At 37.2% G+C, this 288,358-nt stretch overlaps 1 protein-coding gene and 1 pseudogene across 1 annotated transcript; one reads left to right on the forward strand and one right to left on the reverse strand.

Annotated features, from left to right (window-relative positions):
• The first annotated feature begins 53,074 nt into the window (after nucleotides 1-53,074).
• LOC140692167 (thrombospondin type-1 domain-containing protein 7B-like) lies at nucleotides 53,075-187,318 on the forward strand. The gene is given in 10 exon segments (XM_072956933.1): nucleotides 53,075-53,231; nucleotides 54,348-54,491; nucleotides 54,494-54,539; nucleotides 56,153-56,386; nucleotides 63,949-64,061; nucleotides 89,688-89,817; nucleotides 93,868-93,971; nucleotides 179,830-180,024; nucleotides 186,250-186,529; nucleotides 187,297-187,318. Coding segments are annotated over 10 exon segments (1,425 nt in total).
• LOC140692168 (apolipoprotein E-like) lies at nucleotides 95,855-97,144 on the reverse strand (annotated as a pseudogene).
• Nucleotides 187,319-288,358: the final 101,040 nt, after the last annotated feature.

The raw sequence follows: 288,358 nt of genomic DNA on the forward strand, positions 1-288,358 counted from the left end.
ATGCACAAAATTTTGCAATTGATGATTTAAGATTAATATAAAAAAAGAGAAACAAAATATGAGGTCAAGCTATGGCCAAAGGTGCTATTTTAAATACCAACATCTAAAATTTATTATGGAAATATCCTATCTTTTGTTTCTAAAGTTATTAAATGGAAATAATTCACCTTATCCCACAGGAAAACCACATAGCATTCAGATATGAATATAAAAATATATCTAAGTCCTTTTTAAGACTCAAATAAGCCGAATCATCTATAGAAGCAAGTACTGATATTATGAACTACTGCACTTCTTTCCATTAAGGCTTTTTAAAATTTGCTCATGACAGGTAGCTGAAGTATATTTTAAGTTAGTGTGTTATTTTTCTTTCTAATTTGTTGGTAGAGATTTCATATCCTTTCACTCATATCAATTTTAATTTAACATGCAAAAGCATTGCAGGGGAAAGAGCAAACTGCATAAATGATGGTCATTTATTGAGATGGCCAAACTGCCTTAGCCAAGCACTTCCCTTTAGCATCGTTTAATTTAGTATAGTTTAATTTTTTACTGAGAAACAAAGCTGACATTATGCTTGTGTTTCAGAATTTGCATTTATGCAAGTTAAGTAAAACAGCAATAATTCTATTTGTATTATATTATCACAACCTTTCAAAAGTGTATCTCAAAAAAGTAACTATTTTTATTATTAAGAGATATCTCAACAAGACGTCATAAAAAATGACATCTAGAACAGACTGTGAAATAAATATTTTAAGGAACAATTAGGCCCTTTGTCCCATTCAATTTCTTGCTGATTAATTTTAACTACCATTAATTGAATTTATCTTCAGCATGCTGAGTAAAAAATATCTTAAAATCAAATGTTTTGTATAGGAAATATTTTTTCTATTTCTCCCGTTACAATGGTGAAATAAAGAGACATTATATCCTTAGTTTTTGCTGGTGATTATCATAGTTACAGGAAAGTAGGTAAATGATAAAAATAAATAGTAGTAAATATTTGTTTAATCAGTCTATGTTTAAGTAAATTTTGTTGTCCAGATATAATAAAAAGTCAATAGTTTAAAGTCCTGTTTCTTCCTTCATTATTTATGTGCTCACAAAAAGTTTATTTAATATTCTTAAACCTTGATGTTTTCACCTTGGGAAAAAAAAGCTAAACTAAATTCTGGGGACAATAGAACCAGTGTTGGAGAATTAAGGAAAGAATTTATTTTAGGGCCTGACATGTAACAATTTGACTACAAATCTTTCCTTCCTTCCCTCCTTTTTCTCTTAGACTCCCTCTCATCTTCTTCTCTCCCTCTCTTCCCTACTTTCTTCTTATTCCTTCCTGATTTTAATAATCAGATTTACTAGCTAGCAGGACCATTTTACTACCTCTGTAGATCCAGTCATCCACAATTATAGCCATCTTATTCTACATTATATTAGTGTGAAAAGCACACATATAGATTACTTTTATCAAATATGTAAGTTATAGTTTTGATTTTAAGTTAATTAGCGATTTAATTCAGATTGTCCATCATTTCTTAGAAGTCACTGAGGATTCTTTCCAACACTTAAATGAGATATGTAACCAATGGAATTTTTTCAACAGAATAGTGAAATTGAATTTTAACAGTGACATGCAATAGTTTTGTGGATATTTATTGATAGAATTTTGTAAGATCTCTTCTGTAACGTATACAGTATTTACATTTTTTCCACCTGTCAAAGAACTCCAGGATTTGAAAAGAGAGGTTCTAATGGATCATGTGTTAAACAGCATTGGATGCTTGATCCTTATAAAAGCATGTTTAGTCATTGCTGTTTTTGGTAGTGGTTTTACCAAAAATTCTGACAAATTTAATTGTGATAGTTAACAAATAATTGATAGATTATGTGTTATCATATAACATAGAATGAATAATTGAATACAAAAAATTCAACATGACTTCTTCTACTCTATTGAAGTGTTCATATTGACAACTGCCATCTCCTTACACAATAGTTGCATTTAGTTAAATGTCTTGAAAAACATTATTTGGAAAACTCAAGGTCCTCGGTTGCCAGAACCTTTAATGTGCAATTCATTTTCACAATTTATGGTTCTAAGAGAGTTGCTCCAAGTCAAGGTGAGGGAATCTGTTAATCAAAATTGACAGAGAGGTACAGAGAGGATTGCTTCCAGGTAGTTTTCTTTTTTCAAAGACACACAGGCATTGTGTGAACAAGACACTTCTGTTGTTTTTGTTTTTGAGTTAAGATTTTATTGCTGAATTCTGATCAAAATAATTTATACATTTTAAACTTGCACTGATTGAAGGGAAAATCTGCACAAGATGGATTGGTTAGATTGAACTTTGTACTCTTTTTTGACAAGTCTGTGTCCCAGTAATTTTGCATATAGATCAAGAACAATATTTCAAGGCATTCTCACCAACAGCAAGCAGATCTCCGATTTAGACTGTCTTGTCTTGCTTTTAATTTGCATTTAGAGTGTACCTTATTCTAGTTGGGAAGTTGTAGTCTCACTTCTGTAAGTGGAATAGTGGAGCTGTTTTTATATCTGAACTTGTTATATGTTGGTATCATTGTGTCTATTGGGGACTGGGAAATAAATAAACTTAATAAATTGATTCAATTTTGAGTGTGTTTGAATTTAATAAAACCTAAATTTTACTGATTAATTCTCAACACTTTAATTACAGGTTAATTTCAGATCACTGAATTGTTTTACTTACATCAGGGCATCACGGATAGGCTAGAATGATATGTTGTAATATTTTGGATACAGTTATTTTGGTTTTCACACTAATTAAAAGTTTTACCTCCATCTCCACCAAGGACAAAGGGACAAGAATACAGTTGTTTAGAAAATGATACATTTGTAGACCATCTGATATTTCCATAGAACTGCATGAGCATTTGCTTATAAGAAGGAATTATGCTCTTTTTATTTATTTATTTATTTATTTATTTATTTAACATTTTTTATTGATTTATAATCATTTTACAATGTTGTGTCAAATTCCAGCGTTCAGCACAATTTTTCAGTCATTCTGCTCCTCTTTTTAGTGTGCAGATTAGAGACAAGTCAGGAGAGAAAATATTAATACAGACAATGAGAGGGCAAATGCAATATGATTTGTTAATTACTACAGGAATGTAAAATAAATGTGAAAATATACATCAGTGAAGGTTAACCTAAATCTTGAACTGTGAAACAAGATATAACCATGTAATTAAGCTGAAATATTTACAAATGTTCAAATGCTTTTAATTTTTTTAATCTCAAAACCTTTGTGCAGAATGTTCTTCCCTGTGTCCTATTAGCTTATTATTTATTTTGAAGATTTTTCAGAATTGCTCCATATTATCCTACTGTAACTCTCCTCTGAACTACCCCCAGAAGAATTAAATGTTTCTTCCATTGTACTCCGTTAGTAGCTAGTACATACCTTTATCATATAACTATTCAGATACTTGTTTATCTCTTCAGCTTGACCTTAATCCCCTAGAAATCAAAGCTTTGTTCTATTTTTTCTGTATCTCCATTTCCTAGTGCATGCTCCCATATTTTATTCCTCTACTCAAACCTTGCTATTGAATCTATGCTTGAAGTATCTTCTCTAGAAATTCTTTGGGGAACCTGTTTTTATGACTTATAATATCAGCCCAAGACATAGCTCATTATATCTCTAACTTCAATCTGTTCACCTCCTCTGAAGTTTGACCTACACTCAGCTTTCCACCTGCCATCTCTGCTTTAATGCCAGAAAAGGTGTCTCTAACACATTTTGCAAACTCATCTCATTCCTTCCATAAACTGTGTCCCCTGTTTTGCTGCTTAAGCTCAGATTTTAGGGGTCATCCTTGATACTTCTGTATTCCTTAGTACTCACATAAAAAAATATCACCATTCCTGATAATTATATTTCCAAAAAACACCTTCTTGATCTTCAGCATCATGGTCACCACCCAGCATCTTCTAATACCTTTCTCTCCATTTATTCAGTGAATTTCAGTTGCACTGGACTCTGGTGTACTGACAACTGTGACTTTTACCCATCTCAGTACTTAATGTGATGATATTCTATCAGAAAAACATGAATTTGAATTCTTGGGCATGGCTATTTCCTTCTCTTCACTCAGCTCTCAGGTTGATTTACTTCTTTTAAGGACAATGATGGGCTACATATTCTATACAAGAATCTGCTACCCAGATTGTTTTCCTACAGAGAATTTGTCTCTTTCTTAGTGCTTAAAATCTCATTATTTTGTATTCAGGTCTGCCTTTATTATATAATATTCATTTCCCCGTTCTAATTTAAAAAACACGAAGATAGTAATCATCTCACCATTATGTACCAAACATGTAGAACAAAGCCAAGCACATAAGAACACCATAAATATTTGTTAAAAAGATGAATGCATAGATTGAGAAAGAATCAAGAGAAATACCATAATCAGGATAGAGGATACAAGCTTCATGGAGGGAAGCATATTTTGTGTTAAAAATTATATCCTTTTGACTAAGGACATTCTGATGTGTTATATGTATTCAATATTTGTTGAATAAATGTAAGAATTTAGAAAGCAATGCTTAAAGCAGTTTTGAATGACAGCATCAATGTCAGGATATAGATTCCCAGAAAAATCAAATTAAATTCTTCCACATACATGAGACACTTCAGTTTTTACAAAATTTCTGCTAACTATATTCACTGCCTTATCAATCAGTGAATAAAAGGGGTAACAGCAGTTTTTTTTGGGTCACTGTATAAGATAATGTAATCAAGATAATGAAGAAGCAGAAATAACTTAAAATCAAGGAACGCAGTAATAAATGGACTAATTATCAAAATGACTTTCATGGAGAAGAAAAATAACAAAAAGCACTCATTTTAAATTTTGATCTGTAAGTAACAAAACCAAAAACAAGAATTTCAAGAAAAAAATTAAATATACATTTAATGGTATAAAACTTCTATAAAAATTGATTTTCTGTCACTTCATACAATAGTTATCCAACTGCAAAATTGCAATAACAGCTTTCACATTTATTTCTTCTTAAAGTCTATGCTTTAGGCTAATTTCTCCTATCCCATTTCTGTTTCTTTTCGCTCTTTCCATGAGACAATGGAAAAGATTATTAATAACTACAGCATTTGCCCAGTACACAATGGAGGAAAAAATGAACAGCATAAAGAGCTAAGAGTCATCTATAGTTTGAGTTTTAACTTTCAGATGATAAACAACCCTCAATCTATTTTAGATTCTATGTTAGAAAGAACGAGAGGAGTAAATATGATATAATTAAATGTCCATCCAAATAAGTTTCAGAAATACACATAAATAGATTTTTTAAAAAGTTAACATAAAAGCATAATTTAAATTACAACTTAAAAAAGGCTTAAATTTAATCCAATTAAGCTACACATATCTTAGTATAATGTTCAGTGCGAGGATCTTATTAAATGAGTGTTTTTTCTAAGTCTTCTCAAAAAGCAGGAACATTATATTGCTTTCCATATGCTTAATGATATTTGTTTTGTAGTGTACTCTGATAGACACTAAAAAAATTTCTTTTATGGACCCCCAAGATTCCTGACATCACAAGGAAATGATTCATTTACAACTTGGGTAACACACGAGTTTTTTTTTTCTTTTACATTTTTATTGATTCATAATCATTTTACAGTGTTGTGTCAAATTCCAGTGTTCAGCACAATTTTTCAGTCATTCATGGACATATACACACTCACTGTCACATTTTTTTCTCTGTGATTTATCATAACATTTTGTGTATATTTCCCTGTGATATACAGTGTAATCTTGTTTATCTGTTCTACAATTTTGAAATCCCTGTCTATCCCTTCCCACCCTCTACCCCGCCCCCCCGTAACCACAAGTCTGTATTCTCTGTCCATGAGTCTATTTCTGTCCTGTATTTATGCTTTGTTTTTGTTTGTTTGTTTGTTTTTGTTTTTTAGATTCCACATATGAGCGATCTCATATGGTATTATTCTTTCTCTTTCTGGCTTACTTCACTTAGAATGACATTCTCTAGGAGCATCCATGTTGCTGCAAATGGCATTATGTTGTCAGTCTTTATGGCTGAGTAGTATTCCATTGTATAAATATACCACATCTTCTTTATCCAGTCACCTGTTGATGGACATTTAGGTTGTTTCCATGTTTTGGCTATTTTAAATAGTGCTGCTATGAACATTGGGGTGCAGGTGTCATCCTGAAGTAGATTTCCTTCTGGGTACAAGCCCAGGAGTGGGATTCCTGGGTCATATGGTAAGTCTATTCCTTGTCTTTTGAGGAAACGCCACACTGTTTTCCATAGTGGCTGCACCAAACTGCATTCCCACCAGCAGTGTAGAAGGGTTCCACTTTCTCCACAGCCTCTCCAGCATTTGTCATTTTTGGATTTTTGAATGACGGCCATTCTGACTGGTGTGAGGTGATACTTCATTGTAGTTTTGATTTGCATTTCTCTGATAATTAGTGATATTGAACATTTTTTCATGTGTTTTTTGATCATTTGTATGTCTTCCTTGGAGAATTGCTTGTTTATGTCTTCTGCCCATTTTTGGATTGGGTTGTTTATTTTTTTCTTATTGAGTCGTATGAGCTGCTTATATATTTTGGAGATCAAGCCTTTGTCGGTTTCACTTGCAAAAATTTTCTCCCATTCCGTAGGTTTTCTTCTTGTTTTATTTCTGGTTTCCTTTGCTCTGCAGAAGCTTGTAAGTTTCATTAGGTCCCATTTGTTTATTCTTGCTTTTACTTCTTCTAGGAGAAAATTTTTGAAATGTATGTCAGATAATGTTTTGCCTATGTTTTCCTCTAGGAGGTTTATTGTATCTTGTCTTATGTTTAAGTCTATAATCCATTTTGAGTTGATTTTTGTATATGGTGTAAGGGTGTGTTCTAGCTTCATTGTTTTACATGCTGCTGTCCAGTTTTCCCAACACCATTTACTGAAGAGACTGTCTTTATTCCATTGTATATTCTTGCCTCCTTTGTCGAAGATGAGTTGACCAAAAGTTTGTGGGTTCATCTCTGGGCTCTCTATTCTATTCCATTGGTCTATATGTCTGTTTTGGTACCAATACTATGCTGTCTTGATGACTGTAGCTCTATAGTATTGTCTGAAGTCTGGGAGAGTTATTCCTCCAGCCTCTTTCTTCTCTTCAGTAATGCTTTAGCAATTCTAGGTCTTTGATGGTTCCATATAAATTTTATTATGATTTGTTCTAGTTCTGTGAAATATGTCCTGGGTAATTGGATAGGGATTGCATTAAATCTGTAGATTGCCTTGGGCAGTGTGACCATTTTAACAATATTGATTCTTCCATTCCAAGAGCATGGAATATCTTTCCATTTTTTAAAGTCTTCTTTAATTTCCTTCATCAATGGTTTATAGTTTTCTGTGTATAATTCATTCATCTCCTTGGTTAGATTTATTCCCAGATATTTTATTACTTTGGGTGCTATTTTAAAGGGGATTGTTTCTTTACTTTCTTTTTCTGTTGATTTATCATTAGTGTAAAGAAAGGCAACTGATTTTTGAACATTAATTTTGTAACCTGCTACCTTGCTGAATTCTTCGATGAGCTCTAGTAGCTTTTGTGTGGACCTTTTAGGGTTTTCTATATATAGTAACATGTCGTCAGCATATAATGACACTTTTACCTCTTCTTTTCCAATTTGGATCCCTTTTATTTCTTTCTCTTGCCTGATTGCTGTGGCTAGGACTTCCAGGACTATATTGAATAGGAGTGGTGATAGTGGGCATCCTTGTCTTGTCCCAGATTTTAGTGGGAAGCTTTTGAGTTTTTCACCATTGAGAACTATGCTGGCTATAGGTTTGTCATATATAGCTTTTATTATGTTGAGATATGTTCCCTGTATACCCACTTTGGCGAGAGTTTTTATCATAAATGGGTGTTGAATTTTATCAAATGCTTTTTCTGCATCGATTGAGAAGATCATGTGGTTTTTGTCCTTTCTCTTGTTGATGTGATGTATTACATTGATTGATTTGCGTATGTTGAACCAGCCTTGAGTCCCTGGGATGAACCCCACTTGGTCATGATGTATAATCTTTTTTATGTGTTGTTGGATTCTATTTGCTAAAATTTTGGTGAGGATTTTGGCGTCTATGTTCATCAGTGATATTGGCCTATAATTCTCTTTTTTTGGAGTGTCTTTGCCTGGTTTTGGTATCAGGGTGATGGTGGCTTCATAGAATGAGTTTGGGAGTATTCCCTCCTTTTCAATCGTCTGGAAGAGTTTGAAAAGGACTGGTATGATTTCTTCTTTGTATGTTTGGTAGAATTCCCCGGTGAAGCCGTCCGGTCCTGGACTTTTATTTGTAGGGAGGTTTTTAATTGCTATTTCTATTTCCTTTCTAGTGATCGGGTTGTTCAAGTGTTCAGTTTCTTCTTGATTCAGTTTTGGTGGACAGTATGTTTCCAGAAACTTGTCCATCTCCTCTAGGTTATCCAGTTTGGTTCCATATAGTTTTTCATAATATTCTCGTATGATATTCTGTATTTCTATTTTGTTTGTTGTAGTTTCTCCATTTTCCTTTCTTATTTTGCTAATTTGTGCTCTCTCTTTTTTCTTCTTTGTGAGTTTGGCCAGAGGTTTGTCGATTTTATTTACTTTTTCAAAAAACCAACTTTTGGTTTGGTTGATTTTTTTTATGGTCTTGTTAATCTCTATTGTATTTAATTCCTCTCTGATCTTTATTATTTCCTTCCTTCTGCTGCTTTTTGGGGCTTTTTGTTCTTCTTTTTCTAATTGTTTCAGGTGGTGGGTAAACTTGTTTATTTGAGATTGTTCTTCTTCTTTGAGAAAGGCCTGTATCGCTATAAACTTCCCTCTTAGCACTGCCTTTGCTGTGTCCCATAGGTTTTGAGTGGTTGTGCTTTCATTATCACTTGTCTCAAGGTATTTTTTAATTTCAGCTTTGATTTCCTCATTGATCCATTGTTTTTTCAATAACATTTTGTTTAATCTCCATGCTTTTCTTTTTTTCTCCTTTGTTTCTCTGTTGTTGATTTCCAGTTTCATGGCATTGTGGTCAGTAAAGATGCTTGAGATAATTTCTATCTTCTTAAATTTGTCGAGGTTTCTTTTGTGTCCAAGTACATGATCGATCCTGGAAAATGTTCCATGTGCACTTGAAAAGAATGTATATTCTACTTTTTGTGGGTGTAAAGCTCTGAAAATATCCACCAAATCTAGTTTTTCTATTGTAGTATTTAATTTCTCTCTTGCCTTGTTTATTTTCTGTCTGGAAGATCTGTCTAGTGATGTTAATGCAGTGTTAAAATCTCCAACTATGATTGTATTCCCATCAATATCGCCCTTTATCTCTGTTAGTAATTCTTGTATGTACTTAGGTGCTCCTATATTGGGTGCATATATATTAACGAGTGTAATATCTTCATCTTGTATCACTCCTTTAATCATTATAAAATGTCCTTCTTTATCTTTCTTTATGGCCTTTGTTTTAAAGTCTATTTTGTCTGAAATCAGTACTGCAACACCTGCTTTTTTGGCTTTTCCATTTGCATGGAATATCCTTTTCCATCCTTTCACTCTCAATCTATATGTGTCCTTCTCCCTAAAGTGGGTCTCTTGTATGCAGCATATTGAAGGTTCTTGCTTTATTATCCAGTCTGCCACCCTATGTCTTTTGACTGGAGCATTTAGTCCATTAACATTTACAGTAATTAATGATAGATGTGTGTTTATTGCCATTTTGAACTTATCTTTGCAGTTGAATTGGTATATCCTCTTTGTTCCTTTCTTCTTCCTTTTGTGGTTTGGTAATTTTCCTTTGTATTAAGAGAGAGAAAGATTTTATTTAATTTTTGTGACTCCCTTGTAAATTTTTGACTTGTGGTTACCCTTTTTTGTAAGTCTATTAACCTATACCCGTTTTTAATAAACTGATAATAACATGATCTCAAACCCATCCTACTGTTAAAAAAATTTAAAAAAGAAAGAAAAAAAATTCTATATTTCCCTGCCTCCCTCTCCCACTCTCAGTGATTTGTATGTCTTCTTTTATAATTTCGTGTTTTCTTTATTTGTAATTCATGAGTTATCACCTTTCCAGTTGTACGTTTCTCATTTCTGTAGCATCCTGCTGCTTTTCTATTTAGAATAGCCCTTTCAATATTTCTTTTAGCATGGGTTTAGTGTTGCTAAACTCCTGCAGCTTTTTTTGCCTGTGAAACTCTTTATTTCTCCTTCTATCCTAAAGGATAGCCTTGCTGGATAAAGTATCCTAGGCTGCATCTTTTTTTCATTCAGGGCTTTGAATATATCTTGCCACTCCCTTCTGGCCTGTAGTGTTTGTGTAGAGAAATCAGCTGAAAGCCTTATGGGGGTTCCCTTGTAGTTCACTCTTTGCTTTTCTCTTGCTGCCTTTAGAATCATTTCTTTATCCTTGACTCTGGCCATCTTTATTATGATATGTCTTGGTGTGGGTCTATTTGGGTTCTTCCTGTTTGGGACCCTCTGAGCTTCCTGTACTTGTATATCTGATTCCTTCTTTAAGTTTGGGAAGTTTTCAGTCATGATTTCTTCAAAAACCTTTTCAATTCCCTTTGATCCTTCTTCCCCTTCTGGGACCCCTATTATGCGAAGATTGGGATGCTTTATATTATCCCATAGGTCCCTTATGCTATTATCATTATTTTTTATTTGCTTATCTTGTAGTACTTCTTCTGAATGGGTGCTTTCTGTTGCCCTGTCTTCTAGATCACTAATTCGTTCCTCTGCATTAACTAGTTGGCATTGCACAGCTGTTAGATCATTCCTCATCTGTGTCAATGAGTTTTCCCATTTTGCTTGGCTCTTCTTTATAGCTTCAATTTCATTTTTGACATATTTTATTACTCTAAGCACTATCTCTTTTAATTCCTTCAGCAATTTGATCACTCCTTTTTTGAAATCTTGATCTAGTAGGCTATCGATGTCTACTTCATTGAGCTTTCTTTCAGGGGATTCCTCTTGTTCTTTTAATTGGGAAAGGTTTCTCTGCTTCTTCATCTTGCTCATACCTCTCTGGCACTGTGGTTTATGGAGTATCAGTTGTCTATTTTGGATCTTAAGGATTTTATCTATCTAATGCCTATTTAGGAATAGAACTTAGGAAAAAAAGAAAAAAGAAAAAAGAAAAAAAAGAGAAAAGAATGAGAGAAAGAAAGATTTTTAAAAGAAGGGAGAAAGAGGGTTTGAAAACAATGTATAATGAATAATAGAAGAGCGGGTTGAAGCAGAGTATTAATCGGGTGGAGAAGTCCTTTTAAAACCTTTAAAAAAAAAAAAGGGTGGGGAGATGAATATATGTGTTTGAAGCCTGTGTCTAATCAATAAGAGGACATCAAAACCCAAGAGAAATAGAAATGAATTAAGAAGTAAAAATTAAAAGAGTAATTGAAAATAGAACAGGTAAAAACAGATTAAAACAAAACAAAACAAAAACAAAAACAGAAAACAAAAAAACAAAACAAAACAAAACAAAAACCAAAAAAAAAAGGGGGGGGGTTGTCGGTGTTCTCCTGGAGTGTGTGTGCTTTTAATGTGATGTCCTTCTGTCTTCGTCCTGTTTTGGAAGCTCAGCTTGTTTTCAGAGGCCCTCCAGTGACGCCCTCTTGTGTGCTGCTCCCAGCACCTGTCGGCTAGCAGATCGCGCCTCCTCCTAACACGGGGTCAGATGCAGCTCTCCTCTGCTGCGGGAGGGCGGGTCACTGCCCCTCCGGATGCCGCAGTCAGATGTTGCAGACTGGCCAGGCAGGAGGGCGGGTCCACACGAGTTTTTTAAGCAGTGATTTGGGGCTATTGTTAATAACAAGGTACATGAAAGCTTCTTTATAAAACTAAAATTGTATAATAAGGGAGGGTTTATTATAGTAAATGGTAAATGTATTATGTAAATTGTTTCATGGAATCCCACACTGGGGACCTGGGCCTATTGTTTCCCTTTGAATAACAGATTCTTCCCTAAACCTTTTGAAATCTGTTCCCTGTAAATTTTAAAGAGGATAACATTATTTTGTTATAATAGAGTAGTGTAAATTTAAGCACAAACATTCTGTTTCAATTATAGAATTGTCATTTGGATTTAATTACACAATTTGAAAGACTGAGAGCAAAAACAACCTGCATGATCCTGATCTGGGAAGGAAGGCCTGGCTCCTCTAGACCAGGGTTTCTGGACTTTGGCATTATTGCCATTTTGGATGGGATTGTGCTTGTCTGTGTGTCTGTGGTGGTGGGGGAGTGAGGAGGGATGCTGACTTGTACATTTTATGACATTTAGCAGCATCTTATACGAGACCGCAATAACGTTGCACTCCTAGAATGACAATCAAAAATCTTTCCAGATCTTACCAAATGTCCCAGGGAAGAATAACTCCAGGTGAAGACCTACTGCTTAAAAAAAAAAAACAAAACTCTGAGCATCCCACCTAGCCACTTAAGGGCATAATCCTTCAGCCTCTCTTCCTTGGAAAACTGGTGGAATCAGTGCTGCAGCTGTCACACATTCCCTACGAAAATCACTGCCTTTGTCTGAAGTAGTAAAGCTGAGATACTGCACTCAAGAGCTCACTACCAAGCAGTGAGCAATCTCCTCTCTACAAACATCATGGACTCAAGTCAGGAGCCCTTTATCCTTTTCCCTCTTCCTCCGCCCTCTAAGGTAGATGGAGGTAATAACCAGATGTGTTCTATTCAATCTATGGTTTCTGCTAATAGCCACATTATAGAAATGAAGCTACTTTTGTTGGTTTAAAAACTAATCCCCATATACATAGAGTTCAAAGAGAGACTGAAGAAAGAGGCAAACCACTCCAGACTGGTATGTGGCAGGTTTAATAAGCATGGGAAGTTACATATGAGGTTTGTCTTGGGTGGCTATGGGACAATTAGACTTCTGAACCTGCCCACCAGAATCTTAAAAGTTTATTTGGAGGCCTTTACTGGATTCAGTCACATGTACTTTCCAGATGGTCTCCATCATACATTGCTTTCTCAAGGCTGTGTCCTTGAAAACAGCTCCAGCTGTGGGAGAGGTGGTCAGAAGGTACATGGCAAGGGCAGAGGAGAGGGTGAGGAGCCTCTGATTGGTGGGCCCAGCTCATGAGTCAGCTGACATCACATCCTCTCATTGATGACCTCCAATAGCTCTTTGTTTCTTTTTGAAGCTCAAAGATCAATCTTTACCTAAGCTTTTATTAAGGACCTGTATGTGTTGATAAGCCAGGCCTGTTGACATTTTATATCTATTTAAAAGGCCATGGTGATGTGTCCTTCCATGGATTGTGATCACATGTAACCATAGGTCCACAGTTTCTGCTCTGGAGAAAATAACAAATAGGAACAGTGCAGAATCCCACCTTTAGATGAGCAGCTACCTTCAGATGTGGCTAACAGAGAACAAGGTCAATAAGCAGACTAGTCCACTCTCATCCATCCTCTCTAAGAAAGAAGCAACCGCAGCTCAGGGTCTCTAGAATTTCTAGACAGGTGAAGAAAGCCACATTCTGGCAGAAGGCATGAATAGTGAACTTAATATCTAGATATCACGATATTTAATTTGTCAAGGAAAACTTATCGAAATAATTTTGTCCAATTCCTGTTGGTCAGTGTTGTGTCAGTTATTTTGTGTTGAATAAAAGAAACGCCAGGAAACTTAACAACTTAAAAAGATAACCACTACTTCTGTCAGGTTCTCTAGGTCAAAGCAAGTCATAGACAAGCCCAGATTCACAGAACTGAGATGCAGATTCCATCTCTTGAATAGGAGGTGCTGTAAAATATGTTAGTCATTTGTTTTGTAATTTTTCTTAGATGTTCTGAATTTCATTAGTTTTGCAGTTAAAACAATTATATTAGGTGTTTTTCAAAGAAAGAAAATATCCTTAATTTTGGCAGGAGCTATGAAATTTATAAAATGGATTTGCACAATGTTTATAAATGATTCTATTTGAAGAGCAGGCATAGACAATTGTATTTTATAAAGTACCAAGCCCAGGAAAAAGGTACTGCTTTTAGGGAAATTGACTGCAAGCCTTTTTTCTACTTATTTCTTTTCCTTCCTTTGTTCTTTCCAGTCAAATTCTTGATAGATGAATGTCTTCAGGTAGTAGAACAGATGTAGTATTTTTTTTAAAATAACATTGCATAAATATTTTACTATATCCTCTTACACAGTTTCCTGTAATATTAATCTATAGGTTTATTCACTTTTAGGGGAAATCATGATTCCATTAATGTGCCCAGGATCTTTTAAATAGTGTTTTTGGTTCTTATTCAGATAACAGATGCTCTGAGGCTATGTAAACTACATAACTTTCTCTCTGCCATGCCAACAATTATAAGCACTTTGCTTATGGCTTATTTCCATAGCTTTTAATACATAAAAATTCTAAATTATATCATTTTATATTTGGTGTCTGTGTATTTGCAAACATACTCTTCACATGGAGATTTTACATATAAGCTTAAAAATGACCAAAATATTCATATAAAATTATAGATTTAGGAGTCCTATAAAGTTTGCTATTCTATGATCATATATATATATTACATATCTTTCTCTTAAAAAGATAAGATATATATACAAATGTACTATAAGACTGTAGATCTAAGAATAAAGGCTTATGCCACAAAGAAATAAAGCACAGTTGGAAAAAGGACATGAAGAAGGGATATAAGAAAGATTGAAGCCATTAAGTAAGAAAGGACAGTAGAAAAGAGGATGAGGAGGAGAATGATATAGAGTAGTTTAAAAAATAACAAAAAAAAGTATATGTTTTCTTTCCTCTTTTTCATAATTTTATGTGCTTTTATTGTTTTCAGAGTAAGCCACACATTAAAGGAAACCCACATTCTATTGCTGAATACTCAAGCATGCTTTGAAAGTAGCCATGGTTTAAACTGTGTGGGACAGAAGAATAATTCGGTGGACTTGAGCTCAGGTCTAGTCCTACCCCGACATTTGCCATCTGAAATGAGCTGGGGAGGCCTCCCTGAAACTCATTTTCTTCAACAGGAAATTGAACATGATAATAGTTCCCTGTTAGTGTCAATGTAAATTTTGAATTTCTTTTTCTTAATGCAATCTTTTTTTGAGGTGAGTAGGGGCTCAGGTAATGTGGTCAGTTTTTTTTTGTTTGTTTGTTTAATGGAGGTCCGGGATTGAACATAGGACCTCGTGCATGCTAGGCATGCACTCTACCACTGAACTCTACCCTCCCCCTCAAATCTGAATTCTTGAAAAATTAAAATACAAACAGAACAGTTTAATAGTCCAATAAATGGTAGATATTTTACAAATATACACCAACATATTTTTGAGGAACCACTTTGTATTCTGTTTCTGGTATACAAGAAATTTTTATATTTGTAGTAAATAAAATATACGCAGATACTTGAGAAGTCAACCTCCCAACCTTTGCTCAAACTTTAAGCAAATATGTCTAGATTGTTTAAAACTTCAGGGATGTCAAAAAATTTCAGTTGCATCTTGCTGATATTTATGTTTTTTGACAAAATCAAGAGTTTAAAAAATGTTAGTGTAAAGTTGATTCACCAATACTTAAATACTTAAAAAGTGCTTTTTTCCTCTTGTTCATCTGGACTGGAACTCAAAGCTTTCACAATTCAGTTCTCACATTGATTCCTTTGGACACCTTTCTCTGATTTCTTTAAGTACCTGGTGTCCTATCTTTGTGTCTAGACAATTTTTTCATAAGACACAAGATGTTGGAGTAGTGTGTGTGTGAGTGTGTGTGTGTGTATGTATGTATGTGTGTGTAAAGTTTTTTAGAAATTATCTAATAGATAATATCACTGCCTTAGAGAAAATGCTCCACTGAAGATCAATTGCAATTAGAAGAATACCTAAGACTTTTTCATGGCCAAATTGAGCCCATATTATTCCTTCAATCCGCCCCATAAAAATTGTCATTGTTTTCTTCAATCCCACTAACATTTTCTCCTCTTTTTCTCTGTTTCTCTCTCTCTCTCCCTCTTCCTTCCTCCCTTTTCTTCTTCAATTCGTTGGAAACCTCAAGCCACTATCCTCTTTGGAAATTAAGTCTGACACTCTCTTCTCCCAATATCCTGTTGTGGCTGAGTGTCCATTTGTCACACCCCAGCTTGAACTGTAACTCCCTAAGAGAAGCCATTCAGAATGCTAGCTCTAAAGTAGCCATGAAAACTTCCTCACTCTATACCACTCCCCCTTATTTCTTCTTTACTTTTTTTATTTTTTGCATTCTGAAATTACTTTACTTATTTTCTTTCATTTAGAGTGTCTCTCTCCCAGTTACAATGTAACTTCTTGGAATGCAAAAATTCCACAGCTCTTTCGTATAGAGAAAATGTGTGATGAATACATAGTATATATATTTGAATGACTAACCTTTTGAATCAGTAGATGTATGAATATATTAATAAGGGCCAGAGAAGGGACAGGGAGACACACTCTGACTTACTCCATTCATAATTATTTCCTAAAGAATGGGTGAGTGATTTATCTCCTGGAACACATCTAAGTCAGCGTTACACTCCTATGTGTGTGTGGGAAGGAAGTTTATTATGACATCACTGAGTGGCTCGCTTGAATCTCCTTTTATCCTGAAAATGTTTAGATATATCTGCTGTGCTACACACAGAAAAAGTGATGGAGAAAACTGCCCACCACTTGGTTTATTCCCTTCCAAGTCCATTATAATTTTCAATTTAAATATGAGAGATAATCAATACACTGGGTGCATTCCAGGTGTTTTTAAGACAGTAAACTTAAATGTGATATGACCTGAGATTGAAAAAAGAAAACTGAGTGCAGAGGCATCAGTGAATTTCAGTGCCATCACTGAGCAGAAGTAGCAAGAAGGATTTTGAAAGCAGAGAATGCAGCTTGTTCCTAGAGGCATTCTAAGCTTTAGGCAGTTTCTGCTTTTTTTCTCTTCCAAAAATATTAAATGATCTTACCAATGTTATTCATCTTTCTTACAGTAATTATATTTTACATATTTACCATGGCTGATTCTACTAGAACCTGAGCTAACCTACCACAAGGAAATCATTCTGAATAGAGACACATAAAATTACCACAAGGTATGGGTTAAAGCAGTTTCTGAAAAAAGTATCTATTTTACTCAGGAAAGAACTTAAAGGGAAATTGGATTAATTCTTTTCAGGAAGCAGAAAATGTTTATTTAGTTATCTGCTTAGACATCAGGCATATAATGAAATTATAGATAGATATGCACATATATGTATATAAAGTCCTGCTCTTCTTTTCTTCAAAATTCCTAGACTTTCTATGAAGTCTTTTCTTTTAGCTTCATTACATTCACCCTTTTATTCATTTATCTATAAATAAAGTTGTATTATAAAATTATCAAATGCCAGGCACTAATCTATAGTAGTGAATTCACAGGTCCTTAGCCTCACAGAGTTTACACTGTATTGGAAATTATTAGCTGGCATTTAAGAGCACTCCTGATACTCCAGCATTCTTAATTCTTTGGTGGGCATTATGTTAATATCATTTCTCTTTCAAAGGACAAGGAGATGAAGTCTCATAGCATGCAAATCACTCCTTCAATATCATCAAGCTAGTAAGCATTAAATATGAGATTTAACCCCATCCAGATTGCCCATGCCCACGAGTCCAGCTGCCATGCAAACAGACTCACTTTTTTAACACATATTCTTCTAATACATATTATCTCTGCTACTCACATGTTTCCTTGCTTTTTTAAGTAAATTTAATATTTTAATGGTGAAAATAGAAATCAACACAGAAATTTGGAAAATGGAGAAAATATTCATATTGACACCATGTTATAACTATTATTCTCTAAATATTCTCATGTTTCAATCTGTTAACACTTGGAATCATAGTTCATGAGCAATTTCACCTCCTGTCTTTTCCGTTTTATTATAATGTTTCTATTATGTTACATGAAATTCACATACATTTTATTGTAATGTTTCCACAATGCTACACAGAGTTCATAATCATTATTTTTAGAGGTCACTTAAATGTCTATTGAGTTGATATAGCATAATATAATTAATACTTTCATTGGTAGATATTTTACTTCACTGCAGGGAAGAACTCCATGATTTTACCACATAAAAAAGGTCTTTAGAATTAAAATTCAAGTTAAATTGAACATGCACAGTTGTTTGAAATCTTTATGGTAGCTAGCCTTCCAGTTACTGGTATGTCTCCAAAAATGCACTTCAACAAATATTTCTTGTAGCCTAACATTCACCACTCCCTGTGATAGGTCTTAAGGATGTCTAATTGGTGGGAAAAAGTCTCTAAACTTAAGAAGCTTCTAAATCAGTCACAGGTGACAGAAATCCAAAACAGTATGAGCTAGAACATATAAAAATGCAGCAAGTCTAGTAATGTGGTGTTGATGAAAATGGATGTGATAGAAAGGATTTTGGAAAAGGTGATATTTACACAGAAATCTGAAAGGGCGGTAGAAATTAGTGGCTTAGTATGAGCCTGTTTATGCTGCTATAACAAGATACCACATATTGGGTGGCTTAAACAACAGGCACACTTACTTCCATACCATTCAGGAGGCTGGCAGTCTGATATCTAGTTGCCAACAGGTTGGTCTCTGGGAGACCTCTCTTTCTGCCTTGTAGATGATGATCTGCCCTCTGTGTCTTCATATGTCCCCTTTTTCATATGTACATGGAGAGAGACCAGGTATCTTTTCCTCTTTCGATAAAGACAGAAGTCCTGTGGGATTAGGGTCCTACTCTAATGACTTAATTTAACTAATTATCTCATAAATGTCCTATGTATGGCCACAATTACATTGGGGGTTAGGACAGCATATGACATTATATGAATTTTAGAAAGACACAATTCAGTCCACAACAGATAAGCAGAAGTGTGGAGATGAGAAGTGAGTTAAATCCTGAGGAAGGGAAGGGATAGATAGACAGATAGGTAGGTAAAGTTCATCAATAATACATTTAGAAAATTATTTTAAAAATTTATGATGGGGAGAGAAGAAACTAGTAAAATAACTGCATACTATCTTAGAGGAGATTAAATTTAAATTTCCAGCAAAATTAACAATCACAGTTTGAACAAGTCGCTTAAAACAAGACAGGAAATCAATTATTTAACAGCATTTTTAGTTTATAGATTTGCTTCTAGTTAGGGTCAATTATGAATAATTAACTTTCTTGATTACAAAATCATTCTGAATAATCTCCTCATATTTTTAAAGATAATATGAAAACTATAATCATATAATGTGAGAGAAGAGAATATATAGAGAGATGAAAGAAGGTTGTTAACAAGAAATATGTACCTCCAACAGAGGTCTCTAAAGAAACTAAACTAAACCTTTGTCAGGGCAGGAGACTGGAATAAGTTTATAGACTCAGATTCCTCTTTTGACCAATATTTGGACAAACTTGATCAGATTGATAAAGATGAAAACATGACATCTGCCTTAAACTTATTATCTAATAATGATGTACAAATGTTTACAAAGGCTGTCTGTATTTCAATATATGAAATCTCTTTCTGTATTATGGGAGTTAGAGTTCAAAAAATCTTCCATTGTGGACTCAAAATATATGTTAATATGACAGCTAAATTTTTTACATAATTTTAGAAAATGAAAGTGATTTATTAAATACAATTTTAAAAATTTGATTTATAAAAGAGCTGGAGGTGGCAACCCACAATAAATTAATCTATTGTGAATTATGAAAATATTAATCAGCTTGATGTAAACATCTGTGGTTCACAGAAATGGCCTGAAATTATTTATCAGTGTAATTTCTCCTTTCTGCCTCACCTGACTCCACTTAATGACTGGGACTCGCATATCTTTGTCATTAAATAGGGAATAGAATATGTGTCAAAACATACAGCCCAGGGTTTAAAAGTTAAATTGCATGAATACTTATGAATACACTGTCTAGTATACAAAAATTCTAAAATACCTGAATGATTGAGATTTAGCATTCAACTTGACAGAGTGAGAAAATGTTCATTTTAAATTTAAAACAAAATAACTACCATCTCATTTTTTTAACATTTTTTTATTGATTTATAATCATTTTAAAATGTTGTGTCAAATTCCAGTGTTCAGCAGAATTTTTCAGTCATTCATGGACATATACACACTCATTGTCACATTTTTTTGTCTGTGATTTATCATAACATTTTGTGTATATTTCCCTGTGCTATACAGTGTAATCTTGTTTATATATTCTACAATTTTGAAATCCCAGTCTATCCCTTCCCACCCTCTACCCCCACCCCCGGTAACCACAAGTCTGTGTTCTCTGTCCATGAATCTATTTCTGTCCTGTATTTATGCTTTGTTTTGCTTGTTTGTTTGTTTTTGTTTTTTAGATTCCACATATGAGCGATCTCATATGGTATTTTTCTTTCTCTTTCTGGCTTACTTCACTTAGAATGACATTCTACAGGAGCATCTGTGTTGCTGCAAATGGCATTATGTTGTCGGTTCTTATGGCTCAGTAGTAATTCATCGTATAAATATACCACATCTTCTTTATCCAGTCACCTGTTGATGGACATTTAGGCTGTTTCCATGTTTTGGCTATTGTAAATAGTGCTGCTATGAACATTGGGGTGCAGGTGTCATCCTGAAGTAGATTTCCTTCTGGATACAAGCCCAGGAGTGGGATTCCTGGGTCATATGGTAAGTTTATTTCTAGTCTTTTGAGGAATCTCCACACTGTTTTCCATAGTGGCTTCACCAAACTGCATTCCCACCAGCAGTGTAGGAGGGTCCCCCTCTCCACAGACTCCCCAGGATTCGTCATTCCTGGATCCTTGAATGACGGCCATTCTGACCGGTGTGAGATAACAAACACCCCACCGCAGCTCCGATCAGCAGCCCTCTGATAATTACTGATACTGAACATTCCTTCATGTGCCCCTTGATCATCTGTATGTCTTCCTTGGAGAACCGCTTGTCTAGGTCTTCTGCCCATCCTTGGATTGGGTTGCTTATTTTTTTCTTAGTGAGTCGTATGGGCTGCTTATATATTTTGGAGATCAAGCCTTCGTCGGTTTCACTTGCAAAAATTCTCTCCCACTCCGCAGGTTTTCTTCTTGTTTTCTTTCTGGTTTCCTTTGCTCTGCAGAAGCCTGTAAGTTTCATTAGGTCCCATTTGTTCATTCTTGCTCCCATTTCTTCTAGGAGAAAATTTTTGAAATGTATGTCAGATAATGTTTTGCCTATGTTTTCCTCCAGAAGGTCCATTGTAAACTGTCTTATGTTCAAGTCCTCAATCCATCCTGAGCTGATTTCTGTATATGGTGTAAGGGTGCGCTCCAGCCCCATTGCTCTACACGCTGCTGTCCAGTCCTCTCAACACCACTTGCTGAAGAGACTGTCTTCATTCCACTGTAAATTCTTGCCTCCTTTGTCGAAGGTGAGCCGACCAAAAGTTTGTGGGTTCATTTCTGGGCTCTCCACCCTGCTCCATTGGTCTATATGTCTGTTTTGGTACCAATACCATGCTGTCTTGATGACTGTGGCACTATAGTATTGTCTGAAGTCTGGGAGAGTTATTCCTCCAGCCTCTTTCTTTCTCTTCAGTAATGCTTTAGCAATTCTAGGTCTTTGATGGTTCCATATAAATTTTATTATGATTTGTTCTAGTTCTGTGAAATATGTCCTGGGTAATTGGATAGGGATTGCATTAAATCTGTAGATTGCCTTGGGCAGTGTGACCATTTTAACAATATTGATTCTTCCAATCCAAGAGCATGGAATATCTTTCCATTTTTTAAAGTCTTCTTTAATTTCCTTCATCAATGGTTTATAGTTTTCTGTGTATAATTCTTTCGCCTCCTTGGTTAGATTTATTCCCAGATATTTTATTACTTTGGGTGCTATTTTAAAGGGGATTGTTTCTTTATTTTCTTTTTCTGTTGATTTATCGTTAGTGTAAAGAAATGCAACTGATTTTTGAACATTAATTTTGTAACCTGCTACCTTGCTGAATTCTTCGATCAGCTCTAGTAGCTTTTGTGTGGACCCTTTAGGGTTTTCTACATATAGTAACATGTCGTCAGCATATAATGACACTTTTACCTCTTCTTTTCCAATTTGGATCCCTTTTATTTCTTTCTCTTGCCTGATTGCTGTGGCTAGGACTTCCAGGACTATGTTGAATAAGAGTGGTGATAGTGGGCATCCTTGTCTTGTCCCAGATTTTAGTGGGAAGCTTTTGAGTTTTTCACCATTGAGAACTATGCTGGCTATAGGTTTGTCATATATAGCTTTTATTATGTTGAGATATGTTCCCTGTATACCCACTTTGGCGAGAGTTTTTATCATAAATGGGTGTTGAATTTTATCAAATGCTTTTTCTGCATCGATTGAGATGATCATGTGGGTTTTGTCCTTTCTCCTGTTGATTTGACGTATTACATTGATTGATTTGCGTATGTTGAACCAGCCTTGAGTCCCTGGGATGAACCCCACTTGGTCATGATGTATAATCTTTTTTATGTGTTGTTGGATTCTATTTGCTAAAATTTTGGTGAGGATTTTGGCGTCTATGTTCATCAGTGATATTGGCCTATAATTCTCTTTATTGGTAGTGTCTTTGCCTGGTTTTGGTATCAGGGTGATGGTGGCTTCATAGAATGAGTTTGGGAGTATTCCCTCCTTTTCAATCGTCTGGAAGAGTTTGAGAAGGACTGGTATGAGTTCTTCTTTGTATGTTTGGTAGAATTCCCCGGTGAAGCCATCCGGTCCTGGACATTTATTTGTAGGGAGGTGTTTAATTGCTATTTCTATTTCCTTTCTAGTGATCGGATAGTTCAAGTGTTCAGTTTCTTCTTGACTCAGTTTTGGTGGACAGTATGTTTCCAGAAACTTGTCCATCTCCTCTAGGTTATCCAGTTTGGTTCCATATAGTTTTTCATAATATTCTTGTATGATATTCTGTATTTCTATTCTGTTTGTTGTAATTTCTCCATTTTTCTTTCTTATTTTGTTATTTGTGCTCTTTCTTTTTTCTTCTTTGTGAGTTTGGCCAGAGGTTTGTCGATTTTATTTACTTTAAAAAAAAAAGCAGTTTTTGGTTTGGTTGATTTTTTCTATGGTCTTGTTAATCTCTATTGTATTTAATTCCTCTCTGATCTTTATTATTTCCTTCCTTCTGCTGCTTTTTGGGGCTTTTTGTTCTTCTTTTTCTAATTGTTTCAGGTGGTGGGTAAACTTGTTTATTTGAGATTGTTCTTCTTCTTTGAGAAAGGCCTGTATCGCTATAAACTTCCCTCTTAGCACTGCCTTTGCTGTGTCCCATAGGTTTTGAGTGGTTGTGCTTTCATTATCACTTGTCTCAAGGTATTTTTTAATTTCAGCTTTGATTTCCTCATTGATCCATTGTTTTTTCAATAACATTTTGTTTAATCTCCATGCTTTTCTTTTTTTCTCCTTTGTTTCTCTGTTGTTGATTTCCAGTTTCATGGCATTGTGGTCAGTAAAGATGCTTGAGATAATTTCTATCTTCTTAAATTTGTCGAGGTTTCTTTTGTGTCCAAGTACATGATCGATCCTGGAAAATGTTCCATGTGCACTTGAAAAGAATGTATATTCTACTTTTTGTGGGTGTAAAGCTCTGAAAATATCCACCAAATCTAGTTTTTCTATTGTAGTATTTAATTTCTCTCTTGCCTTGTTTATTTTCTGTCTGGAAGATCTGTCTAGTGATGTTAATGCAGTGTTAAAATCTCCAACTATGATTGTATTCCCATCAATATCGCCCTTTATCTCTGTTAGTAATTCTTGTATGTACTTAGGTGCTCCTATATTGGGTGCATATATATTAACGAGTGTAATATCTTCATCTTGTATCACTCCTTTAATCATTATAAAATGTCCTTCTTTATCTTTCTTTATGGCCTTTGTTTTAAAGTCTATTTTGTCTGAAATCAGTACTGCAACACCTGCTTTTTTGGCTTTTCCATTTGCATGGAATATCCTTTTCCATCCTTTCACTCTCAATCTATATGTGTCCTTCTCCCTAAAGTGGGTCTCTTGTATGCAGCATATTGAAGGTTCTTGCTTTATTATCCAGTCTGCCACCCTATGTCTTTTGACTGGAGCATTTAGTCCATTAACATTTACAGTAATTAATGATAGATGTGTGTTTATTGCCATTTTGAACTTATCTTTGCAGTTGAATTGGTATATCCTCTTTGTTCCTTTCTTCTTCCTTTTGTGGTTTGGTAATTTTCCTTTGTATTAAGAGAGAGAAAGATTTTATTTAATTTTTGTGACTCCCTTGTAAATTTTTGACTTGTGGTTACCCTTTTTTGTAAGTCTATTAACCTATACCCGTTTTTAATAAACTGATAATAACATGATCTCAAACCCATCCTACTGTTAAAAAAATTTAAAAAAGAAAGAAAAAAAATTCTATATTTCCCTGCCTCCCTCTCCCACTCTCAGTGATTTGTATGTCTTCTTTTATAATTTCGTGTTTTCTTTATTTGTAATTCATGAGTTATCACCTTTCCAGTTGTACGTTTCTCATTTCTGTAGCATCCTGCTGCTTTTCTATTTAGAATAGCCCTTTCAATATTTCTTTTAGCATGGGTTTAGTGTTGCTAAACTCCTGCAGCTTTTTTTGCCTGTGAAACTCTTTATTTCTCCTTCTATCCTAAAGGATAGCCTTGCTGGATAAAGTATCCTAGGCTGCATCTTTTTTTCATTCAGGGCTTTGAATATATCTTGCCACTCCCTTCTGGCCTGTAGTGTTTGTGTAGAGAAATCAGCTGAAAGCCTTATGGGGGTTCCCTTGTAGTTCACTCTTTGCTTTTCTCTTGCTGCCTTTAGAATCATTTCTTTATCCTTGACTCTGGCCATCTTTATTATGATATGTCTTGGTGTGGGTCTATTTGGGTTCTTCCTGTTTGGGACCCTCTGAGCTTCCTGTACTTGTATATCTGATTCCTTCTTTAAGTTTGGGAAGTTTTCAGTCATGATTTCTTCAAAAACCTTTTCAATTCCCTTTGATCCTTCTTCCCCTTCTGGGACCCCTATTATGCGAAGATTGGGATGCTTTATATTATCCCATAGGTCCCTTATGCTATTATCATTATTTTTTATTTGCTTATCTTGTAGTACTTCTTCTGAATGGGTGCTTTCTGTTGCCCTGTCTTCTAGATCACTAATTCGTTCCTCTGCATTAACTAGTTGGCATTGCACAGCTGTTAGATCATTCCTCATCTGTGTCAATGAGTTTTCCCATTTTGCTTGGCTCTTCTTTATAGCTTCAATTTCATTTTTGACATATTTTATTACTCTAAGCACTATCTCTTTTAATTCCTTCAGCAATTTGATCACTCCTTTTTTGAAATCTTGATCTAGTAGGCTATCGATGTCTATTTCATGGAGCTTTCTTTCAGGGGATTCCTCTTGTTCTTTTAATTGGAAAAAGTTTCTCTGCTTCTTCATCTTGCTCATACCTCTCTGGCACTGTGGTTTATGGAGTATCAGTTGTCTATTTTGGATCTTAAGGATTTTATCTATCTAATGCCTATTTAGGAATAGAACTTAGGAAAAAAAAGAAAAAAGAAAAAAGAAAAAAGAGAAAAAAATAAGAGAGAGAGAGAAAGATTTTTAAAAGAAGGGAGAAAGAGGGTTTGAAAACAGTGTATAATGAATAATAGAGGAGCGGGTTGAAGCAGAGTATTAAAACCTTTAAAAAAAAAGGGGGGGTGGGGAGATGAATATATGTGTTTGAAGCCTGTGTCTAATCAATAAGAGGACATCAAAACCCAAGAGAAGTAGAAATGTATTAAGAAGTAAAAATTAAGAGAGTAATTCAAAATAAAACAGGTAAAAACAGATTTAAATAAAAACAAAAAATAAACAAAAAAACAAATAAAATTTAAAGAAAAGGGGGTTTTCAAAGTTCTCCTGGAGTGTGTGTGCTTTTAATGTGAAGTCCTTCTGTCTTCGTCCTGTTTTGGAAGCTCAGCTTGTTTTCATAGGCCCTCCATTGGCGCCCTCTTGTGTGCTGCTCCCAGCACCTGTCGGCTAGCAGATCGCGCCTCCTCCTAACACGGGGTCAGATGCAGCTCTCCTCTGCTGCGGGAGGGCGGGTCACTGCCCCTCCGGATGCCGCAGTCAGATGTTGCAGACTGGCCAGGTAGGAGGGCGGGTCGTGCCCCCTCCCAGCACCTCGGTCAGGGGCTGTGTTCCTGCCCGACGGGGGGACCCGCTCTCCGTCTGCCTGCGCCGCGGGTAGCTCCGCTGCTCTGTGCGGCTGTGTGTTCCGTCCTGGTTGGCACTCCGCCCTGGCCGGCGCTCCGTGGGTGGGCTCAGGGAAGACCGACTGGCAGCCTCATCCCTACTCGAGCCAAGACCCAGCTCCTTGTTTTTCTTTTTGAAGCAAGTTCTCTGAGGGACCAGGATGGAAGGATCCTATCTGCCCCTAGCTATAGGCCCGTCTCAGTCTGGCCCTTGAGGCTGCTGAGCCCTTCGGTGCGGATGCACGTTTCGCCCCTGCCCCCGCCTGGGTGCTCAGCGCTGGAGAATATGGCGGCTGTGCCTGGGCCCCACCTCTCTTCCCCTGAAAAGTTTCCGCGGATGTTCAGAGATGAGGGTATGCACCCTTCCCCCGAGCGCACATCAACCTTGCTGTTTTATGGAGGGCCCAGGTTGTTCTGCCCTGTACACCCACAACCATGGCGTCCAGCCCCTTGCTGTCCCCTGGAGCTGCCTCGGTGCAGCCACCCCCGTCATCCGCCCAGGTTGTGCAGCCTGGCCCTGCCTGCCGCTGCCGGCCCGTGTCTCAGGCTGGGTGTCGGGGGGACGCTCTGTGCCTGTTTAACTTTGTTCTGTCAGACATGGGCTGCTCTGTACAGATCCAAGCCTCAGAGGCTCCCCCTCCATCCCGCTGGCCTCTCAGGTGGAGAGGGGAGACCCAGCGAGTGAGCGCCAGTCCTCTGCCGCTCCCTCCCCATGGGACCTGTCCCGTGCTGCTTTGCCTTTTGTTCTTTCTTTTTTCCTTTTCTCCTACCAGATTTTTGGCGTCTTTATCTTTTGAAGAGGGCGATGTTCTGTCGGAGTTTCACAGGTGCTCTGGTTGGCTGAGTGGGTCTGTAGATGTGGGTCTAGTTGTATTTGTGGGAGAGGGTGACTTACGAGCGTACTTCTACTCCGCTATCTTGCCTCTTCTCAAAAGTTGAAGTTTTCAAAATAGTTGTTTCAGAAGATAGTACTTAGGCCTCTAGGTACATCAGACTTTGGGATATCAGATGGCTTTTGATCTCCTTATCTATCTTTTATTCATTTTGAAGGGTTGTGAAAACAATAATTCATTTGGGGAAGAAAAGAGAATTTATTCATATTATAGTTGTTTCTTTTGAGATTTGATCCTGTTGATTGTAGGAACATTAACTATTCTTTCTCAGCTATATTTTTTGGCTTTTTTTTTTTGGTCTGAAATTCAGCAGTTTGTGAAGGTGAACATTCATTAAGAACCTATTACGGCAAGATACTTCCCAGGCATTCAGTGTTTCAAAGGTAGCCAGTGACCTCAAATATCTTTCACATTAACTCAGGAGGTGAGAATGTACATAAACAGGAATAGATATTAGCCATGAGGAAGAGTATTTTATGGTCCAACTGTTTGATATTTTTGTTCATAAAATTTGACATTGAACAATGGGAAGTAGCCCATTTAAAACTATTAACTCATTTTGTTTGTCTGTGACCTCAACCTGACTCTATCCTACATTCACAACACACACACACACACACAAAGTAATGCCATAGTTGTGCTCTAAATGTCTCAAACTCAAGATTTTTGCAATATAGGCAGTATTTTAAATGAAAAATAATGTACAATGCTCAATCATTTAGGAAGCATATATAATCATTTAATTTTCATTTTAAACTATCTATTTTAATATTATAATCATGTGCCCTTATTTAGGTGAACTTTTAGTCTAGAATTTATAAATGATATTAGTAGAAAGACTTATATTTGAGTTACGGCTCCACCATGTGTTAGCTGACATGGGACAATACAATAAATCTTCTTGTACCTCAGATTACTTGCCAAAATAAGATCAGTATTAATATCTCTGCTAATACCTATGGTGAGGAATGTCTGACACACGATGTGGGAAATGACTTTATAAACAGTGAAGTCTCCATGAGTTTTTTTTGGGGGGTGTGGGGTTGCTGTTGTTTTTGTCATTGAAATTATGGTTGTTAATTCAAAGTGTCTTTTGTGGTATTTACATGATTTCCTGCCTATTTACCAGGTTAAAAAAAAGGAAATCAAGGATTGAAAATCAGCTTTAAGGCATCCAGATTGGAAAAAATGAAGTAAAATTGTCTGTCTTTGCAGATGACATGAGTTTATATGTAGAAAATCCTTAGGTTGCCACTTGGGGTGAGGGGACTGCTTATCAATAATACATAAAATCAGTAAAGTTTCAGGCTACAAAATCAATGTATAAAAATCAGTTCCATTTCTATACTCTACCGATGAACGATCTTAAAAATAAACAAAGAAAACAGTTTCATTACAATAGCATCTGAAACAAACAAAAAATACTCAAGAATAAATTTAACCATGGAGGAAAAATATCTGTACATTGAAACTATAAGATGTCAATGAAAGAAATGGGAAGATATCCTGTGTTCATGGATCAGAAAGAAGAGTTAATGTTATCAAAATGTCCATCTAAAGTCATCTATAGATTCAATGTAATCTCTATCAAAATTTCACTGGAGAAACAATCCTACAATTTGTATGGAACCAAACAAGACCGCAAATAGCCAAAGCAATCTTGAGAAAGAACAGTGATGAAGTCATACCTCCTGATTCTGGACTATATTACAAACTGTAGTAATCAGATCAGTATGATACTAGCATGAAAACAGACACGTAGAACAAGGAAAGACAGTTGAGAGCCCAGAAATAAACCCTTATGTGGTCATCTTGTATTTGACAAGAGACCCAGGAAGACTCAACGAGGAAAGGATAGTCTTCAATAAATGGTGTTGAGAAAACTGGATATTCACATGTGAAAGGATGAAATTGGATCCTTATCTTACACCACTCACAAAAAGTAACTCAAAGTAAGGTTAAGAACTTAAAATTAAGACCTGAAACTAAAAAACTGGAAGAGAACATGGGAAAAAGCTCTTTGACATGGGTCTTGGCAGTGATTTTTTTGGAAATCACACCAGAAGTAAAAGCAACAAAGGCAAAAATCAGCGAGTGAGGCTATATCAAACTAAAAGGTCTCTGCCCGGCAAAAGAAACAATCCACACAATGAAAAGGCAACATACGGAATGGAAAAAAATTGCAAATCATTTATCTGATAAGGGGTTAATATCCAAGATATATAAGAAACTCATACAACTCAATAACAAAAAGAAAAAGCCAAATAGCCCCCCTAAAAATGGACAGATAATTTAAATGGACATTTTCCCAAAGAAGACATATACATGGCCAGCAGATACATGAAAAGATGTTAAACTTCAGTAATTATCAGGGAGATGTAAATTAAAACCACAATGAGATATTGCCTTAGAATGGCTGTCACCCAAAAGACAAGAGGTAACAAGTATTGGTGAGGAGAAATTGGAACTTTGTGCACTGTTTTTGGGAATGTAAATTGGTACAGCCACTATCAAAAACAGTGTGACGGTTTCTCAAAAAATTAGAGGTGGAACTACCATATGATTCCTCTTCTGGGAATATATCCAAAAGAAATGAATTATTATCTCAGAGAGATACCTGCACCCCCATGTTCATTACAGCATTACTCACAATAATAGACATGGAAACAACCTGTCTATTGACAGAGACAGAAAATGTGGTATATACGTACAATGGAATATTATTTGAGCCATAAAAAGAAAATCCTGCCATTTGTGACAAGATTGATGGATTCTGAGGGTATTCTGCTAGAGGAAATAAGAGAATTTGTCTCTCAGATGGAGAACAACAAATACAATAGGATTTCACTTATATATGGATTCTAGAAATCAGACTCATAGTAAGTAACAGAGAATAGAATGGTGATTGACAGGCCTGGGGGTGGGGGAAATGATGAGATATTGCTCAAAGTCTGCAAAATTTAGTTACAAGATGAATAGGTTGTGGTGACATAATGTACAGCATGGTGACTACAGTTAACTGTACTGTATTGCATACTTGAAAAGTGCTAAGAATAGATCTTAAATGTTCTCACCATCACTAATATATGTGTATCAAATCGTCACATTTTACACTTTAAACTAACACAATGTTATATCTCAATTATACCTCAGTAAACCTGGGGGCAGAAATCAGCCTTTCTCGGTAGGCCAACATTCATTCATTCAGCACGTATTTATTGAATTCACATTCTGTGCTAGATTCAGTCTAAGGAGTGAGGATACCATGCTGAGAAAAATAGAAACAGATTCTGTCATCATGGAGATTAATAAAGGAAAGGGATATTCTGACATGAATGCAAACATAAAAGAATATAAAACCAAAACAGTATTTGTAGTGATGTTTTCTAATGTGTTCTTTAAAAGTCAACAATTTTTAAAATATTTGTTTTACTAAATATTTTTAAAAGCTGCGTTTTGTATAAAAAGGTGCCACTTTGGGTTTTACGGTCTAGATCCTGGTCAGTTTTTACCTTATGTTTGTTTTTGTCAGATACCATAGTTTTATCGATGTCTTTTCCTGGATTCATTTTGTCATGAGTAAACTTTTTGTTTTATTTTCAAAGACACATATCCTCTAGCATTTCAGAGACACAGAAATGGTACAGAATCAGGTATTCTTATTAGAATTGTGAAAACCCTAGACAAGGAAACTCTTTACCAAGAGTTGATGAGATTTGAGAATGCTTGAAAATTAGCCCATTTGATTTCTCAAGATTTCTGTCAAACCCAGGTAATTGAAAATGTGACCAAAAGAAATAGTATGTAGTGCAGTTTTAAGGGAAATTAAGACGTGGTCTGGGTTGAGACCATTGGCTTTGAAAGTGGACTACACTGAGAGCTGATATGCTAATAGCTAATGCTTTAAGGTAGGCCCCATCTCTAAGCTGGCATTTTCTTTACTATGAAAAGAATGTCATTTTTGTCCTGAGACTTTTAGCTCAGAAATTATGTAGCTCCAGGCAGTCTCTAGTCATTCATGGATATAAAGCATTTTTAAGATGAGTATTGAATATGTTTAATATGTAAAATGATGCAGTAAGCTTTGAGGACAGCTCCAGGGACAAAACTAAAATGTTATGAAGAAAAGACCTGAGAAAGAACAGCAAATTATATAAAATCCTGTCTAAGGACTCAAAATAAGAATTAGAATACTTTCCTTGATAGTTGATCCCTAAATAAAGGTTCCAGGACAGGAATGTAACTCAACTCAGGTCCAGATAATGGCATCTGCCTGAACAGAAATTGTCCTTAATTCTGTAAGCTAGTATCTCTATGCTTAAAAACAAGAGTTACAGGGAAAGCTCATCAGATATGTAGTATCTTTGAAAGCCTGCTTCTGAAGGAGACTCTGAGATATTTCTGAGTACACTGAGAAGTGTTGGCGTATCAGGGGCTGACAGATTCTCTCCTTGACCAGACTTTGGTCAGACTCCTCTGAACTCTCTGCTCAGCTGGGCCCCTCCTCAAGCTTTCATCTCTGTCCTGTGGCATCCAGCTTTAGCAGAGATTCTACTAAGTCAGTTTAGAGAGAAGCCCCACCCTTGATTTCTGATCACCCTTAGTATCTGACCAAATTCCTCACCCTTCATCATCACCCAGGGGCTACCTGATCATCCTGGCCCGCCTTCAGCAAGAATCCTCTTAGATCATTTTATCAAGAATTACACTACCCTCTTAGTAATTTTCCATCCACCAGCTCCCTACTCTGCTCCTTGGCTATAAATCCCCACTTTTCCTTATTTTAGAATTGAGTCCAGTTCTATACTGAAGTCTCTTTTTCCCAGTTGCAAGAGTCCTGAATAAGATACATATTTTTTTAACCATTTTGACTACCGTCCATCTCTGTTTTTTTCTTTGACACAGCACATAAATTCTGTCAAAATTTTCTGTGACTACTTTTACTATTTATATTCCAATGATTGACAGACAGACAGATGGATAGATATCAGTCAGTTATCAGATACATATCTGACACATCTTCAGTGTGTCTGCTGATGTATAGCACCAGCTCTCTCCTTCCACTTGAATTTTTACTAAATTAGCAGATAATTATATATAAAATTATAATATATAGTATATCATATAATATATGATATATATATAATTTATAATATATAATATCTTAGGTCTTAGTTAATATTATAAGTCTAACCTATATAATATAAAGGTTGTATATGATAAAATATCTTTAGATTTTAGCATTAAGTTTATATAAGGTTATATATCATATATAATGCACTTTGTATTATACTGTAATGCAGTTAATGGTATGATCTGGCATATATAATAGCAGATGATCACATATGATAGTATTGTATGGCAGTATACTAACAGATGATCTATTTAATATCTGTGTGATTATCTGTTATTGTATATGACAGATCATACTACTGTTATATAGAACATGTATCATTATCTACTGATACTAAAAAAATTCAAATGGAGAATCAGAGAGTTGCCCCCTTCATCCCCAGTATTCTCCTAGCTAGATTGGGTTGGGCTGAGAAGCCAATACTAAGAAAATCATTTTGGGATTTTTTAAACTTTAACCTTAATTTTTTTAAATTGAAGTACAGTCCATTACAATGTGTCAGTTTCTGGTGTACAGCACAATATTTCAGTTATGCATATACATACATATATTCATTTTCATATTCTTTATCATTAAAGGTTAGTATAAGATATTGAACATAGTCCCCAGTGCTATACAGGAGAATTTGGGTTTTTTAATCTATTTTTTTATATAGTGACTAACATTTTCAAATCTCAAACTCCCATATTTATCCCTTTCCACCCCCTTTCCCCTGGTAACCATAAGATTGTTTACTACGTCTGTGAGTTTGTTTCTGTTTTGTAGATGAGTTCATTAGTGTCTTCTTTTTTCCTTTTATTTAGATTCCACATATGAGTGATATCATGGTATTTTTCTTTCTCTTTCTGGCTTACTTCACTTAGAATGACATTCTTCAGGGACATCCATGTTGCTGCAAATGGTGTGATTTTATTAGTTTTTGATGGCTGAGTAGTATTCCATTGTGTAAATATACTAAAACTTCTTTATCCAGTCATTTGTCAGTGGATATTTGACTATTGTAAATAGTGTTGCTGTGAACATTGGGGTGCACAGATGTCCAATAGGCACATGAAAAAATGCTCAATGTCATTAATTATCAGAGAAATGCAAATCAAAACTACGAGGTGTCACCTCACACTAGTCAGGATGGCCATCATTAAAAAGTCCACAAACGATAAATGCTGGAGAGGGTGTGGAGAAAAGGGAACTCCCCTACACTGCTGGTGGGAATGTAGATGGTGCAGCCATTATGGAGAACAGTGTGGAGATTTCTCAAAAGACTAAAAATAGACTTACCATACAATCCAGCAGTCCCTCTCCAGGGCGTATATCTGGAGGAAGCTCTAATTCAAAAAGCTACATGCCCATTTTGGAATTTTGATCTTGATTCTGGAAACCTCAGCCAGGCTTCAGAACTGGAATTGTTCCCTTTCTCTTTTAAACCAAAGTGGACAGCAGCCACCAGGTGATGACAAAAGACAGGCAGGACTGGATCCACAGGAACACACAGGTGATGCCTCAGGCTCATTCCAGGTGTTCCCTTAACTTCATAATAACTCAATACTATGTTTTATGCAAGTAAAATTTTTAGGATCCACTTGTTGCATTAGGGTGGAGTTGTAATATACTGAAGCTGTGAATTCAAGTTCTGTTTATGTTTTAATGTCTATTAAATTAAATTTAATGGTGTTTAAAATTAAATAAGATTGCCTTTTTAACTTCTAAATGTGTACCCAAAAGTCTCATCTTCTTTTCCAGTAAAGCAGAAAAAATTTAAAACCGAGGTTAAACCAAAGTCCTGAGCCAGTTTTATTTGCTCACACATTTCACCAAAGTATAATGTCTTAAATAAACAAATGATGTACAAACATAGCTTTTTTTTTAAAAAAGATATTCTTGTTGTGTATAGTTCTTATGATTGGCATAAATGTAGGTGCATCTGATATACATGTAAGGAAACATGTTTATATTGTGTATTACATACACCCTTTAGCAAATGACATTAAGTCTTTTTTTTAATAGGATGCTTCCTAGATTATATGGAAAATCAAGTTAACATAATAGAGAAAGGAAAATACTGATTCTAATCTAACATTGAAAACTAAAAGAATTTTTAAACTGTTTCCTTTGTAGTAAAATTCAGAATCTGTTAATAATAACAACAATAGTATTAATAGTAATAATATTTATACTATTATGAGAATTCATATGTCAGTATGTTTCCAGTGGGAAGGAAAGAAACAAATAAAACCTGTGATTCTAGCTGATAACCTCATCCCATAGATTTTATGTATTAATGGCAGTATATGTGTTTTTCCCATAGAAGCTGGTTTCATTTTGGGGAAATAAGTACTTAACATTGTTACAGTGTTAATTTATGTACTTTTATCTGGATTTTCCTTCTGTTTACCATGGTTCTTAAGTTTAGCATCTAAGGTTGCTGACTTCAAGGACCAGGGAACAAATGGAAATGGACCTATTAAAATAAGAATATGAATTTTAATAAGAATCTCTAGCATGGTATTAATAAATATTCGAGTTTTAAAAGCCATGCCTTTGGTAGAAGATAAAGAGATATGTAAGCATTTTAAGAAAGACTATCCTCAGCTTCTTCTACAAGCACCGCAGATTTCAAGGAAGGTTATACAGATTCTGAAAATGAATAGTCAAAGTCCCCACAGAGAGAGGGATCATTTGGAACAAGGTGTTTGTTTTCTGTAATGTATGGAGGAGACTGCTGGCCGGGAGAAATGCCATATGCCTTCAGCAGAAGGAGTTATGTAGATTAGGAAATCAGAACAATACAGTAAGTTTTAAAACACTGACTTGATAAAGATATGACCCCCTAGAAGGGGTCTTTACTTTCTTACAAGATTTTGGTTTAGTTCTAAACCTTGTGAGAGGGTGAGAGACATACTTGTTTTGGAAGTTGTTGAGACAATGTTGAGACATTGGCCACATTTGTTGTCTTCTTTAATCTCCTGATCTTTGTGAATGAGTGCTTTGACTACTTTTAAACAAGTGGAAATGCTATTTCTGAGTTTTGTTTGAATATTTCTTCTCAAAGGTACTGAAAGTAATTTATCAGGATAAGTGTCTAAGAAATCATGCATTCCTTAACTAGGTTTTTAGATTAAACTGTGAGATAGGCCCAGAAGCACATAAAGATAATGAAATTCCATTTGCATTTTCAGTGGTTCAATATTTTATGAAATTAGCAAAGGTTTATTGTATTTTATGCATGGATATTCAATTGAATAAAAGGCATAATAAAAAAGAATTCAAAGGCAGAATTTTCATTGAGGGGGAAAATAAATTAGAAAAAGTAATGCAATCACGCTCATATATATTTTATGAATTTCATGCATTCTGTATTTGAAAGCTTGTCAAGATATGCTTGAGTATTAAAATATAGATTAACATTGGAAGTTTTACATTTTTCTCTATTTACATACTTATTCCTTTGCACACATACATATAATAACTTCTGCCAAAATCAGTTGTCAGGCTATTCTCTTCCATTATAATAAGCGAATAATAAGACAGCTGAAGATCTTTTTGGAGTTAGAGAAACAGTATTGCCTACTCTAACATTGGCACTTTTTGTATTTTGAGGTAAATTATCACACATACTTTTCTTCCATTTCCACACATCAGTTTGGAAGAGTGAGTCATTTTTTTTTTACAGACTTGAGATGTAGGTAAAGCAATTAATGAGGGAAACAGAACAGATTTCCCTTTCCATGTTGCTGAAGTTTCATTTGTATGAAATTAGAGGAACCTCTGTCACAGCTTGATGGTAAACAATGTATAATTACTTTTGAGTTGGGCACGAGTGCCCCATGGTACCCAGATGTCCAAAAATGAGTTTGGCATGCTTAGCAAAGATCTTGTAAGTCATCTCAGCTTTTGCTTGATGTATAAGACAGGTTGGTGGTTAAGCTTTCACAGTTTGTGAATTTCACAGGGAAAGAAAATGTGGTTTCCCGAGCTTTGGCTGATCTTTGCAAACTAGATTGGAAAGTCACATGAGGCTGGTTCTGTAAGCAGAGTAATGCATCAGATGCCCAGACTGCCAGTGGCAGTGTTTGTAGCTTAAGGGTGCTCAAATGGCATTGTCTAGGTTTCCTCCCCCAAATACCTCAGAGCAGGTTTGTTCCCGTATCTTCCGAGAGCTATGTATAATGGAAACTTGATTCTTTTTTGAATATTCTGCTATCCTCCCTCTTGGCACTTTCAGTCATTTCTGATTACCTAAATGAGAACCCCTGTTGCAGACTTTTCTTTTTGACACTTTTCTCTTGCCATTCAGTATTGTTTCTTAGGGTCGCTCCCTGCTGAAATATATGCTAATGGAATATTACCCCAAGCAAAATAAAAATCATGGATAGGCAAATCTGCTGCCAAAGCAACCAAACTGACAAATCAGATGGTGCCTTGCATATCTTTGCATAAATGCCTTTTGGTAGATCCATTATTTTCTACATTCTTCCTAACTCCTCTCCTATGCTAGAATAGTCTTTCACACATTCCCTTATATCTACAGTGAACTTATGCAAAATCTAAAGACATTAGGGGAGGTTGGTAGATATGCATCATCATTATTATCATCACCACCAACACATATGGAGCACTTCTTATGCACCTGTTACTTTAATTAATTCATTTAATTATCATGTAACTCCTGTGAAATAATGGTAGGAATTCTTATTCACGTATTTAGATAAGGGAGCCATTATGTAGAAAATTGAAATAACTTACAGAGTGACACACAACTATTCAGGACAAGTTAGAATTCATACCCAGGTCTGTCTGCCTCTAAATTAGTGTTTTAACTCATAGTAATAGGACCTCGATGAGATATATTTGTGTTGGAACATTCCTAAGCATTTAAAAATGTTCTCAATTTGTGCTACCCCTATGAATGCTAGAAATATCTCAGAGCCTAAAACATCTGTTCAGCTCACTTCTACTTTAGTTCAATTACCATTTGTTGAATATTTATCATGAATGAGGTACTATTCTAGGCACTGGGGATTCAAAAATACATTGTGTCTCTGGCAAGTAAGCAATATAATGGGTTAAAAACTTAAGATATTATACAATCTTAAATTTATTAAGTGGATGTTTCCTTCCATTTATTATGTCTCAGGAAAAAAAGTGCCTATTTACATTACAAATAACCTAATAAGTGCTATTTTAACCGCCTCAAAGGATTAGAAAATTATTCTTCTAACCAGTGGGGCCAGTTAGATTTACATAAATGATCTGAAATATTTAATGTTCTTTAATTGCTTCCAAAGAAACCGTGCCTTGTAGGCAATAAATCTCAACATAATTATTAATGATGTAATTAAGGATTTGACCTCTTAAGTAAAGCAGACATCCAATAAAATAATATTTATTTCATGAAATAAGAACGTGATTCTTTTGGGGCTCAGTGCAGAAGAAAAAGCAGTACATGAATTTCAAAGATTTCAAATGTCTGTATTCATCATTTATTACTCTGAGCATACAGCTTGAATCAAATGGCACAATTACCCTTATGGAATATTAAGGAGAATTTGGCAGTAGTATAAAGTGAGGTTTGGAGTTTTGAAACGTTTGCTTGAGTTTACTCCTTAGATTTTGAAATATTTCAGCATACATTTTATTTTGATATTTTAAACCTTACTTATAAATCAAGTTTATTGATTTTTTGGACTATTTGAGATTGGCTGGAAAAATAGTAGTGCCAATTGAATTATCATTATAATTATAGATCAGTTTTATGAAGACATACAAGTAGAGAGAGGGTTTATTCTTTTTTTTTACTTTTTTTATTGAGGTATAGTCTGTTTACAATGTGTCAGTTTCTGTCATACAGCACAATGCTTCAGTCATATATGAACATACATATATTTGTTTTCATATTCTTTTTCACTGTAAGTTACTACAAGATACTGAATATAGTTCCCTGTGCTATACAGTATGAACTTGTTTTTTATCTATTTTATATATATTAGTTAGTATCTGCAAATCTTGAACTCTCAATTTATCCCTTACCACCCTCTTCCCCCCCAGTAACCATAAATTTGTTTTCTATGTATGTGAGTCTGTCTCTGTTTTATAAATAAGTTCATTTGTCTTTTTTTCTTTAGATTCCATATATAAGTGATATAATATTGTATTTTTCTTTCTCTTTCTGGCTTGCTTCACTTAGAATGACAATCTCCAGGTCCATCCATGTTGCTGCAAATGGCATTGTTTTATCATTTTTTATGGCTGAGTAGTATTCCGTTGTATAAAAATTCCACAACTTCTTTTTCCATTCATCTGTTGATGGACATTTAGGTTGCTCCTATGTCTTAGCTATTGTAAATAATGTTGCTATGAACATTGGGGTGCATGTATCAAATGAGAAATGATGGAGAGGGTGTGGAGAAAAGGGAACCCTCCTACACTGTTGATGGGAATGTACTTTGGTACAGCCATTATGGAAAACAGTATGGAGATTCTTCAAAAGACTAAGAATAGACTTGCCATATGATCCAGCAGTCCCACTCCTGGACATATATCCAGAGATAAGGTTTATTCTACTTTAGAATTCCTTTAATTGCTAGAAGGCATCAACATCAGTCTTAAGACAATACTGGTGAGGTATAGAAGGTAAAAATTATTATAGTGGAAATCTATATATTCTTGGATCTCATATCATCTATGTAATTAATCTAAGTGAAAACATTTTTATTTAGTATACTTACAGGTGTCCACCTGACATCACTATGACTTTAATAAAACCTTCAGCATTTATTCTTTCACCATCCTGTTTTTCTAATTATCATCCACTTAATTTTTATTTGGAGATTCTATTTTTCTCATTTGCCTGGTTTGAGAAAAGACAGAACTAAGTTTTTAAATGCTGTTTGGACCTCATTTTCTGATAGATAATGAGACATATTCTGAGAATCAGTTTATATGCCCTCTGGTCTATGATACTGTGATCCTATGTCTGAACTGAGTTTATGAAAAGAATTGGGAAAGTAGTATACCGTCTTCATTTTAGAGTCTTAATTAGTTTGCAGCATTTCAATGAGAAAATGATAGAGTATAATTCTCCACTAGTTCAGCACTGCAAACCTTCAGCGTGGATTTGTGGCTTAGTGTTTTATTATAGTTCTTCAATCTGGTACAGAAGTAATCATTAGACCCCTGCCATGTTCTGTAAAATAGAATAGGAATACTTTAATAGCCAGGGGATGAAGCATAGGAAAAAGGCATCAATGGTGCTTTTAAAGGGGAATGGTTTGGCCTTCCTATGAGAATTACACAATCAGGGATATTTGACTGCTTTAAAAAAAAAAGTTCTGCTTTTGTAGAATTCTTCCTGAGTACAAAAATGCTTAGAAGATATTGGTGAACTCTACATGTTCTTCTAGGATCACAAATAGCACAGGGTTTGAAGGGAAAAACTGACAGTGTCATAGTTCCCACAGTAGCAGGCATGTGATTTAGACAGACAGCCTTCCCAGAGGCTTAAGCTTAAAAATTTGTTGGATTGAAAATTGTTTACTGTGGTCTGTAACTTTCAACACATTACTACCTAATAATATTAATTATTATGTGGCAGGCTCCCATCTTAGAGCTTTACGTATATCAACTGATTGTATTTTTTAAATAACCTAGGAGAATAGGAGTGCTATGAAGAAGGTACTGTTTTCAGAACAGTCCCCTAAGAAATATAAGTCCCTGTTGTACAGATGAGGACACTGAGGCACAGAACGGTCAAGTATTAGCAAACAAATGTCAGAGTAAGGATTTGAACCGGGGCCATCTGTCTCCGGAATCCATTATGCGATACTGTCTCTGAGTTACTGTTGAGGTCAGAAACCTGACCTGTTTCCCAGTTAGTGCCTGACATCTCTATGGTTTCATCACGGATGTCTGTCGGGGCATACTACACTGGGGCTGGGATGCATACTACAAAAGCATAAGCTACAGTTTCTACCTTACATCAATGTAACATCTTCCTCTTCTCATTTATTTCTTCAGCCAGAATTTGCTGAGACCTACTATGCACCAGGCATTGTGCTCAGTGTTTGATGCAATATTATAAAAGGCAAAATTCCATCTTTGGAGATTGTGCATCAAACTGCTTGGATACCTCATAAGTGTTGTTTTACCCAGAAGCTATTAATTACTGCATCACACATATTGTCGGTAGTTATAATGCTGAACTTTCAGCTGTTACATCAGTAAATATTTGCCGTGGAAAAACTATGCTTCCATATTTGAAACCTTGTATTAGTGTTAGAGAGTGGGACACGCTAGTTAAAGAGTTCACTCTATCCAAAATTATGAAATTTTAGGGCCTACTATGTAAGTTTCAACTCAGTTTTTGTCTGCAACAGACAATACATTTTCTATTCCTTCCTGAAAATTTGTATTTTTTCAAAGCAAACTGGATATGGCGTCAAAGCACAACCCATAAAGGAAAAGTTGACAGATTGGACTTAAATTAAAAGTTTAATTAAAAATGAAAAACTTTGCTTTGCAAAAAAATACTCTGAAGAAAATGCAAAAAACCACACAGACCATGAGCATGTATTTGTATATCACAAGTCTGACAAAGAACTTGTAACTAGAATATATGAAGAACTCTCAAAACTCAATACTATGAAAACAAACAACCTGTTTTAGCTCTGGCTACTGCAACAAAATAAGTAGACTGGGTGGCTTTTACAACAGACGTTTATTTCAAAATGTTTTTGAAGTGCAAAATCAAGGTGCCTATAGATTGTTGTCTGGTGAGGGACTGCTTCTTGGCTTGTAGACAGCTCCATTCTTGCTGCGTGTTTTTCTTCCTTTTCTTATAAGGACGCTAATCTGACAATGAGACCCCCACTCTTATGACCTTGTCTGAACCTAGTCACTTCCCAAAGGCCCCCTCTCCAAATACCACCACATAATGGGTTGAGGTTTCAGTATATGATTTTGGAGAGACACAAACATTCGATTCATAACACAGTCCAGTTTGAAAATTGAGTCAAAGATTTGCATAGACACTTTACCAACAGAGATGTAGAAATGACAAGTAAGAGCATGAAAAGAGGTTCAACATCATTAGTAATTTGGAAAGTGAAAATAAAAATTATGGAGTATTACCACTATTCACCGTAAGTATGATGAAAATTGGGGAGGAAGTTATAGCTCAGTGGTACAGCACGTGCTTAGCATGCATGAGGTCCTGGGTTCAATCTCCAGTACCTCTAAATAAATATAAATAAATAAATAGATAGATAGATAAATAGGTAAATACATACATACATACATACATACATACATACATACATACATACCGAATTACTGCTGGTAACAAGGCAGAACAACCAGAAAGCCCACACATCGTTGATGAAATGAAATATGGTGTGACCACTTTGGAAAACAGTTTGAAAGTGTCCTATAAAATCTACACTTACAGATGACTCAACAATCACCCTCCTAATTATTTACCCAAAGTAAATTAAAAGTTATATTTACACAAGAACCTGTGTATCAGCTTTATTCAGAATCACCAATACATGGAAACAACCCAGATGTTCTTCAGTAGGAGAATACACAAAATGTGTTCTATCCATGCAGTGGAGTAATACTCAACAACAACAAAAATGGAAGGAATTATTGACATATGCAGCAACACAGGCTGTGGAATTCCATTTTGGTGACACTCTAGGGGAGAAAAAGCAAAACTGTAGAGACAGAATGGATCAGGATTTTCTAGGGGTTAAGACTGAGGGGCTGGGGCAGGTAGGGGTTGAGTCCAAAGAGGACAGCACAGAGAAATATTTGTGGTGACAGAATTGTTCTGTCTCATGGTTTTGGTAGTGGATGCAGGCTCAATGCATTTGCCAAAACCCATGGAACTGTAGCGCCCGAAGAGTGCATTTTATTGTATGTAACTTAAAAATAAATTTAAATCAAGGGTGATGATAAATAACAAAAAAAAAGGAAATTGAGATTATTTTCCTACAAGAACTTTAATGTAGTTCACATTCCTTGACTAGGATTTTCCATCTCTAGAAATTTATTCTTAGGAAAGCAATCAACGATATGGTCAAGAGTGTTCTTTGCTGTATTACTCATCACAGGGAAATTGAAAACATTTTAATTGTGCAATTAAAGTGAGGTAGTTAAGTAAATTATATTTCCCATTTATAGGCATTAAAATTATGTTCCTGAAGGTTAATTATAGAGAGGAATGATTATTCTTTACTGATATATTATCATTTTACTCTGTTGATTTCCCCAGTTTAACTTAAAATACTGATTTTCAAATATTTGAAAACTTTTAGACAACTTGAAACTTGTACTTTCTAAAGGTATACCACATATTCAATCTGGTCCAAGTCCTCTTCCTATTAGCTCAATATATAGCTGGATAGGTAGACAGGTGAGAAGAGTAATATCTCTGCCTTTATAATCATTTCAATTCCTCTTATTTTTTGAGCAAAGGCAAAATTAGGATGGAGAATATAGTATCTTTGATTCAAATCATTTTTCTATTTGGAATGCCCTTTATACTTATTTCCACCAGTAATAAAAAGCTACATTATATATAAAGGTGCTTTGCAATTTCCAAAATATTATTTTACATTAGCCTCTTTGATCTCGAATCAGAACCGATAATGTAATTGGAGATGATAGTAGTGCCCCACCTCCTGCTTATACAAGGCATCGGAAGCCTAAAACAGCTTAATAATGTTCCAGGGTCACATTTTGGTAAGTATCAAAGGCAGAACTCAAATCCCAACTCCTCGTCAAATATTCTGTCTATTATAATGCACTGTTTATTTACTCAAAAGATTTTTTCCCTTTTGAGGAAGCATGTCTTGCATTACAAAGGACATTTATTTCATTATTGTCATTCCAGATTCACTTTTAAAAATTATACAGTTTCTCTGTTAAATTCTCATGAGAAACACGGTTTCCACACTAAGCAGATACCCTCAAATCGTGTTTTGAGCTATATCAGTGTGCTTTTTTCAGTGTTTGCTCTGTGCCTTCTTGGACAAGACCTTCTTACCACCTCCCCCACCTACCACCCCACCAAATTTCTGAGCAATCCACTGTGTACAAAAACATTAAGTTTATTATGCCTCAGATGCAAACAGACAGAACAAGTCAGTGCTCAAAAATGAAATCTTGAAGCTCATTTTCAGAAACAGTAACCCTGAAAAGCAGACTTTCATATGTAAGAGCCAGGCATATGGGAGGAAAGTGTTTTGTAAATCCCAGATAGCTCCCTCCAGATAGGAGAATGAGAGGCCAGATGACTCAGAATACAGTTTTAGCATAAGCCAGAATCCTGCATTGGCCAGTTTCCTGGATCAGAAAGGGGGGACCTAGGGAGAAGATTGAGAAGCGGCATGTGGACATGAGGATCCTTGGCCCCTCTCATTCTGCAGATGAAATATGGGACTGAAGAAATGAAACCTCTGGACATTTCAGATAGGTTAAAGGAAAAGCAAAGCAGAGTGGCCAGTATTTCATTCCTGGTTTGAGATTGTGGGACGAGATTATACACAGGGTTCCTTGCACCCCAACATAAAGAGATGGGGCTGAAATAGTGACACACGGGTGTGCTGTGTTTAGGCACAGAGTGGGTCTGAGCTAGCTGCCCAGCACCCTCCCAACCTGGTCTCCCCAGTTTATCTGTAACCTGGGGGTTTATCATGCTCCACTGTGGGACGTGGAGGTACTGACTGCCCCAGGAAACTGGAAGTAGCTTGGAGTCAGCTCTACGTGAGTATCAAGTACCTGAACTAGAAAATCAGAAGCTGTGACAGGAACCCTAGAAATTAGCAGTGGATGCAGGTGAATCATCAAAGACTAGATGATGATCCACAAAGACCAAGTTGATGGGAATAGCTCAGTAGGGAACCAGCAAATTTCAAAGGAGAGTGAGCAACAACATGGGTGTGTGTTACATTCAGCTGCCACCCAGAGAGAAAGGAAGAAGGAGAGAGGGAGAAATATAGAAAAACTGAGACCGAGTTACCTTTGAAAAGATTTAGTTGGATCATGAGGTGCTAAGTTACTTTAAATGGATATATTTCTGTCCCTTCCCCAACTCCCATCTGGCCCTGGCCACCAACCAGAAATTGGGGCTTGTGAGCAATTTGATATCATTTGCAGGAAAAAAACTAACTTTTTAAGGCCACATTTTGGTAGGTGTCAAAAAACAGAACTATACAAACAGTCTCTGTTTTTTCAAACCTAGGTCAAAATGAGTAATTTTTAAACCTTTTACACATTCATAAAATAGCAGTTACTTCCCTCTGGAATATGTGACTGAGGCCAAGGAAATGTGATGTTTCAACACTAAGACATTTTGTTAGATTTTATGTGCATGTGTTTTTAAGCAATTGTAATTTGCTCGTAAATCGTACACTGTTTCTGCCCTTTCGCATCTTCTCACACCTGAGTAACACACAGAATTCATGAGCTAAAGGTGTTGGGATGCTTTACACTTGACTGATTCTCCACAGATAAGGTTTTGTGTAGCCAAGCATATAAATTGTCCTGACAGTGAGTAGAAGGTATGCCTGTCGATAAAGGATTGTGTTTAAGAAATGGGCTGTTAGCACTAGGTTGCCCAGGTCCAAATTCAAGCTCTACCATTTTACCTGTGTTTGTCTTTGTATGGGTAATTTCACAAATCTAAGACTCAGTTTTCTCATATGCATAATGAGCATAATGGTAGATCTTACCTCATAGCACTGCCATGACATTTAAATGAGTTGGTATATGTAAGTCACTTAGAGTAACAAACATTGATTAATGTACATGTTTACTGTTATTGATGCTTTGAGGATTAAATGAGTTCATAAATACATATAAACTGTAACATTCTGCTGGATACATTCTCAGTGATCACAGTGTTAGCTGCTGCTGTTATATTCCGAGATGCTGAGGAGCTCATATACCTGCTCAGTCAGACCGGCTTCTGAACAAACAGCTCACCAGCCATCAGATGGTATTTCAGCTAACTTCTGGCCTTTGTGGACATGTTTACCTTGGAAATACTGATTCCCTATTTTAAGCTGTTGCTATTTTTTTAGATTTTATTTTATTGAGTTATAGTCAGTTTACAATGTTGTGTCAATTTCCAGCGTAGGGCACAATTTTTCAGTTACACATGAACATACGTATATTCATTGTCGCATTCTTTTCCACCATGAGTTACCACAAGATCTTGTATATATTTCCCTGTGCTATACAGTATAATCTTGTTTATCTATTCTATATATACCTGTCAGTATCTACAAATTTCAAAATCCCAGTCTGTCCCTTCCCATCTCCCTCCCTCCTGGCAACCACAAGTTTGTATTCTATGTCTATGAGTCTGTTTCAGTTTTGTACTAATGTTCATTTGTCTTTTTCTTTTTTTTTGATTTTTTAACATTTTTTATTGATTCATAATCATTTTACAGTGTTGTGTCAAATTCCAGTGTTCAGTACAATTTTTCAGTCATTCATGGACATATACACACTCATTGTCACATTTTTTTCTCTGTGATTTATCATAACATTTTGTGTATATTTCCCTGTGCTATACAGTGTAATCTTGTTTATCTATTCTACAATTTTGAAACCCCAGTCTATCCCTTCCCACCCTCTACCCCGCCCCCCACCCCGGTAACCACAAGTCTGTATTCTCTGTCCATGAGTCTATTTCTGTCCTGTATTTATGCTTTGTTTTTGTTTGTTTGTTTGTTTTTGTTTTTTAGATTCCACATATGAGCGATCTCATATGGTATTTTTTTTTCTCTTTCTGGCTTACTTCACTTAGAATGACATTCTCTGGGAGCATCCATGTTGCTGCAAATGGCATTATGTTGTCGGTTTTTATGGCTGAGTAGTATTCCATTGTATAAATATACCACATCTTCTTTATCCAGTCACCTGTTGATGGACATTTAGGTTGTTTCCATGTTTTGGCTATTGTAAATAGTGCTGCTATGAACATTGGGGTGCAGGTGTCGTCCTGAAGTAGATTTCCTTCTGGGTACAAGCCCAGGAGTGGGATTCCTGGGTCATATGGTAAGTCTATTCCTAGTCTTTTGAGGAATCGCCACACTGTTTTCCATAGTGGCTGCACCAAACTGCATTCCCACCAGCAGTGTAGGAGGGTTCCCCTTTCTCCACAGCCTCTCCAGCATTTGTCATTTTTGGATTTTTGAATGACAGCCATTCTGACTGGTGTGAGGTGATACCTCATTGTAGTTTTGATTTGCATTTCTCTGATAATTAGTGATATTGAACATTTTTTCATGTGTTTTTTGATCATTTGTATGTTTTCCTTGGAGAATTGCTTGTTTATGTCTTCTGCCCACTTTTGGATTGGGTTGTTTATTTTTTTCTTATTGAGTCGTATGAGCTGCTTATATATTTTGGAGATCAAGCCTTTGTCGGTTTCACTTGCAAAAATTTTCTCCCATTCCGTAGGTTTTCTTCTTGTTTTATTTCTGGTTTCCTTTGCTCTGCAGAAGCTTGTAAGTTTCATTAGGTCCCATTTGTTTATTCTTGCTTTTATTTCTTCTAGGAGAAAATTTTTGAAATGTATGTCAGATAATGTTTTGCCTATGTTTTCCTCTAGGAGGTTTATTGTATCTTGTCTTATGTTTAAGTCTTTAATCCATTTTGAGTTGATTTTTGTATATGGTGTAAGGGTGTGTTCTAGCCTCATTGTTTTACATGCTGCTGTCCAGTTTTCCCAACACCATTTGCTGAAGAGACTGTCTTTATTCCATTGTATATTCTTGCCTCCTTTGTCGAAGATGAGTTGACCAAAAGTTTGTGGATTCATCTCTGGTTTCTCTATTCTGTTCCATTGGTCTATATGTCAGTTTTGGTACTGATACCATGCTGTCTTGATGACTGTAGCTCTATAGTATTGTCTGAAGTCTGGGAGAGTTATTCCTCCAGCCTCTTTCTTTCTCTTCAGTAATGCTTTAGCAATTCTAGGTCTTTGATGGTTCCATATAAATTTTATTATGATTTGTTCTAGTTCTGTGAAATATGTCCTGGGTAATTGGATAGGGATTGCATTAAATCTGTAGATTGCCTTGGGCAGTGTGACCATTTTAACAACATTGATTCTTCCAATCCAAGAGCATCGAATATCTTTCCATTTTTTAAATGGTTTATAATTTTCTGTGTATAATTCTTTCATTTTCTTTTCTTTATTTTTTTTAATTTTAGATTCCACATATGAGCGAGCTCATATGGTATTTTTCTTTCTCTTGCTATTGCTATTTCTTATGTAAAGTATTTTCCTAATATTTGTTAGGAACATTTGTTTGTCATTTTCTTCATGCTTATTTTATTTAGTCTTTATTCTTACATTCTCTTCTTCTTGTATCAGCTGTTAGAGTTTTATTGTTTTTCTCTTTCTGAGCATCATTACATCATGACTGTATTTTGAGCTTGTATTTGTGTGATCATGCATTGTGTGTTTTTGCTGAATGTCCATACTTTCCTGTTCCTGTTTGGCCTTGTGTTCTATCTTGTCCTTCCAATGCTCCATTTGGAATCTTCTTCATCTGTTTAACTTTCATTTTTGAAAAGTATTGCCTTATTCAGTCTTGTCTTATGATGCAATTCCCAGATAATCAAGCTGCTCCCTCCCTTGTACTTACTTATTCCAATACTAAATTTACCGACTATCTGAGAATGAATTGTGTAGAATCCCTTCTTTATGGTTTGACATCAGCTAAAAGTAATGTAACAAGAAAGATGTAGGTAAGAGATGAACCAGTAGGCAATACAGTAAATGGATAAGAATATGGCTTGTAATGTCCAGCAGGTAGATTTTCCAGTTCCAGCTCAGACACTTAAAAGCCATTATGACTTTTGACCAAGTTTTTTTTCTTAATTAAAAAATACTTTTTTATATTTTACTTTTTTTAACACCTTTATTGTGGTATGATTCCTGTACAGTAAACTACACACTTTTCAGGTGTACAATTTGATGGATTTTAATAGGTGTATACACCAATGAAACCACTACCACTATCAAGATAGCTAACATCTCCTGCCAAGAGGTGCAAATTCAGGACCTCAGGTGTAACGATAGTGACTAACTAATGATGTCAATATGAATATTCAGTAAACCGTGTGGTTTGCGCAGAGTATAGCACACTCTGTGCTTTCCCAGATATCAGATGCTGATCTTAATTTTATTTTATTGCAGTTGTTGTTTTGGTTATTATGAATATGATGATACTTAACATCAAGTTTCTTTATCTGCCTTTCTGTATGTGCAAGCTAGATAGACAAATAAACTTCATATTGTAAACTTAGCCAGCAGAAGCATTAATTGCAATGCTGCCATGGCGTTGTGGCACACAGCTTCTATTTAGCCCTTACTTCTGTTTCATATTTTGTTGGTTTGAAATATAAACATTTCCTGAGCTGATTAGGGTCCCAGTCCAGAAGTGACCAGGGGCTACTTGCCTTTAAGGAGATAACAGATAAATTAAAAAAATGGAATTAAATGTATACAAATTCCAGTAAATTTGCTATGCACTGTCCACTGACATTTTACTCAGCTGTTGGCAAGAATTTAATCAAGGTTTATTGACATTGTTTTCTGAAATTTAAATAGGACATAAAATTTTATGACATGCATAGTATTTTCAATAACTGTTTCATTATTCTCCATAGATAGTGTGATAGAATACAAGAGGAAATCTCAATAAAGCACCAAAATTGTGTTATTTTGGGAAGAGTAAGGTAGTTTGAAGTTTGTGTAATGACTGAATGCTGGTCAACTTTTAAAATCAGACTGTGGATTCGTGGATATCTGAGTTTCTCTTTCTTTTCCTATTTTGTCTATATCTTTTCTCTTTTGGATAAATGGTGTAAAGTCAGAAAACTAAGAATGATAGTTGTTTGTTGTATTGTTATAAAAGATAGATGGTAGCTTATAATATTAAATTCTAGTTCTTTAGGATTATTAAAGAAAGAATGCCACAGGATATAGTATAAGTATGGTTTAAACATTAGTTTGATATGGAAAGCCCGAAGTCTGATGGCTACATTAGTGTTAAATTTACATGGTTGCTTAACCAATAGCCATAGAGATTCTGCCATGAATTATTTTTACTTTAAGTAGCCTATTCATTTGAACTAGAATAAAAACATTTTTGGGGAATTTCAAGTTGATTCAGATGTTCAAGAATCTTTCCCTCATCTAAGAACTGTTGTTTTTAGCCAGGAATGGGCAAATATGAGAGAAGTAGAGTGAACCATGGCCAAGACCTAGTCATCTGGCTGTCAATGCCAATGTCTACAGAATCACAAACAAAACTGAGTGATGAATATATGTCCAGAATTCTACTCCTAAGTATATAGTGAAAATAATTTAAAACAGCTACTCAAACAAATACATGTCTAAGCGTGTTCTTACAGCACTATTCACAATAGCCAAAAGGTGCTCCTCGCCTTGAATGGATAAACAAATCATGGAAATACATACAGTGGAATATTACCCCATCATAAGTGGAATGAAGTAGTGGTGCATGCTACAATATCAATCATCCTCCAGAGTATTATGCTAAGTGAAAAAAGCCAGATGCAAAAGATCACAACATATATGATTCCATTAATATAAAATATTCAGAACAGATGAATCTGTAGAGATAGAACATAAATTGGTGGTTGCCAGAGTCTGAGGGAGGAATTAATGGGGAGAAACTGTTCAATGGGTAATGGGTTTTTGTTTTGTTTTTTTTTTTAATGGAGGTACAGGGGATTGAACCCAGGACCTCTTGCTTGCTAGGCATGCACTCTACCACTAAGCTATTACCCTCCCAGGTGAAGAGTTTTTTTACTTTGGAGTAGTGAAAATGTTTTGAAGCAAGATAGAGTTGGTAGTTGCAAAAACATTGTGATTAACTAAGTGCCACTGAAGTGTTTACTCTAAAATGGTTCATTTTATGTAATGTGGATTTTGCCATTTAAAATTATTTAAAAAGTACCAGGTGACAAGGTTGGAGCAGCACCATATCCCATATTTTCAAAATCACAAATGGTTTAAATACATCTATTACATGAGGAGAGAAAGTGGCGTTTGTCATTATCCATCACTGGGAGCTTGGTGAGGACTGGAAGTAATTTTAGGGTCTTCTTGGAAGATGAATTCAATTTGCCTCTTATATATATTCAGTTTTATTATGACATTAGATTACGAGAGCTTGTGAAAATCACTTTTAATGACTTGATTCTGTGCCGTGTGCTGCTTTATTTTCCATGCTTGCCTGAGATTTTAGTTGGTCTCATCGATCCAGCCTCGAAAATGAAAACAGGAAAGTATAAATGATCCTGTTTTGAAACGTGTTCTCTCTGTGCAATGGGAAGATAATTATACCAATGTGGATGGGCAGATGAGGTTATTCAGTCTCAAGTGCTTTATTTTTGGCTCTTAAATCATTTAGAGTAGCCACATATAAATAAAATGGTCTGGATAATTATAAACAGTCTTAATATATTGTGTGAACCAATCTGTGCCACTGTTGGTAGTTGTTTGCACACATCTATGCTTGGTAAAGCAGGCTCTTTCCAAGATTGTGGCGTAAATATTTAGATTTTTTAGATAAAGAACTTCATTAGGTTTTGGTGGTGTACCTCTTTGCAAACATCATTTTTTAAGGTTGTGTCTCTATATGGAATCCTCTCTGTGTTGTTGGACAGCCTTTCTGCTGTGTATGTTGCATAAGTGATTTCACATCCTTAGAATATCTGTGAAGGGTTAATGTTATTATCTCATTATTGCAAATGAGATAACTGAGGTTCGAAGAAGTTAAGCGAAACCCGCAAGAGGATCAGTGGTGCTAGGATTCATCCTCACATACTTAGTCTACCTGTGGCTGGGATCCCATTGTACAACTTTTCTTTAGCAAAACGTCTTATGCACTAGCTCATGCATGAATTGCCGAGCTTGCTTGTTGACTGTTCACTTGGCTTCCCTGAAGAATATCTTATCTGTGTGCTCACACTTCTGAGTTAGCCTGTATAGACAAGCTGTCAGAATGTTGGTGGGAATATTGACATTTAACTGCATGGTGGAAATGGGTATATCAGTTTATAGGACAGCTTAAGTTTTAAAAAAAATCATCCCAGCACCCCAAGTGAATCTAAGGGTGCTGAATGATGGATGACTGGGGAGGATGCTAAATTTGGGTCATGGGAAACCTGAAAATTTGGGAATTTAAGGAAGGCAGAAATAGAACCAAATTCATGTGTCAGTCTAAGTTTTTCAAAATTTGATGTCAGATACCTCTTCCTATACAGGCTTTCTCTCTTCCTCCTGCAGCTTCAGGATTAACTGTCTTCCACATACCTTGTGTTTTCCTATCACTATACCTTTGTTAACATTTGGATTGCCTGGAGTGCCCTCCCTGGTTGCCACTGATTCTCAGCCTTGCTCCTTCTGCTTGTTGAAAGCCTTCTGCTCTTAGGCTAGTCCCTCAGAAAGCCTCCTCTTCCTTAAACCACCATAGCAGTCTCTGTTTAAAACATCAATTTGCAGCTTGAAATTTACTTTTGGACTAGGTGTTATTTTTATGTATTTATAGCTCATCTCTGTTATTAATCATGAGCTGGGAGATGAATAATAATATCTTCACTTGTATTTATTCCATTATATGCCTTGGACTTGGTATGTGCTCATGAAATAGTAGTTGATAATTTTATAACTCTTGAAGGCAGGGTTTTCTCAAAACATATCAATAAAATACCATTTCTGGGAGAGATGCTCTCATTAAAAGGTAGCCATTGGTCAAATAAGGTTAAAAACCACCACATACCATTTCTATCTCAGGAAGTTTACATAGTAGTTGGCATTTTCAACATCCACTGCTCTACAGTAGTGAGACTGATTTTACTATTTTAACCCGTACTTCTAAGCTCACCTTCTAATTTTTAAAATAAGAACTCTTCCAATATCTCCTATTCCTCAAAATGTTCTTAGCAAGAAACTGCTTCAAGGTCTTTTTGTATAAAAATTTTGCTCATAATAGTCACAAATGTGGAAACTGGAGTTTGATACAATCTAGTCTGTACATTTTGTTCGGCCTTTCCACATAGTACTTGGGAAGGCACCCCCCCTTAGTTGTATTGGTGTGTTTGTGTGTGTGTGTGTGTGTGTGTGTCTTTGCATGTCCTATACAATTTGGACTCAACCTGAAAATAGATTGAGATTGAAAAGAGAATGGTTGGAACTGGTCTTTCAGCTTGATTATCTGCTGGAATCTCTATTACTTCTCATAATATGCTTGAAAAGTTTTATTTGTACCTTAAGGGCAATGAGCCTGGCCTCATTTACAAATATGAATGCAGATGTTAGGAGGGGACTGTCTTCTCCCCCAGACTGTGTGGCTCACTGTTAGCTTGTTTTATTTACTTCCTCTGAAAAGAAATATCCATCCCTTGGAATTAGACCCAGTATTGTTAGTGGGGAAACTCAGTTTTGGAGTCAGAAAGTTTCAATTTAATTCCCAACTCAGGCCTGTGTGACCCTGAGCAGGTTTTCCTTCCAGAGCCACTGACTCATCATCTACGAAACAAGATGAGTCACTTCTGCCTCCAAGAGCATTTTACAAGGACAGTGCCTGGCCCAGGAGAGATGCTGCACAAGTATTGGTCCCTTTTTGCAGTTATTTTTTGTGTCAGGTTATGACAGGAGAGTTCCACAGGCATAAAGTCATACGGACAAAGCTGCCTCTCCCCGTTGTTGCCATTCCGCGTTTCACGGCATTTCTTCAAACCATGAATGGTGTCGCTCTCCTTCACGTCTTCTGTCTCTGTGTGGCAACTATAGGGGTGGGCAGGGGTTAGTAAGAGTTGAATTGTTATCTATAAGGGGAATATTTGAATTCTAAAAATAGTGAATAAATAACCTGAAAGAGAGTTTAAAAATTTTTTATTGTAATCATTTGAGATACGGGGAAAGCAACTTACAAATGATCAGTTTAGTCTTATCATCTGTTAATTGTAAAACTCCATCCCCCCATTTTTTATATATACATATAATATATATATAATATGTGCTATATATTATTATATATAATACATGTTTATTTATTTTTATATACATTATATATAAATATTTATATATATATAAATACTTTGGTTGGAATAATTCATCACATCATTCAAAGGGGAATAGTAAATGCATTAGGAGAAACTTCCAACTTTTGTATAAATCCATTATATAATTTTGTTTTATTTTTAATTTTTATTTTTTTGGGTGGTAATTAGGTTTGTTTGTTTGTTTATTGGGGGAGGTACTGGGGACTGAACCCAAGACCTTGTGCATGCTAAGCATGCACTCTACCACTTGAACTATACCCTCCCCCCATTATATAATTTTAGCCATGGGTTCATTTCCATGTGGTTTAGGATTATATATGACTATGCACAAACAGCATAAAAGGATCATCGTGGTGACAGTCTTGCTTAAGGTTACATATTTGGAGGTGAAATCACTCAATAGAAAATTAGATTGATAATTTTGGGGAGTGAGTAGAATAGATTGTTCAACATATACTGTGGTTTTCAGGCCAACTGACTACTCTGACTCCCATTTTGCAGAAAACCATGTACTTGTTACATGTGGTTGTCAATACGTGTCAGTCCTGTCTGTCTCCAGCCATCCATGGCTAAACTGTTCCTGGGAGAAGCCCACTTGTCCCTGTGAAGGATGACAAATGGCAGCTTTGCTGCTGTATCTACCTTTCTAAATGCCGAATTCTCTCCTGGCAGGTTTTCTTGACATAAATATTATGACTGGCTTAAAAAAATCATTTTTCTGTACTTTATTGGTTTAGACACCAGGTGACGTCTTGTGAGCTAAGCTGAAGTAACAGGCAGTGATGAACCTAAAAGTTCCTTGGACTGGCTTTGTTTTTATATTCATCAGCATCTGTCTTGATCTGGTTGATTGCAGGAGAGGTATCGGGGAGTCTCTGTCCAGCATCTCCTCCTCCTGAACAGATAGCTTGTGAAATTCCCTGCCGAATGGACTGTGTGGTGAGTGAGTGGACAGAGTGGTCATCCTGCTCCCAGTCTTGTTCAAATAAAAACTCAGATGGAAACAGACCAGGTCGAGGACTATACTGGCGTTGGCTGGAGAAGGTGAGTAATAGGAAAGGCTTCTGTTCCCTACATCCAAATGAACAGTTTGTTTTCCAGGTGTGCCTTTTCTCTTTGATCCTCTGCAGGTTCCCATATCGACATGAATTACTTAAGCCCATCCTATATACAGGCTGTGGCAATCAGACAGATGTTAGTTTTTGAAATACTTTTTGGGGAAAAAAATAAAGCTGGGTTGATATACCTCCCACTTCAGATAGCTCATGCAATTGGGAACCTAATTGGAATATGTCTGGTAAAATGAGTTCCAAATTAGGAGTTAAGAGACATGGCTTCTTGAACAAGAGCCACCACTGATATTGGTAGGCTACCTGATTTGTGTGCCCTCATCTCCTGTTCTGTCAGGCTAGCCTGTGGTGAGAGGGAGAAAGATGAAGGCTGTGGAAATGGCTCTGAAGAAGCTAAAATGGTACTATGAGAATGTAAATGGGTGACATCAGAGCAAATGAGAGGAGCTACTCTTCCTATCACTTACAGCGATGGTCTCAGTCTCCAGACACATGTGTCATTTCTTTCAGGTCCTCCCTCGGCTTTGTGTGCCTACAGCTCAGTTGGAACTGTACAGTAGTATGGCTACTGGCTTTGAGGAACTTTTTAAACAAGATTCTGTTCTGTGGTCCTAAGAAATGGGGCCAGGGTCAAGATGAAGGAAGATTTTCATATTCTTAAAGTGCATTTGCTTTCTCTTCTTGTCTGTTATACTTCTGGAGGGAGAAAAAGTCAATAGTATTTAATGGGGGAAAAGAAATAACAAGAATAACAAGACCAAGGTCATAGATCTTCTCCAGCATTTGGCCCACTGAATAAAACATTATAGAGTGGAGGAGGAGGGGGAAAAAAGTCAAGACTTTAGGTAAATACCAGTTTTTACATGGATATAAAAATGGGAAAGAAAAGATAGTCATGAAATTTGGTTGTCTGACTCACCCAGGATTGTAAGGGTGCACATCTGTCTGGTCTGCCTGGCAGTGGATAACACATTGCCTGGTATTATTTCTGAGTTTAAGGATGGGCTCTCTCCTGCCAAACTTTGAGATTTCTCAATTTCTCAAATAGCAGTAAAATGCACTGCTTGATGGAGGATAGAGGTCTTAAAGTGGTTCTCTGAGAGAAAATAATAGTCTCTTAGGAAAGAAAGAGCTTATGTAGGTAATGTGTGTGTATGTGTGTATTTGACCTGATACCACTTCAAGGTCATGGGTTACTATAGCTAACTGACTAATTTGTGTAGGCATAATAATATTAAGATAAAAGCAGATTTCTTTGGAGTTTATCTCAGAAATGCATGACTCAGAGGTGGAAAGTAGAATCAATTGATTTTTTACATCTAATTGACATGCACCATTATCTGTTCTTTGGGAGAGAAGGGTGCAATGTATTGTTCTCAGGTTGTTCCTCAGGATGAAAGAACCATGACCTTCAAGTTGGAAATGGAGTGACTTGGCTCAGGCCAATGAAAGGTTGTTTCACAAAGGCCCTCTTTCTAGACCATTTAAACAGTTAAAACAACAAAAAACAAGAACGACAGTAACAACAGCAGCCACATGGCGATAACACCAGTGCCCGCTGTGTATTCTGTTTGATTTTGGTGTTTGCAAGTGGAAAGCCATGCCCCCCTAGTCAGGCCCTCCACGAGTATCGTTCATGCAATGACCATTCTTGTCTGCAACTCTACTGGGAGACAGCTCCGTGGGGCCCCTGTTCTGAAGACACATTGGTAACTGCCCTTAATGCAACCATTGGCTGGAATGGAGAAGCGACATGTGGCATGGGCATTCAGACACGGAGGGTCTTCTGTGTCAAGAGTCATGTGGGACAGGTGATGACAAAAAGGTATTATTGATAATTTATTGAAAGTACATAGGATTATGGCATAGTTGAATATTTTCAGTCAGAAGCATTTTTCAAGCCCTGAATATGTCTCAATCTGTGCTGGAGTAAGAGATTTTTGTTTTGCTTTGTTTGACTCTTCAGGACTTAAAAAATATGCCTCAACCAGAGGTAGACAATTTACTAAGTTGTAATGTGTGCATTAATTAATGGATAACAGTAAATATAATGCCCACCCATATTGAATCATTTTGAGTAACCAGATTTTCTAGAGCTGATATCAGTATTTTTGACTCTTTTTCAGTCACATAAAGACAAGGTCCATGTGAAGGTAGGTTACACACACACTTTGAAAATACAGGGCTATGTTCACTCTTCTTTAGGTCCCGCTGCTCTTGTCTGCACTGAGTAAATCCACACGGTCATTTTAAATCAACTAATTCCTGCCCTTGAGTAGGCTTACAGTCTCATGCATGCCATACCCTGCACAGGGAGAGGTAAATTAAAAAAAAAGGAGGAGAATGTGGACATGTGGACTAGGATATAGACATCAGCAAGGATCAGGACAGTTGCAAGTGATGGAGGGAAAAAGAGCACTTGGCTGGAGGAGTTTCTTTAGACCAAATGGGGAGACATAAGTCTTCCTGCAGTCTATGCAGGAGGGCTCCTGGAAGAGAAAATGTAAGGGACCTGCCTCATGTACAGAGACTGGGTAACTGGCCTGCCATAGAGATTTCCAAGTGGCTACATGTGAATGAGTCCCCATCCAGTGATGGAAGACTCTACTCCAGCCGCAGGGGCAGTGTGGGTCCCCAGGCTGGGCTGGTGCAAACTTGGGTCTAGGGTCACAAACTAGGCAACTTTGAGCTCTTCCCAAGGCATTTCTAAGTTGGGAAAATGATACCCTCTCTTCTTTCTGATCTTGATGCTTTGAGAGTATGAGTGGAGAGTTGACATGACTGTGCTCTCGCCTGATGGAAAAAGCAGGAGGAGAGAGTAAAATTGATGCTCAGGAAGAAGCAGAAACTGAAGCAGAACAAATCCTGGCAGCATCCAGCCCTGGTCCCATCCCCACTGAGGGAGCTGCCTTTCCTGGCAACCTGGGCAACTACATTTGCTCTCATGCCTGCTTCCATCCAGTTTGTGTTGCTGTCATGGGCAACTCAGACACCTGATTAATCTCATCTTGGGGCACCATGATGACGGACTCTGGGCCTTAGCCACATTGCCATGGAAACCGCTTGGGTTGTGTATAAGGAAAGTCATAGAACCTGAGCTGCTGATGGCAGAAATAGGGCAGACTGGCCAGATACTGTGGTGTTAGAGCATCTGAGGAGCAGATGGCTGTGCAAATACAAGAGAAGATAACTAGGGCTGGAAGTGAAGCATAGTCAAGAAGACTGAATCTCCCCCCTCCCAAATGTGGCGTTCAGTAAGCTGGGGTTGGATGATCTTCACTGTTGCCACCACAGATTTTAGCACCGTGTCTGGCATGTGGTTAGTGTCCATAAACGTTTTTAGAATTTATGAATGAATCAGACCTATGTGTAGGAAAGTAACAGGGTTTGACATGGAACAGATATGAATTGTAGAAGATTAAAGAAGCTGATGTTTATCCTTTGCTTTAAGAAAAAATATAAAATATTTAAAAATATAAAAATGTGAAATAGAAAAAGATAAAATCTACCATGATAAATTTTGGCTAAGGGGACTGACACGAAGTGTGATGTGCAGATTGTATGTATGTCCTTCTGCTCTTATTAAGTCATAAATGTTATTTCTGCTTTAGCATCTAACTCTAAGTTGCTTGTGATACTTTTTGGAATGTCAGTTTACACCAGTGTGTGTTTCAGTTTACCTGGTGGTAACAAAACACCATGCGGATCAATCGAGTCAGTGAAAGTTTTAGCCAAACATGGACAATAACGTTTGCACATCATTTGGTTCAGGACATAATCAAATTCATGAGGTTATGGTAAAATTCTGAAAGGCTTATAAAGATACCAAGCAGACAAAAGAACTCTTTTTATCTTGAGATGGATTGCAGCCTTGATAGTGTTCATTTTTATCATGTAAATTTCCAACTGCTGAAAAAAAGATGCGTGACATATTAGCTTGAATATCCAAATAAAAATTAGTATAGCTTAGATATAGGAATGGATGCTACATGAAATGCAGTAAACTATTATTCTTTACAGTGATGAGAAAATTGAGCATACTTGAAGTATGAGCTCTCTTCCAGGTAATGTTTCACCTCTGAACCACAACAGGAAAAATCTACTTGATGTGAATGCAGTTTATTTTTTTGTCTTAGCAATGGAGCATTAGAATTGAGACCGACAGCTACCAAAGACATTATCATCACATTTCAAACACTATTTGGACATGAAAAGTTGGATTATATGTTCAAACAGACCCCTATTTCCTTGTCTGGCTTTCTGATTACTATAATGACAGTTTTTTATAAAGTCTCTAAGCCCATCAGCTTATTCAAAGGTTAACTTAATGATATTTTGTCAGAAGAAAAATCACAGGGCCAACAGTTTATAGTTTAAAGCACAATTCACAAATGCATATGCATTTGTTTGATAATTTACGTGAGACTAAAAATATCATCATGACAATGAATAACCTCCAGTTTTGCTTGATTTTCCAACACAAGAAAATTAATTGCACATATGTTTTCCCTAAAACACACACACACACACATACTTTTTTTTTTGCACTTTTAATGAGGCTGGAGACTTAACAACCTAGTTTTAGTTTTTACTGTATGTCTCCAAACAGTCCTGCTCAACAAGGGAAGCCTGCATTGACTTAAGAAAAGTTAATTAAAATTCTTGAGGTAATGAGATTAATTGAGCTAAGAAAATAATACCTAGTATCCAGTGGAGCACATAGTGAGATAGAAGATCAGCGGTAGAAAGTATCCTTTGCTCTGTCATTTCAGAAAAATACACTTTTGCTCTTTTTGATGTGAAAGCCATTGTAGTGGAAAAAAATCCCCTCCCTTTTGTGAAATCCTGGGGGTGGGGGTGATGGCAATAGAAAGGGAAGAGGAAAATATCCTCAAGAAAGAGTGGGCTTCAGGGTAGAGAGAAAGAAGCATGTCTCCATGGACTGGATGGGCTAACATCATGTGCTCTAGCCCTAAACCCACTGCACTGGGATGTACAGAATTCCTTGCAAGTTCTTGCTTCCCTAGGGTGGTGTTTTGGTTTCCACGTAATTGTATAGGTTGCCATTGTATGTGTAATAGAATTGATTTTATCAGAAAATGAGGACTAGGGGTGTGGGTATAGCTCAGTGACAGAGCACGTGCTTAGCACTTAGCATGCATGAGGTTCAGTCTCCAATACCTCCATTAAAAAAAAAAGAAAAGAAAATGAGGACTAGCTAAGACACAACTGACACAGAGTGAGAGCTTGTTGGGATATTTTGGGACGTTTGTTTGGTTTTGTTTCACTACTCAATTTTTTTTTCAGTTGCAATGTGCAAAAAAATAATAACTAAGATTAAAATCCCACAACTCAAAGCCTTCCAAAGGTCCTAAAAGGTACTTTCTGCCATTAACATGAAAACATGGGCCCTTTTGTGAGATCTAGTAATTGAGAGCTCCGTTTACACATTTCCTGTTGAAAAAGTTGGCAGGTTGAGATGGTACGGCAGTTCCTGGGTTGGAGGACTACTCAAGGGAAGGGGTTGGAGTGCTGAGTCTGCACCATGATTGTGGACACATAACTGGAAAATGGCAGATCTCTGTAGCTCAATTTGATGCATTTCAGCACAGTGATTATAAGGAACTGAAACCTATAGGACGCCAAGAGGCAATCATCATGGAATACTCCAGTGCAAGTCCAGGAAAGTGTATGTGTTGAAATGAAATGTACTCATCCTTTTATCAAAAGTACTTCCAATCAAGGATCAGAGTGTTACAGGAGAGTAGGAAGTATGAATTTTGGCAAAAGGCAAGGAGCCATGATGTGTTTATTAACTAAAAACTGACTCTGTGTGTTTCCCTGGTTTTTAAGGCTTCAGTTTTGTTTCAGAGATGGCTGGATAAATGTGCCTAATATTCCCAGGGATTTGCCTTGTGGCTCCAACAGCATAAGTACTATTCAGTCACTCACTTCCTGTTACTAAATATATGCAATGCATTAAGATCTTCTGGCATTTTTAAGTTATGATATAAAATGGAATCCTACCATCAAAATTAGTGTATGTACAAAGTATGCACATATATGCACACTTGTGCACACACATACCCAGAAAACCAGCAGCATGAAAGATGTCAAAAGCTATTTCTTATTCAGTGACAATAAACGATACAGAGAATAAACATTATAGTTTTTAGAAGTGGAGGATACATAAGCTGCTAATGGTCGAAGAGAATATTTTTGAAGACTAAGAGGAAATTTATGAAATTGGAAATGAGATGGTCCTTGAAGGGGTTAGACAGCATATAAATAGGAGGAAGAGGAAGTTGAACCTCTAAGGAAAACGTCTGCATTATTGGCTGAAAAAATGAACAGAAAGACAGTTTCACTGGCAAGAAAATACTTGGCTCCTCTCAGACCAGCAATCACATTTCAGGAAAGCCTTCTGTTCATGGCATCTAACCTGATAAAAGCAGTCTAACCTGAGTTTGACATATGCCTTTGAGGGGATTTTACCTTTCTCACTGGTGGACTTAGGGGAAGAACACAGAGAAAGAGGACCATGTTACGAAGTTGACCTTAGGCCTGTTGAGTGTTTGTGGTGTGTGATGCTAACAAAGTGTCAATAAACATAAGCAATATTGGTTTCCCAAAAAAGATGAACAGCTGCTCCTAACTGGAAGTGAACAAAGTGCCTGCAGATTTAGCCACTCTCTTCAGAGCACCTGAAGCCAAGCCAGCAGCACAGGCATTTCTGAGCTCTTTGTGGACATATGAGTTGGTCCTGGCTGGGTCTGTGCACCCCTAGCCCTGCCGCCCCACTGAGCACACCGGAAGTTGTCCTTCCATTTCCAGCCACATACCAGGAGAGATTGGAGAGCAGACAGAATAAAGAGCAGTTCAATTAAATTTTAGTAGACTTCAGGGTATGAGTAAAGGACTTGGGAGTGAGTTTAGTGTTTTTTGCTATCTCTGTCAAAGGATGACATAAGTCTACCATACCAGAATAGTTTGTATTATTTAAATACTATTTTCTCTAAAGACACTTTTTCATTCCATTGTTGCATTCATTGAATTCAACTACTTAATAGGTAGTTTTTATGTATATTATGGATGATTATTAATAAGACCACTAGCAATTTATTGAGCAGTTTTTTCTGTGCATATATACATTTCCACTTTAATTTATCAGTATTACAGTGTTATAAGCACCACAGTGGAAGTAAAACAATATAGAGGGACTGAGGATGGAAATCTACTACGTTTAGCATCCCACATCCCAAATACAACCACTTTAGTAGTTTCTATTAACTATTAATAGTTATTTCTTTTCTTCCCCTCTCTTCTCTCTCTCTCTGTTTTTGCTGGGTATGCCTTCATGTGGTTCACAAGTTATAACAAAATACAAAGGGACATCTAATATATGACAATGAATTTCCTTCTACCGCTTCTGCTCCCATCCCCCGCCTCCCCGCCTCCTGTCCTGCCATTGGCAGCCACTCTGCTAGTTTCTTGTCTGTCTCCACTGTGTCTTTATGTCAGTGCAGGCAAGCGCCAGGATATATCCTCATCCTCCCTCCCCTTTCCGATGTTTACCTCCTTACTCTAAATGGTGTAGTTTTCATGTATCATTCATATATCTCTTCACTGATCAATTTAAAATGTCCGTTTACACTCCTCTCCTGACTTGACTCCTCTTCCTTTGGTTGGTGCTCTGTTGGTTGGTTATGTTTGCATTTTTGATTAATTTACTTAGAACTTTCTCATTTCATTTATATGTATTGGCTCTCTGAGGACCTGCTTTGTTGGAGGAGGACATCCAAGCCTCCCTCCCCTGCCACCTCCCATCTTGCGCTCACTGTGTCTTCACCTTACGGTGACAAGAAAAATATTGTGTACATTCTGTTCACAGCCAAATTCGTGTCTTGTCTATGCATTGCTTCTAAAGTTTTAAAACTAAGAATAGGTTTTTATTTTTATAATTATGTACCTTGACAAGATTTGGCCTCAGTGAGAGTCTCCTTTTTTGTCAGGTGACCTGGCTTTCTCCCTCACCTCCCCCAGCCATTGTTACCTCTCCTCTTACCTTGGCTTGCTCTTTGCCAGTTGGACAGTTTTTGTGTCTGCACGCTGGTCATTTTGTGCACAGTTGGTAGACGTTCCACTCTGAATTGCCAGCCTTCCATCAGCTCTACGATATTTGAATCCATGATTTCCTTGTTACTTTTACTTCTTCAATTTTCTGTTCTCTTCTACTGGGAAGTCTCAATTGTCTATTTGAATTTGCCAGGTGATTTCTTTTTCTGATCGTTATTTTTCTCAAGTGTTCTGTCTCCATGTGGCTTTGGGTCCATTACTTATTATTTCAGCACCTCAGTTTATCATCTGAAAATGAAGATTATAATGCCTCTCACTGCTGTCATTAGTGATAAATGAAAGAATGTAGGCAAAGCACTTACTCACCACTGACATCTAGTACCAGACTTCCTGCTGTTAAGCTTTAGACGCAATGCATCACTGTGCTGTATAGGAAGCTTAACGGGAAACAGAATTCAAAGATGCAGACATATGTTGCAGAGTGCTTTTCTGTTCTCCTTTTGGCATGGCACTGTTTTAGAAGATAATAAATGTGGTTTTTAGCCTTCTGTATTGAAAATAAGCAAACAAGCATGCAAATAAAAACAGAATCTTGTTTGCCATGTTCTGAGACTTCAGTTCTTCCAAGTAATGATGAGTCCATTGACTCCGGTCCCCCTAAGTATGAACAGTACATTAATTCTCAGCAGCATAACAGAACTAAGATGTTTCTCCTGTCAATGCTAGTCCGTATATTTGTTCTTTGCAAGCAAACATACTCCACTTATGTCTCGCTGACTCCAGCTCATCAATTTACGTGTTCTAAAGAGACACCTGTCAATTACTTAAGTAATTCTAAACCTGTGTTGAGTATCGGGGTGTGCAGTATTTTTGCATGGTCGTCAATGTTTTTTGTTTCCCAATATACCCATGTGTCACCTCGTACACTATCACTGATTTGATATATTCCTGAATAAAACACTTTTCAAAAAATTAAATCTTGTCTATTCTGAAAAAAAATCAAGTGTTCCTTGAATTCATGCTGACGGGGAGATACTCACTTGGCATCTGTCTTACATTAGCTTCAGGGATTTTTTTTTTCTTCTGGTCTAGTGAAAAGAATTTTGGTTTGTGGGTCAAGAGAGGTGAGGTGTGCTTCGGGCTCTCCCTCTGGCTGTGAGGCCTTGGGCACAGCACATAACTTCACCTCCCTGGGTCTCTCTCCCTTCTCTATAAAAGGTCTCAGTGATTTCAGTTCTGAAATCCGATGGTTCTGTGTTAAATTGCTTACTTTCTCCAGGAGGCACTGATGCATTCTCTTCATGTTGGCAGATGCCCAGAATCTACTCGGCCCAAAACAGTACGCCCCTGTCTCCTGTGCAAGAAAGACTGTATCGTGACCATGTTCAGCGAGTGGACGCCCTGCCCAAGGCTGTGCCAGCCAGGTAGGCGGACGCTGTTCCCTTCATGCTTTCTCTCCTTCCTGATCACCTGCTTGCTTTCCCCACTGATAAATATGCCAGAGACTGTGGAACAGAAGCTCCTGTCTTTTCTAATTGCATGTCACCCTGGGAACAAAGGTTGTAAAATTTGTAGATGAAGTCTTAGATTTCCAGATCCCACAGAACTTGGCAGGGAAAACATGATCAATTTTACATGTCGTAGTGCCTCGGGTGTGTGTTGCAGAAGTATTCGTCTTCTGTTGACCCCGTTGTGGCATTTCAATAAGCCATTCACACGTGGTCCCCCATCAGACATCCACACCATCCCATTTATCTGTGGCTCCTGTACTTAGAGCCTGACTCCAGGCATCTTCATTAGAATATAGGGCCTTAAGCGCTAAGCATGTGTCACTGATGAATTTATATTCCAGCCTGTGGAAGAAAAGAGGCAGATACATTAAAAAGTATTGAACAGGTTAGGAAATTGGCAATATATGGTAGGTACTTCTTTCCTTTTAATGGTGATGCTCTGTACCTCTGGATGTATTTGGAGGGCTGTGATCCAGGAGGCTTAATACCTAAGTTCCAATAAACACACAGGAAAACTTTTATAAAATGACTTTCTTAGAACCAGTATTTCCGCCCCACTTATTTCAGTCCCCTGATGAGGTAGTCCAGGTGGAGACACAGGAACTAGTTCCAGAGCTCCGTTTTGGCCTAAGACCTAGAGTTAATAACTTGGTCCCTCTCCCCTAGCCTCAGACCCCAGCCTCGGTTCTATGAATCTTACCATTGCCGTAGTAAGAAAAGTTACACCCAAGAAAGGGAAGGATGGAAAGAGTATTAACCCTACTGCTCGAAGCAAACTTACTCACATCCACACCCCTCTGGCCTTGTCTGGACAGCCGTGTACTCGGGCAGGGCGTGGCTCTCAGTGCATCGCTGCTCTAGCCCCCTGGAAGATCTCCAGGAGAGGAAAGCATGTGGCTCTTTGAAGAGAGAACCCATCCCAGAGATCGAGAGCACTGAACTCCTCTCCTTGGAAAATTCTGGCTCTGTGCATCTAGGATCCCCCAAAGGCTCTCTGACTCACACATCTTCATGGGAGTGACATGACAATGTGGCCAGCATTGACATAGACCTGTCTGCTGCTTCAAAGCCCTTCTCATTGATGGACGGGGGTGGGGGGTGCTGGTAGTGACTGCTTTTGAAGAATATCATCAATCAGTGTCTTAGATTGCAATGGGTTTGGGGGGTGCCTGTATGAAGGTTTTCTAACTGTGCCATTTCCTCTTCTTAAATGACCCTCTGCCCTAGAATTAACATAGTAGCATCCAGTGAACTTTGCCTGTGGATGGAATCAGAAATAAATGTACTGAATACAGAAGAACTTTGACAATACAGTGGAATGTTTATCTGATCTTTTGAGGGGTGGAGATAGCAGTCTCTTCTGGAAACCCTCCAGCACTTATTTTCCAGAATGAAAATTCAGAGTAATTGAGCCGGAGGAACAGGATTTGTTGAGTCACCTGGGGAAGGTCGTTTCCAGACAGAGTGGGATGGAAAAGCTGTGATCTCTATTCTGAACCATTTGAAGGAGGAGATTGGCTTTTGAAATTTTTGTAGTCACTTATCTGAAAAACATTCAAGCTCTTAAAGATATATATAGGAAAAATGCAAGAAGATCAAATAATCTATGCTAATAGAGGTTTATTGAAGTTCAGCTGTTTCTTTTCATTTCTTCCTCATAGGGGATTAGCATAATGCCTCTGTTAAATGGTTTTAAGAGAGGAAAGGACTGAATTAAAAAGAATACCCATGCTGGCAGCCAGATATTGGTGTTTTGAGCTGTCAGGGTCCCCTGACACCTAAGAAGGCATATTAGTTTTGTTGAGCCCATGTGCCCCAGTGGCCAGAGATTACTTCAGCTACCGCTATTGTATGCATCTACATTCAGGAAAATTCCCTCTGCTGTGTGAGCGTCTTCGTCCAGTGCCGCCTAAGGATGGAGGGATCACAGGCCATGCGAGATAACTGCTCTTCCAGCAGTTTTAGCTCTTACTCCCATTTTCAGAGATTCAATTAGTTATTTAAATGGTTGGCATTGTAGTGAAAATAGTTCTAAGCCTCTGTGGTCTCTTTTTGCCTCCAGTTTTTCAAACCTAGATGATTCTCTTCACACCCTGGCAGTCAGGGGACCTGGCAGAGCATAAATTCAATTTTTAGATTTCTTCCAGTCTTCTGCTTCCATCCTATTCACCCACATGTCTAGTTTATACTCGGGGACCAATATATTATTAAATAACCATGGGTTCGTTAGGGAAGACTATGAGAGGGAGGAGATTATTGGAGGAAATGGTAGCTCTAATCCTATGGTTCTCAGGCTTTATTGCTTCTGAATCATGTGGAAGCGTTGTTAAAATGCAGACTTTGGGCTACATGGCTAGAAATTCAGGTTCAGTAACTGTGGGCTGTTTCCCAAAATGTGTGTTGTAAGAAGCCGTCCCTGAAGGGGGATGTACTCCCCCCCTTAAAATAAAAGTGGATCATAGATCCATGAGCAAACACTGCTTGAACTCTGGACATACAGCCTGTTTTTCAGCTTCTTGCTCCAGCATTGTAGAGTGTGATGGCTGAGAACACAGACACTGGAGCCAAACAGCCAGGATTGAGCTCCAAGGTTTGCTGTGTGACAGTGGATGCATTACTTACTCTCTCTGTGTCTCAGTTTCCTCATCTGTAAAACAGGGTTAATAACCACACCTATGCATAAGGGAAATACTTAGAGCACTCATTGCCTTGCATTGGGTAGGCACCTGGCAGGCCATTGCACCTGCCTGGTGTGAGGCTGGCTGTGTTAAGTTGCCCTTCCTTCCTGCACCCTCAACCTGTACGTCCGCAGGGACCTGCTGTAGCAGCCTTTCTCCGGGAACAATGTGCTCATCTTTCAGACTACGTTTGCCCCTCTTCCCCTAGTCGCCTCACTAACTGGGTCATTCCACAGCGTCCTACACACCCCCTTTCTGACACTCCCATACATATCCTCCCTTGTTAATGTCACCTTTCCTAGATTGTAAGTGCACAAATGCGGGGACCACTTGTGTCATCTTTATCACTAAGTCCTGTAAGCCCAGGATAGCATGGGGCAGAGCTGTCACTCAGTATTTTTGAATGGACAGATGTCCTCTAATGAGGGAGAAAAGTGTGGCTTTGAATCCAGGCAGTTGATTCTCTGTTTTTGAGACTGTCCTTCAAAAGATAATTTGGGAAATAGCATTTTAAAGCAGTACTTCTCATATTTAAATGCTGCTATAAGTCCCCGGGGGATCTTATTAAAATGCAGGTTCTAATTTAGTAGTCCTGGACAGAATTTGGCATTATACCTTTCTCCAGGCTCCCAGGTGACAACTGTGTGTAGATTACAAAGCTCCAGTTTGGGGTGGGGTTAGTTAGACATTTGTGAACAAGGCAATGACATTGTCAAAGTTACAAAGTGAAAAGCATGGACTAGGGGCAGACCAGCATGTGGGGACACAGGTAGGGTGGGGTGTGGGGTGGAGGGAAATGGTTTAACCCAGACAGAGAGATCAAGAGAAGGGTGGGCCTGAGCAGGTGGCACCCCCCCCACTAAAGAGAAGGAAGGATCTCTTTCTGCAGCTGTGGTTTTGGGTTGATTCATCAAAGTTGTGATGAGTTTGCATTCCTAATCCCCAGTGGGTCCTCCTCCAAGGCATTATGACTTTATAGTATTTTTTTATGATCAGGGAATCACTTGATTATGTGAATCCAAAACCAGATCCGTTCTAAAGCTCTCAAAAAGCCAAGGTGGTTCCCAGGGGCAGAGTGTACCAGGAGTGACTTGTGTCTTAGCAATGGATGAGTTGTATCAGGTTTTATTTGGTCCTGGCTGGGTTCATGATCAAAATCCTTACCCCTTAAAAGTGTTCTCAAGCCATGAACAGTCTCTAGCTCATAGCCAGCTTTCTGTCTTCTTACTCCTCTTCATCTGAGTCTCTCTTTAAAGGATTAATGGTAGACCCACATTCCTCTAAGCAAATCAGATAACTCTCCAGCTGTGGCCCTGTGGTGGACTCTCCAATTTGTAAGCCCCAGTAAGAAATCAGTCAAATGGCCAAGAACCATTTTTTGGTGATGTTCTTGCTATTTTCTCTAATCTTCCTTCAACCTGTGAGTCAAATGCCTGCATAAGTATCCAGTGTTGTTTGCTTAATAATGGCAACAGTTTTTTAATTGTAGAGTTTCTCAGAATCATGGAGTTTTTTCAGTGCACAGATGTCCCAGACTCACCTCATCCCATGTTAGAGTCTCTTCATGTTGGAGGGACATTTGCAATATTAAAACTCACCAGAAGTGACTCTTACAAGTCAGCAGGCAAGAGAAACACTCATTTAGTGCTTCATAATTTACAAGATATCCTCACGTGCATTTTAGCCTCCTCTAGGAGATTGCTGATAATTGTTTGCCTCATTAGTATTGGAAATTAATTATCTTGGCTGCTGATCTCATAACTATGACATCTAGTGTTTTTACTTTAAAGTCACAAATGAGTACTGACTTTCCAAGATTTCTCTCAGGCTGTCTTTAAATAGGCTCACTTTATATTGTCAAGGTTTAATAATACAAATTCCAGGCATACATCAAATACTACGATACTAATGTAAAAATATTAATGATTAATAGAACACACTCCTATGTAACCATCACCAAGTAAAAATTATCATCAATTCGTGATCACTCATGTTTTGTTTGTATACCCTTATCCCCCTTTTCATTGCCAGTGGATACTTTGTAATGGTTCCCAGATATGTATACCACTTCCCTAGAAGGGAAAAATACGTAAAGAGGAAAAGTTATTAGACACTTTATTAGATAAAATGTGGTATATTCAAAATAGTTCTTCTTGTAAATTGCTAGAAACCATGGAGCTAATGATGAATTATTTGTCATTCTTAATAATTTAAGGCTGATCGAGTTCCTTTAACTTTCATCTCTAAGGGCAGGCTGCAGAGCAGCATCATGGTAACAGGAAGGCCAAAGGCAAACTGCTGTTGAGAATTGGTAGGAAACTTCATCTGGTGGGATCCTTTGCTCCTGTGTCAAAGGTCCTGGAGTTACACCATGAGCTTCCAGTATCAAAGACAATAATGTTTTTTTAATGCCCGAGTGGTGTGCTATTGTGATGAAGAACATGGAATCTCAAGCGAGACTACCTCGGTGCAGATCCCATCTTTGCCATACAAGTCCCTTGAGACTCACTTTAAATGTTGTGTTTCAGTTTCCTCCTTCTTTTTAAAATGGCTAATAAAAGCACCCAATTCATAGTGAATTATAAGGATTCAGTGAGAATGGGACACATAGCAGGATGCCAAGTACAAGAAAATTATTATTATGTTAAGACGATGATGGTGATGATTTAAGAGCCTTAAGGTCAGGGAACTTGTCCTCTATTGTGTTGGTATCTTGCAGTTGCTAGTTGTCCATGTACTGGTCTTATGAGACTTGTTTCCATGTGTGTATTTTTCTTGAACAGATTACAGAGTCTAGAGGGCAGAGATCTTCTGCTTTCACTAACGAACATCTAGTGCTTAGCACCATGTCTGGCACATAATGGACATTCAGTAATTGTCATTGAATGAATGAGTAAATGAAATCCACATCTTTTGTGTGACCAGTTCTAACTCTGAAAGGTCTTGCTTCCATTTAGGTGAAGCCAAAGCATTAACAGATTGTTCAGCACATCCAGGCCAATTAGGGGGAAAGGTATTGGTCATTCAGAATGTCAGATCGGTTCAAAATCACTTATTCTGGATTTCAGAATTTCTCCCACTCAAAGGCAGACTGGCATCAGCCTCTCTCTGTACTTAACCCTTTCAAGGACATGTGGACCCCTCCTTCTCCACACAGGCCCATCTGTACTTTTGTCCACCTGGGAAGTGGAGAGTGGAGTATAGTTTACATCCAAATACTGGAGAGTCTAAAGTGTTTGAGTATCAGGATGTGGGGCCTGGAGCACCAGCCCCCCAAATGGTGTTGAAGGCGATATAATGATCTAGTGACTTTCCTTGAGAAAGTGACTTAATCTAAATTTAAGTTACAACCTCTATAAATTTTGGATAATTTTTATTACCAGGTGTTCAAAAAACAACTAAGTAAAATAAGATGTGTATCTCACATATTCATCCCAAGCATAGCCTAACATGCAGAGGACAGGTGCCTTTGTTTTCACAGGCTCCACTGGGGGCATGGGCCCCCTTTAGTGTATGATTTATAGCCCATAGATCACTACATTGCCTCAGTACTCAATAAATATTCCTGAAAATTTAGTGGGAGAAATGAAAAACACTTGGGCTGGTAGAAATTACAGTTCTCACCCATACCTCTTCCAAACTGAAGGCTTCTGTTGATAAAATCTGTAAAAGATACTTGCCTTCAATTCATATATAGGACAAAAAAAAAAGATGAAATTCTCTTAATTTCTTTCAATGTTTTCCTTCCATGTGGTTTTTTTTTCCCTTTAAAGTTGGCACCTTCTGCCCATCTCTATTAAAACCCAGTATGAGGTGGCTTTGATTTGGCCAAGAAATCAGATTTGGCAAAAAGAAAGGAAATTTAGAACATTTCATGATAACCTGATGACCATTCAGACGTGCAAGAGCACTGGTGGGTTATAAGGAGACCTGGTCCTCAGAGGGCAGAAATATAAATGCTGTTACCTACCCCCCCGACTTCAGAGCAAATATTAGTCCATACAGTGGTTGACACGGAAGCAGTCTATAATTTATTGATATGTGTTGTCCTATTTAATTGTTAACTCTATTTGAAAAGGACTATATAATCTCATCTTCCATACAAGGAAATAGAGGCTTAGTTCTGGGTCCCAAGGTTGCAAAACTAATGAATGGCAAAAGCACGTGGAATCCTAAGCTCTTAACCACTCCTTCAGCAGTTAATATTTGCTGAACACTCACTGTGTTTCAGGCACTGTGCTGGGTACCGTGTGTATATGTGCAGAGTGGTGGGGGAACACACTAAGCCCTCCATAGGGGAGAATGCTGGCCAGTGGAGGAAGACAGAGGCATTGAACACAGAATTACCTAAATGAATATACAGTTACAAAGTACAATATGTGCTTTGTGGAATTCAGGAAGCTAGGAGAAAAGGTAGGAAGGCAGAATCAGAATTCCTCTCTGTCTGGAATGTCTTTCTCCTCACCATTGCTGGTTGCCCATCTTATTAGATGTAAAATCCTTGCCTCCTCTGCAGAGCTGATCCTGATCCTCCTGCTAGAAATAACCACTTCTCACTCTAGAGTCTCATAACCCTTTCTGAATGGCTTGCAGTCTAGCTATTGGTTAATGTGTTTTGTGTCTCTCTGTAAAAACACAAAGTCCTGGAGGGCTAACACCTTTTCAGTTTTCATTCCCCGAAGTGCCTAGTAATGAACTTTAGACAGAATAGAATTCAGTGAAGTTGTGTCAGACAAAATGGATGCCAGTTAGAACCTACTTGCTTAAGCACACCTAACAAACTGCTGAAAGGGAAGAGGATCTGCCTTTACAACTAAATTTCCTCCACATCACACTATGACGCTGGCAGTAGAAGATGTGGGACTTAGAGATTCACATTTGTCTCTGGTTTCCTGGCAAATGTGGTTAAAAGGGAAACACATTCCATCGCTTTCATTCATTCATTCATTCATTCATTCATTCATCCAGTCAGTTTGGTTATTAATATTTCAGTGAAGTCGTATAAGTATTGTATGGGAAACAAAGACTATTCAATTGTTAATTCCTGAAAGGCAGTTCCTACCAGAGCTCCACATTGCAACAGCACTCACAACTGAGGCCGTATATCTGTAGCGAATGCAATGATGGGTTTCCTGGAGTTTTTAATATACAATTAAAGGGTATAATGTTGAAATCCAAAATTCTGGTCACATGCAGTTTTTCAGTGGCCTAGATTGATCCAAGGGTAAAACTTAGACTAGTTTAAGCAATTTTCTGAATGTGTGGCCCATAGGCTTCCAGCTCAGAATTAACTGGGATTCTTGTTAAAACCCTAAGAGATTCTGATTTTGAAGTCAGGATCAGAGCCTCCAAATCTGCGTTTTTAAACAAATTGCCTTAGGAATTCTAAGACACATTAAAGTTTGAGAACCACTGAACTGTAGAAAATTTTAATTTAATGATGTGCCAATGGATTCTTTGAGAAATGTGTAATGTGTGTCTATTATATTGTTCTAACCAAGTCTGTTTTGGCTTTTAAGGATCAAAGGTCTTTTTACAAAGCTTACAAAGCTACATTAAGTAAAAAGGGGCTTGTTGGGAGGTTATAGCAGGAAATCTCACAGATGTCCAAAAATAAGGAAAAGACAGTTTGCGGGCATATGGGAACTAGAAAGTTAAGCAGAAACTGAGGCTTCTCCCTCCGGCTCTCAGAGCCAGTGTGGTTCCTCCCATCTCTGCTTCTCTCTGTGCACCTGCTGCCCTGCCCCTTCTAATGGGCTTCCTTTGAATCTCTGCTCTTATAACCAGCAGAAATGGGGCGCAGCAATGGCTGTCTAGTCCGAAATCTACAAACTTTTTATGTCAAGAACCCAACACTGACGGAAACTTCCTTTCCTTTGGGGATCTTTATTCAACTTACCAAGTAAAGTCTGGTGGCCGGGTTTGGGTCAGGTCCTTCAGTCACTCAGCAGCCCAGGGATCAGCCCCTCAGGTCAGGACCCATCTGGAGGTGACGGGCAGTGGTGCAGAAAGCAGCGGGAACTGACTGTGGGGGCCTTCCGCTCCGGTCAAGGCAGTGGCTCTTGACCTCCCCAGGACACCCTTGCTCAGCAATCTGGGAGAGAACTCAGAACCTGACCTCCTTCCTCCCTCTGTTCCCATCAGTCCGTCAAGGTGCTGAACTATAGGAGGTGTGGCAGAAGCTGCCAGCATCCTTCCACCACAAGAGCTTAGGTTTAGGAAGAGCGCTATTGTCAATTAAACAGAAAGATAGAAAAGGGAAATGAAGCTCCAGGGAATAGGAAGGCAGTGGAGTGACACTTCAGGTAGAACAGACACTGTGAGGAAAAAGAAGGCAGTCACCCTGTGCATGATCTGGGCCAGAGGTTTTACTTCAAACAAAAAGTGGAGTCTGTGTGCACTGGAATTTGTATCAAAGTGCCTGTGCTGTCATTCCTGTCAATAGTCTGTCATAGGGGAGAGGGTATAGCTCAAGTGTTAGAGCACATGCTTAGCATGCATGAGGTTCTGGGTTCAATCCCCAGTACCTCCATTAAAATAAATAAATAAATAAATAAATAAATCAAATTGCCTCTTCTGCAAACCCCCTCCAAAAAAACCAAAAATCTATCATGAACAATATTGTCTTGGCTGTCTTAAAAAAATCAAATAAATAAACAAGCAATCAAAATAAACAAATGTAGATTTGAAGCATGGGGTTCTGTCTCTTACACCTAAAATCCACTGTGTTCCCTTCTAGTTTTTATCTAAAAGTTGCTTTAAAGCACTGTTAATCTGCGTCATTCAACAGTCAGGCCACATTAGCATAAATAAACCCCGTGGCTCACATGGATAGTTCTAATGATTTATTCTTAGTCTTGGTGGCAAAAATCTAAGTTTCTTTGAATGTAAATGCTCTTTCTTTTCAAAATGTTTCTACTTCTGGCTGGTTTCTTTCTCCTATCTCTAGAAATCTCTGCATGCAATACACTGCGACATACTATAATCCTTATTTGCTTATAGAGGTGAATGAGTTGCCTTTCAAAAACCAAGGTACTCATTCTAATTAGGGGTTTACTTTTAGCCTTTCAGTGTACTTTTTACAAAGACATAGAATAAATTAGTTTTGATTTAGCTGGGGTGTTACTTTAGGTTAATTAAATAATTTTCTGCAATTAAAAAGAAGAAATTAATTCCTTTTCACTTCCTTGGCATTGCTCCAATTTTAATGTGATTTTAAATCAGAGAGTGGTTTTAGGAAGTTTCTGATGCATTTGATTAGTTAATATGATGGTGGATTTATAAACTATTTAATTTGTGTTACTAAAACAAAGCTTTGGGTTAGAGGTGGTGTTACATGTTGGGATCTTAATATGTCACTTTGGAACTACAGGTTTTATAAGAACATCAAATAATTTATGTATGGTAGCAAATCAGAAAGATATTAAAATCCATGCTGAAAATGAAGTAGATTGCTGACAGCTTAGATAAACAACTTATAAGTGCTCCCTAATAGAAAGATTGTCACTGGATATCCTGCTAATCTCTTGAAGTTTCTTCAAAATTAAGTTACTACATGGAGATGTTTCAGAGAGAGCAGCTACTGAATGACTTATTTTCATTGATAAGGAAGAAAATATCCCAAAATAAGTATGCTAGGAATGACAAATTCTCTGTTATTTGAGATCTTTCCAAGTTAAATTTCGTTTGCTCTGACATCTAAAGTACCCTTATCATAACTTTATTTGAGACCTTATAGATGGTAACGAAAGTAGGAGTGTAGACTGCATGAATTCAGTCACAAGATTTTTTTTTATTAATAACTTCTTTAATCTGGAAAAGCAAATGAAAGTCTATGTTCATGTCTAGTTTGAGCCAATGATACCTCTGCCACTGCTGAATGACTCCAACAATTTTGAAGCTGATATGCTTGATTGCATCCCATTTAGCATTTAATTCTATTCTGTCTTGAGCTTCTCTCTAATTTGTTTATGTGTAGTGGAAGGAGCGTGACCTTTAGAATCTTAACACCCTTATGGTGGACTCCTGGCATTGCCACTTCTTAGCTGTGTTCTGAAATTCAGTTAACCTCTCTGAGACTCTGTATGCTTATCTTAGGATAAATATAACATGGAGCATCATAAGACAGCTTGCTTCCTCGAGTTTTCTTTTCCTACAAGAAGAGGCTAGCTCAGTGTGATCACACCCTGTTTGTCCTTCATTTCTTAGTTTGTTCCTTCTAAGTTGTATGATCCATGAGTACTCAAGCTCAAGTCGTGAAAATTAATTTTATAAACAAAAGATACTTAAGTGTGTGTGTGCATATGTGTGGGGAAAAAGGGAGAGAGAGAGAGAGACTTTCTACTAGCAGAACAATAGTCAGAGTTTAGTAAATTTATATTGTGATACATTGCATGGAATCTGAAATAACATGACCAACCAGCACACACAGGGTCTTAGACTTTGAGGAAGTCTGTCTTTTCCTACCCATTTCCCACCCATCACCCAAATTCGGTGACAATTGAGTACATCAAAGCAGAGGGAGATCAAAATATCAGCTGATTCTCACCCCCAGAATTAGACAGACTTAGCTACCTGGTCACAGGCCTTGCTGGATGACTAAAACCTTGAATGAGTGTGGCTGCAAACAGATCAGAATATGTTGCATCCTCAGAGCAGATGTGTCCTGGAGAAAGAGAAGATAAAGAAGGGAAAGTATGTCCACTCCCTTCTCCCAAAGTCATGATTTAGGTGTCACTTGTCCTTCCTGGACCACAAGTGAGGGAGGCGGTGGAGTCCAGGGATGATGAAGGCGGAGGAAATGCGTCTCCACTCACGTGGCAGGAACCATCAGGAGGGCTGCCTCCTGACAGTCTCTGGCCAAGCAACTTGTGAACTCAGTCCTGCCACCCTCTGTCTCTTCCTTTCCTCTAGCTCTGCTGGCCTCCTTTCTGACCAAGCTCGTTCTATCTTGCTCAGATTTTTCACTTGCTGCTCCTCCTCCCAGAAGTGTTCTTCTCCCAAGCTTTTGATTGGGTGCCTTTTGATCAGGACTTTGTTTTCTGTTCAGATGTCATACCTCAAAGAGTCATTCTCTGACCACCTTAAGATGTCACCTCCTTCCGCTTCTCTTTCTTGCTTATCACTGTGCTGGTTTCCTCCTGGCACTGCCCAGTCTCCCAGCTGGAATGTAACTGGCACTGTGCCTTTAGATGTGCTGAATAGTGGTTGCCATGCAGTAGTGCCTAAAAGGTTACTGAAGGGATGACAATGGATGAACGTATCAGTCATTGAGTAGAGCTTTGCATAGGGCTTACTGTACCGAATTTTGTGCCGACCACTGGGAACATGAAGATGAACAAGATGAGGTTACTTTAATCAAGTGGCTTTTCATTAGGGGATTCAAGTGTGTAAGTGTATTCTTTCTAGAGCAGGAATGTGCACAGGGTATTAAGCAGCCAAAGGAGGATGTCTCGCTGTAGGTAAGCGGTTAGAGGAGGCAGGATTTGGTGGATCGGGAGTTTCCAAGTACATGGGGTCCAAGTAACTTAAAGATGGAGAAGGCCATGCTTGTAAAGAGGATTGGCGGTGCGAGTATCCATTTTGATTCAACTAATTACAGGCAGCCTGTGATACTTAGGATGCACAAGGCATATGGGGGAGAGATAAGAAATAGGGTTAGAAAGACACGCAGGAGCCAGCTCATGAAGAGATTATGCACTCTGAGAAGTTTGGACATTATCTGAAATTCTGATAGACAATTTAAATTTTCAGCATGAGTGTGATAGAATCAGACTTGTGTTTCAGGAGAAAAAAATAGTACAGAAAATAATGAGGTTAGACAGCGCTGGAACTCGTTGGAAAGAAGTATGAGGCTGTTCAATTATCTGACCAAGAAATGAAGAGAATCTGCTTTCTTGAATAAAAGTAAATGAGAATTATAAGTAAGTGTCGAAATTTCCATAACTCGACGTTGTTTCATAGTGTGTCTTCATGACCTGATATGTACTGAGTTCTCCGCCCATCCACTGGAGGTCTCATAACTGGGTGATTATATAAACCCTCTCTCTGGCTCAAGGGATTTCAGGGCAAAGAGAGAAACACACAGTAAGCAATGGGCAGAATGGATCCAGGATGGAGCAAATCCTTCCTGGTCACCTGAGTGTGTGTGCTTCCAAGGAGTAAAATGAACCCAAAGACAAAGAGGTTCTCACTAACTCACCACGTTATCAGTGTCTGTTCTTATCAGGATCAGCAGTATAATCTGCAGGGCCCAGTGCAAAATGAAATTGTGAGTGCCTGGCTCAAAAATTACCAAGATTTTTAAGCTGCAACAGAACATTAAGTCAGAGCCCCACTGAGCCTGCGTGAACCCACATGGATCATATGCCCAGGATGCTGGTTCTGTCCTCATTGGCTTTCTCTAGGGGCCAGAATCCTAACTTTGACATTTGCTTCCTGGGAACAGTTGTCATATCCTGTGGCTAAGACACTAACCCAGATGATTGGATTAGCATTGTATTGGATCGCAGTTCTTACACTTGGCTGAGAGCATTCAAGGATCAGAAGAAATAGGAACAAGGCAGTGGTGGGGGCGGGGGCCAGGGCAGCAAAGCAGAGCAGCAGGTGAGGACACATGCTCCGGACCCAGACTGCTTGGGTTTCAAGTCTTCTCTATCACTTCAGTGGCATCTTGGACAAGGCACAAAAGCTCTCTGTGCCTCCGTTCTCTGACCTGCAAAATAGGAATGATGAGAGTAACTGGGTTTTAGGATTGTTAGGAGGACTGGATAGATGCATGGAAAACACTTGGCAAGCGACTGAAACACTGTAAGTGCTCGGGTCTTGTTTCTTATTGTTTTGGAGATTATATTCTGGAGTGTGAATCTGGCTGTTTAATATAGTACAAACTTTACCATTCAGGGTGAGGTTTGTCATTCAGTGAGCAGAGATGCTCCGTTTCAACATAGTTGAATTTACTGATCATTTACTTTATGATTTTTATTTTTGTGCTTTTAGATATTTTTCCTATCCTAAATACAGAAAGCTTGTACCCTATCTTTTTCTTTGGAAAAGTTGACTTGTGCCTTTAATAATTCATTATATGTATGATATTAGATAGGAATCAAATGACTTTTCCCACGTGGAGACACTGACCTCCTTTTCTGTCTTCTCTATGCACCCCAGGATGCCCAACGATCTAGCCACGCTTGTCTCCCTTGCTCTTTCTAGAATTTGACTTTGGGCCTTTTACAAATATTATTCACTCTGCCTAGAATTCTCTTCCCCAGGTTATTATATAGGTGATCCCTGACCTCCTTCATGTTCTGGTTCAAATATTCTTTCTCATTGAGGCTTTGAAGTTTATTACACCCATCCCTCCTGCCCCCCACATGCATGCATTCCCTAGCCCTCCCTTCTGCATTTTGTTTTGTTCTGTTTTGTTTTGGGGCTTTGCACAGCATTTAACTGACATACAAAACACTAAATAGCTGATACTATTTTAAATTATCTTTCTGCCTCTGTTAGAATGTAAAGTGTATGAGTGCAGGGATAGTGTTTTCTTGTGTTTTGATGTATTCTCGATTTCCAAAACAGTGTCTCCTCCTTTGAGAATTTCAAATTCCTCTTCCAGAGTAATCAAGAACTCCTTTTTATAAACAGTTATGTCTTGGGTATCCTACTAGATGGAGTAATGAAAATTCCAGCTGCACCCAAGTATTAATAGAAGGCATGTGATTAGGAAATCTCTGGTGATTTTTTTTTTGTTTATTCCTTTGGCAGTGAAGGCCAAGATAGACAAGCATCCCAACTCTGTCTCTCTGTCAGATCATGTGACTTTCTAGTCCACGCACTAAGGGAGTTAGGCTTCGTGTGTGTGTGTGTGTGTGTGAAGGGGGGGTGTCTCTGACCAAACCTGGCCCTGTGCACTGGCCACAGGCTTTATCACTTGTTTCCTGATTTACCGTCTTCATTAAAACCCAGGATCTTACCACCAGCAATGGAGAATTTTCTCCAAAAGCCAGTGCTCCAAAAATTTTCCTTAGTGTTGAATTTTTAGCAGTGCATTTATGAAATGTCTTAAAAGTATTCCAATGAGAATTGCAAAGGAGACAGGAAGAAAAGGAGGAGGATCCTGTAGGACATAGCAACCAATTGTAACCCAATTGCCAATTGGTACCCAAATTGTAACCCAGTGACCATTGGGTATTTATAAGTATTTTAGGATAATTGATAGTAGTATTTCTATGTATGATAGTTTCTATGGTTATGTTTAGAAAACAAACCTTATCTTTTATCAACCTATCCTGACAAATTTACAGATGAAATTATGTGATATCTGAATGTTCTTTGAAATAATTGGGTGTGAGTGGGTGGGTATGTGTATAGTTCAAACAGGCTTGGCCATGTAATTGTTGAAGCTGATGGATGGATACATTGGGTTTATTTGATATGTTTGAAAATTTCCAAAGTTATAAAAGATAAACATTTTACATAGAACTAAAAAACAAACTTCTCCAGCAATCTATTTTTTTCTATGCTAACAGAGTTTCACCAGATGTGTACCCTGCCTCATGGGTGGAAACTCATCTCTCCCAACTCCCCATTTAAGAAAATAAGTATTTGGTCAGTGTTTGTATGTTCATGCAGTCAGGACTTTCACTCATTCATCCTTTTATTTAGTCAACAGTCATTCATTAGTTGTCTCCTTGGTACTAAGACCTGGAGAGACTCGCTGTTTGGAAGATTTCTGCTTGTCTCTTTCTGAGACAAGAAGACAGTAGGATACAGTGTGGATCTGGTGGAGGCTTGGAAGCATAAGGGGAGGGCTCCTTGGCTGAGGGTGGGATGGGAAAGACTTCTTGAAAGAGGGGACCCTCTGTTCAGTCTCAAAGGAAGCTTAGGGGTTATCTGGATAAAGGAGAAGAAGAATGTGCTTACCCCCTTCCCCACACTAACCTGTCTGCCTGCTAGCAGTTTTGTATACTTACCAGATGCCAGATGCTGAATGACCTACTTTACATCCCTTTACTTAATTCTTCGTCATCAAAGTCCTCAAGTAAGGTGATCTAATTATTTACCGGGAAATAAGTAATTTTCCCAAGTTCACAAACCTGGAGTTCTAGATTCACCGATTCAAAAAAGTCATTTTATTACATCCACTCGAAGCCAAAAGAGGAATTTCAAAAGCTAGTGACAAAATAATGAAGACAGTAAGATGGGTAATAACATGAACCTCATGCATAAAGGAGATAATTAAGAGTCTTTGTCTAGATTGTGATAAAATTTAGAGTTGAAAATGAAAAACTTTATTTTAATTGGTTTGCCTTCACAGAGTTATTTTCCTTTGAGTTTTTTTACCTTTATTCCCAAACTAAAAATTTTAATATCACAGCTGATATTAATATTTGAGAGATTCCCCACACACCTTACATTCAGGTAAACCAGTCTTTCTTTACATGTAGACACATCCTGGAAGGGACATTGCAGAACATTGCAGAGAGCAGGATTTCTGTGGTTGAGCGTTGATGAGTGCTGATCCATTTGGAACATTGCAGGCTCCAGACAGCAAATGGGTGAGTGATGTTCTTCACTCCTTTGTGAAAAGATATGAGGATCTGAGATTCTGGACTTTCTAGCAGAAGTTTCGACCCGTGAAGGTTCTGTCCCTAACTTGAGTCCTTACTCTGCTATGGCCCATGAACTTGACTCAGAAGCCCTTCTGTCCTCTAGCTGTCAGCATGATCCTGGGCATGAGTATTGTCCTTTCGTGCCCACGAAAGCATGAAACATTAACAGGATAGGGAGACATGTATTATTTAAAAGGATTTTTCTAACATATAGTTCTGGATTCATGACTAATAATGATGACAACATCTTGAACTTGCATCTTAGATGACATTTGTGCCTCCTTCTCAAACCCATCTGCACAAAGTGCAGTATGGTGTGGCAGTGTATTTCAGTCTTAATGCTGACTGAGTGCCACATGTCAGCAAGCTGTAGCAGGCAGCCTCCAGACATTTTATCTGCTAAAATGAAAAGGGGTCAGGTTGTGGGGGGAATAAATCCCTGCCATTTCCTCACACACTGGCAGCAAGAAAAGACAAGTGCAATGCACCATTTTAGACAGTGTTGGTAACCGTCCGCCTTTATAGTACACATTTCCAATTATGCCCAATATGATGTATTTAGCTTGAAGGCAGGTCATGTTTTATAAAATGTGTTGAGAGCAGTAACGATTTAGTGGGTGCTCATTTGTTTCTGTTGCTTGGTTAAGCATGCTGCATTGTCTTTTTCTGTTTTACATATGGATGAATATGAGATGTTAGCTCTAAGTGTGCTAAGTCAGTGGTTCCCTACCAGGGAGATTTTTAAAATAGATCCATGCTTGGGCCCCACCCACCAGAGATTCTGATTTAAATTCTTTGGGTTGTGGGACTTTAGGAGTCTGTACATGTACCCTCTGAGATTCTAATACAGAGTCAGGGTGAAGGACCACATGGATTGAGGAGACAGCAAGATTAGCTGTGTGGGACTTAGTTGGGATATTTAAAGAGAGGAAAGGCCAGTAAGGCTAGCTATCCAAACTGGAAATGTTTGAAGAGCATTAGTGGTTGAGAATAGGAAGTAGAGGATATTGGAGATAGTCTCTAGAAATTTAACTGTTGTGTAGGCTTCAGTGAGTATGTTGTGCCTACCATAGGGACAAAAATGCTTATTTGCTCAACTGTCATCCTAGGTGGCACATATAAAAGTGAGTTGCTTCTTTTGAAATCCATAGTAAAGGCTTACATGAAGTACAGTATGTATATATGTGATTTGCAAAACACTTTAAATCTCATTCCTAACAGCTGTCCTGTTAGTTGGCTTGACATTATTGCCCACATAGGACAAGTAAGAAAATGGAAGCTCTAGAAGGTTAAGTGCTTTGCCCACGGCAGTATAGCAGTTTGATAATGAGCTGGATTCAAAATCTGAGCCCTAGGGGTCTTGTCTATTGCCCGAGCTGCTGAACTTGGCCTGTGTGGCTAAGTGAATGATGATTATGAAAAGTTAAGACTGTAGAAGACATTTTTTTCAGGCAACATTTCAAAATGAAAGATATATATGGGTATCCTGGAGCCTTTTTTCAGCAATCCTGGAAAGTTTAGCAGAAGAGCTTTGCAATTGTGTTTAATATCATCTGGATATGGATGGGCTCCATGTTCATCTGGGAGGACTTGGAGGTCTAGCTGGGAGGGAACTTGGGGGGAGGAGACAGCCCTTGATGTATCTGCTCTCTGCAGGGAACACCAAGATGAAGAGGAAGGAAGGATATGAAAACTTCCTCCTCGTGGTTCTTCTAGGGCTTTGCATTTTTCACCACTTAAGCCTTCCATTTCTCCTTGAGTGAAGAGAGAACGTACGGGTTCGATGGCCTTTGGATAGTAAATACAAAGTTCATATTATCATTTCTGAATGCTTATAAAACTATGGAGAACGTCTCCCATTATTCTCCATCCATCGTGTTTCACTTCTGCTTCACTGGGGAGGTTTAATAATGCACGCATGTACGCTTCAGTGTAACACACAGCACTGCATGCGTCTCTTCCATATAGCAGCCACCTGATAAATATTTATCAATGGTGACAGCACTGTACGGGTCATTGCCTCCCTCTGAGAACCCAGAGTCTGGGTTCTCCAAATTTAAGTGGGACATAGTCGGTCTGGTGAATCCTGTTTTTGTACTTTTTCTACAAAGGAAATCAGCTCCGAATCTCAAAAATGGTTGCAAATAAACTAGAAAGGGGATATTCTCTTGTGTATAATTAATCAGGAGAGAGAATCTACATTTTAGGGGATTTAATGTTGAAGAAACTCAGGCTGCCTAACATCATACTGGGATCTTTGTCTGTAGCATTAACATAGAAACAGACTCCTTAATGACCATGTGGAATTTTTTGCCAAGTGAAGCTTGTTTTCACCTCATATTCATGCTCCTCTTTGATTAAATGCCAGTTCTCTTTAGTTATGTAGCATCTTTGTGATGTGTTTATTGTAAGAACACATAGAAAGTAGCTCTGGTTGATTATTTTGAGGCAAGCCCTATCTTTTTCTTTCCATTTCATTTTTAACATAAAGATTCATAAGCAAGTGTGCTCGGGGCACAAAGCAGTTTTCTTTGGATGTGTGAACTGCTATCTCAAGCAGAATTCTGTGGCAAGAAATAAAAAGGCCCAATGATCAGATTAAATAGATAATTTTAAGAACAGCAGTGCAGCCTGCCTTTTCTACACATTCGAAATGCAACCCTTCTGCTGAGGCGAGATACAAAATGTGCTTGTTTCTTGCAATCATGGGGGTGATGGTTTTTTTCTGAGTGATCATGTAATTTTTCATACAAACTGAGGACTTTCTGAAAGTGAGTAGATGAGCTCTTGTAGCCAGGAAAACAGGCATTAACTGGACTGTCCTGAGGAAACAGGATGTTTGATGACCCTACCTGTTCCTCTTCAATGATACCAGAAGGTGGCTGGTGCTAACTGCAGCTCGAGTTTAATTTACTAGAGACATGGAATGATTTTAAGCCACCCATGGTCTACTCTTAGATTTCCAGAACACAGGTAAAATCCAGCACTGAATGGAAGACCATTTTTGTCACATTTTTCTTTTATTTAGAAAGAGCCTCAACTAATGATGCTCTTCTCCTACTATTTTTTAAAATCTGTCTTCTCACCTTGTCTCTTGAATTCTTACTCTGCTGGAGGAGACTCCCTGTCCCAGGCAGTGTGGACATACTTTTCATTCAGTATCTCATTTATCCTCAAAATGATCATATGAAATAGAAACGTATATTTGGCCTACTTTACAGCCAAGGAAACTAAGGCTTAGCATGATTAGAGGGATTGTCTGAACTCTAGTAAGCACTAGCGTTGCAGCTCAACCCCAGAAAGTATTTAATGTGTGGTTGTTTCCATGATACGAATCTTAAAATATCACTGGTGCCATCCTTTGGCTTCAGGATTGATGGATTAGAGAGGAATGATCAACAGAATCTGGATTGTGTTTGTTTAGTGGTGAACTGGACTTATAAGTTGGGAGGAAGAAAGAGCACTGCATGAGAGCTAAGATTGACATAGTGAAAAGTCTGGTAGGATGTTGGTGCCTTGAAGCAGATAGGTGGCTAAGTAAAAAAAAAAAAATTAAATAAAGCCATTTGCAGCAACATGGATGGACCTAGAGATTATTATACTACGTGAAGTAAGTCAGACAGAGAAAGACAAATCTCATATGATACCACTTATATATGGAATCTAAAAAAAGTGATACAAATTCTATTTACTAACCAAAAGTAGACTCACAGACATATGAAAGTAGCTATGGTTATCAAAGGGGAAAGGGGGCAGGAGGATGAATTAGGAGTTTGGGATTAACAGACACACGTTACTGTATATAAAATAGATAAACAGCAAGGACCTACTGTTTAGCACAGGGAACTGTATTCAATTTCTTGTAATAACATATATTGGAAAAGAATCTGAAAAGAAAATATATATTTATGTATGTGTATAACTGAATGACTTTGCTGTACACTGGCAACTAACATTGTAAGTCAACTACACTTCAATTAAAAAAAATAATAAACCAGAAAAAAAAAAGACAGAATGGGTGGCTGAAATCTATTAGACCTGTTAGTAACCGAGACATTTGAGAAATGAGGAAAGCCAGCGCGGTCACTTTTTATAAACCTACCATCAGAATTCTGCAGATTGGTGTTGGAGTAACTTCTGTGTGTGACCAGTATGTCCCCATCCTGCACCTACTTGTCATATCCATGTGCCTTTAGGAGCCTTCCCTCTTGCATCCATCTCCAACCCTGCCTCCCTGTCAGCAAGGGCTCACATTCACCATGCTCTCACTTGCTGTACTTGCTTTTACCCTATTCTCACATTTCAAATCAATTAGAAACTTAGGGGGTCAATTCTTTACTTCAAATCATTAATTGAGTAACCCTGGTGTCAGGGCTCAATAGCCATGACTGTTCAGTTCAGTGAAATGTGTCCCAGCTTACCTGGCCATGAATCACCCAGAGGTCATCTTTATGTGCTAATTTCCACCACCTTTGCTACCACCTTTCCGGGGAAAGTCTGGTATAGACTTTTACTGAGGGTCTATAAATATCCCTCACTGTTTGTGTCCACTCATGTGAAATATGGCTCTTGGTCTTTAAGTTGTCATCTTCGCTTAATGTTACTTCTTTGGACTGCAATTACTAACTTAAGTTTAATTATGTCTGATGACTTACTAATTATAAATTGTGCATAAGTTAAAATTGAATTTAGATTAGTTGTTTATTAGCCATAATCATGCTTGAGCAGTCATTTCTGTTTGCAAACAGGCACTTTAATTTATTGTTATTTTTCATAGACCTAATGAGGTCAGAAGCCTCACTCACAAAGCCCTACACACATTGCTTTAATTGACAGTTAAGGCCTTCTGCCAGCAGGAAGGAAGTAGTATCCACTGGGAATAGCAGAGTCACTGATGTGAACTCGTCCCTGAAATGCCCCTTTTCTTTCTCTTCATCTTACTGTAAAGTCTCTTTTATGGAAAAATCATGGGTTTTGATATCGATTTAGCTGCTGTTTTAATCCTAGCTAGATGACTTTGTGGAAATTATTTTCCTCTTATACTCTCTATTTTCTGATCTGCAAAGTGGGTATAATAATAATAATAACAACAATAGTAATAAGAGCCAATCTCATAAAGTGTTGTAATAATGAGATAGCATATGCATAATGCCAAGAAGTGGATGTGACATAGATTAAAGTGATAATTCTGGAAATTTCTAACATATTTTACATACTTATTTAATAGAGTGTTTTCCACCTGCAAAAATACTGTCTTTGCCTTTCCATATTTCCTTCCCAGAAATCATTTTCTACTTGTATATTCAGGGGAAAGGGAAGCTTTGTTGGACATCACTTCCTGAGAGCTTCCACTTGGCCTTTTGCTCAACTTCTCTTGTCTGAGTTCAAATTATGATGCTGGTACTGTCAGAGGCATCCATTTCTTTTGTTGCTGGTTACCTCTCGGATTTATGGAATTATTGTCCTGGTGATACCGAACTGCTACCCATGTGCTGCCTTCAAATACAGGTCAAGTGAGAAGACCATGGACTTCATCCCAAGTGTAGAAACTGCCTATCCTTGAATTTCCCATAACATGAGCTAAATCATGTCTGTTCTGCATAACTGACTGCTGTAAGTTTGGTCATAATTTGAGGTACTTTCATTTATAGGGAGGGGAAAAATCCTTTAAAACTGAATGCAAAATTCATGAGATTTCAATGTTTAGGGGAAAAGAAACACAGACACAACCACTTACAAAGAGAAATTCTTAACAGGTATCTCACAGATCTGGTGGTGTTTCCCTGTATTATGATCCTTCCTTGTTTCTCTCTCTCTCTTCAAAGACATAAATATTTCTTTATTCCCATACAGTGCTAACCAGTTTTCTCTCTGGGAAAACCTGACCTCATTTCTAAAAGTTTGTTTGCCTGTAGAATCCATCCTTCTCAGCTTCACCTGAACATTTTTAGGGCATGATAATCAATGCAACTCCTTTTCCAAAACTTTAGATTATTTGACATGGAATTACACTATAAAGCAAATACCTCTATGTGTGTGGTGGGGGGTGTGTGTGTGTGTGCACGCGTGCATGTGTGTGTGTGTGTGTATGTGCATGCCTTGTGAAGGGAGAGGCATTGATCCCTGTTCTCTCTCAGGGTGGGGTAAAGTCAGCCCATTCATTTTTTTATTGTCTTCAATCTTTATTTCTGGTCTCCTTACACTTGGACAAAGCACACTCACTCTCTCTCTCTCTCTCTCTCTCACACATACACACACAGAGAAACCCACATTCATGTACACATTCTAAGGATAAACAATAATCATCAGAGTAAGTACGATGTAATTAGAATTAATTGAAAGTGGGGGAAGATACATTTTCCTAAAGGCATAATTATTTACCCACAATGTCCCCACCCAAATGAAGATAGCTTGTATATTATTATGCAGAACTGTTTTAATTACACTTTTTTTTCTATTTAGCTTTCTTTTCTCTACTCCTTACTGGGCCTTAACTACATTCAAAAAGGGGCTGATTATACCATTCCTCTCCGTCAAATAGTAGCAACCCTCCTTTGACTTTATAAGCATGCCCTGTGGGAAACAGGTAGCCACTCAAATTGGGTAACTGGGGAAAATTTAATGAAGGAACTGTTACAGAGGAGTGGACAGGGTTAATGTAAACAAACAGTGGGGCCTGGCTAGTGATGGTCCAGAGCCTGAAAGTTGACAGAGATGGGAGCAGTAGGTAGAACTCAGAGAAAGTGGCTGTAGGACAGTGGCACTCTGTACGAACTGTGGCTTTGGGAACCAAGGGAACCAACTTTGAGTTGATTGCGAGGATTAAATCTTGTGGAATAAATACCCTCATCTCTCTCTCTGTCCTTTGTTAACTTTTTTTCCTTCCTTTGTATGCCCCAAAACACCTTTGGCCAAAGCCAGCCAGAAGCCAATGGACAAGGCTGCCACTAATAAATATCTTATATGGTCAGATCTCTGGGTATAAAGCAGGTTAAAGAAAGGAGAAAAAAAAAAAGGAGCAGATGGAAAAGATCTCCTTAACTCATAGTTCAAGGTTATAAAAGTGGGTTGGTCTCCCCTTCTCATAATCACATTAAAATGGTAGAATTTAATTTTAGGAGCCCCAATTCCTAGTCAAAAACAAAAGAAGAGGCCCATCCATGGATGAGAGATCTCAACTTATTTATGGTAGAGTCAGTGGACAAAGACTGAAAGATGGAGAAACTGAGGGTGCGGCACAGGGAGCAGGAAGTGGGTGGCAAGAGAAGAGGACGCTTGTCTCCCCAGGAAGGCTCTTTAGAACCATGGTGGCTGGTCTGATGGAGGGTAGGAGTGAGGAGTGGGATGGAAAAAATGTATACAGGTTATTTAAGTCTGTAAATAACCAGGAGAGGCATAAAAATAGTGATATAGTTGTAAAACGTTGAAAGGTGGTGCAAAATAAATACTCAGCCATTATAGCGAAAGGTCGATAGGTAATGTCGAACGTTAATAAATCAGGAAGAAATGACATAAACATATTATTTATCGATTTGGAGGTAACCACAGAAGAACTAAATGCACAAAGAGTTCAGAATGTTCTGGGAGGAGGAGGACAGGGAATGGGCTGTAGGTCAGTTGATTCTCACTGTAGGAAGTCTTTCTGCACTAAAAATTGTTTAAAAACCATGTGAATATAGAATTTTCATAAAAGTGCCCCCTTTTTCCCCTTTTGATTTGGTCCACTTAGTTTGCTGGATTTCTAGAAATTTTCCTCTTCATATGGGTAGTTCCATTATGTGTCTCAAAACTAAAAACTAATTCAGTTTTCTCCTATGCTTCTTTCTCTCCACATTCCTTACAGCCCTCTCTGTGCTCATCCCCAGCCCCCAGAAGTGCGCTGGCATGAGCCTTATACACAACTCTGCCCCCGAACACAGTGTCTTTCTCTGTGAAGTCCACAAACCCTTCCATCTCAGTGCCTTTTCTCAAACTATTTCCTTGACCTGAAATGGCTTCAGCCTTTAAAAAAAAAGAAACCACCCTATTCAGCCTTCAAGTCCCAGAATAAAATCTGCCTTCAGGAACTGTCTTTGGTTTCCAGAGTTAAAAATGATTACGCTGTCTTCTGTCCTCTCCCAATACTGCACCACTGTCCAACGATTCTCACTCTGTAGGGTCTCATAACTTGTTGTGTAGCTGTCTAACACCTCTACTTTCTGAGTAGTTGTAAGTTCCAGAATTTGTATCTGTGTATCAAGTGCAGTATCTTACGCATAAAGATTAAAATAGTTGCAAAGCACCATGGTGGGTTTCTGTTGTTCTTGTTGACTCAGAAGGATCTAAGATGATGAAGTGAACCGCCTCCATGTTAAAGTGAACACCAGCTGTCCTTAGGTTGAGGTGCCTATTGACGCTTGTGCTGCTCAGCAAAATCACCAAGTAGACAATGTTTTGTCCTGTCTTCACCGTAGTGCCTCTTCTCTAAATGCCAGTTAGACACATATTACCTCCGGTTATGAGGAATAAGACATTTAATAAGCTAATCCCCATAAATAAATATGATACTAATGTATTAATTTTAATAAGAGTGTTTGCATAATAAAAAGTAGCCTGAAGAAGAAAGTGACTTACCTGAGGGGGAAGAATTGCTAATAGTTAAACTTCAGGCCCCTGAGCTGTTGTTTTGAGATCAAACTGGCTTTATGGAGCCTCTCAGACTACGCCATAGAACTTTTATGGCATAGGTAATATAGACTCTGATTAATTTAAAATATAATAAGGCAGTGGAATTAATAGATACACATTACCATATGTAAAATAAACAGCAAGGACCTACTGTACAGTCCAGGGAACTATATTCAATTTCTTGTAATGAGCTGTGCGTAATGGAAAAGAATCTGAAAAATATACGTGTGTATGTGTATAATTGAATTGCTTTGCTGTACACATGAAACTAACACTGTGAATCGACTACACCTCAATAAAAATAAGAATTAAAATATATTAAGACAGTGGGAAACAATCTTTGCATTTTAGAGCATGTAGGTTTGAAATCACAATTATTAAGTGCGGTGTGTCTTTCTCACGGAAGTGAGATTGAGTCCTAATCCCTGGACTTTGCTTGTTAGTCTCATTCCCCAGATAGCCTTCCCACCTACTCTTTTTTCTTCTATTCTTTTTTTTTTCTTTTTTCAATTGCTCTCTCACCCTGGATTTTTCTCTGCATTCACATAAAAGAGCACTATAATTTTATTTTTCCTTTACTTTAGGAAATGCCACCATAAAACAGTCTCGATACAGGATTATCATCCAAGAAGCAGCCAACGGAGGCCAAGAATGCCCAGATACCTTATTCGAAGAGTGAGAGTGTGGAGATGTCTCATTGTGCCCCGTGTATCGGTAATTAATCACCTTCTAAAATAATCCTTAGATCTCAGCATAACTCATGACCTATTTTCTTTCACACAAGATATGGTTAATGTATGAAATATTCATAGTGAGAAATAAAAAGAGGTAATCTTGTTTATTGTCAAGTACCTCACTGTATCACCCTCTTATCTTGAATGTATTTTGAGAGAGTAAAGACTATGAAAGTCTAATTAACAGGAAAAAAACAAAACAAAACCATGGTTTGACTGTAATTAAGCTGCTGGAGTTCTGCCACCAGGCAATTAATTTTCAGGATCAGAATCCAAAGAGATTCAGGATGAGGTCCTTACCTGGAAAACACACACACACGCACACACGCACACACACACGCACACACACATGCACGCACGTGCGCACACACACACACCTTACCTCATTCTGTTGTTCTCATCCTAAAGCTTTTAATCAAGAACCAAGGACAGATTTGAACTTCTTTAATAGTTGCTTATTTTAATTTAAAAATGGTTTTGGTTCTCAATTTTAATCATATACATATTTTAAGAAATCTTAGGAAAAAAGTTTAAGTTATGTATAATATTTTTTTTTAGGAAAGAAGATGAGTAGTTTTTAAAATACATATGTTCCTTTTGGCAAGTTGGTGATTATTATTTATAAACACAATACCTTTGTGTGCTTTGTCATTAACTTCCATTCTTTCAACATTGGATTGAAACATCACTTTAAAGTACTTTTGGATTAAATTTAATCACTACTGGGATTTGCTGATTTCAAAAATGTCTAATGTTTCTCCTGATTATTTGAGAAACTGTATGTTAAAGCTGTGGAATTCAAGGGCTAATTTACTCAGCTAATTTACTTTTGTTTTTTTGGGGGTGGTTTCCAAGAAGAATTTCCATCAACTAAAGTTTAGAATGTCATTGAAGATGTCCAAATTATTATCAGTTTCATCCTTCTTTCCTCCCATTGTTTCTATCTGATGACCAGTTTGTAGAGGAGTTGAACAAACCCTGGAATAAACCCAGATGACCAGCTTTTCCATCAACCACAGGGCCATTGTAAGAAGACTGTCAGTATCCACCTTTTTATGCCACATGTAAATAATTGAAACTTGCAAGCCCAGCAGAAGAGCTCTCAGGGAAAGTAGCCCATTGAAAACAATTAGTCAAATAAAATATTATTAGACTTTTTTTTATGAACACAGTGCCCTTATAATCAGAGAAGATTCTAGAAACTGTTGGTGAGCTCTTTCTGTTGTCTACTTTCTTTACTCTCCGGTTGTACTTCAATTTAACCACTCATGTTTGAACTAGTTTCCCCTAGTGACTTCTTGCCATTTACCCCAGAAATCAGTTCCACTGTGCATGGACTGGATCATTGTATCATTTCTCCAGATGTGTTTAGTATGTGTCCAAGTTACCAGCATGATTCTCTGCCCCTTAGTAAAGCATGCTTACGTTCTGAGCAATATGGTGCCAAGTTAGGTTTGCTTTCCCCTCATTGGTATGCTAGGAAGGCAAGTTAATGTAAACCTTTATCATTTTCTTCTGATTCATCTCTCTTCCTCCCTTAAAGTGAGATATTCACAGGTTTACTGAACTAAAGCTGAATCCAAATGTCTACAGAAATTTTCCTGTGAATGTGAGCACTTCCCAGCATGTAAAGTTAGTAAGTGCTGGGGAGGAGAAGTTCCCCCTCTACCCTGTCTTGAGTTCTTGTGGTTGGACTAATAATAACACTGGCATGAGACAGATTGGCAAGAGAAAAAGAAACATTTTAATTCATGTGCATGGAGATCTCAGCGATATCAGACCTAAGGAGTGGCCAAACCAGGCAGCTTTTATACTCCTTAGACAAAGAGACAATAAATTTGTGAAGAATTGACAAGACAAAGAAATGTAGGTTTTGGGTGCTCAATCTGTGAAGAATCTAAACAGAGTTTGGGCTTAGGGTGGTAAATTAAAGAAGTAAGAAGGTTGGTTTGTATAGTCCCCAATACCCCAACTCTGGAAGAACTCTGCCCTTCTTCCTCCAGGTGCAGGGAGGGCACCTTTAATATGGGCAATTTAATTCCTGCTTTCAGGGAGACAGAAAGGAAGGTCAGGATGTCCCTCCTGCACTGGTCATTTCTTAAATAACTTTAATTCAGAATAATCAGCGTGCAGTTGAGGCACATTTTGGGGTGGCCTAGCCTGGACCCTAACATAAGCAAAAGGGAAGACACCATGTAGCCCTGTATAGACTGGGCATGAAGGTGTCACCAGGAGGCTGTGGCTGAGCGCCTGGGGACTTAGGACTGACAGCTGGCCGGCCCTGACTCGTGCAATCTCAGGCATGTCACTTCACTTCTCTGAGCCCAGTCTTACTCTAAAACTGTGAGTCTAGCAGGAGAGTCCTGAAAATTTCTTCCTTCTATTTCAATCTCTGCAGCGCACTTCACTAGAATGAATTCCTTGGTCTCACTTTGGTCTAAGAAAGCCTTTTGTGAACTTGAGGGATCTGAATGAATGAAAAGTTGAAAAGCCGGATTAAACCACTTTACCAGTGCAGTTTCTGTGTTTTGGAATTATACTTAATGAGTTTATGCATCTATGAAGGAAACATGTAACTACTTGAAATTAATAGGTGGTTTCCTTAAATGTGACATGTTTTTCTATTTGGCTGTTTCCTGATTTCACCCCAATTCTTCACAATATGGAGGCCATTTGAATGAGATCAGTGATACCTTTTGTTTTTCACTTTTACATTTCAATGTACTTTGCTTGGTTCTGCAAGATGATCTGTATCTGCTGCCACTGCCTCACTTATCTCCAATTGTCCAAGAAACCTGAGACTCAATCTAAGTGGGGCAGAAGTGGTGGTGAGCACTGATGTTAATGACTGGCTCTGCCAAGCGATCTCCATGTCTTGTGTGAAGCTACATTCACATAACTAAGAGGGGCCTTTAAGGTGACTTTTCCTGAGCAAAGGAATCCTGCTTCGTGCTCTAGTATACGTTGTTTTCCTTTTGCTGAGACTTCTTTTTTAAAACACATAATGCATAATTTACCATCTTAACCATTTTCAAGTATCCAATGCAGTAGTGTTAATTGTATGCACAATGATAAACAAAAGGTCTCTAGATTTTTTTTTCATCTGGCAAAACTGGTCAATAATATTTTTACTTCATGTTTCTGTTCATTTTTTTGAAGTTGCATTTCTTACCAGAGGTATTGGCTCGTGTGAAAAAAGTATAAAAATGTCCTTAGTGAAAAAGTAGAATCTGTCCTTCCATCTAAGGTGCAAGTTTTCTGAAACATTCTGAAGACACAGGTTTAAGGGCACAGGTCATAGTCTGTCCTGTGGGTCATAAAAATAGAGAATTTTGTTGGCTTTAAAAACAAATACTGGAAAACCAGAAGGATTCCTTAGACACTGTTTCCTCTGTGGAATAGAAATATGGGTAATTCCTCAGAGACAGATCCATTCCTCTTCCCCGAGATGAGCTATTACATAAGATAGGTCCCCATGGTTCCCCACTGCCCTTTGACTTGATAATCTGTTGAGATATCTGAGTTACCCCAAAGTTCTAGGCAACAACTTATGAAGCATTTAAAGCAAAAGATCGTGTGAAGCTTTGCACCCCAAATTTTCAGATGTTCAAACCTTGATTCTCTCATGCTCCAGTGAGACATAGGGATTTTCTCTCTTTTATTTTCTTTTATTGTTTTTCTTTAGACAGTGTTAAGTTCATAAAGAGCTAAGCCCTCTAGATTTGATCTGTGTGTCAAATGTTTTTTATGATCACTTTGCTACGTAAACTAAGATGTGTGTGCAAAATATCCACATTAAAAAAAAAGTATTGATTGCATCAACCATGGATCTGGGGCAGAGGGTCCTACTGCCATCCCTAGTGTGTGCCAGCACTTCCTTTTGTGTCCATTTTTATAGATTTGGTTTCAATTCCATCTTTATTGAAGTTCACTCGTTATGCTTTCGGATTTCCAGTTCATCTGTTTCAAGTCTTTCTTTGATATGTTTGCCCTGGTGAAATGTCTAGTCTGCTGTTCTTTGTAATCACAGGTGGAAGCCACAGAAATGGAGCTCCAGTATCTTAGAGCCCAAGTCGGTCAGGCAGGGGATAATGGGCACCAGCAATGCCTGCAGAAAGGGGGTACAAACCAGAGGTAAGGGAACTTTAAAATGTTTTTTCTCTTCAAAGGTAAGTCAACATTATGTTATTCTTATAAACTGTTGCTCTATTTTTCTGGTTGGTTAAGTTGTGATAATATTGGGTTGGATTATTTATACTTACTCGTGTTTGAATTTAAGTTTGGCATTAGTAAATGCTGCTATTAGACCATCTTTTCACCATAACTCGCTAGTGCACATAAGGACTAATGCAGTGGAAGCAAATATCTGTTCTCAGCCATTAGCACATTCTGATGCTGATGTTCCAAATGCATGTCAAATATTAGCTGAGGAATGAAGGAAATGTCAAGATTGGACCCAATAATGTATATTGTACTTCTTAGGCGTTCTTAAATATTTGTTGAATGAACTAATTAATCATTCTAATCATGGCTTAAACTTGATTGTTATAGAGGTACTTACTTTGTGTTTTGTATGTAACATGCATACAAAGGAACTATTAAAATTTCCGGAAGGCATTGTGAATAGGCTTCTGGATCTGGGTAGACAAGCCTTTTATCATCCATGTCTAGAAGGTGTGGCATATCAAAACCTCTGAAAAGCACTCAGAGACTCGTCAGATAGCTCACTTTTCTGTTTCATTCATACCAGTGATATGAGGCTTGATAAGAAGTGCTTTCTTTCTAAAATCCAATACTCTGCTGCTAAAGGGATATATGTAGCAAAATCAGACCTTGTAGGACCAACTGCATACCACCAGTCTCATAAGTCTCCTAAAAGGCATGTTTAGAATTGTTCCCTTCCTGCTGCATAGGTCATTGTGTTAGTTAGGATCAGTTACCCCAGCCAGCACTATAACTCCTTTCCTTGTTGGTTCAGAGACATGAGGAGCCCGACATGGGTGGGTGACAGTTTTAACTTCCAGTTCAGTGGAATCGTTGTTGTCTTTTAGTGGAAGCATTCCTTCTAATGGAAAGAAGACCCATAGAGTAGCATAGCCTAAGATCGCCGAGAAACAGGAAGCAGAAATCTTCCGAGTGGGTGACTAGCAGTAATAGTGAGTTGTGCCATTCTCATTCCCACCCCTGGGCTCCTAGACCTGTGAATCCTGGCTCTGGGAGAAAATAATACACCATATACTGGATGCTTCTGGAAAACTTCTCCCCAGCCCCGCAAGGTATTGCCACCTAACCAGTGTTGAAATGAGTCTCCAAAAACCTTTTAACCATTATCTCCAGTCAACTACTTCAAGATGCAGTAAATTCCATGAGCCTGGGCCCACTGCACCTCACTTGCTGTGAAGTGAGTTCCTTGATCAGAAGCAACGTGGTGAGGAATGCCATGACTGTAGATAAGCATTACGGAAGTCCGTGGGTAGTAGGTAGTTTTGGCAGAAGCACTGCGTGCAGGAAAGGCAAATTTTTATCCTATTTGAGTAAGTACCTATTCTGGTAAGAACAGGACACGGCACCTTCTATGATGGAAATTGTATAATGTAATCAACCTGCCACCATGTAGCTGGCTGATCACCTTGGGGAACGGTGCCATCTTGAGGACTCAGCATTGGCCCCTGCTGCACAGACTGGGTGCTCAGATGTGGCTGTGGCCGAGTCTCCCTGGTGAATGGAAGTCAGTGATACTGAACCCATGCCTAAAGTTCATTTCTACCACCAGGGCCACTTTGTTCGTGAGCTCGCTGGACGATGGCATAGCTGAGGACAGAGGCTGACTGCTATCCACAGCCTGGGTTGTCCTATCCACTTGATTATTAAAATCTTCTTCAATTGAGGTCACCCTTTGGGGAGCATTCACATGGCACACAGATATTTTTCACATTTTTGCCTGTTCAGAGAAGTCTGTCCAGCTACCACTTTCCTAAATTTCCTTGCCATCAATTTTCTAATTTTTTTTTTTTTTTTTTTGCGGTGAAGCTTGATGAACTCTTTATTAAGCTAGGGCCTACCAGGAGGACAGCTGGGTCAGGGACAGGGCCTCCCGTAGGCTGGAGGGAGGCAGGGGGCACCTGGGCAGTAGTGGGGCGCCCCAGGCGGATGCCCGGGCACTCATTGATTCTTGCTGGCTGCAGGTGTGGGGGTGGTGCCCACAGCCAACTGTTGCACCTTCTCCACCAGCCCGGCCCACTGGCGCTGCAGGTCTTCCACCAGGGGCTGGAACCAGCCCTTGAGGCGCGCCTGGAAGGTCTCGGCCTGCAGGCACATCTGGCTGGCCTACTCCTCCAACTTCACGCGCATCTTCTCCAACTGCTCGCGCATCTTGTCCAGGCGGCCCTGGGCCCGGGTGCCCACCGCCTCCAGCCGCCCGCGCAGCTTCTGGCCCCAGGCCTCAGCGCGCTCCCGCAGTGGCTGGCTGCCAAGGGTGCTCGTGGTGGCGGTCCCCAGTCGGCCCTGCTCCACCAGGGGCACGAGGCGCTCGCGGAGGGCGCTCACGCTGTGCTCGGCGCCCTCGACGGCCCCGGCCCGGTACACGGCCAGGCGTTTCTGCAGGTCCTCGGCGTCGCGGAGCAGCCGCTTCCGCAGCTTCCGCATGTGAGAGGCCAGGCGGTTATGCAGCTCGTCGGTGGTCTGGCCCAGCATGGCCTGCACCTCGTTGCGGTAATGCGCCAGGCGGCTGCGCAAGTCCTCCATGTCTGTGCCCAGCCGGGCCTGCGCCGCCTGCAGCTCCTTGGACAGGCGGGCCCGGGTTTACTGGGCCACAGGGCTCAGCTGCTCCTCCAGCTCCGCCTTGTAGGCTTTCACCTCCTTCATGTTCTCCTCCATCAGCGCCGTCAGTTCCTGGGTGACCTGGGTGCTGAGCAGCTCCTCCTGCACCTGGTCAGACAGCGTCTGCACCCAGCGCAGGTAATCCCAGAGACGACCCAGAGCCAGCTCCCAGGGCTGGCTGCCCTGCCATTCGGGCTGCTCCTGCCCCAGCTGCACCTCTGGCTCCGGCTCCACCTCCGCCCGGCATCCGGCCAGGAGCGTGACCACCAACGCAACCCACAGAGCCTTCTGTAGTTTTAAAAAAATCTATATTTTTAGTCATTAATTATGTTCCTTCTCAGTCCTTGACCAACCAGCAAAATCATTGGCCACAGCCTGCGGATAGGTACGTAAACATACATGTGACCATTTCTCCCTGCAGGCAAAGTGAACAGCCAGTTACACTGCTTCAAGTCCCGTCCACTGGTGAGACTTCCCTTCACCTCCATCTCTCAGGGATGTCTCAGAAAGGGGCCCTAGTGCCGCAGCTGTCCATTTAGGGGTTGTGCCGACATGTCACGCAGCACCGTCTGTAAACAAGGCCCACGTCTTCTTTTCCTGTGTCAGCTGAAGGTAGGAAACTCCCTGTGAGGACGTAGGTGCAGCTGGGAACATAGAAGGCAGCTGGGCCACTCCTTCCTGTAACTTACTGTGCCTTCAGGGCCTCCATGGGTCAGAACACGTAGATACCACTTCCATCTGATGCTGGAGTGCTGTTGTGGATGCCCCACTTTATGATTTGATGGGTCAGGTAACACCCAGTTCGTGACGGGCAGCTCAGGTTGCCTGGTAAGTCTAGTGGCCCACAGCTCAGCATTCAGTCTCTACTGACGCCCAGTAGCCAAAAGCTGTTTCTCAGGTGGAGACTAGCTGTCTGCAGAGGACAGTGGGGCACTGCTCCTCAGTCCAAGGACCTGCAGTCCACCTGTGGGCACCTGCCAAAGGCCCCAAACAGCACCATGTCCACCTGGCACTCCAGGCACCACTGGCTCTGTTGGACCCCGTGGTCTGAGTGGCAGAGCAGCCTGTGCTAGACCTGTTCCAGTCCCTTTTCTTGTTTAGGGTCCTGCTCAAAACCAGCAGCTTTTCAGATCCCTTGGCAAATGGGCTGGAATAACACACCCAGATGAGAACTGTATTGCCTCCAAAATCTGCAAAGGCACATCTGATAGAGGCTGTGTCTCTGTTTTGGTTGTAGGAGGGTCCAGGAGTAACAGCATGTTTCACCTCAGAAGGGGGATTTCAGCATGCCTCACACCGCTGGGCCTTCAGACATCTCACTGGGGTAGAGTGCCCCTGAATTTTCTCAGATTTATTTCTTATGCTCGGCCATGAGAATGTCTTGCCAGTGAGTCCAGAGTAGCTGTTTTGTCTTTCTCACTAGGTCCAGTCAGCATAATGTCACCAGGGTAATGAGCCAGTGTGATAACTTGTTGATGGAAAATGGATCAAGATTCCTGCAAACTAATATGTGAAATAGGGCTGAAAAGTTGATAGACCCCTCGAGGTAGGACAGTGAGGATGCATCGCTAGCCTTGCCCACCGAAAGCAGACTGCCTCTGGCAGTCTTAATTTTCTCCAACTATGTTAGTATTGGGGGTCAGGGCTCCAGCATATGAATTTCAGGGATCACAGTTCGGTCCATAATAGTTACATCTTGGAAATGATGTCCCTGTCAGAACATTTGCAGGTGTAAATTTGATTTGCAAGGTAGTATGATTCAGGGCTGCTACAAAGCTAACCAGGGACTGTAAATTCATGGAAGGGACCACTTCCTGAAAACATTTTATTTTCCTATGACAGAAAATTGTTGTAATGATACCATCTTGTGATTACAAGACTTGTGCCTGATTTCTGTTGGAAAGTTGTTATAAAATATCTAGATCAGCACGATGTACGTGAATGAAGTGCTTTAAAGAAGGCACTTTTGTGCCGGGCAGAACTTAACACTGTCTAGTGACCTAGACTTCGATGCTCCATGATACTAGAATATTATAATGGTTGGTTTTGATTACAAAGCCATTTAGTACATTCTGCAGACACATTGCTCCCAAATTATATAGAATCTTACCACAAAATGGTAAATTATTTTTACTGTCTTAGACATAGTCTACTTTGGATCTCAGTTTAAACGGCGTCTAACTGGAAGGCTGTGATAGTCCTTAGACTAGGCAAGGTACCTACTTGAGTTTTCCCCAAATTATACTTCAATATTAGATAATTTCTAGTAGTTAGTTTTGGGGAAATTTGCACTTTTAAAGCAGTAGGTTCGGTCTCCAGTTTGAAGATAGTGGAGCAAAGACATTTCTACACTCGTCTTTTCTCTAAAATTATTTCAAAACCAGCAAGGAAAATAATGTTCAGTGAGTTCCCCTTTATAAAATTGCTCCCAAAACCTCAGTCATAATGTATGATGTAGAAAGTGGATGGAGATACAAGATAAAGTACCTTGGAGAACAGGATTTTACCTAAGTGTTGGCAGAGGTGAAGGTATGGGGGCTGAAGAGAAACAGGGTGATGTGGTCTGGCCAAATCCAGAAAGGCATCACGTTCTGCAGAAGGAATTATGCAAGGTTGTGTGTGTGTGTGCATGTGTGTGTGTGTGTGTGTGTGTGTGTGTGTGTGTGTGTAGTGGATGGGAGGAAGGCAGAGACACCCTCCATACCTGGCCCTTCACCCTGCACAGTCAGGCTCCTACCTCTTCCTGCTCTTGTAGGAGCCTGGAGGTTTATTCTCCTTGGATATAAGACCAGAGAGGTGGTGGATTTCAGACAAGAGACAGAGGAGGGTGAGACGAGGGGCCAGGCTGAAATCAGGAGGTTCAGTTGAAAGTCTGAAGAAGGAATTATGAGACCCTCAGTCCTTCCTCCCCTGCTTTATCATACTGCTCAGACAGCTTTTACACTCTTCAGTCCCGTGGAAGCCCAAGCAGTCTGGAAACGCTTTCAATTTAAATTTCTCTTTGAGAATATTTTGAATCACAGAGGGAGCATGAACTCAGACCATATAGTCGTGGAAAGGCCAGCCGGAGGTTATAAATTCTTACAAGAGACTTTTTTCCCCTCTTCACCCAGTGTTAAATCATAGCCATTCAAGTGGCCTCGCCGAGATGTTTTGCTTGGCATGTCTATTTCCGGTGCATCCATAACCCAAGGGCCAGCCTGTGTGGTCATCATTTGCATTCTGTCTTTTATGAGATTCTCCATAGCAGGCCTTGAAGCCATGAAAGTGGAAAAGTGGGTCTCCAAGATTTAACAGAAACCCGCAGGATAAAAGTTGTCCTTCCTGTTTACCTTGCATTCCCTGCTTTTTCTTTGGTTTGTGCTTTATAGTTTCCTTTCCTCTGGGTCATCTCAGCAATCCATTTAGAAGGTAGATATTTTATCCAATGCTTTTTTTCCCCTTTTTCATTACAAAAGTCGTTTATGATTTCTAAGCCACAATACTGCCCCCAATAGAAACGTTCCTTGTTTTATCTCATTGTGTTTTTATATTGCTGACCTGGTTAATTGATTTGCAGTAAGAATACATTTATGTAATAGTCTTCTAATCAAAAAAGAAGAAAAGTAAAAGAACATAGAAGGGCAGATAGGATAACAGTAGTCATTAAACATCTATACCATGTTCAAGGAAATGGGCATTTGGGGTTCCGTTTTCCTGGCTGCCTCATACTTCAGGGACACCTGGGTCTTTTCACAGTTTTCTTGTGTTTAATCTGAACAAAGAAGCTATTGTAGCTCAGCTTCTATGGCAAATGAAAATGTAAGAGGAGGAAACAAGTGCTAATGCACTCGGATGTATCTGGCCTTAATAGGGTAAAATTTCAGTACTGAGACAGGGGACAGTGAGGATGCTGGCATTGCTGGAAGGGGACTGGATTTGTCTGTGGGCTGATATGGTCTGCTCCTTGTTTTACTCTTCACAGTGGCTACTTGCCAGTGTTTTTCTTTAGGATAGTACTTTCTTCTCATTCAAAAGTTTGTGCATACACTCTATCATAGCAGAGAGACTTGACATCCATGGCACCGTAATGGATACAGAGTAGGTATTGGAAATCGAAAGTGTGCTGCCTTAAAGACCCTGGACTCCTGTGAAGTACCCTCAATTCTCTTTTGGTTTGTTCTCACTGAAAAATGTTTATGTGGACCGAAGGAGGGAGATCTGTTATCTCTATCAAATCTTTTTGTTCTTCCTTAATTGGTTTTTGTCACCATGAGAGGTATAGCCTTCTTATACAATAGTTCTGATGGACTCTGTGTGTTTTCTTTGCATTCAAGGGAGCCCTTTATTTTTTTTATATTGAGTTATAATTAACATACACTATTATATTAGTTTCAGGTGTACAACATAGTGATTTGATATTTTTATGCCCTGTGAAATGATCACAGCACTAAGACCAGTTACCATTCATCACAGTACAGAGTTGTTGCAACATTATTGACTGCATTCCCTACATGTCCATTATGTCCCCATGACATTTACTTTATAGATGACAGTCTGTACCTCTTAATCAAGGAATCCATTTAAAAGTGCTTTTCCAGAAAAATACTGGGCAAAATAATCCACTTGCAGAGTAAGTTCTGGATTACTTTTATTTTTAAAAGGCAGGGAGTTAGAAATAGGTAGGAAGAAGTTAAGCTTGCAAGTATTCTTGCATTTTAATAGTTTAAGAAAATATCTCTGGGTGACTGGACTTTTTATCCTCCAGATAGAGGCAGTCATGTTCATTTAATCTTATGAGTTGCACAAGTTTATTGTCCGTCATGTTCATCTACATAGAAGTCATTTCAGTAGGTCCAGAGAGGAAAACAAATATATAGGATTTAACTGTGACAGAACAGCATAGTCAAAGACAAAGATAGTCACTGTCATTTCTATGTTTGTTCTGTATTTGGTGGTGGGGGGGCGAGGAAAGGTTTGCCAGGAAAGAAAGTAAAGTATCTTTTATTTGCTTCAAAGCTTGAACAAAAACAAGCTACATTAACTATGAACTGTGGGTGTTTCCAGGAGAGAATGGGGAGTACCACTAGCTCCCTCTGGGAACTCTGTCAACAGATTAATTGTTTCTTAAATGGGGAGAGACATTTGTGGATATCTTTCCTGCCCATTTCAAGAAGGAAGGGCGTGATTCCACTTGATACCGCCTGTGATCTCAAATCAACATCCTGGGGTGTCCAATCTAGGCAACGAGTGAGACTATTTTCGATAACTTGTGTGATTTCATTTTTGATAATTGCATGCTCATCTCATAGGAAAAATGATCAGACTCTGGTATTCTTTGTCTTAAAGATCATCCTTGGAATGATTTCCTGGTTTCAGGTCTGACTTCAGCATGAGAATAACCAGCTGGAGGTCATCATGATCTTTATTAATTTATCTTACTAATCAGACCTGATACCAAAATGATTAATTATAAATATCTTAAGAAACTTTACATCTCTTCTAAACATAATTTTTTAAAGTATGAAAATAAAAGGAAAATCAGGTTAGAGTGAAGTAATTAAATTGACAGTGTAGGGCAATTCTCTAAGTGAAAAAATCCTTGGATTTTAACCAAAGAATAAGTTTTATACCTGAGGCATTGGTTTAGAGAGTCAAGTGTGGAATATATGGCAAAGATTGCATTTTAACAAATGAATAATGATTCTGAGAGGTATTTTTCATTTCCTTCGCATGTTTTAGAGTAGGATTAGTTTTACAGCATTCTTGGTTGCTGTGGGTAGAATATGCACATTTTTCAAAAACTGGCTATAAATTAAAAATAAATATGAAAGGAGTTGATTGATGTAAGGCATGATGCTTTAGTAGCATAATGTTAACTAAGTGCAGATTCAGAGATGTCTTGAGCCAGCCTCTCTGTTTTTTCACGTAATAAGCTATAATGCAAAGCAAAAAGTAACCATTCAGTCCAGCTTCACCCCAGCCACATCACCAGCAGGCATTTCCCTGATGAAAAGAGGGGTGGGGATGAGTAGGGGGTAATTTTTTTTTCATTTGAGGAATACAGTTACTTGCTAAACTAAGAGCAATAATTTTCTTTTCTGACTGCATGGTTCTTACAGAACCATCATCCCTTCAGGAATGTTCATATGAACTTCAAAGTCTACTGCAAAATGTGCTAACTGTAATAGGATGGTCCTTCTCTTGTCAGGAACCAGAATTCACTGTCTTCAAATAGATGCGAATCTCCTGGCTTCCCTTAGCTCTCAGGTTACTGAGGTCAACATACTCATTTCTGTTTAGCCCTCAAGCCATGTTAGGATTGTATCAGAAGGAGTTATGTTTTTACATTTTTATTTGCATTTCTAAAGAAATCAGAAACTTCAACATTCCTCTAGTAGCAGCAAGAGGAAAAGGTGCCCACACTTACTTGAGAGGCTCTAAAAAGTAACAGAGGGGCATCAAAACAGACAAACCACTGGTCTGGATTTAAATACGGTTGCCCTTGAACAACATGGGTTTGAACTGCAGGGGTCTACTTACATGCAGATTTCCATACACACACACACACACACACACACACACACACAGTTGGCTCTCAGGATACGTGGGTTTCATATCCAAGGATTCAGCCAACTGCAAATCAAATTTCAATCCATGGTTGGTTGAATCCACAGATTAGGCATCAACTGGTAGGTTTAACTGGTAGATACAGAGGGCCGACTCTACCGTGCCATTTTATATGAGGGACTTGAGCATCCGTGGATTTAGGTGCCAAATAAGGCTCCTGAAACCAAAGCCTTGCATACACCAAGGGATCAAAAAGGTGCAAAACAAGTTCCTTTTTAGGCCAGTTATGTTTTGGAGAATTCACATGGTGGGACACTATCTTTTAATCCAGACTCATGAGGAATGAGAATTAAAAATCCATTACAGCCAATTAAACTCAGTCAAGTTATAGGATGATCAACCTCCTAACAAGATACTGAAAGTAGGAGCGGAAAGTAAGAAGGTCAGGTTAGGAGGTCACCAAGGCTTTGTAATTACACCACAAAGGGTTTTCAGAGCCTCTACACCTGTAGTGCCTTTGGGAATGGATTAGAAGGGATATACATGAAAGAAATTTTATGAGAAAAATAAGGGGCACTTAATAGCTACATTTGTATACAGAGTAAAAGAAAAGTGAAGAACTGAAAAGATTCAGTGGTGTTAGGCTAATGATAATGGACCATTTGACACAAAAAATCTGACAAAATTGACATGAATAACTGACATAAAAATGGGAAGAGAGAGAAATACAGTATTTGAGTATTCTTGAAAAATAGCATCCTAAATTTGATAATCACATTGGCTTTATTAGGTGGTTTGTGAATGGGGCAGCTTCCCATCTAGGAACTAGGAGGGTGCTCCCCGGGGTGGTACAACATGGCAAGTTTATACAGGAAGGGGGATGGGGCACTGGAGCTATGAACCAAAGAAAAGAAAGGATTTTGAGCCCAGGACTTCCTCTTTTTTTAGGGGGTGGTGGTGATGGCAGAGTGTTTTCATGAAGATTGCCTCTTCTTCCTCTGGGGGTGGAGAGGGCCCTTGTCGCAGATGACTTCACTGGTGCAGGCCAGAAAATTCCAGACTGGTACATTTCTGGAGAAGAAGGTGGAAACTGCAGTCATGTTAAGTATTAAACCTGGGTTTGGTATCATGGGATTTAGCACAAGTAGCACTATTTTGGGCCTGTGTTTTTTCTCTTTAACAGTGCCCCCTTTTGATCAGACTGTCAGCCTAACTGAGAAAGACGATCAAAATTTAAGGCATTAGCATTACTCTCAGCTACTGCTTTGCAGTTTTATCGAGTGTGGTCATCGTAAGTCCTGATGATTTTGCTGAGCGCCTGTGATATTTACAGGCCACAACTTCAGATTCACAATCTCTAAGTTGGTCATTCTCATTGCTTTTCTGAGGTTCTAGTCTTAGGGAGATATTTCCCTGCTGGTCAGTGCATACAAATATACATTTAAAACTTTTGAAAGGATGCGGTGTGCCAGGGAGCCTACTGTGATTATTAAAAGCAGGAAAACTCCCTATGTTTGGAGTGCGCTTCAGAGCCATGATCCCCAAGACCCAAATCAAAGGAAAGCACTGTTGAAGGAGTCAGCCTTTTAAGCTAAGTGGTCATTGATCTTCCATGACTGAGTTTCAGCTTCCCCAGAAGCTCACACCAGGTACAGCAAGTACATCACAACACAGGCACCTCCTGGCTCAGCCAAAAGACAATCAAAAGCTATCCTGTTCTCAAAAACAAGCTTGGCCTGAGATTCCAAGGAGTTTTGTCAGACAGCGATGTCTGCAAGTGTTAAGGAAAAGTTCCTGATCGTGTCCTCATTTGTATTAACTCCTGACCAGGGAAGCAGGGCCCTGCCAAAGCAAGCAGTTCTCAAATCATGAATGCCTCCTGGCTGGCCTTTTCTAGAACCATTAGGGGCATGGTTAGTCAGCCTAAGAGGCATAGCCCAGCTGTGCTCCAGCCTTCTCAGCATTCAAAGGCCCAAGGCAAATGATAACCACCACAGACAAAGACAAGATCTGTCGGGGCCCAGCTCATTCCTCTTACGGAAGTACAGGGACTGGATTTATTCACAGGGACTGCTGTGTTTCCCTGTCCAAGCCAGGGGTCAGTCATGTTTTTAGCACATTTGGGAAGACAGTCTCCTGGCCTGAAATACAGAGTCATCCTAAATTCTAGAGGTTCCCTGTCCCCACCCTTCGCAATGCCTGGAATATTGAAATGAGGGCATTATCTTCCCAGGACAATGACAGAGAGAGGGAGAGAACAGAAGAAAGATTTTCATGTTTAGCTAAAGGAGGAAGTCTTTATTATTTATTTATTTTTATTTTTTCATTGAAATATAATGATTTACAACGCTGTGTTACTTTCTGCTGCACAGCATATTGATTCAGTGTTATATATATTCACATACACACACATATACACATAATATATATAGATTCTTTTTCATTATAAGTTATTACAGGTATTGAATGTAGTTCCCTGTGCTGTACAGTAGGACCTTGCTGTTTATCTATTTTATATGTAATAGTTTGTGTCTGCTAATCCCAACCTCCTAATTAAAGGAGAAATCTTGGTCTGGCATGTTGGGTGGAAGCAGTCTACCTACACTGACATCAGCTCCGTCTCTTCCTGGTCAGTGTGATTCAGTGTCTCCAGCGTTTGTACAGGACCAGGTGTTGGGTGGAGTCCTCCTGAACTGTGAGATGTGTGTCAGTACTTTGTAGTGTGGCAGCAGTGTCAGTGCCCAGGGGTACTTGGTGACGTCCCTTCCAGTGGGGCTCTAAGCTTGCCTTTGTCCTTAGTGATTCCAGATCAGAAGGGTGGGAGAAAATTGGAAACATTAGTTTGGTGAATCATAGCTAGATATTTGGGAAAACTAGAAAAATTCAAGTTCCAAGGTTACAGATATATAACAAAACCTCAGATGTAATTAACAGGACTAGCATCTAATATCTATGAAGGTGCAAACATGATTTTTCTCTCTATAGTTACCCCCATTTGTTTACCAAATATAATCACAGTAAAACTAATTTGTTTGTATAAAGCTCTGCCTGATTATTTCTACAAGTGAAGCAAGAATAATGATTGACCATATACATTATTTTTTAAGACTGCTTTGCTGAAACCGTGTAAGCAAAGTACCAGGTCGATTTTTCCAAGCAGTTTCTTGAAGCCATGTTGTTATATCTGAGTCTATGAGCATCTCTCTCAAATACGATATTCCAGTCAAAGTCATGGTAATACAGCCAATGTTTCTAATTGCATCCTGTCTCAAGAACAGATTCTTACTGAACGTATGTGAACAAATATATTGTCATGAAAATAAGAAGACTCACTGAAAGTTTCTTAATTCTCAAGGGATCAGGTAGGGAAAAAAGTAATTTTCCTTTTACTTTCCAACTTTGTTCACAAAGGTACATTTTCATTTAGAAAGTGCTCACCTTCACTCTCATGTCCCATTTTCTCCTGGAGTGTCTCTGCCTCTCTTGAATGCTTATATCCCTGTCACTGAGCATGGCTTTTCTTCCTTCACTTACATTTACATGGCCTCATCCTTCATAGTTCTCCTGTTTGCTTTTATCATCTTCATCTATAATGTCTCTCCCAATAACCCCAGCTTTTTCCAGTATTTGAGCTCTAGAGATGATCACTACATCTTTATTTCTTGGAAAAAAATCTCTCTTAACTAGAGGTTAGGATTTTCACCTGCTGAACATTAATCACCATACAGACAATAGACTGATAGTTCAAATTCAAATTCAAATTCAAAATTGTTTCCAAAGATGAATTTACTTTCTACCACGAGACGCTGAATTTTCCTTCCTGATTCTTCGATCTCAAGTAGAGTGTCAGCCATGAAATCCTGTCAGTTCCATCTTCATGAGGCCCTGGAGTCTGTTCCCTCTCTTATAGACCAGTGTTCATGTCTTCCTGGCTATCATGGTAATCTCCCATCTGTTCTCTTTGTTTCCAGGCACGTTTCTTACAAATCCATTGTTAAGTGCTGAAGCCAGGGCCATCTGTGTAGAATGAATCATCTGATTTTATCACTTACCTACCAAAGAATTTTCAGTGGTTAACCTCTTCCCATTTAAAGCCATTACTATGCGCTAAATATCCTCCTAATCTCATGTTCTGTTTCCCTTTTCCCACTATCGTCTCTCAGAGTGCCCACCAACTAGCCGCTGCCAAGGTACCACCATGATCCACAAGACACTCATGAGTTTCAAGATTCTCTTTCAGTTTGGAAATCCTCTTCTTACCTTCCTGCACTTGAGATTCTGTCCCTCCTCCTGGTCCCATCTCAGATACAAGCTTCTTCAAATAGTTCCATTCTTCCTGTTACAGTTAAGCACTTCTCAGTGTACACTCCCTATATGCATATTTAATGTTTTATAATTATATTATACCTTGAATACCCCCTTAATATAATTTTCAGCTCCTAAATGCACAGAATGCACTGTATTCATTTTTATATCACCAGTGTTCCCAAATATCCCTATACTATATACATAATAGTTGCTCAGTGCATCTTTGTGTGATAATTATCCTTACTCTGTGTACCAGAATAGGAAGTTCAGAACTTTGGCCAAATGTGATGAATCAAAGTACACGTAATGCATGTATAATTTTATTCTGTAAAGGGACAACCAGAAATTATGACATATGAAAGTTACTGTTGTAAAATATTTTATCTATTTTATTAATACTATTTAAAAATATACCCCTACAGCTTGTATCAAGTCATGGAAAAAGGAACTGCGCTTGTGAGAGTTTAGCCTCCTAGACAGTGGGGGCTGAATCGGCTTTACTCCACAGTGTGCATACGTTACAGGTCACTTCATAAGTGTATTTCTAGTGAAAGATAATCAGGCAATGATAAAATACTGTACAAGCTGATTCTCTGATGTCAAGACCATGAGCTGAACTTGCATAGTTATCAGGCAGGTAGGTGTCTTTCCATGCATTTATGTGCAAGTGGGAGGACCTGGCCACTTCCCTGAAGCAGTGAGCAAAAGGTGTTGCTTCACTTCTCCAGAGTAGTGGTTTTCACCATCGGTGCATCTGCTCCCCACGGGACATGTGGCAACACTGGAGACATTTTTGATGGTCACCATTGGGGAGCATGAGGTACAGTTGGCCTCGTTCTGGCATGTCACTAGTGCTGAGATCAAGCAATCCTGCTTCTAGAACTGGAAGTGTATTGTTAGCTTCACTTCCTCATGATTAAACAGAGTTAATTTTAAAATACTTTTTTATTTAAAGAACTAATCAGAATGCTTCCCATATACATATTTCTTACAATTTGTGCTCATTGTTAATAATTGGTTAACTGCATGCATAACTCTAAATTCATTACAAGAGTATTTTAAGCCAGAGTCGTGCTGAGTAATTCTATAAAGAATTTGTTTCAATATGTGGATCTGGAGCACTTCAGAATTTACAGTGGGAAGGAGGATGGTACTATGACATTTGCAAAACTGCAAACTCATAATTAAACTATGAAACACTTGCGTAGACTGAAAATTTGAGTCCTATGTCTTCTTATCAGCAACTACCCTTGGAAGTCTGGGTTTTGTAGTGACATGAATGATATAATCATACACCATGTAAAGAGCTATTTATTCTGTGTTTATATTTTAGAACCTGCTAGGTTTAATTTGTATGGTGTTATTGTAACAATTGAATCTGCCATTAACACAGTTGGTATTTAATAAGTACTTTTTCTTCATTATATTGCCAGAAAAAAGAACTTTGTCTCCACAGCTGTTTTCTTTTACTAATGTTTCTGAAATTAGGCTATTTATTCCCTCATGCTAACTACCCATATTTGCTGGGCATAAAGACCCACATTTCCCTAAATTCCAGCAGCAATTTCACCATCCCAGTTATCTCTCATGACTCTAGACCATGACTTCATTATGGTCCCTGCGTTGGCCTTTGTATGTGTAACGTAACTTGCTCTTCATTTATTTCATCTTCCAGGTTAAATTCATACATTAGCACTCCATATCCCCACCAGCAACCTAATGTGAGCAGTGAGTTTTGTTATTTGTTGGCAAAACTCTGAATCAAATCGCCTGCCCTATCTTTGCCAAAGTGTGGGTGGCATGATTTCCCAGCCAGTTATCAAGGCTCTAGTCTCCTGGGTTTTGAATATTAAGTTGAATGGGCCAGTTGTGGTGTTTTCAATAGAATCTTCTTGCTATTCCGACTTAAGAGCAGCCCTAGGTTTTGTTTTATGATGTGAAATCATAATTTTTTTCTCCTGATTTTTAAAATTCCTCATATGCTTCCTTTCTCTACCTTTCTCTCTCTCTCTTCCTCTGTCTCTTCGGCTTAAGCTAACCAGACTTAGTTCTCTCGATTGCAGTTTTAAATCTCTGCCTGATATACATCTGTACACCCAACTTCTTATTCCTATTCCATATTCAAAAGAATGGTATCACTGTGAAATTATTCTGTAATCTTCCCAATTCTTAACCAACTATATCTTATTAAGCATAAGATCCCAAATTCTCCCCCAAATCTGTGATCTTCTCTCTCTTCTTCCTACTGCCAGTTTAGTTCACTGCCTCATTACCATCTCTGAACTGTATTATATTAATCTCCAAATCTATGCTGGATATTTCTGAATGGTTATTCTAGAATTCATATTTCATTATGGCATTATCTAACACTTTAAATATATCCCTGCTTACTTCAAAAACATGACATACATAGCTGTTTACAATCTGGCCCCTAATCTCATTTCTCACCATACTTACTCTACCACTCCAGTACCTAACTCAGCTACACACTGAATTTTCCCTGGATCATGTGTCCACTCTTTTTCCTTTGCTCAGACTCTTTATGGTGCCTTCAGGATAGGAGATTCTCTTCTCCCATGGCATCTTTCTTTTGGGCTCTTTTATTGCTGGTTGTAATTGTTGGTTTACTTATCTGTCTCCTAGTGGTGGGTGAACTTGTGTTTTATCCATCTCTGTACATACATAGTGTCTGGCACATTCTAGGTATCCAGTAAGTATTTAGAGCACTGGTGACTTGTTGCATGTCTTTTCTTACTGTAATTCTAACTCATGCTGACATTTTACTTTTTTATTCTGGAAGGAGCTTCAAAACTAGAATTCCTGCATACACATATACCCATATTAACTAATTATCAACATACTACTTTCATGTTTCCTTTATGCCCTCTTCTCTGCCCCTAGTATCATGGCTGATATTTACTCACACCTCTCAGATGTAATTTCTCAGCTGAGTTTCTAACTGTCTCCATTTTCTTCCCATTTTCTCATTGGAGTCACTATAGAAAAGCAACAGAGTCTGTCCAATTAAACTGCTAGCACATCCAGCAATATCATAGCAACACATGCTAAAGAAATAGTCAAAATAAACATCACAAACTGTCAGCTGAATAAATACAAATGCTTCTGTTTTATCTAGTTTATAATACTATATTAGAATGACAGATTTGTCCTTTTCTCTAAAATACGTTTAATATACACAAACAATACGCCTATCTGTTTTTCCCTTTGTATCTTTTCCATTTATAAAATTCCCCTGGGAATTTTGAACTTTGCTACATATCATGTTCTTATCCCTCAAACAGAGCACAGATGCCAAACAGACATTGAAAACTGTATCAGTGTTAAATGGAACACCTTGCCCTAGTGCAGTGAGAAAGTCCTTTTTGCTAGTACAAATTCTACCCTTACACGTTTTCAGGTGATCAGGTTCTTGTTAGCTGGTTTGTTTCCTTTAATATCTGGAGTCCCAAAATGTTTTATCTTCTGTTGGCTGAGCTAGATTAAGCTATGTAAATCCAGTCCTGCATGACCTGACTTCTTTCACTCGCTTACAGTTGAGTTCTTCCTTCTATCTTTTGATTTTCCCAAATTTATTGATGTACCAGAACCTGTTTCTTTGAGTTCTTCCTTTGATTTTTTTATGATACATGCTTTATGGCTGTCAGTAAGTCATGGTACAGTATGTTAACCCAGAACATCAAAAGTCTAATACAATCACCCTCCTGTCATAAGTAGATTAGGAGTCTTTGGAAGAAAAAAAAATCCATTTGGGTTTAAAATGACCTTTTTTCTTCATATATTCCATATAACAAACTTTTCCAAACATTTGCTATTGACCCATAAGCACCTAGACTATGAAGAGAATTTGTGCCATATTATTTGCAAATTTATTGTCATTTGTATTGTGTCAAACTAGAATTATTTTTACTGACTTTCTTCAGTTTGACTCTTACTACACTTAAAGATTACCTTTCTTTCCTTTATTTATTTATTGACAATTATCTGGTATTCCTTTCTTTGTTGCAGTGACTCAGTTTGCTGCCCAGCTAGCATACAGCTTTCTACACAAGAGAGGTACCCCACAGTGTGAGGCACTGGCCTGTGAGTTTATAAGGCACCGTTTATGAAGCTGTTGAAACTAGTTTACTGGCTCTCAGGAATGCTATAGAAGGTTTCCTTCTCCCTTCCAGATATTGTGATTAAAAGACATGTAGCTACCATAGACTCTAAACTTATGATGCCTGGAGGATTTTAAATCATTTTGTGCAGCAGCTCATAGTCAGCAGTGGTCTATTAACTCCAGTGCTACAGTTGAATGCTAAATGACAGTTTTGACAAGCAAACACTCTGTACATGTATGGACAGATAAATTGAAGCCATTTTGAAGAACCTCCCTAATTCCCTTTCCATCATCATAGTCGGCAGTAGGTGCACAGAAGCAGGAGCTGTCAGGTGCCGAATAAGGCTCCTCTCACCTGAGCCTCATCTCATTTGGGTACTGTATTTCTAAAAATTTTCTGGGGAAACAAAACCATATAGATAGAGACAGAGAGGGAGAGAGAAGAAGATTGATTGATTATAAGGAATTGATTCACGTGATTATCAAGGCTGATGTGTGCCAAGATGTGCAGTCAGCAGAGGAGACCTGGAAGAGCTAATGGCGTAAATTTGAATCTGAATACCAGAGGCTTGAGACCCAGGAAGGGCCAGAAAGAAACAACATTCTAGCTCAGGCAGTCAGGCAGGAGAAGTCCCCACTTACTCAGTCTTTCTGTTTTCAGAAAGGCTTTCGACTGATTGGGTGAAGGCTGTTCACACCAGGGAGGGCAATCCGCTTTACTCTGTCTGCCAATACAGATTTCAGTCTCATCCAGGAACACCTTCACATGCACACCCAGAACAGTATTTAACCATAGATCTGGGGACCCTGAGACCCAGTCAAGTTGACACATAAAATTAACCATAGCTCTGCCTTAAGCACAAGCTCTGGTGACTAGGAATTTGTGGATGTTATGACTTCCTTGCTCATTGCTCAGGCCATTCTGATATGCTCAGCTACTCCTTGACAACAAATAAACAAAACAACAAAAAACAACCTGTCTACTTCAAGTTGACTCCCTCATAACTGGCGTAATAGATTCCTTGGCTCATGTTTACTGCTTTGTCTTTTCTATTTTTGTCTCCAGTGAATGGTTTTTATTATTATTCTTTTCATGCTCAGATTTGTGCACTGTTGTTTAGATCTGTTGCCTTTTCCAAAGAATTATAGATGTGAGGGTTGAAAGGGATCTCAGAAAATACCTAATGTGGTGACCGCACCATCATACCATCCTCTCCCTGGCCTTTCTGCATATTTTCTAGGTAAACATACTGGGTTCAACCTGATCATATTTGAAATGTTTTTAAAGCCACAAGTTTCAAGTAAGAAATACTCAGATATTTAAAAGGGACTAAATTGGTCACTAAAATGTGATTCCATAAATAAGGCAACTTAAATATTGAAAGCCAAGTTCCATCATGACTCGTTACATGACCTTGGAGCTGGTATTCATCATTTTCTCCTCTCTCGCTCTTGAACTGAACCCAAAGTGCCTAACTTCTGTAGCACAGAAAATATTCTGTAGCAGTTGTACTGAACTAATCTGTTGTAGTCTTTATTTAAACATGTATAAATATACGATGAACTATAAGAGCTATTGATTTTATTTCCTCTTTGTGCTACTGAAAGGTTGCATTTAGGTTTTTCAGATCAAGTGATCTCAGAAGGCAAAGTTACAAAGTAGTAAAATTATACTGCAACCATCAGCTACTTTATTTATCTATAGAAGGATTTTGGGGAACATCTTTTATTGAAAAACATTACAGCCTTATTAGACTTTAAAAAATATCTAAACTCGTGAGCTTAACTGGCTATGAAACCTTAGCATTACATATATTTTTAAGTTTGAATTATTATTATATCACAAGTTTTTCTCTATTCAGTATAGGAAATTGATTTGGCAACAGTGAATGATAGATATGTTTTAAACTTTCTCTATAGATTTGTTATATTTTTGAGCAATTGTTTTTACCATAAAACATGATATTGTATGCAATCTTTTACACCTGTTCTCTCAGGCAATAAAGTATTGAACAGTGTTCTTTACAAGAGCATTGCTGTGTCCCACTGTTATGTGCGTGATGAAAAATATTTTATCTGCTTTATGGAATGAATAGGAGTAGATAAAGGTTGATTATGATTTCTCAGAAATCTGTTTCATGGATGAAATTGTTCCTCTACATTTTATGTGCTAAGAGAAATCAAATAGGAACCTCACTCTTAGCATTTATAAACTGAATTCTATTTTAATTGCTTCTTTTTCCTACTTGCCCCTGTCATCTTGGAGCTTCTACACCAAAAAAAAAAAAGAAAAAATATAGTTGGCTATCCCAGCTAAAATATCCATACTGATTATTGCAATATCATTTAAACAGCTATGATGAACAACTTAACCTGGTGAGTTATTTCATAATTTACACAAGGCTATGAAAACTTAAAAGCTTGCCTGACCTCCTTCCTTCTTTCCTTGAATTATAATTGTATGGTGTATGCTTCCATTTCATCTAATCTACGTTTTTAGTGACACAACTTGGTCCAGCAATTACAGGATAAGTGCGTATGTGTGTGTGTGTGTCTATCTGACTGTTGTTCATGAGGACATTTCCATGTGGAAAGTGAAATTTCAAAATTTGTTACCAATTCTATGTGGGCTAGAGGGAGTAAGATGTCCGCAATGTGTAATTTGTCCTGCCTGAAAATCTAGAGATGGGAAATTTATAAAAATCTGTGAGAGGATATTTATAATCGAAGGCACATTCTGGAAAAAAGAAAAGTGAAATCAGCCAAGAAAAAACATTCGTACTTATAATGCTGGGTAGTTGATTTGATACTAGAATATGGGAAAAGTAAGAGATGGTGAGACAAATGTACACGGGAAGAAAAATTGAAAGGGCTTTTGCATTGACTGAGGACAGTAGAGGACAACCAGGCCAGTGAGGACAGAGACAGCAGGGAATGTGCAGGAAAAGGATTCAGAGCTCTAGAAACCATACTGGAAGTCGGTGTGGAGAATAAAGAGCAAGTACCTGGACCAGATAGGAAGTTCTTAATTGCAGTTCTCATCACTGACGAAAGAACTAAAGCCTTTTCATAATTGGAATTTATAACCTTTCTTATAATTCATAAAACAATATGAAAACATCCCTCCTCCTGGTTCTTCACAGAGATGACTGCACCCAGCACGGCCTCATGGCTGGCCTGTTAGCATTTACTACGGGCATTAACCCAGCTGCCCGCAGCATCCTGTGGAACTGCTGTGGTTGCTTTTCTCTTCCTGACCCTCCAGGAACTGGCTCTGGACCCCAGCTTTCAGGACACACTTCTGGCTCTTTCAGGCACAAAAATTTATTAATTCATTCACTTATTTATATATTAATTAATAAAACAAATATTTAATGGGCACCTATTATGTCATAAGCACCAATTCTAGATTCTGGTATACAACACAAAGCAAAACAAAGATCTGTTACCTCTTGGAACTTTTTTAGGGTGAAGGGAATTCAGTTATCCACAAACTGAAGGTTTATGTCGGGTGGTGATAAGTTCTGGAGAAATATGAATCAGGACAGAGGGATAGTGAATGCAGGAGTTCGGTGAAGAAAATGGTTTAATTATAAGTATGTCAATCAGGGAAAGCTCTTGCTGAGAAAGTGATATTTGAGCAAAGATTTGGAGGGGGGTATAGAGTGAATGATGTTTATATCTGGGAAATACTGAAGTCCAGAGATAGTAAAGAGCCTACTGCATTCAGGGAACAACAAAAGACTGAAATTTTAGCCAAAAAGCTAGGAGGACAAAAGGGGGGAAGGAGGCCAGAATGTTGGAGAAGAGGAAGCTAATTGGGAAGAAACTTTTTTTTTAAATTGAAGTATAGTCAGTTTACAATGTTGTGTCAATTTCTTGTGTACAGCATAATGTGTCAGTCATATATATACATATGTATATTTGTTTTCATATTCTTTTTCATCATAGGTTACTACAATATAGTTCCCTGTGCTATACAGAATAAATTTGTTTTTTATCTATTTTATGTATAGTAGTTAATCTTTGCAAATCTCGAACTCCCAGTTTATCCCTTCCCACCCCCTTCCCTCGGGTAAGCCAGAAAGAGAAAGAAAGATACCATATGATATCACTCATATGTGGAGTCATTTAAAAAAAAAATTAAAAAGAAGACACTAGTGAACCTCTCTACAAAACAGAAACAGACTCACAGACATAAACAAACTTATGAAGAGACTTTTGATTTTTATTCTGAGCAGGATGGGCAGACATTGAAGTCCTCACGCAGAAAACTGATAGGATCTGACTTACGTGTCTGTAGAGTGGTTAGTAATCTATAAGTGGGTGGATCCAAGCAAGGAGCCAATTAGGAGGCTACTGGAATGATGTGTGGAATGAGGGTGATGCTTTTGACCAAAACACTATGATTAGTCCAATCATAAGATTTTGAATATGCTTTGAAAGCAGAGTTGTAGGGGGTCTATAAAAGGATTGGGTAAATGATAGCTTATCCTAGGATGACTGGAAGTAAAGCTTTGCAAGTTATGAGCATATAGCTGATATTTAAACCATGGAACTGGATGAGATCACCAAAGGATTCCAAGGACTGAGCCAAGGCTAAGAGATTAGGGAAGTGAGGAGTAACCAGAAAAGGAGACAGGAAAAGAGATCAGGGTACAGGAGGAATCCAGGAGAGGGTGGCGTCTTGGACACCAAGAGTAGGAAATATTTCAGGAGAAGGAGGGATTGACTGTGATAAGTATTGTTGAAAAAAAAAAGTAAGGTGGGTTGGAGAATTGTCCACAAGGTTTAACAATGTGGAGGTCATTGTTGATCTTGACAGGAACAGTTACATAAAGGTGTGGGGAGGGGTGCAAGAGCATGATGACAGTGGGTTCAAGAGATAGTTGGAGACAGTGACTGGGGAAAATGAAATAAAATTTTAAAAACTCGCAACAACTTTTGATGTGAAGGAAATAAAGAAGTGGGGTTTGTTCATTTATTTTGTTTGTTTCTAATATTGGCAACATAATAGCTGAAGAGATTGATTCAGTGGAAAGAGAAACTGGTGATAGACAAAGAGAAGAGAACGGCTGGAAGAATGTCCTTAAAGGCAAGAAGAGACGGGCTTTACTTCTGTATTCTTTTCTGTGTTAAAGAAAAAATGAAGTTATAACCATTAAAGAAGAGAGGAAAACAAAAACAATATATAAATAAATACAGTCCTTCCCCTTCAATTCCTCCAACCACAATTTCACTTCTCAAATAAACTCAAAAGAAACTTAGTGTGTATCTGTCCAGAAGTATACGTACAAATATCCACACAGACACACAGAGAGACACTTTAAAAATATAGGTTTGTACTGTGTTACAACCTTTGCAATTTTGTTTAATATTAATAATACAAGTACATTTATGTATGATTATGTATGGAAGTTCCTCATTTGTTTTTTAAATTACATATAAGTTTTCTCTGATTATAAAAATTGATGCATATTATCAGTAAGAAAAGATAATAAGGAAAAATTTCTATATCATACACAGCAAATACTTTTATTCTAAATTCACTTCCTAGAAAAAAATCTATTAATATTTTTATTGAAAAATGTTACATATAAATTTAACAGAAAAGAAACAAACATGAGAGATTTGCTGTAATTCAAATACTTTATTTTGATTTCAAGAAAGGAATAATTTGTTCTCAAAAATTAATCTAAAGTTCAAAAGAAATTCAGAGAAACATTAATTAGTTGGAGTTATGATTTTAATTGTTTCTTAATGGCCATATGTTTATTTCCATTAATAATACTTAATCAACTGTATCTTAAAAATCAAATTATACTGCTGACATCTAAGCAGCAAACTAAATCTTCCTAAATTTTGAAAGTTAATTAAATAATTCAAGAAATATCTATTAAGTACTGTGTGCTAGGCATTATGTTAGAAAATGTAGATGCAATCATTACAGCACAGGTAGAAGCCTTGCCTAATGGAACTTACATTTACTTTAACAACAAGAAAAAAATTTCACATATAAATCTATTCATAGAAATAATAATATGGAAAGGTTAATTTAAAGACAAAATTCTTCTAAGTAATAAAATATTATTAAAAATAGTACATCGTGAGATAATTATTATACTAGTACCTTTTATAGATTAAATAAAAATGACAAATCACATGACTTTATATTCTCAGTAAGTCCCCAGATCTCTGCAGTTTCTTCACTGGTATGTGTATGCTGTTTTTCCAGAATGTTCCGGTATACACTGTTAATTGCTTCAAGTCATACCACATTTAGCTTGTTTCATCCATGAACCATGGCTCTTCATAGGATTTTTTTCTTTTCCTAAAGTTTACTTTTTTGTTTGTTTGTTTATGTTATGCATTTTTCTTAACAACTGTGTATCTTAATTATACTTTCAGGATTTTGATTATTCAGTCCGTTTAATGGTGAATACTGCCTTCGTAAACACATATCCATGGGACTTTCTAGACCTCCTGTATGATTATAAAACTCAGATTTGAACTTAGATTTAATTCTACCTTGTTTTTCTTGGATTTATATTTCATTTTGCTTGGCTTACTTTTTGGGAGTCCTGAGGTGGTAAATTTTCTGAGATCTAATGGTTTCAAAAAGGATTTTATTTTCCCCTCAAACTGAAATGACAGTTTTATAGAGTATAGGAATTTTGGCTTTGAAATGATTTTTCCCATGTGGTGAGTCAGAAGTCTTGTGCCAGTCAGACATGTATTGTATCAGTCTAGGATCAACCAGAAAAGCAGAATCTGTAGGAAATATGGATTTATTAAGGGACTTGGCTTACACAATTGTGGAAACTGGTTAGTCAGTCTCTGTAAGGTAGTATCTGATGCTGAAGCTTAAAGTCTACAAGGTAGGCACCCAGGAAGAAGAAATCACAAGTAGCCTGGAACTCATGAGCCCTGTTTGAAAGATGAATTGAAACTCTGGTCTATCTCTCACCTTAGTTATAAGGTTATCTTGCAGAAGCTAGATGGGGTCTTGTTTTGTTTTGTTTTTGTCAGAATTAAACACACAACTTGGCCTAGGGGCCAGAAAAACTAAGAAGAGGATCCAGAGGGAGATAGAACAGTTGTAGGCTTAGCTACTGCTTCATGCCAAGGAAGCAAGTCAGCAGGTCAGTAACAATGTATATGAGCTACAAAATGCTACAGCTGCTTTTCCTCCTTTCAAATCCACGAAATATCTCCCTTATGCATCACTGTAGCCTGAATTGTACAAGTAAAAATTCTGGGGAAATGTACTAAAGTCTCTCAGAAACTAGCCAAGTTGACATGATACAAAACCATCACACGCCTTTTTAGGTAGCCTATTTTTGTGCCCTTTTATTCCCTTTTTTCCCAAACTTCTTACCAGAGTTTGCCAATGTGTTTATTATTACTATTATCTTCATTCTTATCCTCATCTATGTTATTTATTGTCAAAATAAGATATTGCTATATTGTATATTTTCTCTGTAGTTAGTGGGCAGAATTTAAAAATTTACATGTCTCTGTAGTAAAGAATTCTGTTTTATGGTGTGTATAATTGCTTTTCTTTTTTTTTTCTTTTGTATCTTTAGACAGATAGATATCTTCCATCTCCATCTTCTACACCTTAATTTTTCTCTTGTTGTCTGTCTCTTTCTTTTCTCTTTGAATTAAAAAATAGATATATTGTCCAGATCTCTGGTATGGTTTTCAGCCGTGTCTATTCTATTTTTAACATTTATTGACTATTTGTAAGTATCAATCATGCTAATTTTTTAATTCAAATATTTTCTTATTTTCTGATTGCCCCTATTTTCCAAAAGTGTCAGAAAGACATAGATGTGTAAGGAGATAGGAAGATAGGTAGGTAGATATGTTGCCAGTAGTTGTAACCAGGTTCTTGTCCCGTCCCATAAAGAATTAGAGACAAGATGTGGAGGTTAAGTAAAGTGAAGATTTATTAAGGGATGGATAGTACACTCAAGGGGATAGCGGACAGGCTCATGTGAGCAGCTGCCCCGAGTTTCTTTGGCAAGTTGGTTACATAGAGTGTAAAAATGAATGGGTGAAATATTCATTAGGATGGGAAGAGTCTGGGGCCATATTCCCTAATTTTCTGTCCCAACTCCACCTTCCCAAAGGGAGGAGGGATTTTTGTCCTTATTTAGTCTGGATTAGAAGTGTCATGGCGTTGGTGCATGATGAGTACTTCTAATCTTCGAGACTAATTTTATTTAAATGAGGGCATAATGAGCAAAAGGTCACATTCAGACACTGGAGATTTCCTGCCTTTTCCCACCTTTCTTTGTCAGCCTTCAGGCCACTTATCACCCCCAAAAGTGTGACCACTTATCAGCCCCAAGGTTCCTACTTTTCTTTCTCTGCCCAGGGACCCTTGATGCTTACATGATGTATGATTTCCTGCATTTGTTCTGTACCCCTCCTTTCTGCCCAGTTCCTGCCATTTGTCCTGAATCCCCCTTTCTCTACTCATATCTAGCTATCTGCCTGCTCTAATACATAGGTAGGGTATGTAGGTGTGTAGATGAATGATAGATGGCACATAACAAAATTTTGAAGTACCAGCCTCTTAAAATAAGTAATGTAATGCCCTTTTAAATCTTTGAGAACAGGATTACCTTAAATTCCTTTCTGTAATCTGCATTATCTCTTCTCATCTTGGTTTCCCTCATATGTCTTGGGATTCTTCATTGTTCATTTATATTTGCTTTGAAGGACTAGTTTGAAATGTGGGCTTCTGCAGCAGCTTTACAAATTGGTGTACTCCCTTGGAAAGGAAGGATTGTTTTGGGATTAGTCCTTCTTTCAGGTTTAACAACACACAATTTCTTAACAGATGAAGAGTTCAAGTTGACTTTTTAGTCCTAATACCTTTGATGTTGGTACTCCCAGCAGACCTGTGAGAGGCTCCTTTTTCAGCCCTCCTAGCATAAACCACCTTCAGTCAAGGTAACTCCCAGAACCCCACTACGAGGGGCATGGGGAGGTGACCACAAGCAAGTGAAGAACAAAAGAGACACTGATCTTCCTAGGAATGTGTGCTGACAACTCAAGAATGAGAGGAAGCTCTGAATCAATATCAATTTCTACTTCATCCTGAATCCAAAGGTGGTATTCACTTACCTTTCGAAGACATGATGCTAGAATAGTGGTGAGAATGCTCTGGATAAATCGCAGCATTATTTATTAGAGTGTGAAAATGGCAAGCTCAAATGTCAAATATGAAACATATTCCTAAAAAAATCCTACAGGCTTTCTCTCCTAGGAAGTCATGCAGGTATTTTCATAAAAGGTAAAGAACAATGGTCATAAAGCACTGAAAATGATTTTACTATTCTGTGGGCAGCTTGGACACTGTTAGGCATAAATTGGATTTATGTTGCACAAACATAATGAAATTTGTCTCAGAGTGAATTGTAGGATTAGCATGTATGTTAGGACTTATCATTCTTGACTTTGGTGTCCTTGTCAGTCAGAGGACACCAGAATCTGACCAGCAGGGATGTCCCTCTCTGGAGACTTTCTGATGAGGGAGGAAGTCTTAGAGCTCACTCACAGGAGCTGCTGTCACCTGCCAGCAGGAGGGAAGGATTCTTCTGGAAGGTAGGGGTGCAAATAGGGCAGTATTTCCTGTCTTACAAGCTCTTAATCATTCTATCCTTGCTGTTTCATCTGATAAGCATTTGTGATGCACTGTAGGGGAAAGAGTAGAGGCTTCCCATAATCCTTTCCTCCAGGTGTTCAGTTAACACCCTCTTGTTTCTCTTACTTACCCCTAAGTAATTGACATTGCACACATCACATTTGCACAAACTCAAGCCACAGTCCCAGCTGCCATGGAGATGCCCCTGCTCTATCTGAGCTTCAAGCAGAAAAGATCACCAGGAGGAAGAGAGCGAGCCTTTTCAAACAGTGTGCGGTGATTCAGTGTGTGGTGGCTCTGAGTTTCCTGATCAAGTTCCAGACCAGCTTATTTTCTGCTTAAGCTTCTTTCATCTGTGAGTAGAGATCCAGCAGAACTGATTCTCTACTTTGAAGTTATATAGGTGTTGCAGGAAAATGGGATGCAAGGGGATGTTCATGTCCCAGGTCTTGGGCAAGTCCCTGGGATGTGCCCCACCAACTGAGGGTCCTTGGCTTTATGCAGAAAGGAATTCAAAAGAAAGCAAGTTTATTTGGAGAGATACACACTCCATAGGCAGTATGTGGGCCATCTCAAAAGACAAGAGGCCACGGGGTGTGGGGGTGTTTTGTTTTTATGAGCTTGGCAATTGCATATGCTAACAAGTGGGAAGATTATTCCAACTATTTTGGAGAAAGGATGAGGATTACCAGGAATTGGGCCCTGCCCACCTTTTGGCGTCTTATGGTTAGTCTTAGGACTGCCATGGTGCCTGTGGGTGTGCCATTCGGCTGATACATTGTAGTGAGTGTATAATGAGGTTCAAGGCCCACTGGAAGTCAGATCCTCCACCATCTTGGGCAGGAGGTAAGGGGTCTTCAATGGCTGTGCCCTGCCCCCTTCCCTCTTGTCTCCTAGGGGCTTTATAAGTGATGGAGTGCCTTTAGATATCACATGCCACATTTAAGAAGACCTACTTTAGATTTCATTCAGAATCATTACCAATATTTGATTTATCCTATCCCTAAATTGTCCATTAGCACACATTAACACATAGTTGTCCAGTTACAAGTTTCAGACAAGCGTCTTCTTTTTTGTTTTTATGGTTTGTTTTATATATTTATATAATTAGTTTCCAAAATATAATTTGCCTTATGATTAAAAAGTTACATACATTGGAAAAAATTCCCTTGTTTTTCAGAATTCTGTAAAAAATAATATAATAAAAATCACCTGAGGAAACCACTATTTACATTTTAGTGACAAACTTCCAAACATCTTTTTATACATACATACATGGAAACTTACCTGCCTTTTTTCCTTCTTACTAGTTCCTACTAGAGGTAGACCTTTCTAGGAGTCTTTTATTATGAATGCTGTTGACTAAAAAAAAAATGCACAACCTGTAAGCTGAGAATTATGTTTTATTTGGCAGACTTTCTTATGACTCAAGTCTGGGAGGCAGCCTCTCACATAGCTCTGAGGGACTGCTCTGCAGAGGTAAAGGAGGTGCCAAGATATACAGGATTTTTTCCAACAAAAACCAGTAGTTGGAACATCAAAAGATTACTGTTAATTAATGGAAAAACAGACATTTCAAGTTAATGAATTTAGCACTTTTCTATGGATGGGAAGGTGCAAGAGTCTGGGCTCAGTGAAATCATTCCTTTGATCAGCACCTTAATTCTCTAGGGCCAGTTTCTTGCTTTTCTCCATCCTGAATCCCCTCAAGGTGCACAGTTTTAGGGCGGCTGCAGTGGCTGATGGTGTCAGGAGGCCAGCATCCTTTGTTTACTGATATGGCAGGCAACGTTATCTGTCCACATTACAAAGCTAATGATTATATGAATGTTCCATTTTGTGGTAACAAATTTATTACTGACAGATGTGAATGTATTTCTCTGTTAGAAACAACATTCACTACAACTTTTGTGCACTTTTAACTTTAGGACTTACCTCTAGAAGTGCTGAGTCAGAGAACATGTATCTTTAAAAATTTCTGTGTCTATTCTTTACCCCTTCAGCTAATAGTAGGTCTAGCCAAGATGTTTCGTATTTGTCAGTTCTAGTTGTTAAGTGATAACTTGTTTTTGTACCTGTATCTCTTTGATTGCTAGTAGTTCTTAGTCAAATATATTCCTTTGTGAACATTGCTGCTCAAATTTCTTTGTCTATTTTTAGAATGGCCCTTTGTCTTTTTGTCTTTCCCTATAACTTGAAAGAGTTATTTGATATAATATGAATGGGAAGGCTTTATTTGCACCGTATTTCAAAAATATATTCCCAACTTGATATTTGCTTTTAACTTCATTTATAGGACTTTTTAAAATGTGCTTTTAAAAATTATTGGGCAGGGTTCAGGAATTGATATTCTTAATTTTTTAAACATTTTTGGTGGAGTATCTATCACTCTTCAGTTTTTAAATTTGTTGTTATAATTAGAGAAGTTCCTCTACCCAAGATTATGGGAATATCCATTTATACTTTCTTTTTCTGTTACATTAAAATGTTTAATTATTATGTTGTACTAGAATACATTTGGGTGAAAGATTGAGATAGAGATTGAATGTTTTATTTCCCAAGTAGCCAACCAGTTACCTCCAACCACTGTACAATTTGAAAACCTGCCTATCAAAATTTCTTGTTAGGGTCTGTTTCTGAGCCCTATTTTCTTTCTTTGATCCACCTATTCACACACTAGTAATTCCACTGTTGTAATATTCCTAGTGTTGTAATTTGTTTTAACGTCTACTAGGACAAATTGTTTGCATAGTACAATATTTTCAGAATTTTATATATTTGTTCTTCGTGTGCATTTTGAATCCTTTAGTAAATTTTTATTTTGATTTTTAACTTAATTTTGTGTGCATTCCATAGACTTTGATATCATGTCAGATTATTACTTGGGTTAAATTTACTACTTCAGAGGGTAAATCTGGTGGAAATAAATTGGCAGTTCAGCAAGATGTATATTATCGTAGGTATGTTAGAAGTTCTAGTGTTTGCATAGGCTGCCTTTGTGGAAAAAAAGATAGCTTAAATGGTGGCTTCAAATGAATCCTTAAAACTAAGAAGCAGTAGGACATGGTGAAGGTTAAATGATTTATCTTAACAGAATGCCAGTCTTCATTTCCATGCTAAGAATAACCTCTGACACTTAGCCAAAAAAAAAGAAAAAAAAGAAAAAGAAAGAAAAAGAAATTAAGAAACTACTGTAGCATTTTCCCTATTGGGTTTATTTCCCTTCCCCCAATTTTTTATATAATGTTTCCCAAACTGTTGGAAAAAAAAAATCTAGGTTCACAGAAGTCAGTCATCTAAATCAGGACTAGTTGCTGTGAAAAACTGATCAGATTTGTATATTTCATAACTTGAGGAGAAGGAGAGGTGGAGAGAGTAGGCCAGTAAAAGAAGCAGAATTATAATCATCAAGTGTTGTTAGCATTATATAAATGTATTACTCCCAGTGGATAATTAAGGCTGCTTAATTTTCTGGCTTGACAGGTTCTGACATAATTTGTATTTCAAGAGTAAAAGTAAAACCATAGGGGGAGTAGTCTATAGAATTTCACGTATAAATTGAAATAATTTGTAAATGTAATTGTTATTCAGAGTGTTACGCTGGTCCTTGAATGCAGTTGACAGTTTTTCCCATGTGATGTTGACACACACCTTTTCTGTATATCATGATTTTTTTTCTGTTCCTTAATCTTTGCAAAGAATTGATCAGGTATTATTTTTATCCAAAAAATGACTCTGTCCTACAGAGTAGTTTTCTGACCTATTTTTATTTTACCCAAACATTGATGAGCAGTTATTTCAAGTAGTTTCATAGATAAAATAGAGTATTCTTTATGAATGCAAGGTGTTCAGATAGTGTTTATTGATGATTATATAAGAAGTCTATTACATGTAAACCTTTTTCGTAATATGTTGTGACTGTGTTTTCTGCAGTTGCCTGCTTATAGAGGCATCTTATGAAATACAACCACTGGACTACTTATTTTAGAGGACTGAGTCATGTTAGAACACATTTGGCAGAAAAAATTACTTCTCATTAGGAATCCCTCAGTGACACTTTCTGTATGTTAGTATCTGCATGCTCAGGCTGCTTTAATCGGGGTCGTTGCTTTAAACTGCTTTGTGTTGTTCAACATTGTGTGGACTGCAAAAACACTTCAGAAAGTGTGAAGTGCTGCAAAGATGCTGTCACTGCTATTGCTGCTGTCTTCTCATTTAACAGTTTGGATTTCTCATCTGATAGTATGGTGGAGACTTCTAGCTGCCTGCGCAATTTTAATTCTCTCCTTTTTCCCTAATAACAGATCTTGACATTTTTAGGGGTTCCTGGTTTTTTAAAAAAATCATTGTTTCCCAGGCTTCCCGCAAGAAGCTTCAAAGCTAGAGTTATCAAGTGAATTATAAGCAGAAAGTACTGGGTAAGGCTTCTGGGAAATATCACTAAATGGGGCTGGCTCGACTTGCCCCTCATCTTGCTTGGCTCATAGATGAGACTGTCAGAACTCCAGCTGCCATGCTGTGCCCTAGAGGATGGAGGGCATGCACCAAGAATTACAGAGCAGAAAGACAGAAAGAGCCTCAGGGAGCTGCTCTAGCAACCGTGGACCACTTATCACTGGATTTGTTTTATAAGAGAGAATAAACTAGGAAGAGAATTTAATTAATTCAAACTGCTGTAGTTGGACTTCTGTTATTAGCAGCAGAATACAATTCCTATCTGACAGAGACTCCCATATAGACTCTTCCTTTTTGTTTTTTCTGGTCATAGTACCCATATTTTGCATATGATTTCATATAAGTTTAAAGATAAAATTAGATTAGATTATAATCATCATATATTCTGATATCATGTAGTTTTCTATACGTATCCATGTGTTTTGTTACATAGCCCAGTACTGTTCAACATTTTTTGACTACTGTATCATACTTATACTAAAAAAGTGACCCTTTTCTCCAAAAAGAATCATCCAAGTTTATTGGAAATTTTAAAAATTTTGAAATCACAAAACTTCAGTAAGATTTATTAGTCTTTGATTAAGGAAATAACATTAGATGAAGAATTTGTCCTTCATTTTGAGTTACTCTCTATATATCTAGACCGTATTGAATTTGTCTGTAATGCTTGGAGTAATGTTTGAGTTGTAACTTTTTCCAAATGCCCAAGGTCATGCTTTCATGATAAATGGAAGGATTTTATGTATTATATAATATACATACAGATATATATTATGTATATGTATATACTTATGTATAAATATACACTTATGTATAAATAAAATGAATTGCTCATAAAGGTGAGCTAGAAGGAAGTATGACAAAATTAGAGGTAATTCATTCATTTTTCTCTACACCTGGCTTTGCCTTGAATACTCTTTCCCTTCTTCTTTGCCTGATGAAATCCTACTTATCCTCAAAGCCCAGAGCGGATGGCACTTGTTCTGTGAAGTCTTCCCAGCTTCCAAGACAGCAGAATTATTCCTCCTTTTCTCTTGCTTCCTAGGGCCCCACAAGAAAATGTGTTTGGGCTCTCATCCAGGCTCTCTGACTTCGAGCTTTCATGAGCCTTAGACATGTTACTGAATTTCTTTAACCCTCATGTTTCTTGTCTTTAAAAATAACCATAACAGTACCCATGCCATAAAGAAGCTATGAGATTAAATGAGGTTAGTTACATAAGGTCTTCACAAAGATGTCAACCCACATTTAACACTCAAATTATAGAATTTTTCCTCATCCTTATCTTCATTAGTCTTATGAGAATTATTCTTTTCATTTTTTTAACACTTAACGTATACTGTGCTTTGGAGCATTGTGTCTCTTAGAGGTAGAATTCTGTACTGTGTAGAGAAGGAAAAGTTTTCATTCACCTTTGAGTAGCCATGAACTAAGTGGTGAATAGGTCATTTATTGAACAGGATAAATTCAAAACAAGCATCTTTTGAATGGATGAATTAACTAGTCAATGATTGAGTTTGCGTGCTTTGTACTTTGTACTTTGTGCACAGCCACTCTGAACTATTTATAGAAGTGTTTTGTTTGTGCTACTGAATCTACAAGTTTCTTATCTGATCACCTGCTCCAGAAGGGGTGAGATACTGCATCAATTTGACACCCCAGATGGGGAAGATACTCATAATCTTGGCTTCTTTAGTCTGTCCTGCCACTGGCTGAGCCAACCAATCACAGGTGCCTTAAGAGTGAGGCAATGTGGCAGTGTGTGTAAAGTGGACTCTCCTGGAGTGAAATGCATGTGAAGTGGTTGGCAGCAGGAAAAGCGAGCCCTCAAGGGCATTCAGTTGGTGAGCAGTGCGTCCCTTTCAGCAGCCACCAAGAAATACAAATCTACCCACCAGATTGTGTTGTTTTAGTCCATGCTGAATTTCATGGAGTATAAATTCTTGTCCAATCTAAGCACATCTTTTCATAATAATTAACTTCTGTGCCTTGTGAGCAGAAAAGTGGCATCAGCTATACAGTGAAATGCATTGGCTTTATATCTGTTTGTCACAATGATTCATTGAGATGTTATAGGGAAGCAGATGCTTTTTATGCACTGCAAGCCTCTGCACTGTGGCTGCATATGCATGGCCAACACTCCTCATATGTTGAATTAAGCAGGGTTTTAAGAGTGTAGAGCAGTAAGGTAGCCAAGTGTTAAACACCACTGTGGGAATATAATTTTGAACCTTTAAAAATTCATTTGCTCACTCCAAAACTCAGTTCCCTTTTCCTCCCTGGTGTTGGATCATAATTTAAACCCTAATCTTGATTTTTTTTTTGAGTAGAAGCTTTTATAAAGTTGCAAATCACTAGACTGGAAGTTCCTGTGCAAACTTGAATTCCAGTCCCAGATCTACCACTTTCTCTGTCAAAGATAGGCAGTAACACTTTCCAAGTAGAGATGTTATGATGATTTAAATGCAGTTGTAAGCATAGTGCATGTAGCAGGGAGCCTGGCATATACTAACATTAATAGTGAACGAAAGTTACTTTCTGGCTCTGTTCTATATGGATTGGTGTATTTAGTACTCAAGAAATCCTGTAAGGTGAGTACTGTTATATTGCATGCATTTTATGGATGAGGAAACTAAATCTCAGAGAAATTAAATTTGCCAGGCTCATTCATCAAGAAAATGTGGAATCAGGATTCACTCTCATGCAGTTTTACTCCAGAGTTGGTGTCCTTAACTGTGCCCTTCTTCTCTTCATGAATTGTAGTTGACAAATCTTTGACAAAAGGTGAGAAAAATCATTTTGACCTTGCGTTGAGATTTGATCAGACATTGATTAACCATAGCCTCAGGGATGGCCATGATAAATTTAGATGGTTAGAAGAAATTCTCAAGAAGAGCCCGAAACCGTTCTGATTTCCAGACTTGGCACATGGCTGTACATCACAGGGCATAGAAACCTAGTTTGAGCTGATGTGGGAGTTGGACCCAGAGGAGGGGGTGTTTTGTCATCTCTGTCACAGTCACATCAAGTATATTGGCTGACACTCACACAGATTCTGTAAAGGAAGGTCATGGCAGAGCTCCTCTTGAAAGGGCAGCCCTTCAGCTGCTTTTGTTACTCTTTGGCTCCAGGTTCCTGACTCCTAGAAAAGCTCATTGGCTTCAGCCAGTCAACACACTCTTATACACATGATTTAGAAGCAACTCGAGGCATGTGATGAGGAAGAAGCCAAAGAGACCATGATGGATCATGTTCAGTAGGAAATTTTGAATGAGAAAAACTGAGTGAACAGAAACCATGGGATTAAATATCGTCTATAAAATAGAAGACCAAAAAAAAAAACCCACCAAAAACAAACAAACAAACAAAAAACACAGTACAGCTGACAGAGAAAGGAGTAGACTGGAGCAAATATTAATGCAGAGGCAGAGGTGGCATGACAGAAATGCTGTTCAGCCCATGAGCAAGGGAACAAACAGCCCAACCTTCTAGCTACCGTGGACTCCAGTGTTATTCTTGCACTGGAAGCTTGGTGTTCAGAGTGCCCTCTTGTGTTCCCATGAATGCACAGGAATTCAGTACATGGGGATTGAATTTTTGCCTGACAAAATAATCTGATAGCACTCTCCCCCTCCCCACTGAAATATACTAAGGACCTCTCTTATTTTCAGTCAAAAGAATGAATTAAAGTGTCTGTTCTTCACTGATTTTGCTGGAAGGGAGTGTGTGGTGAGAAGGGGAGAATTTTAGTTGCACACAGGTCTGGGCTGGCATCCCTTGACACTTATTAACTGTTGAGGGAGGGAGGGGAGCAGTTTTGATGAAGTAGTGGTGACTAGGTGAGTGTTTCGTCTCTGGCTTATATGAATGAATTTGACTGGAAACCTGATGACAAATTGATCTCCAAGCCAAACTGTAGACACACAGTAGTGAATTGATAATTTTGAAAGATATTAATTACATAAATTTCACAGATGAATATTCATCTTTTCATAGGAGAAAATTTAGGAAGATGAATGAGATTCTATTTGACAAGAATAAATGGTCCAGTTCTGGCAAAGCAAAATGCTGCATTATAGTCAGCAGTAATACCTTTCATTTATTTCCATGTTTTCCCTGGGTCATAATCATTTTGCAAGTGAATTTTAAGTAGGAAAATACATCACTCTCTGAGGCTCATAGCAGTGAGTGGCCCAAAGAGACATCATCATTTTTGACTGAGTTTTATCTTTTCCCCTGTTGTCAAAACTCTCAGGAATGTAATGTGTTTGAGAGTTTGCACTGGAAAATTGACACATAATGCTATTTTTCTTTCACTCATCACACTGCTTTACAATTTTGAAATTACTTCTCTGTGTCCTAAACACCCTGAGGCAAAATCAGCCCCTTTAACACACACAGCCCTTAAGCCGTGTGTAGTTGGACACACAGTTGGCACTCAATAAATGTTTCTTCAGTTAATGGATAAAAATATAAGCAAATGATGTTATCACTTGGTTGTATTTACCATGCTAGGATTAATATTCCTGAGGAGAAAAACTCAGTCAGCCAATAATTAATGAAATCCATCATGTTTATCCCATTCAGTGAGAAATTACTAAATATTTTAGAGCCCACTCTTTCATTGCTTTAAATTTTATTAGAAATTACTAAATATTTTAGAGCCCACTCTTTCATTGCTTTAAATTTTATTTTGAAATAATAAAAAGAGAAATTTATCTCTAGAGTTCCTACCCTCAAAATGATTACAGTTAAAAGGGAAATAAGTGACATGATTACTGGTAGACTTTTTGGAGAGATTGCTACCAATTCATATTGATTCTTGAAGTGAAGTTTTTCTCCCTTTGTTAGCAGTGGACAAATATAAGAAAACAAATGTGTAGTCTTGTAGAATAACAAAAGTTCAAACATTATTGTTTTGTTTAAACCAAGGGAAATATGAATTAAATCAAGAGTATAAGGGCAGGATGGGACTAGTTCAAAGACAGAACCAAGAAGATGAATTAAAATGGAGCCAGAGCAAAAGCAAAGCTCCATATTGCTGGCCCTTTTCTGGGGAGCTTTCTTGCAGGAGGAAGAAAGTCTCAGACCTGAGTCAGCTTGATCAGTACATGCCTCTTCCTTGTGAACAGAGGGCAGCCCACTCCATCTCATAGTCAACTGCATTCCACTGGTTGCTTGGTTTTTATGATATGGTATGACAGATTTCCTCAAAGTCAGTGGTTTTATTTCTATTCCAGTCTGTGGTTTTGCCATAGGTGTTGGCTTTAAGTGGTGTGTCTATTCAAGATTTTGTTGCTGGGGAAAGAAGTTGTCAGTTGACAAGCAGATGCTGGTTAATGAGAAATCATCTCTGAATTCTTGCTGTCTTCTCCACCTCCTCTTTTATTTTTATTTATTTTTTTAAAAATCAGGTCCATGTCTGGGGCAGGGACAAAGAAAGCTCTAAACTGAAGAGAAGTCAAGCATTTGACCTTTGTTTGTCTTGCTTTTTATCCATGAATTTTTTTTTAATTCCCCATTTTTGCTTTCCATGGAAAAGAGCAAGGACAGCAGTGAAAGCAGATCAAAAGTCCTTGTGCCCAACAAAGTGAAATTGCAGAAGGAAACCTGGTGGTGGGGTTCATCAGACCTGCACAATTTTTTCCTTCACTAGTTGCCTGACTATGGTGGTATTACATATCCTTCATCAGTTTCATAATCTTCAAAATGGAGAGAGACAATCTCAGATGATTGTGTGAGAGCTTAGTGAGATTATCTCCAAAAAAACCTAGCACAGTATCTGGCACTCAACACATGTTAGCTAAGCTTAATATCTCTAAAATGGGAATAATACTTTTTATATTTGATAATGAAATGCAATAATTGTATTTGAAAGGATTTTTCTTTTGCTGCAAAATCAGTTCAAATTATCCTACTATCCAGATGTCAAGATTTGTGTCTGCTTCATATTTTTCTGAATGTCTTGACTTTGTTCATTGCAGTCTTCACTTACTGGCTTCTCCATGACTGTACAATTCCAGACTTAACATCCATCTGTTGCCGTGCCGTCCAAAGAGAAGAGACATATCTTCCCAGTGTCCTCTCTTAAGTGCAAGGGAGCATTTTTCCTAGAAGCCCTAGAAAATCTTCCCCATGTTTCGCTGACTTAGCTTGGGTTGCAAGCCCATTCCAGAGCCAATCTGGTTAGTAAGGGAATATCAAGAACTGTTTTACTTGAGTTCTCAATCCAATTAATAGTTCAAGAACAAATTCAGACGCTTCAAGCCTTCCTTTGGCACTAGTGTGGGCCTTAACTCTTCTGAGGCACATGATCATAGTGGGGAGGGATAGATACTCAAAGGAAAGCTAGGGTTCCATCAGGAAGAAGGGGAAGAGTGAATACATAATACATAAAAACCAAACAGCATTATTACAGTAAGTGAACAAGCTGCTTCTTGGCCAGGCATGTAGTTGATGCTCAATGTAAACTTAACTAAAGAAACTTCATAGCAAGTTATACAGGACCATTTACATTAAATGATTGACAGGGAACAGTGCTCTATTTTTTAAATTTTTTTAAATCATGAAATCCATCCAAAGTCACCCCTACAGTTTCTCCTGTACTGTCCTTCTTAGTAAGAAAAATTGCTGGTTAGTCCAAGGCACTGCTTTCAGGCCTATCAAATGCAGAGCTTTTTGGAGATAATCAAAATGAATAGAAGACCCTGGAATGAACTTTCTTTAGAAACCAAATAGTTGATGAAAATGAAAATGACTTGAGTCTTCACAAACTAGCAAGTAAACCAGCACAAATCAATAGAAGAAGGTCATAAGAACACACACCTGCTTGATACTTGCAGCTAAAAAAATGTAGTTTACAAAGCTGTTTGTCAGTGTCTTAACTTGTATGTCTCCATGTGTCCTTTTTCTCTGTCAATACAAGACTTTCTAAGAGAATAAGCCAGAGAGCAGGCTCCTACACATAGCAAGCATGATTAAATATGTTTTGTGATGAATGTTCAAGGAAGAAAATAATAAAAGCATAAAATCTCTCTGTGGGTCAATGCTGGAACACTTACATTGTTGATTCTTTCCTGGAAAACACGTTTATCCACACATTAAGTGGCTTTATTTCTATTTGACTAAGTCATCCTTCCTTCCTCTAGTGGCTAGTAAAGTATTGGCCATTGCCAAATGAACGCTGAGTGTCCTTTTGGCACTATTTGCCTGTTGCCTACTGAGGTCCCTGTTTTAAAGAGCAAGCAAGCATCAGGGAGAGCTAGGACAGTCCAGCCAGGCGAGGGGCTGGTAACCCCGGGCCACTGCCACTCCCGAGATATTCAGTGACTTCTGCTGAATATTGTCCACCTCTTCCTTCTTATCAGTCTTGCCCAAGAGCATTGGCCCCTACCAACTATCCTTGGATTCAGGATTTAATAGGCTAGTTTTGATTTGTTACTGTTAATATCAGAAGTATCTCATCATAGTGGGTTTTTTACTTACAGTGTGATACCAAGGAGTGGAAAGTCACAGTGTCGCCTTGCTATAATTAGTTAGCCCAATCTCTGGCTGATGCTTTTCCAGTGATGTCTTTCTCCTCTTCCTTCACCTGACTCTACTCTCCCTCCTCCTCCTTCATTTTCTCTTCTCCACCTCTACCTTCAGTCTCCTCCATCTGTCCTTCCCTTCCACCCTCTCTCTTCTTACCTTCTCTTTACTCCCTTTGTATGTGGTTCCCAGCCCCATGCCCTTCCTTTCACCTCTCCCTTTCTCCATTATTAAATATTTATTGCCAGCTTATTGTGGGTAGATTGATAAATATGAGTGAGACCATTATGTACAGCCTGTCACTTTAAGTGAGCTCTGGCTTGGAAATACGTAAAGCTAGATATAGTAAAAAGATGCTTTCAAGCAACAATTTCAGGATTGTTAGATACTGGAAATAATGATCATTTCTCGTCCTACACATGTATTTCTTTATAGCACAATAGCTAAACAGCATTATTTATTTCAATCAAAAGCTGTCAGATTCTACAGATGTGGCCTTTGGAGTTTCCCGATTCTTCAGAGGCCTTTTTGTGAAAGATATGCTGACATTTTGGAAAGCAGATAGTCCAAGTTGACATTTTTTCCTCAGCTGGATGAATTTTCAAGACACCACTGAGGCAAAAAAAAAAAAATTTCAAAGCTCTCGCAACGTCTTTCCCTTTTTGAAATGGGGATCTTTGCTTCCTAATTAGCTATTTAGAAGTAATTGGCATTTTTCACTGCTTCCTTTTCATAAGTGGGACATGGTTGTATAAGATTTGATGTCTTACCCTGAGAAAAACATGTATCTATCAATTAAAGAGAATGGATATTTTTTAAAACATTTGGGGTAAAAAGTCTGATTTTTATTCATTGATTTTTTTTACCCATATTCTCTACTAAAAATTAGACAGAAAAATGTTCATAACCAAATGCAGTAGCCGCTTTCCAGTAGCAGCAGGGTTTGATTGCCCTCTTCCTCTAAGTCTTAATCGTATTGACTTTCATGGAGAACACTTCTGCAATTTCATATAAGACAAGGATTAAATGGGACACTGACAATGATATTATTTTTATTTTATTGTGACAAACAAACAAAATCAAAATGTTTTTATTATCAATCGAAAATGTGCATCAAGAAAACACTAGTAGTGATTATATTTCTTCCTTTGAAAAGGACTCATTTTCTTTTCTCCACACCTCTTCCCAAATCCTCATGACTCAGAGAGGTTTCCTGAGCAGCAGAATGAGTTAGATGTTCATGGAGTCATACAGTCATACACATACAAGAACTAAGGAAACCAAGTGCATCAGTTCACCATAAGTTGCCCAGAGAAATACTGGGAGGGTCTGTGTGGTAGAGGAAACAGTTATGTGAGCTGAGAAGAAGGTTAACCCAAGCTGAGAGTTTAGGAGTCATCCTGAACGTCTCTCCCCCATCATCTCCAGCCCAGCACCCCGCAAGTTCCCACACATCTGCCTTCTAAGAGCTCTCCCTCCCCACCACCACTGCCCTGGTTCAGATCGGCCTTTCAGTCCACACTCTGCTCTGCTGCTCAGATGGTGTCTTAAATGCTATCATTGCTGGCCCCAAACCCTTCAGTGATTTTCCTTTACTCTAAGGACAAAGGCACGGTCCTCACGTGGTTGGCAAAGGCATGTATGTCAGTGCTCTTTTCCAAACCTGGAAATCCTTTCCTCCCTCCGACTCCGTGCTCCAATCATACCGATGTCTTCTCAGTTCCTAGAATATATAATACTGTCTTCAGCCTCCAGCCCTTCTTCCCAAAATACTGTCCTAGGTTGGTGAAAACTTCTCTGTCCCCTAGACTGCTAAGATCTTTCTCTGACATATCATGTCTTCGTAGCACATATCACAACTTTCATTTATTAACCTGTGTGATTAGTTGATTAATACTGACTCTTTAATGAATGATGTGATGACCAGATTATAAACCCTGTGATAACTAAATGGTAAATTCATGTCCCTAGTGCCTATTCCTGATTTCCCAGTATCTAGTATCATGCTTACAAACTCTAGTTTATGTGTCTGTAAATAAATAACCACCCATGGAAGGATAGTAGAGGATAGCAGGCGTGAGATCTGATTTTTGCTATCAGGCAGACTGGAATTCCAGTCTTGGCTTCCTTGCTATCTACCTGTGTAACCTTGATCAGTTTACATAATCATTCATAGACTCAGTTTCCAACAGAGCTAATAATGTGACACATGGTGATTGTAAAGATTAGATAATGTGTCAATACACTTATTGCCAGTAATGTGCTATTATTATTATATTTGGCTCTCTGTTAATATTGCATTAATCAACATTCTAATTTCCCTTAAATGAAATTTATAGCAAGCTAGCCAAATGCTCTGTCAGTATGATGTTAAAAATGTAGTCTTTTATTGGAATTTTTTTGAAGTTCTTTGGCGCCATTAGACAGTAGGAATGGAACATTATTTCTGGCTCTCTTTTCTTTAGTTGTCTAAGCTTTAAATTTTGAGGTTTGGAATTTTTGCTGCTTCTGCCTAGTTGTCTGTGCTGTAAAATTTTGGATTTTGTCTACTGTCTGGCTCTCTTTTAACTGGCTTTCTTTCATCATTGAAATGTCTCCAGGGGGTCTTTTCTTCAGCCTGTAACCACACAGAGCGTCATGAGTGTTGGCAGAACAAGCATGCAATGGAGAGCCAATATTGAAAGACAAAAGCGATGCTCAAATTTCAACATTTTCAGGATGAATTTCATAAAATGGATAAGAAACAAAAATCTTTAATAAGCATACATTTTTTCCCAGTTGAAATTTCTTGAAATTCAGGAAAATTTAGAGAGGATTTATACAAAAGAATACTTTAATCTGTACGTTCTCAGAATTTTCAAGGATGCTCACATGACTAAATTAAACCTTGTATTTTCTTGTCTCTGAGCCCTTCTGCATGAATAAATAGCTTCTGGACCTAATCCATCAATCAGCCACTCTTGATTATGTTAGCCTGTGCCTAGACTGCCAAACACCATGGAAGGCAGAAAAGACACAGAGTTCTTGCACATTAAAGAAGTTGCTGCCTAGCTGGGAAAATAAGATCCCCACATGGATTAAAAAGAGCCAGAAAATAGACAAACATCTAAAATTTCATAGCATAGACAACAACTAGATAGACAAGAGTTCAAAAGAGTCTCCATTTGACCTTTGGTAAGAAAGGTAGCTCTCCTTGGATAGCAAAAGAGACTCCATTTCCTTCTGATCTTCCAGGTACATTCTCTCCTTCATTCTGCACTTTATACCCATGCTTATCACCCTGTATTACCCCGATCCCTCATTCTCCCTGGTCTCCTTCATTGCATAATCCCAGTGTCATGGTAGCCTGTATCAGGACAGTGTCGTGATGATGGGGTGAAGTAGCAAGGTTGGATGGCAAAGTTCTCTCCCTTGATATGACTTTTCTTAATCCCTAAAACCATTCTCCAGTATGGGTCTAAACTAGGAGTCAGCAAACCTTTTCCGTAAAACTCCAAATAGTAGATATTTTTGATTTTGTGGACCAGATGTCTTCTCTCATAACTATTCAACTTTTCCATTTAGCACAGAAACAACTGTAGACCACATGTGGATTGATGGATGTGACTGCATTCCAATCAATTTTTTGCAATTTATAAAACAGGCATGCCATACAAATCTGACCTGTACGTTGCTCTGCACCATCCCTTTTCTACTGCAATGCTAGGGGCCGAAGGAGAAGGAGAGAAAGTGAGAAGAACGTTTGTTACATTTTATTCCACCGTCATTCTTCTTTCTTTCCCTCCTCAGATTATCCAGCCCAGCATCAGCTCCAGGAGAGATGGAATGTGGATGCAGAGAGAGAAGGGCAAGGCTGGGAGGGGGAGGGTAAACACTGCCTGTCTTTTTCTTCACTCCCAAGCCTTTCTGTCATACTCCATGTCTTGTGCCAAACTCTTCCTGACTCTTCAGCCCAGTATTAATTGCTAGCATGCCTCCCACAAATGCTTTCATCCCTTCGTATGCCCCCAGCGCTCCTGTGATGACTGAGCCAGCAGGACGTCTGGCAAGAACATGTACTCCTGGCATTCCAAAGTTATGTCTGAATGCATTGTTCCCATATAGATTGTGTTACAGAAGACAGTTAAATACACTTAAACTTGGGTTAACTAGATTTCTATCATGTATCCCAGGATTTATTTATTTATATAGATGAATACAGTAGTTATTTGGAGATTCAAATTGAGTTTATCATAACATATGAACTTTCAGAATGAAGCCATTTGTATGTTAGAAACTCTGTCTTGATCCTACTTAAGCCAAGAATTGCCTAGCGTTGGGTTTTTTTGAGTGCTCACAGATAGGGTAACCGAAGCACTGGCTGTCAATAATAGATGGCCAAGGGAGGAAGTGCCTTCCATGGGCTCTGGAAACATCTGATCTTCATCCTTCTGCCATTTTCATGAAGGGTCCATAGACCAACATTTTAGCAACCAATGCATCAATTCTTGCTGAATTTATTTCTCCCCTTTTGCAAGGAGTTTTATTTTAGCCTTTCTTTTAACCTCCCCTCTTGGAAAGAGTCTTTTTTTTTCCCTTATGCACATTGAATTTTCCTGCCAAAGTGAATAACCCATTCTCACAGCCTCTAAATAAATCAGCAGCAGTTGGCGATAATATTGGGCGAGGAAGAGAAATACTGTTTGGCGTGTATTACGTTAGACAGATAGGAACCAGATTAAGGACAGAGAGGATAGTAAGATGTTCTTGAGTTGTAATTATTGCCCTTCAGTGCACTTTGAGTAAATAGACCCAGTGCTGGTGTTTTAAGATAGCAAAAGCCTAAGAAAGGCCAGAATATTGACTTTAGGTGAATTTACCTACACAGAGAATGGTGATTAGGATTCAACTAAAGCAACTTCAGAGAAAATTTTCTTGGGTTTTAAGTGAAGAATATTGCCCTGTCAAATTTAAAATGTTTGTTTTTCTTTTCAAGTTTAGCAGTTTGTTTATTTCTGCTGCTTTATTTATTTATGTATTTTCTTAATTTACATAAGGACTTCATTCTGGTGGTAAGATATTCCACTAGTGAACCGTTAATGAGTATTATTTAATAGCCTTAACTTTCAAAGAACACAGTTGCTTACTGATTAGAGGAGTATGAAAAAAGTATAATGTATCAAAGTTTGTTGGTCTTTAGAAGTTCAGTGTTGCTTTCTTGAGACAGTAGAAGAAAGTTCTCAGTTATCAACACTAATGTGTCAGGGGAGCAGTTAATCATGATGATGAGCTCATTGAAAATATTCAAGGTGACTTTAAATATTTGGGGGCTATTTATACTTTAATATTATAATGTCTGATGTTAATAAAACTGCCTGTCAAGGCTGAAATGTAAAGAGTGGAAGAAGGAAAAGCTAGTAAATGATCTGCTTCCTCTCCATCCTCTACTTTCATTACCTTTGGAAGCTCTGCTGAAACTGGACGCTGGCATCTGAATCCACTTCAACCCACAAAACTTTAGTTACCTGTCAACTCTTTGTTCAACCTGCTATGAGCGGTGGGGCAGAGTGTTGCAGTATACAAGTAACAGCCAAAGATACACTCTGTGCATGCTCTCTACCACTGAGCTATACCCACCCCACTTCAAGAATAAAATGAAGCAACTTTGAGGTCACACCCAGTCCTTCTTCACCCTAATTTTGTGATGTATTGATATTTACTTTCAATTTAAGATAATTTTGACCTACCGAAAAGTTACAAAATCATACATTGATTTTTGTATCCCCAGTGTTCCTTTTTGTTAACATCTTACATGTAATAATATCATAGTAATCTAAACCAGGAAAGTAGTGTTGATATGATATTATTAGTAATCTTAAGACCTTACTCAAATTTCACCAGATATCCCATGGATTTCATTTTTTGTTTTGTTTATTTTTCCTGTTTCAGAGTCAATCCAGGATTCCACATGGCATTTCACTTTAGTTCATTCTCTGTTCCCTCCATCTGAGATAGTCCTTCAGTCTTTCTCTCTGGTGACCCTGACAGTTGTGAAGATCACTCATCACTTATTTTTACAGTATGTTTTCCAGATTGGGTTTGTCTGACATTTTTCTCATGATGAGATTGAGGTTATACCTTTTTGGCAAAAACAGCATCAAATCAGAGATATCTGATGTCCACATGTCTTATTACAGATACATTCTCACCACTTTGCTAACGTGGTACCTGGCAGGTTTCTCCACTGTGAAGTGGCTGTTTTTCTTTTGTAAGTAGTATATGTTTTTGTGGAAAGTTATTATCCTATTTCTCATCACTCTATTGTCTGTTAATTTTAGAAGCCATCAAAGCTTCTTAGTAGCAAAAATTACAAATGTAATATTTGCCAAGTGGTGATTTTCCATCATCCTAACTATATTTATTCATTTGAATAGTACTGATAGGAAGAACTGTCTCTTCCCCATCAATTTATTTATTCAATTATTTATATCAGTATGGACTCATGGATAGTTGTATTAGTCAGTGAGTTATAATCCATTACTATCATTATTTTGTTGCTCAGATTGTCTCAGATGTGGCCATTGGGAACTCCTTCAAGTTGGCTCCAAATATATTAATGTTTTTCTAAAGAGGGAAAAGAACATATGGATGCTGTTTTGCTTATTTAATGCTGTGTGACAAATCCATAATGGCTTAAAACAGCATTATATTATTATCTCTCATGCTTCTGGGGATGGGCTATCTGAATTTGATGTCTTTCACTTGGGATCCCTCAAACAGTTGCAGACAGACAACTGCTAAGACTGCTGAAGGCTCCATCCTTATGTGTTTGAAACCTGGCCAAAAATTGGAAAAGGTGGGGACTTCTCAGTTCTTTCTCCACATCGTTCCTTCCAATGGCTAGTTAGGCTTCTTCAGATTATGGGAGTCTCAACATAGTTGAACATCTTATATACCATGATTGGTTTTGTCTGATGTTTTTCTACCTCTGGTAGCTTCTGCCAGAGAAAATGCCCCAAGAGATCCAAGTAGAAGCTACCAGGCTCTGAGAAACCTAGCCTCAGAAGTCACACATCATGACTTCCACCATATTCTATTGACGAAAGCAGTTATGGGCCAGTGGGTTCAAGTTTGGGAAGTTGGGAGGCCCTCAGTAGGGGAATGGCCTACATGAAATGGAGAGAAAAAATTAATGATGGCACCTTGGAGACTAGTTACCATACATACCTGGTTTTGATTTAAATTAGTTTAATTTTAATGTCATTTTTATGTCTACATATTCCTTTTTACATAATATGCCTATATATTCATATTTCCATAAGAAGATATTCTCTATGCTTACAGGACTTCTGAATTAGACAGTAATTCAAGTTATATACCAGAAATACTAAAACCCCTATGTATTTTTAATTAACAAGATTAATTTAACGTGACAGTCAACAGTGCTTCATTGAAATCAAAACTCTGCTTAGGTTGTGATATAAGTGCTGCATAGAAGGAGGTTTTGAATCTGACTCACCAGAACCTCATCACTGAAGTAATTCACAAAGCTTCTAGGTGTGCTGCACATCGTGAAATAATTAACTGACAGAGGGGGATGGATGGAAAGGAGGACAGGAGAAAATAATTCAGTCGTGTCTGTTGATGTTTATTCTTTAGCAATTTTATCAAGGTCCCTTAGCATCAGGAAGTTATCTTTTCTGTGATTCTGTAGCCACCTACTTGTATGTAGTCACAGGTGGCATACTCTCGAGGAACTTACAATCTATTTCTCTGTAACATAAGGAAGTACCAGCCCAAACTGTCTCTTAAAAACTGACAAAGGACAAACTTTTTCTTCCTGATAAATATCTTTTGAAGACAAATTAAGGACTGACCACTGGTACTTTTCTTCCAAGAACTGTGTGATCAATCAAAGTCCTGTGCTGTTAGACATGTGGTCCTTCTGTTCAAACAGGTAAGCACAACTGTTCCTGTCAGATGACGGGCATCCAGTCCATCCAGCAATCGCTGGAGCAGGTTTTTTTGCAGTAGAGGCAAAAATAACTGGAGAAGGGCAAATGCACACAAGCTCCTTAATGCTCGACTGCATGCCGGGAGAGAAGGAAGAGTAAAAATAGCCAGAGGAAGTCTGCCTTGCCGTACTTGGGAATACAGGAAAGGATGCAGTAGAGAGACAGCACAGGAGTGCGAAGGGAGGGCTTGGGAGCTGGGGTTAAAGTGGATGCCCTAATTTCTAAATTGAATTATAAACCAAAGGAAGGGCTCTTCACTTGTGGTTTGAGGTTTGGGGGAGATTTATAAGGCAGCCATTGTTAATAAATAGGTCTCTCAATGAGAGTAATGAAGGAAAATGCTTTGAGCCAAGTGATTATCATGAAGTGACTCTAGGAGCGGGGACCATCATGGGGATGAAGCCACCATAAGACTTTTATTAGGTGGCTTTGTGAGGTGTGGGACAGGCGGAAAGGCTCGCTGTTTTTCACTTACATAGACATGGGGCCCCTTCCTGCCATACCTCCCTCTTTAGCTCTTTTCTTGCTCCTTAATTTAACAATGTAGAGAGGCAGCAGTGACCTGAAGGAAGAGAATAGGTTGTTTGTTTGTTTTTTAATATCAGACAGCCCTGGGATTTTATCCCAGGTTCTCTACTAACCAACCAGGCAATATTTGGCAGGTGGTTGAGTCTTCTGAAACCCCGGTTTTCTTTCATCTAGGATAAAGGTCTAATAATTACATCATAGGATTGTTTTGAAATGGGAAATGCAAAATGTTTAGCTCCTCTGTCCCTAGATTCCAAATGCCACCTAGTTAACTGTGACAAGCACAATGCTTCTCATTTTAAAATTCTACCTAGGGAAGCACAGTGACCCTCACTTGAGAACCTCTGGGCTAGACTAGATATTTATTTATTTTTAGAAGAAAGGATATGTTTCCAGGTCTTAGGCTGAGCACATACTCTAGTGCACCACTCCCACACTTAATCCTGAGAAAGGATAGAAAAGATAATTGAACTAACACATGACTTCATTCTTTTGCAATACATTGACTCCTGGGGGGACCAGAAATTGCTGAAACGGAAGATTAGATTGTTGATGGAAGCAATGGTCTCAAATACACATGTTCAGTTTTGAAGTGCTTGATGAATAGTGTTCCGCTTTACTCCTTGAGTCCTGAAACAATTGAGAAAAAGAAAAAAGAGAAAACAATGGGCTAAGACTCAGGATTAAATATTTCACTTGTTAAACTTACATCTAGGGACAAATGAGTTTCTGAATGTGAGAATGAAACAGACTTTCCAGCCAGCCATGGCAACACAGGCTGGGGAAGACCTTCCCACATTTAGAGATGTGGTTGCTGCCCTTGTAACATCCAGTCTGGCTGAGCAGAGAACCCCTCATGACCTCTGCAGGCAGGCCCACTTTGGAATGATGAAAACAAAGTAAGGTGCTGGGTTTTGTATGCCCACATTATTCCAGATGCCCCAGTCAGTTTCCTCCCTTCCAGGGGAGGGATGATGAAAAGGAAGAGACAGATCAGAAGTGTTAACAGCTACTGAAACTTCCTTCCTGTGGAGGAAACATCACGGGTTGGGAAGAACTTTTTTCTCTAGTTATTGCATGCAAATTAAGTGCTGCCTTTGCAAGAGTGCACCATGCCTGGAAAGAGTGGGTGTAAAGGACAGAAGAGGCGTTGCTGGGTTGGGGGTGTCCAAGCACAAAAAGAAGGGAGGGTAGTTATCATTAGCCGTTGACTCTTGCTAATCTCCCTACTCCAGCCTAGGTCAAACAGTGGTGGGGCAGTACATGTTAGGAGATGGAGCCTGACACGTGGTCGCTTAAATGGGAAGGACAGGATGGTGATACCCAAGTGAAGCAGGTAGTCTCCTGTGCAGAGACTGACCCCAGGGTCGTCTTTGACTCCATATTCAGCCCCCGACTCCCTCCTTCTGAAAACAGACGTGAATACAAACCCCGGAAGCTATTTCTTGCCTTCTCTCATCTCCACCCTCAGACACGCTGTGTGTCCTGATACATCAGAATCTAACAGAAAATCTCAACTATAAACAAATGCTAGTAAGTCATTAGTCATCCAACATTTCAGATGCCAATACCAAAGCAAGGGAGAAAACTCAATAAATGGAAGAATCTTCTACAAAAAGCAGTTCATTGAGGAAGCAGACTGTGACAAAGCAGATTGTGTTGCTGGTTTTCTGATTCAGCATTCTGGCTCCACAAAAGTTAATGGAACAGTACCTCCGACAGCTAGGGAGAGACAACTTGCTACCTAGAATTTAATGCCAGATCCCACTATTCTATTCATGTGTGAAGAGAAAATAAAACTTGAAAAAAAGTAGACATGCAGGAATATGTAATGCATCTAGAAAGACACAGACCTCGCTGTGAAAAACGAAAAGATGTGCCTCAGAATGTAGAAAAAATAATTTAGGAAAATAATGGGATGTAAGAATCAATGCTGTTAAGGATATGCTCAATCAAGAATGTAGATGAAAATTTAAGGAGAGACAGGCTGGGGAGAGAGAGAGAGAGAATATGGAACCCAAGAAGTTGGAACAGTCACTGAGAAGAGCAGTTAAGAAAAGACAAGGAAAACTGGCAGTGCATGAAGCGTAGACAACAGCTAATCTAGACCAGGGGAGGGGTCAGAGGGGGCATGTAGATTCCATGTACTGGCTAAATTTGTGCGATTAGGAACAAGATCTGGGATGGAAGCAATTCAGCTGATACAAAATAAATAAATGATAGAAAGGAAAAAAAGAGTAGGAAACAGTATAAGACAAAAAAATCTAAACAAGACATTCTTTTTCTAAATTTAATTAACTCCTGTGTCTCGCCCTTGATGAAGTGTCCTGGGTTGCTTAGTGTGGTGGGAAGAGTGGGATGGGGAACTTGCCCCTTTACTTCTGTGTAAGGGTGGGGTGCTGTCAGCTGCTGTTCTGCTCGTGGACCTTCCCTTACCCCATTTATCTTTGTTCTGAGGGTGTTTTTTATTTTGGTAAGAAACACATAACATGAAATTTGCTATCTTAAACATTTTTAAGCACACGGTGTAGAGTGTTAACTGTGTACACTGTTGGGCGGCAGATCTCTAGAACCTGTCATCCTGCCCATCCAGAACATTATGCCCGGTGTCCCCTCCCCCAGCTCCTGGCAGCCACCATTCTGCTTCCTGTTCCTAAGTTTGGCTACTTTAGATACCTCGTCTAAGTGGAGTCATGCAGTGTTTGTCTTACTGTGACTTAGGTGACATAGCCTGATGTCCTCAAAGTTCATTCATGCTGAGGCATGTGATCAGATTTCCTTCTTTTTTAAGGCTGAATGATGTTCCATTGTGTGTATATGCTACATTTCCTTTATCTGTTCCTCTCGTGATGAACATTTAGGTCATTTGTACATCATGGCTATTGTGAAAGGTTCTGCAGTGAACATAGGTGTGCAAAAATCTCTTCAAGATCCTGTTTTTAGTTATTTTTGGATATAGATCCAGACATGGGACTGTGGGATCATATAGTAATTCTATCTTTAATTTTCTGAGCAATCACCATACTTTTTTCTGAATTGGATGCACCATTTTACATCCCGGCCAACAGTGCACGCGGTTTCCAGTTTCTGCACATCCTCACCGACTTGTTTTTTGTCTTCTGTTTTGCTGTTCTGTTTTGTTTCATTTTTTGATAGTGGCCATCTTAATGAGTGTGAGGTGATATCTCATTGTGGTTTTGATTTACATATCCCTGATTGCTAGTGATGTTGAATATCTTTTGATAGGTTTGTTGACCTTTTATGAATCTTCTTTAGAGAAATGTCTATTCAAATCCTTTACCCATTTTTTAATCAAGTCATTTGTTCTTTTTGTTGTTGAGTTGTAGGGGATTCATTTTCAAAAAACCCCACAAAAATGAAAAACGTAGCATGACTAGAGGAATCTAGGCCAGAGTTTCACAGTAGCTGCACTTAAATTGGACCATTAATCATTTTGTTTGCATGCATTCAGCAATATGGAAACGTCTATATGCAGGCATTTGGCCCATCTTAAAGGATCTCATGTGAAGAAAGGTATTGTGAAAGAACCAGATGTAAAATTTCATGGATATCATATTGCTGTAGACACTCAATAAAAGATATGATTAAAGCATCACCAAGAGACGATCTAAATTTAGGTTATACTAGGTAGTATCAAAAGCCAAGCATGATTTAGGAACTAAAAAGCAATTGTTCGCCAATGAATGCCTGGTGACAGTATCTGTATCTGCAAGGCCAGATGTTCAGACTCCTGCTCATGCTTGCGTTTTCTCTAGTTTTTGATTTCCTGAGTGCTGTTAATCATATGCCCTCGATACAAGTGTTCAGTCCATTTTGTTAGCCTTTTATCATTTTAAACAGTTACAGATTATGCCTCCATGGAGTAAGCTAGAAATGCCCTTATGTTGTACCAGCCTGTGCTTTATGAGATAAACATATGAGTGATTCAAGTTTTGTAGCGAGCCTGTGTGTCACATAAGGGCCCAGTCATAGTTTTTGAATTGTCTGCCTATGCACATTAAATCAAAGTGTCTATATGAACCAATGATCATATTTCACGAGCTGGGTAGAATACTTCATTATCCTGTTTCTGTGAACACCTTTTTTCTTTCTTTCTTTCTTTTTGTTTTCCTTTTTACCTTTTCAGTTTTACTTAAGGAGTGGTGGAGCACAAAAGTTTGACTTAATCAAGGTCAGAGTCAAGGCACTGGAATCTAAATGCTGTGTTTTTTCATTCCTATTGTCTTGAAAGTTTAGAAATCTGTGCATTTAGATAGCATTTCCCTGGCTACAGAATATTATTCTTTACCTTTCTTGTGGTTTTAGAAAGTGATAATAAATCTGAATTTTTCCAAAAACTCAATAGCAGTATAAAATAATTATGAAATAGTTTTCTGGCCAGCTAAAATTGTGATTTCCTGAACGTGAGAGTGTGTGTGTGTGTGTGTGTGTGTGTGTGTGTGTGTAACTACTTCCACAGACCCGGATACATTTAGGTACAGTTGGCGATACATTTTGTCCCCTGGCAAAACCCTTTATTTGACTCTGATCAAAATGGAAAATGGCTTCAGAAGCATGTGTTCAAGTCTGTTGCTTTGGGAAATCAAGCATAAGTAATCACGGGAATCTGCAAATCCAACTAACATGTTTCCTATGGAGGCATTATTTGTGATTTTTTAACAGCATTTTTACCCATTTGTCATTTCTTCGTGGAAGAAAATGATCATGAAAAGGAATATTATTAATTTGTGATACTGATTGCATTCAGTTTCAGCTGATTAAAGCCAGCTGGGTGGGACACAGTACCCCAGTGCTGTAAGAATCATGCCTGGCCTGTACAAATTTCGTGAAAATCCTTGGCAATTTGTTAAATAATGTGCCAGGTGATAGCTATAAATTTGTTATATTTTAGAAAGTTCTATCTTTAAATCATGAACCTTTCAATCGCCTTAAAAAATTATGCCAGAGGGGCAAAGCTGTCTGACCCACTTATAGTTATTACAAACCCTGCTTCTGGTTATAGTTTCAAAGTAGGCTATTGTTGTTGCCTACTGTGTTCACCATTATATTGAGACCATTTTTCTTTGACTCTTGAATACCCAGGTAGTTCTTGTGATGGTTATTTCAAATTCCTAGTCTCTCATTTTTAAAATGAGTCCATGCTTTTTCAAACTCTTGCTCAGTGATCAGCCAACAAGAACTGTAATGTGGTAAAGTTATAACATTAAAAGAACTACCAGAGATAAAGAGGGAGAAGTGTCATTTTAAGGGTATCTATCTTGTCTACTAATTTTGAGATAAATAATAAGGTGTAGCAATGGTTAATCATAATTTGCTAGACTGAGTTTCGCATACACTTCCTAGGGCAAACACAGAGGCTGGAAAGAGTGATATTGCATCAAATGACACTAAAACAATCTCTGAAATATTAGGTATTCTCATTAATTATTTAAAAACAGAAGTGCTGTTTGATAACCTACTGTGTACCAAGGGTAGAATGGAGAATGTGGCGCCTGCAGTGTTACCCTTCTGGATCTTTTAACTTAATGATGCAATTATGTACCAAACAAATAGATATTTTAAATAAGCCATTCTTATTCTGGTAAGTGTTATAAAGGAAAAGTTCAGAGTGAAATGAGTGAGTTTAGTAATGTTGAGTCTGGATAAAGGGAACTTGATTGGTCAGGAAATTGCCAACAAAGGAAATATTATATGTCCATCTACATGTAAGGAAGTTGTTCAGTGCATGGGAATCATTGAACTAGACCTATTGTGGCTAAATTATAGCTAGACATAGAGATTGAGACTGTCTGAAGTAAAGCTACATCAGAGGGGAGGGAAGGAAGGTCATACAGGAGCATATGAACTATGGTCATGTACTTAGACTTTATGATGAAAGCAGTGGGACCACTGCAGAGTGTTAGTCTGGAGAGTGGCATGATTAGATATATGCTTTCAGAAGATAACTCTAGAAGTAATGTGGAAAATGAGTTGGGAGGATAGAAGACTGGAATAAGGGAGACCAGGTGGAGGACAAGTTTCATAATCCAGTGAAGACATGATAGTGGCTTTGATTATCAAGATGCCAGTGGAGATGGAAAGAAAAGGGTGTGCTGCAGAGATCATTAAAAGGTAGAATACCCAAGATTAATGGAAGAGGGGAGTAAAAAGAAGAGAAGTATTCGGGACAACACTCAGGTTTCTGGCTTGAGCAAGGACAGCATTGATGGTGACACCACTAATGAGTTAGCCTTTGGAGTGCAGGAAGATATAGAGAAGGTCATTGATAAAACTCTGGACATGTCATGTTTGCATGGGCTGCATGGAAAATATACCCTGGAGGAGATGACTCTTAGACAAGTGGGGCTAAATGGAAAGGACTGATTTACAGATTCAAGCCTGGTAATCCCTGGTGTCACCAATGGCAGTTGAATCCTTGGGACTGAATGAGATCGTCTAGACTAAGAGACAGACTACATTAGCTGAGAAGAGGTGAAGGCTTAAGACCAAGCCTCAAGGAACTCCAGCATTTAAAGTCAGATGGCAGAACATGGTATGAATTTGGGTGTCATTTAATAACTTACATAAGTAATTAACAAAGTATGTTTAATGCTGAACATCAAAGTTGTACATTTGATAGATTGTTTTTTAATCATCATCCAGTGAAGTATTGTATTTTCAGCAGGACACATACAATATTTCTGAGGCTTCAGGCAAGTCATGGCCTCTAAAGCTTCAGTTTATTTGTTAGCAAAAATTAAAGTCTACCCAACTATGCATAAGCAAGGTAGATTATCACTTTAGTGGACATTTTTACTAGGGATGGTCTCCAGCTAAGTAGAAAACAGAGTGCTGATAGAACAAGGCATCAGATAAGTTAGTCTTGATTGAGTTTAGGACATAGAGGGAAAGTGGAAGATTAACAGCACGGGACTCTGGGTAACTTGCAGCCTGAGAACACTGAACACATGGGCAGTAGAGGGAAGACCCTGGTGTAGCTAAGACAGTGAGGACACGGGCAAAGCATGGGGATAAATTTTGCCAACTGCAAGTTTTATTTAAGGATGGCCTTTTAATAATCCTGTTAGTTTTCTTGTAATTCTCCCTCAAACCACAAAGCACTAAATGGTTGCATCATTTATTCTATCTTCAAAGCAACACTTTACCTAAAAAAGAGAAAAAAAAGAAGAGGAGAAAAAGTATTTCATATAATTACAAAGGAAGATGAATTCTCAATACTAGTCAGGACAAAACAGAGACTCTTCTCTCTCTTTTCTCACCTGCCAGCATGATCCAAAGGAAGTTAAGGAACAGATGGATCACGTGGGTTGAACCACAGTTGCTTCTGAAAGTCTACGTGTTTGAATGGGTCTCTTTTTAAGGAGGGACAAAAACTTGTCACTCTTCTCACTCAAAAACAGTTTGGTTTTATGGGGACCTCAGGAAGCTGAGCTGGCTCCTGAATTGAGTGATTGAATCCTTTCAGCCTTAGAGAGTCTTTAACCAGTTTTGTTCCAAAAGTTACTGTCTCCTGGTTGATGAGGTTTACCTAGAGTGGGATCTACAGGATTCAAAATTCCCGCCATGACCACAGCCCTTTTTTGAGGCCAGTGTCCACCAGTGGGTCCCGACATGTAAATTGCTGAGTAAGTGTCATGTGTCTCTGGCACTGCCCACAACTCATGGAAGCGGATCTCAGTGTTTTAGTTGGAGCCAATGAAAGCAGTGTTTCCTAAACTTAAGGTTAAGCTGTTTATGGAAGTACTTCTAAATGTTCAGAGGGATACAACATGTTCAAGACAAAAAGGCCTTATCTTTAAAGCAGATTTATTTAACAATTAAACAGAGTTAAAGAGGTTTGTTTGGTCTGAAACGTTTTAGAGCCTTCATATATCAGTCCATATTGTGAATTTCCAAGAGGTGGGTTTGGTATGCATTTTCCCTAGCTCTTTTGATAGCAGAATAAACTCTAATTATCATCTCCTAGTATCTGTCCCCTGGAATCCCATAGAAATGGTGAATTGTCCATAAAAGACACTAAATAACTATTAATTGGCCTAGTTCTGGAATTTTGTTCAATGCAGATGCTCTGTACTAGTCAGTGACTGACTCAGTCAGACTTTCAATTTTGGAAAGACAGAGCTGCAGACTTGGAAAGAAGTCAGGAGCAGGTGGAGATGTGGAGAGTAAGAAAAGTGGTCAGAAGGGAACTGAGTAGTGAGGACAGTGGAGTGCTAACTTAGGGAGATGCGGACAGTCTCACTGGAGAGTTTTGCAGCTTGTGTCAGTTAGCAGCAGTATTGTCCGCTCCTTCCTGTTGCTGTTGGTGTTTGATTGGTGGTGAAGCTTTGTCTCCATTCTCCACTAGGTCAAGTATTCAGCTATGGACAATGATGTGTGTGCCCAGCCTCCCTGTGTATCCTTCACCGCCCTATCCAACCACACTTCTTTTCCTCAAAAGCTAGAGTGTGTCCAGAGCAGGTGGTAGCTCTGGACAGGGCCATGGATTTCCCTGAAAGAATCACAGGAGTGAGAATTCATTCCTCCAGACCTCCTAGAACCCATTGTAGGTTAGGTAGTTTGTCTTCAAGCCTGGTACTCTTTAGCATTTGAATCCACCTATTCATTTTTCTAGGTAAAGTCTTATAAGTTAATACATATGAATAAAAGGATCTTATGCTTTCTTTGGCCAAATAAAACAGAAGCCTTAACCACATAGAAACCTTCCTTCAATTCAACCTTTCAGAATCCTTAATTTACATACTGCAGGAGATTCTGCACATCGTTGCAAAAGAGGTAGAGTATATTTTGGAAGAATTAGTAGGCTGTAGCTACAGGGAAAAAATACAACACATTTAAATCAATTTCTGTGTCACTTTTTATTAGAGAAGGGCCATCTCGCTGCCATATGGTCTGCTTTTCCAGCCCCCAGCTGGGTCTGATGTCTGATCTTTCTTCTCTGTCTCAGACTAATCCTGCTTGTAACTTCATGGCTGGCCCTAAAGGCAAAGCTAGTACTTCTCTCCCTTCTGCTTCCAAACAATTATATGCATGTTGCCTCTGAAATATTTCATTACATTGTTATTATAGTTCTTTGTTTATGTATTTATCTTTCCCATGAGATCATGAGCTTCTTAAGGGCTGGATAAGTATCTTACTTCTCTTTGCATTCCTGTGGCCTCATAGACCGTGGATGTTGAATACGTGAATATAATTAATGCAGTCAGAAAAGAACTCCTTACTCTGAACATCTCAATTCTAGTAAATGTATAATGCATGGCATGTTACCTTTAATTTTATTTTTTATTTTTATTATTTTTTGTTGAAGTATGGTCAATTACAATGTGTCAATTTCTGGTGTATGTTAACTTTAAAAAGTCTCTCTTTTAAGAGGAAAAGGAAATTGATTAAATACCATGTACCTTGACTGCTGGAAAGAAGCAGTAACTTGTAATCATATTCATAGTTTAGCCAAAAGGATGGGTTTTTCTTTAATACTCATATAGTGAAGTCCTCTGCTAAGCAATATAAAAATAACATACTGTTGCATTTAGATTCTTTCTGTTATAGATTTTACTATAATTAACTCATTTTATACCTTTTCCTTTTTAAATAATATAAGGTACATCTGGCAGATAGGAAATAGTCTCAGGTTAAGAGTTTTGCATCAAGTTTTATCATCGCTTGTGACTATTTAGCAATTGCCTTTATGGTTATAGATTCTATTATGAAATCCACGGTAATCTTGAATTTTTTTTGGTAGTTATGAAATTTAGAATCAAGGTGGGACTATTTTTGTGCAGAAAACAGCTCATAAACTCAGTCCTATTTTGACTGAAGTTTGAATTTTAGGTCCTTCTGGGTATCTGAGCCATCATTTTTTCTGTGTCTTGATCATCTAATCAAAAGGGAATATTCTAAATGCATTTTTATTTTGCCTGAAATTAACAGTGAGACTTGAAGTAGATGTTATGAGAGACTGGAAATAACTGTTAAATAAAAAAAAATAGCAAGGGACTACTGCAGTCGAGCAAGGAAATGGCAAAGTAAACAACAAAATTAAAAAAAAATTAGGAAGCACCCACTGTCAGTATATTTAATAGATTTATTTGGAATGATTTGAGTGTTTGATGGTTTCTGAAAGGAGTAGTCATGAATGAATTTCAGGCCTCAAATATTTATTCTTTCTTAAGAGTCACAAACTTTAAAGCTTTTTAAGTGTCTTGTGTTTTTATATGTAAGGTTTTTTGGGGGGGGATTTTTTTTGTTGTTGTTGTTGTTGTTTTTCTGGAGACAGAGCAATAAAAATAAACTAGTAGCCATCAACTGTAACTGTGAAATGTGATGGCCATTTAAATACTGAAAAGCCAGAAGATCAGAATAGCCAATCAGAATTGTGTTACCAATAAGTCATCTTATGTGATTGATATTTCTTTTACATGAAGTAAATGACACACTCATAAGCAGAAATATTTCTGTAAGACAGATTTTTAAAAAGCCAGATTTCTTCTGTATAGCACAGGGAACTATATTCAATATCTTGTAATAACCTTTAAAGAAAAAGGATATGAAAACAAATATATGTATGTATGTATATATATGACTGGGACATTGTGCTGTACACCTGAAATTGATGTTGTTACTGACTATACTTCATTAAAAAAAGAGAGAGAGAGAGAAATGTTTCCACAGGAATTAAGGGTTTCTTTTGTAAAGATATATTTTAACACCTACGTGTTCTTCTAAAAGTATCTCCAGACAGGATGAGAAGTATAAGAAATAACAGTTTTCTGTCAAGAAAAATAAGTGTATCTTTGCACAGACACAGGTATCTGTGAAGGGAGCAGAAATATGGTTAAGGTTAAAACATACTAATAGACAGTTCCCAATTCATGAATGCTTTTTAAAATCAGCATGATTTTCTTGCCTCTGTTTCCTTCTCTGTAAAATGGAAATGATAATAGAATCCAACTGCAGTGTGTAGAATAGTTCCGGGCATATAGTAAGCACTCTAAAGTCAACACCCTGCTTTTTTGCCCATCTGCTTTAACTTATTCTTTCCTGAAAATTATAGAGGTGGCAGCCTGTCATGTTCATCCAAGCAGGGAGAGAACAGGCATCTGTGAAGTCCACTGCAGGCGTGGCTTCTCAGTGATGCAGGGAGTTGTCCTTGAAGGCTAATGTGGGTTGGGGGGATCCTGTGTATCACTGAGTATCACTGAGCTACCACGGTTCTTAAGTGTGAAGACAGTTCTACAACCCCTAGTGTGAATTTTGGCCAAGGGAACACTGTGGTGAGTTACCAATTTTGCATATCTTTATGCTCAGTACTTTTATATTTCTCACATATCCACACCTCAGAGCTGTACCTGGCCTAAGGTGTCTATTCAGAACTGAGTTCATGATCCATCAATTCATGGGTAGAATTTTGCCCCCCTCTTCTCTCTATAGGAATCAAACTTAGAGATTAGATGTCTTTTCCCTTTAAATCCTCAAACAGCAAGCATCAAATGTCATTTCTTTAGGATCCTCACAAGGCTATTTACTCATTTACTCACCCTTTTGAAGGAAAGCTTATTTCAAGTCCAAAAAGTATCAGTGCTAGAATAGTACATTAATAACTCCTAATGAATCTTACAGCCTGGTAACCTGTGTCCTTGGGACACATGTTGATTCTGTGCTTGCTCATGTGACTCAATTTGGCTAACAGGACATCTGTAAAGATGACACATAGATTTGGTAAGTGTTTGCCCACTGGAGCATGCCCTCTTGGAAGGCTCCTGCTATCTCTTGAGGAAGCCTGATACTCCTCGAGGGAGTTGGTGAGGATGTGGAGGAAAGGCAACCTTTGTACCCTGTTGGTGGGAATGTAAATTGATGCAGCCACTGTGGAGAACAGCATGGGGAGTCCTTAAATAGCTAAAAATAGAAATACCATATGATCCAGTAAATCCATTCTTGGGTATTTATCCAAAAACAAAAAGAATACACTAATTCAGAAAGATACTTGAATCCCAATATTCATTGCAGGATTATTTACATTTGCCAAGATATGGAAGCAACCTAAGTATTCATCAAGAGATGAATGGATAAACTAATGTATCTGTGTGTACATATATGTATATACAATGGAATACTGCTCAGTCATCATTAAAAAGAATGAAATTTTGTCGTATGCAACAACATGGATGGAAATAGAGATACTGTGCTAAGTGAAACAAGTCAGAGAAAACAATACTGAATGATATCACTTACACGTGGAATCTAAAAAAATAAACTAGTGAATATAACAACAAAGAAAACATACTCACAAATCTAGAGAACAAACTAGTAGTTACAGTGGGAAGAGGGAAGGGCAAGATAGGAGTAGAGGTTTAAGAGATACAAATTACAATGTATAAAATAAATAAGCTAGGAGGATGTATAATACAACACAGGGAACATAGCTAATATTTTATAATACCTATAAATGGAGTATAACTTTTAAAAATTGTGTATCACTAGCTTGTACACCTGAAACTTACTTAATATTGTACATCTGTTCTGGGAGAGTAGTTTCTTATCTCATCACAGTGAGAATTCAGAGATGAGACACAGAGGACAAGAAAATTGAAGTGAGGATTTTTTTAAGGGATAGATAGTTCATTCCCAAGGGGAGGGAAGGCAGGCTCAGGTGAGCAGGTGCGCTGAGCTTCTTTGACAAGTTGGTTACATAGGGTGTAAAAATGAATGGGAGGGGTTTTGGCTTGTATTCCCTAATTTTCATCCCAGCTCCACCTTCCTGAGGGGAGGAAGGGTTTTTGTCCTTATTTAGTCTGGATCGGAAATGTCATGGTGTCAGTGCATGATGGGTACTTCTAATCTGCAAAAGTAATTTTATTGTAATGAGGGCATAATGTGTAAAAGGTCACATTCAGACACCGGAGACCCCTGTCTTTTCTCACCTTTCTTTGTCTGCCTCCAGGCCACCTGTCATCCCAAAATGTGTGGTTTCTTCTCAGTCCAGGGATTCTTGCTTTTCTCTCTCTGCCCAGGGACCTCTGTTGTTCACAAGATGTATGGTTTCCTGTCATTTGGCCCATGTTCCCCTTTCTCTGCTCATATCTAGCTACCTGTCTGCTCTAATACATCACCTAGTCCTTAAAAAAAAGGTTGGGCCCTCAACACCTTAGGAGTTGTTTAGTAAGTTACCTCTTCTTCCTAGTTGCATTTGCCAGTTTGAAGGCCATCTGGACTTACTTTAAATGAAACCACTGGAAAAAATTCCTGTTTGGAAAATGTATTTGGAGAAAATGGGTATTCTAATTTGTCTCTCTTTTGAGGACTAGTGCCAGCTCTGGCATTGCTAACCCACTCTGTAATCTTTTATCCTCATGTGTCAAGACATTGATCAACAGTGTTGTAGGCTGCGGCAAATAATAGTGATAAAATTACAATAGCACATGTCATAACTGTGGGAAGAGCGCTAATGATAATTTACCCTGCAGCTCACTCTTACACTTGTTAGAACATTTCAAATGGAAAGTGAGGCTTTACCCTGTGTTTCAAATACTTTCCTTCCAAGTATGCCTTTTAATCTTACCACTTTTTCACATTTCAGAGCAAATTATCTCCATTTGTTCTCTTGTGCCTTTGCCCTGATACTTTCCCTTTTTAATGGTGATTTTATTTTTTGCCTAAATGAGCATTCATGCCCTCAGGCACCAATCTGAGTTGCTGCTTATTTCAAATAACTCAGGACTAGTAAAGCAAGCTTCTTTTTCAGGTTGGAAGACTCTTTAGTCAGTTGTTTTTTTTTTTTAACCTAAAAGGAATTCTGAGATTCCCACTGGAATTTCCTTATAGACAGTGTTCCCTGGAAAAGATGCATTTTAAAAACTGGTAGCCAAGGCTCTAATGAGAACCTTATTTCTCTTTCTCTGGTTTTATAAAATGGTTCAAACAGACCTGACTTTTCCATCTCATGTAATAGCATCTGCAAGAGCATTTTTGGTCATGATTAAGGGCTGATTTAATTTGCACACAGTAGATGATTTAGATGTCAACTTTGTACAACTAGAAAAAAATGTTTATTTAAGAGTGGCTATAAATATTCCAAGTTAATTTGAAAAAATCTCTTAAACAGCACCAACCTGTTATTGATTTATGAAAGATAATGTCCCAGGAAACAAGAGAAAGGCTTTCGGGTGAGTGGCTCTCAGACAAGGAGCCTTCCTGGCAGCTGCAGTGACTTCCTATGCTCATTCTGCTTTTGGTGTCACTTGTCACCACAGGAAGTTTCAGGAAGTGTGAGAAATCAGGAGTTGTGTATAGACCCATTCATTGAGAGCAGAAGCCATCTGTCATACTTCAGAAACCTTCCGTGCCAAACACAGCATCTTGGATTTAGAAGGTGCTTAGTAAATATTTTACTCAGTGGGTGACTCTTTCAGCAGGGCTTCAGTGACTTTCCAGGCATCACAACATGGATGTCATCTTTCATAAACCATTTTAATCAGTGTCATTGGTTGTCAATGCATGGATTTGTGGATTGTCTGGCGCCCGTAGCTGTTTTCAAAGAAGGCTTTTACTCACGGACATTTATCACATATCCTAAAACACATATTCCTCTGCCAAAAGCACACAAACCAAGTTTCACAGATCCCTATTTACCTATAGAGACAAGAGCCCTTAAGAGGGTACCCGGGGCCTCCCACGGTGTTACACGTGCTTAATTTTATTGTCTTATTTCCCATATGGGCTTTAGGTTTTCATCCAAGGAGGGCTAATTAGCCACACCATTCTTTCTCTGTAGGATCTCCTCCCTCTGCATGTTACCAGACAAAATTGAAGGCACCCCTCCTGGTCCTGCTTCCTCCAGGCATCTCAGACATCTCTCACTTTGGAGGTGGGGGCAACTTCAGGGTGGGCTGGACTGGAACTTTGGCAGGTTGCACTTGAAAGAAAAGCCTTGGAGGGGCTTAGCACCAGGACACAGAAAAACTTGCTTTATCTAAAAATGGCAGGAGAGCTAAATTAAAGTGAAGTGGAGTCAGCGTCAAGACATCAGAGTAGTGGAGAAGGAGGTGAAATGTAGAGGGATTAAGTGGGGGTTTAAACCATGTCACTAGCAAGGAAAGCCACCAAAGGGCGGGGTGGTGCTTTCAGGGTAGGCTCTTTGAAGGAGGGCGGGAGGGCCGAGGGGCAGGGTGCTACCGTGGGCCTCTGGTCTGAGTGGACTCCAGATCTACATTTTAAAGAGGAGTAATAAGCCATGGGCTGTTATAACCCTAGACACGTGCAGGAACGTTCAGTCTCCTCCTGGGCTCCGTGAACTTCTAGACAAACAGGTCATGTGCCAGGTGCTACTTTGGATGTGTGTTTGGCATCTCTCCTGCTCTGCTGTAAGGTCCAGTGTAGATGGTGGGGTTCCTTCTAGACTTATCTTCCTATACCCCTACAGCCCTCTGACCCTGCACTCACAGACACTTATAAGCTCCCAAGACAAACTATTTGTATTGAAATAATGAATAAATCAATGAAGAGGTGATTCACTTGTAATATAGGAACCTTAATGTGAGATCCAGTTATGGATATAGATAAAAGTGGGCTTAAAATATATCTAGCAGGGCTACATGAACTGAGTAACTGCCACATTTTTTAAGTTTAGGTAATCAGTGCTAGAAGTTGACTTGCCCAGCAAGGACATGCTGATGTCTGTGAACTTTTTTAATGAATGTAACAGTGTCCTTAGAAGCATTAACTCCTAAAGTGTGAAATGTGGAATTGAAAGACTGCAGAAAATGTGGCTTTGTGGCCGTCTGTGTTGGACACGAGGTCTAGTGTCTGTGAGCCTCAGTTTTCTCTTCTCTGAAATGGAGATAATTCCCTGCCTCATCTGTTTTCCAGAATTGGGGGGTGGGAGCAAGTCAAATAATATGTATGAAAATTTCTTGGTAAGCTGTCACATCACACAAATGTTACATTTCATTTTTACTGATATACACATTTATGGAGAAAAATTCAAGGGCCTATTATCTAGGGAATAATCCTTTGATTTTTTGCCTTTATCAGATCTTTCAACAGTTGAAAGAAAAGGCTATAAATGTCTAGGTTTTCTACTGTTTTTACTTTACTGGTTGTTTATCAATAGAATGTTTTGAGGAGAAGAAATATCAAAAGGAGGTATAGCACACAGGTTGTGTTAGAAAAACTTTTTTGAACATTAATTACAATACTTCTTTAAAATTTTATGGGGACTTAAATAATGTAGATTCAAATATAAACATTTTAATAGGTTTACTCACTCTATATTAAAATATAGAATTTCCATAATTATTTTTACTTTTTATGTTACTTCCTTTGCTCTATTATATTTTTATCTTATCTCTATTACATGTTCCTACCAAAAGACCTTTAAATTCTTTCTGAAGTCAATATTAACAGAGCTACTTCAAGGAATAAAGTATGAGAATTTTTGTCTTGCCCTTTTATTACCAAATTATGTTATTTCATTTTCAAAGTTACTATGTACTTTTTCAGAATTTATCTATCTGGGCAGATGAAGAGATAAAATAAATGACCATTTTATTTCCCTTTTTGCTTGATATTTTCCCTCAGCATCCATGCTTCAGGTAGCCGTATTACTTGCTCGTCTTATGTCCTGGTGCCGTGGTTAGCTAACATATAGCTCAGGCAGGCCGTGGAGTAGAAAGCCAGATAGCTTATCAAGAGATCTGGGTTCTAGACTCATTTTTCCACTTTAAATGCTTGCCTCAGCTTGAGCAAGTCACCTTACATCTCTGAACTCTATTTTCTTCATGTGCAAAGGAGAGGTATTATCATCATTCTAAGTGAAGTGGGCCAGAAAGAGAAAGAAAAGTGCCATATGACATCACTTATATGTGGACTCTAAAAGAAAAAGGACACAAATGAGCTACTTATTGTTTGTAACTTAGATAACTGATGTCTTGAAAATGTGTGAGCACATTTGACTGTCGTTTATGATTGGATTACCTCATTCTGTTGGGATTTTTTTTTTGTGGTTGGCTTTATTCCTTTGATGACTGTGTAAATTTAAAAAGCTAAAGCTCTAATCTGTTCTTAGAAACATATATAAACTAAAAAATATGCAGTATATTGTATATTTGTATTTATATGCAATATAAATTATATGTGCAGTCAAACTGTAATAATTCTACCTAATAAAACTGAAAAGAAAAAAAAAGAAAAAAGGAGAGGTATAAGCAGTAACCAGAGTCACAAAAATGAATCAAATTACACAAAGGTGTTATTAGGGCAAAATAATGCAATGGACACTGATGAGGCTTGTGTAAATTGCAGTTATCACCCCAAAAGTATTTTTAAGTATTTTTTTTAATTCTATGAACACCTACAAAGCAAGTCTGTAGGCTAATTCAAAAGGCCACCAATTTGAACCCTTGGTATCAATCACCTCTGAGTACCTTTCCAGCTTTAAAATTCTGTAATACGTTTAACTTGCATTAGTAAGCTCCGGCTGTCAGAGCAAAATGCTGTAGACTGGGGGTCTTAAACAACAGAAGTGCATTTTCTCACAGTTCTGGAGATTGGAGGCATGGGATCAGGATGCCAGCAGGATCAGGTTCTGGTGTGGGCTGTCTTTCTGGCATGCACATGCCACCTTACAACCGTGTCCTCTCATGGTCTTTCCTGGGGATGTACATGGGGGGAGATAGTTCTTTCTCTCTTCCTCTTATTATAAGGCAATTTATTCCATCATGAGGGCTCATCCTTATGATGTAATCTAACCATCTAACCCTGATCATCCCCCAGTGATCTCATTACCAAATTCCATCATATTGGGGGTTAGATCTTCAACATATGAATTTTAGGGAACACAAACATGCAGTCCGTAGCATGGCCCACTCAGTGCATCTGCCTGAAAGTGCTGGAAGGGGTGGGCTGTGCACTTCAGGCTTAAAGGACTCATCGCATCATTTTCCTTTGATGGTGGACGGTTGAGAAGGAAGAAACACTTTCCTCTCTCTGAGATTATGCAGAGAAGGTGAGCTCCCTGCTTTCTGTCTGTTACAGAAAGAAAAAGGAACTATCTTCCTAAATGAAAGCGGGATGAATTTAGGATGTATAAAAGAAAAGTTATATAAAAGTTAATCAAATCTCCAGATTAAAAGACAGTTATGGAATGTTCTTCTAAGGTTTCTTACTCAAAGACTATGCCATTTTTCCTCTTCCTTGCTCCCTCTTTTCTCTTAAAAAATAAATGTGGATCAGTAGCTTAGGCATTTATTTAACCCTTTGGGTTTCTCCTAGCCACATGAAAATTATGTTATCAGTAAAGAGGGTATTAGTTAAATTAATTCTGAATGTTTCAGCTAGCTTACATTTAATTATTTGTGAAAGGCTATCCTATCAACTAAGCTGATTTTAGTGCAAAGTCACTTCATCAATGATGTCATATTCAAATGATGTCAGGGTTTCATTCCAGATACATTTTTACTGTGCTAATTTAGACCATCAGAAATGAATGTGACGGAGCCAGGAGCATTTCACTGTTAAAAAAAACAGATGTAGTCAAAATTTCCACCACTAGGAAAGTAACTTATAAGGAAGCTAAATTTCCATATCCATCATTAGATATGTGTTTATTTCTATCCTATTTCATTGATTCCCAATTCTTACCTACTCAGAAAATGTGTTAATTTTGTTATTTGCATTGGAAACTCTGACCTCAAAAGACTATCATCGTGTAATCATTAGTCTTATTTAAATAACAGACTTTTATTAGAACTCTGTTTGGAATTTTTCAAACTCATTCTTGTTTTGTTATAAATACCGAGTCCTCTTGGTTTCTTTTACAGTGATTCCACTTTTCCAAGAAAATAGGCTACCAGGAAACTTGAATATTAGCAATATCTAAATGTGTTCAAGTTAAGTATTTTAAGAATATTTTATCATTTTCGCACCCAGGCCACCAGGTGCTTTCTCTGATGTTTTGGTTTGCATTTGCCCATTATCCCTTCCCAGTTTTTGTTTTGTTGTGTTTTGTTTTGAAACAACTTCAGACAATATTGCCCATTTGCATTTCTTTTCCCCAAAAGGTTGCACAGTTTGGAAAGAAGCAGATACCTCAGAGTCACTAATGAGTTTGTCTTGGCTGAGAAAAGAATGAGATTACATTGGTTTGGCTTTGTTAATTGTGGCCAGCTGTCTCTCAAGTTGATTTCTGGCATCATTTGCTGTCACACACAACAGTTTGGAGGAGGACAGGATGCCATCAACAGAGGAATCTGTGTCCAGTGCCTTGGATTTGCACTGGACTATTTCTTTGTAACTTGTGAAATTAAAGGGTTACAGAAATTAAAGCTACTCTCCCAGAAAGAGAAATAGGAGCATGAAAATAAAATCTGAGATTATGTGATTTTTAAGCAAGTAATTGTCAGGGGTTGCATGTCCTGAAAAAGGCAGGAGAGTTCTAAATAAGAAAGTGAACCAATTATTTCTTCGTAAGCAGCTACCTTTGCCTTTCCAGGCAGCTCAGTAATAATTATTCTCTTTTGTAGGCTTTGGTGTTCCTGCTGGCTCTTCTCTCATTATGAGCTAATAACCATTGCATTCCATCTTCATCATTTTGACCTCTGTTATCAACAGTTTTCTCTGCATCCTGTTGTAGTTTCTCCTTTGGAAGTTAAAAGTAAATTACATCACCCATCTAACCAACCTTCTTCCCAACAAACCGCTTAAGCTGTCACAGGCCAAGGACAGGATTTCATTTTTATGTTTTTACTTCATAATGCTTAATAGAACATCTGGCACATAGTAAGCCATTAATAAATGAAATGACTACCTGTTTTGTTATTTTCACAAAGTCAGAAGCAAAAAAATATCTGCCACTTTTTTGTTCTGTTGTTTTTGTTAAGAAAGAGAATAAATAAATAGATGGAATACTAGAGTACCAAAGTATAGAATTGTGTTCCATTGTATTTTATTGGCAAAAGGAGGCAAATTGGTAAAGGTTTGCCTATAAGGAACATATTTATGATACATGATCCAGTATATCATATACTTGATTTAATATACGATTTTATATACTTGTGAGAGTATTTTAAAGATGTTAGATTTAATCTGTTTTATTCATTCACTCATTTTAATTGTAATCTTTATCAAGTGTATACATGCCCATAATTTAAAGGGTCAAATAGTTCTACAACAAAAATGAAAAGTTTAAATAATTCTATGAGGTTTGCCTCCATTTGCCCCTCTTCAGAGTCAACCACTTTAATTTATTTTAGCTTAATATGTTGTTTTCTCAACTATATTGCCCAAAAATTGTGTTTAGTTTGTGGCTGCATCTATTTGCAGACTTAAGCATTAAGCATCCCCTCCCTGCTGTAAATTATAAGGATGTAGCTCTCTTGTCTCACCTACCCTCACTAGGCAGGTACCTAGTTACCCCTAATAGTTATTACGTAATTTTGTTAGGTCAGTATGTTCAGTGTTTATATTAGCATGACTGTGTAAGTGTTTTTGAAAGCCTTAACATGTGTAAGTAAACTACAATAATCATTCCTACAATGATCTGTCATGTAACATTTTATTATCCCTGGTGTTATTAATTTTCTAGATTATTTTTCTTTGTCATCTTCTCAGCACTGGGAAAAAAAAGCAAACTTTCCACTGATTAAGTGTTTTCACTAGATAATCAGATCCATCCATTTCATATTTCAGAAAAAATCTCATGACTCTTTCTGACCTATCCAGCCTCGACTCAGTTGCTGTGTTTAGTGCCAATCTGTCACCATGGGACCTCTCTTCAGTATCATCCTCTCTTTTCACTGTCGCCTCTGCTTTTTCTTCATTTACTCTCTTCTTTTAGTGAAATTCATCCTCTAGTTTCCTGAGAAAGGATTTGGAGGTAAAGTCTTCATAACCGTGAATGTCTTGAAAACGCCTTCATTCTGTTCTCACACTTCCATAGGTGAGGTAACAAATTCTGATTTGGAAACACTTTTCCATCAGAATATTTAGATATTTTCCTTCTAGATTTTAGTAGAAGCAAGGAATTTGAAGCTTTTGAGATCTTGTTCTACATTGTTCTAAAATTTCACGACAATGTACCCTCAGATGGATCTATATTAATTGTGTTTACTAGGCATTCAGTATTATCTTTTGACTTGGAAAACTATGTTCTTGATATTTTCTTGAATGTTTTTTAATGATTTGCACCCCTACCTTTTTTGTTCCCTAGCTCTGAAACTCCTAAAATCCAGACATTAGACCTCCTGGTTAGGTTTTCTAAATCTTTTTTCTCCTAGTTCCCATCTGTTTGCCTTTTTACTCTACTTTTGAAGAAGATTTTTCTGAACTTAATTTTACACTCTATTGAGTTTCTTTTTAAGTTTCTGCTACTTTGGGCTACTTTGTTTTAATTTATATACAAAATATTTGTTAAACTTTTTTTTTTCAAAATATTCACTTCCAGTCATGGTTGAAATATTATAATGATAGTCCTTTTGTTCTCAGTTTTCTTCCCCTTACAATCTGTCCAAATTTTTTTTTCCTCATGGCTTTTATTGGTTACTCTGTTTTTCATGCCATTTGCTTCAGATACCTGGTAATCCTTGGTTTTCTGCTTATCATTAGAGGTGATAAAGTTGAGTTCCATGAATTTGGGTGCCCATAGAACTGGGCTGTTCAGTTGGGAAAATTCTCGTGTCAACAGTTAAACCTTTCCCTTTGTGCTTTGTTTTTCCTAGAGAAGACTTCCAAATTGGTTACCTGCAGGAGGAAGACTTACTTGTCAGTGTTCTGGGAGCTGAGTTAGGAAGAATGTGAGGGTTTACAGTATTCAGTAGGACTGTGATTAAATAATCTTCTCAACTAGACCTTTGCCTCTTCCACCCCTTTGAGCCTATGTTATACCTTTTTTAACTACCAGTTTTTTGCAAAGGGTGGGTAGGGGAAGTCAGTATCCTTGCAGTGTGGCACAAGAGAGAGTGAGCTGGGGATCTGACACTTACACAGACAGTTTGGGCAATTTCTGATTTTTCAAGCACACCCATTTCCCCCTGTTCAATCCTACCTCCAGAGTTCCTATGATGTAAGTCAGATTAATCCTTGGATTTTGTTGATTCCACTTTAGAATTTAATATTTTCTTCAGTCTGTTTAATCCTTTACGTCTTGTCCGTGGATTTACAGCTTCCAAAATCACGACACCATCCTGTTCTTTCCCATTCTCTTAATGTGTTAAGGGTTCACAGAGTTTTAATGAAGAATTAGAAGAGAGTAGAAGTATATTCCAGTTTCCACTCTGTCCTCTTTACCTGAAAGTCCAGCTAGTTTATATTTGTTATATAAAATGCCTTTCTGCATGAAGTGTGGGATTTGTTTTTACCAAAATTGTAGAATGTCTTCCATTATATTTTAGGATGCTGTGTGTATTTAACAACATGTCACTAAGGGAAATAAAAACAATTACACATAAATGCTTGCTTTAGTACCAGCTGGCTATGCTAGTCTTGCAAATTCTCAGTAGAATCATGGATTGTAACAATACACACCAGAATGCATTATACATGCTTGTACGCATAATATAAACAAGGAGTATTAGAGCTGGAAGGGATGGACCAGATCATCCTAGTCCATCTCCTTCATTTTGCATATAAATACATTTGCGTGTCAATGAGCCTAGCCCACTGGGTCATGCAGCTGTTACAGGAAGGGCCAGATCCAGGCTTCATTCTCCCGACTTGCCATGTTGCCTTCGCGGATTGTGCATGGGTCCTGGTTATTGCCATGGAACTCTGGCTGAAATAACCAGTTCCACTTGGGCACTGTGAGGACTTGAAGCAAATCTGTAAAACAATGTATTGTCAGGAGATGATCTGGTTACAGTGCCCAGTTGGCCTTGGTGGTTCAAATCATGCAGGAGGCCAATACTTCCTCAAAGTAGTTAAAGGTGTGAATTGAATGTTGCTAGTCACCTTAACATTAATTATTTTTCAGTGCTTAAAGATAAAAATAGATCAAGTTCCTGACTTCAGTCATCACTGGTAAGACACGGAAGACAGTTTTAATCTTTTTTTTTTTATTGAAGTATGGTTGGTTTACAATTTTGTGTTAATTTCTGGTGTACAGCATAGTGATTCATATATATATATATATATATATATATATGCACACACACACATATATATATATTCCTTTTAATATTATTTTTCATTGTAGGCCATTACAAGGTACTAACATAGTTCCCTGGGCTATACAGTAGGACCCTTTTGTTTATCTATTTTATATGTAGTAGTTAGTATCTGCAAATCCCAAACTCCCAATTTATCCCTCCTCACCTCTATTACTCACCTGGTAACCTTAAGTTTGTTTTCTATGCCTGTGAGTTTGTCTCTGTTTTGTAAATAAGTTCATTTGTGTCATTTTTTTCAGCTTTAATCTTAATTCAGCTACTTTTAGCAGGTAAAACAATTACACATAAGAAATTGGAGGCATTTGGTTTGGGGATATATATCACTTTAAACAAATTCAACTTCACATAAGCACAATATTGTTTGTTTACATTGAAAAATGAATCTTTGAGGTTAAGCAGCATTATTCTGGGTAGAAAGCCTTTCTGTACATAGCAGGCTTCCCTGTTAGGTTCATTTCCTTTGTGTTTCTTGCATACAGCTTTTCAGGAATCCATCTACATACTATGTGAAGTGAGTCGTTCTTCTCTAAGTCTTGGGGGAGAAACGAAGTTGTATGACCAGTGAATATTTACCATGCGTAGAATCCTCTGAATCCACCATTATTCAGACTTGTATTATGGGGTTTTATTCAGTTTGAGATACTAGTGTAACAAATTTGTTTTTCATAAAGGATGTAGCAAATGCATGGTTTCCTGAGGGACCAAAGTGGAAATGGGAATGAATAAACATAATTTCAGCAGCATCTTGGCAGCGTCTATGTGGGAGGAGACCCAAGAAAATGAAAACAAATGTCTTCTTGACATGACATCAGCTTTGTACATAACAGGCAATTTATTATAATGGCAGTGATTATGGTTTCATGTGAAGCATGAGTACCCATGGTGATCTACAAAGAGGAAATCAGGCGTGGAATAAGGAGAGCTCCTTCGAAGATGCCTTAAGTAGATAGATCCATGAGAAAATGCAGTGTGCTTGGTAAGAGGGGAAGATAAATGTGGACATTGGGCTGATTTGTTGTTTCTCTGTAGCAATGCAATAATTAATATCCTGGGTCTTTGAAGTTGATTTTCAATAGAGAACACCAAATTATTTCTAATGGGAGTTTCACGTCTCATTGGTTACTTAGTTACTGTTACTGGAATGATTTTATGACATGAAGTTTAGCCTCCTGATTAATAATACAGCACTCATTATCAAGATAGCTTATTTCATGGCAGGTATAGTTAAAATTCTTGTTTTACAAAGGCTTTTTAGACTCTTACCTCTTATACTCCGAGAGTAAGTACATTTTTGAAAAAAAATCTATAATTACTTGCTGCAGTGATTTGACCCCAGTCTTCCCTGTGCCTTTGTGAGAAGTGCAGCAGGTAACTAAACACCATCCATCTGTCAAACCCAGAGCAACTGTTAAAAAATATCCAGCCCATTTTTTCTCCTGATTTGGAATTTGGTTGCACAACAGCTGTTAGCAGAGATACAGGTGAAACTTATGTAAATACTGCCATATTCCTTTAAAAATGGAATAAATCACTTTCCACATGCTGTGTGTGAATTAGCATATTTATTCTTTCATACCTGCCAAATACACCTTCCCCTTGTACAGGTACATAAAATAGGGAACAGAGGAGCATAAAGCCTCTAGCTTATTGCCTAGAGACAATATTTTTTGAGAAAGAAGTGTTTATGAATTTTTTCCCCAGATATATAAAAGCAATGCCAAAAACATTTTCATCCAGTTTGACTCGAGGACTTCATTTGGCATAAGATGCTGAATTTAGATGTGGGAGATATTTCTGAAGGAATCAGATCTGATGTCTTTTTAGTGGCTGTGAGAAATACAACTTGGACGTGCTAGAGCATATCCTCATCGGTAGTTTACTCCTCTAACGAGGCCATGACACAGAAAGAAGTCAGAAAAAGAAGAGGAGTTAGCTTATAAGGGCAGTTACATGATATCCTACCCAACAGAGTTTTATAATATGTGAAGAACCTAACTCTAACCACCATGCAATGCTTATGTGCATTCTGAATACATCTAAATGCAGGTGGTTCATAGATATTTATGTATTTAGTGGATTTTTTCCCCACATGCTGAAAGTTGAGTATTCTGTGCAGATTATGAGCCTCTTAGGGCAGAAATTCTGTCTGATATTCGTCTGTTATGTTTCATATTTCAACTGACTATATCCTCGAAATTGTGTTCTGTAGAATCCCAACTTGGTAAGTCAGTCTAGGCAAATGTCTTCTTTATTTTTCTTAATGTAGGACAAAATTTAAAAATAAATTTCAGACATAGAAAATAAACTTATGGTTACCAAGGTGGGAAAAGGAGGGGGGTAGGGATAAATTAGGGATTTGGAATTTGCAGATACTAACTACTATATATAAAGTAGATAAACAGTAAGGTCCTACTGTGTAGCACAGGGAACTATATTCAGTACCTTGTAATGACCTATAATGAAAAAGGAGTATTAAAAGGAATATATATATATAATGTATAAATGAATCACTACACTGTACATCAGAAATTAACACAAAATTATAAACTGACTATACTTCAATAAAAAAGAAACATTTCATTATTGTGAATGACATTAATTAAAAATATAAGCGCTTTATGTTTGTTTATTTCTTTCACATATATTATCTTATTTGATCCTCTTAAACCTATATTTATTGACACCTCTTACCTTATTATTACTGTTATATTATTATCCTATAATAATAATATGCATCATGATTATATTATACCCATTTTGCAGTTGAGAATCATAGCATACATAAAATTCATAATGTTAAATATGATTATAAAATAAATAACAAGATATAAAAAATAAACAGATTACAGGTCAGAATCTTGAGAAAAGAACTGCATTAAAATTAAAATCTTAATTTTATTACTAATTATTTGTAAAAGTTAATGTAAATGGTTCTGGGCATAACTTTCAGGAGAATAATTTCTTCACCAGCTGGTAAATGCCTATAATTCTCAGGATTTCTGGAAACACAGCATCTAATTGACACAAGTTTGTGACATGCTTTTTGAACTCTTCTTCTAAAATTGTTTTTATTTATTTGAGAGTCAGAATATTTAAAGGATGAAATGTTTTTACTAGCTTCATTGAGATAAAATTCATTCTTTAAAGTGTGCAATGTGATAGTTTTTAGTATGTTTACAAAGTTGTGCAAGCATCATCACAGTCTAATTTCAAACATTTTCATCAGCCCCTAAAGAAACACTCTACTATGAGCAGTCATTCCCCACTGAGTTATTTTTAATGGAAGAAAGTCAGCTGAGATAAATGCAGTTACTCTAGGGTGTTGTAAAATCAGGGAGAGAATCACTGATGTATAAAAACCTTGGTTGCAGTGATGGCTCCTTCAGAGTCACTGTCATGGCTTAATTTAGAGTGATGGCTACCAAATGTCTTGCTGAATGTGATGATTTATATGCATTTATAAGTGGCTTTCTTCAATACAGGTTTTAGTATTTGTCGATAGGAGGCAGTCTAAATGGAAGGAAAGGCTAAGAACTTTTAAAGCTGAGTTTGCATCGCCTGATCTTTCTATTCAGGGTGTATATATTTTTTGGTCTGGTTGGGGATTAAGAGACCTGTCATGCAGCTTTGTCAACAAGTGAGCTACTCTCTGTACTTAAATCTTGATTTGGCATGCTTTCACTGTGGCTAATGGAGGCCACTGGGGGTCTAAAGCTGCTCCAGGACCCTTGTATTCATGCAGACATTGTGGTCAGGCTACCCTGTATCCTAGAGTAAAGCAATTAAATGCTTTTCTTCATTAGGTGCAGGATTCCCACTGACGACTCCTTCTCCACTTGAGTTTTTAAAGGAGCTCACACTCTTGGTCTAGAACCTCCCGATTTCCTGATTTTACCAGGTAGTCAAATTGGACCTTCTGTCTTTCCCACTCCCACCACCCACTCCCCAAGGCCCACAGCTGAGTGTGATTACTTTGCTTCCAACCATGACTGGGTAACTTGATCACAATTCCTGACTTTCCCTTCTGGAATCTGCCACACCAGGTTAGCAGTCAGAGTTACAAGATCTCCCTTCTTCCTTCTTTGTGACTCTCACCTGTATTAGCTATTCTCTTGTTTGGTTTCTTTTTTTGTTTCTGATATAATTTATGAATCATTTGTAATTTTATTTATTTTTTTCCTGAAATCTTTATTACTTCCTGGTGTTTTTCAATTAGGGGACAAATCCTTTGAAGCCAATAGCCGTATCGAGGTATATTTCTTCGGTTAGCTGTGAACACAGAGAGCTCCGGGGCTTTAAAAAATACCTCAGAATAAAGTGAATGGGCATTTTTAACTATTTATTTCCTGATCTTGTATTAGAAGCTAGATAAAGTGTTCCAAGCTTACCAAGGGACTAAGTATATATTATTTGCTTACTAAGCATTTCTTATTTATTTGAAATGCCTTTTTTTTCTGAGAGGGCAACAACAATAATTGGGGAATATGTTTCCAACATGCAAAATGAGTTGTATCTTTCCATAAGCAAGCTTATAATTGGGCTCCTGCAGCCACGCAACATTGCATATTGTACTTATGAGTCAATTAAAGCACCCTAACAAGTAGTTATGGGTTTATTGTTTAATTCAGTTTTCACCACTCACGCTATTCCACTCAAAATTTGCATATATGTCTTTCAGCATGTAATCATAAGCACATATTTTATTCAAATGGGAGTTTTGAAGAATGAGACCTCCAAATACTGTGCTTTCACACTGTGCTCTGCATCAGGAGAGGAAAAAAAATACAAGGGGGAAAGAAAACCCTGGGAATATGGCCAAAACTGGCTTTTACTTCTAAATTGACTCATTTGGATAATGACAGGTGAAAATGTCTTTTCTATTGCATATAATTGTCCCTGAAATGGAATTGCTAGGGTGTCCACTGAGAGGATTAGAGCAGTTACCGTGGTTGGTTGGCATTGGCAGAGCTCAGGTGATGGACATCCAAAGGGGAAGGGCCTGGGCTTGGTCCTTGAGTGGACAGGTTAGCTTGGTCAGGACGGCAGGGGGCCCCAGTCTCTGTGCCTGGGAAATGCGATGCTAGGTGGCCTCCTTCCCTGTCCCCACCTATGCTGCTGGGGCTCCTGGCCCTGCCCCGCACCAGTGCTGGCCACCTGGGGGAAGGATTAGAGTGGTCCTTCCCTCTCCTCCACGGACAGGGTAACTAGGCCCAGACAAGCTGGGAAGACTAGTCTACACAGCATCTGAGAGCCTACATTGAATGCACCCCAACCTTGGTCAGCTTTTGGCTCACAAGCCTGGGGTGGCCTGTGGGAGTGCCTCAGGGCTATTGTCACTACGGTGGACAGGTCAGAGCAGGGTCTCCAAGACATGCTTGCTGTGAATGAGAGGTTAGAGGCAGCCTTCTTTTCTAGGACATAGAACTTCCAATTCCTTCTAGCTGTTCTCACGCTCTCTTCAATTTTGTGTATCTCTCTGAAAAGACTGTCCCTTCATGCATTCATGAAGCTGACAGTCGAAGCATTCTAGTTGGATGCGGGGAAAGTGGCATTACATATTGCATGGCTCAGACTGACCCAAATACTGGTCTTTGTCACTGAAATGCACTTCACTTTTGTTTAGCATAGATAGACATTCTTACTCATGTTTCATCTTGAATAAGAAATAAGTCTGCTTATTTTTACTCAGGACATGCAACAGAACATGGGGAGAGTAATTCTGACTTAGAGTGACTGAGGGAAGCCAGGCAGGTTATTGACAAATGAAGGAATTAATAGGAATGGCGAGGGTGGGAGGGGGGTGGGTAGAGGTCCTGCCTGGGTTTAATTCCCAGTACCTCCATAAAAATATATGTATTTTTTACACCAAAAATTAACACAGCTTTGTAAACAAACTATACTTCCATAAATAAGTAAGTAAATAAATAAATAGAAAACTTAAAAAACAAAAGAAAACCAACCAGCTGTAGGAGCTGGGAATGGGGAAGTCACGGTAAACCTGATTGTGTCAACTCTGTTTTTCTTATTGGAAGCAGATGAGGTGGGCTAGGTTCTCACTCCAGTGGATGAGGCAGTGCCTGAGAGCTAGGAAGAAGTACTTTTGCCCTGTGCTGTAGGCTGGCCCAAGTCCTAATGCTCAAAATCTGTGAATATCTTACCTTACTTGGCAAAAGGGACCTCGCAGGTGTAATGGATTAAGTTAAGGAGATTGAGGTGGGGGAGGTAAGCACCCGGGATTACCCAGGTGGGTCCAATGTGGGTCCCTTATAAGAGGGAGGCCGGAAGTGCTGTGAAGCCGGAAGTAAGGAGGAGGTGGAGAGGTGGGTAGTGCTTCCCTTGGCTGTGAAGTCGGAGGGAGGCGCTAGGAGTGCAGGAAGTCGGAGGCCTCAGAAGCTGCAACGGGCAAGGTACCTGCACCTCCCTGGAGCCTCTAGAAGAACCAGTCCTGCAGACATTTTGACTGGAGCCTGGTGAACCTGTTTTCGGACTTCTAACACCTGGAATTGAAAGAAAAATGTTTCTTTTCTTTTAAGGTGCTAAATTTTTGCTAATTTGATACAGAGGCAACAGAAAAGCAGTAATACCCTGGAAACCAATTAATATTTACAAACAAACAGACCATCTCGTGGGACTTTCCTGAAACTAAAGGCCAGATGGCGTCTGGCTGTCCTCTACAGCATCTTGGCCCCTCAGCGCTTGACCCTCACCTCTCCCAAATGTGTGTTGTGCAGCAGCCCCTGCCTCCTCCTTCATGGTGGGGCTTCAGAGAGTCCATCTGTTGTATTTAGGGGTGCCTTCATATGCATCCTCTCTTACTAGGAGACACATCCATACACCAGCCCGTCACAGGCTTAGTTCACTAGGGCCTCGGCTTGTGTATGTCAGGCTTCGTATTTTTTAAATGCTTTTTAATTTGTATCCTTGATCCAATCAGCTTTCTCTGCATCCTGTCTGCCATTATGGCTTCAGGGAAAGGGAGGAGACAAATGCCACTTCAGATGGGAGATGGACTTTGTGCAGGGAAAGTATCAGTCAGAAAGAATGAAAAGCTCTCCTCCTGCCAGGGTAGGTGGTGGGTAGAAAAAGAGGGGAGATGAAAGTAGATTAGAAGGAACCCGTGTCATGGTTTTCCCTGACTCAGGGCTGATGTAGGGGTGGAGAGTTTGGCTAAGGAAAAAAGAGGAAAGCTGAAGGTTTTCTACTCTGTGTCCTGTTTGGGACTCTGGGAAGAGATGCCCTCCGGGAATGCCACTCCAGAAGGAGGGCCTTAGTGCCTCCCCAGGTGCTTCCTGAGTTTCCTGTGCTCCAGAGAGAAAGGGGCGTGGCAGCTGCCGGTGCTGGCAGGTCTCACCTGAGAACCTGCCCTGTCTCTCCCAGGGCTCTAGTCCCATGGTCCCCCAGGATCTTCCACACCAGCAGGTACCAGTGTGGGCTGAGACCTCATCAGCTAGAGGACAGTCTCTGACCGGGCTGAGCGTGAGTCATCAGCCTGAGTTGAGACTTCGCTGGTGGCCACTCTTCCTGCAGATGCTAGCAAAGACCCAGAGCACTTCTGAAAAGCCTTATGCAGATCTGAGACCCTTGCTGGCTGCTGCAGGCACCCAGATTTACCCGAAAATAATTAAATAGGAAGGAAACTCATCAAAATGGCCAAAACTGAGATACATTTTAGTTGGCATTTGTACCTTTCCTGATTACCTGCTAGGAAGGGAGTGCCTAAGGAGGGTGACACCTGTTTCTAATGAAGTAATTGGAATGGTGTGCAGCTCTCCCCCCTTAGCCTTGGGCTGAAGGGAGGTGGAGGGGGCTGCCCTGCCCTGCCCTGGCCTCTAGACCTTAGGAGTCCTTCCTCTGGCCTTCTTCCAGCCTGTTCCTTCCCACAGGTGAGGAGCCCCACAGGACCCCATGCTTCCCCATCCATTCACTTATTTAAACTCTGCCCAATTGTCAGGACCCCAGAATCCCCTGCCAAACCAATGGCCCTGAGCTAGCTTTAAGGACTTGCAGGGCCCGGCCCTGTCTTCTGAGTTTGCCTTCAGAGGAAGACTTGCACTGCCTCTCTGTATATCCTAGACCTGTGGGGTGGACAGGAGTGACTGATTCATGAATTGAGCTTTGGGGGACAGACTGTAGCGCCCACTCCTAAGTGCAGGGACGTCCCTCCAGGGGTAGAATCCAGCTGGGAGTGAGATGAGAAGGTGGACGGCAAGAGACCCGGGCCCACAACCCTTACACTGCCCCATTTCAGCCTGAAACTCCAGGTCATCCCAGAGTTTTTACTGGACCCTAATGTTCCCAGTCATGAAGACGGATACATTAAGGCAGAGTAGAACTGATCTATTACACGTTTGTGCATTTCAATTATAACTTCTCTCTCTTTCCACATGTGGTTTGTGGCCTCCTATTTTTTTTAAATATAATAACCAAACTGGTTTATTTGAAATCTGATTACTAAAAAAATTTTCAAAATTCAAGGTATTATACATTTTCTAAGGTTCACTCAGAAGAAAAAGGCTGATGGTTTACAGGGTTTGACCTAAAGGTCCACAGATGTTGTTTTATATTTACAGAGGTTTTAATCTGAAGTGACTTTTGGCAATCATGAAATAAAACATGTGGTTTGTGGTCTCCACACATGTTGGCAACCTGCATTGTATCATTGAACTAGTGACCTTGCTACACAGATGTGGAATGTGTAATTGCAAGTGTTATGAGCCTTATCTAAGGATCTTAGAATGTGCATAGCAAGGGCAGGAAGCTAGCCTGTATCATTGTTTGTTCCTCTGCACAGGCATAAGGTGTGCCAAGCACCTGGCCGGGCTCCATCTGGGCTGGGTGCATCCTACTCATTCTTCATGCGTCTCCATGGTCCAGGAAAGCTCCTGACTGCCTAGTGTCTGAGGCCCCTGGAGTTATGTTCTTGTGGGACCCTAGGTGTAGGGTACTTTTATTTCCAGATTTCTTTCATCTGGGTAGCCCAGACCACTAGTGCAAGGTCTGCCCTGTAGAGCACATTGTCTGCATGTTGATCTAGCAGTTGCTGCCCCCCTCCCCAACTAACCCTCACCTCCCTGCTCCTGGAGGTGCATGTCCCTTGAGCTCTGTATCTGAACTGAAGCAGTTCCCGATTGTAGGACAGCAAGCTAATGGAGCCCTTCTATTTTTCCTAGCATCTCACCCTTATTTCCTGGAAATCATGACCTCTTGAAAGAAATTCTTTTTGCCCTTTTTTGTCAACTATTAGAGTTGAAATCTGTAAGAAGTGACTTCAGGAAAGTGATGCGGGTGTCCTTGGTGAAGGAGATAAACATAAGCAGATCTGGGCTCTATCATTTATTTCATCTTTCCAGATAGAACATTATCATTTCTTATCATAAGGCCAGTAAACCCTGCCCTTTTCACATCATAACTGAAAAGAAGACAAACTTACCATGGCATGTGTGACTATCAGAGTTGAGAGGTGATGGGGCCAGAAAGACTAGCCATTTAGTAGTGGTTAATAATCTGCTGATTTCAGTCATCATTAAAGGCTAAGAAGGCTGCCTAACTATCCCACATAAAAGCTGCTGTATTCAAAAAATTAACTCTGAGACACACTCAGAATTCATACACATCTTTGCTATATTTATTTTGCTAAATTCTCAGATAATTTTACATTTTCTCCCAGGCCATTCCTTTTCATGCTGCTAGAATTGAAAAGAATCAGGTAACAAGGGAAAGCAATTAGTAACTTGTTTTCCTTCTTGGGTGATTTTTGCTCAGGCTGTGTCTTGATTGAGAGGAAGATAATGCTGAACTCAATTCTATATGTTACATACATTGCTAGACACTATGAATAGAAAAATGGGACCCGAGGCATCACAGAGGCTGCTGGAGAGCTCCAGATCACTGGACCCACCTACGTGGTGACTCTCCCTTAATGAGAAGACCCTGCTGTTGCAGGCAGCTACTCTGAGCTTAGGTGAGTTTCAAACAAAGCACGATGAGAATGTTCTGCAGCTCTCTGAGCTGATTTTTACATGGGAGTACAGCTTTACTCTAGTGAAGATGACAACATTTCAGGTTTAGTAAATAAAATATAATCTCTGAATTGCCACTGCTCTTGAACGATTCACCACAGGTAGAAATACATGACAGGCATGGCCAGCAGTAAATGCCTCTTCCTTGCCTGATGGAAAGCACCTTTCTCACTAGTGTGGTACAGCACTTTCAATACATAAAAGCACCAAAAGAGAACTCTTAAGATTATGACTTGTAAGTGATATGCTATGAGCCGGAAGATCTGGAAATCAGAGTTCAACTAAAAAGCAGATGTCTTATGGGTACATTCTCTGTAATGGCTTGTTTTTCCTGTCTGCCTCTTACACATCTTTTCAAGACTGAGGTACCTACTTTGGTAAACCAGGACTTCCCGATTGGTTATCGCCAGTAGGTAAACTGTAGTATTATGCTACTATTTTCTATTTACCTGCCTGTTACTGCCGCTAATGTAGCTTCTCAGAAACTGAATTATTTGTATGTACATGCATATCTGTGTACACACACAGGATGTTTTTATAATTATTCCTAGTTCTTTATATTTTTTGGGACCAAGTGAGTGGATGGAGAAATGGATGAATGAAAAAGTAGGTCAATTTCAGTAAGTATTAGGGCAGAAGATGTAGTTAATAAGGATCAATGTGTATAAGTGGTCTAAAGTCTAGGCCACCAGGGAAGTAAGTGACATTAAGAAGTTCTGTTCTCAATCCCGAGGCATAAGCTATTTTTTCTGCCTTATGTTCATTGTTCTTCTGATCAGTAATGAAACTGAAATGGTTCTAATGGTCTGAAAAGCTTTGATATATACCCCTAAATACTACTTAGGTGTTAAAATTCTCATGAATTCAGTATATTTTAGCAGAGAGGGGCGTGGCACCTGTTTCTGTGGGATATGACCACCTCAGTAAGTGAGGTGTAAATATGGACAGCACTCTGACACAAATCTTCACTCTTTTCCCATTAAACTCTATGAAAGTATTTTGATCTTGCTGCCTCTGAAAAGAATTTCCAGCAGACCCTAGATTTCTGTTTCTGACTTTTCCTGGAGTTGTGATTTTATATGGGAGCTTACATTGTAGCCTCATTTTTATAGACATTAAACACAGTGCACAGAGCTTCACTTGGAAATAAAACACAATATCCCAGGGAGGGCCACACAGTCTTTGGAAGAGGCTGCAGCGACATTATAATTTAAGGGAGGGTCCAGTCACACTTTTTAAGGGTCAAGAGAGTTTGGTGGGATTTGGAAAATTCTTCCTGACCTAAGACGAGTGATGGTGGAATCCTCTTTCCAACCACGTCTTAGGTTTCATTTCCACTAGCCTTCTTCAAAGTAATAGGTAGCTCTCCAGAAACACGTACCAAGTGCTTAGTTCTGTGCTAAGCACTTCATCGGCATCAGTTTATCATCTGATGTAGATGTTATCATTCCCATGGTATGGATGAATGAATTACCTTCAGAGAATTTACATAATTTGCCCAAGGTAACAACAATAAAAATATAAAAGCCATCCTTAGTTCTGTTAGACACCAGCCCCACAATTTGGTGGTACAGTCTACCTGCCACCTCTGATTTAGTCCTCAAAAGAAGTTATCTAACTGATGGAGTTAATACACATTTAATATTGGCCCCAGAACTATATTGTAGGTTAAAAGTAACATTTTAAAAATATCCTTTGCCCATGAGTTGCCCAGTGGAGGGGAACTGTGAATGGGTGTATTCCCACTGACTCTAAATGTCTTCTCATTTCCTTTGTATGTGTATCTGTCTCCTTTCCTCAGCTGGGTTTCTAGTCCTGCCTACCTCCCACTTGTGCTTTCTTCATTTTTTGCCTCCCCTTTAGTACAATTCAATAAATGTATATTCAATGATTCCTTTTATACTCGAATCAGTCCCAAGAAGGAAATCATTTTATTTAACTTGTTCATGTTTTTATTTCTAGTGGTTCTTTTTGCTTGTGAAAAGAAATTAGAATCTTGAACTTGAAGAAATTGAAAACCACAGGGCCTGGCCTAAACTGATGATTGCATGCTCTGTAGCTTGTCAGTTACTACTAACCCTTGAGATAAATGATCCTAGAGATACTGGTCTTCAGAGTAATATGGATCAGACTTCATGCTACAACTTTGAATGTATTCTGTGGCCCTTAGAATCCTCAAGTGTCTCCATTAGACTAGTGTATAAGTCTGTGTAGGAGTGATGGCTCAGATTTGCTCTGCATAGTCCTGTTAATGCAGTGAAAGTTTTGAGGGTGTATCTAATATATGAGTTGACTAAGGGTGATTTTAAGTGTAGTAGGCAATCAGGTGAAGATTCCCTCAGTTTTCTTTTCATCTTTATCCTTCAGATTCTGAGGATGGCCAAGGAAGAAATGTGGTGTGGCGAGCAAGAGTGTGTGTGTACCTGCTAGAACTATCAGCTTGATTTAAAACAAATATAAAGGATAATAATAGCATTTATTTGGCCCTTAGTGGGTGTGAGGCACTGTTACGAGAATTCTCACACTTTGTTGCATATGCCCTTGTTATAGTCATTTTAAAGATGAGGAGACTAAAGCATAAAGAATTTAAATAACTTAGTTCATATAATTCCCAGATGTTTTGAGTTGGAATTTGCATTCATGCCATGTGACAGCAGTATCTGTGATTTCTGTCATGTGCTGAAGCTATTCTTAATTTCTTATGCAAAATAGTTCAATATGGACTTAAATAAACCCAGTACATTCTAATTTATATGGTTTGTAGAACTTCAGAATATCATTGAATGTTTATCATAGCTTTCAAATTTTAAACTTACTCAAATGAAATTATAGAAAGTTAATATTTTATTATCATTGGAAAAAAGCTCTTCATTTGTGTATTCATAGATGTTAAATTTCAAATGGCAGTATTTTTTGAAAGTATTTAAAATTTCTCTTCGTGTTATTTAGTGTATTGTCATCTTGGGAAAAAATAAACTTGGCACAATAAAAGTCCCCTAAATTGACTCCAAATTAGTGTTCTCAATATGAAATTCAAATAACATTTGCTTGTATCCTAGTTAAGAAAATATATTGCTATATTTATCATTAATGGCTATAATATTCCCAACAAAGAAAATGCAGGTGATGTTGGCTTGATATGCAGTAAATTTTATTCCTAGGATGTGGATAAAAATAAAAACAAAAAATTATTCAAAATGAATGAATAGCTCCACCTGCCACAGAGCAGATGTACAAACTGGGAAGTATTGTATGTGCCTCCATTGTGATCTCAGCTAATTCCTAGGTCCTAAATCATTCAGTACGATTGGCTTTCACCAGTTCATAAATAATAAGTAAATGGCTGGCTGGATGGATGGGATTCAGATTGACTTGTTCTCTGTTGTGTTCAGAATAAAGAAAGGAATTCAGAATATAAGAGTAATGGGCAACTGAAAGCCCCTATGTACACTTATCCTGTATTAGAGAGGCTTATGTAAAGAGTTCTTAACAATATTGATCCAAAGCTGTGGTCTCTTTATTCCTTGTATCTTGGTAGATTTTATAGCGCTATAATAAAATGACCCTAAACTTTGGTTTCTTTAAGATGATGATCTCAGCAAATAGCCATTAACATATACCACATCCAGAGGCATCATGCCAGGTGTGGCCAGTCAGTGGGCAGACTGGGTCAGCACCACCTTTGACACTTAAAGACAAAAATATTCCTGGACTTCTCCCCCGGAGATGCTGACATAGTAGGTCTGAATTTACACCATTGAATATATTCTCATAGACGTTTTTGGTTAGGAATTGGCTTAGAAGTGTATTTTTCTACTAGGGCTGATATTTGGCAATGCCTGGAGTCATTTTTGGTTTCCAAAATTGGGAGGGTGTGTGTGTTATTGGCAACTCATGGGTGAAGGCCAGAAATGCTGCTCAATATCTTACAATGCACAAGACTCTTGGACCAACAAAAAGAAACTATTTAATCTAAAATGTCAGTAGTGCCAAGGTTGAAGCGTGCTGGTCTAGAAAATAAAGATACATCCTTAGAGTCCATAATAAGGGTGAGTAAAAGATTCACAAAAATATTATCCATTCATAATTGAATAAAGTAAATTTCATTAGCCCAAAGAATCAAGTAAAATCTCATAAATGTTTTATCTTGAGATTATTAATTACTTCATGGTATGACTAGAGACGTCCTAGTTGAAAATGTATGTGAGAAACGTGGAAGAATTGTCTGCATTTGGTAGAATATTTGTAGTGGGGATTATCTGGATAGACTAGCTTGTAGTTGAAAAAAAATGATTTAGAATTTCTCACAGACCCTGAAATGTTAGTAAGGAAGAAGGTTACTTGTAGAGAGCAGAAATTCCTTTTTAAATACTGACTGTGAAATTAAAATAGGACCACTTCCATAAGTGCCACTTCAACAACTAAACAAAAAGATCAAATCTAGGAAAATTTTTAATGATTTTTTTGATGGTTTTGTCCTTTTTGGTCTTTATATTACTGTTTTACAGATTCTGTTTTTCTAGGTTTATATCTCCTCTAGAGATCAGATGCTCAAAGTGGGACATACAGTAAATTACTAAATGTTACTTTGGTTGCTGTCAATGCAGGATTTGTATTAATAATGAAACCAATTGAATTCTCAAAAACCTCCACTGGCAACAATAAACATTTAATTTCCAGAGATGAATAAGGTTAGCTATGTTGAACACCTTTTGCAATCACTGTGATAACCAAATTCTTCAAATGTTGGGAAATTCTGCTATTTTGTCAAAGAACCAGCAGCAGACTGATTTAATTAAAATAATAACAAATGTTTGTCTCTGTTTTTTTAGCTGTCTCATGTGTCTCTGATAACAACCAGTCAGCAGAAATGATGGAATGCCTCAGGCAGACAAATGGCATGCCTCCCCTTGTGCAGGAGTGTACGGTCCCATGTCGTGATGACTGCACCTTCAGTGCTTGGTCCAAGTTTACGCCCTGCTCCACGAATTGTGAAACAACTCGAAGTAGACGGCGCCAGCTCACAGGTAGGGTGTGCCTCTCACTCTTTGTCTTCAGACAAGTGATGCTCTCCTGAACCTATCAAGTTCCAGAAGGGCAGGAAATTGTATCAGGTCTCTCCCTCTCCCCATCCCTCCCTGCCATTATGCATCCTCTTTGCCTGTGGTTGGTACCTACTACATAGTACATACTCAGTTAAATGCTTGTGAAACAAATGAAAGATGTGAATCATTCTATAGCTCTAAAGTTACTCTCTACACAGCATTATAATCTTTATAGTCATAAATGGCAATATACCCAGCAACTTTCTGGGAGTAGTTAATGGCAAATTATCTGGTGTCGTTTTCATGCCAGGATCTCAGCCAGCTTGGAAGCAGCCCCGGATTTGTAAATAACATTACAGGCAGATCTCATTCATGTCTTCATCTTTTACTATTACCTTTTAAGTAACTGGATATTTTAAAATTTTAGTAGGGGAAGGCAAAAAATTAATTGCATAAATAAATTCCATTTTGGTGATATATATTAATTAATGATTTTATTTACATCCTTGAAATTTAATGGAAATTAAAGCAATGAATAGTTTAATCAAGGTCCTAGAGAAATTGTGCCTATAATATGCAGATAATTGATACAATAATTTATCTTACTTCTTGTCTAAATAAATATGCCAGAACTTCTCTTCATTGTATGTTTTTTTTGGTATAAGCAGAAAACTTAATTCAGGGAGTGAAGAACCCAAGGAAAGATGCCAAAATAACAATTGGGATAATAAAGTTAGGGTTGACATTGAAGAATTAAGCACAGATGACATTTGTTCTCATGAGCAATTCGTGAGCTAATTCTCTTGTTTCAAGACCCCTTTTGTTGGAATGCATTACACACAAGATTGTTTTAAATTTGACTCACTCTAATGGATTGACATAATCCATGAGAGCCTTTAACAGGATTTCTGCACCCACATCAGGATCCCATTTGTAAGTACAGGTGAAACATAATCACAAATGGAAACATCAAATAAAATAAGTTATAGTTTGATCTCTCTTCTATAAAAATTTATTCATATATAATTTTATGCAATATTGCTTATGTTTCTCAGATAAAACAGATTTCTTATAGAGAAACAATATACTGGTATAGAATATATATGACAGGCATAATTCCAACTTCAGGCACAATTTAATGGAGCTTGGTTTACGTGTTCATACATAATGCTTCAAAAGTCATTATCCTAGCAACTCTCTTTGTAACTTTGAGATGAGAGAGAATTTCCTTTAAGAGGAAAGAAAGTTTTTAATTGGTGGTGATACTTTGTACGTGCAAACTGAGAATGAAAAATACTGAAAATCCTAGGATATTTATTCATTTTACAACCAGTGCAGTTTGTGTTATGAATGGTCAAAAATGTAATTGATTGGACTTTTATTTAGCATAACTTTTAATGTAAATGTTGGCAAACGATTATACTTTTTTCTGCAAACTCTATCCCAAGAATTACTCATGCTAAAGACTATTTAGAATTTCTTTTCTAGGTTATTAACTGCTGTGCTTTTGCCTAGCTAATTGATCTTTGCATGTCTTAATATCTGGATGACACCTAAACAACTGGCTGTTTTCATGAGATATAAGAGTTGTTTTAAAAATAGAATCAAATGAATTATCTAGTGCTGTTGATTGAGAGGAAAATGCACAGTGTAAGAGTTGTGAGTTAAGGTTTATGCAAGGTCTTACTGAGGACTCTAGACCTGGAGACAGCCTCTCAGATAGCTCTGAGGAACTGCTCCAAACAGGTATGGGGGAAGGCTAGCTTGTAATTTTGTTTTTGGGGAATACATGCATTAGCATACATCTTGATGAAAACTTACTGCTGGTCACAAAGAACAGGAATGATCAAGCTAAAGATCGTGATGTTTTTCCGTGTGTGGGAAGATGCAAGAAGAGGGGGTAATTACACTTCTTCCTGAAATGCGCCTAATAAGCTAAGAGTGTTTATCTAAAGCACCGAGGATCCTGTTACTGTCTTTAATTTCCTCTGCCTGAAACAGTGAGTTCACTGTCAGTCAGCCACTGCATTGAGTTAACCTTTGTAGATTTGGGCGGAGAGTAAAATGCTCTTTACTCTTCATTGTTTGCAGTGTCATTGGTGGAAAAACAAGCAGTGGAAAATGTGTGCTTCTCAAGCTTTATTTGATGTGATACTAATGCTTGTGTTTTGATTTTCCCCATGTAATTTGGTAGTAAACTTAATAAGCGGTGTCTAACACGAATGATAGTGAAAGGCCTGGGCTTAGATTGCAAGGCAGTGTGACTCTCTCTTCTACACAGTCACACACACGGCAACATACAGACATAAATACAGGCCTCCCATTGTACAGGGGGCCATCTAGGCTGTTTGTTTCTTTTTTCCATTTTTGTTAACCAGAGGTTTTAATTGAATATCTGGGTGTTCTGCATTGTACGTAAAGAAGAAAATCACAGTTTTAGATTCAGTGATAATTAAAGCTGTTGTCTATACAGTACTGTCAATAATCAGCCCATCAAATAGGAGGTCTGTCTAGGTTATTCATAATTTTTTTTCAAAAATAATTGGATAACTAATACCCATTAAATATTGTAGTTTTTTGTTTTGTTTTTGTGGAATCAGTTATAAATTTCTCTGATTTAAGGGGAAAAATATCTTTAGAGCTGTAGTAGGGATTGATTTAAAAATTTTTTTAAAGTATTAGCTGGTTCTGAATCCAGAGTTCAATGATTATGACTTGAATGTAATCAAAGCAAACGACTACTGGTAACTTGTTTCTTATTATGAGAACCATCTCTTCATTAACTGATTTGCTCAAATTCTTCAAACAGCAATGCCATGTGATTAAGAAGGATATTACAAATACAGAGACAGTGTATATATGTGCAGAATATTTACTCTGCCAGTAACTTTTGGTTACCCTGTACGTGGATGTTTTCTTTATTTCTTTCTACTCTCTTTTCTTTCTTCCTCCTTTTTCCTTCTTTCTTAAAAACTTTCCTCAATTAATCAAGGAACAATTTTTGCTTACCACTTATTGCTCTAGGCATTACAAGGGAATAGATAGACATGACCCTGATTTAAGAGCTTACAGGCTGATGGGAGATAAGAATTTTGCTACAGAAGTCACAGTACAGTGTAGTACCTGCTACAGTAGCTGTTACAGGGTGCTGTGTGAGTCTTTTTTATTGCTTTTGTAACAAATTACCACAAATTTGGTGGCTTAAGACAACACAGATTTATTATCTTAGATTTCTGAAGGTCTGAAGTCAGACATAAGTTTTAATGCCTATAAGCAAAAGATTGGCAGGATAGCATTTTTTTCCTGAAACTCTAGGGGAAAGGGTTTTCTTTTCCACCTTCTAGAGGCTACTTACATTCCTTGGCTCATGGCTCCCTTCCAAGTCCTGAAATTCAGTAACATTGCATCTGTTGGGTTGTTCTTTCCTGGTCATATTCCCTCTGACCCTCTACTGGAGGCCAGGAAATGTTCTCTGAATTTAAGATCCTGTGATTATGTTGGACCCACCTGAATAATCCAGAATAATCTCTTTACCCCAAAATCCATACTCTTAGTCACATCTACAAAGTTCTTTTTGCTGTCTAAAGTAGCACTTTCACCTGTTTCAGGGATTAGGATGTAAACATTGCTGGAGAGCCATTACTCTGCCTACCACAGGATACACAAGTACAGAAGAACACCTCTTCTAGGGCTGAGATGAAGAGTGTGTTCAAGGATGACTTTCTGGAGGGACTAATCTCTTATTCTGGACCTAAAGGGCAAGCAGTCATTAGCTAGGCTATGGAGGGAGGATAGAACTGGTAAGTTTCTGGAGTAGAACATACAAAGGCCAGAAGTTAGATGAGTGGCTTCTAGGAGCTAAAAGATGCTAGTTTGTAACCTGCTGGAGGCAGAGTGGTGCAGCACAGGCAGGAGGCAGATACTAATAAGCCCAGATCCTTTGGAGCCTTGATGACCAGGCTGAGGAGTCTAGACTTCATTCCATGAACCGTAGTTCTAAATAGATGGGTGTTGTCATCAGACTTCCAAATTTGTAGGTTGATCCTGGCTGCAGTGTGGGGAATAGTTGGAAGGGAGGGAGGGGTTGTGGTGGCAGTGACGTCTTGGAAGGAGCCATTGTAGTGATTTAAGCTGGGGATTTGCAGGTGGGCTAAATATGGGTGGTATCAGTCAGAGTGGATACAATGGGCTGATTCAGGAGATATTTAGGTATTTGAAATTATTTTTGTCATTAAAAGATAGAGATATGTTTCAAGTGTGACACTCCATTTTTTGACCTGGCCATATTGTTAGAACTGGGAAACACAGAAGGAGAGAGAAAAGTTGTGATGTTCAGAAGGGTGGGTTTTGTCACATTGAGTTTGACTGGTCCTTTAGTGTAGTTTTCCAGTCTGGCTCAGAGCTTGAGTAAAAAAATCTGGGCTGAAGGTAATAATTAGGGATCAAAGGCATATAGACGATTACTTAAACTCTGTGTGTGGGTGAAAGTGTAGGATCAGAAAAGAGAATCTAGGGCAGTCCCCTGAGGAAGCCCATCAGTTAAGAGAGGTAGGGTGGGAGATTGCAACAAGCAAATAAAGATGTGCCCAGAGAGATGGCAGGGGTGTGGGGTAGGGGCAAGGGACAAAAAGTTAAGGTATGATGAAACTTGGAAAGGTTATTTCAAGGATGATGATGCAGTCAGTACTCACAGCTATCACTGAATGATCAAGTCTAAAAGATAAGAAAAGATAGTTCAGGGCTTGGTTTGTTTTATTACTTTGGTGAGAGTAAGTAGTTTAAAGGAATAGGTAGACTTAGAATCTAGGGTTACATGTGTTGAGAGAGCAGAAATGGAAGAGATGGAGATAACAGTACCTTATGGGAATTCAGAAAGCACCAGAGACTTGGGCAGGTTAAATGCTGATAAGGAGCCATTCCCCACCCACTGACAGATCTCTCAACCGGTACATTCCCCAGCTGTGGTAGAAGCTGTGCCTCTCAAACTTATTCTCAGTAAGTGTCACTGATAATAGAGGTAAGTGAATAACTCCTCCCAGCAGGACACTGGTGTGGCTGAGCTTTCACAAGGTCATTTCAGGTCCTGCATTTATTGTGACCATAAGCATCACAGAAGACATAGAGCCAAGTGTCCAGGTGACAACTGTAGACTTGTGTGTAATGTAAACCATCTGCCAGTGAAAGTAGTCTATGCATCAGCTTGTATCCAGCATTTCCAAAACAGCCATAAAAACTGAAAATAGACTAATAAAGCCGCCTTCTCTCCCTCCCCCCCACACAATCAGAGCCAAGGCTCTAGCTAATGACCTACTAATGAAGAAACAAAGTAAAATTATTAGATCTAGGAAATCCTTTAAAAAATCTAGAGGAACTGTGTTAGTAGCTAAGTTGAGTCAAGTTGCAGGCTGTCTTGGAATCCATTGAACATGATTAGCAAGAACTCACAGCTTTGAAAAATGACTTTGCATTGTCATTACTCAAAGTTAGTATTACAGCAAAAAGGTCCATCAAAATCAGTTGGCAAGGTAAGGTCATATTCTAAAATATTTGAGTTAAAAAGGTCTCTCAAAGTGGAAGGCATACCCTTTTTCTCAGATTAAATTATCCAATGTGATTTGAGCATTTATTGTAATCTGTTGTTTCTGGCAGCATTTGTGAGCTGCCCAACAGCAGGAGCCAAAATAAGTTCCACTTTGCCCACCACCCCATGTGACACCCAGCCTGACTCCAGGGCCATTGTCTGGGAGGATACCATTTTGTTCTTTGAATACATAAACTCTTTAAAAAGCTACTTGACTAAACACAGAAGGAGTTAATATTTACAATATTTTGTTGGTTTCCCTGGCGACCATTAATTTCAAGAAAATGGAGACAAGGTAATCAATCTGTTTTTATCAGTAAATCATAGGGAAATTGATAGTAAATAAATCAACCAAGACCTTTTCTAGTTGCTGAGCCACCATAGCAAACATCTTCTAAGTATTTTCTGCCAGTATTCAACATGAAACTTTTTTCCCAAATAAATTTTAATTTCACAGATGCTCTGGGACCTGCTTCCATTGTCCTAGGATTTACTTCCGTGTGGAAAAAAAGAGTGAAAAAACTTTATTACGAACTAATAGTCTAATAGCTTTTAATACAATGTAAGTGACTTTTAACAAAACAGCAGATGTGAAATTAATACATGAATGTCTCTTGTTGGAACAGGCAAAAGCAGGAAGAAGGAGAAATGTCAAGATGCTTACCTGTACCCTCTGGTGGAAACAGAACCATGTCCTTGTGATGTGTTTATATCTCAACCTTATGGTAATTGGTCAGATTTCCTTCTTCCTGAAGGCAGAAGGGAGCCTCACAGAGGACTGCGGGTTCAAGGAGACAGCAAAGAATGTGGAAAAGGCGTGCGCTTCCGAGCAATGACCTGCTCTGATAAACATGGAAGGCTGGTTGACCCCGCCCACTGCAACAGCTCTGGTAAGGAGATGGGGAGGTTTGTCTCAGGTCTAGAATTAGTAGCTTTGTTTCTTAGTAATGTTTCCCTTCTCCTCTGGCAAGAACACACTGCCTCTCATACAATATGGGCGTATGAAATGCACATATCCATATCTCACTCTTCTCCGAGAAAGCCAAAGTCCAGTACAAACAAATATATTTTATGCTTTATTGGTGCTCTGGTCATATATTTAGAAGGCATCAGGCCTTGGATTTCTTCTAAAGATGTGGACAGAATACCAAAGAATAAGTTTAATTTTAAATGTTTTACAGTGCAGTATATAAGTACACCCAAATTAATAGACTAGAACTGTAGAAAAGAAATTAGGCAATCTGGAAATGTTTTTGTGATGTTAATCTGGGTGAAGACTGTTTTTGGGGGGAGGGGATGGGGAACCTTGGGATGATTTAAAAGATATTGTTGAACAGAGAAAAGAATGATGGTTAAATATGGTCAGGGTAAACACTGATGGAAGAGGCTGAGATTAATGATTACAATGCGGCTTATGAATTTCCTCCCCTATTTTTTGGTTTTTAATTACCTTTTTAAAAAAACTAAACAAGTTAGGGATTTTACAGAAGGTATGGATAGAGAGAATTGATGTTTGAGTGACAAACTCTTAAAAAAAAAGTAGATTTTTGTCTCTGTCATCAAGGTCTTGTATTCTAATAAACTTTCTCAATAATGCCAGAAATGGCAAATTGAATTCAGTTTTTACACACAAGTCGACTAAATGATAGTTCATCTTTATTCTTTATTGCCAGTGTAACAGCTCGTTTTGCTTAGGATATTTATAGGAATGCAATTTAAGGTTTAATGATTTTTTAATTAGTATGGTTGTTGCTCTGCTTACTCAGTTAGTCTAGAGAATTTTATTCAGTAATTTTACTTTCAGAAACATTAAACACATCGTAAGCAGGTAATGGACCCATTTTACAGAGGCCAAAGTTGGTCAACTCAAATCTTTTTTTCACCTTTAATGTACATATTAGTTTATTTTTAAAATTTTTGTCTTAAAATATATTTGACTTATAGCATTGCATACATTTAAGGTGTATGACATGTTAATTCTGTACATTTGTAGGTTGTAATGTGATTGTGATTATAGTGAAAATTATTACCTGTAACACTGCATAATTACCATTCCCTTTTAGTGGCTGGAATAATTCTAGTCTCTTAGCAAGTTTGATTATAACACAATATTGTTGTCCATATTCACTGTACTGTGCATTAGATCTCTAGGACTTATTTTCTGCTAATTCCAAATTTGTATCATTAAATAACTATCCTATCCCTGTAAATCCCTTCACTCCCATTCCCTGGAAACCCCTCTTACTCTGCTTTTATGAGTTTGGCTTTTTTAGATTCCATGTATGAGTATGATGTAACAGTGATATGAGTTATGAGTGAGATAACACAGTATTTGTCTTTCCCTGACTAATGTATCTCACTTCATATAATATCCTGAAGATCTTTCATATGTTCACAAGTGGCAGAATGTCTTTTTCATGGCTAAATAATATTTCATCATGTATATACTCTACATCTTTATCCATTCATCTATTGATGGACACATAGATTGTTTTTGTATCTTGGCTATTGTGAATAATGCAGCAGTAAACATGGGAATGCCTGCATCTCTTTGATATCTTGTTTTCACTTTTGGGGGATGTATACACAGAAGTAGAATTGTTGAATCATATGGTAGTTCTGTTTTTACTTTTTTGAGGAATCTGCGTATTTTACATAGTAGCCGCACCAATTTACATTTGACCAACAGTGTGCAGGGATTGCCTTTCTCTACACCCACATCAATACTTGTTGTCTCTAGTCTTCTTGATGATTACTATACTAACGGGGTCATAAGATAGCCCATGTGGTTTTGACTTGCATTTCCTTGATGATTGGTGGTGTTGAGAATCTTTTCATGCACTACTTGGCCATTTGGATGTTTTCTTCAGAAAGTCTATTTTGGTCCTCTGCTTAGTGTTTAATTGGATTGTTTGTTTTTTGTTATTGAGTTGTATACATTCTTTATATATCTTGGATATTAACCTCTTATCTAATATATGGTTTGCAAAAGTTTCCTCCCATTCTAGAGGTTGCTTATTCACTTTGTTAGTTGTTTCTATTGCTGTGCAAAATCTTAAGTTTGATGTGATTCTATTTGTCAATTTTTACTTTTATCATTTATGTTTTTGGTGTCATAACCAAAAAGTCATTGCCAAGACCATTGGTTTTTTTGTTGTTGTTTGTTTGTTTTGTTTAATAGTCTTCCTTATTTTTTAATTGAAGTATAGTCAGTTTACAGTGTATCAATTTCTGGTGTACACCATAATGTTTCAGTCATACATGCACATACATGTATTTGTTTTCATATTCTTTTTGACCATAAGTTACAAGATATTGAATATAGTCCCCTGTGCTATACAGTATAAATTTGTTGTTTATCTATTTTATATATATTAGTGTCTGCAAATCTTAAACTCCTAATTTATCCCTTCCCACCCTTTTCTCCCCCTGTTAACCGTAAGTTTGTTTTCTATGTCTGTGAGTCTGTTTCTGTTTTGCAAATAAGTTTGTCTCTTTTTTTTATGATTCCACATAAAAGTAATATCATATGGTATTTTTCTTTCTCTTTTCTGGCTTGTTTCACTTAGAATGACAATCTGCAGGTTTATCCATGTTGCTGCAAATGGCATTATTTTATTATTTTTTTATGGCTGAGCAGTATTCCATTATATAAATCTATCACAGCTTCTTTATCCAGTTATTGTTGATGGACATTTAGGTTGTTTCTGTGTGTTGGCTATTGTAAATAGTGCTGCTATGAACATTTGGGTGCATGTATCTTTTTGAATTAAGGTTCCCTCTGGATATATGCCCTGGAGTGGGACTGCTGGATAATATGGTAAATCTATTTTTAGTCTTTTGAGGAATCTCCATACTGTTTTCCATAATGGCTGCACCAAACTACATTCCCACAAACAGTGTAGGAGGGCTCCATTTTCTCCACAGCCTCTCCAGCATTCATCATTTGTGGACTTTTGAATGATGGCCATTCTGACTGGTGTGAGGTAGTCTCATTGTAGTTTTGACTTGCATTTCTCCAATAATTAGTTATATTGAGCATTTTTTCATGTGCCTATTGGCCATTTGTTTGTCTTCCTTGGAGAATTGCATGTTTAGATCTTCTGCCCATTTTTTGTATTGGGTTGTTTGTTTTTAAGTTGTATGAGCTGCTTATATATTCTGGAAATTAAGCTCTAGACAAGTCTCATCTTCTGCAAATATTTTCTCCCATTCCATATGTTGTCTTTTTGTTTTACTTATGGTTTCCTTTGCTCTGCAAAAGCTCATAAGTTTAATTAGGTCCTATTTGTTTGTTTTTGCTTTTGTTTCTATTGCCTGGGTAGACTGCCCTAGGACAACATTGCTAAGATTAATGTCAGCTAATGTTTTGGCCTATGTTTTCTTCTAAGAGGTTTATAGTGTCTTGTCTTATGTTTAAGTCTTTAAGCAATTTTGAGTTTGTGTGTGTGTGTGTGTGTGTATGGGGTGAGGGAGTATTCTAACTTCATTAATTTCCACACAGCTGTCCAGTTTTCCCAGCACCATTTGGTCAAGAGACTGTCTTTACTCCATTGTATGTTCATGCCTCCTTTGTATTAAAAAAAAAACTGACCAAAAGTCTGTGAGTTTATTTCTGGGCTATTCTATTCCATTGATCCGTATGTCTGTTTTTGTACCAATACTATTCTGTTCTGATTACTGTAGCTCTGTAGTATTGTCTGAAGTGTGGGGGGATTATTCCTCCAGCTTCATTCTTTTTCTTCAGTATTGCTTTGGCAATTCTGGGTCTTTTGTGATTTCATTTAAATTTTAGCATGATTTGTTCTAGTTCTTGAAAAATATCCTGAGTAACTTGATAGGGATCACATTAAATCTGTAGATTCCTTTGGGTATTATGGCTATTTTAACAATATTAATTCTTCCAATCCAAGATAACTGTTGAACAGCTTCTTTTCTGCATTTTCTTCTAGCAGTTTTATGGTATCAGGTCTTGTGTTTGGGCTTTGTCCATTTCAAGTTAATTTTCATGAGTAGGGTAAGATAGGGATTCAATTTAATTGTTCTATAAGTGTTTATGCAGCTTTCTGAGTACCATTTGTTGGAAAGACTATCATTTCCCCATCAGGTGGTCCCTGGCTCCTTAACTAATATTAAACAAATATTACTTGACTGAATGTGTTGGAGTTTACTTCTGAAATCTCTAATCTGTTCCATTTGTCTATTTTTATGGTAGTACCATACTTGAAGTACTATAGCTTTATAATGCAGTGTAAAATCGGAAAATGTGATACCTGCAGCTTTGTTCTTTCTCAGGATTTCTTTATCTATTTAGCTAAATATGTATTATTCCATACAAATTTTAGCATTTGTTTTTTCTATTTCTGTGAAGAATGCCATTGGAACTTTGATAGACATTGTGTTGAGTCTGCAGATGGCTTTGGGTGATATGGATATTTTAACAATATAAATCCTTTTTATCCATGAATACAAGATATCTTTCCATTTGTTATGTCTTCTTTAACTTCTTTCAGTGAAGTATCATGGTTTTCATTGTACAGATCTTTCACTTCCTTGGTTAAATTTATCCTTAGGTATTTTATTGGTTTTGATGCTATTGTGAATGGGATAGTTTTCTTTATTTTTTCAGATGTTTCATTACTAGTGAGTAGAAGTACAACTGATTTCTTTTTGTTGATTTTATATCCTTAAACTTTACTGAAATCATTGATTAGTTCCAACAGTTTTTTGGTTAAATCTTTGGGATTTTCTGTATACAAAACCATATCATCTGCAAGTAGAGAGTTTTGCTTCTTCCATCCTGACTTGGATATATTTTATTGCCTTGTCTTGCCTAATTTCTCTAGCTAGGACTTCTAATGCTGTGTTAAATAAGAGTGGTGAGAATGGGCAACCTTCTTTTGTTCCTAATCTTAGAGGAAAACCTTTCAGTGTTTCACTGTTGAGTATAATATTAAGTCTGGGTTTGTCACAGATGGCTTTTGTTATGTTGAGGTATGTTCCTTTTATATGCAATCTCTTCAGGGTTTTATCGTGGAAGGAAATGTGAAAATATTTTCTTTCATTCTGTTAATGAGATGTAAAACATTTATCAATTTGCATATTGCATCTCAGGGATAAATCCTACTTATCATGGTGTGTAATCCTTTTAATGTGTTCAATTCAGTTTACTAATATTGATTTTTTTGTATTTATGTTTGTCAGTAGTATTGGTGTATAGTTTTGGGGGGTTTTTTAGTGGCCATATTTAATTTAGGTATCTGGGTAATGCTGCCCTTGTAGAATGAATTTGAAAGTGTTCCCTTCGCTTGAGTTTTTTGGAAAAGTATGGGAAGGGTTGGCATAAATTCTTCAGATGTTTGATAGAATTCACACATAGAGCCATCTGGTTATGTAGTTTACTGCTTTGGGAGGTTTTTGGTTATAAATTGTCTCCATATTCATTATTGGTCTCTTTAGATTTTCTGTTCTTCCATATTCAGTCTTGGTTGGCTGCGTGTTTCTAGAAATTTATCTTTTTCTTTCAGGTTATCTGACTTGCTGGCATATAGCAGTTCATAGTAGTCTTTTATTATCCTTTACATTTCTGTAGTATCAGTTGTAATGTCTCCTCTTTCATTTCTAATTTTGAGTCTTCTGTTTTTTGAGTCTAGCTGAGAGTTTGTCAATTTTGTTCATCTTTTTGAATATCCAGCTTAATTTCATCGATCATTTCTTTTGTTTCTCTGATTTTTTAATTTATTTTCTCCCTTATCTTTATTTGCTTTCTTCTAACTTTGGGCTGAATTTATTCTTGTGGTTTCTTGAAGTATAAAGTTAGGTAGTTCAGACTTCTAATTTCTTAACATAGCCACTTATTACTGTAAACTTTCCTCCAAGAGCTGTTTTTTGCAATATCACCTAGGATTTGATGTTTTCTTTCCTTTTTGTTTCAAGATAATTTATTTCTGTTTTCATTATTTGCCCATTGGTTGTTTAGAAGTGTGTTTAGTTTCCACATCATTGTAGATTGTCTTGTTGATTTCTAGGTTCATACCATTGTGGTCAGAAAAGATGGCTGATGTGATTTCAGTCTTAAATTTGCTAGGACACAAGATAAGTCTTATCATAATCTAATCTGGAGAATATTCTGTGAGCACTTGAGAGAATGTATTCTCTGCTGCTGTTGAATGGATACTCTATATACATCTGTTAAGTCCATTTGGTCTAAAGTATGGTTCAGTTCCAACATTTCTGCATCAGTTTTGTCTGGGTGATCTCTATTGCTGACAGAGGTATACTATTGTTGTATATGTCTCCCTTCAGATATGTTAGTACTTAATATATTTAGGTGCCCTAAGGCTGGGTGTGTATGTAGTCATGATTGTTTATATATATATATGTGTGTGTGTGTGTGTGTGTATAATGTATGTATGTATACATGTATGTATATGTATATATGAGATATGATAATATATATATGGTATAATAATATGTATCTACCTATATAGAGAGGGAGAGAGAGACTCCTTTATTATTATATAATGACCTTATTTGTGTTCATTTTTGGCTTGAAGTCTATTTTGTCTGATAAGTATGGCTATGTCTGCTTTCTTTTGGTTTCCACCTGCATGGAATGTTTTATTCTATCCTTTTACTTTGAGCCTCCATGTGTCTTTAGAACTGAAATGAGTCTCCCGTAGGCATCATATAATTGGACCCTTTTTTTTCAATCCATTCAGATATTCTTTGCTGTTTGGTGAATTCAGTTCACTTACATTTAAATGTAAGGATCTGCTACTGTCATCTTGTTTGCCTTCTGGTTGTTCTGTATGCCCATTATTTTACTCTTTTACCTGTCTTTGTAAATTGGTGGTTTTCCATGATGATGTTTTCTCTGGCCCTTTTTGATGTTTTTGTGAATCTACTCTAGATTTTTGCTTTGTGGTTACCACTCCCTCTATGAAAGAGATCAATACTCTTTAACCTCTTCTGCTGGAGAGGTAGCTACTGCCACTTCCAGAAACTTAGCCCTTGCTGTGTCACACTGGAGAGGGAGAAGCACCTCAGAAATTTTCTCCCATTCCTCTGCAACTGAACTGTTCTCTATTCCATTCCAGTGGCATTCAGGAATCTCCCGTAGGAAGCCTGTACTTCCAAACATTCTCCTGTCCATGAGTATGTGCCCAGTTTTGCCCTCTCCTTGTTCTTTCTTTTCTGATCTCGGTGAGTGGAAGTATGGCAGCTTTTTCCAACTCCTTTGTGTTCACAACCCCCACTGACATCCCCTTTGTTTATGTTTGGATGACCAGGTGGACTAGAAATCTCCAGGTCCCTTGGTGTAATAGTAGAGTTACTTTTGTTTGGTTATGGATGTCTAGTTAGTTATTACAAAAAGGGAAGAGAAGGAATGCCTTGCCCCACCATGTATCTGATGTCACCTGCATCTTGGTTTATTTATTCATTTGATCACACCTATGTATTGAACACCTGCTGTATTCCTAGTCCTCTTCTGATTTGGGCATACAATTATGGGGAAATAAGGGACTTGGGCAGTTCATTGTCTAGTGGAATATAGAAGCAAAACAAATGAATAAAAAGGATTTCAAGTCTTGGTTAGCCCTTAGGATGATCAATAGAAAATCTGGAGACTTTAGGGGAGTCTTCAGTAAAGCAACACAAATTTGAGATGTGAAGAGTAAGTAGGTGACAACTATGTGAGAAATACACACAAGGTAATTTCAGCTAGTGGGACACACATGTCCAGATGATGTAAGGCAGGAAAGAAATACTGGCCAAAAGCAAAGGAAGCTCTGTGGTTTGAATACTAGGGAGTGAGGAGAGTTGTTTGAAATGATGTTGAAGTAGGCAGAATCTTATGGAACAAAGCAAGGAGTCTGGATCTAATTCAAGGGGAAGGGGATGGGAAGAGTTGTAGGTAATGTGATTCAATTTAAGTGTTTATAAAAATCACTATAGAATAGTGTGTATCGACTGGCTTCAAAGGGTCAAGGATGCTATTGGGAGACTGTTGAAATAACCAAGGGAAGACATGATTTTAGATCAGACTTAGGATGGCAACAATAAAGAAATAGGGGAAACAGTTTTAAGATAAAATTTGGAGATAGAAAATATATTGAAAAGGTGACTTTTATTTGGAATACTTTTGTCAATTCTATCACTCATCTCTAATTTTTCAGATGTTTGTGTGTGTATGTGTGTGTTTAATTTAGAAATAATCATTTCAGTTTTGGGGAGAGTGTAGCTCAAGTGGTAAAGTGCATGCTTAGCAAGCACAAGGTCCTGGGTGGCTCAGTCCCTGGTACTTCTAAAAATAAATAAACCTAATTACTTTACCCCACTCACAAAAAATTTTAAAAATAATCATTTCAGGTTAGAAAAGAAAATGTTCTCAAGGAAGAAGTGGCACTGGAAATAGAACCAGTTAACAGAGCAATGCAAAAGCTGCTAGAGATTCTAAGAGATTTTTACCATATGAAAACAATACATTGATCAAGATTCATCAGAGATGTATATAACTTTTAATGTATTTGTGTTAAGATATTTTTATAGCACTGTTTTCAAAAAAGATAATAAGTGAAAATAGCACATTGTATCACTTCTAAGGATAAGAGACATATCCATCTATCAAGTTAAAAAAAAAAGATCTTTCAATGATCACTAACAGACACTTTTAAATTTTCCATGAGTTCCATAAGAATTCTGTTTTCATCATGGACAAACTGAAGCAGAGAGCAGTGACCTCGATCTGGAAAACTACTTTATTTACCCTTTTAAGCTGTAGCATGAGTGTTACCTTCCATCTGCATTTGGAAGGCACAAATGGGATTCCCCCAGATTGTAGCATCGAGATTTCCTCATGGGGTAATTATTCCTCATGCTGAGGTGTCCTGTGTGTCCCTTGGTGGTACATACAACTGTGCACAACACGATTGAGTAAATTCTGAATTATCAATACTAATGGCTTTCATAGAAGATTCAAACCACAGATGATCTTAGCCAGGTCTTTTTGTCTTGAGGAATATCACTGAGGAGACATGTATTAAAATTACACTTGGTTTAAAAAACAAAAAGAAAAAAACTTAAGAATGCAGTTTGTATCTGGATCCCATCAGCAACTGTTTTCTCCTCTTGAGTCCCGTGACTGCCTAGTGTCAGTGTTCAGTCTGCTCCCCCACTGTATTGACAACAGGCTGGATGTTGACTCTGATTACCTATTTCAGGCAACACCATAGCATGTGCCCAAATAAAGATACCTGAGGTGAGTTACTTCCAACTATGTCTCTTAGCCCAGTGATTTGTTTTTTGGTCACACCCAAAACACTCCATTCTTCTCTCTTCCTTTCCCTCCCTTCATCCAGGTTTCTGCTCATAGCAAGTCTTTCCCAAAGTCCCCTAATGAATTGTTTCACTTCATCACTTCCTCTCACCCTTCCCAGCCTTTATCTTTCTTTGTAGTATTTAATCACCAACTAAAATATTATGTATTTACATTAAATATATGCTGATTGTCTCCCTTCTATGATTGGATGGTAAATTGCCAAGAAACAAAGAACTGCTTATATTTTTAATTTTTTTCAACTGTATTCACAGCACCTAGAATGGTGCCTGAAAGTTAGTAGGTATTCAAAACGTATTTCTGAATACATGACTGTATCATCAGGTCTTAGTAATTTTGCAGCCTAAGTCTTTCTCAAACTTTTTTCTTTTCTCTTGCTACTGCTGCACCCAGTGGTAGATGTTACAGTAGCATCTTGACCTACCAACCTGATAGCTATTATGCCGAGAGCCATCAGCCACCATATGTAAAGGCTAGTGCCACCATGCTATGGTTCTGTTGGCAGTTTTTCCTGGTCTCTTCTTCACACCCTTCATAGGACACCAAAGGGGCTACATAATTATGGAGTCTGCCCGACATGCTCTTTACTTTCCTTTTGTGAGACCCCTCGTTTGGGGGGATAGGACCAGGTGATGCGTGATTCGAGAGGCATTTCCCCTATTTCCACTTGGAGGGTGGGTGAAGGGATCATCTCTGAGGGTTCCCATTATTCCTCATGCTTTTCCTTATGACTTCATTGACCTTTTTTTTTTTTTAAATCCCCTTGTATCTTTATAGCTCTATTACTCATCTGGTTGTTCATTGAAATCCAGTACAGAATCAGATTTATTTCTCCATCCCAGTGCCTAACACAGGGTCTGGCCCATCACAGGCAATCAGTAAATGTTGGCTGAATGAATGAAAGACTAGTTTAGATACAGCAAGAATCAACATGCATGCCTAGATAGAAGTTCTGAATTTGTGTGTGTGTGTGTGTGTGTGTGTGTGTGTGTGTGTTACAGCTCTCTGGGTAGAACAGATGTGTGTAATGAATGCAGACCCAGAGAGAAGTGAGTTGTACAGTACATGGTCAGGCAGACACTGCAGAATATTTGGTTCTATGTTGCCCTTGATATACAGTTAGGGATTAGAGGAAATGAAATTGTACTGCTACTGGTGGACAAGGAGTGTTTTTCTGAAAGAATGGAAAAATACAGAAAAACCAATTTTTCTAGTGATCCAGTGATAACTATGTGAATAAAACTTTAACTCATCAGATTATAAAGTCAAAGTGTAATCTGTTTCATATCTGGTCCCACATAAATTATTATTGCTTTTGATAGGCAATTAATTATCTTCATTAATATTTCATTGAGAAATAACTTGGTATTTGCAGATGCATAACTCTAGTACAGCAGTTTCATTACTTTGCTGTCATATATAAGAAGGTATGGATAGCAGACAAAGCAAAATAAACTAAAGAATATTTGATTCAAAAAATAATATTTCACATATTTGCAGTTACTGGAAAAAAATGTGAATTTAATCTTAATACCCTTTAGAAAGTTTATATTTTCTGTGTATGTATTGAATTTTGCATTATTGAAAGATTTATCACAACTGTGTATGGACAAGTTTATTGTGGCCAAGATAGGAGACTGAAATTTACATCTTTATGAACTGAGTTGGTTAAGAGAGCATTTTATGAAGTGTCCTGGCAAAGACTTGTGCATGTCAAAGATTACACAAACTTTTAAACTATTTTGAACTCTCTTCATAAATCCACTGCACAGGAGGATTAAATAATTATATCTCTTGCAGAAAGATATAGAAACCCTTCAGTGATCTGAAATTTTTGCCAAATGACCTGTTTCCTAAATCTTCTGCACCTTTATGTTTCCTGGGATGTTGATAAGCTCTTCAAATCACCAATTGAGGAGAATCATAGTGCCTACTCTGGGGCAAAGAAATTTCAGTTTGACAAGATGAATATGTTTGTTCTTTCATGTTGAGATTTTGCTTCCTTTGTTTTTCATTTGTGTTTCATGTAAATGTTGCTGGAAAAAAATTCATGTGATGTCACTCCTTTAGAGATGTTTTCTATCCACCTCAGGGGCTTTTCTCCATCCCAGGGGCTCTCCCTTATGTGCTCAGACTTTTCTCACCTTTCCCTTAGGTCCACTGCAGTGGGGGCCTTTCCATTGTCCTCACTCAGCCCTTCCTTTCATCACCCTTCTGTCCCATTTCAATGAGAGCAATCTTTCCAAAGGCCCATCTGACTGTCACTCTTGTACGTTTTAAATTGTTAATATCAACCATTGCCCGGGCCCCTTAGCACGGCATTGAGGGGCCTTCATGCTTTTACCCTTTGTTTACCCCTGAAATTCCTTCTTCCTTCCCACCCACCTCGGGCTCTTGCATATCTCAGTACATAACACACACTCTTATGAGGCTTTTGCCTTCTCCACCTGGACACTGTAATCCTGCTGTGACTTTATTTTTTCCCCCTTGCAACCTAATTCTCTAGTTGATTCCTAATAACTTTTCAGGACTTAGGGTAGAAATGTCAGCTTTTCTGGGAAACTTCAGGCATACTTGCCAGTCAGCTCTCCCCCAACCCCTAGGAACTACTAGGAATTGAGTATATCTGCTTTGTGTCCATTAACAAGATACAGGTCCCCAGTCTTAGCACTTCTCATAGTTTACCTACCTTATTGCTAGTCTGTCCTGCCAGAGGGGTATGTGATCTTTGAGGGGAGGACGGTGTCTACTGCATCATTGTGTCATCACAAACATCTGGTAAAGAGTAAGCACATCAAACTTACTCAATAATTGTTAGCGAAACACAGAATAGGAATTTGTGCTTGTGTATAAAGAATTGTAATGGACATATATGTCTTAGTTTCTTATGATTGCTATAACAAAGCCGTAAACTTGGTGGCTTAAAATAATATGTATCCTCTCACAGTTCTAAAGGACAGAAGTCCACAAATGGTTTCATCTGGTCAAAATGAAGGTGTAGACAGAGCCATGTTTCCTTCAAAAGCTCTAGAGAGGAATCTGTCTCCTGGGCTTTTTCTGGATTCTAGAGCTGCAGTCCTGGACTCATGGCCTCTTGCTGTGTCTTCAGAGCCAGTGGCATAGTTTCTTGCTTCAGTGTCTTTACCTTCATTGGTGTCAGTTCTGGGCCAGTGCTCCTGGTTTCCCCCTCCTAAGGACACTTAGGGTGGCCCAGCTTGCGCTCATAATCCCGGGTAATCTTCCCACCTCAATATCCTGAACTTAATCACAACTGCGAAGTCTCTTTTTTCACAGAAGTTAACATTCAGAGGTTCCAGAGATTAGAATAGCTTTGGGGACCAGATATCTTTGGGGATCATTATTTAGCATACCATAATATGTGAAGGCTGTTCTATTTTTGAACCTAAACTTTTTAAAGATACCCAAATGAAAAAGAATTGGAAAGTTCTCAAGTATTAGAGGCACACATAGTGTTACTTTTTTTATGTCTTCATATATGTGCTGTCTACACAAGGGGATTTATGTGGACAATTGATATCATAATCTGGAAAGTTATGAGGCAAAATGTCATAATGTCTAAAATGTAACAAAGAAAGCAAATATGGCTTTTAGTTATTCATTTGAACAATATATGGAATCAGTATTTCCTTTCATTTTTTTTATTAGGGTTCAGAGTATCCCCTTGTCTTTAGGGCATATATTAGCTTTATCTTGTTTATTTCTTATATTTTATGTTCCAATTTTGACCTTCTTAACAATTGCCAGAGACAAAGGCTTATGGATAAGGTTTCATTTGAAGAGAGGGTTCTGCTTCTGAAACTGTCTCAGGAAGTCCTATTCCAGGAACTCACCTAGGAAAGGGATACGTTGGGAACGGTGACTCACTTGTTTATGTATTCATTTATTCTGTTTAACAAACATCAAAGGAACATCTGGTTTCCATTAGAGTATGTAAAAGTATATAAAGATAAATAAGTAATACTCATTGGAGATATTCAGTCTAATATGCAGGACAGTTTTAGGGACTTCCGAATTTGGGATTATCTTCCCTTTCTGAGTCAGACCGTACTGTAGTTTTTGGAATTGCATTAAAACAAAAACTTCAGGACATCAATGGGTCAAATAGTTTCATATAGTCTGTGTTTCTTTTCCAGAATTATGTCCAAATATGGGATAAAGACTTCTCTCTTGGAGATTAGAGGTGGACAGTGAGAGAAGGCATGGCTAAGCCTTATAGCCTAGTACCTGTGGATTGGATTGGAGCACCTTTCTAGAAAAGGCTCTGTGTTGTAACCTTTCTTTGGAGAAATTGTGGGTCCATAATGAAATCCATGTATAATTTTATTTTAACCTAACTGAAATAAAAAATGGGATATGTTACTCTAAATCAGAAGGTAAACAGAACTCTGAAACTGATTTTTTAAAGGAATTAATGTCCGATACTCTTTTTTTTTCCTTTGAGTCAAACACATAGATATCTTATGAAATTCAAAATAACTCCCTGCCTATATTGCCTTAAAAAATAATTCAGTCTCCCTAAGGTCAGGAATAAATCAAGGATGTCTACTTTTTACTACTAATCAGCACTCTAATGGAAGTTCTAGCTAAGGTAGACAAGAAAGATAAATAATCTAGATTTAAAAGAGAAAAGTGAAACTGTATCTATTGGTAGATAACATAAGATAATCTTGTAAATAAGAAATCTTAAATAGTTTTGTCTATTGAGTTGATATAGCATAATATAATTAATACTTTCATTGGTAGATATTTTACTTCACTGCAGGGAAGAACCCCATGATTTTACCACATAAAAAAGGTCTTTAGAATTACAATTCAAGTTAAATTGAACATGTACAATTGTTTGACATCTTTATGGTAGCTAGCCTTCCAGGTACTGATATGTCTCCAAAAATGCACTTCAACAAATATTTCTTGTAGCCTAACATTCACCACTCCCTGTGATAGGTCTTAAGGATGTCTAATTGGTGGGAAACAGTCTCTAAACTTAAGAAGCCTCTAAATCAGTCACAGGTGACAGAAATCCAAAACAGTATGAGCTAGAACATATAAAAATGCAGCAAGTCTAGTAATGTGGTGTTGATGAAAACGGATGTGATAGAAAGGGCTTTGGAAAAGGTGATATTTACACAGATATCTGAAAGGGTGGTAGAAATTAGTGGCTTAGGATGAGCCTGCTCAGGCTGGTATAACAAGATACCACATATTGGGTGGCTTAAACAACAGGCACACTTATTTCCATACCATTCTGGAGGCTGGCAGTCTGATATCTAGTTGCCAACAGGTTGGTCTCTGGGAGACCTCTCTTTCTGCCTTGTAGATGATGATCTGCTCTCTGTGTCTTCATATGTCCCCTTTTTCATATGTACATGGAGAGAGACCAGGTATCTTTTCCTCTTTTGATAAAGACAGAAGTCCTGTGGGATTAGGGTCCTACCCTAATGACTTAATTTAACTAATTACCTCATAAATGTCCTATGTATGGCCACAATTACATTGGGGGTTAGGACATCATATGACATCATATGAAATTTAGAAAGACACAATTCAGTCCACAACAGATAAGCAGAAGAGTGGAGATGAGAAATTAGTTAAATCCTGAGGAAGGGAAGGGATAGATAGACAGATAGGTAGGTAAAGTTCATCAATAATACATTTAGAAAATTGTTTTAAAAATTTATGATGGGGAGAGAAGAAACTAGTAAAATAACTGCATACTATCTTAGAGGAGATTAAATTGAAATTTCCGGCAAAATTAACAATCACAGTTTGAGCAACTCGCTTAAAACAAGACAGGAAATCAATTATTTAACAGCCTTTTTAGTTTATAGATTTGCTTGTAGTTAGGGTCAAGTATGAATAATTAACTTACTTGATTACAAAATCATTCTGAATAATATGCTCATATTTTTAAAGATAATATGAAAACTATAATCATAAAATGTGAGAGAAGAGAATACATATATGAAAGAAGGTAGTTAACAAGAAATATGTACCTCCAACAGAGGTCTCTAAAGAAAATAAACTAAACCTTTGTCGGGGCAGGAGACTGGAATAAGATTATAGACTCAGATTCCTCTTTTGACCAATATTTGGACAAACTTGATCAGATTGATAAAGATGAAAAGATGACATCTGCCTTAAACTTATTATCTGATAATGATGTACAAATGTTTTCAAAGGCTGTCTGTATTTCAATATATGAAATCTCTTTCTGTATTATGGGAGTTAGAGTTCAAAAAATCTTCCTTTGTGGACTCACAATATATGTTAATATGACAGCTAAGTTTTTTACATATTTTTAGAAAATGAAAGTGATTTATTAAATACAATTTTAAAAATTTGATTTATAAAAGAGCTGGAGGTGGCAACCCACAATAAATTAATCTATTGTGAATTATGAAAGTATTAATCAGCTTGATGTAAACATCTGTGGTTCACAGAAATGGCCTGGAATTATTTATCAGTGTCATTTCTCCTTTCTGCCTCACCTAACTCCACTTAATGACTGGGACTCACATATCTTTGTCATTACATATGGAATAGAATATGTGCCAAAACATACAGTTCAGGGTTTAAAAGTTAAATTGCATGAATAATTATGAATACCCTGTCTAGTATGTAAAAATTCTAAATTACCTGAATGATTGAGATTTAGTATTCAACTTGACAGAGTGAGAAAATGTTCGCTTTAAATTTAAAACAAAATAACTACCATTTCTTAATCTGTTAGACTGTACTAACAGCTTTACTTCCCCTATTTAATTTAACTGTCCAAAACATTTTATTTAAAAAATACTGAAGAATGCATGGAAATGCAAATTGATGGTAAGTTATAAAGCCAGAATTTGAAATCGAGTATATCTGGTTCAAGATGCCATGTTCATTTTTCTCATCTGCAAAATTGAAAAAATATATACCATGTCCTCCTTAACTCACATTATATTGAGGTTCAAATGTAAGAGTGAAAATATTGTAAATTGTGACATCTAAATAGTTGTACAATTATTTATTTAGCTATGGGTGATGGTTGCTAGTACAAGCTAATAACAACTTAAAACTCATATATATGTGGATAGTTGAGTTAGAACGAAGTTCTTCAGTGGATTAACAGGAATTAATTGAAACTAGTTTTGTGGTTGTTGAGTTCGTCAAATCATTGAAGAAGAAATGTTTGAAAAGTCCTTTAAATCGCATAAAGAAAGTAGATGTTTGATCCAATTCCAAATCAATATCCCTTCCTCCTTTAAAAATATATGTCTAATTCCCAGCTCACTTTACCAATTTTTTCAAAATCTTTCAAACCTCTATGGCATTCTTCTCTGGTGTTTCTATCTGAAAAGCTTCCTGGATGTCTGTTTTATATTGTTCTAGTACTTATCCAAATATTCATTTTTAATTAACATTTCCTATCTCTGTTTCCTAAGGTTGTTATGTAACTGTGTCTATGATACCAGAGAGATCACGGACTTTGCTTCTGTAAGTCACAAAACCCTTCAACTAATTATCCTGCATTTAGCAATGCACAATGAAGTAGTAAGTTCTTAATATTTGCTTGTGGTTAACAAGTATTATGACAATGCAATTTTCTGAAAAGATTACCAGCTCAATGGGAGTGTTTAACAACCTGGGGCCTGACATAATTGACCATATTGCATTCATATCTAACATCATGAGTCCCGCTATAATATAAATGATGAAACTAAGCAAATAGATAACTGATAGAGACTTTATGCATGGATTAATGTCTTTGAAAAATGTTTATTAGTGTATTTGTACCTCCAGTATGTCTGAAAGATGTAGGTAATAATCACCTTCTGGAACAGCACTGAATATATATATATATATATATATATGTGTATGTGTGTATATAAATATATATATGTATATGTGTATATATATGTATGTGTATATATGTGTGTATATGAATACACTTACTTAGTTTCACATCCACAAGCAAACACACAAAATATCCATTATATATATTTGTAAACTTATATAGAGGACTACCTTTTTTATGTGTGAACTATCCACGTGGTATCTTATTTTTAAAACACATTATGCGTATAAGAAAGACTGCATTACACATATCCATATGTAGGAGCCTAAGCGATTGTTGATCTTTTTTTAAATAGTACTATTACTCCATGATCTCTTATTTCTAAATCCAGAACTCTCTTCCCTACTATCCTGTGAAGGGGAAAGTGGAGTGTGTGTTGGAGAGCAGAAGCAGATGAGAGGCCTTAGTAAATCAAAGAATGAAAACTCATCATTTTGTCCTTAGATATGTGATATACAATTTAACCACATTCATCAAAGGAAAAACATTCAGGAAAAATTTTAAGTCCCCTAGATCCATTTGTTAAAGGTGATATAAGTTGATCTTTTTTATTGCTTTATGCTTTTTTTTTTTTGAAAAATGAATTTTCCTCATGGAAGAAGTTTGCCCTGCCTTGGAAAACAGCTTGCCATCAAACATGTTCACCAGATATTTACAAGCTTGATACATTAAAGGGAAGGATTTTTGCATACAAATCTTTGCAAATTTTCTTGGATGAAATGCAAGAAGGATTTGATTTGTATGAGATTCTACTTGATGGCAAACAAGGCAGAGCTATCACATGGTTCCCAGGAGGCTTACACCCAACAGCATGAAAACTTGGAAGTCTGCCTGTATTACCTTATGTGATGACTGCAGAGCTCAATCGCATTTAAGATTTAATATCATTGGCAAGATGCCTCCAGCAGCCACCGAGTAATATGGAGTAAAAATGTCTTAATCTCCAAAAGATTGCTGTCTTGTGAAGTAAATTACTCTAGTTACATTAACAAGTTAACTAGGTACAAGGTGAGAATATAAAATCTTAGAACTAAGCTCTGGTTCATATATATTCAAAAGGTAGCAGGATAAAAACAATGGATAGACTAAGAAGAAGCAGGGAGAAATTTGTGATGTTTGGACACCAAAGAAGACTGAAATTTATGAGAAAGAAGTATCAACGTAGTGTAAAAAGCCGGGTCTCCTTTGGCTCTAATACTAAGTTTGTCATTTATAAGTAGTGTGATCTTGTACAAGTAACTTAAACTCTTAATTTCTGTTTTCCTGATTGTTAAATTGGATTAATAATGAAACCTAGCTCATGGAATTATCAGGGAGGCTTAAAAGGATAAAATACATTAAGTTATTAGAACATCTAGACTTTTATACTATAGTTTGATGTTATTATCATTATCAAAGTCATTAAAATTAGGAATTAAAAGTGATCATTTTCTTTACTTTTCTATGTGTAACTTCTATTGTTACCACAATTTCTTTATTTCTTAATGCCTACATTCAGTTCAAGCTCTAAAGAGAAAAGACTAAAATTTTTCTATTATTTTAAAGGGTTAATAACACATTCTTTAGAATGGAACAAAGTCTCTTATACTTTATCCTAAAATGACCCACTAAAATGTAACCTGTGAGTTACAGAGAATTTGGTAAATCTAAAAACTCACCTTGCTTTTTATTTTAACAACATTAAATTAAGATGAATGCAAAGATTCTTTAATCTGGAAATAAAGATGAGAGATACATCAGTACATATTTGGTGATTGAAGCCAAAAAATTAGTAATTTTGGACATTAGGAAATTTAAATCCTAGGACAAACTGCTAGGCTGGCACTAAAATACAAACACTGGTGTGGAGGCTACCAATTGTAAAGCTAGTATTCATAAACACTAAGGACTTCTCTCACAATACTTTGATATATTTTTCCCTAAAGTGTGAACAAGGATAGAGTATTTATCGAGACTTAATTGTGATAAGTATCAGGATTATGTGTTTTTCTGAAATCCATCAATGAAACATAATGAAATAATCTATAACCACTGATTTAATATTTCCCCTGTTATTTGATTGTGAATATGGGGGGTGGAGAATAAAATTTAATAAAATTTCAATCACATAGATGCAATAGCATTCAATCTCAATATCCCAAACAAGTTGTTCAAAACGGATTGTCATATATCAAATCACTGATATGCTCATCCAGGACAATGACCTTAGCATTTGTCATCTTGTCACTCGTAAAAACCTTCAAGACCTCGAGGCAGAAATGTCCGTTTTCCTGCCCCCAAAGGCTTGTCTCAGATAGGTTGATTTAAATTCTCATATATTTAGAATCAATTGGAGACTTTTCAATAAAACTAAAATTATATAGCAGTTTTGAAAAGAATTTTGCTATCAGAGGAAACACAGCAGTAATGAGAGAGAGAGAAAAAACTAATAAAAAACCCCTTGAATTTACTTGGCATTAGTTTCAGCTATTTAGATTCTGCTTTCAAAGGATGTCCGTGATAATTATTTTTCTTTGTTTTCCTTCGGATTGGCTCTTCATTTGACAATGTCTGTGTAAGCTCTATGTTTTGAATAAGTGCCTGATTGACAACAGCAAAAGAGGAAGAAATGGTCACTTAACTTGAAACTCCACAGGAAAACAGGGCACTCATATAAAGATGATTTTAAGAGCTGAATATGTGTTATTCTGTTTGAAAATCATTGTACTGAGAGAATTTATATAATAATATTTATTTAATGTGCGACGAGAAGGAAGTCTGCATTTATGGTACTTGTACAATATTCGCTTTGATTTCACGTCTTTTAAAATTATATTTTCTACAGTAACATATTTGGTTCATTGACAGTCATTTATATTACTCATTAGATGATAATACATGAATGAAAATGTAGTTAAATGCATAAAATATCACTACATGAGGCAAAAATTCTAAAACAAATGTATTAAAGCTGTCTGCCATTCTGACACTCCAGTTGATCTCTGATATTTAGGTTACCATGACAACATGAAATTTGTGTACTACTTAGCATTTAAGAATTTATTTTAATTTTTATCCTTATTTGATTTTTTAATATATTAAATGATAATTTCTCATATATTTCTGTTATATATCACAATAATAAAACATTTGAGCACCTTAAAATTTTCTAATAAGTTATTATAAGTATTATTTTAATAAATTATATAGTTACTATTTATGAAGTTACAAGAAATTATATAATTAATTAAAATATATAGGTATTTAGTTTTCTGAAAAATTATTAAAATACTATAATAAAGGACACAAAAAATTATGGCAAATGCTTTGCCCTTATGGAATACTTCTTTATTCCTAATAATGCAAATAATCCTAAGAATTAACAGCATCCCTGATATTTAATAATTTAGTCCATACACACACATGCAGACACACATACACTCACACACTAACACACAAAAATCATACACTGGCCAATGTTAAGGGCTCCTTCTTAAGAAGACAGTGTCATATCTAACACTTGTTTTGTTGTTTTGGTGGTTGAAACCCTCCCAGTAGGGACTTTGCTTTATTTGTAACCCTCTTTTCCCAAAATTCCATCACAAGGAAATGGTTGATTCAACTGTGGCTAAAGAGTTTATGAGTGATTTGTTCACAACTTATTTCTATTTTTCATTTTGTGAAGATCAATGGAAGTCAGCAGTTGTGATACTTAAAAATCTAAAAATCATTAAGTGCACCAACACATAGTAGGTCCAGAAATGTTCCCATGTGTGTTTATCAGCTTTACTTATACAAAAATATACAGCAAAACTCCAAAAAAAGGACTCCATCTTTTCACCTCCTGCTCCTGGGAAGGCGGTGGGGATATTCAGCCTGAGGGGCAAATCATATTAAAATAAAAGTTAAAGAAATGAAGAACAATCTTATACAAGGCCCAAAATAATATAGACCTTGTTTAGAACTATTACCTATTAAAGGACATGTGAAAAGCAAGAACAACTACAAATAAACAAACACACTTTGATCCCAACAGTCTGTCTTTCCCTCCCACTTCTCTGTTAAAAAACACAAAAAAACTTAATAAGGATATCAGTGTTTTCAGATGACACCTTATACTCAGGAAATGACCAATATTCAGCCCAATTGGCTTATTTTGCTGGAGATTGTCTTCAAAGAGAACATAAGAGAAAATACTTGGTGTTTCAGGGAACATTATTTCTTCCTGATGAAAAGGGAGAGTAGTAAGAAAGATCTCCTCTACACGCTCCTTCCTTGCTTCTTTCAGATGTTGTTAACTGAGGATGTGATGCTGAATCCCCAGCACCATCTGATGAATGGAGGAGTAGCCAGACTAGTCAGCAGAATGCTTGAAAAGGATTCCATCATTCCATCACTGGAGCACCCTCTGTGAGATTCTCTTTTTCTAAAATCTCTATTAAAGGAAAGCATACAAGTGCCTACAGTAGAAGCCAAAATTATTCAGATTTTCTACAACTTGAAGACAACACATCCTCACTGAATCAGATGCCCATTTGGAAATCAGATTCAGGATTACACATATTTGTTGATTTTCTCCATTCTCTTATTCCACCAGGAAGCAGTTTTGGTTAATTTGTGAAACAAGAAAGAATTTGAAGCCATTGGAAATATATAAATTATGATGGCTTGCCCTCATTTTGTCCATTTGTAATTTTATCTGGTACCCTTCTTTTCTCTATTTCACTTACATTTACTGCTTCATTTTCATGTGCTTTATGCTATCAATTAACATCAATTCATATTACCATATTTGGTTGGGCAAGATAAGAAATTATTACCCATGCTAATCCAAATAGCATAACATTCAACTATCAGTGAGTACACATGTATAGCATATAATTTTGCGCCTTATGTTTATTTTTGCAATTATGCTCTGTTTACCATGATATTAAAATTACTTTGATGCCTTCTACTGGTGCCAATTGAGGACAGAAAGAGGACAAAGATAGAAAACATTCAGGAAAAAGTCAGAGCATACCACAAAAATGCAACAAATTAGAAAGCTAGAAGGTTAATAGTAACTATTTAATCCAGTTCCATTCATGAGAAAACTAAGATGAGAGACACAAAGCAGTATCAATCCCTTGTGGTGGTACAGTAAAGAAATGAATCCAGGTTCCTATTTACTGACATGGTCCTCTCTTAATTGCATTACATGGCATGCTTTCAAATGGAGCATCTTGGATGTCACATGATTTGCCCTGTTGATAAGCCAAGGCAAGTTAGCCTTACCTATGTAAAATGTTATGAAGGATGGATGCAGAAATGGCTAACAAAAGAGTGAAACTAAAAGAACAATTTAATTTAATTCAAAACAGTACAGATAGATTTTCTTTTTAATCCTCTCATCTCCCAATTCCCTGTTTGAATATTTCTTCTGGGCATTATCTTATTTAATTATAATTATTTGTTGATGTCTTCTTGCATCTGTATGTATATTTTTTAACTCTGGCCTTTCTATTCATGTATAGGCCAGGCATTTTTTCTAGGATCTAGGAAGATTGTGTAAATAAACTGACAAATTGCCCCTTCTCATGTATCTTTCACTCTAATGTGAGAAATAAATAATAACAAATAAATATATAACTTAATATTTGGTATTTTCCATGTGCCAGGCACTGTTTTAAGCCCCTTAGATAAAGTAACATTATCACTATCAAGGTACTATTATTAGCCTCATTTTTAGGGTTATGGAAACCAGAACACAGAGTGGTAAGGTAAAATTGCTCAAGGTCACATAACTACTAAAAAGTAAAACCCAGAAAATATGGCTCCAAAAAATCTGTACTCTTAACCACTATGCTGTGACAGTTCTCCATGTAAGAAGAGTTCTGAAAACAAATTAGAGTGTAACTTGTGAAAAGAAAATAGAATGAATATTTGAAAGGTGAGAGTTTTTATTTAATTAAATAGAGGCATGCACCCCAATGTTCATAGCAGCAATATATACAACAGCCAAGACAAGGAAGCAACCTAAATGTCCATTGATAGATGACTGGATAAAGAAATTGTGGTATATTTATACAATTGAATGCCACTCAGTGATTAAAAAAAAAAGAATAAAATAATACCATTTGCAGCAACATGGATGGATCTGGAGATTGTCATTCTAAGTGAAGTAAGCCAGAAAGAGAAAGAAAAATACCATCTGATATTACTCATATGAGGAATCTAAAAAAAAAAAAAAAAAGAAAAGAAAAAAGAAAAGAAAAGAAAAGAAAAAGGAAAAAGTGGGCACTAATGGTCTCATCTACAAAACAGAAACAGATTTTCAGACATAGTAAACAATCCTATGATTACTGGGGGAAATGGGTTAGGAAGGGATAAATTTGGAAGTTTGAGATTTGCAAATGTTAACAATTACATATAAAAATAGATTAAAAACAGATTTCTTTTATATAGCACAAGGAACTATATTCAATATTTTGCAACAACCTTTAATGGAAAAGAATATGAAAAAGAATATAGGTATGTATACATGCATGACTGGGACATGATGCTGTACACCAGAAACTGATACATTGTAACTGACTATACTTCAATTAAAAAAATGAAATAAAATAAAAAAATAGGAGAGCCTCAATGAGAAGATAAGGGAGTTAGCCAAGTAACTAGATGAGAAATAACTTCAAAGCAGTCTGCAAAGGTAAAGCCTTACTGTGGGATGTGCTTCCTGTGGTCAGGGCATAATCAGGAAAACACCTTGGATGATCTGCAGATAGTGGATGAGTCAATAGAGCAAGGATGACCAGATCATGTCAGACTTTTGATTGCAGTATGTTTTTTATGAGTAATGAAAATATTTTGAGGAACTCTGAGCAACTAAGTAGCATATTCAGATGAAAAGGATTAGTTAGCCTGGGAAATAGCATATAGGCACTAAAAGTGAAAGATGAAGAATCAATAAATATTTGAGCTTTAACAGCAGAGCTGATGAATGGTGGTCAGTTTTTTTTTTTTTTTTACATTTATAACACAATTTCCTGGACACTGGATATGAGGGGTGGAAATAGCCTAGAGTTAAGTCTGACTTCAAGTTTTTTGACCTTAGCCCACAGGTAAATGACAGTGCCAGGTAGTGTAGTTGGGAAGCCTAGGAGAGAAGCAGATTTGAGGGTAGGGTAAACATGCAATTTGTGAATCTGTAACTTTGAGACACCTGCTTTTCCTACATTGTTTTGTATGGTAGCCTCTGGTACTTAGCAGAGACCAAATTTTACATTTTATTTAATCTACTGAAGTTAAACTTAAATTTAAAGGTGCTACTCAACTCACTGAAAAATTTTCCTTGTATTTGGATCAACTTAGGTTGTGACTCTACTTTCTGAACTGTAAATTTTATAAAATCTAAATACAGATCAAGTAATTGATGAAAATCTACTATCTGAATTGGATATCTTTTAAGTGCAAAATACATGCTAGTTTTCAAAAATTTGAGTTGAGTACCCCATAAAATATTTTGTCTTCCATTCATTGGAGATATTGAGATTGGAGATACACATTTTGAAAGCATCAGTAAAAACACGATGTTGAAGTTTTGGAACTTAATCATTTGATTCAAGAGTGTGGTTAGCAAGGAGTAACATCTTCCCATGGTTTGACAATGTGATCATGGTGAGCACCTGGCTTCTTCAGAGGAGGTCTGGTTTGCTTATCTGTGTTCAGGAGTTGGAGGATGGGTGGGGAAGGAAGGGAGAGGAAGGAGAGCTTTTATCCTCTTTGTTTTCATACAATCTTAGAAATATAGCTAGATGCTTAGATTTAGTCCTTTTCACCCACCATTCTTCAGTACATCTAGACCAATTTTGGCAAGATAAAACTAACCCTCAAATCATGTAGCTAATTTTCAAAAATTTTCCCAGAAAAGTAGTGATTAAGTAAGATAAGAATTTAAATACATTTCAATGTATAATTCAGCAATGATTCCATTATCCTCAGGGTGACCAGATGCCCAGGTTTTCACAAGCCTGCTGTAGTTAGAAGTTTCTTGTTTGATTTAATTATCAATAGTGTTCCTTTTCACCCTAAACTGTTTCCTGATTCAGATGATATATTATATATTCACTCAAATTATTCTACTGTTTTTCTTTAGTCTGATGAATCAAGTGATTTTTGTTAGTTTATTTCATCTGGTTTTCTGTTTTTGCCTTTATTTTGTTTTTTGGTTTTGTGCTTTACTTTGTTTAATTTCATATTTTTATTTTATATTTCCTAATACCTGTCTTATTGTTTTCTGTTCATCTCCACCACATTACTTTATATCAGGTCAGCATCAATCCTTACTTGGATTATGCAATCAGACTCTTAACTAGTGTTCCTGCCTCCTCATCTCATTACTCTAATCCTATCAACACTGCAGGACTGATCTTTCTAAACTACTATATAGGAAGTAAATGTGAAGGATTCAGAATGGCAGGAAATGAAGAGATTGACAAAAGAAAGACAGAACTGAAGGTGAGACCAGCCTCACAATGTGCTGACATTTAAATTTGACCTTGATAAAGAGACAGACATTTCCCCATGGGGGTAAAAAGTGAAAAGAAAAGGCAGAGACTCTGATATGAAGAAAAGAAGGTAAAACCAGGAGAAGGTTGTAGACCTTCCTGACATAGGACTGTTCAATTTACGCTTTCCTGCTACAAAGCTCTTAAACATTTTTTTAATCTCTTCTCAGAAAACATTTTTTGCAGAATAATGTTTATTTTTTGCATAAATGCAAACTGAATGCACTATAAAATGTGATAATTCAACAATAAGATTCCAAACAAAGACACACTCAAAAATGGAAAGAGGTTTCTAGTGACAAATTGTCTAGCTTGTACAATGTCATATGGGGCATCTTTATGTCACCTGCCATGTTTTGATGGACCCCAAGCAATTTACATTCCCCTACCTATGCCAATCAACACAAGTAAAAATGTAGCATTTTCTGCAAATCCTCTATCTGTTTTGCATATGCAATATTTCCAAGTATTTTAAAATCCTCTCTAATATAGCCTTTATCTTTTTCTAAGCATGTTTTCTGTGTTGTAACAGTATTTAAGGGCTGCTTGTTTGTTTGCCAGACTAACTGGCACACTAAAAGACTGGAAACATAAACAAAGAATAATGTAACTTTCTAAGAATGATCCCTTTGCTGCTTTTATCTACCAACCGCAAGTCATTTATTCTTTTTTTAGTGAGGCCAGCACACATTCAGTAGAATACATGTTATGGAAATAATTTTCTAATTAATAATTTGGTGTTTTAAATAATTACTTTTAGGACCAGAGATTCTTAGCATATTAAAATGATAAATGTAGCCACTTCTTCCAAAAATACACACCAGGCTCATGGCATCATTGAGGCCACTTTCACTAGGGCATGGGTGTAATGAGGTAGGCAGAGTAATTGGGAATTGGGAAATCAGAACAAGAATCTTAATTCTGCTAAGAAGATCCCCAGAATAGGGACTTTCTTTAATTTACTGCTGTGTTCTAGCATCTAGACCAAAGCCTGACTTTTATTAGCACTAAATAAGCACTGATGAATGAACTCAAGGATACCAAGCACAGCAGTTCTTCAGTTTTCTCATCTGATGTTAAAGGGTCATATCAAAGAATACTGATGTTTCTGTTGCATCCTATATTCTATAGTTCAGCTAACAAAACAATGTTAAATGTTAATTTTGTTGCCTATCATTTTCCCTATATCATTCTTTCTTGCTTCCTTTCCTTTCCTTCCTTTTCTTCTCTTTGCTTATTTCTCTTTTGTCCTCTCCATCTTTGTCTGTTTTCTTTTTTTTCTTTCTTATTAACACCTTAAAGATAGTAGCACTGAATCTTTTCAAGTTTAAATAGCATGAGTGATCTTTGCTTAGAAGTAGATGATAAGTAGTGGTCCAGAAAAAACGAAACAAGGAGCCCTTCTCTGCCTTTCAGAGAATGCACAGAACATAGAAAAGGAAAAGCTTTCAGCCCTGAGACACAGGGAGGTGCTGAGGTACAGGTAGAAATGACTGATTATTAACTTAATTTTTGGCCTATCTCTCCTCCCTGGAGATCAGGGGATGAGGCTGAAAGTTCCAAAATTCTGATAATGGCTTGGTCTTTCTGGCGACCAGCTCTGATGCTGAAGCTATCCAAAAGCCACCAAGAATTTACTCATTAGAACAAAAGATATTCTCATCATCCAAGAAGTTACAAGAGATTTAGAAGCTCTGTGTCAGAAATTGGCAGCAAAGACCAAATATATATCCTATGTTTCATAAATACTCATACACTCAAGATAAGAAAATGTATTTAATAATTAAAATAATATGCCTTCAATGAGCATTTTATCTGTATTGTAATGTCAATTGCCATAATCACTCATTTGGAAAGTACTATTTTAATCCTTAGTTTTACAGATAAGGAAACTAACACATAAAGGATTTAAGTTACTTGATTATATCTAGAACATGCCTGAGCCAGAATTTCAGTCCACGCACTTTACTCTAGAGTTTACTATTTTAAACATTTGTACATTAATGTAGTGATAGCTGCAATTGTTTGGATAAAATAATTATGAAATATTTTAAATAAGATTCTTTAGATAAGTGGCTTCTCATGGTTCTACTGCACATCATCATACAGTGATGTCTGAGTTTACCATATTGAATGGAAAATAATAATATTGTTTTTTAAAATCATAAGTAGAAGGTTTGCCGGAAGTGTTAATAATTTCCTGGAAGTGCTATAACACTTGAGTAAAGAAATTGTTTTGATCTATGTGCTATATTTATTACTTTACAAGAAAGAACAATTCTGAGAATATCAGAGAGTGACAATTTAATTTGGATATACCACAAAAACATACATGAGTTTGTAGATTGAAACAAATTTATGTCTGGGAGACTCATTAAAATAATTTGTTATCTTTTCCTCCTAATGAATTATATGAATAGCAATAATTACATATCCTATAGTACTACAATCAATGACAGTTCATTTTTTCTATAAAGTAATTTAAGATAAAACAGCTGATCAAAATATTCATATTAATGCAAAATGTTTTTAATGTATTAATGTCCATATGCATAAAATGAAACCTTCACATGGTATCATGTAAAGAGTAAAACATATTGAAATCAGATGTGTTTTCACACCCACAGGCTTAGTCTTCTACATTTCTAATGAAATCATCAAGACATATAAAATAAGTAAAATTTTCTATCAGCAAAATAGATTAAAATTTACTCACAGATTTGACATTTGAAAAATTAATCCCAGACAAAAACAAGTAAAGCCAGCTTCAAAAATTTGCCAACCAAAAAATCTGTAAAGCAGAATTGAACACATAGGAATCAAAGAATGATCACATTCATGACCTCCAATATCACACTAGATGAGAAAGGTTATTATTCTTATTCAGATTTATTAAGAAAATTCTCAATTGATTAGGAATCCCTGCTGGGTGCAGAAAAAAAATTCACCCATTCAGGACACAAATCTCATTGATATTCTTAGTCTAGACCAGACTTTCATCTGCTTATTTGGCTGTGAAAGGCACTATGGGATCATTTTCATGAGTTTTTGATAATGCAGGCCACTGGGCTATTAATCCCAGCTTGTGGACTTTGTTCTAGATAAATTCAATGACTTTGTCTTCAGAAAAATAAATTTTTACTGCAGGATGAATTTACCCACCTTGGCTACACCAGTATGCAGCAACTTCCTTCCTGTTCATCAGCCATTAGCCTCATCTGAGGGCTCGACAAATCAAACACCCTCAGGATGGCAGAGAAGAAAAATGAGAAGAACTGGGTCTTTGTTGATGTCACTGCATGTCAACAAATACAGTTTCATGATGTCCTGTCTCTTAATATCCTGTATACAAATAATATACATACAGTTAAATGCAAATTGTTTTGGAGTCTTCTGTTATTTGAAATCCAACAATATGTACCGGCCTGTTGTGCTTGATTCTCTAGAAAATTCCCTGATGGACTTTATTGCCTTACAATATTGTTTCTGGGATGTAGAAGGTTTGTATCTAACTCTTGAATTTTATAAACTATGGCCTAAGGCTTAAAATCTGTACCTTAATATATTCTAACTTTTATTTTCAAACAGCAAAATTTGCAGTACTGAGATATGCTCCTCTAATTTTTGTACCTTCTTTATTTATTAAATACTTTGTGAAAGGAGCAAAACAAGCTGAATTAGTGATTTTCATGGTACATGTTGCAACATCAAGTAAAATATTTACTTGCAGCTTAGACTAATTATGAAAAACATCCAAGTTTCTTGGATAAAATATAATCCTTGCCATTCAGTGGTCAGAGATAAATTTATTATGGTTACTTATGTTGTTATATTTAATTTTATCTAAACAATCTTTCAATTCTCCAAATGTGAGGCTTTTTGCTTGTGTTTTTTCTGCAATCTGACACCTATAGGTGAGAGAGAAAAACCCTACACTCATTTCTTTCTTTATACAAATTCTCTGAAAGCATTCTCAAATATATATCATGCCTCTAAAGAAAAGCATAGTACATCCTCTGAAATTTTCCTGGTTCCCTCACCAGGCACATCTCCAGCATCATGTTGATAGGCCTTTTCAGAGTGTCAGCATCAGTGATTTTATGCTTGCACTGTAGGGAAAACTGAATATGCAACCAACCTATATCCTTTAGCTTGACCATGATAATTTCAGTTAGACTTCATCAAACTATATGCACTTGGTTTTGTTCATCTAAAGCTAAAGAATAACAAAGAAATACAACATTGAATATCTTTGTAGGACAGATTTTTTTTCAGGAAAATATATGTGCTTCTTCTTCTTTTTTTGCCTGTTACAGCAGAGCCTCTAAATACTCCACAAACAATATGAAAAAAATGAAACCAATGGATTTGTCAATATCTGAAATGTTGTCATAAGGAGAAGCCAAGAACTTAGATATATTGGGAAAGTCTTTAAAAACATGAGGAAAACAGATTAAATGGAAATACACATCTTGAATATTCCTTTATAATAAGAAAAATAGAAGAAGAAGAATACTCCAGAGGGAATGTATAGAACTATTGTGTATTCATTTTTAAAGGTTCTATTTGTTGGTTCTTTACTTAAGAGTCACTCCCTAGAATTCTAACTAGAGCACTCAGCTTTTCTTTTGTGAAATGGCATTTCCATTCCACTCTCTCCTTGAGTTTGATGGGAATGATTAATCTTAAGCTCCGTGAAGGACTCCCATTCTCCTAGCCACAGAATTTAGTTCTGAGATGACCATAAAATCTAATCCAGGGCATGTGACATTGAGAACACTTAGCTAAGGCAGTAAGGAAAGAAGCTTTGTCTAACTCCTTGACAACAACAGAATATTGGGCTGGTTGGAGTAGCATAGGGATTTTAGGAACACCTATGTATATTTTACTCATCAGATGAGCTGTCCTAATGATGAAAGTGACTCACAGAGGAAAAAAATGCCCAAAACATCACAGAATACACAGAAATAAAGCAAAATTTCTGAGGATGTGTGAATGTGGAAATTAACATTCAAAAGAATCCAGGTCTCTTTAAGGTTTTCTGCTGTGTGATCTAATCAGTTACCTTTTTATTTAAATGAGTATATATACATTTAATTACAAATATTTCATATATTAAATATATTATGTATATAGTCATATTTAACTATAAGACTCAAATTTTTCAAAGAGCAAGTTCAAAATTGAGACTATCAGTAAGCCTTAGAAGTAAGTGAAACAATACTGAATTCAGATTTCTAATCACTTAATAATGATGAAATAACATTGCAATATCATTTATTCTAAAAATTGTACATAGTATAGTATACATATATTTTTATTTATTTTAAAATTTTGTTTAAATACATATAAACAATCAAATATTTCAAGAAGGCAATTTTGCTGAGCTTTTAATATGTCTCAAACATTGTTATAAATATTTTCACATATTAAATCATGTAATCTTTAAAACAGCACAATGAATTAGGTTTCTTTATTATCTTGATATTATAGGAAAACACACCCAAGATATTGGGCATCAGCATCCAGGAAATTAACATTTATTTGTTATATAAATAATAGTTTGATTGTGAAAAGAGATTGTAGGAGGTAAAGTATAAAACCAGTGTATCACAGGTTAAGATTTAAGTTTTACCCATTAGGTTAGAATAGCTGTATTTTTGTTTTTCCTCTCACTATTGCAGACTTGTAATACAAGAATTAAGTACATATTTCCCAATTCTTCTTTCTACATGCTTTCAATATCCCCAGTTCCCCCAACAGAGATATTCTAATGCTTTGGGCATGAATAATTGAATATATGTGTCTATACACATATGTTGAATATTATGTATCCTTTTAAGTATAATGTATTTTTCTTGCATATCTTCATTGTTTACATGCATAAATGGGATTGAGAAATGATAATACAATGACATTTTATTTTTCTTCTTGTTTTTACTCAACTTCATGTTTTAAGATTCATCAAAATGCTCTGAAGATCTCTAGTTTATACATATCTGCTTTGCTATCTATTATGGCATCGTATGTATTACAAATATCCTACATTTGCATTGTTATTTTTAGTAATCACTAACAAGGATGGTTCCAATTGTTTGCTTTCACATAGAATGCTGTAATAAACATCTTGAAAATATACACTAAAGGACATATCATGTGCATAATATGTACAGAGTTCCCTCTTTGCTTATTAGTGAGATTTGTCTTCTTTGCATTTGGTCTCTATTGTTTTTTATTATGTTGATATAAACTTGTATAGTGTAGATGTGAAGTATTTTTCAGATACTAATTTTGCAAATACCTTCATTTCTTTATCATCTCAGCTTATTTTTCAATTGTGCCTTTGATTGAACAATATTAAATTTGCCAATACTGAACCAGAATTTTTAAATTCTGGCCTTGTATATGTGCTTTCAAATGCTTTATTAAAATCCCTTACTGAACACAATGTTGCATATAGCTTCCTTGGTTTCAGTCTATTACTTTTACAATTTTACTATTCCATATAGGTCTTTGTGTATCTTGATATGTAGAGATCAAAAGTTATAATCTTCTCTGTGATTCAGTTTTTCCAATACCTTCCCTTAAACAAGCTGCACTATGTCCAATTTTTGTGATACTTTTATCACAGAATAGATTCATTCAAATGCGTCTTATTTCTATTTTAAAAATTTCCATTTTATTCCAAGAAGCTGATTTGTTGACTGTGATGTTTATACTACATTGTTTTATTTCTTTAAAATATGACATCTTCTCAGGTAGGAAAAGACTTCCAGGTTTTTTTTTTTTAAATGATTGAACTATTATTAAATAGAGGCTCTTGTGTATGTATGTTGAGTATTTACTAAAAATAATTTGTCAGGAATTATAATTTAAACTTCACTGAAGTTATGATGAAATGGGTGACCTGGTCTTATTGTTAATCTTAAGAAAATATGGAATGAGCAAATGTAAACTACAATATATAAAATAGATGAGCAATAAGCATTTACTCTATAACATGGGGAATTATATCTAATATTTTGTAATAACTTATACTGGAATAAAATCTGCAAAAATACTGAATCATTATGCTGCATACCTGAAACTAGTACCAAGAATATCCATATAAAATTTTCTAATACATTTAACTTTTACAGAAAGTTATATATCATTTACAATCTTAAAATAGCTACCCTCTGTTCACTGCATTAATAGGATAATAATCTTTAAGTACTTTTATGTATCTATTTAAATATAAACAAATATGAAGCACTTTCTGAAGTTGGTGTCCCAATAGGGAAGAATAGATTTGGACTACCCCATAGAGTCTCATTCCTACAGATAGTTTATTATTATTTGGCATGGCAGCCTGCTGTAAACCCAAATTCAACAGCTTCTTTTTATTTGATATGAGTCAGAATGTAGAGTGGAAATTTTTACTCCAGGACACGTGTTAAAAATCATCAGCCATAATTGTTTAGTACCACAACTGCTTGAGCCAATAACAACAACTGGGGCAAATGGGAAGATGACCAAAAGACTTAAAAGGAAAAAATTGGAAATTAGGACATCCATAGGGGGTTTTAAATAGCTTTGATATATTCCTGAGAATGTGGAAGGTCATGTATAGGGCAGTTTTTAAGCCCAGGAGGAACTGAGAAGGTTTTAATATTTCACTTCTGGCTGATATTGAAACTCCAAAGTGAGAGATGAAGCATAGCTGTAAACTGAAGGAGCATTAAAGATGTGTCTAACATGCAGATAAAACCCCTCAGCAATATCCAGGAGACTTATTGGAACATCACATTTAAGTAAAATGTGTGAAGTTATTAGGTGACCGCTAAGCTAACAAAAGAGATAGTTCTGCTGACAAGTGATATAGAACACAGACTTCATAGATTTGTTCAGGAAATGTACCAAAAAAAAAAAGCAGTAAGACAAAAATCTTATTTCCACAATTGTCACATTATATTACTTTAAATGTTCAGTTTAAAAAAAAACAAGTTTATGAGACATGCAAAGAATCACAAAACTATGCTACACAATAAGGAAAAAAAAGAGTAAGGAAACTGTCCCTGAGAAAACTTCGATGTGGGATACACTTTACAAAGACTTTATATCAACTTCTACAAATATCTCCCAAGAACTAAAGTAAATCATGTTTCATGAACTAAAGGAAAACATGAGAGTTATGCCTTGTCAAATATAAAAATGTTTCCATATACTTATAGATGACATGTGAGTGGATACAGATATTACAAAGGATTTCACACACATTGAAACACAATTAGAAGTAACAAATGAGTTTAGCAAGTTTGTTGGATATCAAATACAGTATAAAATATTAGTTGAAATTCTATACAATAGCAGTGGACAAATTCCATACATTTATGATCTTGCATATAAAAGGATAAAATGTTTAAAATCTATTTATCAAAAGAACAACAAGACTTTTACACTGAAAACTGTAAAACCTCTTTTAAAGAAATTAAGATAAACTTACATAAGTGGAAAGGGATATCATATTCATAAATTAGCAAACAATATTTTTGAAGCATCAGTAGTTCCCAGACTGATTTAGATTCAGTGAATTCCCTATTGAAATTCTACCTAACTTTTTCACAGAAATTGATAAACTGACTGTAAAATTGATATGGAAATTCAAGGGTCCAGGATACCACAAAAATGGAAAAGATAAACAAAGATAGAAGACTCACATTTCCCAATTTCAAAACTTTCTGTAAATTACATTATTCAAGATGGTGTGGCACTGTCAGAAGAATAGAGATCAAGTTAACATAACCCACCTCTTGAACATAATTACTAACAACTTGTGAGCCATGAAAGTATAGTACAGAATCAAATATATTGAACAAAATACAAAACACTTAAAGGAGGATATTAATTCTGAAAATGACCTATTCCATAATTTGGAAAATGTTTGGGAAATTGTTTTGAATTCTCAGAAGAATGTTATGGATTAAGTGACATGGGGAACAATTTGAAAAGGTTTCCCTGAATTCAAAGGACAAGATGAAATTAACAGAAAAAAGATGCAAGTATCTATAGAAGCTGTAAACTGGTGATTCTAAAATGCAGATTACAGGTGATTACTGATAGAACAGAACAAAAAGGGAAGAAGTGGTAGCCAAAATTATAGTGTGGATATGTTTTCTAGACAAATAAAAATGTTTAAAAATCATTGCATGTGTAATGAAATGCTCACTATGGTACATGTAATATAATTCTTAAGACACCTACATGTAAACACAGAGGAGAGATGAAGGAAATTCATCCCATAAAATATATAACAGAAAAGTCAAAGATAAAGGTTAGCTTCATACTAAAAATAGCATATAAACAAACTCATATTCCTCACATTTTCTTTTGAAACACAAAATGATAGAAGAAAAAACAAACTCACAGCATCATCCATAGTTTAATGTTGAAAATAAAAGCTTATGATCAGATATTCCTTTTCAAGATAAAATCCACTTAAAGTAAACAGGACTCAAGAAGAATTTGAACCTGTTTACTTTGCCTAAAAAAAAAAATCATAAAGATCTATTTTAACCAATTGATAGAAAAATGAAAATTAATACTCATAAATAGAGATTGATTAAAATGTCTAACAATGAACAAGGCTTAGTGATAATTCAGAGATGATATAAATAATTGTTAAATTTATTAGAACTGTAATAGCAAATTATAATTAATAAGATAATATCTATAGCATATTGGGCTATTAAAACTAAAATTGATTGTGATTACTATGTATTTATTTCTTACATGGTTGTAACAAACATATACACCCCCCTTTTTTTTTTTGGTTATCTATTCTTCTACTTTGTGGAAATTTCTATCAAAATGTGTCACTTACCATTCCTGAAATTAGGCACATTGAGGTTGTTTCAAACATGTTCTCAAATTCTCACAAGATATATGAGTCTTTGGAATATGGACTGGTTTATTGACTCACTTCTAATGAATATAATGTGTCAGAAGTTACATTGTATAACTTCTGACTCTAAGAAAAAGGAAACGCAGCTTCCTTCCACCTGGATCTCTTGTTCTGGAACTTTTGAGCTGACACATTAAAAGCCTGATTACCCTAAGCTTCATACTGATGTCAGGTGATGAGACCACATGGAGTAAGAGAGAGATGCCGTAGGATCCCTTTCTATTCTGTCCCTAAGCTGTCCAACTCCCTCTAACTTCAATCTGCAGACATATGAGTGAGAGAGACTTCAGATTACTTCAGACCCCTGCCTCTGAGATGCCCTGGCAGATGTCAAGTGAAGCAGACAAGGCTTCCCCACCATTTCCTGTCTGAATCACTGACCCACAGAACCAACAAGCAAAATGAATTTTCACAACTAAAGTTTTGATAATTTGTCAAGAAGCAGTCACTGCAAAACACAGAGACCAACATTTCTGTTAGAATGTATCTTCCACAGGTTGCAATTGGTTTAAGGATGATTATGTGGTTTAAGTTAAGCAAGACAGAATTGTGATTGTTTGCTTGCCTGATTGCTTGATTAATTTGATTTATCTTGATTGATTCTTTTTTCTGTGTGGTAGAAGTAGACATATATGGATTTTCAAGGTGGAATTTGGAAAGGGGGTTCTCTCTACATGTGAGGTCCTGAAAAATAAGTTCCTTGTTAAACTGGAACCCTATGAGAAGCATTCATAAAAATGAAGAGAGGGTGTCTCAGAAAGAAGTCAGAAACGAGATGCAGAAAATGATACAAGTTGCTAGTGACATATTTGAAGCCTGGAATCCATTCTCACCTTAAATAAACACTTCTCCCCTCGGTTGGCCTGCTCCCAATTCTCAGGAGTGTACTCTCTTTTAGTACCTTTTTACTTTACTAATAAACATCTTGCTTATATCACACTTTCTGTCTCTCATTAATTTTTTTTTCAGTTCACTAAGAACCATGGTAATTCTTATTTCCCTTATCACAGTATCTATCCTTCTCAATGTATGGACTGATAAGTAATCTTTTATGGCTTAAACTAGTTTGAGTCAATGTCACTTTTAACCAAACGGTTAGTGAATAATGCAGCAGTAAAGCATGTTTTATTGTCCTCTTACAAATCTGATTCTCACAGATTTCTTCCAAACAGTATTCAATTTCTATCAGTGTTGTTCCTCAGTAATTCTCCAAAGGGACATAATACCCTATGAGAGCTGCCCTACATCAAAGAAAAAAAAGGCAGTTTAATTTATCTGGTTTTAATACAAATTTGGGAACACTCTTTTCTAAGGAAGTTGCTTTTTAAAAAATTTGGATCTGATACAATTGTGATTTATTACAAGTCAAAAAATCCCCAGAAAATGTCAAAAGTTTGAGCAATTGACAATGGATATTTGAAAATGGATAATTGAAAAGAGATATTTGACAGTATTTTATTTCCATACTCATAAAGGAAGACAAGAAGGGTTGCAGATGCACTTTCTCATCTATTGATATTATACTACCAGATCCTAATAACATGTCTGATGTTGTATATAGTTTCAGATGCATTAGAAAGCTATTTTTAAGACATTCAAAAATTGTTGTAAGTTTATTAAAGGAATAAACTCAAAATATTTTCTTCTTTAAAATATTAAAAAATCTATTTGAGAATTAATATTTTAAGAGACTAGTTTTATTATCCATTTCAAACTTGGGGATTGTAAATAAATAGAAACAAGTATGAAACTCAGTTTTAGAAAAAAAAAAGGATAACCATATATTTTGTTCTATAATTTTCTTTTCTTTCTTGTTTTAAACCTGAAGCTGCCAGTCATGTTTTTCCATAGGACATATATTCTTCTGATTTTATTCCTTTTAAAATCTAGTTTTTCCCTTAGGGAAAAATATTTATATTTTAAAAAAGATCTGGAATTTCTCAACAGAGTCAAGGAACCATGCTGTATGAGTCAAGAGTACAAATGGTGTCTTTTTCCCTGTACTGCTCCCACCCAATCAATCTGCATGAAACATTGATGCATGGCAAATTCCAGAATATAAAAAATATAGTGTCAAAAGGAATAAAGCATGACAAAAAGAGTGACAAAAGATTCACTTTTCTGATTGTGTGCACATTCTCCATTTTCCCATTGTATTGTCATTAACTTCTCACACTATGTAACAATGCAGAGTGGCCAGAAGTTGGTGAACTATCCTTTCCATCAGAAAGCATACATGCATAAACAAACAAACAAACAAACAAAGTACAATTGCAAAACACAAACCCCAAAAATAAGGAAAGAGAAGAGGAGTAGAGGGGAGGGGAAGATCATAAGGGATAATGCTGTCAAAAACCCACTAGCATAAATATTAAACACACAGGAAAGAGAAGCAGGTGTGACCCAGAAAGAGAGCAATTGACTTAAGATACTGGAGAGATTAAGACTTGGAAGGATAACATAGAAAGAAGATTTTCCTATCACACATTTGACAGGATTGTTTAATAAATTTTAATTTCTATTTTATTTTTACAACTGTATCCTACACAGCAAAGAGTGAGAGACCATGGTAACCCTCCTCAAAGTCAGATAAGCATTGTGTCCTGGGAATTGTGGCTATTCTGGACTTAAAAGGACAATGGTGAGAAACTAATTTTAATATTTAAATTTTAGAATTACAGTATTCCAAAATGTGTAAAGGCAAAAAGGGTATAAATGAAAGACAGCTGTATGGCCGAAAATGATGATGCTCATAGAGTATTTTCCTAAGCTCTGGCTCTATTACTACACACTTCATTTGTTGCTGTGCATCATTTGTTGCTGTGCACCGTCTCTGGACCTTGCCCAGAGCTTTCTGAGCTAAAGAGATATAAGTTGTCTGATGTTGAAGTAGTTGATCAAGACAAAAGTCCAGATGAATGTAACAGTCAAGCCTTCTATCACTTGCTGAGATGACACAGTTAGAGGTTAAACAGGAAAAAGTGTAAGCTCCCATGGTGGTTCACTTTCCCCCAGGATATTGTGCAAGACAATGGTCAGGTGGATCAGTGAAAATATTTGTCTTACTTTCCAGGGAGCCCCCAAACCGAATGCTCCTCTCACGTTGGACCTGAGGTCTGTGGGGAGCCATTGGGTAAGGGCAAGGATAGCATGGAGAAAAATATTTTCAAGGGTCCCTGATAAGGTTATCTGGGCAGAGGTGCCTGAGAGCTTCCCCTGCAGTAAGACCCTGATGATGAAGCCTCCAAGAGGAGGGCCTGGGCCAGGAAATGAGGTAAGTGTAAAGGCATGCATGACTAGGGGCCTTGGGTTCTGAGACTGCAATTCATTGGCTGGGCACTGAGACTGTGTGGGTTGAGCAGCTTTCCCCTGTGAGTTTCCTCAAGTAAATCCTTTGCAATTGCCTATGGTTGGACTTAAATTAGACATAGGTTTTTGGCCTGGAGCCTGACAACCTCAATTCTGTCTATGTGAATGATAGTAGTGATAGAACATTAGCCAACTAGTTTGGATGCTTTCAAAGTGAACAGAGACCTAAGATTATGTGCTGAATAGATCATGTCAGGGAGGGAGTCTGTGTGTAGGGGAGTGCATTGTCTAACATACCAGCCAGTGAAAGTCCCCAAGGGTCAAATGTAAAAATGCCAGTGAGGAGGAAACTTCTCCTCATTGAGTAACTGGGCTGAATAGAATAAATATTTCTCACCACATAAGGAAGAGGTGTTAATATACAAGTGATTTGATTTAAGGATATTAAAGCAACATAATATTTCTTAACCTGAAAGATATTCAGCAAAAATATACCCATTATACAACTATAAATATATAACCGTGAGTATGGTATTCAGCAGAATGTTACAACCTCATGTTCACCACAAACACAGGACTTTTATTTTTTATTATTATTATTATTATTATTATTATTATTATTATTATTATTATTTAACAACATGTCAAGTGATAGATTTTACAAAGGGGACCTAATTTATGTTATCCCAGAAAAGACTTAATGTCTCAAGGATACATAGGAGATATTCTGAAAAGTGTATCCCAGGTCACATATATGTGGACCAAAAGATACCAAGGATCCTGGGCTGCTGGAGGGTCTAGATGAGGCCTCTCTGGGCCAAGCCTGATGGCAGGAGATAAAAGTGGAGAGGCAATCAGATATTCTTTTTTGATATAAAATTTAAAACTCTCAGAAAAAAAATCACTCATGACATTTTCTTTTATTGTACCATATGTCTCCCCCCTTATAACTATTAACCTAAGGTATAAAATATTTTTTAGTGATATGTACTAATGATTTCCTTGAAAGACATTATAATATTTTAGTGATATGTACTAATGATTTCCTAGAAAGGCAGTATAATATAAAGTCTGGAAACCCACTAGATTACTTTTTTAAGATTTATAGTCATGACTTTTTACTGTATGATTTTTCGTGATTTTAGAAATGTGCATAAATTTTCCAAATTGTGAAAATAGTTTGATTTCCAGTTATTCTTTGCCTTCCTATTTTTCTCTGAATGTTAATCTATCATCTGAACAATGAAGCTGTCTGATCCCTCACAGCCAAAATGAAAGAGACCCTTAGAAAAGTAGTCCTTCCCTGAGAAAGCAAGAATATGCAGCTTCACTTATAAGGGAACCCAGAACATCTTAAATTTACTAACCTCACAAAGAATACACGGATGTGATATTGGAATGAATGGCTAAAAGTAATTATAAAACTTTCATCCTTACAACCCTAACAGGTTTACTCCCATTTAGAAATCTCCAATGCATGAGAAATCAGATATGTCAATGTATGAACTTTTAATTCCTTATCATTAAGGGAATATGCTTCACGTTTCATTGTAATTTACTAATTTCTTTCTGAAGCTGCATTTCATGTTCTTCTTACACCTATCTGTGAGATAAAGTGAGCAAATGTTTTAATTCCAATTTTGTACGTATGGAAATCAAAGCTGAGAGAGAAAGGAAATAATTTTCTCCAATTTTTTGAAACCAGTCAGTGACCAAATTGGGTTTCAAATCTAAGTCTTTCTTTTTCAAACACTTAATGGCCTAAATAAATAATTGGATCTGAAGTGCTGTAAAGTTAACCCAAGCAACAATAGATTTTCTCTAAGAAGCTTAATTTTCATGGGAAAATTATTGTGCACATGTGGGTAGATAATATCATCCAATGTAGCTCAAAGAAGCAGAAAGGATAGGTCAAAAAAAACATTTAGAAATGATAAATAATCATCATTCAAGAATACTGTAAATATCTTCTTAGCTATATAAGCAAACATAAAATTGGAGAGTTGAAATTACTTAAGACTAGAAGTAGAATAAGAATCAGATGGCTTTTTTCAGGTCCTCAACATCAATTATAACTTTTTCTTTGTGATTAGTTAAAAGGATATTATTTCTTCCCATCCAACTTCTGCAAGGAGAGTTAGGCATTTTTTGCTTGTGACTCATAGTAGCTGGTAAAGAAGAGGTGCTCAACAAACATTTCTCAAAAAAATAGTCTTAGAGAATATTTTGAGTGTTCTTCATTTTTAAAATTCTTGTTTATTCTTATCTCCAAAACAGACAGACAGCATAAAAATAAAAAAAAGTCATTGTTTTGGAATATGATGTATATTTTAGCTGTTGTGTGTGCAATTAACAGAACAACGCTCCCCATTCTCTCTTGACCCATGAATCACAGCTGAGCCCAACATGTGGCATCACCGAGTGACACACACACACAAATCTTCATAAAATATAGTAATACATTTCTCACATAAATTATATTTATTGGCCAGTCATCAAGTCACAGGTTGTTTCCCTGAGGTTTCACAATGATTCAGGACTTGGGACAGTTTGGTTTGGGCAGCTGTTCATCATTATTGCCCTAGTTGTCAGTCATTAAATTTGCCCTGTTTTAATTAATAACCTATGTGTTCATGCACACTTGGTGTAACAATGATTAGGCCTACACTTATTCAAGTATCACATTTTTATTGTAAAATACTTCTAAATAATTTTGAAAAAAATTCACTTAACTCTTGCAACATCTCTTAATGAGGGAATCAGATCACCAGTATTGTCTTTTTTGTTTTTTTGTTTGTTTGTTTTTGTTTTGCCAATGACCAGCACTGAGAGGTTGCTGGCTTTATTTAATTTTTTTAAATTAAGGTATAGTTGATTAACAATATTGTGTTAATTTCAATTGTAAAGCATAGTGATTTAGTATATATATATATATGTATATATATATATATATAATTTTTCAAACTCCTTCCCATTATTGGTTATTACAAGATATTGAATATAGTTCCCTGTGCTATACCTTGCATGTCTGTTGATCCCAGACTCCTAATTTATCCCTCTGCTGCCTTTTCCCCTTTTGTAACCATAGTTTGTTTTCTATGTCTCTAAGTCTGGTTCAGTTTTGTAAATATGTTCATTTGTATCATTTTTAGATTCAGCATATAATATGATATTTGATTTTCTCTGACTTCAGATAATATGATCATCTCTAGGTCCAAAAGTAATTAATAAAAACCGTTATTATTTTCTAATCAATTCTCTCATTTGGTGGAATCAACACTTGTAGATTTTAACTTTAAATTTTTAACTCTTCCCAAGGAACCCTACAAGTTCATAGTACATAATATTCTGTATCTTAGTTATAGTGAAATTTAGATTCACAATTTCTCTTGCTGGTATGAAGAAAAATGTTTTCTAACTATAATAAATGCACATGACCATCTTGTGTAAGAATATCACTGCTTTTTCTGGTTCTTAATTCCTTGTCAATGCATAAAACTCAAGAGGAGTCCTATGAATAATATTTCCTAAGGAAATAAAAAAACAATTTTTTAAATTTTAAAATATTGACTGAGAGAGAAAACTTCTGCCAGAAGTGAAAAGTTATGCTATGTAGATATTTTCCCATGACATACCAAATATAGTGACTTAAAAATCACATCTACCTGTTATTTTTTGCAAGGTTTTGATTCAGTTTGGAGGTCTTGCTAATCTGAATTGAGTTGGACTGACACTGCTAAAGGTTCTCTCTCCTGTATAATAAGCTTATGGGTTAGTAGTGAATGACCAGACTTGGCTGGCTTTAGCTGGGGTGACAACCCTGCTTGATGCGGTCTCTTAGCTGCCAGGAAGCTAGTCTCAGCTCATTCTCAGGTTGATGGTGAGGATTCAAGAGAGAGGAGGTCATGTCATGAACAGGACAAGCCAAAGTGCACTCTTCTATCTTCAATGAATTTTCAGCTTATATCACACTTGTTAACATTGCTTTGACCAGAGCTTGAAATGTAGAAAAGTCCATTGTCAAAGAGAAGAGCAGAAAATTACAAAGAAAATGACAGGATTTAGAAAAGAATTAATGAGACCATGAATCAAATTAGCCTACCACAAAAGGTGATTCACTTGTTAATAACACTGTTGAAGACATGTCTTCTAAGACAGGGACTGATTCTCCACTGAATGGTGAAGACAGTAATAATAATAATAATAGTAATAATAATAATAATAACAACAACAACAACAACAATAATAATGGAACAGATATAACAAAGCAGAAACAGACTCACAGATACAGAGAATGGACTGTTGGTTGTCAGGAGAGAGGGGTGTGGGGTGGGGCAAAGCTATTATAAAGGATTATGGAATACAAGCTACTATGCATAAAACAAGATACAAAAAGACCTAATGGATAGCACAAGGAAAATAGTCACTATTTTATAACAGCTTTGTATGCAGTAAAATCTATAAAAATATAGAATTTCCATGCTGTACACCTGAACTAATATATTGTAAGTCAAAAATACTTCAGTTTAAAATAAAAGAACTTAGAGAATGTAATGAGGGTCATTTGGTTTTTTACCATAAAGTAATTACCATACAATAATTACTAGCTTCCTGATCGCATTTATAATGGCTATAACTTTCAGTTAGAGGCAACCTAGGAACCTCTAAGAAGTCAAAGAAAACACATATTTTTCATGATTGACAAGTCTTTCCTTCCAAAATACACTCATACTTCAATTTAAAAAAAAAATCTTTATTGGGAGCCTGGAAATACAATTATGTTCAATTCAGAGTCATTGCAATTGAATTGGCAATTGAAATATAAAGAAATCCATGTGCCAATAGAGCTAAATACATGAATTCTATGGAGTGCTACATAATCAGAAATTAAACTTTGCCACATATATGTCTTACTTTAAAAGTCATTATTGAAATATAGAAATGATAAGACAAGTGCATAAAACTTGACTTTACAGCTTGGTGAGATTTCACAAATTGAAAGCACTGACATAACCAGCTCTGGGATGCTTTTGAATGTTTCCTCTTTGTTGTCTCTTTCTTTCCTCTTATTATTGGCAAATAGTTAGAATAGCAAGTGCATGTAGTGCAAAATATGTGGCTCTCACTAGACCAGATGGCTGACAGTGTTTTTTTTCCAGATGCATTTTTCTTGGGAGACATTAAAATGTAATATTCTTGTTATCAGTGCATTGCCTCTCTGCTGCAAACCACCCTTAAATGACTGCTCTGAAATAATATATCTGGACCCTGTAGATGTTTCTCCTGTGGCAGATGGCATGCTTTGTTAGTAGAGAGTACCAGAGAGACAATAGATTAAGAAAGGGGTTTCTCTTCCAAGTCTGCTGTTCGGCAGAAGAACTTGGATGTTGAATTGAGCAAATGATATGGAAGGAAAAGAGAAAGCAAGTGATCATGCACAACTGATAACACGACCAGGAACCAACAAGTTCAGTGCAAGGATAGACTTTCCTCACCATCTTTTTAAAACAAGTCCTACTGGCTAAATATATGTGACCATTTTATATGCAGTTCTGTCTTCATGATGTGAATGTACAATGATCATGGTAGCCATTCTTTTATTATATTACTATGTTTTGTAAAACTTCACTTCGACTCCAGAGGATTCTTCTTAGATTTCCAAGATGACTAAGCTAAAGAAATCAATTTACATTTAAAATATTCCATGCATTTCTACCAAGGCTCACCTTCACCAGACAGCTCCCTTACCTGAAAATTATTTATGTAAATGTGCTTATAGAGCATCAGAAATTATGATTTGGTCTCATTAAAAAACTGAGTTCAGTTAAGCTCCCTCCAAGGACAGAAAAAACTGGAAGAAGCATTGTTTCCACTCTAAAAACAACAACAACAAAACAGACTGCAAATATCACAAGGTTTCTTAAACCAATCAGAAAGCTGATGTTGCATAGCCATGAAGTAGACTTGAAATCTAAAGGTAAGACTTTCCTGGAAGAGATAGGACATGAGCCCAGGATTACCTGTGACTGAGCATGGAGGAAAGTACTCCAGGTGCTATCAGAAGTAGTGAGAATTCAGATACATTTTTAACACATGTGTAAAGGCAGAGTGCAGGTTAACAAAAAACCATGAGAGAATATAACTCTTGGAAGCTACAGACACACAGATATTTTGTTCACAGTCACAAGCCCCTCTTCAGAAGCCTTCCATGGGTGCTCACCAGAACGATCAGGACCGGGCAAGCAGACCAGGTGACATGTGCCTGGAAAGACAATTTGCCTATTTCTTATAAAATTAAATATTATAAAATTAAATGTACACTTACAATACAACTGAACGATCTCACTCGTAAGTATTTACCCATGAGAAATTAACACTTTTATTTACACAATATCCTAGATGTAAATCTTTATAGTGGTTTTTATTCATAACTACCCCAAACTAGAAACAGCATAAACATCCATTATATAGTAAATAGATAAACAAATTGTGACACTTCCATATAATGGAATAGAGGTTAACAACAGAAGGAAACACAATTCTTGTAATAGAGGAGAATAAATTTGACTCCATATTGGATCTGTTCCTTTAGTTTTAATCACTGTGCCCTGTTTTCCAGGCTTAGCCTTGCCAGCTCTGCTCCTTTTGTGAAACAATGTTGCCTTTTGCCTGAAATCAACAGGAGAGCCTATTCTTGGGGCTCTGACCTTTAAGGATGTTAGCACTGCTGCACTTACATAGAGATGGCAAGTTGCAAAATAGAGAATAACTTTTGCTTTGTTGGAGGTTTTACAGGAACACCATGACCTGAACAACCTGGACAGCTGGAAGAACAAAGGATTCCAAGAACAAACAATTCCTGCAGCAAGAAGTTTGCAACAATCAACCATACATCCTCCCTGCTTTTTTTTTTTTTTGTATAAAAGAAGCCTGTAATCTGACTGGTGTAGGATGATTCTCCAAGACATTAATTAGTCTGCCATGCTCTCAGCCTGCCAGCTTTCCAAATAATGTTGCTATTCCTTGCCTCAACATCTCATCTCCCAATTTATTGGCCTGTTATCAGGCAGCAGAATGAGTTTGGACTCAGTAACATTCTGATACACTCAACAACATGGATGAAGCTCACATTCACTATATACTCAGTACAAGAAGGCAGAAGGGAAAGGGTATATACTAAAACAATTTTATTTTCATTCCATTCTAAAGAGACAAATATACAGAGAGAAAACAGATCATTGCTTTCTGTGGCTAGGGTGGTGTTAGGGTTTGACTTCAAAGAAGCATGGACACATTATTTGAGGCAATGAAACTAAACTAGTCTGCATTTTGATTGCACTAGTAGTTACATGAGTGTAGTCATTTGTCAATATCATATCATTGTACTAAAAAGGGTGAATTTTACTCTATGTACATTACATCACAACAAAAATAGAAATAATATAATAAAACATCTTTGATGAGTGAGAAGAAATGCATGAAAAGCAATTTTAGTTTTAGAGGTCACCCAAAAACCAATGTAACATTTTTCAACATAATTCATCATAATTCTGCTCTCTTTTCTAAAACTAAGCTGTAACTGGCTGAACAGTCTATTTGGAAAACTCAATTCAAAACAGCAATTTGAAATGCCTGGGAATGCAATTTATGTCTATATGTTTAAGTTTAAATCAATATTCTAAAAATATTCTAAATGAAATACAAAACACTTTAAACAAAATATTGCATATTTATAAAAAAAGAGCAATGATTCTATACTGGATTTTTAATCAGCCTGTTTTTTTTAGGACAAATAAAAGACCTTAAATAAGTGCTTGCAACCATGTAATTGTAGAAAATCTTTTCTTCATTCCAGTAACATAATGTAGAATTCAAACCAAAAAGATGGTCTGTGTTTGTGAGTGTATGCACGCACATGAGTGTGATTAGCTTACACGTCCATAAGCTGCTAACTGGGAAAACATCTCTATGGCAGATTAAAACTGCAGTGAAATGCAAACACAGACAGTGCCCTTTGTCCTCCTCAAGAATAGATACGTGTGCCATCTATAATTTTCTCTTAATTATTATGTGCACGAAGGCAGTGCAGCCAGGATTGCTGTTCTAAGTAAGGGGGATAAGAAGTATTTTCAATAATGTGCTTTCTGTCCAAACATTGAAGAAAACAGTAAAAAGAATGTCTTTGTCCCTGGTCTAGTCACAAGGGAATACTGTACCCCACCTGAAATCACAGATGTCATATGGGGAACAATTGCTTTCCACAGCGTTTAACTACTTGGCAGACTCTTCCAGAAGCAGCTGGTGAGATTAGCAGATCTTAAATTGCCTTGAGGGCTGTCATATGCCTTGGTGGTTGTTGAATTAATGGTCCTCTCAGCATTCTTGACCTCAAATGCTTTCATTTGCTCAGAGTATCAAGCTAAATGAATAAATGAATAAAAATAAAATTAAAGTGAAAGCATTTTATTATTTCATCAGTCTCACAACATTGAAAACCCACCATTCTTAGTTTGGTATTTTGTGATTGGTGCGCCATAATAAAATAACTGAACGTGAACAATTTCTTTTGCTGTTTAAGGTGATCAGGGCTATCTCTTGTATTGTTCATTTACTGAGCAAGAACTGTACACCCTCCATTGTAAAAGGCATTGAATATATACATCAGTGAACAAGGCATGGACCCTGTGCTCAAGGACTGAAAATCTAATGGGCAAGACAAACATGTAACAAAATTAATGCATCACCACCCAGTGAAGTTTGACAAATATGTGAACATGAGGCCATCAAATATAAGGAGAGGATGAGTAAGTCTCCATTATGGCATTGGAAAAAATTTCACAGAGCTTGGATATAATTGATCTGAGTCTTAAAGAGTAAATATTAATTTGCCTGGTAGAGAAAGAGAAAAAGGCATTTTTAGGCAGACAAAAGCGAGTATTTAGTAAAGGATTTGATGTTCTAGGAAAATGGTGAAGTTCTAGGAATAAAAATGGAGAGAAGTACTGAAGTTACAGGATACAAGACTGCAGAGAGTTAGCTAAAGATCATATTGATAAATACTGTTTATTTTAGATATTTCTCTTTTGTTGCAAGGCAGAGAGAACCCTAAATAGACAAACTGAAGGAAAGGTAAAAAGAAATTTCTTTGGTTTTTAAGGACAGAAAACATAATATAGCCAAATCTCTAGTACTAGAATTCCCACCGGAATCTGTATGTTCTCTTCCTTGCTCAATAACCTCACATTCCTCCTTTTTCTGTACTTATTCCATTATTATCTTTTGATAAACATTGTCCCTTTGCATAGTCACCCTTTTATGATACCTTTTTAAAAAGGAACAAGTCAGTCATGAAATCTAAATGAACCTCATCTCTAGTATAGCTAGATAGTTAAGATACAATGTATTTGTCATTCTGTGGCCCTTTTGTATTGGCAGACTTGCAGCAGCCTTGAGCAGAGAAATTTCTCTTTTTTTTTCCTTTGATTTTTGTAGACTTTTGATCTCCATTCTTTCCCCTTAATTACCCATTAAACGTTGTTGGAAATGCTGGATTAATTATCTGTATATTGTAACTCTTTCCTTTACATCATACATCTTTGTCCTTTTGCATTTCAATTTGAGAGAATCCCTTAGGTCAATTTTCTATTGCCCCTTTAAATTTACTGATGTGTTCATTCTATTAAGTGCATCTCCTGAGGCATTTCTCCTCCTCCTCCTCCCCCTCCTCCTCCCTCTTCTCTTTCTTCTTCTTTTTAATGATTATTAGTCATGTTAAGCTATGCAATGTTGTGGTAACAAATTAACCTTGAACTTTCAGTGGCTTCATACAGTAATAAATTATTATTGACTTAATAAAATAATGCCAGTTAAGGAACTTTCCTTTATTTGGGGGCTCTGAAATCAGGCACGCAGCTTTTAGGTCATAATGTCAAGGGAGGAGAGTCTGAATAAATGCATGGAATACTATCAAGGACCAGGTGAACGTAACTTTTATTTACATCCCATTGTCTGTGACCCTGTCACTTCATCTAACTGCCAGGAAGTTTGGAGACTGGGTTCAGAAAATAAAGGAAATAAAATAATATTGGATACAGAACATGTAAGTTTGCCTCTGCCAATGCTGTAATCTCCAAATGTTTATAGGTGATACCATTGCTCGTGTATTACTCACATTTATCTAACGTTCTCTCTGGTTTCTTATATTCACTGTTACTTTCTCTGCTGCAGCAACTGAATCCCAAGGCTGTAACTGATATTCATAACCTCTTTCTACTGTTTATTTGGGATGCTGCTCACCCTCGGCCAACAATTCTGTTGATGCAGGGAGCCGGATCTTCATCCCTGGTGATATAACTCAGATCTTCATCCTGGTCACCCTGCCCTGTTAGACCTTGCCTGCTGCGATTTCCCACCTGTATTTATCACCCTGCATGAGACATTAAAGAGGAAACTCAGTGCATCCTGATTTCAGACACACTCCTCTCTATCCCAGTAACATAGCAGTCACCGTTTCACCTCAATGTAATAAATCATTGGCTTCTGCTAGAGTAGTAACTCCTTTCTTTTCCTCCTAGCGTAGGAGTGGACAAAATATCCACTGACAGTAAGACCTCCAGGCTTAACAGAACTCTTCTGTGTCCCCTGGTGGTATCCCCTCCCTCTAAAACTGGAACTCGCTCAAGCAGAGCCTAAAGTTTGGAGGAAAATTGATAAAAATTACCCAAGCGAGTTGGTGGTATTCAGTGATGGTGAAAAGGATGTATTCCTACTTCTACTCTTAGACACATCTGTTCTACTGTGGAGGCTACAGTGTCATATAATAGCTGTTGGATTAAATTCAAATTCCACAAGAACTCATCCCCAAAGAGCTCAATTCAGGTGTATCTTTTATGAAGTCATTCTAATGTTCTATCAGGGAAGAGTTTCTAAATGGTGCAGTATAATGTAGGACAAATGGCTCTCAAGTTCCTATCTTTTAATATCTCTTTCACTGTCAAAGGTTCATTAACCCAAAACTAGATTATGAAAATTCCATGATCATAAAATCAGTGCTTTGTGAGCCTGAGATAGTGATGCTAGCTGAGATGGTGAAGACAGACCTTACCCAGAAGGCATGTGAATCTCAGGAAAGACAAAGGACTTCCTACATCAGGTGATCAGATGAAACCAATTTGCCACTTCCGTGGGTGATTGTCCCCAAGGAAATACGCCACGCTGAGAGACCAGTGCTGGTCTCTGATCTTGGCAAGTCGCGTATTCACCATTACACCCGTCTAGATGACAGGAAACCCATTCCGTTATTCCAGGGCATGGTCTTCACCTTTGGCGATGTAACTAGCCCATGCATTGGCTTACTCTGAAAAATTACAGGATAGCCAAGGACCAAGGGCTGCCTGCCTGTCACTGGAAAATTTATTATTTCCATTTGCTGTTCAGTGCTTTCTCTATGGTAATTTTTGAGCATTATATATTTTTTGTTATCTACTTTATATTAGTTATCTAGTGTGGTGTAACAAATTACCCCAAGAATTAGCACCTGAAAACAACATGTATTTTCTCAAAGTTTGTGTGGGGAAATGAGCTGACATGTTGTAACTTCACCTGTTGAGAGGGCCACGTGGCAAAGAACTGATGCTCTAGCCAATAGCCCACAAGCCCCTGAGGCATGCCAACAGCTCCATGACTTACTCCTTCCTGTTGACCCAGAAATTTCAGGGGGATTTGAATGTTCAAGGTTTCAAAGCACATCCACACTTATGTTCCTCTTCTATATCTTTGTCTATCACATCTTCATCTTTACCATAAGACTGGTTAGGTCTGTAAATTCAGCTCTGCTTCTATCACAATGAGATTCTGGTCTCATTTTCAGCTCAGCCTTCCTTCTGCCCGTGGGAGATAAGGGTCTCTCTAAATAGTACTATAGATATTTTTCCATTTTTCATATCTTACCTCAAGTTGTTAATTACCTGACCTGAGTCTATATATTTTATTTTCCCTTCCTATGTTTTGATGGCTGCTAACTCAAATCCACAAGCCACACAGCCTTCATAAGTACAGTTGTCCACATAGCTCTTAAATGTTTGTCTTTTTTTTCCCATGAGCCAGTTGGGGTAGACAGAATAATGCCCTCCAAAGATATCCACATCTTAGTCCCCAGAAATTGTGAATATGTTAGCTAACATGGAGAAAGGGAATGCACAGATGTGACTAGGTTAAGGGGCCTTGACATGATGAGAATATTTTATATTATTAGGATAGAACCAATATAATCACATGGGCTCTTAAAAGCAGGACCAATGTCGGGTCAGAGGAAAATGTGGCTATGGAAGAATGGTCAGAGACGGGCAGCATGACTGGTTTTGAAGGTAGAAGGGAGCCAAGAAATGCAGATGACCTCTTAAAAGCTGAAAAGGTGAAGAAATGGGTGCTCCCTTAGAACCGTCAGAGAAAATACAGGCCTACTGACATTTGGTATTCTATTGGGACCTTTACTGACTTCTACAGAACTCAAAGATAATCAGTTTATGTTGTTTTAAGTCACTAAGTAGGTAATAATGTGTTATGGATGCAACAGAAAGCCAATATACCAGTGTGTTCTATTTCGTCTCTATTTTGTCTTAATTCTTCTCGGGTGAGAGCATTTGTAATTATGACGTTAAAGTGTGCCACTTCGATTGAGTTATTGGTGATGTTCTCTCTAACCACTTCGATTGAGTCATTGGTGATGTGTTCCTAGAAACTCGTTCATTGTTACTCTTTTAGTCTGAGGCTCTGTAGGACCACTTCTAGTAGAACTAGCTTAATTTGGGTTCTCCTAGACGCAGATCTTGAAAAAAATCATTAGAATGCAATTTGGGTATTTTGGACGTGATTCCAGGAAAAATCATTTAATGCAAGGAAGCAACAGAAGTCAATAAAAAGTACCTTACCATGTAAGACTGGGAGCTTAATCCTGTTGAGGAACTGAGGGAGACAGAGAAAAAGCACTTGAGAATTATCCTACTCAGGGGACAAGGGAGATGTGGGTAACGATTCAAATATTCCCATCACTCATCTGTTCAGGGATGGCTGATCCTGAGGGCTGACCCTCTAGTGCTTCTAACCTACCTATCTAGCCTACCTATCCTCTGGTGGTTAGGGACAACTTCGAGGCAAAAAATCAGAGGTGTTGACAGCTGGAATTTGGGTCAGAGTGCAGGGAGTTGGTACCTGCTGAGGGCAGATGGGTGAGTCAGTTATGGTATCTGCTATTAACCTTAACTCAAATTTGCTTTACAACAAGATATCCATTAAATCTGCTATGCTATATCCATGACTTTTTAAAATTAATTTTGTTTTTGAAGAGTGACTTTATTTAGGTTCTTTGTGGGGAGGGAGGTAATTAGGTTTATTTATTTTTTATTTATTTATTTATTTTGGAGGGAGGTACTGAGGATGGAACCCAGGACCTCGTGCATGCTAAGCATGTGTTCTATCATGTGAGCTACATCCATCCCCCAAACTATGCCTTTTGCTATTATTCTATACTTCATATATTTTTATATACTATCTGGCATCCTCTAATTAATTGGCAATTGTTTTTCCTGACTCTACTCTCTTCTCCCCTCCTTCACTAATTACGCCATTTGTGTTCTCAAACATTTTTTACTCTCAATTCTTTATCATTCTATTTATCATTCCATTCAAAATTTTGTAATCTGTCTCAACAGCTCTCCAGGATTTCACACCACCTTTTTCCGTACTTCTCTTGTTTCAAGTACCTCCAGATATTCACATATTTCCACAAACATCAGATATAATAATATGGCATTTAATGTATTTTTCAGGTCCTATGTTCTGTCATTTCCCTACTACTTCTATCCATACTGAATACTCTCCCTGATTTATTCTCTGCTTCCCAAATATATATCACAAGCTTCACTCCTCTGTATCTTTGCTCCCATAGCCTGTTATGCCTTGAGTATCTCATTTATTATTGCCCAAACTAGCTGTCATTTCTGCGATTGTTTCCCAATTTCCTTAATAGAAGGAATTATTCCCATAACAGTGCATCCATAATACTGTTTATTCTTCTGTGTATTTGACTTGTATTAACGCTATTGTCTCTTATATCTGCCAATAAATTGTGAGCTTTTTAGAACAGGCACCTACTAAGAGCTTTACGCATAGCAGATGTCGAACAAATGGGTCTTTGGTAGCAGCTGATCAGAACTAAGTTAACTAGTCTGCAAGATGAGATAAGCTGTATTAGAGAATATAATTCCTGTTTCATAATAATAATACCCTATCAACCACTCTCAGGATTACAGACTATCTGCCCTTAGTAATCTTTTGAAACATGATACCAAAGACAATAAAAAAAATTATCAATATTGTTAAAATGGTCACACTGCCCAAGGCAATCTACAGATTTAATGCAATCCCTATCCAATTACCCAGGACATATTTCACAGAACTAGAACAAATCATAATAAAATTTATATGGAACAAAGACCTAGAATTGCTAAAGCATTACTGAAGAGAAAGAAAGAGGCTGGAGGAATAACTCTCCCAGACTTCAGACAATACTACAGAGCTACAGTCATCAAGACAGCATGGTATTGGTACCAAAACAGACATATACACCAATGGAACAGAATAGAGAGCCCAGAAATGAACCCACAAACTTTTGGTCAACTCATCTTCGACAAAGGAGGCAAGAATATACAATGGAATAAAGACAGTCTCTTCAGCAAATGGTGTTGGGAAAACTGGACAGCACCATGTAAAACACTGAAGCTAGGACATACCCTTACACCATATACAAAAATCAACTCAAAATGGATTAAAGACTTAAACATAAGACAAGATACAATAAACCTCCTAGAGGAAAACATAGGCAAAACATTATCTGACATACATTTCAAAAATTTTCTCCTAGAAGAAATAAAAGCAAGAATAAACAAATGGGACCTAATGAAACTTACAAGCTTCTGCAGAGCAAAGGAAACCAGAAATAAAACAAGAAGAAAACCTACGGAATGGGAGAAAATTTTTGCAAGTGAAACCGACAAAGGCTTGATCTCCAAAATATATAAGCAGCTTATACGACTCAATAAGAAAAAAATAAACAACCCAATCCAAAAATGGGCAGAAGACCTAAACAAGCAACTCTCCAAGGAAGACATACAAATGATCAAAAAGCACATGAAAAAATGTTCAATATCACTAATTATCAGAGAAATGCAAATCAAAACTACAATGAGGTATCACCTCACACCAGTCAGAATGGCCGTCATTCAAAAATCCAAAAATGACAAATGCTGGAGAGGCTGTGGAGAAAGGGGACCCCTCCTACACTGCTGGTGGGAATGCAGTTTGGTGCAGCCACTATGGAAAACAGTGTGGAGATTCCTCAAAAGACTAGGAATAGACTTACCATATGACCCAGGAATCCCACTCCTGGGCTTGTACCCAGAAGGAAATCTACCTCAGGATGACACCTGCACCCCAATGTTCATAGCAGCACTATTTACAATAGCCAAAACATGGAAACAACCTAAATGTCTGTCAACAGGTGACTGGATAAAGAAGAGGTGGTATATTTATACAATGGAATACTACTCAGCCATAAAAACCGACAACATAATGCCATTTGCAGCAACATGGATGATCCTAGAGAATGTCATTCTAAGTAAAGTAAGCCAGAAAGAGAAAGAAAAATACCATATGATATTGCTCATATGTGAAATCTAAAAAACAAAAACAAAGCATAAATACAGGACAGAAATAGACTCATGGACAAAGAATACAGACTTGTGGTTACTCGGGGGGGGTAGAGGGTGGGAAGGGACAGAATGGGATTTCAAAATTGTAGAATAGATAAACAAGATTACACTGTATAGCACAGGGAAATACACACAAAATGTTATGATAAATCACAGAGAAAAAAATGTGACAATGAGTGTGTATATGTCCATGAATGAGTGAAAAATTGTGCTGAACACTGGAATTTGACACAACACTGTAAAATGATTATGAATCAATAAAAAATGTAAAAAAAAAAAAGACCAGAAAAAAAATTAAATTTTATGATGAACATTTTCTCATGACATGAGTCTCGTTTTCTTCCTCATTTCAGGCACTGCATGTCGGCTTGATTTATTTTATTCCTTATGCTCCAGGAATATGAATTTCCCAGAATGCAAATGGGAGCCAATTGTCCTATGGTAGAAAAATGGTACCAAGTTGCTGCTGATGAACTGACTGGTATCCAGCCTAAGTGAATGGCATGGCTCCTGCAGAGTACAGTGCAGTGTTTTACATTTTCAAATGATACTGAAAAATAAGAAAAATAAATAAAACTTAAGTAGGTGCAGCAACGAGCAATAAAAATGATTAAAATTGATAGAATTAAGCCCATGTGAGAAAAGTTTAGTGGAGTAAAAGTTGTATATCAAAAAGGAAAAAAAGTACTAGATGTCACCTTACTCTTACTTTTTTTTTTTTTTTTGAGCTGGGAAAAACCTGTACTCTTTCTCTGTTTATATTTAGTCTCACCAGATTGAATGCTTAATCTGTTCATTCTGGACCTCTGACCTCAAGTGTGTTTCTTGATCTCAACTTACTCTTTCTGCCTGGTTATCACATAAATAGTCCTTTGAGTAAGTTTCCAGATCATCCTTAAACTGGTGTTTCTCTCACAAGTTTGTATCCGTCTTGAGTTATCCCCTATTGAAGCAAAACTTAGATTTGTGAACAAGATACAGAATGAAATGTCCACAGTTTACAAGTAATAATTTTCAATATCTCTTAGATACTAGGTCTTTTTTGTCAATTATTGATTCACCTGACAAGTATTTTCAGAGATTAATAACTTTTTGAAATTCAGATTTAGACCCTAAGTGGCATTTCCCTATTCCTGAGTATAAGAATCTTATCAATAAAGAAATCTGCCTATATATTACCTATAAATGTCGGCAATCATGGATTCTCTTTCTAAAATCCCAAATCATTATTTTTCAGATCTATATTTTCTAATACATACAATCAACTTTATTTCTCTGTGTTAAAAGCTAGGAAAATAGTTCCTTAGTTCAAAAATTCTATTTTTTAAATATTCCATAATTTTGGAAATTGGTTCATAAGAATTCTCTGAATTTTCTTCTTATGGCATTAATGCATACTTTTGGACTTGGAGTGTTGGATTCACTTAAAGCACCTATGAATTTTCTATAATCTTCATTTATGTATTAAAATCAAATTCCTTTCTATTCTGTTTATTTTTCTAGTTGTATTATTATCAGTACCTTTGGTGTTAAAGAAAGTCCATGGAACACATACACATTTGTGACTGACCACTTTGAAGCTTGGTGTCTTTAATCAACAATTCAGCATTGTTATCTTAAAAATTAAAAGAAAAATCTAAGTTATAGAATTGTTGGTGGAATTCTACTAACAGAGACGGGACTGCAGAAAGAATACCACTATATTAAGTCTCTCTTTAACTTGGAACATCATGAGGAAGTCTAAAGAAAGTATTAGAATTTGTTTAGTTAGTTCATTTGGACTGTAAATTCTTTAAGAACTACATTTAGTCATCTTTGCATCTTCAGAACCAGAAATAGTGCCAGGTAGACAATAAAAAAATGATTTGTTGACCTAAACTGTAATTGTACGTAAAATAGAAACAGTATTTTCTCTCTCATCATCATGTGTACTTATTGAACTTCTACCTCAACATCAGGATGAAGAATTTATTATAAGAAAGTCAATTTACACAAAATAATTCTACAAATGCCTTTTTGAAATTTTTATATTTTTTCAAAGCTTTCTCACACTGAGTATTAAATTCCTAACAATGTTCCATCAATCTCAGTCATTACTTTATATTTGACCATATCTGTGTTTCTTCTTTGACATCTTTATGTGCCTCTTCAAGGAAAGAAGAGTATTGAAGGAGAGAGGGAATGCAAACCCTGGCCTTGTCTCTCCAACACATTTGGTAACTTTGGTCTTAGTAGTTTCATTACAAAAGAGACAACATGACAATACCCTGTGTGAGCTTAAGGCAGATAATCTGTTTAGATGTCTTAGGCTAACACTGAGAATTTATTTCAGAAAAATATGATCACCCAACGAGTTCCGAACATTGGTCTTGGTTTTCTTCTAGTCAGACTTTCCATTCTCTGGTTGCTTGTGGGAGATCAGGGAAAGTCTAAGACTGAATTTCTTCAGTACCCTAATACCTTCTGAAATATGCGATACGTTGTGTCTGATTTTTAGTTTGTGCCTAAAATACTCATCAATCAATGTCTGCTATTAGTCAGCAGAATCCCTCTGGGAAATCTGGTGAAAATCTCAATTCCACTATGTTCCACATTCTCCACCAAGCTTCAGCTCCTTCCAGTATTTGTTCCACGTTCCCTGAATTGGTAGACAGTGACAGAATGTCCTGAAATATTCGCTCAGCTCCAACACATCACTAGGGTGCTGACTCAACTTTTGGCTCCGGAGAAGACATAATGAGAAACTTGCCACTGCCTTTCCTGTAATCTCACAACCTTGAAGCTTTAGACCTTAATCTGGGTGGCCCCCCTTTTATGATGGTTGGACTTCACAATGGTGGGAAAGCGGTGTGCATTCAGTAGAAACCATACTTCAAAGTATGAATTTTGGTCCTTTCCCAGGCTAGTGATTTGCATTACTATACTCTCATGATGTTGGGCAGGGCAGCGAGCTGCAGCATCACAAGGGTAACCAATCAACACATTTACAACCATTCTGTATTCATACAACTGATTTATCTTTCACTTTCAGTACACTATTAAATAAATTGTATTAGATATTTGGCACTCTGCTACAAAATAGGCTTTGTGTTGGATGATTTTGTCCAACTGTAGGTTAGTGTGTGTGTTCTGAGCACGGGTAGACTAGGCTAAGTTATGACATTTGGGAGGTAGGTTAGGTGTATCAAATGCATTTTCAGCTAATGATATTTTCAACTTAATTATGAGTTTATTGGGACATAATCCTATCCTAAGTTGAGAAAAATTTGTATTATTTTTTGAATAGTGGCAGTTTAGAACTTTAATTTTTTTTTTCACCCAGGAAGCCAAAATTCAGGCTAAAATTTCCCAAACCATGGCCTTCAAATTTTCTGAACCAGAATCACATGGCATTTTTATAGAAGTACAGATTCCTGTACAGTCCACCCAGACTCCTTAAATTGGTGTCTTTGAGAGTATTTCTGAAGCATTTGCTTCTTTCACAGGAAATTCAGGTGATTGTTTTTCCAACATAAAGTTTAAAACCACTGCTCTGTCCTGTGTTCCTGAGGCTGATATTTGGGGGTTTTGTAGACAAAGGGATATTAAACTTCTATTTTTCTTAAAGGAACTAAGGTAAATCTTTCCCCCAAATCTGTGAAAGGGTTGTGTGTGTGTGTTTTGAAATGGAAAATTAAAAACAGTAACCTTATGTAATATTCTGCAGTTAAACAATACACCAATTCTTGACACAAAAGACGGGGAATGGAATTAACCTACCTTATCCATTCTAACTGCATTTTGTCACCTAGATTACTTGTTTCAGGTTAAGTTCATTTGTATCCCCCAACCCCACCTCTCATTAGGGAAGGAGAGGAGGAAACTGAGGAAAGAAGAAAAAAAAGCAAAAGAATCGTAGCTGAGTGGTTTGTCCCACTTAAAAGTAGAGATATTGAATTAAACAGACTGAGAAAAGAGTAGAAACACTCAATCCTTAAAAAGTATATTAAAATAAAATAATAAAATAAACATCCGTATCAACATAATGGAAAACTTGTCTGATTTCCCTCACAGTTACAGAAGTTGTAATGAAATTCTGGCAAAAACAATGAGTTTTCTGTGTAATGACTAAGTGTAGATATTACAGAGGAAAAGAAAAAATGTATTATGAACCATGCAGAACATTTCAATATGCCAGCCATCAGACAATTTCAAGCAGATTAATGAATATTTTGAACTGATATTAAGGTAAGACAAGAGTATGTGACATTATATAAAAAGGGTAATGTTAAAAAAGCAATAAGATTTATTGCAATATATTTCCCAAAGCACTTTCTTTATATTAAAATACAGATTTATATTGTTATCAAAATCACTACATACAATAAAAGCACTACAGATTTGCTCAAAAATTAGACTTCTCTTTCCTCTTATCTTTACTCAAACCTGAACTTTCTATTTGCAAATGTGTACATATTTCCAATAATGGTATTTTTTTAATTGAAGTACAATCAGTTATAATGTGTCAGTTTCTGGTGCACAGCACAATGTCCCAGTCATGCATATACATACATATATTCATTTTCATATCCTTTTTCATTAAAGGTTATTACAAGATATTGAATACAGTTCTCTGTGCTGCACAGAAGAAATTTTGTTTTTAGAAATTTATTCTTAATGTATTTTTATATATAGTAGCTAACTTTTGCAAATCTCAAACTCCCAAATTTACCCTTCCCACCCTAGTAACCATACGATTGTCTGTAAGTCTGGTTCTATTTTGTAGATGAGTTCATTTATGTCCTCTTTTTTCTTTTATTTTAGAATCCACATATAAGTGATCTCATATGGTATTTTTCTTTCTCTTTCTGACTTACTTCACTTAGAATGACATTCTCCAGGTCCATCCACGTTGCTGCAAATGGCATTTTTTATATTTATGGCTGAGTAGTATTCCATTGTATGACTATACTACAACTTCTTTATCCAGTCATCCATCAGTGGACATTTAGGTGCTTCCATGACATGGCTATTGTATATAGTGTTGCTACGAAGATTGGGGTGCATGTATCTTTTTGAATTAAGGTTCCCTCTGGATATGTGCCAAGAAGTGCGATTGCTGGATCATATGGTAAGTCTGTTTTCAGTCTTTTGAGGAATCTCCATCCTGTTTTCTACAGTGGCTGCATCATACATTCCCACCAGCAGTATGTTAGGGGTCCCTTTTCTCCACAGCTTCTCCAGCACTTATCATTCATGGGCTTTTGAAATGATGGCTATTTTGACTGGTGTGCAGTGATAATTCATTGCAGTTTTGATTTGCATTTCTCTGCTAATTAGTGATACTAAGCATTTTTTTCATGTGCTTATTAGCCATTGATATGTCTTCATTGGAGAATTTCTTGTTGTATGAGCTGTTTATATCTTCTGGTAATTAACTTTCATCAGTCACATCATTTGCAATTATTTTCTTCCATTTCGTAGATTGTCATTTTACTTTGTTTATGATTTCCTTTGCTGTTCAAAAGCTTATAAATTTAACTGGGTTGCATTGGTTAAATATTTGCTTTTATTTCTATTGCCTGGGTAGTCTGCCTAAGAGAACATTGCTAAGATTTATGTCAGACAGTGTTTTGCTTGTGTTTTCTTATAGGAGGTTTAATGTGTCTTGTCATATTTAAGTCTTTAAGCCATTTTGAGTTTATTTTTGTGTACAGTGGGAGGGAGTGTTCTAAATTTATTGATTTACATGCTGCTGTCCAGTTTTCCCAACAGCACTTGCTGAATAGACTGTCTTTTCTCCATTGTATATTCTTGCTTCCTTTGTAGAAGATTAATTGACCATAGGTCTGTGGGTTTATTTGTGGGCTCTTTATTCTGTTCCATTTATTGATATGTCTGTTTTCATACCAATGCCATTCTGTTTTGATTAATGTAACTCTGTAGTATTGCCTGAAGTTTGGGAAGGTTATTCCTTCAACTTTGTTCTTTTTTTTCAGCATTGCTTTGTCAATTCTGTGTCTTTCGTGATTGCATATAAATTTTAGGATTGTGTCTTCTAGTTCTGTGAAAAATGTGTGGGGTAATTAGATAGGGATCACAATAAATTTGTAGATTGTCTTGGGCAGAATGGCCATTTTAACAGTATTGATTCTTCCAATCGAAGAGCATGGGATATCTTTTCATTTCTTTGTCATCTTTAATTTTCTTAATCAATATTTTGTAATTCTCCATGTAAGTTTTTCACCACTTTGCCCAGATTTATTCCTAAATATTTTATTATTTTGGATGCAATTTTAAAAGGGATTAATTCTTCACTTTCTTTTCCTGCAAATTCATTGTTAGTATAAAGAAATACAACTGATTTCTGTATGTTAATCTTATATCCTGGTGCCTTGTCAAGTAATTTTATCAGCTCTAGTAGGATTTGTGTTGAGCTTTCAGGGTTTTCCATATATAGTATTATGCCATCCACATATAGTGACAATTTTACCTCTTCTCTTTCAATTTGGATCCCTTTTATTTCTTTTTCTTGCCTGATTCCTATGGTTAGGACTTCCAAGACTATGTTGAATAAAAATGGTGAAAGTGGACATCCTTGTCTTGTCCCAAATTTTGGTGGGAAAGTTTTCAGTTTTTCACTGTTGAGTATTATGCTGGCTGTGGGTTTGTCATAGATTTTATATGTTGAGATATATTCCCTCTGTATCCACTTTGATAAGAGTGTTTATCATAAATGGATGTTGAATTTTATCAAATGCTTTTTCTGCATCTACTGAGATGACCTGTGATTTTTGTCCTTTCTCTTGTTGATGTGGTGTATCACGTTGATTGATTTGCATATATTGAACCATCCTTATTTCCCTGGGATGAATCCAACTTGAGCTCGGTGTATGATCATTTTTATGTGCTGCTGGAATCTATTTGCTAATATTTTGTTGAGGATTTTTGCATCTATTTCATAGTCATTTGTCTTAAACTATTTTTTAATTTCTTTTTTGATTTCATCATTGACCCCTTTTTTTTTCTTTTTGTAGCATGTTGTTTAATCTACATGCTGTTTTTCTTTCTCCTTTGTATTTCTGTGGTTAATTTCTAGTTTGATGACATTGTGGTGAGAAAAGATGCTTGAAATAATTTGTATTCTCTTAAATTTGTTGAGGCTTCTTTTGTGCCCAAGTACGTGATTTATCCTAGAGAATGTTCCATGTGCGCTTGAAAAGAATGTAATTTTGTTTTGGATGTAATATCCTTAAAATATCAATCGAGTCCAGCTATTCTATTGTGTCATTTAGTATCTCTGTTGCTTTAATGATTTTCTGTCTGGAAGAACTGTCCAATGATGTTAATAGGGTGTTAAAGTCTGATACTTTGATTGTGCTCCCATCAGTTTTTCCCTTTATGTCTGTTAATATTTGATTTATGTATTTAGGTAATTCTTTATTTGATGCATATGAGTAAACAAGTGTAATATCCTTATCTTTTATTGTTCCTTTACTCATTACATAGCATCCTTTTTTATCTTTATGGCCTTTGTTTTAAAGTCTATTTTGTCTGAAACCAATATTGCTACTCCTACTTTCTTATTATTTCCATTTGCATGAAATATCTTTTTTCTATCTTCTCACTTTCAATCTTTGTGTATCCTTCCCCTAGAATGGGTCTCTTTAATGCAGGGTATTGTAGATTTTTATTTTATTATGCAGTCTACCACTCTATGTCTTTTGATTGGGGCATTTAGTCCATTGACATTTATGGTAATTATACATAGGTGTGTATTTATTGCCATTTTGAACTTAGTTTTACAGTTGATTTGTTATTTCCTCTTTGTTCCTTTCTTTTTCTTTTTGTGGTTTAATAATTTTCTTTTGTATTAGCTTGATTTCTTTTTGTGTGTGTTTGTGATGTTATTTTATGCTTCTGATTTGTGGTTACCCTGATTTTCAAGTATATTTAACCCATTACTATATCTGTTTGCTTTAAACTGATAGTCATATAAGCTCAAACACATCCTAAAAAGAATGAAAAAAAATCTATATTTTCTTGCTCCCTCTCTCACCCTTAATGATTTTGATGTCTTCTTTCACATCCTTATGTTTGTTCTGTTTTAGTTCATTGTAGTTATTGTCTTTCCAATTATGATTTTTCTCATTTGTATAACATCCTGATTCTTTTCTATTTACAGTAGACCACCTTTCAATATTTCTTTTAGCATAAGTTTAGTATTGCTAAATTCTTTCAGTTTTTGCTTGTCTGAAATTCTTAATCTCTCTGTCTATTCTAAAGGATAGCCTTGCTGGATAGAGTATTCTAGGTTGCAGCTTTTTCTCATTCAGGAGTTAGAAGATATCTTGCCACTCCCTTCTGGCCTACAATTTTTGTGTTGAGAAATCAGCTGAAAGGTTTATGGGTATTTCCTTGTAACTCTATTTTCTCTTGCTGTGTTTAGAATCATTTCTTTATCTTTAACCCTGGCCATCCTGATTATGTTATGTCTTGGTGTGAGTCTGTTTGCATTCTTATTTGGGACCCTCTGTGCTTCCTGTACTTGGATATCTGATTCCTTCTTTAGATTTGGGAAGTTTTCATTCATGATTTTTTCAAATACTTTTTCAATCCTTTATGCTCTTTCTTGCCCTCTTGGGTCTCCTATTATGTGTTGGTTGGCATGCTTTATATTATCCTATGGGTACCTTATATTGCTTTCACTGATTTTTACTTGCTTTTTTGTCTGCTGTTCTGATTGGGTGATTTCTGTTATCCTGTCTTCTAAGTCATTTGTTCCTCTGCATTATCTGGTTTGTTTTTGAATGCCCTTAGCTTGGCTCTTCTCCCAGCCATTGAGTTTTCTGTTTTTGATTGGCTTCTCTTTATAGTTTCTATTTCCTTTTCATATTACTCTCTGTCTCTATTCATTGTTACTCACATTTCCTTCAGTGTTTTATTACCCCCTTTTTGAAGTCATGATCTAGTAGACTATCAAGGTCTATCTCATTGATTGTTCTTTCAGGGAACTTCTCATTCTTTTAATTGGAAGTTCTTTTGCTTCTTCATTCTGCCTATATCTCTCTTAGACTACGGATTATGGTGTATCAGTTATCTACTGTGGTGTTAAAGGGCTGTTTTTGTTTTTGTTTTTTTAAATTTTAATAGGATGTGTTCCTTTGTAGAATGTGCACCTCTAGCAATTTTGCCATGACATCTGTTTTTAGTATGGATGGTTGCCATGTCTTTCTTCCATGTGTGTTGGCTGTCACCCCTTTGATTGTGGATATGGCAGTTGTTTTGATGGTCAGAGGCTGCCCTGGTTGTTGAGTGGGGCCTTCTTTTTGTTCTGTGGTTGTCACAGCTCTGACAGGGGTCAAATCTCTTCCCTTTTGTCTGAATGGAGGCTTCCAGACCCATTTCTCAGCTGAGGTGTGTGGTCGGTGGGGTTGGAGCACTTTAAGTGCTCTTTGTTGATGCTGCCATTCTCCCCGCTTTAGTTGCAGGGCTGTCACTGCTCTGCTCTGCTGTTCCCAGGTTCTCTGCCCTCAGAGCTACCAGTGCAGTTCCAATGACTTCTGGGTCACACACCTGGATCTTGGCATGCAATTGGGTCACTGTCATCCCCAGGGCCAAGTGCTGCTCCTGCATTTGCTCTGCTGTGTGAACTCCGCTTATTCGTCTTAGAGGCCGGCACCAGTAGAGCCTCCAGCCCTGTAGCAATTGTGAGTTCAAGCTACCAGGTCAGCACTGTGCACAATGCTGTGGCCACCGAAGGTAGGCAGGCCCACTGGAAACGCTACACCAGCCCTCACTTCTGCTGAGTGCCACAACTCTGCTCCTTGCCCCATTTGTCTTAGGGGTGTGGTTCCACAGTCACCCTTGTAGCAAAATTGTCCCCTCTTCCTGGAGCTGTAAACAAATCTCAGTCCCACCTATGGATTCAGTTTTCAACCCCACCTCTGCCTGGGAGCTGTGCACCAGTGAATATGGTGGCTGTGGCTGAGCCATGCTTCTATTCTCCCTGCCGGTTTGCATCTAGGGCTGGGGGTCGCAGAGACCCTTCATGCCAGTTTCTCATAGTTCCATAGGCCAAGAGGCTGCTGTGTACTCTTCCAAGCCTTGAAGGTCCCCGTCCATCCCCATTGACCTCTCCATTGGAGATGGGCATCCCAGTATAAGAGCACTATACATTCTTTGCCATTCCCTTCCTTGGTGGAGGTCCTTCACTAATTTGTTTTTCCTTCTATTTCTTCTTTGTTTTTACCTCCTACCAGATTTGTGAGGAATTTTGTCTTTTGAAGAAATCAATGATCTGTCAAAGTTCAGCAGGTGTTCTGAGTGAATGGGTGGATCTGCAGATGTCTCTTTTGGTGTATTCATGGGACAGGTTGAGCTAAGAGCATCCTTCTACTCTGCTATCTTGGTTGCTCCTCCCAGTAATTGTATTAATAGCAAACACATTAGTATTTCCTATTTCATGCTTGTGATTCTAAGGACCTCCTCCTTCCCTACGGTTACTCTCAGGGAAATGTGAGACATAAGATTTTCAGTCTGTAATATGCCAATTTTAAGTCAACATATACTTCTCTAAAATGGAAGTACACATCTTAGGTTTGAGCTTACATTATGAAGTCTACAAGTAATTTCAGAGACCCTGGGGCAAATGAGTAAAGTGATGTAAAATTTTAGTCTACATAAATTTTGGCCTTTGAAACTGTTAATGTTAAAAAAAGATTTGAAAGGATTTTTATATTACAACAGGAAATTCTATGCCTTAATTAACTGCATTTTCACAGTTTTCAAATGAATGTTTCAAATGCTTAAATTCCATTGATGCCAGTTAAATTACAAAATAAATGAGTCTAAGGTTAACATCTAACAGATTTCATGCTTTACTCATGATGGTAAGTCCAGGCACCTGCCATGGCTACTTTCTGGTACTAAATGGAGAATCAAATATGTGTTAAATACTGAATAAAACATGTAGATTTATTATATTTTAGTTTCATGTACATTTTATTATTTAGTCTTCAAAAATTCTGTGATGTTTTATGCAATGAATTACATATGGTACAATATAGATTTTCAAAAATATTTATTTTTTTTTTTGCTTGAGAAATTCTTTTAGATTTGTCTGGATATGAGAAGACCTATCAGTTTTACGTTAACTACTTTTTCTTCAGTGGGAGAGACAGATTACCTGCTTTAAAGATAAAACCCTTACCTAGCTAAGGACACTTAGGCACAAGGAGGGCAAGTAACTTTGCTAGGTCACAGCAGTTGATGATGGAGTAAGAATTTGACCTAGACAGTCAGAATTTTACACACACCCAAGATTTCCATCAAGTAAATTAACCAAGAATACAGCTGCATGTAATTTAGGGAGGAAGAATTTCCAGAAAGGGAAGAAAAAGGTATTTATAATGCTAACATAGCTAATCCAACAGAGCATTTGAGGACAGCAACGGCTAAGAAAAGTCCCTATAAAATTGTACAAAAGCCACTTTGCAAGAGGCTAGCATGTGAGTTGAAAGGAAGAGGAAGGCAATAAGAATAAATTATGTTTTAATGACGTTTGACAGTTAAAGAAAGAATGTTAACAGGTCAAAGAAAGACTTTCTTAAGGATAGAGGTTAAAAGTGGATGTATAGGGAAGGAAATGCTAGTGTTGAGGGAGAGATGAAAAGAAACGAGAGAGACATAAAAGAAAGCAAAGCACTGATAGAACAGTTTCTCAGAGGAGAACAAGGGTGCACCTTGGGGGAGGTGGTTACATAGGGTAGACCATTTGTCTGCATCCACCACTTAGCCATTAGATTGAACAGGTCCCTACAGTGAAAATCTGGATTTTTTAAAAATACAAATCTGTTTTTGTATTTCTAGTTATCTTGATACACCTAAGAGTTATATTTTCAGGCATAAGTTTCTGTTTTTAAGGATTTCACAGAGCACTTTTGACAGTTCCTATAAACTTCATTTATGCACCATGGAGTTAGTTAGGAAAGAGTAATAAATCTCAGTGTGAATAGTGTGGTAGGGATGAGAAATCAGCTTGTTTAAACAGAACAATAAACATTTATCTCACTGAATAGAAGAGGTATTGAAATCTTTTTCAGAGTGTCTTTTAGATGGTTTTTATGAGGGCAAGGATTCTCAGTCTTTTATCCACATAGAAAATTGGATGAATGAGTCAGTGTTCCCAAAATGTGTTATTAAAATGCACACCACACAGAGAGAGTGAATGTTTAACTTTTACAAAAATAAAAAGTAAAAGCTTGAGGGAAAGACATTTTTTTAAAAAATATTTCAGCTAACAACCATTGGAAATGTACCCTTCTCAAAAGGTAATTGATTCAAGTAACACTGCTGAACTAAAGAGTGACATGTATGTTGGTTTTCATCAGAGTGAGTACTGTATGTTTAGTGACAATTTTTGAATATTTTAATAAATCAGATTAAGAGTAAATACATGAAAATTGAATGAACTTAAATTAATGTTTGTTTTATATTATGAATGCCCTAAGAGATCCAGAAATATTGGGAAAGAATAATATTCTAAAATATTTATACACTGTTAAAAATTAGAAGAGGGTGTTATATTTGCTCTTCCTCATATATAAATAATCATCTTTTATAATAATCAAAAATTTCCTGACAAAGACAATTAAACTAGAAAGGGACAGGGTTTGTCAAACTGAAGCTCTGTTACAAAAATGCAGGAGATACAAGAATCCATCATTTGAAAAGGACATTAGAAACCATCTAATCTAAGCTGTCATTAATACAGAATTGTCTCTAAGACCCATTTCAACATACAATAAGTAGCTTCTATGTGCCAGTCACCAGGTTTGCAAAGATAAATAAAATGCTTCCTCTACCCAAGAAAATTGCAGTATAGAAATAAAAAGACCAGGCAAGTAAATTGTTTGTAAGTAATTAATACAAAATAACTTTTCCAGTAATACAACAATAACACAGAAGAAGGAATGAATAGTCATTATATGTTGGGTCAGAGAATGCCTCAGGGAGAAAGTAACACTAAGCTGAGTGCATAAAAAATATTTTAAAAATTCACCAAGAAGACAAGGCAAAGGTAGAGATCAGAAAATATCCAAGATGTGCAATAAATTGGAGTGTTTATGGAAAGCATTTTAATATTTCTGAATGGTAACACACTTGTATGTGTTTACTGCAGTAGAGACATGAGGAAAGCTGATGGGTAATGAGACTAGAAAGGTGGATAAGGGGCCAGATCATTTGAAATCTTGAATGCAAGCCAAAACATTCCAATTTCAAACTGGAAGCATCAAGAGGCAGGGGAAAAAAATTAAGTGGGAGGTCATATGACCAGACTTAGTTTTAGATGTTTCCTGGTAGCAGAGCATGTCGAAGGGAGCCATTAAGGATGGGGGGATGGGTATGCAGGAGGTCAGTATAACAGTCCAGATACAATGGAATGATACAGTTGAGGGACATGCATGTGGTAAGAGTCTAAGAGATAGTCTTAGGTCGGTTGCAGAGCTGAAGCATGAGTTGAAGACAATACTTGATGAATGGCACAGGGCAATTTAATTGGTAATAATATATATGTAATGTTTCACACCTGAGCAGAATAGATGGTTTTAGCCATTGGTGCTCAGGGTTCTAAGTTTATGAGCTGCCTTTAATGCATATCACCCTCCTGTGACAGTTTTAACACACTCAGGATGTACTTACTTTATGGTGATAATGTCCCTTTGATGAGTGAGCACTGTCTTTTTCATAGACCTCTAGTTGTCACGTAAGTCAGCAGCGTATGTTCTTCAGTGAGCATTTGTAAATAACTCACAAATTAATCACTCCTGTTTCTCAGATACTTCTGCAGAAAGATGAATTGAAGTTGCTCTGTGGTTTCTTTGGCAAGAATGGAGAGAAATTAAACTTTATTAATTTACGTTGTCAGACATATATGTTCATTTTATGCTTATCATAATAATCATAATTTAAGAAAAAAATCTCTTTGGTGTTTTGGCCTAAAGCACTATACAAAACAATATTTTTGAACTGTTTAACAAATGAAGATGTTTTAAAGAATAAGAGTTATTTTGTTGATATTCATTTCCTTGAGGATTTCACACCAAATTTTACTTTATGGTTTACTCTCTGTGCTTCTATCATCTTCAGGTTAAATTTTATAGAAAATAATGACTTGGTTTTCATTTAAACCCTTTGTATACATTTTCTGGAACTAGTTTGAACACAATCCTTGGCTAGGTGTTTTGGCTTCTGAGAAGAAAAGAAAATTATCTAAGAAGCTTTGAAATTTTATTGGTGACATTTTCTACTTTTGAATGCTTCATCTCAGGTTTTTAAAAGGAAAAATGTCTGACTTTAATTTCTGTTAGTGAATTTGACTTTCTGATGACTTCTAATTAATCCTATGTGTATTGCATCATGGACAAGGTGAAATTCACTGCTCATAAGTTGACAAGGTTTATATCATTAGCAAATCCAGTCACTGGAAAATTTTATTGAAATGTGATTTACACAAATTCAAACCCATCTGATTTAAGTATACAGTTGCTGACTTGTGAAAATTCTATAATGTTGTGTAAACACTACCATGTCCATCATTCTATAAACTTCTTCTATTTGCAGTTAATCCCCTCACTGAAATCATGGCCCTAGGCAAACAATGATTTACTTTTGGCCACAATAGTTTGACTTCTCTGGAATTTTGTATAAATGGAATCATACTGTTGTGGTCTTTTGTATTTGGCTTATGTAGCTTAGCGTTGTGTATTCAGGATTTATCCTCACTGTGGTTCTATCTATTGCTGAATGGTATTCCACAGTGTGGATAAACCAGAATTTGTTTACCCATTCAATTGCTGATAGATATTTGGGTTTCTAAAAGAATTTGACTATTACTCTGTTTTTGATTTGTAGATAAGTTCATTAGTATTCTCTTTTTTCTTTTTCGTTCTCTCTTTTTATTTTTTTTGATTCCATATAGGAGTGATATCATATGGTATTTTTCTTTCTCTTTCTGGCTTACTTCACTTAGAATGATGATCTCCAGGTCCATCCATGTTGCAGTAAATGACATTATTTTATTCTTTTTATTGGCTGAATAGCATTCCATTGTATAAATAGGCCACAACTTCTTTATCCAGTCATCTGTCAATGGACATTTAGGTTGCTTCCAAGTCTTGACTATTGTAAAGGGTGTTGCTGTGAACATTGGGGTGCATGTATCTTTTTGAGTTAGAGTTCTCTTTGGATATTTGCCCAAAGTGGGCTTGCTGGATCACATGGTAAGTCTATTTTTAGTCTTTTGAGGAATTTCCATACAGTAGATGTAGTAAACAATCTAGTGGCTACGTAGGAATGGATACATTTGGGAGTTTGAGATGTGCAAATGATAACCGCTATATATAAAAATAGATTAAAAACTGAATTTCTTCTGTATAGCAGAGGGAACTATATTTAATATCTTATAATAACCTTTATATATGAAAAAGAATATGAAAATGAATATATGTATATATACACGACTGGGGCTTCACACTATACACCAGAAATTGATACATTGTAACTGACTATACATCAATAAAGGAAAGAATTTGGCTATTGTGAGTATATTGCTATGATCTAAGAGGGGATGTTATGACAGAAGCAGTAGTAGAAGCAACGTGAGTAGGAATGAAAGTGGCTTCAAGAAGCTGAAAAAGGCAAGGAAGTGGATTTTTCCCTAAAGCCTCCAGAAGGAATGCAGCCCTGCCAGCCCCTTAATTTTAGACTCTGTCCTGCAGAACTCTAAAGAATAAACTAGTGTGGTCTTAAGTCACTAGGTTGTGGTCATTTGTTACAACTGCAGTAGGACTAATACAGCTTTTGGTTCGTTCATGTTCTGATGTGGAAAGATGTTTTCATTTCTTTTGGGTAAATATGCAGGAACAGAAAAGCCAAGTCATACAGTGAGTGTGTAGGTATTACTTGAAATAATCAGGTCATCTTAAAACATATTGAGTGTTAAGGCAAGGAGAACTTTGTTTAATGTTCAAGTTGGTTCTCTTATGTCACTTGTCACTGAAATTAACTTTAGCACTTAGGATAAGTTAATCTTTGTGACTAAAAATAGGGGCATGGGAGTCAAACAGAACTACATTTTAGTACCTCCATAATTAAGTAATGTTGAGAAAGCTACATGGCTTCTTTAGTCTCCAATCTCCTTGTCAATTTCCTTCAATTTTCCTTATCCTTTAATATTAACATAAGAAATAATTTGCATACAAACTGAGTAGTAGAATAAGACACATTGTTCACATTAAATACCATGATTACCAGTATTTGACATTTCCAGCAAAGACACTCCTTGATACAGTGTATATGTACATGTCTACCCTAGATGGCCAACTGAAATTATGACAGAATGTGATCATGAACAGAGTTAATCATAAAAAAATTGCAAGTTTAGGTTCATATATGATCTGCCCAGTTGAGTAAAATTAATTATTACACAACTTAAAAAAATACATTTTAAACTTGTATTTGTCAGCATAAGATAAGAGCATATAATAAATAAATTCAATCACTATAATTAAATAATTGATAATATTCTTAGGTTATTTAAGAAGTACATTTGAGTGAGAGAGGTTAAGTTTGTTCAAGCCTCTGAATCTAAGCACCAACTTGTAGAAATGCAGGAAAATTGTGTATCTGTCTCTATGTCTTTGTCCATATCCATGCTTAATCTATAGTGACTCTTTATCTATGTATCTCAAGCCACAAAACTACTTCATAGATAGTGGTGTGTTCTTCCACCATGGTCTTCCATATTTGTATGTTGTCCTCAGCTACTCATGACTATTGTCTCCATCCATTTATTCCTTAGAGGCTGCAAAATGGTGATTTCCTAATTCTACCATTCTTTACTTTTATTGCTGTGAATAGTAACATAAAGAGTTAATTTTCCTCATCAACTGTATGATTGCCTTTAGATGATTATGATGAATATGAACGCCAAGATAAAGGCTTCATAATTTTCTAAATATCTAGATGGTTTGCTAACATTCTCTTAAAGTGCCACCTCTACATTTTGATGCATAATGTGAAACTAACATTATATATCCAGCTATTATCTGGATGGTGCCTGAAAAAATTGCAGAGAAATTACAGGGAAAAAATAAAATTCAATTTTCATTAGAATAGGAAAGAGTGGAGGTTAATTTTATTAAACAGTTAATTTCAGCAGTAATGGATTAAAAAAGTTTTATATATTTCAGTGATAAGAAAAATTTCAGATATGTAGGAAGATAAGTGGATTATTTTTTCAAATCTTCTAAGTAACAGTGCCTTTTAAAAATATAACTATTAAGAAACAGCAAAAACACCAAACACACAAAACCTCCGAAGCTTTAATTTATCTCATTGCAATATAAACATTCTAAACCATCTTTTATGTATCTAATTCAAAATCAGAATTTTACACAAACATTCTGAAGAACTTTAATGTTAATTGCTTACAAAATGAGTTCATTTGGGGAGTTACATACTATTTAAGTCATAATAGATGCAAACTCTAAACTAGGAAAATTAAATAGTGAGGAGTAGAAACACCTCAAAATAACACATGCACTGAAGACAATGCATTGAATCTATCACATAGGATAAATACTGATTGATATTTTCAATAGGTACACCTTTTAATGAAGTAATGGTCTAGGAAATGCACATCAATGCTGCTAAAATCATGAGTGAACACTTTATGGGAAATTTATGATAATGTTGAACTTTACCTGAGTCCTCTGCTCCTGGAAAACAATGAGGAACTTATTCAGTATCTTTTAATAACTACAATGAAAAAGAATATATATATATATTATATTCTATAACTGAATCATTGAGCTATACACCAGAAACTAACACAGAATTGTAAATTAACTATACTTTGAAAAATAGAAAAAGAACTCCCTACCCCTTTTGATTTTGGGAAGCGTCTTACTGCGTGGTCACCTTTCCGCACATGACTTAAGGAAGACGCGCAGATGACCTTCTTTTTTACGAAGACAAGGCAATGTACAGACCCGCCAAGTTCCCATTCTTTGTCTTGCCGGCTGAAATGAAGTTCACAGCCTAAAAGCTGAGAGTTAGGTTTTATTCCGTGGATTTTCTTAGGACTGGAGCCCAGGACACAGCATCTCAGATTTCTCTAAGAAGCTTTCCAATGTGGCAAGGTAGAAGCCAGAACGTATGAGTTTTTGCAGCAAAGACCAGGTAGGTGGAACATCAAAAGATTACTGTTAATTGAAGAAAATCAGATATCTCAAGTTAATGAATTTAGCCCTTTTTTATCGATGGGAAGGTGCAAAGGTCCAGGCTCATGGAAATCATTCCTTTGATATGTACCTAGCCATCTAGGGCCAGTGTCCTGTTCTTTCATGTCCTGAGTTCCCTCCTCTCACTGTCAGGGGGTAGGAGTAGCAGCTGACGATCTAATGGCCACAACAAATGATTTTATTTGTGATTGACTGTGTGATGGGAATACAAAGATTCTGTACACTAGTCTTCATAATGTTTGTGTGTTCTAAAATTTTCATAATAAATGTTTAAATGATGGTTTTGGATTTCTAGCATCAGTTTTGTTATGTAAAGAGCTGGGATTTCATCACTCCTGTGCTTTCAAGAAAAAAAAAAGCTAATCAAACTGTAAAAGTAACTTTTATTAGATTCATCAGAGAATAGAGGTCACAAGGCAAACCAGAACTGTAAAATCTGAAGAAGCGCTCAAGTGCACAGAATCCAGCCAAGTTGTCTGTTTCTTCTTGATTCAGTCTTGGTGGAATGTATGTTTCCAGAAATGTGTCCATTTCTCCTAAGTTGACCAATTTTTTTCCATATGGTTTTCCTAGTTTTAAATCCTCCAATGAATAAACTATGCATATAAGATAAACTCCAAATTCTTTGGCAGCGCATACCAAACTCTCTTTAATCTATTTCTAATCCAAAATGCAATAAATTCACCATTTCCCTTTCTTCTGACAATCAAACTTACCTTCCTAGCTACAGCTGTGGGCACATGAGCAAAACCAGGCCATAATTAAACTCATTATAGCTATACATGTTGATTGATAAAGAAGTTGGCACATAACCCAAAGTGGTTCTATTAGTCTTGTCTCATAAAAACTTCTAACTCCACCTAGGGGGAAAAATTCTTTAAAACTCTGGTCATGTAGTTAAAGAACTTGTGTACAGGGCTAAGGTCCATTTTCAAAGACCTCATTTTCCACATCACTCTCCACAGAGAGGAGAGAAAATTAGAAGTGGACACCGTAGTTCAAGTCCCTGGCTATGACTCTCCCTAATACTAGATTGTATTCACCTTATTACACTCTGTTCTTCCATTTCATCACATGATCTAATTAATTTTCTGTATTAGGGTAAACTGCGGAGTTAGTGTATTTCCATATGTAACTGAAGAGATTTGACTAATGCAAAATCCCTGGATTTAGTCTTTTTATCCCAGGCTCTCGTATTTTCTGTCACCACTTTGAAAATCTGTTTCATATCCATAGCTGCAAATTTATCCCTGGACTCCTCTTTGACATGATCCTAAGGTCAGAGTCAAAGGCCCAGCATACTCTTTTTCCTTCCTTAATTTTATTCTAGCCTTACATAAAGTTTAATTTTTCATTTTTCTGAATCCCAACAGGTAGATTATAAAGAGCTTTAGAATTCAACAGTAGCATCCTCCAGGAGCCCTGGGAGGTCATGATGGCACCAGATAGAAATAAATTTAGTTGGACAAAGCCATCTCCTGGTGGAATGGACTCTTCCAAGACAAGATAAACAAGAGGCTACCCAATGAAGGATTATTGGGAAGCAAGAAAAGTTCAAATGATGAAAATTGTCTCATAATAGCCCCAAAGTACTTACAATAAGTAAGCATTAATCTTCTTTACCTAAAGATACAAATAAGGGACCACAATGAGATGAGTAAGAGGGGCAGAATCGGGGTGATGCTGGTGAAACACTCCAGTCAGAAGGCCTTACCGTTTGCTCTGAGTCCTTGAACAAACAATATAATCTTGTTGTAATTCAGTTTCCCTTCCTATTATTGGGTGCAAATCACTTACATGGCTATATCATAATTATGGTGTGATGATTAAGCAATTAATGAATGGATAAACACTGAAAATTACACTGAATTTTGCAAATGAGAGAATTCTATAAACATAATAGCTTAAGCCAAAAGAATAAGTCTCAGATGGCAGACCATCAGATACTGAGACAGGCCGGTGGGACAAAAGACTCTTTAATCCATCACTCTCAGTCACCCTGAATAGAGGTGATATTTCCCATTTTCTTACCTATTAGCACTACCAAAAGTTAAAATAGTACCACTTTCCAAGTAATTTAACTTTCTGAAGGTAACAGAGAAAAACAGAATTTTTGGATTTCAAGGACTGGGTTCAGTAAGTAGTATAAATATGCCACTTGTGAAAGACACAGTGATTTCAATGATACTGCTAAAAATTAAACAAGAAAAATGTTACTTTGGAGATTCCTTAAGCATTTTATTTGTTTGCTTGTTTGGCTGATACTGCAAGGATTCAAGATAATTAGATTTATAAAAAAACATAGCAGAAGCATCCAATTTTAGTGTTGTGACAGGCCCATTGGTAAAACCTGCTCAAGCAGAAAAACAAGTTAGGAAATGATAGTTTATTATTCTTCTTCTCCTGGAGTAAAGGAAATACACTTAGAAACTTGAATCCATCCATCCTCTCTTAAGTGGAGAAGACATTAGCCTTTCTCTTTTATTAAAATCAGCACAAATTGAACATTCATAAATTGATTTTCTCTATTCAGTCACAGTTTGAAACTTAGCTTTCTACACATTTTAAAAGGCAGTTTTTGAGTCAGAATCTCCTGGAGACACCTTCTGAATGTAGCTCTGATCTCATGAAAGCAAAGAAAGCAGTTTCAATCTGGTAAAATCTAAACAAAATTGTAGTGCCTGCTTATAAGTACAAAAAAAAAAGCAATGACAAGTATTTTTTATCATTAAATTCTAAGATTTGCAGTTTCAGCAAAATAATCAGTAGCCATTTGTTGTAAATACAAAGTTACCTAATACAACAGTTCCATTTTTTAATATTTCTGTCTTTGTGCACTACCTACAAAGCATCTACTGTGTGAAAAGCACTGAGCTGGGAATAGACATAAAAATACACAACATCAAATTCAAAAACACCTGCTTCCCTATAGTATACAATGTGGCAGGAATGATGGAGTTTGGCTCCTGAGAGTAGGTTATAAAAGACAGTGTTTGCACATATATAGAAGATGGCAGAGCAGAAGGATCCTGAACTCACCTCCTCTCACTGGCACATCAAAATTACAATTATTTACAGAACAATCACTGATGGAAAAGACTAAAACCTACTAGAAAAGATCTTCTTTATCTAAAGTTATAAAGAAGGAACCACAACAAGATGGGTAACAGGGATAGATTTGCAGTCTAGTCAAGGCACCCCCCCCAGCTAGGAGACACACAAACAGGTAAACACTTACAATTGCAGAGGTTATCTCCAGGGAGCAAGGGGTCAGAGCCCCACATCAGATGCCCAGCCCAGGGCACCTTTACTGGGTAGACAAGCCTCCAGAACACCTGGTTTTGTGGGCCAGCAGGGCTTATTTTTAAGAGACCCAGAGAACTGTGGGAAATAGACATTCCATCCTTAAAGGATGCACACAAAATCTAACATTCTCCACGACTTAGGGCAGAAGCAGTAATTTGAAAGGAGCTTGAGTCAGACCTACCTGCAGATCTTAAAGATTCTCCCACAGAGGCAGCAGAAAACTGGAGCCCACCCTAGTAACACAGACACTGGCGACAGTCACTTTGGGCAGCTCATTCTAACACATGGAAACTAGTGCCAACAAGTGCCATTTTGGAATCCTTCCTTGAGTTTATCAGCCTCAGGACCCAGCCTGTGTTTGTCCGCCAAACTGTAGACACCAGTGCTGGGTGGCCTTAGGCCAAACAACTAAATGGACAGGGACACAGCCCCACCCACCAGCAGACAGGCTGCCTTAAGACCCCTGTGCCCACAGCCATCTCTGGACATGGCCATATCCACCAGGGAACCCCAGAGCTGACCTCACACACCAACACACAGGCACCAGGGCTGGTACACACAGGGTCCTTTAGTTAGAGACACTGCACCCAGTTATGCTTGCCACTGGGCTGTGCCAGCCCCAGAAAGCCCTGGCCCAAGGCCCCATGCATGAGCAAGTCTGCTATACTCCCGGGAACAGCCTCTCCCGCTGGTGCGCAGACACCAGCACCGAGACAACCACAGCCCCTCAGATTGCTGTGGCAGGGCCCAACCCACCTACTACAGGTGAGCATAAGCCCTCAGGCCTGATCTCTTAAATCCTGGTTCTAGCCCCCAGTGAGCCAGCATTATCCTTAGGATCCCCCAGTTCACCTACCTCATGAACTGGCCCCATCAACCAGTGGGGGCTGGCAGCATATGTAGGAGGCAGGACCTGACAACCAACTGGACTGGGGGTCAGGTATGCCTACCAGACTGTCCAAAGCAGCCAGCCTGCTGTAACAGAAGGACCCAGGCAGCCCACATAGGAGGCACAGCTGGAGCATACAGCTCTGGTGACCAGAGCAGAATGTGCTGCCAGGACACACAGGACATTGCCTATAAGAGGCCACCTAATCAAGGTCAGGAGATGTAACCAACATTCCAGATATATAGAAGTAAAATTCACAGACTAGGGAAAGTGAGGAAACAGAGGAACATGTTCCAAATGAAGGACCAAGATAAAACCCCAGAAAAACTAAGTGAAGTGGAGATAGACAATCTAACCAAAAAAGAGTTCAGGATAATGATCATAAAAATGTCAAGGAACTAGGGAGAAGAAAGGATGGGCAGACTGAGAGGTAAGATGTTTTAAATTACAAACAAGCAGAGATGAATACAACACTGCAAAGAAGAATACATTAAGAGGAAGCAAGAGTACACTAAATGTTACACAAAAATGGATAAGCATGCTGGAAGACAGAAGAGTGTAAATCAGTGAGGCTGGGAAGGAAAATGAATAAAAAGAAATTAGATCAGTTTAACAGACCTCTGAGACAACATCAAGCATTATAGGGGTTCCAGAAGGACAAGAGAGAAAGAAAGAGGCCAAGAACATACTTGAAGATATAGTAGCTGAAAACTCCACTGACCTGGGAAAGAAAACAGAGATCCAAGTCCAAGAAGTACAGAGTGTCCCAGACAGGATCAACTCAAAAAGGAGCACACAAAGACATACTGTAATTGAAGTGGCCAAAATTGAAGATAAAAAGAGATTATTAAAGGTAGCAAGTGAATACCAACAAGTAATACACAAGTATCTCTCATAAGGCAATCAACTGACTTTTCAGCAGAAAAACTTCAGGCCAGAAGGGAGTGGTATGATATATGTGGAGTCTGAAGAAAGCAGAGCAAACTAGTGAATGTAATTTTTAAAAAAAAGCAGCAGACTCACAGATATAGAGAACAAACTAGTGGTTTTCAGTAGGAGAGGGAGGGGGAGGGGCAGGATAGTGGTAGGGACTTGAGATATAAACTACGATGTACAAAATAAATAAACTATAAGGATACATTCTATTGCATGGGAAATATAACCAATGTTTTGTAATAACTATAAATGGAGTACAATCTGTAGAAATGTTTAAATCATTATGTTCTAACATTGGAACTAATATATTGTAAATCAACTGTATCTTAATATAAATGAATAAATACATGTTGAATAAATAAATATCTATCTATATAGATACACATATTTTAAATGAATTCATGAAAAGGAAAGTACTGCTTTCTTGTCCTGAGCTTGACTTTAATTTGTTTTCTGGTGCTGGGCAAGTCACTTTTTTCCCATGTCATTCATTTATTCAACACTTTTTAATTGAAAGCTTCCCAGCGGTCCATGCACCGTAAGCAAGATGGACCTGTGAAACAGACAGACCTGGTCCCAGCTTTCAGGGAGATGATTCTATAGTGAGTAAGACAGGTATTAAAGAACTGATTGCATGTGTAAATAAATACATACACAGATTGTATAAAGTATAATAAGAAGCATTTGATGTGAAAGAATATCTAAACTTGGACGTCTGGTTTATTTCCCCAGTCTTAGAAGGCTTTTCTTAGGAAGCAAAATTGAAGCTGATACCCAAAGGAAAAGAGAACATTTTGTGCAAAGAGCAAAGGGGAAGTGTTACAGGTCTGAGGAACCTGAGGTCAAAGGGATGAAGGGCAAAGAATGCACCCTAAGAGCTAGAAACAGCCCAGATCTTGTAAGGCCTTATAGACATGTGAAGAATTCTGAAATTTATCCTAAGTGAAATTTTTAAAAAATTACTGAAAATTATTAAGCAACAGAGTGCCATAATCAAATTTATATCCTTAAAGGTTTCTTGGGCTGCATTGTACATAGCGAATAGATGGAATAAAATATAGCAGTTGGAAGAGACCATATGCATACACTAAATTGTAAATAAAGCTCCAAAAACCATAATGCTGAATAAAACAAGAAAAACAAAATGTATTCCATAGCACAATGGCATATATAAATTTTGGATACCTATTAAAAATGTAAAAATTGTTGTTCTTAAAAGGATGCAAAGTAATAGCGACAGGGGGAGGGGGTTAAGGGAATAAATAGCTGAATAAAACAAGAGAGAGGCCTTACATGGACCAGTGGGCTAGAAAATGATGGGTGTAATTAACCAGAAACCCTGTACCTGAATTCCTCCTTTGGCATACACATAGGGAGTAGGATTTGAGATGAATCTTAATGGATAAGTAGGATTTAGATAGAAAAGATGAAAAGTGTTATTTCAGGAACAATGCCAATAAAGCAAATATTTGCAAAATACGCAATATGAACAGAGGGTTTCAGTTTAGTTTGGCTGGAATATAATTATGACAATAATAAAGAGGAAAGGAGCAAAGACTGAAAATAGGGTGGGTGTAGATACTGGTAATTTTGCACCCCCAAAGGAGCTGAACTTCTGTTTAGTGATAAATTTTGAACCACTGATTTATAAACAGGAAAGTAACTGAAAATTTAGGAGGAGTATTTTAGGTCTGAATATTGCACAGGATAGATTGAATAGGGAGAGGGTAGTTAAGGAATTGGAAATCAAGAGACCAGGTTCCATATAGTAGTCCAGGAAAACTTAACCAGACAGAAAACAAACACAGAAGTCTAGGATAAAGATGATAAGGACTTAGCTGTGCCTTTCCAGGAATAGTGGGAAAAATCAGAAGTGGAAGTGTGTAAATCTCATCATCATGCTTGGCTAAAAATAAAAAGTGTTGAGGTGAGGAATTGGACAAAGCCGAAGAACTTTTGGAATTATGCATAACCAAGGGAACTGAGATCTCTTTATCAGAAAAGAAAATTAAAGCATGTAGGTGGAAATTCAATTTTGCACACATTGACTCTATATAATACTTGATTATCCAGGTAACAGTATTTAGAAGTTAAGGGAAGTATAAGATTAGAGTTAAAGACATGGACAAGACAAATATGTAATTTAATATAGAGTAGTTGGTAAGATCTTTGGAGTGCAAAACTTCGGTTTTAAATTGGTGATGATAATTTTGTGTTGTGCATTAAAGACTTTTTATAAATTTTAATCAGTTTATCTACTTAATAAATAAAAGTTATTTTAGCACCAATTACATGCAGGACAGCACTGGGAGCTGAGGATGCAGGAGTGAATACAACACTATCCTTATTCTTGTCACTCTTACATTTAGAGGTTTTTTTATTCAATATTTATTGATCACCTACTAAGTGCAGAGGACTGGGCATAAGTAGATGTATAAGATATGCCCTTTGCTGTGTCATGGGTGCAAGTAGATTTCTAGGGACATCTAGAGAAAGGAGATCTTAGGGAGAATATTGGAGCTGGACTTTGTCCATCAAACAAAATATATTAATCTATGTTAACAGTTCCTTTAATTCTGATCTTAACTCTGTGAGGGTCAAATAAATAGCACATGTTATTGGTGTATTTCTTAATGGATATTCTGAGCTATTTAGCAAGATTAATACAAGGGTAGCTTGGTAGCTCTGTCGATCCTTGTGTTCCTCTTCCTAATTTCACTGTTTGGTTTCAAGTATGTCTTTCTAGTTAGCCCTGGGTGGAAGAACAAAAGTATTCCTTGAGAAGAGTGGTTTTTCAAGGACACCCTTGAAATACACCCTTCATACAAGTGGTATGTTTGCCAAACAAAATACACAGTTTCTAACACACTATGACTAACTCAGATAAATATATTCTCCAAAGAGAAGTCATCATTTCACTCTGTCTATATAGAGATGGATTTAGTAAACAGGTTAAAACAAAGGTCTTCTATTACCTGAGGAGATGGGTCCAAAAAGTATTGCTTTGATTTATGTACAAGAATGTCCTGCCTATGTTTTCCTCTAGGAGTTTTATAGTATCCAGGCTTACATTTAGGTCTTTAATCAATTTTGAGTTTAATTTTGTATATGATGTTAGAGAAAGCTCTAATTTCATTCATTTACAGGTAGCTGTCCCGTTTTCCCAGCACCTCTTATTGAAGAGACTGTCTTTTCTTCATCATATATTCTTGCCTCCTTTGTCATAGTTTAATCAACCATGAGTGTGTGGGCGTATTTCTGGACTTTCTATCCTGTTCCATTGATCTATGTGTCTGTATTTGTGCCAGTACAGTACTGTTTTGATTACTGTAGCTTTGTAGTATATTCTGTAGTCAGGAAGCCTACTTCTGCCAACTCTATCTCCTAGAGTAATAGAAATAAAAGCAACAAACAAACAAACAAACAACAGAGACTCAATTAAGCTTAAAAGCTTTTGCACAGTAAAGGAAACCATAAACAGAATGAAAAGAAAACCAACTAAAAGGGAGAAAATATTTGCAAACAGTGAGACCAACAATGGACTATTTTCCAAAATATACAAGCAGTTCACACAGCTCAACATCAAACAACAACAACAACAACCACCTAATCAAAAAATGGGCAGAAGATCTAAATAGTCATTTCTCCAAAGAACAAATACAGATGGCCAACACACACATAAAAAGATGCTCAACATCACTCATTATTCAAAAAATGCAAATCAGAACTACAATGAGGTATCACCTCACACCCGGCAGAATGGCCATTGGCAAAAAGCCTACAAATAGTAAACAAACACTGGAGCGGTTGTGAAGAAAAAAGAACCTTTCTACACTGTTGGAGGGAATGTAAACTGGTGCAGCCACTATGGAGAAAAGTATGGAGATTCCTTAAAAAAACAAAAAAATAGACTTAGCCTATGATCTAGGATTTTCATTCCTGAACAAATACCTAGAAAACACAAAAACTCTAGTTTGAAAAGATGCATGCACCCCAATGCTCACAGCAGCACTATTTACAACAGCCAAGACATGGAAGCAACCTAGATGGGCATCAACAGATGACTGGATAAAGAAGAAGTGATATATATCTCTCTCTCTCTCTCTCTCTCCATATATATGTATATATGGAGAGAGAGAGAGAGAGAGAGAGAGCACAAGAGAGAAATACTACTCAGCCATAAAAAAGAATGAAATAATGCCATTTGCAGCAACATGGATGGACCTAGAGATTATCACACTAAGTGAAGTAAGTCTGTCAGAAAAAGACAAATATATGATATCACTTATTATGTGGACCCTTAAAAATGATACAAAGTTATCTATAAAACAGAGACTCACAGATACAGAAAACAAACATGGTTACCAGGAAAGGAAGGGAAGGGAAGGGAAGGAGCTGGTGAGAGGATTAAGTTGGAAAATTGGGATTGACAGACACAAACTATTATGTACAGAATAGAGAAACAACAAAGTCCTACTGGACAGCACAGGGAACTATATTCAATGGCTTGTTGTAACTTGTAATGAAACAGAATATGAAAAGACTATGTATGTACATATACATGTATAACCGAATCACTATGTTATATACCAGAAACTAACATAACATTGTAAATCAACTATGCTTCAATAAAAAATGGAAAAATTAAATAAAACAAAGATCCTCTGTCAACATAATTTTCAACAGTATTATAAAGGATGGCAAACATATCTCTTTGACAAAAAACTTTCACTATCTCAGACACCAAAGAATATGCTCAAGCAAAACATTTTTGCTTAGATTCAGAGTGTTTGATATTCATATACTCTAAAGGATTTGAATTTTAGCTGAATTTAAAACTAACAGTCAACATTTAAAAGGTAAATATTATTCCCCAAATTTTGTGCTCTATTTTGCATAGCATGTGTTGTGCTTCCTAAGAAAAGAGGTGTTTTATTTTCTGATTAATTATCTACTTCCCATGGATCAGTGTTGGAAGCTTGTCAAACACAAGTCAGGGACGCCCTGTTCGGTATTCATGCAAATAGGATTCAATTATCCCCTGTAAGTTTCCAAAACTTGCATAAGTCATTAGTTTGAAAAACATGAGAATTAATGCAGGGGAATTTTGAGATGATGTCAAAGATATTTTAAAATTATTCCCGTTTAAACTTTGATTATTCATACTCAGAAAGTGCCTGATGCAGCTGATTTTAACTACTACAAACCATAATTTGCACAGTAAAAACACAACTTGCCGACTTCATTATTTTGAGCATATTTTGTCTAAAAGTTAACATTTCTTTAGATTAAGTTATGGCTATATTAGATAGCCAATGTGACTCAAATTAAATATGCCAGTGAAGTACACCTAAATCATCTCCTTAGATGCTTAATCCCATCCAATTCATGTTATAATTATGAACATAAACAGAGGCTCATTTTCTACATGTGTGGGGTGGTTTCTTCCATTTACTTGTAAAAGTTTTAGCCCTGCCTGTCCCCACAATTATACACTTATTTACATTATGCCTTCAAATATTTTAAAATTTTTTATTAATATCAAATGCCAATTGATCATTCATCAAATTCAAGGCCTACACAAGGCACTGGGTACTGAAATATGCCAGCAACCTATCAATTTGCTAAGCTCCTAGTCTGTAAAATATATTTTATTTTTATTGACAATTAGATAATCACTGTAGTGAACTGATCACTTTGATAAGCAAATCTCTGCTAAATGGTTTACTTCTCTTCACCCTTTGATAGATGAAATGATCTATTATGTTTATTATGCATTTTATCTCCTCCCACTTTGTCTATAAACCCCCTCACATCAGGTTCTCTGTCCTACTGCTCCACCAAAAATGCCCTTATGTATATTAGCAATGACCTCCACCTTATCAAACACCTTGAACTGTCAAGCCTCAGCTTTCCTGACTTAGTGGCAGCATATGACACAGTTTTTCAAGCCCTCTTCTTTAAAATAAATCCTTCAGTTCACCTAGATTCCAAGTCTTCACATTTTCCTAAATTGTCTGCCGTCCTCTGGCTGAGTCTGCCTCAGCTCCCTGATGACTAAATTTTAAAGTGATGTAGGTCTCTCAGTTTTCAATCCTTCTCGTTTGATTTCTCTTTCTGTATTCACCCCCTTGTTTATTTTATTTATCCTTATCATGCAAATACCCACACATATACACATTTTATGGTTCTCAGATTTATAGCACTACTCCTGAACTCCAGACATGTATATCAACTATATAATTAACGTCTCCACTTTTCTGTCTAGCTCAAGTGCAAAACTTTTATTAACTTGTAGTGAAACAGAATATGAAAAGACTTGTATGTACATATACATGTATAACGGAATCAGTGTTATATACCAGAAATTAACATAACATTTTAAATCAAATATGTGTCAATAAAAAATGGAAAAATTAAATAAAACAGAGGTTCATAATAAGCTTTTGTTGTCTCCCTTACCTTCCCCTCCAATTGTCTTCCCTCTCAGTAAATGATAAATTGACCCTTCTGTTTATTTAGGTGAATTTCTTAGAAACATCCTTGACAATAAGATTTCTCTCCAAATCCACATCTGATCTATGAGCTATACCTGCCTTTAAAATATACATATATATATATACATATATATATAAAATCTGAACAAATCTCTTCTGTTTCTACATATCTGGTCTAAAACAGAATCATCTTTCCTCAGAATTTTTCCAATTTGTTTCACTCTGCTTTTGTCTCCACCATCTACTATGTTCTACTCTCAAATCAGTTAAGAGTTATTCTTTTAAAATGTAGTCAGAAGATGTGCTAATCTACTTAAAAGCCTCAGATGGCTCCAGAACTCATTTGCTTAAACCCAAAGCTCATGAAAGGACCTCAGCATCTCCTGCGCTCCCTCAACTTCAGCCTTCTCCAACCTCATGCCAGGCTCACCCCACCACCGTGCCTGCATATTGCCTTCTCTCTTCTGCCTCAGATGCTTTCACCCCAACATCAACATGCTCTATCCCTACTTCCTTCAGTTTTCTGCTCCATGTCTGGCTGGACCAGCATCAAACATAAATGAAGCCGACATTAGTTGAAGTGATTAGAATATATATATACATATATACACACACATATATAGTTTTTCTTTTTTTTAAGGAATTCTCAGCAAGTTAAAAGATTTACTACCATTCCGGCTTCATGTTAAGTCCACAGCCCTGGGGCTGGCCATGAGTGAGAGCATAGTCACAGGAGGACAGACCAGATGGTGAACAAACCCAGGCACCTGGCATGAGTCCATCTCTCTTCACTGGATCCCTGCTCCACGGAGCAGCTGCTGGTGAGTCCAACTCTTCAGTGTCTGCCCCACTCACCCTGGCAGTGCTCCAAGACCAAGGCAGGCAGCCTCGCCACCCCCAAGCTCACAGCTCTGAGGCCGCCTCTACCCCCTAACACTGGAGGAAACTTCTAGGGTCAAGCACGGCAGATGTGGCCCATTGGAGGGAGAAACAGTGCTGAAGGAGCTGTCTCCAGGACAAAAGGACAAGACATGAATGTTCTTACAACCAAGGTCACAAACTGGCCACCCATGAGCCAGATTTTCTGACTGACAAGTCTGTTTGACCCCTTCTGCCTGCTCAGTGTTTCAAAAAATAATTCATTGCCAATATTTAAAAATTGATTTTATGTAAAAATCTCAACTTCTGGTTTTTCTAAGGAAAAAATAAAATTGAGGATATTTGGCAATGCTGGACCCATATTTTCATGTGGTACTTACTGGCTGTAGCTCGACAGCAGCTGCTCCTATGGACTGGATGCCCCCTTTCCAACTCACCCAGTCCCCACATCCCTGATTATAATGCCAGTCGGCAGCGGCTGCCTCCAATCAGTGCTGTTACACAAAGGAACAATGGAAGACAAGCCAGATGCAGCAAGGTCGCGGTCCTCATCACTCACTGATGCCTTGTGCTTGGCCCTGCAGGGACCTGAGTTCGCAGAACTTAAACACACAGAGCATTCTCAGGTATCTCTCCTGCCACAGACTCTGCTTCTCCAGGGTACACTGGGCCCCACTGTTACCTGGGCAAGCCTAGAGAAGAACACTAAATTAATCATAGACGTTAATGGATGGATAGACACAGATCAACTGCTTTTGATCTTTCATTGAAAGATAGGGTTGGAGTAAAATGAAAACTGTTAATACTCTCATTCTGTCTTTAGGTCAGCTAGTGACACTCAAAAGTAAAATAAAACCAATGAGAAAACCATAAAGGTACTTCAGGAAGCCAAGACTGGGTCAGTCTGAACTTGGGGGCATAAGATGCGTTAGTCACATTCCTTGACTACTTATAAAACAAGTTAAGTTCTTGGAAAGCCATGTGGGTGAGGAGGAAAATGTAATGGCCAGCTCAGCAGAGGTTCTGGGCTCTCAAAGATCATCAGCCTCATTCTCCCTTAGGTTAGCGCTGCTCGTCCCTGCCTAAAAATTTTGTAGTTGGTATAAAATGACTTTCAGCGACGGAAGTGTCATCATTGTTGAAAAGGGATTGATAAAGGCCAGGGAGCAAAATTTGGCCTTCACCAACATAAAGCAGAGGAAGAGGATGCCCTCCTCACACTTCCTTCACTCTGCTGTGTCAGGGGCACCTTATCTGCCTGTCAGGGAGGCGGAGATCTTGATACAACCCAGATGCTTCCCACTGGGGCTCAGGATGCTCGGGGTCCAGAACCTCCCGGTGCCAAGCCAGCTGGGCATATCCAGGTCGGGCAGCTTGAAATCAGTCCTGGGCCTTGAATAGGTCCCTTCTTTGAAGGGATAGTGGCAGGGAAGCCCACAGGTGTGTGGGGGTTCTGGGCAGGGAGAATTAAGCTTCCAAGTATATCACAGATGTCATAAATGCAGCTCCCAATTTGTTTTACACACAGGATTTTAACCCAGAAGCCAGCCACTTCTTTCACAGGTAATCCCACCTTCTGAGGATCATCAAAGAGGACATTGGTCTTGACCTCGACACTGACAGTCAGGGTCCCAAGAGTGTTAATGGGGTCATGTTCCAGAGTTACGCTTTTATCCCTGTGGTGTCCTACCCCCCTCACATCACAGTTCCCCCAGGAAGAGCTACCAAGCCCGTTCGAGAGGATGTGTGCAGGAGCCTGCATCTGGGGGCTCCTAGCAAAGAGTGGATCCTCACCGGATTAACTACCAAAGGCAGACGTCAGGCAGTAATGTGCTGCTGCAACGGGGAAAGGAGTCCAATGTGAAGTGAACTCAACTTTGATTCGTCCAGAGTTGACTGAGCACTTTAAAGGGAGAGTGAGGGTGTGTGAAAGTGGCCTCGGTAGAACCAGGGATGTGAAAATCTACTAAACATAGGCGGGAAGGGGGGGTCGGTGTGAAACTCACCTGGGTATGCTCACCGGTGCTTACTGAGCTTAGGATTCCACCGTCTCACGGAGGCTGGAAGACAGGGTCACAATCTTCAGGCATTGGTTGCAAGGAGCAGTAAATTCTCTTGATAACCTTGAGTTTTCCTACTTAGATAGGCACTTAAGAGGGGCTAGAGGCATCTGAGGAATGCAGCCTTGAGACTGTTAGAAGCTTTGTTAGTGTTTTGTTTAAGCCTTTAGAGGCCAAAGTTAAGGCTTATTCAAGAAGGGGGATCAGGGGAGCCTGTTTGGAGTTTGGTGAAGAAGATAATCTTGCCATCAGCGCTGTGTTTAGGCTGGCGTGATTGTTACCCATCACTGAGGCAAGACAGTTCCGAATAGCCTGTTTTCTGAAGTTCCTGCCTAGAAACCCTCTCAAGGAATCCCTGGACTCACCTCACTTTTTCCAGCCACTGACGACAGATCACTGGCCTTAATTTTCAGATGTCCTGTCTTGAAACTTACTTTGTATGATATGCGTTTGTGAATGTCTGTTTCAGGGAGGAGAGTAGGTCTGGTTCCTGTTAGTCTATCTTACTTCTATTCCTTGATTTTAAATCTCTTTCATCTTACGTTAATGTAGTCACTTCAGCATTCTCTTGATTTTGGTACTTGCATGGTATGTTTGTATAATCTTTGGTTTTTCACTTCTGTACATCTGTATATTTAAAATTGGTTTCTTGGAAGATAAAGCATGCCCCCACCCCAGTTGTTGGGGGTCGTTTGGCTTCTATCTCCCCAGGAAATGTTGGCTGTGGTCAGTTGTAACAGTAAATACAACAGAATCCTAATGTAAACATAACATCATTATACTGCAGGGCTCTCTGTTGAAGGCATTGCCCAAAGGGGGGGGGCGGAATCTGAGCTTTAAAAAACTTAATAATTTTTTAAATTTAAATAATTGGATTTTTTTAGACAATATATAGCAGTTACAAATTTTTTTCTCCAGTCTGACAATCTTTGCCTCTTAACTGACATTTTTTTCAATTTTTATTCTTTTTTAAAAAATTTTTATTTATTTTGTAGGGGGAGGTAATTAGGTTTATTTATTTATTTATGGTTTAGAGGAGGCACTGGGAATTGAACCCAGTACCTTGCGCATGCTAACCATGCGCTCTACCCTCCCCCCTAACTGACATGTTTTAAACCTTGTTGGTATGTTTGGATATATATTTATCCTTTTTTCTTATCGTTTTCTACTTATGCCCCATATACTTTTTGCTTGTTAATTTTTTCTGCCTGGCTTTGAATCAATCAATTTGTATTTTTAGTTTATTATTAGCTGATTAGTTATATTCCTCTGCCTGAATTTTTTAGTTGTTGTCCTAGGGTTTAAAATATGCACCTTTTGTGTATTACTTCCTAACTTTAAAAAGATACTATACTACCTTGTTCACAATATAGGAGCAAACATTTTTTATTTCTGTCTCCCATTGTTTTTGTTGTGCCGTCATGTCATTTATATTTATACTCATTAAAAACATCTAATTGTTGTGTTAACTATTTACAGTTTCAACAATTAAATGCTGTTTTGAGAATTTAGGGAAAGGAAAAATGTCTTTTATATTTACCTCCATTTTTAACAATCTTTGAAATTATTACTCTTTGTGTGGATCCAAATATCTGGTATCATATTTCTTCTGCCTGAATAACTTCTCTTTACATGCCCTTTATGCAAGTCTGCTGACAGCTAATTCTATTAGATATTTCTGGTCTGAAAAAGTATTTACTTTACCTTAATTCTAAAATAATTAATAGACTTTATTTTTAGAACAGTTTTCTATTTCAAGAACAATTCAGAGATACTACAAAGAGTTCTTATATACCCCTCATCCAGTTTCCTACACACATTAGCGTAGTATATTTGTTGCAATTGATTTTCTGGTAAAAACTGAAAAAAAAACAATAGCAATGTGATGTTATTAGATAAAGTCCATAGTTTATTCATTTTATTTAGTATTTACTTAATGTTTTTTGTCCAGGATTCACTGCAGAATATCAGATTGCATGTAGTCGCCATGTCTCCTTGGTTGTTTTAGATTTTACTTGTTTTTGATGACCTTGAAAGTTTTGAGGAATTCTGGTCTTTTTTTCCTTCCATAGGAAGTAAAAGACCTTTATTTCAGAATACACATATACACACATATCATATATTTTATATATATGTGTGTGTCATGAATTAAGTACTCTGAACCTTTAAAACTAGTTTGTATATTTGGATATGAAAAGGAATATCTTTATTCATTTGAAACAAACAGAAAATTCTATATAGTACAGTTGTTAGACCACATTGAACTTGACAAAATAATCTATGTTAGGTGATATAATTTGTCTTTAAAAATGGAATGAAAGAAATCTAGAGTATTCAATAGGTAACACTGAGAGCCTACTATACAAAGATGCTAAAGAATGTTTAACATTTAAAGTCATGATATATATCTGCTCTCAAGTCCTTTACACGTAGTCTAGAAGGGGAAACATACATAAATAAGTAGTTATAACAGAGTACAGTGATTCCACATTGGAAGTTAAGTACCAAATATGGAGACAATGCAATGGAGGAAGTCGCCATCTTTATTTGAGATGGAAGAATCAAGGAGATTATACTTTGATGTCTTGAAGGATAAATAGTCGGTCATAAGGTGAAAAGTGAATGAATACTCAATGCGGAAGATGCAGCTGGTACAGAGTGAAGTACAAAGCATTTGGAAAATTATAGGTAGTTTGTTGGAACCATGTTAGTTAACTTAGATTTTAACCTGTAGCTATCATGAGATGTTGAGATACTGAATAGTTTTAGTAGGGAGATGCATAGTTGAATTACTCCAAGTCACAAGTCAAGTGCAGTACTCCAAAGAAAAGATGTTAAAAAAAAAAAAAAAGAAGCTTGAACTAGAGCCCTAGTGCTGGGCATTGGTAGGTGAAGAAAGATGGGACTCTCCTTAAAAGGTAAAATTGACAGGACTCGGTACTTTAATAATTGTGCGAGGCTGAAAAAATAATCCAAGATAATGCCCAAGTTTGTCTCAACCTGAATGGTTGGTGGTTCTAGTAATTAAGAGAGGGCACCTGGGAGAAGTAAAAGGATGAGGAAGAAGAGACTTAAGAAGGAAAATAATGAGTCAGATTTTTTTAAACACTCAGCTCGTGGGAGACTGGCATTGTGTATTCAAGCCCAAGGAGCTGATGCAAAATCAGGATTAAACAGGTAGCTTTTAACTCTTACAGCAGATATCTATTTCAGTCTCCTCTCTGATGCGCTCACATTCCCCATCTTAGCTCAGCGCACCCTAACTCTGCATTTACCATCTTCCCACAGTCCCAACGCTGACAAATCGCTAAAGCCGGAAGACGCAGTAGCACTTTGAAATCACTTTGAAAGTGATTTTTGAAGTATTTTTTCCCCCAAAAGTTGGAGAAGGGAGAACATCACTAGACTCTCTGTTCATCCACTTCTTCCAATTTCACCCACCAATGACAGCTGAAGCTCTGAAGAATAGGGTGCCAGGATTTGTGAAGCATAAGGAGACGTGATGCTCTGACAGCTCTATGACAGCTTTTTGCAGGCAGGTTGCTGTCCTGTGAGCTGGAGCTACACGGAATTTTGTTCTCTTCAAAACAGAAAGTAGATGAAGAAACTCTCAGGCTTGGACAGATGGTTGAGTTGATTAAAACATCCTTTTTCCACACCAGTCTCTCATTGTTGTGACCTGAGTTACTGGCCAACATCCCCTTGCTGCAAATCTGGATTCCTGACCCTCTTGCTGTCTTTGTTAGTTTCTATAAGTTTCCAGCTGTTTTGCTTCCTGCTTTGTTTCTCTGACTTTGTGTGCATTATATTCATGCCATCCATCCTTGAGCTGACCTAAAAAAAGTCTGTCCACATGCTCTCCTGTACCTAACCTCTACCTCAACACTCAGATGACGCCAAGCAGACAAACACCCACTAAGCAAGTTCCCTTCTCAGGCTACACCCCATAATATGACTGTGGCACCAATTCTAACAGAAGCTGATCCTGGATGGTCGTGAAGAATGGCGGTACAGGTACAATCATGGCAGTTGTAAGAGCCACGATTTCCTGTGGGTCACCGACTTCCAATTTCACTTTTCATATGGTCCATGGAAGAATTCAGTTCTATTTCTTTTTTCTAACATTTGATTTTCCAGAAAAAGAAATCTACTACCTTGGAAAGAAATTGTCTGCCGAAGTCTTGGTATGAGTTGAGAGAGGTCTGACCCCTAGGGGAATACTTTCCAACTTACATTAAGGAAACTGCAAATATAAAATTCAGAAAGTCACAAAACCAGAAGTTTGATTTGGTATGGTAGCACCATGAGAGTCACTTGTGGGTATATATTATACTGTATTACTAGTTAAATTATAAAATTTTGCTGAACATAGATACAATGAAAGATATTACCTTCTCACTCAAACATCCCTCTCACTTAACTTCTATGTCCATCATATTTTAGCTTTTCCTAAAGCTTCTGGTTTTCCTAGAGTCTCTCTTCCTAAATTTTGCTGCCAATTGAATACAAGATGCATCACTTATCCAACATTTGATATGCCATATTTTTTCAAAAACATGTAAGTTTAACCTATAGTTATTATAAAGTGTTGAGGTACTTAATTTTAGTTGTATTAACAATTTTAGCAGTGTCATATAATTTTCAAAGCACATTCGTATCTTCTTTTTTGTTTGATTCTCATGTAGTTTCTTAGATTTTCAGGGTAAATATTTCTATTCTGGCCCTGAATGAAGAAATTGAGGCTTATAAGAACACGTTCCAATAATTATAAGCATTCCATAATTTAAAGTCACACACTCTGACATTTACTATTCCTCTATCTTGTAATATTATTTTTATTATTTATATTCTTTATATGTACTTTATTATTTACCACCATTTACTATACTATATATACAACTTACATACCTTATCTTTGTATACCCCCTCACACTCACACACACACACACATTAGAATGCAACTAACATAAACTCCATCAGATAAGGAGTTTAGTTTACTTTCTTTGCTTTAGTTTTCCCAGAATAAAAAAAAAAATTCTTAGAATAGTAGTAGGCACTCAATACCTATTTATTGAATAAATCAACATAAAATTGAATGGGAACCTCTTATTAGTAATAATATCCATCTGGAAATGGTGAACAGATAAACTGTAGCTAGCATTTACTGAGCACTCATCAGACGTCAAACACTGTGCGCACATCAGTGATCTCATGATGGAATATTTCCGAGTGGGTGAGAGAAAATCATCTCCATGGGCCTGAGTCACAAATTCACTCTTGTTAGCTTTGTGGCCTCAAAAAAGATACAGAATCTTTAAGATTCAGTTGCTAATTGGTAATATAAGAGTGATAAAACACCTAAACTAATAAGACTTTTTGAGGATAAAACTTGCAAACCTATGGTAATTGCTTAGTTAAGTGATGCTACTTTAAGTAATAGTAATTCTTACCACAGCGCAATGTGCTCTGTGCATTTATTACCTCTATGAACAAATGAGAAATGTGAAGTGTAGTGTGATTAACAAATTTGCTGAAAATCACGAGGTAAATTGTGACCTCATATCATTCTGACCTCCAAGCCCACACTCTTAACCTCAACAATACATTGCTATTGTGAAAACAATTTTAAAATCAGGAGAAGATAACACCCATGGCAAAAAAACAAGAACATAATATTCTACTAGCATCCTAACTGAATATTATATATGTATTTCAATTTTAAACATATGTTGTCTGTTGAATAGGATCTGAGTTTCCTAAGCTGAGAACTAAGCATAGTGTATTCAAGAACTTGGTTAAATTGTCCCATTGCATGGGGCCTGCATTGCAGCAAATATTCATGGAAATAAATTGGCATCCTACTGGGACTTATAAATAGTTTTACTGAACAGAAATTTCCATTGAAAAGGCATTTGCTACTTAGGGTTTTATCAGCATGTAATTGAAACTCCCAGTCAGGAATTTAAAACTTAAATTTGAAAAGGACACACCACATACACAGAACATATAACAATACATCAATTGCACACACGTCGGCCATTATTTGGATTAATTCACTCAGTGTACTCTCTCTCCCCTTCTCTCTCCCTATATTCCTCTCCCTCCCTCTCTCTATCTCACATTCTTTAGTTTGTCAGTTTATTAAAGTGCACACATTTCTAGGTTCTAGATTCCTAGAAACTTGAGAATATGTACATGAATGATTATTGAAATTATTTTTCCTGAGTGTATTTACAGCAATGACAGATAAAGAACAATTTCCAGATAAACACAACGCAGGCAATATTGATGTGTGGATGCACACACTCATGGTGAGGAGTGTGGAGAAAGAGTTAGAGAAGGAGTGTGGAGGGGAGAGGAATGGGCAGAGAGGGAGAAAGTAAAATCTAGAGAGATAGAGAGTGCTAGGGCCAGTAGGGGGGAACTCTTGAGGGAAAGCATCTCTTGGGCATGTTTGCGGAAGTCTATAGCTTAGTTCCCTGAATAAACACGCTTGGCTCTTCTCTTTTCCTTTTCCCATAATAGGGTCAGTGAGGTGAGCTCTTATTTACAGAAGAAAATGGTTCCAGGAAATTGTGTAGATGGTTACAATGGACACTGTAACCTTAGCCCAAATGTTTCACATTTTATTCTTGAAGGAGAGAGAGAAAGAGCGAGACTGATTTCACGTTATTTCTTCCTACCTATATCTTCCTACCAAGAAAAAAAAATGGACTTTACTGTTCCCTTGAAGTATATTCTCATTTGATTTAAATGTTGATTAATGTTTTCTTTTCATAAATTTCAATCAATTCTTATATGGGCATTTTTTTCCAGTGCTGTTTGTGTATTGTGACTGATTTAGCTGTATTACTAATTGTCATGAGGAATATAACCTGTCAAAAATCATTCATATATACTACATGCAAGTAAGATTTTTTTAAGTAAAAGAAAAGTCTGAATAATCAGTAACATTGTGACATTTTAACATTTAAGTGGCTTACGTAATACTTGAATAACGACTCTGTGTGTGTGCCCCATAGAAGTAATGCACACACATATGTATACATACACATACACTTGTGCACATGCATACACATATACATAAATGTGGTTGCGTGTTCATCTAAAGCCCCAAAAACACAATTACATTGTGTCCTTTGGCTTACTAAATTTATTATGCAATCTAGAATGTCACAAGAGTCTAGAATTAGGAATAAAAAAGCAAGAGGGTATTCAGTGATTCAACTTAGCAATCAGGAGTTGGATGGCACTGAATGCCCAAGGAGTGTCATTCCAGAAATATCTTAAAAAGTCCTACTCTTTGAACCTGTGTCACAAGTAGGCAATGCTATGTATAGAAAATTCAGTCCCACACAGTGATTGACAAAAGAAATACATGAAAATAATCCACTTACTACCGGTATATTCCTGGTGGTCTTTTTATATACAAATGTAACATATGAAATAGGCGATACATGCCTGACACACAGTTATCAGTTAGTAAATTCTACTTAGGGTGGAGAGTTTCACAGCAGGTAGGAGCACAAGATTGTGACTAAAATCTCAGTTTCAACGTGTATCAATTATACCAGTTTGGGCAATTTATTTAATCTTATCTAATGTCTTCTTTTTTCTTCTTAAAAATGATACTAAAAATGTCAGCCTTACAGACTTAATGTAAAAATTAAATATCTTACATGCAAGTCATTACAATCTTCTGGGTTGCAAACTGTCTCCTCCATCATCATCATCATCATTGCCATTATCAAGATGTTTTACCATTTTTTTTAGATTAGATATAGTCAGAAATCAGTTAAAACTGAAAAATACCAAAATTGAGACACCCAACATGGGCATTATTACAAAGCAAGGTCAAGAGTCAGAAACATGGGAAGATTAAGCTATAATTACATTAAGAAAATTTAAAAGGACAGGCTGGAAGTATGGTGAACACTTTTGGAGAAGGTAGAGCCAAGTGGGGACGCCATAGCAATGGCCATTGGGAGGCATGAGGCTCCCATAACTAAAGTGTGTGTCTTCAGTGACAAGAATTCCCTTCTCAGTTCAGGCATCTGCCTTCAGGTTCTCTGCCTTTCTAAATAGCTAAGCAATTTTTAGACTTCACTTACCACTGGTATATTCGTGTTGGCCTATTTATCTGCAAATACAACATCTAAAGGTTGCAAGATTTTATATGTATGATATTATACATAAAAACATTCTTTAAAAATAACTACAGTCTGCCATTTTCACTGACAATATGAAGTGTGTAAGGCATTCAATTCAGTAGACTGTTTCTGGGAACAGAAAGATACCAGGACAATACATATTCTGAAGTCTACCCTTTGGTGAATAAATTATTTAGATTGTTCTATTCCAACCAAAAAATGATCCTAGTTCTAACCATTCAAGCCCAGGCTTCCTAGACCTGACCTCTGGGGCCTTACTTCCATCATCATATTAAAGCTTGGTACCAGGTCAGACACTTTATACAAGTGTGATGAAAGAAGACGTGTACCCTCAAAGTAGGCAAATGGTCCAATTCAGCCAAGGTAAGCATTTTCCTTCTGTACATCTTTCCTTTGAAACCATAAGCTGTTTGAAGGTGTCTTTTTCTGCTATTATGGACCCTGCTTCTGATGCATATTTAATTGAAAGTGAGAATTAGATGGAAAATACAATCTACTCAACAGCCACCTTCCTTCCCACGAAGAGTATTAAGCTCCACACACAGTGACTTATGGTTATTTCATTAAATGCAGGTGATTACATCTATAAGATTATTTCTTTCTGTTAATGAAAGGAGGACAGATTCCCAAAAGAATACAGGCCATCGCTTTTAATAAAAACAGCAGACTGTAATGATCTATTTATAGAAATATCAGTGATTATAAAATGTCTGAAAGCTTTGTTCCAATCACACAAAGCATGGAAATAAATCATCTCAAGATTCACTTTTATACATTGGAAAAAAATCTTGCCAAATGATTTACAACCATTGGAATGGAGATAATCACTAAACAAAGCTGAATCATTTGGCTTTTACCAGATTAGAAACATATTTTAAACTCAGGAAATTTTGAGCAATAGAATTCCAGACACCATTTTCCTTTCTCAGGGGAATACTGTATCAAGCTGCGCTGTTGTACAGGATGATATGTGGGTGTTAAAAACAAAGCTTGGGTGTTCACAGTGAAAGAAAACAAAATTGCAATGACTTCTTCAGAGTGAGTCTACATCCTTATTCACAGTGTTGAAGAAATAGCAAAAAGGAAAATAAATGTCTTGAATGATAAAGTTCCTCCTGTGAAAAAAATCAAAATAACATGAAGTAATTGATACAATTATATTTTCTGAGCCTCTGCTTTGAAATTTGAATATCCCAACTCATAAATGGCTTTTAAATAATCCAGAAATCTGTTCAGCTCCCACAGCATACACAAAAGAAACGCACTTCATTTTGAAAGCAAAACATTTTTTTTATATCCGACAAAAGGCTAAACCTTTGAGCGGTATAATGGATCACCGTGGGAGGCTTTACTCAGAGATGCGTAAAATGTATGCATTTTTACCAAAACGGTGTTTATGAGATCCTATTCACCCTGGGTGTACATCTGTTTAGGTTATTAAAAAGTCAACGCGTCTAATGGGCCGCCGGCATGCAGCTAAGTTTTAGTCAGCGTTTTCTGTTCTGTGCTCCACAAATCACAATAAATCCAGGAAAAAGTCAATTGTTAACACCTCTCAACTCTACCACTGCCCAGTCAAGAAATGCAATAGCTTAAGAGTCCCATTAGATGAGTGAATTAAAAAGGTTTATTTTAGATAGGATTTAGATTTAACAGTTCCTTCCACACAAGCTGAAACGTTATCACACTATCTCAAAGTTCATTCCATAGCATCAGGGACTTCATTTCAGCAGTTTTAGCAACAGACTCTGCAGATTAGAAAGATCTATTATAACTGAGTTGCCTAGAGGCAAGAAAAAGGGAGACTGGAGGCTTGCATGTTCCACCATAGTATTTGGATTCAGGTTGCAAATATTTGCTTATCATTTATTTAGAGTTTTGCAGCATTTGCATTTATTTATTTGGAGGAACGATGAACTGGAACGGTGTATTAGTCAAGAGCTTCCTTTTTGTGGGCTGTTGATAAATAACCAACCTGAGTATGAAAGGAGAATTTGGCTAGAGCAAGCAGATGGCAGGAAGCAATCTGAATGTCTTCTCGCTGATTAATCTAAAGGTTTAATACGGGGCAAGATTCTGGGTGCAACAGTATTGAAGGCTTCTAAGCTTAGCCTCTGGTATTTCTTTTGAGAAAATCAGGACTACTGTGAAATCTCCCAAGCACCTATTTCTCAAGAAGGAAAGCAGAGAAACTAAGTAATGTTGGCAGTGCCTACCTCAACCTTCACCTACTTTACCTATATGTAGAGTGACATTTAAAGGCGTTGGAAATCCCATCAAAAGCATGGCAGTGTCTGCTACTTGTGATGGTGATAAAAAAAAAAAAGCTGTGATGTTAATATTACAGAAGGTGCAAAACTGAATCCAAAGTTACTTCAATTCATACATCTACGATCAAATAAAATGAGAGTCTTCTCATAAAATTCCTAGAGCAATTGTTCTAAACCCTGGCATCAAGTTAGAATCACCTAGAATACTTATCTAAATTATCAATGTCCAATGCTCTTCTTGCAACAATTCTGAAATAGGTTGTCTGAGAGAGAAACCCAGCAGCAGCAAAATCTAAAAGCTTCCTGTGGAGAAGAGCTTTGACCCCAGGCGTTCTTGGGCACTACGTAGAGTGAACAAAGTTCTAGACCTTATAGAAAGTTCTAGACTTTATAGAAAGTTCTAGACCTTACAGAAAATGTAGCGCATCTGAATGTCTTCAACCTTCATTCTATTTTCTCCCTTTTGTTCTTTGCTCAGAAAATAAAGCTCTGAGAAAAGTGTATGGAATTTCATACAATTTTGACCTCCCTAATAACAACTGTGTATTTATTTCTGTATCTGAATAGTTTCCTCTGAAAGAGAGCAAATAGGTTTCCTCATTATTTTCTGCAGTATCTGAATTTAAGTACAGCATGGAGACTTTGCAACAGTAAGTGACAATATGAACTGCAAAACAAACATCGTGATTTTCTCAGGCGCACAATCTCAGCAATTAAATGCATCTGTGTGAAAGATTCTACCAATCTCAGGAGGTCCATCTTTATTTCCTATGGTTTCTTTGTACAAATCTTGCAAAAGTTGTTCATTAAAATCACCTTTGTTATAAAACTTTGCTATAAAAATTAAGGTATTTTGTATCTCTGGGTTGATGGGGTAATGGGGACTAACGGAAAGGATGTTTGCCTACCACTGCGAGATATTTGAAAGCACAAAATCTCTGATCTATTTTGAGAATTTTTTTCTTCTAGTATACAAGTACCTGAATGCCATGGAATGTTGCATACCAGCATAACTATATGAATTTATATTGAGTGATATGCCTTACCTATTTGGAAATGAAACATCAGAAGGCTCACATACGGCCTGAGCTGGAGGATATGTATGTTAGGGTGTGACTGTTAGAGGCAAAGTGATATGTTTTCCTGAGAAATTGACCCTATTTTTAATTAGATATGTCTGACTTTATCTTTGATAATACCCTCTACTTAGAATTCTGCTGTATCTGGTGTTAATACAGTCATTAAAGCCTATCTATGCTTATTGTTTTGCACAATATGTCCTTTTTCAATTTACATTCAATATATCAATGCCTTTATATTTAACATACCTCTCTTATTAATATCATACAGTTTGGAAGTTATCTTTTTATCCATTCTTATAGTTTCTGCCATTTAATTAGAACTATTATAGTCCATTAACATCTGTTAAAGTTTGATGTAATTATTGATACGGTTGAATTTTATTTTATTATTTGTTTTGTTTCTATCCAGTGTTTTCCCCCACCTTTTTTTTTTCCTCCTTTCCTGTTATTTCAATTAACTGGTGGGGAGGGTGTTGGTATGAATGAGATAATTTTGTTTTCATTTATCCATTGGCCTTCTTGATGTATTTCTTGACATGACGTGTTAGTAGTTACTAAGGAATTACAATTACTTGCAATTACTTGGAGTTAATAGTGTACCATTTCAAGTAAACTTTGCAACCTATAAGTTTATCACCCCACTATCCTTTTTAGTTGTCATTTTATATATATTACCTCTACAGCTGCCTTAAAATCCAAAATAAAATGTTATAATTTTTTTCTGTGAACATTATATGTATTAAAAGAAAGTGAAGGATAAAAATAAACCTTTTAGATTTGCCCGTGTATTTTTTATTTTCAAAGATCTTCATTCCTTTCTGCGGATCCATTTTCCCTGACTGTATTTCCTTTCAGCCTGAAGAACCACCTTGATCATTTCTTGTAGAGAAGATCTTTATTTTATTTATCTAAAAAGTCTTGTTTTTGCTTTATTGTTGAGAAATGTTTTTTACTGAACATAGGATTCTGAGTTGACAGTATTTTTTTTCCTCCTCCACTTTGAAGACATTGTTCCACTGTCCTCAGGCCTTCATGGTTATGAATGACAAATCTGTAGTCATTCAATTGCCATTCTGTAGGCAACACATTTTTCTCAGGCTGCTTTTAAGATTTTCTCTTTATCTTTAGCTATCCACAGTTTAACTGTGATGTGCCTATGTATGTGGCTCCATTTATATTAATAGTCCCTCATTTTCACTGCACTTCATGGACCTATAAATTGATGTTTTCATTAAATATGGGAAATTTTAGAATTTATTTCTTCAAAAAAATTTTCTGACTTAATCTCTTTCTAATCCACTTTTGGAAATTCAATTACATGTATGCTATACTTTTTTGTATGGTTCCCACAAGTACCTAAGTTAAATCCATCTTATTTTTTCCCTCTGTACATGAGATTGGATAATTTCTTTTGATCCACCTTCAAGTTTACTAAATATTTATCTGTCGTCTCTATTCTATTGTTAAGTATATCCTGTGTGGGTTTTTTTTTGTCATTTTAGATAATAATTTAGCAAATCTAGAACTTAGTTCACTTTTATTGTTTCTGTTTCCCATCTGAGATATTTCTGTGCATTATAGCATACTTTCCTTGATGTCCTTGAGAATCAAATGATCATTGTTTTAAAATTTTGCTAATTCAAATATCTAGGCTACCTCAAAGTTTCTGTCTCTTATTTGTCTTTTCTCTTGAGAAACTATGTTTTCTCATTTGTTCATCTTTTGAACAATTTAGAATTTTATCTTGGAAATAGTGAATTTCATGTTGTAGAAAACTCTTGATTTGCTTATGTTTCTCCAAAGAGTGTTATTATTTTTTAAACAAGCACTTAATGGGGTTGAACTAAAATTGCAAATTTTGGTACCCCTGGGATGGGTGGCAGCTTAAATACTGTATTAGTTCTTTTGGACTTAGCTGGTCTGCTTATAAGTCTGAACTGCACACTCAGAGTTCAGCATACAGGGAAATTTTTCTACATGGAATTTGGGGTGTTCCTCTGCAGTGGTATCCTTTCTATATGTTACCCTTAAAATTCCAGGAACAGTGGTTGTCCTAAAACCTAGTCTGTGGTTCTTCAAAAATACTAAAGGATTCTACTGAAATTTTAGCTGGTCCTCATGGCACTGAACAAGCCCTCAGGCTAAAAGCTGTAAAAGGTGTGAATTCAATTATTCCTTCCTTCCTCTCTTTCTTTCTTTCTTGCTTTCTATCTTTCTTTCAAATGCCAGCTTCCCTTCATTTTCTATCTGCATTCAATACCCTCCTGTGGCCTTAGTTTTTTTTTTTCCAGTATTTTTTCAGTTTCTTAGAAATTGAGATATAATTGACATAGATCATTGCATTAGTTTTAGGCATAAAACATAATGATTTGATATATGTATACACTGCAAGATGATTACTACAATAAATTTGGCCAACACCACATATAACTACCATTTTTTTCTTGTGATGAGAACTTAATCTTAGCAACTTTCAAGTGTACAATATTTTTCTCTAGATTTTATGGTTGTTTTCTGCAGGAAGTTTGGTTCAACTGGAGCTAATTTTCCATATCTGAAAGTTTATATTCAGTATGTTGTTGTGACAACTAACCAGAGAGTAAGAAAATAATAAGAC

Source organism: Vicugna pacos, unplaced genomic scaffold (assembly GCF_048564905.1).
Source record: "Vicugna pacos unplaced genomic scaffold, VicPac4 SAC-SAT, whole genome shotgun sequence".
Taxonomy (NCBI): domain Eukaryota; kingdom Metazoa; phylum Chordata; class Mammalia; order Artiodactyla; family Camelidae; genus Vicugna; species Vicugna pacos.